The 288,358-nt window shown below is 46.2% G+C and overlaps 1 protein-coding gene across 1 annotated transcript; it reads left to right on the top strand.

The window, feature by feature from the left end:
- The first annotated feature begins 108,372 nt into the window (after positions 1-108,372).
- Positions 108,373-241,137, top strand: SLC6A11 (solute carrier family 6 member 11). Its single transcript, XM_028101756.2, has 14 exons — positions 108,373-108,625; positions 111,575-111,709; positions 111,826-111,966; positions 115,495-115,585; positions 135,599-135,731; positions 170,080-170,214; positions 204,017-204,120; positions 209,049-209,173; positions 227,788-227,900; positions 231,190-231,327; positions 234,899-235,001; positions 235,860-235,960; positions 236,762-236,932; positions 240,985-241,137. Exons 1-14 carry the CDS (start codon positions 108,373-108,375, stop codon positions 241,135-241,137), a joined length of 1,896 nt encoding a protein of 631 aa, XP_027957557.1.
- The last annotated feature ends 47,221 nt before the right edge of the window (positions 241,138-288,358 follow it).

Genomic DNA, 288,358 nt, shown 5'->3' with positions numbered 1-288,358 from the left:
ACACAGCATCAGGCATATGGCAGGGGCTTTCACAATGTTACTCTTTTCTCTCTCCCCATCCATATTTTTCCCCTATGCCTTCCTTCTCCCATCTCTCTCTCACTCCATGGATTGGCTACATAATTTGTGGGACTCAGTGCAAAATAAAAATGTGGTGTCCCCTGTTCAAAAAGTATTAAGAATTTCAATATGGTGACCACAGAACATTAAATCAAGTATGGAGGCCCTTCTCAACACGGGACTCTGTGTGACTGCATAGGTCATGCACCCATGAAGCTAGCCCTGTGCCTTCCTCCTTTCTGACCTTCCATCAGGTTCCCTTCTGCTTCTCAAATCTCACTAGCTTGATTTTCCAATCTCCCAAAGCCCCAATATTGAGCCCCCTTTTCTTGTTCTCTACTAATGGATTCAAATTTTTAGATACCTTAAAGATTTAATAATTCCACTTCATTGTGAGGGGAGGAAAGGAGGCCAGTATAAATTAACGAAAGTCTGAGAAATAAGACATTACTAAAGGAATACTGTTTTATTACCCTCCGTTTTATATGGTGACAGAGGTGACATGGAGAGGAAGAGTGGAGGAAGTTGAAGCTTTTTGGATTTGATTTGACAAATAGAAAAGATTTCACTTATAACTTGTGATAAGCATATTCCTTTTTTGCAAGTGATGCTACTAAAAACTGTCTCTTTTAAGTAGGTTAATATTTCTCTTGTTGACAATCACTTCACTTGCAGAAAACATTTTAATGCTACAGAAGCTGGTAAATTTCTTCTGCAGTGATTCTATATAACAAAAGGATTTCCCTGACCTTGCCGGCAATCTATAGTATAGGTTGGGTTATAGACAATTCTTGTCAAAGGGAAATCCAGTCCAGCAAATTCTCTCTGCTCCCCAACTCTAGGATAGTCACACCTTCAGAGCATTATCTTCGAAGATGCAGAGTTCATCACGCACCACAGTACAACACTCCTCCACTTAATCTTCAATGGCTGCCGCCACGTTTCAGACCTAACTATTGTCCTGTCATAATTGGATCTAGACCTATTTGTGCAGCTTCCCTTGCACAACTGAAACCTGTGGTTGGGGTCACGCAGTTTGGGGTGAATTGAGGTATGGAGCGTGCCCAGGTCCCAAACAGTGCACACCCTCCCACATCTCCAAGCGTTAGCAAACTGGGCCTGGACTGCCCTCCCCCAAACCTGTGCAGTCTGCCAAAATCCTAACTCATGTTTCAAGGTCCAGCTCAAAGGTCCTCTCCTCTGGGGAAGCTGCCTCTGACATTTCCAGGCAGAATCTGTGCCTCCGTCTGCCCCCACAGCATGTCTGTTAGAGCATTTGTGCTCCTGCCTAACAGTCATCTGTACACCTCTTTCAGAGAGAGAGTGTGCCCTTGGGCCCTGCGTCTCGCCCATCTCTGAGGAGGCAGGGCAGCCCAGCAGCTAGGTAGCAGAGGAGGTCCCAGCTCCAACGCTAACCAGCTGCATGAAGATGGTAACACCAGCTTCACAGCATTGTGAGGATTCAATCAGATGATAACCCAAAAGTGCTTAGCACAGAGCCTGGCAAAAAGCAAGCTCAAAAAATATTAACAGTTCTCCCTGAACACTGGTATATAAACATGGGGTCACAGAATGGCCACACATCCCAGTTTGGCTGGACAGTCCTGATTTGTGCCTGTGGTCCTGGAGTTATTATTAATAATGCCCTCTCCCCTTCTCAAAAGTGTTTCAGTTTGGATGACAATTTATATGGCCACCTTTGACAGTTAGGACCAGGTCTATTTTATTTACAAGTGTGCCCCTGCCACATAAGCAGTGCTTAGTACACTTAATAAAAATGTATCAAATGAATGTGTCTCCCCTGCCTAGCAAGTGCCTGACACCTGGTAGGAGCTTCATAACTGCTAAATATGGCTGATTTCTCTGCATTTCCAAGCACCTCTTGACCCAGAGAAGGCATGAATCAAGGCTCAGTGAGTGAGTGAGTGAATGAATGAACACACTCCCTCCCTTCTCCTGTATTGCCAGTAGTACATGTGCAGGAAGGAATGACATCTCACAGAGGTAGGAAGAAGATTGGGTCAGATGGAGGAGGTGAGGATGATGGTCTTCCTGTGAGACTGTGGTGAGGGGGTGTCTCTTCCTGGGGCTGCAGCAGGTCCCTGTTTCCATTTCCCAGCTAGAAACTTGGGATTGATTTCCCCCATGCAAGCAGCAGGAAACCACAACCAGTGGGTCCAGTGGGCTCTTGAGGGTGCCCAGACACTTGCCTCCACCAAACATTGCATATTAAGTACAGGTGCTCAGGGTTCCAGCAGGTGCTGCCTACCAGCAGCTGACATAGCCACAGGGGAGAAGTCACCTAAATCTAGGTGCCAGAAGCCGAAGGAAGAGAATAGGAATTACTTCTGCCCTTCTAGGCTCAGAAAGGAAATTTTACATGTTGGTAGCCAAAAATATTTGGATGCAGACCATGTACCAGACATGATAAGAAGAACTTCAAGAACATTAACTCAATCAACAGAACAGCCCTATGAAGTAGCTACTCCCATTTTACACATGGGAAGTGAGTCAGAGTGGGGAAATGACTTGCCAGAGGTCACACAGCCAGTAAGACAGTGTCCCAGAGCTCAAATCGCCTGGAGGGCAGGGGTAGAAACCAAATAGGACTCCTCTCCATCCCTCTCCAACCCAATATAAGAAAGCCCAGTTCTTGTTCCTCCTGGTCTGGCTGTGTGACCTTGGGTCTGGCTCAACCTCTCTGAGCCTCACTTCCCTTTTCCAAGGCTAACATTCTAGGAGGCTAGGATATTCTCCATTTCCAGGACATCTCCACTTCCTGAGACCACAGGCTTCAGGGTGACCAGAGCCCGGGTGAGTCCAGGTGTCCAAGAACATACTGATCCACCATGGGGGCCGGGGTTGGGAGGTACCTTCTCCACTCATTTTCTGAAGGAGCCCCTGCAGCTGGGCTGAAAAATCAAGCTGCGGATCTGAGAGCCCAACTGAGTGTAGGACTTAGGAGCTCTTGTGTCACCAGGTGGGGTACTGTAGGCATCTGCTTGGAGAAGGGCTGTGGGAAGGGTGAGGGAAGCCAGAAAAATGCGAGGAGATAGCTGCAGAGAGCACCTGGTGGAGGGTCCTCCAGCACTTTGGCTCTTAGAACCTAGGACAGAAACAGCCTTTGGGGAGGGTAGAAGCCCCCAGGCCAGGGTCAACGTCCATAGCTCTGGTCATTTCCCAGCCTGCAGGAATCTGGGCCTGGAGAAAGGGGGCCCCCTATACTGTGTGTGTGTGTGGGGGGGACCCCAGGTGGAGAAGTCAGAGCCAGCTGAGCAGGAGGAAATGGGGGGGAGGCTCTAGCGCTCTGGACGCCCCCAGCTTCGGGGCTGTTCTGAGCCCGGAAAGTTTGCGCGCGCGCGGCAGGCGCGCGGTGCGCCCCCTCCCAGCGCCCGCAGGCGCCGGGTCCGCAGGCGCCCACCCCGGCCCGCCCCGCCCGCCGCTCGGTGCCCGCTCAAGGTCACTGCTGACAAGGCGCCTGCCTTCGCGAAGCGAGAGGACCCAGGACGCGCTCCGGCTTAAGCTCGGACTCTGGCCCGCCGGGGCTTCCTGGGGTCGAGCGCGTTTGGAAAGGAAGCCGGCGGGGAGGGAGATAGAGACCGAAGGAGAGGGGAGGAGGCCCAGAGCCCGGGGCCCGGCCGCCCCTGCCTCACCTGCGCCGGCTCCGCGAGCGAGATGCTGCCGCTGCCGCCGCCGCTGCCGCCGCCACTGGTGCGCGCCCGGCCCGGCCCGGCCCCGCTGCGGCTGCGGCTCCTCTGCCGCGGGTGCCCCGCGCTCGCCTCGCCCCGCGGCCCCGCCGCCGCCCGCCTGCCTCCCTCCCTCCGCCGCCGCCTCTGCCACCGCTGCACTGCGCTCTGCCCGCCTCCCTCCCCTCCCCTCCCTGCTCCCTCCTCCCCCGCGCGCTCCCCCTCGGCCCTCCCCAAACTCCGCTCAGAAAGCGCCCCGCGGGACCCGGAGCGCGCCGTCCCGCCCGCGCCCCCCTGCCTCGGCCGCGAGAGGGGTCTGCAGGCTCTCCCACCGGTGCGGTCTCCAGGTACTTCTAGTGGCAGCCGCCCCTTACTGCGCCCCATCCCCACCGTTAGCTTGACCCCTGGAGGGACCCCGCCCTCTCACCCTTCCCCCAGGGTCAGAATGTCCCAAGCCTCCCCTGCACAACTGAAACCTGTGGTTGGGGTCGCGCAGTTTAGGGTGAATTGAGGTATGGAGCGGGCCTTTGGGGAGACCTAGCTTTGGGGGAGGGGGCTGGCTGGGCCAATCCTAGGGAGTTTAGCTGGAGGGCACTCAGACCCTGAGAAAGGACTTCAGTAGGGCAAGGGCACCTGTTGGGCCCAAGCCTCCAGCCTCCCAGGCCTAAGGCCTGGAGGAGACCAGGAAGAGGCACTGCCTGAGGAGAAAGGCGAAAACCCCAGGCACACACTGAAAGCACCTCCTCAAAGCAGGCTTCCCCTCCTTGGCTCAGGCCCCAGGTCGCTGAAAAGCCTAACTCCACCAGGAAGCTTGGCCACCTGACTCCAGCGCCTCGGTCTGCTCCATGCCATCAATTAATCATGCCCGCTTGCTTATTTATTTATTGGCTTTATAAAAAGCCAAATGCACTGCTCACAGGAAGAGAGAAGATGGGCTCCCATGGGGGTGGGGGGCAGGGAGGGCCTGACCAGGAGGACTCCCCCTCCCCAGGTCTCTGCTTGGTGAAGGAGGAGCTGGTGAGACCCTGAGCTCTGAGTGTCTGCTGCACCTGCTTTCAGGGAATGGCTGGGATGTTGCCACCATTCATGGAGCCAAAATTCACCATGGGCTGTGCTCTGCAACCCTAGGATGGGGCAAACGATATTCAGTCTTGGGGGCTTAGGTACAGAAGAAAGAGAGGGGGCCTTGGAGGCCAGTGACCAGGAAGAAATCTGACAGGTGTGAGAGGAGGTATCTCCAGGCTCTTGGCTCAGAGCACTCCATTCTCACTGCTCTCACTTGGCTTGGCAGGCAGCATCTGTATCTCCTGCCACAGCCCTGTCCCGTCTCTAGAGTGCCTAGAGGGCATCTCCCCATGGATACCCCCCCCACTCAACCATATCTCCTTCCACCTTCCCAGTCCCCATTAGTGACACTGCCATGCCTCCAGATGGTCAGCTCCACACATCCCCATCACCAAAACCTCACTGATGGGGCCTCTGCAGTCTCCCTGGAATCTGCTTTCTGACCTCTGTTGAAGGGCCCTCCTTCAAGACCCCAGCACCTCTCTTCTGGATTCTCACAGCTGACATCCTATCTCCATCCTGCTGTTGCACTAGCCTTCATGGAACCAGATGTGGATCATGTCTGTTCCTGCTCTAAAACCTTTCATAGCTCCCCAGTGCCCTCAGAAGTCCCACAGCCTCAGGCTGCCATTTAAGGCCTTTCATGCCCTGTCTCCAAATGCCCTTTCCACTACTTTCCCACCTTAGTTCGCAGTGTCCCTCCTTGACACTTAACACTATACCATGTCTATGTCTCTCTTCTGTTCCTTCCATGAAAATGCCTTTTGTCTCTCTCAGTCTCTGCCCAGTCATGTCAAAACTTGGCATTAGTTACAATCTCTTTTATGAAACCTTCAGAAACCAGCAGGCAAGCTGAAAAGTCAAAAGGAAAGGGTGTGAGAAGTCACAAAACGTGAGGCAACTCAGTGAAACAGTGAGTGACACCACAAAAGTCCTAGTGACAAAACTCACCAGCTGTGTGACCTCAGACATGCCCTCAACCTCTCTGAGCCCGTTGGTTCATCTGCTAAAAGAGTGATGAATTCCATAGCCTCCTCCAGTATAAGCACTCAACAAATGGTAGCTACAGTTATTCCTGAGCACCTGTTGTGTGCTAAGCCTCTGGGATTTACAAGGATGATTTGGAAGCGAATGGAAGGACAGCAAGGACTATAAACCCAAATGCCTATGAGGGCCAGGAATATTGAGTGAGGTGTGCTGGCTCTGACAGTAGGGTTCTCCATCCTGGAATTTACCAGTAAGAAAAAGCAACAATGTACGTGAAGTGGCAAAGAGCTAACAATGGCTCTGTTCGGGGAGGCAATACAGAGTGGTGGGGACTGTGGCATCTGCCTCTGTACATGGGATGGTCACTACTCAGCTCCATTTGACTTTGGCCAAGCAGGGGTATGAGCTCAGACTGCCAGTTTTCTATTTTTTCAAGAGAAGCCGGACATGATATTTATGTGAAAACTCTTGATCTTTAAATGTCAGCAACTAATTTTAAAAAAATTTAAAACTCTGAGAGGACTGAATATAGTTGTGATAGGTTTTTGGCCAGAAGGCTGGCAGTTTATGACCTCTGGGTTAACAGGAAGTAGATCAACGTTATCTACTTACACACAGACACACACACCCCCCTCTCCTCTCTCTGGCAAAATGTGGTCATGTCCACCTCAGGGGTACAAAGGGTCATAGGAATGGAGTGGAGGGAGCACCGCACTGCAGTGGACATGATGGGAGGGGTCAAGTGAGGCCCTCTGGATTAGAACCAGAAGGGAGGGCCTGGTTCTGCCCCTACAGCATGGGGGGAACTCGGACAGACCATCTGTCCTCCCTGAGCCTCAGTCTCCTCGGGCGGGGAGAGGGTGGGGAATTACTCAGATGTGGTAAAGGTTGTGTGAGGTGATGAGCATGTGAGAAGCGAGGACATGGGAGATTCCACTGACAACACAGAGGAGCATCTGTTAGTGAGAGAGTTTTAACAATCTGGACACCCAGAAGTCCCACTCCACTAAAAATAGGGCCCTGACAGACTCTTAAAACTTGAAGACTTCTTGAGAGATGAAACTGGCAGCAAATAAAGAGAGAAAAAATGGCTGCTTCCCTCTGCCGGACGAGTAAGAAGAGCTGGGGAGGTGACTGGCGCCTGGCAAGCCAGTGAGCATGTCATCTCTGAGTTCCAAATAAGAACAGAAAGAAGCGCTGGGCCTCTTTGGTCTGTTAGGGAGACAGAGACCAGAAATGGCCAAGAGCGAAGCTGGGAATGGCCGTGTGATCCCAGGGCCTGGTGAAAGTCCCTCAAAAGGATTTGACGGGATGGGATTAAAGCTGACTTTATTTTCCAATTCCCCACAGGGACCGTGTCTTACTATTTTAGTCACAAAGTTATTAAATGCATAACGATAATCCTACTAAGCAAAAAGGAGACGTCTAAGTAAATCGACGAGGAAGACGTTCAGCAGATGGAAGCCACCTTAAAACAACATTCTCGGAGCTCGATTTTTACCTCACATACCTGGAGAACCTGTTACGGGAATCTGTAAAGAGATTCCCGGGGCTGACTCAGGTCTACAGAGTCAGAATCTCCCAGAGAAGGAGGCTGGAAATACGTATTTGATGTCCCACCCCATCCTATGATCTAGAAATTTGGGCTGATACTGAACTAAGCAAACATTTATTGAGCGCAAGATAGAAAGAACTCACAGCGGGTCCCTCCCATTAAAGGACTCTAAATGTAGCCAGGAAGACCCAATTCCTTAAATACAACGTAGGATGACACCCTTGAGGCACAAAGTGACCCCAAGGAAGATCTAACAGGGATTTCCTCTGGGGGACGTGGGGCAGAGAGGAGGACCTTCTCCCCTATATATTTCAGGCTCCGTTAGAATCCTTTACAATAGCAATACTCCCATGTCTTACTTGTGCTGTTTTAAAACTTAAATAAAAATGAAAAACCACCAAGTGCCAAGGCAGCCTGGGGGAGGGACAATGAATTCTCTGGGAAGTGAGCAAGACTTCAGAGGTGGGATTTGAGCTGGGGGCTGAAGCCAAGAGTAAAAAATGGCAGAAATAATAGCCAAACTCTATTAAGTATTGGTTACTATTCTTAGCATTTTGGGTACACTGATTTCACATTCCCAGTGGTTCTATAAGGCTGGTGTTTGTTAGCAGACGCTACTGAAGCATCACCCTGCCCTAACCCTGGGGGGTACACCCACCCCCTAGCTCTGTGAGTGTTGGCTTCCCAGGCCTGCACCCTTCTATGGAGGACATCATCCTTGGCTGATGGGAACCACCAGGTGGCAACAACCCTTATGGTGCAATTCATCCTTCAGGGCTCCCCCTGGGGATCAGACTGAGGGTGGACTTCTCCCGAGCTCCTTCACCTCCTTCTCTTGCCTCCCTCCTTCCCCTACAGGTTTCCCCCGAGAGTACTCCCTTAATAAATTCCATGCGCAAGAATGCCCATCTCAGACTCTGCTTCCGAGCAGACCCCAGATCATTTTCTGATCCTCATTTTGCAGTGGAAGAGGGGAAGGCATAGATCAGCTAAGACACTGACCTGGAGAGAGGAAGAGCCAGGCAGTCTGACTCTTCTCCATGTCCAGAAGAATTTTCTCTAAGAGGATGAGGGAGCAGGAGCAAGGAGCACAGAGGCAGGGAGGAAGATGACCATGCAGCCCAGAAAGCCTTGGGTCCCATGCTGAGGAGTCATCGTTTCAAGAATTTGCTATGTGTGCACCTACAGGAGCTAGGCTCTTGCATGGTCTGCAGGATTCAAAGATGAATATGTACAAATCCTTTTCCTCAAGAGGGGCTGGTGGGATGGGAAGGGGGTCAGGAAAGGGGACAGGCCCATACAAGCTCAGGTTTGCACCAAACCCAAATGCTCTGGAAAGCAAAACTGGGCTATTTTAGCTGGATTCTATAGTAAGAGAGGGTAGGCACAGAGCCCCTCTTTGAGACAGAGGGAGGAGTGACAGAAATAAGGGAAATGTGTTGAATTCCACTTCTCTATGAAAGCGAATGAGCCTTGAGCTCAACATTAGACCAGCTTGGCAAGGAGGGATAAGATGGATTTCTCCATGGGACTGTGTTTATTAAGATGAAATTGAACACAGATCAGTAGCCTTGTCTGATACTGTGCATCTGAAGACGTGACCCCTCAAGTTCAGATGGGGGATCTCTGTCTGACTTGGCAGTCATGGATTTGACGGGGAACCCTGGGGTTAGGTTAAACGTGACTATGGGTTTAACCTATGCCAGAAGAGGCTGCCGGGAAAGCTAATGCAGTTGGAGGCCAGAAGCCCTGTTTCCCCCAGAACTGCAGAGAATGCTAGGAGGGAGAGGAGAGTTTTCAGGCTCAAGTATGTGCTGTGATGAAGCAGAGGGGGTTCTGTGGGAGTTGGAAGGGTAGAATAGGGCCACCCAGACTGCAGCCCCTAAGCGGATGAACTTCCCCATAGAGTTGTGCTGAGCCCCTTTGCAGGGTAGGAAAGTGCACCAAGTATTCCTTGGGGCCTCCTCCAGCCTGGATGAAGGACAGGATCTAAACTAGAGCTCAAAGGGTGTTAGGGCCATAAGAAGTGAGAAGAGCATGTGGGGGAGGAGAGCTGCTGAGCCTGGGGGAGGGAGGAGGAAAGGCTTTTCTCCCAGAAATATGTGGTCTTTAAATGTCATCTTAGGAGAAAATACAGCAACCTTTTGATGGTGAGACTCTGAATGGCATCCACAAGAGGTGCTGCTAGTGCCCCACTACATTCCCTTAGCAACCATGTGCAACTCCGCCTGAGAACTTCTGTCTGACACAGGGAGCTTCAGCCCACATGGGGGGCGAGCCCGGCCTACTGGACACTAATAGCCCTGGGAGCAGCCCTCCACAAGTAACCGGTGGGGGTGCAAGTTCGCCAGCTGCCTCACTGCTCAGGCAGGATAACTTGGAGCCTGTGAGTCTACACCAGCTCCCAGATGACCCAATGCAAATAAGCTCCAGTTGCCACAATGGTAAGCTGTTTGATGATGCACCTTTATTGGCCTCCTTCCCTTCCCTTCTCTGCTTCACTCCCATCTCTTCTACTGTCCTTTCCTGGAATCACATGAACTACTTGGGCTTGAATCCTGGTCTCAGGGTCTGTTTTGGGGGAACCCAAACCTGGAGAGCTTCACAGTTAAACTTATGGGCTGTGCAGTCAGAGGGCTCAGGTTCAAGGCCTGGCTGTGTGGCCTTTATCTGGACCAGGTACTTAATTTCATCAAGTCTCCATCTCCTCATGTTTAAAATGAGGTGGGGGTAATAACACTACCTACCTCATACATTTCTTGTGATCATTCAGTCATTCCACATTCATTGGGCACCTACTATGTACCAGGCACCAAACTAGGCTCTATGGACACAGAAGTGGATAAGCCTAAATTTCTGAGCTAGTGAAGTTTACATTAATGAGGAACTAGGGTACTGAATAAACATATAATATCAGGCAGTGATTAAAAAGCCAAGGGAAAAAAGCTGGATAGATGACAATTGAGATTATTTTAAATGTTAGTGAATTAAATGAGACAATTCACGCAAGTGTTGAGCATATTGTGTGACACACAATAAACGTTTACTAATAAAATCTTCACCATCATGCTCATCATCATCTCTCCCTACCCACCCCTGCTGTTTGCTCACTGATTCACTTGAGAAATATTTATTGGTCTCTTCTCAATGCCAGACCCTCTACTAGGTTATGGGGATGTTTTGATGGGCAAAACAAACATTATCTTGACTTTCATAGTTTAGTAGAGGAGAATAATAATCAGTAAAACACAAACTGTTGTATATTTGCATCCTGAAATAAGTACTCATAAGGGAAAATCGAACATACACAGCACCATGAGAGAAGGTCTATGTGGTCACAAAGGCTTCTTTGATGAAGGAATGCTTGGGGACTAAAGTAGAGTTAACAATATGTAGGGGTGAGAAATACTCAGGAAAGTAGGAAAAGCATGGGCAAAGGTCCTGGGTTGAGGAAGGAGGACAAAAGGGAGAATCAGAAAGAAGGAAAGTATAGCTGGAGCAGAGAGGACAAGGGGGATTGTGGACAGGAAGGGGTAGGCAGAGGCCAGAACATTCCATGCTATTCTACCATTTATTACGTGCCAACCAATGTAGTCTCTGTTTTAACCACTTTATAAGTTTTATCTCATTAAACCCCAAACAACTCTTTGAAGTGAGTGCCTTTATTATAAATTTTACACCCAAAAAACCTGAGGCTCAGAGAGGCAAAATAGCTTGCCAAAGTTACTCAGTCAGTGGTTGATATTTGAACCCAGATCTCTCTGACTCCAGGGCCAACCCAGAATAACAATCTCTATCTTTATCTTAAAAGCAACAGGGAACAATAATTCAAGATGTTGCCAGTTGGGGAAACCGGGTTTCAAAAGGTACACAGGACCTCTCTGCTATCTCTTGCAATCGCATGCAAATCTATGTTATTTCAAAATAAAAAGTTTAAGTAATTAGAAAAGCAATAGATGTATTTAAAGAGTTATTTAGTACACTTACAGAGTTATTAAACAAAATGCCTCATGAGAATGGCATTTTTATAAGATCCCACTGGCTTCCCTGTGTCCTAGAGGGGGAAGTGGTGGGGAGGCACTGCAGTAAGCCAGAGGACAGAGGATGCTGGCTGGGGTCCCGCCTGCAGCAGTGGAGGCAGTGGGAAAGATAGGGAATTAAGAGATGTCTGGGAGGTTTATTGTGACTGGTTGTGGAGCTAGTTGGGTTGGGAGTGAGGTAGAGAGAGAGGACAGTGAGGTTGGTGAGAGGCCAAAGAACCTGGCTCCAGGTCCCAATTCTTAGCCCTGAGTCTGGCTTCCCTGGGACCTATGGTGTTGTCACTTCCCTGGATTGTCACAGGAACAATGGGAGGATGAGGGAGTCCAGACAGGTTCAAAGTCCAACCCAGGTTTGAGAAAATGCCACACGATGTTGAGCTCTGCAGCAGAAGAGAGACCTGGGGGCCAGAAAGACCACCCAGAGCACACCCTACTGCATTAAATGTCATGCTGGTGTTTTTCCCTCTGTCAGTCCAGGTGCCCTCCTGGAAATGCAGTTCTCTAAGGACAGATGGAAGCCATCTTGGTGCCCCCTGGTACCTGGCACAGGGTCTGGTATCAAGGATTGGTTCCAGAAATGTTTGCCAAGTGCTGGGCAGCCCTTAAAGTGGCCTGATATTTAAAAAGAGCTGATGGCGGGCGCCTGGGTGGCTCAGTTGGTTAAGCGACTGCCTTTGGCTCAGGTCATGATCCTGGAGTCCCTGGATCGAGTCCCGCATCAGGCTCCCTGCTTGGCAGGGAGTCTGCTTCTCCCTCTGACCCTCCCCCCATCTCATGTGCTCTCTCTCTCTCATTCTCTCTCTCTCAAATAAATGAATAAATAAAAATCTTTAAAAAATAATAAAAATAAATAAAAATAAAAAGAGCTGATGGCCATGGATTGGCCCAGACTTGCAAAAATATCACCAGGGTCAGCAGAAAAGGCTTTTTTCCAGTGCAGAGTGGACACCAAGAGCAGGGCAAAGTGCCCTTCTTGTTGTGTTGACAGAAGAAAGAATGATGGTACTCCAATTCTACTTTCTCTCCACAAAGAAAGGGAACCTCCCACTGGACACAGAGGAGCTGGGTCAATGGGGTTTCAAGACCAAAAGAGGAGAGGAGAAGCCAGTCTCTGGGGCCTCTTGAGTATCCAGGGTCCGAAGAGGAGCATCCAGTCCTGAAAAGACACCCAGGTTCACTGCAGAGCCACCAGCCCAGGTCCTGAGACATCTAGGAAGACTCTCAGAGAAATGCCAGAAGGCTCAAGGCAGGGAAGTTGTGTCTTGATTTTCAAATAAGGCAAAATGTGATGTGTGAGAAACCACAGTCCCATGTACTTGAAGGAGGGATGAGTGTGGGTGTTGGTGGCTTGCCCCTTACCAGGCCCCTTGCCAGGCCCCAACCCAGTCATAGAGGGCAAAGCTCTGTTCTTAAGGAGCTTGCAGTCTGCTGGAGATCAGAGGCATAAGGTGCATTAAGAGCAGAGGGGAAGGTCCTATTTGTTTAAGGATATCTTGGAAAGCATCATGGAGCAGGTGGATTTAAATTGGATTTATACCATAAAACTTCAATTGTTAAACCAGTGTGGTACTGGCACATAAAGAGATGGGCATACCAATGGAACACAGTAGAAAGTCTAGAAATGGGCTCAAATGCATTCAGGAAGTTGGTATATGATAAAGACAACATCTCAAATCATTGGGGGTATAAATGAATTTATTACTAAATGGTGTTAAGATAAATGGGTAGTCATTTGGAAAAGGATGTGGCTGAATCCATACACCACTCCACACACCAAATGGATCAAGTGGATCAAAATTATAATTTAATAGCAAAAACACAAACCCATAAAGTATCAAAATAAAGCTTGGGCAAATTCCTTTAAAATCTTGGAGTAGGTAAGTTCTTTCTATCACTCAAAATCCAAAAGCCAGGAAAGATAAGCTTGATGAACTTAATAAAATAAAAAATCTTTTAAATTTCTTTTTTTTCTATGTGAGGAAAAAAAACATAAGCAAAGTTACAAGAGGCAAATGACAAATTAGGAGAAAAGAATATCTTATATCACAGGCAAGGGGTAATTTTTGCAATGTATTAAGAGTTTCTGTAAATCAGGAGGGAAAAGGCCAGCAACATAATAGAAAATGGCATGAATAGGCAGTTTCCCCCAAAATAAACCCCAAAAGCTTTTAAATATATGAAAAGCTGCTCAATCTCATTCATTCGAGAAACGTAAAATTTAAAACCGCACTGACAAACCATTCAAAATCTGTTGGTGAAGGCTGGGGAAACAGGTACTCTCAGACATTGCTAGTGGGAGTTGTAAATCAATACAGCTCTATGGAGAGAGATTTGCAATATCTGTCAAAATTACAAATGCAGCCATTCTCTGACCCAGCAATACCATTTGTAGAAGTCTGTTTCTACAGATACACCACCCCACACATGGAACATGTTATTCCTCTAGCACTATCCAGAACAGCAAAGGGCTGGAGTGACCCCAAGTGTCTATTAGCTGGGAGCCATGGTAAATAATGATGGAAATTTATGCAACAGATTATTCTGCAGTTGTCTGGAGAATGAAGCCCTATGTATTGTGATTGAGAAAGAACTCCAAGCTATATTATAAAATGAAAAAAAAAAACCAAGATGCAAAACATTCCATCTGTATATTTTTTAAAAAAATGGATATATCTCAATAAATTTTTTTCTAAGAAATGGATTTATTGAGATATCATTTACTTACTGGTAATGATCATGTTTAAAGTGACAGTTCAATAGCTTTTAGTATATTTACAGAGTTGTACAACCATCACCATCATCTAAATTTTGTAACATTTTCATCATTCCCCCAAAAAACCTTAGTACTCTACCTTTTGTACCAGAAAGAAGAAACAAGAAAAGAGACACATCCCCATGTATACACATATCTACTCACACACCACACACACACACACACACATTTGCATGTGTTTGCGTAAACCCTAGAAGGGCACACAAGACACAGCAGTTCGGGAATTGTAGAGCTGTGTGATTTGGCTGGAGGTAAGTGTGCATGGGAAGAGCTGATGGGAAATGAACTGGGGCAGGCCAGTGGGGGCCAGATTGTTTGAGTTCTCAAATACCAGGCTAATGAGCTTGAATTTTATCTCATAAAGTCCAGCGCTGTCTGACGGAACTTTCAGTGGTGAGGGAAATATTCTATACCAGTGTTGTCCAATATAGTAGGTACATGTGGCTACTGAACACTTGAGGTGTGGCTCACGTGACTGAGGAAGTGCATTTCAAGTTTTATTTAACTTACATCTAAAAAGCCACCTGTGGTGAGTGGCTATCATATTGGACAGCACAGCATAGGTCCCGGGGAGCCATGGAAGGTTTTGCAGGTGGAGAGGGACACTGCCTGATTTGAGTTTGAGGGAGTCTGTGAAGGATGGATTCTAAGGGAGCAATGGAGATTGGAGACATTGGAGGGACATGGCTACATGTCACACAGAGGCGTCATATAGACAGGGGACCCTGACCCAGGGGAGGGGCCCAGGTCTGGATCAGAAAGTTTGATTTAGAGAAACTTCTAGAAGGGGATGTGGATAAGACGACAGACAGTGAGAGTGAGGGAAGAGTTGAAGATGACCCTGCAGTTCTAGCTGAGCACCAAGGGGGGTGGGGAGAACATAAATGGAGGGATCCTGGGGTGGGTGGAGCAGGTGTAAGCAGAGCCACTAATAAGCCCACACATGGCCTCTTAGCCTTTGAACAACCAAGGGCATTTACATTTAGAATAGAACCTCAATTCCTGCCAGGGCAGAGGAGGCAAATCAAAGTTTGGCCACTGTCCACTTATCCACACTCATCTTCTCCTACTTCCTCAGCTTCAGCCACCTCCAGTCATGCTAACCTCCCCTCTGTTCCCCAATGCAACAAACCCTCTCCTACCTCAGGACTTTTGCATTTGCTACTCCCCTTATTATAGGGCCTGACACTGTAAATAAGTAGGGCTCAAAGACTACTTGGTGATGAATGAACAAAGCAAAAGGAGGAAAGGATGGAGAGAACTTCTCACCTCCAGCTTCCTCAAGAGAACTTTCTAGAGACGTGGGGAGGAATGCTAGGGCCATCCTGGTTACCAGCACCCCTTCTGAAGACACAGGGGAAAGACCCAGGGGACAGGGACCCTGTCTTCCCAGCCTCTCACAGCCAACCTCAGTGATGAGCTGGAAAATCAAGTCCTCACAATCTGCCCAAAGCCACTGCTCCTTGCTCAAGAGGGTGGTACAACTTTAGAGTGAGAGTCAAAGCCCCAGCAGAAAAACCCTGAAGGAGGAGAGACCAGTGTGAGCGCAGTACATCTTCCAGTGAAGGCACAGGGGTGAAAGAGAGCTGGGGCTCTGGCACCAGACCCACCTGGGTTTGATTCCTGCTCTGCCTCTGGCCAGTCGGGAGCCTGACCCTCAGTTTTCTCATCTGAAAACTGGTGGTAATACCTACTTTAGAGGGTGGTTATTAGGAGTAGAGACAATGGATAGAAAAGGCTTGACACAAAATAGGGCTACAATAAATGTTATCTATCAGGAAATCCCATGACCTGGACAACCTCAACCCCCTAATAAATAAGATGTAGGAGAGAGCCCAACAGGGTGGGGTATGAGCATATTCTGCCTAGAAATAACTTGTCTCAGAGACAATAATAATGATTCATAATAATAAGGGCAATTATATAGCATTTGTTCTATGCCAGGCACTGTTTTAAGTGGTTTGCTTCTATCAGCATATTTAATCCTCGTAACAGCCCTATAAGGTAGATCCCATTTCACAGATGCAGAAACTGAGGTACAGAGAGGTTGAGAAACTTGCCCAGGGTCACATGCCTAAGTGGCATCACTGTCCCAACTGTGCTCTCAGCCAAGATTCTCTGCCTGCTCTCAGGAAATACACACTTGGCATGTAGGGCCCATCTCTATCCCTGAGCCGGAGAACTGGATCCTAATCGGGCTGTGCGGTGTTTGCTGGGCAAGAACCAGAGTATCAGGCAGGTGACTGGAGTGGGAACGTGGATCTGCTGATTTAGGAGTAGCCAAGATCCTAGGCCTCAGAGCCAGAAGGCGTGGCTGATGGACAAGCTGCCTCACTCTGAGCCTCAGTTTCCACATCTGTACGAGAGGGGAAATTGCGCTTACCTTGCTGGGCTGTTGCAACCACGAAATGTGTGCTTGTGTGTAAAGCACTGAGCATGCGCCATACACGTCAAGTCCCTCCCACTTAGGCATAAAGGCAGGGTGTGGTGGTGGTGTTGAGGGTGTTAGGGGCAGAGTGGAGAGAAGAGAAGGAGGAGGGGAGGCACATGGAATGGGGCCCGAGCCCAAGAATTAGCATGGGGGGGCGCTCCAGAAAGGAGCTGCCACTGGCTGTCCCCCATGGTGAAATACCCCCAGTCTGCTCATCCAGGACTGAGCCTGAGGCTGGGCCCCAGGGAAGATCTCATTAGAAGGGGAAATGCACAGTCTGGACTATGACTTCGTAAAGTCATGTATAGAAGTGGAGAGCGAGAAGAAAAGACAGAGAATGCAAACAGTTTGGTGTTTTGTCTTGTTTTACTGTTTTCCCTGGAAGGCCACTATATCCTTGCAAGGGAGGTAAATGAGAAGCGAATGAATCTCGATGGCCTCTCCTCTTGGCCCTCTTCTTGTACTTTCTGCCCAACATGGGCATCTTTCTGTTGACTGTGGAATGTGAGCACTGCTGGGGACCAAGTCCTGTATTCCTGCCGGCCTGCATGATGGAAGCTGAGGTGGGAGCTAACAGGGAGGAACGTTGGAAGCCCTTCCCTCGGACACCAAAGGCCCCTGGATCATTCGCCTGTTTGCTGCGCTCCTTGTGGGACCAGGCCCTGTGATGGGTGGAAAGAGACACAGATGAATGAGACCCTTTCCTCTCCATATGGAGCTCAATGGCCCAGCAAAGTGGAAACATGGCAGGACTGACCAAATACCCTTGCCTTAGTCCGGGAACAGCAGGAGAGGCTACTGGGAGTCAGTCTTAGGTGACACAGGAGATACGCAGGGGTTTGTGGGTGCATAAGTGCATGTGTGGGCATGAAGGAGACGGGGAGGAAGGGCATGTCTGGCAGCAGGTACAGTGGGAGCAAAGGCGGTGCAGTGGGAAGCAGTATGCTGCACGAAGATGCCTAAGAAGGAATACAACATTCTGGTGGGAAGTGGGAAGCTTGTATAATAAGGACAGGAGTGGCCAGAACACAACAGGCCTCAGAAGCCACTTGAGGGTGGTCAGATTCCATCCTGAAGGTGACAGGGAGCTGCAGGTGGGCGTAAGCACCTATGACAGGATCAGAGTGACAGAGAGTCATTTCTGGGAGAGAGAGCTTCTGCAACTCCATGGCCCTCCTTGCAACCAGCACTCACAAATGCAGAGGCCACATAGGTGGCCCCGGGAATATGGTTCTGTCCTTCAGGTTTTCACACCTCCCTGGCTGTGGCTGCCACCTACAACCTGATGTGATACAACCGAAAAGTCTTGACGGTCAAGGCTTCGGGTTCTGTGAAACAAGTCAGTGACCTACTTTTTATGCCTGAGAAATCTGATAAAACATGCACCCCTTTAGACTGTCCCAGGAAAGACAGCTGGGGCAGAGCAAGGGCGTGTAGGAGGTGTGACTAGGAAGGTAGATGCAGAGTCAGCAGACAGGTGAGTGTCTCACCTGTCAGAGCTGCTGAGTGATCAAATAGTCTTCCATAAGTCACTCAGCAGAGCTGCCTAGTAAGCTGTCGCCCCAGGCTTCCAGACTGGTCTGGTACGGGTAGTTGTCCTCCAAGGCTACCACCATACGAGAGGGTTTGAACAATCAGGGCTCTCCTGAACAAAAACAGACCATCCCTTCCCCAACCCCACTGCTCTGCTTCTCCGAATTGTGGTTATTGTATTCAGAACAGAGCCTCTTGCAGGTTGGCAAAGAGCAGATGAAGACCTGAATCCATTTGTTAAAGGTAGTTTGTTGAAAATTGAGGTTGTTTTTCTTTGTTTTGCTTCCTACCCTATATATTTATTATCTCCTCTGGGATTCAACTAGATCCAAAAGAAGTTGATGCAAAAAAAAAAAAAAAAGCCCCAAAACCCAAGAAACAAAACAAAACAAAAAACTACAACAAACTCAAAATAATGAATCCTCTGTGTGGTGGAGGAAATGTTCATTTCAAAAATAACCTGAGAGCATGAAGAGACAGTCCTCATTTCTCAAAGATGAGGCACAATCTACATGACTCTCCTGAATGTCCCAGGGACTTTTGTGGGAGGCAGCCAATACATCGAGCCATGTTTCTAAGGCATCTCTTTTCTTCACCTGTCACCATAAAAGTAACGATTTTTCCCAGTCCAGGGTTTCTTCCTGGGAGCAGAGGCGGTGCATTGAAGATGGCAGTGCACACTTTTCTCTGGCTGCTGCCAGGCTTTCTGACCCTCAATGCCTTTCTATCCTTAGCTGTGTTCGCGCATATCCTCATTCTCACTTCTTCTTTGCCTTGAAGCCCCTGGACTGTTTGTGCCCACAAGGTGTCACAGTGGGGGAAAGCATAATAATAAATAAAATAAACCTCCATTTGAGTTCTGACTTGCTCCTTGGTGGCCTTGTGAACCTGGGCAAGTGGTTGACCACACTGAGATTCAGTTCCCTCATCTGTGAACTGGAGTTAGTAATTTCTACCTCTCTGGGGTATTGGAAGGAGAGCATGAAGGAAAAGCTGGAAAAACCCCTCAGACAGAGCACACACAGCTGCTTTGTAAACCCGAGCTGGATTATAAAGGGCCATCTCCTGGTCAAGCCTTGGCAGTTAGGATTCTCCAAATAGCGCAGATGCTCCCGTGTATTGCTGGTCTCCCCCTTCCCCTGCCATTCACTTGGGGCTGCATGGCTAGCTCTGGTCAGTTGGATTGTAAGTCAAGGGGATGCATGTCATTTCTAGGAGAACAGTAAATGAGACTAGAGAGAGAAACAAAAGGGAAGTCTGAATGCAGGGTTCGTGTTGTTCCAAGATTTCAAGGTGACATCTGCAGCCCTACTATGCCTATGGCAAAGACTCATACATTTATCTCCATGGCTGACATTCTCATGAAGACATTCCAGGTAGTGCTCACTGTCATAGATGTTTCTGTGAGGGCAGCTAGGGTGAGGCAGCCTGAAAGTTGATGTCTAAATTGAATTAATGGCAGATACTCCACACCATTGTCCCTGACCCACAGGGATCACAGGGCAGTGGTCACCTATAGGCAAGATATGGTTTATTTGGGATATTTCTGTTTGGTGCATTTTCCTTGTGGGATTGGGTGGAGAATCTGGTCTCTGTTATTGCAAACATGTCCTCATCCATCCAATGACCATTTTTCTGAAAATCTACTATGTGCCAGGCCTGTCCTGGGTACTAAGGGATGAAGGGAGGAAAGAACATCTCTGAGACTCAGATGCCTAAAGTCAGCTGCCATAGGCTCAGGGACAAGGATGGGCTCAGAACTAATTGACATCCCATTTATGCCCCATCTCTGAGCCTAAGAAGTTATAGATGGCCCCATGAAGTTTTTATTTGATGCACAGTCTACTAACAAACCCAGAAGTTTGTGCCTACCTGGTGCTTCCTTCTTTGTTCCCAAAGAGCTTTCCCATGGTAAAATTGATGTCTCCATTTTACGAGTGGGAAGTCAAAACTCGTAGAAGACACACAACCAGTTGGGGAGAATGTCAAGACCCAAGCCTTCATCTCTTAATTTCTAACCCAGGCTTCTTTCCAGTTTAATAAGAAGGAAACAAAACCTCAACCCATCTGAATAGAGAAGACAAACCCTGCCACCCAACACTGCAGCATCCTGTTTACACGAAGGAGGGCCCAATCCTAAATTTAGCAAACACGGGACCACATCTTGGCCATGGCCTCATGTTCCAAAGTGCTGAGGAGGCCATATTTTTTCCCAAGCATCCTGGAGGCACCAGGATGTAGGGTACTATTTGCAGCCTGAATGCATTAATCACTTAGAGGCTGAGATCCAGTTTGGAGAGTGGTTGGGTGTCCACTCATCCATCCTCTCAAAGCATACCCCATATCAATGCTCTCCTCAGAGCCAAAATCGGAAACGCAGCCAGTCTCATTGGGCAGGCCATTATTGGGAGCAGCTAAAAGTGGAAGCATTCAGAGATTGCAAATTCTGGACAGAGGCCAGCCCTTCTTGGTAATGCTCAATAAGTGTACCTAGTATAGGCAAAGCACTCTGAGTTTACGATGCACCTTCACTCCCAGTATCTTGTGCCATCCTCCCAGCAACCCTGAGGGGGGTGAGTTGCACCAGCCCCATTTGCAGAGAAGGACGCTGAGGTTTAGAGGCTGAGTGACACACACAGCCACACAGCTGGTCAGTGGAACAGCACAACAAGCAGGGGAGTAGCTCCCTACTGGCTACTCTTCCTGCAAATCTATATTATTGTCTTTGGGTTGGCCACGAAGAGGCCCAACAAAGGCCCTCCCTGTACCTGCCCCCATTACTCTCACCAATGGGTCACTTACAGCATGGTAATGTTTCCTACATCTAGGGTGGAGCTATTGATGCACATTACATGTATTCAGGGACCAGTGTATCCCCCCTGCTCCATGCTGCGGTGCCATGGGCTATAGGACACATAGGCCTTCAGTGAAAGGGGCTTATCCTACCCTGCTCTTCCCAACTTCCTCCAGGTGAGCTGTGAAATCTGTTGGGGCCTGGCTTTGGAAAGAATGATAGGGCCTGGGCTAGAAGGTGGTTCAGGGTGCATGGGAGAGATGACACTGGGCAAGCAATGGGTAACTGGGGTTTGGGAAGAGGGATGTACTAGTTCCAGCTGAAGAACCCCAGGCTGCCCTACAGTGGCTGGATGGGAAGTGACAGGACTGTAGGTAGTAGGAGGGAAGGAGGGGGAGGGAGAAACTGAGGCACTCCACCAGAGGGTGTGGGCTGGAAGATGAAGGGTCACATAGGTTGGAGACAGGACCCAGAGACAGCACTTGACCAGAGTCAGTATGGGTAATGTGTGGGCAGAAGGAGCTGACCACTGAGCTGACCTCAGTTCCAGCAGCAGCAGAATATTGTATAAAAGCAAATTCATTAATTCAAGGCATATTTATAGAGCAGCTACTCTGTTTCAGGCCCTGAGGTTAAGAATTTACGGTCTAGAACCAGAAGACCCTTAGAGAGCAATTGGTTCAAACCCAGCATCATCCAGGTAACACTGAGGCTCATGGAGGAATGGAAGTTGACTCAAGGTCACATAGCAAAGAGACCAAAAACAAAGTCACACCCAGATCTCTGGATCCTCAGCCCAAAGCCCTCAACACCAGTCTGAAGCTCTCTTCTCAACATATGGGCTGGTGGGACCCAGACATGCATCTCTGGAGGCATTCCCAGGTCGTGGACCCATCCATCAGGCTCATTCTTTGCAGCTAAGCAAATATCTAGTATGTACAGACAAGTTTAGTGCCATTGCTTGGCTTTGCCTGGAGGTCTCAGAGCATCAGTCCTCCATGTACAAGATGCCAGCTACCCCAGCTCCCAGCCCATGCTCCTCACTGAGTTTTTCTGTCCTTCCTGTGCTCTGACTTCTTTTCATTCCTCCCTTGGAGCTGAGATTCACACTGTGTCTCCCCAGCTTATTCCAATAACCTCTAGGGGCCTTTCTCGTGAGTAAATGACTCAGCAAAAAACAAAACAAAACAAAAAAAGAAAAGAGAAAAAAAGCTATTTCACACCACAACAAGGTGAGCTCAACCACATGACCTCCTCCAAACCACAAACAGATTTTCGCAACTGTATTTAATGAGGTCCTATTTTCTAAACCACAGATTAGGCTGCTTGAATGGAGGAAAGCCGGCTTTTTAGCCAGGTACTTCAATGCTCTGGGCCTCAGTTTCCTCATCTGTAAAATGAGGGGAAGAGCCCTGGCCCATCATGTGGATCCCTGAGCCAGCCATGAACGGAAGGGCTTAGCCTGGAATCTGGCACACAGTTGGGCTTCAGCAAATGTAGCCGTCTCTAGCCGGGCAGGACCTCTATGGGAGATGCAGGCTGCCACTGAAATGCTGACTGTTTTGTTGGTTCCTGGAGCAGTCTCTCACACGTTAGCCTGCCTAAAAGTCATCTGAAGAGACTGTGAAAATCTACAACCTACAGATTGTTAAATTTTCCTGCACCCCACCCTCAGAGTTTGGGATGAGGTCTGGGAACCCACACTTTTGTGAACTCCTCCTGGATTGCTGTGGATCCCAAAAGCCACGCTATGAGAAGGCACAATGCAGGTCACTAGATAAATCCTCAGGTGATCCATAACAACAATGTAGCTTTTGGAAAATGGACTGTGCCAGGTCAATTCCATGTCCTTCTGTGATGAGGTGACAGGACAGGGAGCTGAGGATGAAGGTGGCCTCTGGAATGGGCTCTCCATCAGAGTGGGTAAGAAGGAGCAGGAGAAACCAGGACTTTCAGGGCTGTGAGCATGAATCACACCTGGGTGCCTGGACATTTTCTTGCGTTGTCTAAATGACATTGTGGTCCTTCATTGTGGCTTCAGTTCTGCAGGCCCCATGGGCCATTTCTGTCTAACCCAGCTCTGCTCTAGGGCTCCCAGATTTGTGCCTGGTTTATTCATTTGCTCACTCATTCACTCAATCAGCAAACAACTTGATGCCCTCCTTGGTGCCTGAACTAACAAGTTTTTGGCGCCAGGCTCTGTGGCAATAAAACCATGGTGACCTTCGACTTGTCACTTCTCTGAACCACCTATAAAAGGGCAAAAACAACAAATATTTTAGAGGGTTACAGTGAGGATTCGATGAGAGAGTGCATGTGAAGTGCTCAGCTAGGACCTGGCCCACAGAATGTTAGGAGTGGCCACCTTTTCCTGTAGCATGTGATTCATACATGCAATCTCAAGGGTCCTCCCAAACCCTCACTACACTCCGTAGCCAGGAACAATGAACTTTCCTCAGTTCCTCAGGGGCCCTGTGCTCTCTCACTACCAGGCCTTTGCAGTGCTGTTCTCTCTGCCAGGAACACTCTTCCACCCCATCCCACACACATACACACTACCTGGCTAATTTGCCCTTGAGGTCTCCAATATCACTTCTTCAAGGGAGCCTTCCCTGATGCCACCGCCCTGACTAGTGGAGGATCCCCTCCCATGCATTTCTCAACTTTGGTGCTTGGGACATTTGGAGATGACAAAGCCTTTGTTGTGGAGGCTGGCCTGGGCAGTATATGGTTAGCAGCCTCGCTGGCCTCTACCCACTAGATGCCAGTAGCATTCCTCGAGGTTGTGCATACACAAAGATTTCCAGACATTAACAAATGTCTGCTGAGGGAAGCAAAATTGTCCCTGTCTGAAAACCACCACGTTGGCACCTTGTTCTTCCATCATGAACACAACAGCCTACAAGTTCTAAGTGACTAGTGTCTGTCTTCCCTGAGAGACTGAACTTCATGAGGGCAAGAGCTGAGACTGCCTCATCCATTGAAAAATCCTCAGTACTGAACTTATTTCCCCAGAGAAAGGACTCAAGAAATAGTTGTTGGATAGATGGATGAAGTGATTCACCCAAAGTGACACTGATAGTAAATGGCTCAGCTGGACTTTGAACCTGGTCTCCGCCTGTAGAGCCTATATAGCAACTGCTGAGGTGCCCCATACACCATTTGCGTTAAGAGTTCCTCAGTATTCACAACAGGACTGATGCTTAATGCTCATGGAGAAAGAAAGCAAAGAAGACCCTGCAGATGAGAAGAGGGGCAGACCAGCACATCTTCCAAAGAGGAAAGAAACAAGGGTCATTTGTGTTCGAGAAGACTATAAAATAACTGGCTAGGGTTTAGCTCATAGTAGGCTGGGCTGAGGGGGATACGGTCCCCACAAATGATTTTATAGCTCCATGTTACCTAAATAACATGCAGAACTTGTTAAAATACAGTTTCTTGGGCCTCATCTCAGACCTGTGATGGAGCCCATAATTCTGGATTTTTAAGAAGCATCTCCAGCTGATTCTTGTAAGAAAAATTTGGGAAATATTGCTCCATGTAAAAAAGACAATGTACATAAACTAGAGTGAGTGAGGGGTGCCAACTTTCATTCATTCATTCACTAAGCATTTAATGAGCACCTACTATGTAGGTGTATTTAATGAGCACCTGTCAGGCCAGGTATCAGGTGTAGAGGAATGAGTAACAAACAAGACAGTTTTTGCCTTCCAGGAGCCTACAGTCTAGTGGATAAGATGTTAATGACTTAGTAACATGGATAATGAATTAGTAAGTACTGAGAAGTTAGGATTACTATAAGCATACAAGCAGGAAACCTAAACAAGACTGATTTTTTCCTTTTTGTCCATACAGAATCTCTATCCCTTTTTTTTCAGCAATGACCTAAATTTTACCAATCAAATGCTTCTACCTGGAGTTTTTCTATCTGGAGTGAATGACTAAAGAAGCAGGGAGAGCTGCTGAATCACAATGGGTGATTCATCCAGAAGGGGCAAGAGGGAAGCATAAATCATCTATTCAGTGACCAGGGTTTCCCACAGCAGTTGCACCCTGTATTAGTTATTACCTGTTGCTGTGGAACAAATTACACCAAATTGTGTAGCTTAAAAGAACATTTCTGATCTCACAGTGTTTGTGGGTCATGAATCCAGGCACTGCTTAGCTGAGTCCTTTGGCTCAGGGTCTCTGATGAGGCTTCAGTCAAGGTATCAACCAGGGAAAGGTCAGCTTCCAAGGTCACTCATGTACTTGCTGGCAGGATCTGGTTCCTCACTGGCTGCTGGCCAGACACCTCCCTCAGTCCTTTGCCATGTGGGCCTCTCCACAGGGCAGTTCTTAACATGGTGGCTCCTTCCCAGCAGAGCAAGCAAGAGAGAGAATAAGATGGAAGTGAGAGATTTTTTTGTAACCCAATATAAGAATTCATATGCCCCCATCACTTTTTATAGTGTTCTGTTCGTGAGAAGCGAGACACTAGGTCTAGCACACACTCAAAAGGGGATTACACAAGGGCTTGAATACTATGAGGTGGGGACCCCTGGGAACCACTGTAGAATCTGCCTACTACATATCCAATAGGTCCTATGGTTGGATTTGGGCTATTTCTCATGTCTTCCTTCCTGGATCCCAGCCCACTTTCCAGAAGTCCTCTCCAGTCTTCCAGGAGATTCCACACACTGCCTGATAATCTTTTCTGCTTAGTGCTTTCCTGGCATCTGTCACTGAAAATCAAGAATGTTGATGGGGAACTCCAGGCATGGATAAAGATTTCATGTCTTACCAGGCAAATCAGCAGAGGGATGCTGTATTAGTTTCCTAAGTATAGAGTACTACAAACTGGGAGGCTTAAGACAAAAGAAATTTATTATCTCTCAGTTCTGGAGGACAGAAGTCCAAAATCGAGGTGTTGAGAAGGCCACGCTTTCTCTGGAACATGCAGGGGAGAATCCTTCCTTGCCTCTTCCTGGCTTCTGATGGTTTTCCAGCAATCCTTGGCATTCCTTGGCTGGCAGTTATAGCACTTCAATGTCCAACTTCAATGTCACGTGACATTTTCCCCTTGTGTGTATGTCTCTGTGTCTCATCTCCTCTTCTTATAAAGACACCAGTCATATTGGATTAAGGTCCTACCCTACTTTAGTATAACCTCATCTTAACTAATTACAACTCCAATGACCCTATTTCCAAATCAGTAAATCCTATTCACATCTGAGACACTGGGGGTTAGGACTCTAACATGTCTTTTGGAGGGACACAATTCAATCCATAACAGATGCCAAGAGTCAGGCACAGTAGATTCTCAGCAAATATATACTAAATCAGTGGATGAATTAATGTTGGCAAAAAGGGGGCAGATTTGATCTCAGCCTTGGAATGGGCATTCAGATACAAGATTCATCCATCCAATCCACTAATATCTATTGAGCACCTACTTTGTGACAGCGACTGTTCTAGGTGCTGGAGACATAGTGATGGCAAAACAAAGTCCCTGCCCCACCCCCAAACTGAAGTTACATTCTAGTGGCAAAGACAGAAAACAAAGAAATATATGATCTTATGGCAGGTACCAAGCATTACAAAGAACAATAAAGCAAGAAAAGAGAAAAATAGTCATGGCTATGGGTGTGGGCAGGGAAAGCCTCTCCATGAAGGTGGTATTTGCCTCCATTCTTGAAAGCTTGTCTAGAGCTAAAGCCCACAACAGTATATGAGAGAAGAGAGGGACTGAGTTTCTGGGGCCAAAGGGCTGGGCAACAGGAGGTGTTTGAGGAGTAGGATGGAAAAGGATTGCAGGTAAGGCAGGTCTTGGCCGAATAAGAAGGTTGAAGCCCGGTTCTCAGAAGGGGCCACGTGATTATTATTAATTCAGCAAGATGGCCAACTTGGACTCTGGCCTTCTTGGTAACAAGCTAGGAGGGACTATGGGGCAATAATGATAAGGATGATAGCTACTGATTATTGCATGTGTTAAACATTTACATAATGTCATTTAATCCTCAGAATAACCCTATGAGTTAGGTACTATGACTCCTCCCATTTTAAAGATGAGGAAACAAAGGCCCAGAAAGAGGAACAACTTGCCCTGGTCTCACAGTTAGTGGCAGAGGCAGGATTTGAAGTCAGTCTTGTCAGAGTCTCAGTCCCAGAAACAGATGTATGTGGGGAGGGTAAGTTAAGAGATTCCATGTGTCAACATTGGAGAGATTCTGTAGCAGAGAACTCTAGGCATGATTTGTGTTACCAGAGGAGAAACTGATCTCTGTGTCCATGGCAGACTGAACAAGAAGCAAAGATTCAGTCTCAGCAGGGCTCAAGTCAATTCATGATGGGCAATAACAAAAGCTAACAAATGGAAAGAAAAATGTTAGAATGTGTACCCTACTAGATGTCAAGATTTATTATAAACTTGCAGTAATTGAGACAGCATGGTATTAAAACAAAAATTGGCAAATAGACCAGTAGAATGGAATAAAGCTCAATAATCTTATGGGGAAAGGGGGGATGAGCCCAGTCCCTACCTCACTCCATACGTAAAAGATCAACTCCAGTTAGATGTTAGATCTAAATGTGAAAGATAAAACAAAGTGGTGTTATTCAAAATAGCCAAAAACTAAAACAACAACAACAACAACAAAACCAAACCTAAATTTCCATCAACAGTAGGATAGATAATAAATAGTGGTATATTTATGTAACATGGAACAGGAATATGTTACTACTAAATGCAGCAACATGAACAAATTTTACAATCATAATGTTCAATGAAAGAAAGACATAAAAAGACATATCCCATGTGATTCTACTCATATAAAGTTCAAACATACAAATTTACTTGATATCACTGGAGGTCAGAATACTGATAGTCTTTGGGGAAGAAGTTGGGTGTCGTGAATACCAGGGGCACAAGAGGAGGTTTCTGGGGGCTGATTAGGCTCTACTTATGGTACTTATGGACCTCAGTGGTAATCACAGAGGTGTGTTCATTGTGACAATTCATCAAGCAATGCACTTATGACTTGTCTGCTTCTCTGTATGAATATCTCAATAAAGTTATTTATTTTAAAGAGAGAGGAATAAAAAATTATCTGCAACAAACTAAAAAAGGGTAATGCTTTAAATATAAAGAGCAAATAAAAATCAATAAAAAAAACACTAAGACTTCTCCACTAGAAAAACCATCAAAGGAGACATAAACAACTGATAAAAGAGGCATTACAAATGGCTGTGTATATGCTTGAAAAAAATCTTTAAACTTTTTTTTTAAAGACTTTATTTATGTATTTGAGAGAGAGAGAATGAGAGATAGAGAGCACGAGAGGAAAGAGGGTCAGAGGGTGGAGCAGACTCCCCGCTGAGCAGGGAGCCCGATGCAGGACTCGATCCTGGGACTCCAGGATCATGACCTGAGCTGAAGGCAGTCGTTTAACCAACTGAGCCACCCAGGCACCCAATCTTTAACCTTTAATAGTGAGGAAACAAGTTAAAAATTTAAAACAATGAAATATCAGTTAAACTGGGCAGATTGGTAAAGATTTAATAACAAATAATAGGGTCTTCTGCTTCTGGCCATAATGGAGTAATAGGGAACACATTTCCATATACACTCAAACACTAATACCACCTTAAACAACTAAAAAAAAAAACCAAAAAAAATTATATGAAATAATGATTTTTAGTTATTGAACAATAGGAGCACAATACAGCAAATCAGACAAATGAGGGGAGCCCTATGATGCCTCGGCTTTTTTACTGATGAGCATTTCCTAGCCATAGAACAGAGAAAAAGGAACCCACAAACAGACTGGTAGTCTCTTTAAGTAGAGTAGACAGAATTGAGAGTTCATAGAGCTCAAAGAGGCAGAATAGAATGCTGCTGAGAGCGGGAGCCCTGGAGAGCTTTAGAAAGTTCCCCTTAAATCTTAAGCCAAGTACTGATCAGCATATGCATGTGAGTAAATCACCCAAGGCTTGGGAAGGAACCACTGAAAAGGAGTGGAAAGAATAATTCTCAATTTTCAAACTCACACAGGGTCTGTAATGGTTCATATTCACACCAACCAGAGTTGGAAAACCTTCTAACATACAGGACATCAGGTACAGCTCTCAGAAGGCTATTTCCTTGGTAGTGGGGCCAATTTGGGCCTAGACTAAAGAATATTCTGTTCCGGCATAATAAAGCTTAAGAAAGCTTGGTATCAAACTGTTTCCTGATAATTTAATTGAATCTCAGAACAAAGTTCAATCGTATTTAAAGAAAATTGAAGAAATCCATCACCCAACATGAAATCCATGACAAATTTTTTAAAAAATTACCAGGCATGCAAAGAAGCAGGAAAAACTGACCCATAATGAGGAGGAAACTCATTCAACTAAAACATATCCAGAAGTGATGCAGAAATAAAATTAATAGAATGACATTAAAACAAATATTTCAAAAATATATGTACAAGAAGGTGAAAGCAAGGAGAGGCATGCAAAGGAGAGATATGGAAGACATAAAAAGTCCCCAATCAAACAGAAATTAAAAGTAAAATGTCTGGATATGAATGGGATTAATAGCAAGTTAGCTTTAGCAGAAGAAAATATTAGTAAACTTTATAAATAGCAATAGAAACTATCCATAATGAAACATGGGGAGTAAAAAAACAAAAAAACAAAACAAAACAAAAAAACAGAAGAAGAAAATGAACAAAGCATTCATGAGCTATGAAACAAGGGGCCTCATATTCATATAATTGGAGACCCCAAAGGAGAGGAAAAAAGAGTTTTGTTTGGGGGAGGGGGAAACAAAAAAATGTCCTAAGAAATAATGGCCAAACATTTAAAAAATGTTGATGAAATCAACTAATCCACAGATCTAGGATGCTCCACCAACCTCAAACACGGAAACATTAGACAACAACACCATAATCAAACTGCTTAAAACTAGTGAAAAAGAGAGGCTTTTATAAGGCACCCAGAGAGAAAGCACATAGAAAGTACAGAGAAACAAAGGAGAGAACAACTTCTCATTTTTTACTGCAGACTTTCCACTGGAAACAATGAAAGCTAGAAGGAAGTGGAACAATATTTTTAAAGTACCGACAAAAAAATTGTCAACCTGGATTACACTATATAGTGAAAACATCTTTCAAAAATGAAGGAAAAGAAACGACAAGGGAGAAATTGAAACCCTAATATATTGCTGGTGAGATTGTGTAAAATGTTGCAGCTACTGTGGAAGACAGTCTGGCAATTCCTTAAAAGGGTAAATATAGTTATGGTATGACCCAGTGATTCCACTCCTAAGTATATACACAAGAAGATGGAAACAAATTTCCATACAAAACCTTGTACATAAATGTGCACAGCAGAATCATTTATACTAGTCAAGAGTGAAAATAACCCAGATCTTCATAACTGATGAAAAGATGAACATAATGTGGAATATCCATACAATGGAACATCAATTTGGCCATAAAAAGGAATGAACTACTGATACATGCTGTAACATGGATGAACCTCCAAAACATCGTAAGTGAAAGTCAGACACAAAATGCCACATATTATATGTTTCTAATTATATGAAATGTCCAGAATAGGCAAATCTATAGAAAGAGAAAATAAATTAGTGGTTGTGTAAGGCTAGGAGAGGAGGAAAATGAAGACAGAGTGAGTTCAAATGGGTATAGGGTTTCTTTTTGGGGGTGATAAACAATGTTCTAAAATTAGTGTTGATAGTTCCACTGCACATTTTAAAACAGTGAACTTTACATGTAAATTATATCTCAATGAAGTTATTTTTTAAAAACAAAGGTAAAATAAAGATTTTTCCAGACACAAAAAAGCTGAACGACTTTATCACAAGGTCAGGCAACAGATTCACTGCAGGGTTTTGCATGGAATGTATGGGGGGGGTGTTGCAGGCTGGAGATGGAGACCCAGGGAGGCAAGGGGTGATGGGGGCCTGGGTCACTGCAGAGGCAGAGATGCATGATGTGTTTGACAGACCACAGAGGCAGGATGGAAAAGGCAAGGACAGATAGGAGGAATCTGAGCCAGAGGGACTAGGAGACAGGTTCATGTCATAAAGATGGGGAAATGAGGAGGAGGTTAATGGGTAGGGAGATCCAGGCTGGAGGACAAATGCTGATCCATTTAGCATTTACTATACATCTAGTATGTGACAAGCCGCCCTGAGCTGATTGATGGCCCGTGGAGAGGTCAGAGATAAGGGAAGCTCAGTTCCCTCGTTCCAGAAGCAAAATATAAGTCTGCATTATCGGGATCTGTATTATTCTGACCTGCATTATAAATCTCTGAGAGATCTCTGGAATGCAGCATTTCCCAAACCCACTTGACCATCTGAAGAACAGAAGCATAGCAGTGGTAATCAATTACTGAGCACTTACTGCATACCAGGCACTTTACTTGCAGCTGGGCTTTCAGGGAACACGCTCACTTTGCAGTGCATCACTAAGATGTGAGGGCCCCCCCCTCACAAAACCCCAACTGCATGTGTGTCTCACTCCTTCCCCACCAATAAGGTGTTGGAAGATGGAATAAAATTTCAAGTCCTGTTGGAAGGAATGAAGTGGTGACTTGGATAGGTAAAGCCATACCACAGGTAAGCACAACTGAGTTAGGGTCTCCACCCCGGCCCTTTACTCTCTGCGGCCACTAGGAATCCCTTTGTCAATTCCCAGGCCCCTGGCCACGTGGTGGTGCTGGGGGAGTGGTGCAACAGCAGCAGCAGAGTGAGCTCCAGGTGATAGCCAGCCCCCCCCCCCTGCCCCCGCTTTAGGAGAGATTTCCCTCATATCTTCCACTGTGAGGCAGTAGAACTGTTATGATCATTTTACAGACAAGGAAAGGCTTACAAATTTTGAGTGACTTGCCCAAGGAAAGACTGCTAGTAAGTGGATCTGAACCCAGACCACCTTGACTACAGAGTCCAGTTCCTTAACTCTTGCATGGTGAGTCTTCTCACAGCTGTGGAGTTAGGGCAACAGAGTTTGCGAATTGCCCTTCTGCAGGACAATAAACTCACAATACAAGATGAACCTACAATTCTTGTGCCAGAAGTGTTCAAAGACCGCTGGGGGCATCCCAAAAAGACACAGGAGCCAGCTTGAAGGAGCTCCCAACGGTCCAATCTGGGACAATTTGAGGATCAAAATAAATAATCACAGTAATGCATTATAATCCATTAAATAAGATGGGAATCCATGGGTCTATACTGAGTCTGTGCATAAATGAGTAAATAAATGGAAGAGGAGAAAGCTTTTCATTATGATTGGATTGCCAACTGACGAATTTAGAAGGAATGATGGGATCAGAAAATCGCCATTTGGCAACTGTCTTTGTAATACTTGATTCAGGCGAGAATCATGAATAAATGCTAAAACCAGTGGCTGAAAGTTTGATGGGAAATGGAATATTCACCTAACTCCAAGGTACTTCCTCCACAAAACACGTCTTGATGACAAAGAGGAACAAAGGAACTTTATTGCAGTGAAATCCGGCAGACACTGCCTTAATCAAGTGATTAAAGCCAACCTGACCAGTGATGGGACAAATAGAAATTGCATGCTACCTAACAGGATGCCATGAGAAGGATACATCCCTCCTGTGATATTCCTAAAATGGGTAACCTGAACCAATAATGAGAAATGGCAGCCCAAGTGAAGTTGAGGGACATTTTATAACATATCTGGCCTGTAATCTTTGAGGTCATGCAAACCTCAGGAAGACTGTGGAGCTGTTCTAGAATGAAAGAGACCAAAGATGAAAGAGACACGATCCAGGACTGGATCCTCTGCTATCAGGACGTTTATAGGGATAACTGGGAAACTTGAATGCAGTCTGAGGATTAGATGCTTATAATGTACTGATGTTATTTCCCAGTGTGTGTGTTGTGGTGAGGTAGAGAATATCCCTGTCTGTAAGAAATACACACAAAAAAATACACACAAAGTATTTGGGGGTGATAGGGTATCGTTTAGCAGCTTAACATTCAAAAGGTTCAGGAGAGAAAAGCTCTTGGTCCTATTGCTGCGACTTTCTGTAAATTTGAAATGATTTAAAAAAAAGAAATGGAGTTGCTTTTTGGGAAACTTTTCTCAGTTATTATCTAAGGAAGGTGTTCACATGTGGAAAGGAGGAAGGGAGAGAACTTTCTTTTTTTGGCGGGGTTCAGGGAGAACGTTCTAAGAGTCAAAGGCTTTTTTTTCCCTCTTCTCCCAAAGGTGTTGATGAGCCCCTGACATCTTGGGCAAAGAGCTGGAGCTGATTCCAGAATCCTAGGCTTGAGGGCAGCCTCTTGCTTGCACACTGGCAGCAATGCAGAGCTCAGCATCTCTAGTGTAAGCTGTCGCTGTTGGCAACCCACGACTCAAGTCTGAGGGAGGCTGATCTGCACCCTAGAAGGACCAGATCCCTTCAGACTTAAGCATCAGTTCTGTTTTACTGGGAAGTGTTCGGTCGGATTCCTGCAGCCTCCCTAGCCAGGCTTTGCAGTAATGGCGCCCCCTTGTGTCCAAGGAAAGAGGTGCAGCCACCTCAAGCCAAGAGCCTTCCAGGCAACAGAGATCTAGCCAACCTCACCACGCCCACCCCGAATGTACTCCTCCTTGGACCAGCCAGCCCCTTTACTGCCATTCATTCAGGCATTCATTCTTTATTTTATTTGTCTTCCCATTGTTTTTTTCATTCAAGCAACAACTGCACTCCAGGTAACTGTGCTTGACCCTGGGAAGTACAAAAATGGATCATCCCCAGCCTTAACATCGAAGAACACTCAGTCTGATGGAGGGAAAGATTATTATACCACAGCAGGATCTGTGCCCCCCAAATGTAAGCACAAGGGGCTCTGGGAGCACCCACAACAATCTGGGAAGCCTTCCAGGAGGAGGTGACCACAGTCAAGCTCCTTTCTGTTCCCTACTGCCACCATCCAGGAGTTCTCCAAAACTTGCTACCCTCTCCTCCAGAGCTTTCCGGCTCTGTCTAGGCCTGGCTGATAGTGGGCTACACTCTCAAGGTCCTACAGCTAGCCACACAGGCATCAGGGCTCAGTGAGTCCCTCTGGGCAGCCCTGAGACACAACTTCCCCTGCTGGTATTGATGCAATGATACTGATACTGATATCAATTTTAGTAATAGTAGCTACCATTTAGTGAACCCTAGTTTGTTCCAGGCCCTGTGCTCAGAACTGTGTAGCACTGCATCATGTAATCCTCACAACTACCCCATAGGTAGTGAGATTATTCCCATTTCACAGAGGAGGCTCAGTGAAGTCATGGAGGGAATCTCACCAATCTCCTTCCAGTCCCTGAGCCTACAGCCTCCTGCAGTCTGCGCCCATATTCCTCACTCTCCTGGCTGCTCCAGCCACTGATCACAGGTCAGCTCCAGATTCCATCACCGGCCATGGTCCAGGGGCTTGACTCAGAATTACTGTGCTCAACTATTGTTGGGCGTCACCTCCCTTCACAAGAGACTGGAGTAAATCTCAACGCTGGTAAACAGCAGGGCCTCTAGCTATACCAGAATGGGGACATTTATACTTCTCTCTATCCCCCAAGTTCATCATCCCTCAATCCATAGGCTCAATCCATACCTGTTGCTTGAAGGAAACTGCCTCCTGTTTTGACACCTGATATTGGCCTAAGCCATCAGAACCTTTATTTCCAATGCTCAAACTGATTTTGGTTTTGATTTATATATGTCTAGAACCCTCATGTGATACCATAGGGAATATTGAGCTGACCATTTTGGGGCAATGGTGAACATTTTCCTAGGGCCTGCTATATGCTCCAGACTTGGTTATATTCATTATATCCTCTATCATCGACTCCTCACTCCTTCCTGAATGACTGGAGTTTCAGAGAGGTGAGAAACATGGGACCCTGGACACCCCCAGGTGTATTCTCCAGTTCCTCCTACACACCACACTCATCCCCGTCTCCAGGCCTTTGTGCTGGCTCTTCCCTCTGCCTGCATGCTTATTCTCTGGAAGCTCTTGCTCATCATTCAGATCTCTGCTCAGTGTCACCTGCTCTGACCACCCTACCTAGCCATGTCCCTCTCTGCCTGATCCGTTTCTTCGTGGCACTGACCATGCTTTGAGATCCTCATGCATTCCTTTGCTTCCTCACTGACTTCATTTCCTACAAGCACATGAGCTCCATGAGGGCAGGGACTCAGTCATCTGCACCCCTGGGATCCAGCACAGGGCCTAGCACATTGCAGGTGCTCAGTATTCGCTGAGTGAATCAACTCATTTGCAAGCCCTGTCCACTTGACCTCTGATGACCCTTTCACCCACCCCCTCATCCCTCTTACTGCTGCCACTATGGCTATGACAGAAATCCCTGGCAACACCACCTCTAGACCCTCAGGTGTTCAAGCCGTCCTATAGAGTTCTTTTTAACCCACACTTCTGTTCACACCACTCCCCTTCTCAAAGACGTTATCATTGTCATCATGACTCTTGTTTGATGAAGCCCGTGAACATGTCATCATTGCTGCATTAAAATTCCCCCACGGTCCCAAGGTGATTATCCACTTGACAGATGGGGAAGAGAAGCTTAGGGAGTCTGAGTGCCTTGTCCCAGCTGACACAGCTACCAAGTGGCAGAACTGGGATTTGAACCGAGGTCAGTGTGGCTCCCAAGGCCTGACCTGGTTGTTGTGTTCTACTACAGAGCACAGCTGTAGTGTGCCTCAGAATCCCCTGGAGAGCTCATGAAAACACAGATGACTGGGCTCCAGTCCCTGAAGGTGTGATTCAGGGGTTGTGGGGTACACCTGAGAATCTGCATGGCTCACATGTTCCAGGTGAGGCTGATACTCACCTGGCAAGTAGTGATTAGTGTCACACTGGGAGAACCACTGACATAGAAAAGTGCACAGCAGCCCCCAAAACAGAATTTTACCTGCAGTTTCAGGAGGTTCATGAATCTCCTGCAGCCTCTCTGTGTACTCGGCAAAGGGAGGAGGGCCCACAGACCTCACCTTAAGAGCCACTGTTCACAGAAAGGATGTAAGTCAGACCCATGACGCCGCTAGCCTGGGAATTCTGTTCAGCAGGTTTCTGTTAACCGAGGGAACCCTGAGTCTCAGTCCCTATTCCCTTTGCAAATCTGACTCTTCCTTAATAAAGTTAACTATCTGACCTTGAAATGTACCATAGCTGACACTCCATGGAAAGGCCTCTGCTTGTCTTACCAACGCAAATGATAAATATAGGGCCCGGAGCAATTTTTCATAGAGATTTTGTGTCAGTATTTTAATAATCATTGAGCAGAGCCTTGGGAGCCAATTACAGAACTAGGACAGTTGTTGTTTTTTTTTTTTTTTTTCTAAAACGACTTGGTTTCTAGCTCCTAAAACTTGTGGGCAGCTAATACTGACTGATGGGTCCAGAAGGGTTTTGCCATAGTTTCCCCCCAAGGGTGAGTGGTGCATAGAATTTGGACTTTTGTCCCAGTAAAGCAGTTGCACTGACACTCTCCTCCTCCGCTCCCTCCTCCCCCCTCCTTCCTCTTCTGGTGAGGAGATATGCCCCTGCCCCTCCTCCTCCTCACCCCGCTCCTTTCACCAGCCTCTGCTCTGAAACCAGGTTATGCTAGGATCTCCATCTGGAGGTTGGAACCTGCCTGTTGTTGACTTCTTCCTTCTCTGCTCTGAGGACCGTTAGCCTTCTCCCTTGCTCTGGAGAACCCACACTGCCTGGCTGGCTTCAGGGGAGACCTGGTCCAGGAGAGCTTTGGGGCCCGTGGTAGACCAGGAGTCCCAGGACAGTCACAGCATCCAGGACCCCTGGGAGCTCGGCTGGCATGCCCTCCCCCCAACCCCCTGCAATTTCCCCTTCCAGGCACTCACCTGGCCGAGGCCCGCATCTTCCCAGACGATCTCTGTGGCTGGGTGGAGCTGTCCCTGACTCCAGCAAGGCCAGCAACAAGCACTGGGTCCTCAATGCCAGCCTTGGAAACTGTCAATCACATCATGTTACAACCTGCTCTCTGCTTTCCACTGGCCCCCACCGTCCCTGGAGAGTGAGCATTCCTTCTCAGTCCAGCTCCCCCAACCTTGCTGACCCCATCTCCCCCACTGTCCCCTTTGTTTTGTCTGAGGCACATTGGCCTCTGCACTGTTCCCAGGCATGGTCCTATCTCTGGGCCTTCAACGGCAGTTTCCTCCTGCCCAGAGAGCTGGTTCTTCATGTGACTCAGGTCTCTGCTCAAACATCACCTCCCCCAGACACCCCCTACCCCTCTCCCCATACCCTGCTATATTTTTTTTTTATAGCACTAGCCATTACCTTCATAATCTATACTTGCTGTGTGTCTAGCTACAATGTGTCTCTCTCACTAGAGTGGAAGGGCCACAAAGACAAGGACCAGGCTTGGCCTTTACCTACCGTTGCATTTCCAGTGCTGGGCTCATGGGAGACACTCAATAAATACGAATAAATGAATGAATGAATGCATGCATACATGAATGAATGCACGCATGCTACTGCTGATGGAGCAGACCATGTGTACCAGCCAGATGGTTCCACATTTATCCTCTCACCTACCCTGCAAAGTAGATGGCTGGCCCTCTTTCTTTTTTAAAAAAATTTTTTTTAAATTTTAAGGCAGGAGTTGTTTATTTTACTTCTCTGCTTTTGTTGCAACATAACTATTAAATAGGTAATATATTTAAATTTTTATTTTTATTTATTTATTTTTAAGGAGGCTCCACACCCAACGCGGAGCCCAATGCAGGGCCTGAACTCACGACCATGAGACCAAGACCTGAGCTGAGATCAAGAGTTGGATGCTTAACCAACTGAGCCACTCAGGTGCCCCAGTAGGTAATATATTTAAATGGTTCCCAAATGAAATAGCACAAAAGCTACACAGTGAAATGTCTAGTCTCTGTCCCCCACTTGTTCCATTTTCCCCTTCTCTAGCCCTGTCCCAAGTAAACTCTTACTCTCTTATGTATACTTCCAGGGTTTCTTTAGGCAGATATAAAAATGCAAATCTATACATTTATTTATTGTCCCCTTTTCTTACACCAAAGGTCGCACTCATGCACACCACCCATATCTCCTGCTTAACAATTTATCCTGGACATCTTTGCCTTGGAAAAAGCCCCCAGTTTCCTACCTGAGGTCTGTCTATAGGCTTCAGGGAGATCATGAATTCCCTGAAATTAGAGGCAAAATTTTGTAGTAATGTGCATGTGTCAATTTTCCTTTATTTTTTTTAAAGAAACATAATTTTAATTATTTATTTTAAATTATGTAATTTTTTTCAGGGGGAGAGAAGAGTATAGGAAAGTGATATAACAGGATTATTGTTACTGGGCCTCTTTTTTACGTGATAATGACTTAGCTAAGAGAAGAGATATCTCACTCAAGGTCACAACGTGGTAGGGGGGACTGGCCAGGAACCCAACCCTGTGTGACTCCAGGCCTGAGGATGGGAGGTTATCTGCTGGCAGCTCAGGCTGGGCTTGATGAAAGTGAGATGGCTTCCAGGAAGACCCAGGCTCATGCTGATGGAGTGCAGGTGGGAGGTCAGAACTCAGGGCTCAGGCAGCACGGGATAACTGTTGAATGGGATCTGGGGGTGCCCCTAGAAGGAGAATGAGGGCTAAGGCAGGCCCTAGGCTGACCTCACAGTAGACCCAGAACAAAATCCTGGTTCCCCAGAGTGGGGAGAGGGCTCTTAGAGACTGGGGGCAGGGGCTGGTTAGGGTGGGCCACCCTAGACCTTTCCAAGCCCCACACACATGATTGATGGAGCTGGGCTGCTGACATGGTCCTGCCCTGCTGGGATGAGCTCGGGCAGGGCTGACACAAGAGATGGGGGTGGTTCTAGGTAGTTTTGCTGGACAGATCTTTGCCGCAGACATTTCTCCTGAAAGCAATTTTCCCACATAACTAATTGGCCATAAGGCAATTTTGCCATAAAAGATAAAATAACTGTGACAGTTTGGTTTTATTTCGCTACTGGCAAAGTTTACATTTTGATATTGCATACATCTTAGCAAGTCCTCATAATCTATACAGTGATGAGTACATGGGATGCTTAAGAGAGTAGATAACTATACATGGAAAATACAGAGGTAAAACTTACTGGGGAGTAGGAAATATGAGAGTGTAAAGCCAGATTGTGTTTTATATATTTATATATATTTATATATTTATATTGTGCATATTATACTAGAAAACGATGGTGTGTCAGTTAGAAATATGTATCCTAGTATTTGGAAAACTGATACCTCTCTTAACAGAGGAAGAAATAAGTAATTGTATCAATTGTTTTCATGTTTCATTTCATTCATTATCCTTTCTGATGTCCCTCTTTTACTTTTCACTATTTTATCCTTACAGCAAACTTGCCTTATGGCCAATTATTTCTGTGGCGAGAATGCTTGCAGCAAAGATGTCTATGGCAAAAATGCCAGACATGGAGATGGGGTGTCAAGATATGGGGTGTCTGCCAAAGCCAGGGCTGGGGGTCAAAGACCAGCAGATTAGGTGGCAGAACTCTCAGGGGAGAAGGACGCTTACTGCTCAGAATCATCCTGGAGTGACAGGCATGCAGAGGGGAATCACAGGCATCTTGACTATTAGGACAGCTCAGGGCCCAACACTGCTCCCAAGAGGTGGGCAGGAGAGAGTGGCTGGGATTTCACCACTTCAAGCCAAGTGTGGGGTCAAGAGCTTTGTGGGGCAACAGCACCTCAGCTGGAGGCTGGAAGGAGGTACCACAGTATCCTGATGCAGACGACAAAAATTAGAACCAAGAGGAAACAGTGCAGGGTCTGCCAGGATGACAGACATGTGCATCTTCCTGGGAAGCAGAGGAGGTAAAACCAAGAAGAAATGGGTTGGAATGACTTGACCAGGGCTTGGGATTTGGACTGGATGCAAAGCTAGGAAGCCATGGGCAGTGGTAACAAGACCCATATCGACAGCATGGCCAAGGGTGGAAGGCTACATATTCTCTCCTGCACCTCGTTGTACATGCACACACCTGCCTCGGTTTCCTCATCTGCGATATGGGACCATGATCCCAGCCTTGAAGGGTGTGGCTTGCGTGAGGCAACTTGGACATATGACTGGTCCCATCACAGTCTCTGACTCATGACTTAGAATTGACTCCCAGGAGGACAGCATCCGCTTGCCTCCAGGAAGTGCTGTGACTCCCTTTTCAGAATTTCCTTCTCCAGAGCACCTGCAGACCCAGGAGTCAAGTGTCAGCTCCCAGGAGCATTTACAGAGCATCAGATCTGTGTGTGGCCCCAGAAGGTGAATCAGATGTGAGTCAGATGCTTGAGACCCAAAAGTGAATCGGACATGACTCCTGCCTCACACAGACTGGTGGAAAGGGGCACTCGGGCAAATAAATGATGACATCAAATTGCAGTGCCTTCAAGAAAGGCAAACTGTGGCCCTTTGGCAGTGGACTTAAGCCTCGAGGCTTGGAGCCACACCAGTGAACAAGGTGAATGACCCAGTTGGGAAATTCTGACAGACATGGGTGCAAGCTCTGGAACCAGACCTGGGTTCCCCCCCACCCTGGGTGGGCAAGTGCCCTGACTTTTCTGGGTCTCAGTCTGCTCTCCTGTGAAGTAGGGACACCACGGGGACCTGGGGTTAGTGGCAAAGATGACATGAAATTAAACATGGGAAACGTGGAGTGAGCCCCATGCCTCCTCCATGATGAGGGCTGATTCCAAGTCTTTTTTAGGAATTGAGAAGGTGTAAGCACCCATGAGCACAGGGTGGGTGGCGGGGGGAGGGCTTGGGGGTCAGAGAAGGGCATGAGCAGAAGGGGGAGACTGCTCTTCTACACTTGCTCTGGGATGCACTGTGGGGACACTGATGTCCTTAAAAGCAGGACAAGCCTGCCACCCAGTGCTGCTAGGTGCCACCACAGTGGCCAGGCAGACGAGCTGTCTCTCCTGGCTCCACCCCAGTGTCCCCCAACCTGGGCCTGGCTCCTGGGAACCTCAATGGCCCTTATAATTCTGTGATAACTCAAGGCTGCCCTGTCTCCCCTCACCCAAGAAGTCCTCCTCTCACCTGATTCTCCAATCATCAACTTATAGGTCAAGAGAGGGACCTGAGACTCCAGGAGGGACATCCTGCAGGTGCCACGAAGTTTGAGTAAAGCTGGAGTCCCTGACAGCAGCAAAATGACTGAGGACCCCGAGTGGCCATTGGGCAGAGGACTCCATGGAATATCAGGCCCCCATTAAAAGTGATCATTGTGAGGATGGTGACACAGGGAAAATGAAAACAGCTGTACAACAACCTTCTGCCTGGTCCATCCTTACCACTCAGAGGCATTTGGAGTAGGTGGAAGAATTGAATACAACTTCTTGTTTATATAGCATATATTTCATTATTATATTTCCATATTATAAATAATCAAATCTTAAGTGTTTTGTTATATTTATATTGTTATTCTTTAAAAATTTTTATATATATTTTCTTATATTTTTATTCTTATTTTGTTATAAATAGTGCTTATAACTCTGTGCCCAGCACTGTCTACGAGTTTAACACACATTATCTCATTAATCCTCACAATGCCCTATGCCTAGGAGCCATCATTCCCACTTTATAGATGTGGAAACTGAGGCACAGAGAGGCAAAGCAATTAATCTAGAATCATAAAGGCAGAATGAAGCAGAGTCAGGATTTGAACTCAGATCTCCTGGCCCAGCCTGTGCTTCTGAGCCTTGATGCCATAGAGGCTTTCTGGCCTTATAAGTTCCTTTGGGTCATCAGTTCAAATCCTACAGACCCTTCCCTGAGAAAAACCATGTTTAAAAGCCCTACCAAGAAAAAATTTTATATATACTTACCCTCTTCAGTTGTACTTTATAAACGGTTCTCTATTTTAAAGAGGGAGTGGGAAGAGGGCTCATCCAACACGAATTGGTGGAGGAAATCTTATCTTCTATTCTCTCCTTTCTCTCCCTTCATGGGGTCCTGTCCCCATCCTAAGCCACTCATCCTCTTAGTTTTAAAAACTTAATCTCATGAAAAGTCCTGATGAATGGATCCAAAAAGAATGATAGGAAGTAAGACTTTAATGGTGGGCCAGAGGAGGGGCAAGGAGAAAGGGAGGGAACAAAGGGAGAGGGGAAACCCCATGTTTATGAGCACCTGGTGTTTCCCCACATTCTCTTCTTTGAAACCTGCTGCTAACCTACGGGATGGGATGGCATTACTCCCAGTTACAAGATGAGGAGACTGAGGCTCCCAGGGGTTTGGGGCCTTGTCTGAGGCCACCCAGCTAGAAAGTGGGGGAACCGAGACTCATACCCAATGATCTTGATGTCATATGTGGAGCTCACTGGTGTGCTCGGAGCCCATGGAGAGAGCCCGGCATGTGGTGGGATCTTGGGGGTGCCCAGAGTTGCATGATGCAGCATGGTGCAGCTCCTGGCCTCCAGCAGCTCAGGCTGGATTGGGCCCTCAGGTCCAGTGGGGTTCACGTGTCCTAGTTCAGGCTGAACCACTCCTGGCTTTTGGACTATTTGGAACATTGGAATATACACACATCAAAAGGATCCTTAAGAAGACAATGCTCTTGGGGCGCCTGGGTGGTTCAGTCATTTATGTGTCTGCCCTCAGCTCAGGTTATGATCCCAGGGTCCTGGGACTGAGTCCTGAGTCAGGCTCTCTGCTCAGCGGGGAGCCTGCTTCTCCCTCTCCTCCTAGCTTGTGCTGTCTCTCACTGTCTCTGTCTCTCTCTCTCAAATAAATAAATACAATCTTAAAAAAAAAAAAGACAATGCTCTCTGCTTGGACACTTAAAAAAACTAGCAAAGGAAGGAGAGAGCCCGTGTCAAGAAAACAGGTGAGATCCAGACTTGTAAGTGACTCTGCCTCTGGTTAGCCATGTGACCTTGGGCAAGCCACTTGATTTCTCTGGGCTAAGTTTCCTCAACTGTAAAATGGGTTGATGCCTGGGCTCAGGCTTACCCCACCGGGTTCCAGGGGGCTATGAAATAACATAATGGGTGTGTACTCATTCTGTACACTGAGAAGTGTTTCACTATAAAGACAATATTATGATGATTTTAATAAAGTATTGTCAATTGCTTTCCAAATTTCTCCTATGAGTGAAGCTGGTGCTAAGAGCTTGGTCATTGGATTGTGAGAATTTCAGAGTGGTCTTGACCATGGATAACTCTCCTAAAGGCCCAGAAACAGCAAGAAAGGAGTGTTATCCCCTACCAGCCATGACTGCTCTCCAGCATCCATCATTAAAATACTGATATATCTCATCAATATGTTCAATGCAGTAGGCATCTCCCCCCATTTTACAGAGAGGAAAGCTAAGGTCAACTTGCCCAATATCCCTCAGCTTGTAAATAGCAGAGTCCAGACACACTAGATTCTCTGCCTCTTTGTACACTTCCCCTCACCCTTCCCCATATCCCTCCCAGCCCCCAGCGTTCACAAAGGATGAAGACAAGAAGTGAGGCTGGCATGAAGAGGCAGCCCAGTGGCCTAGGACCAAGATCCTGATGAGCAAAGACCTCATTTATAAACCAAAGAGAGTCCTGAGGAAAGTTAATTGAAGTGAACGAAATCCCGAAGAATTTAGCACTCAATTTGAGAAACTATTTTTGGCTGAACCAAGATGAAAAGACAAAAGAAAGTGCACCAAAATTGAAGAGAAACTAATTTGGAAGACATAATAGGGAGCAAACTTCTTAAATTTCCTCAGAGCCCAGGAGACGTGATTATTCAAGAAATAATTAGATGCTATCCTGGGGGTAATAAAAGCTAAAAATGAAGAGGGAAGAAATTGAAAACCACTAGAAAGGTCATGGGCTGCTCTCAATATTTTTTTCCTTTACAGATTTGAAGATGCAAGAATTAATTTGCAAAAGAACAATAAAGCCATACAACTAATAGGAGAGGAAATTGAGTTGAGAGAATTTAAATATCTCAACCATCTGTTCGTGATGACTCTGCTGGGAAACACAGAGCCAGGTGTCTCTTGAACCTAGAAGGGGTAGGCAGTCCCTTCCAAAGATGGGTGGAGGAGAGCAAAAGCATGTGCCCTGCCCCAAAGCTGAGCTGCCTCCTGGCCTGAGGGGTCAGCAACCTTTTTCTCTCAAGGGCCAGATAGTGAATATTTTCAGCTTTGAGGGCCAGATCATCTCTGTTGCAACCACTCGATTCTGCTGCTACAGTGTGAAAGCAATAGTAGCCAGTATGTCAATAAGTCGGCATCGCCATGTTCCAATAAAACTTTATTTACAAAAACAGGCAGCAGGCTGGATTTGTCCTTCAGGCTATAGTCTACTCCACCCTACCTGAATTACAGCACCTGGTTTTCCTATTTGTGGTCTGACCCTGCTCCCAACTACCCCAAAATATTAGCTATTAGAAGAATCTAAAAATGATGATGATGATGATGATGATAAGAAGGAGGAGGAAAAGACTACTGGCATAGAAACACACATTACTTAGTATTACTAGGTATGGTTCTTAGCATTTATATAACACCTACTATCTTCACACCAATCTTTATGAGGAAGGTATAATTTTGTAGATGGAGAACTGAGGTCCAGGGAGGTGAAGTAACTTCCGAAGGTCACACAGCCAATGAGTGTCAGAGGCAAGACTTGAACCCACAGAGTCTGGCTCCAGAGTCCATGCTCTTAACCACTATATTTTATTGCCTCTAATATGATTGGCTCCAAATTCATCAGGAACTTCCCACTGCTTACAAGATCAAATTCAAATTCCTTAGCTCAGCACACATCAGAGGTGACTTGGTACATTTCACCTCTCCAGCCTCATCTTTCTCCAGGCCTCATCCCTGCCCCATGCATCCAGACCTGCTTGAAGAGCCCTCTACTTCCATGCCTTCATTCATGCTATTCCCACTGCCTGGGATTCTCTTCTCCTCCTTCATTCACTAACACCTACTATACCTTCCAGACTCAGTACAAGCATTCTCTCTAAACAGTTCTCCATGAGCCTATTGTCTATTCCAGGTTGACTGAGTCACTTTCCCTCTATGAATCCTAGTTTCACTGCCTATTAATTGGTGGAAGATAGTGGAATGCCCGGTTTCCCCAATAACCACTAATACTCTAGTATGACTTAGCCTATAAAATTTGCAGGAGCACCTTGGGGGAGTTAGAAACAGAAGAAATAAATTTGGATGTAGTGGAGAGAAAGGTTGTATGTCACAGGACTCAGTTTATGTTGGAAACTGATTCTATCTAAGGTTGGGGTGCAGCTCTGCTTGGTTGGTTGGTCTGACAACCTGTCCCTCCAGCTCATATTCCCCCAAGGGACTGAGTTCTGTCAGAACTGAGCTCTTTTTTTTCCTATGTCCCCCTACTTAAGGAGAACAGCTGCTTCACTTGAACCCAGATTCCCTAACTCCAAGAGCAATGACATTTCCCCAGCCCCACACTGGATAAAGAACTGCATTTGTCAGACTAGGCAGCTTGATTAAAGCATCCCTTCAGAATACCAACAACTCCTTCTGCTCTAATTCTGATCCTCCAAGGAAACTTTGACCTATTAATTGGTTTCATCCACTCAAATCTGATTCAAATGTGTTATTCCCCAACTCACTGTTCAAAACTTTTTTACTCTTTCATCCACTCCTTTATTTTAAAGTAACTTTGAACTAAGAGCTCTGACTCCTGTTCTAGCATGTTATCCTTCCATCTTTTTATCCATCTATCCTTCCTTCCATCCACCCTTCCATCCATTTCATCCATTCATTCACTCAAACATTGGCCGGGTGCCCACAGTACACCAGGCCCATTAGTGGGGCTTCAGTAGACAGAGATGAACCTAGCAGGGAAGGACTTCACTTTGAGGGGCTCATGACAGAGAAGGGACAGCTCTCCTTTTGCCTGAGTATCTCCCCTTCTCTGCCATTAGTTGCAGGAAGCCCCAGATCCTGTTTCCTGGGAGTACCCAAAGTCCTGCTCCTGCCCTTCATCACTTTCCCTCAGCCCTTCCCCCATATGTCTATGATCCTCAACAGTCTTCATCTCCTTCCTCCCTAGAGGAAGGACAATCCTCCCTCGCTTTCCAGGCTCATTCCTCACTTCTCTTACCCCAGTCCTCTTGAACTCATTCCCTTCTGCCTTCTGTAGCCTCTTGCCTTACCATTAATTATTCCAGTAATTACGATTTGTGTTACTATTTGGTGTTTATATTCAACAATTACCACCCCCTGGCTGAGCCACTGAGATCGCTAGCCTGGGCTACTACAATAGCCTCCCTCCCTATCATTCTTGTCCTGCCCTGCAGTCTTTTCTCAATTCAGTATGAAAGGTCGTGCACAAAAAATGCAAGTCAGATATCAACATTTCGTTGCTCCAAGCCCTCCAGTGGATCCTATTTCACCCAGCATAAAAGCCTAAGTCCTACATGATCTCCGAGTCTTCTGCTGTTCTCCTCCCACTCATTCCACCCGTACCACACTTCGCTGTTTCTCAAACACACATCTACCTCAGGGCCTTTGTACTTGCTACTTCCTCACTGAGAGCACTCCTCTTCCAGATCTCTCACAGTTTCCCCTCTCACTTAATGTGGGACTTATTAGAATATCCCTCATCAATAAAACTTTCTCTGAATGACCATGAAAAAATAACATCCCACCGCTCTCCATTATTCTCTATCTCCATTTCCCTGCCTTATGTTCTCTTGTGACATTTCCTATCACTGAACATATGATATATTTATTTATTTGCTGTCATTTTCCCCCCTTAGGATGCAAACCCCTGAATATGGGGGCTTTTTCTGTTTTTGTTCACTGCTGTATCTCCCATGCCTAGTATGGTTCCTGGCAAAAGTAGGTGCTTAATACATACTATGGAATAAATGAATGCATGAATTAAACGTCCACCTCTCTACAAAATCTAGCCTACAAACATGTCCAAGTCTCTATATTTTTTTGTTCTTATTTTTTTTAAGATTTTATTTATTTATTTGAAAGAGAGAGCACAGAGGGAGAGGGACAGGGAGAAGCAGACTTCCCGCTGATCAATGTGGGGCTTGATCCCAGGACTCTCAGACCATGGCCTGAGCCAAAGGCAGACGCTTAACCAACTGAGCCACCCAGGTACCCTGCCTCTATTTTTTTTAGAGGGGGGTAGGGGCAGAGGGAGAGTGAGAGAGAGAATCCCAAGTAGGCTCCATGCCCAGCACGGGACATAGGGCTTGATCTCACGACCCTGATATTAAGACCTGAGCCAAGATCAAGAGACAGATGCTCAACCAACTGAGCTACCCAGGTGCCCCAAGTCTCTATTTTTAAAACAAATGAAGCAAAACAAAAACCTTTCCTTGTCTCGAATTTAGCTTTTCACTTTGTTTTTTCTTTCACCATCATCTAGGTGCACAACTCTTTTTTTTCTATTTTTTAATTGAAAAATTTTTTGAAAGATTTATTTATTTTAGAGGGAGAGAGAGCATGCAAGCCGGGTGGGGGGGGGCAGAGGGAGACTGAAAGGGAGAGAGAATCTCCAGCAGACTCCTTGCTAAGAGCAGAACCTGACCAACCACGGGGCTTGGTCCCAAGACCCTGAGATCATGACCTGGGCAGAAACCAAGAGTCGGACATCTAATCAACTGAGCCACCCAGGTGCCCCCAAGTGCACAACTCTTTTTAACATAATTGCTATCAATGTGTGCATATAATTTTGAGTTCCTTTTTCTCCCCTAATCATTCCTTGCACATGCTGACAAATGTCCCTGCTGCAAAGCACCTCAGGGCTGTGCTTCCCATGTTTCCTCCACTCTGATCCCACTGTCCAACTTCTGCCACACCCGTAATCCCCTTTACATTCTTCGATTCAGTGTCTTCCTTTAAAACAAGTACCTCCTTATTTTTAAAGATATCCTATAAATGTTACCAGAAATAGGAAACCAGTGTGACTTGTCATAATTAGAATGCAGCTGTAAAAATGAAAACAAAAACAAAGTGATTAAATTCTAGACAGAGGGCGCCTGGGTGGCTCAGTTGGCTAAGCGACTGCCTTCAGCTCAGGTCATGATCCTGGAGTCCTGGGATGGAGTCCCGCATCGGGCTCCCTGCTCAGCGGGGAGTCTGCTTCTCCCTCTGACCCTCTTCCCTCTTATGCTTTCTATCTCTCATTCTCTCTCTCTCAAACAAATAAATAAAATCCTTAAAAAATAAATAAATAAATTCTAGACAGAGACTGTCACCTGCTGGGGGCTCTGGGTGAGAACCTCCCCTGCCACCTCTCCTCTTTGTGAAAAGAGACATCAGCAAGTGTCAGAGAGACCCAGGAACTATGCAGCATGGTGACTAGAGTTAAGAATGCTGTACTGTACACTTGACATTTGCTAAGAGAGGAGATCTTAGCATTTACACACACAGGTACCGACAGGAGATGACGGATAGGTTAGTTAACTTGTGATGATTTCACAATGTCTATGGATAGCAAATCAAAGCATTATACAATTTAACAAAAAACACTGTACACTTTAAATATAAAATTTCATTTGTCAATTCTGCCTCAATAAAGCTAAGATGTAAAAAAGGACTTGGAAGTTCCACACCAAGGCCTTCTCATGGAGTCCTCCAGACTGGAAGGCCATGGAGATGCACTGACAATTCTCAGTGTTGCTCAAAGGCACGGAATGTCCCTGATTTCATGGCACTTAATGTCTTGCCTGTGTTCCCCCAAAACTCAAACCTGTTTTCCAAGTGAGGCATAAGTCTCCCTTTGGAAGATTCTGGAAAGGCAGAAAGGCAGCTAGACTGCAAGGCAGCCCTGAGGTGATTTCTTGCTTGGTTCTGGACTTGTGTGCAACCTCAGAGAAGTCACTTCTGTTCTCTGGAAGTCAGACTCCTCACCTCTAAGAGAAACAGTTGATCTGGAGGATTTCTGACATTTTTAATCTGTTGGGGCCCTATGTTTATCATGTTAGCGATAAATCTAACATCTCACCAAATTAACAAACCATGATTCATTTAATCCACCTATAGTATTAATTGCCACTGGTACAATTATGTTTTCCCCTCAAAACAGCATTTCCCTATTTTTGAATTTTTTCATAGGATAAATTTCCAGAATTGGTATTCTTAGATCAAAGCACGTGGGTCTAATCCTCAGTGGGCAGTGGCCTTCCCAAAGGCTTGTACGATTTCACAACCACATACGCAGTGCCCAGGAGTGTGCTCTGGGAACTGCCATTAGCAGTAGGGATACCCAAAACCTTTTAAAACCTGGGGCTTTAGAAGATATGAATTTAAGGGAAAAAGCTGATCCAACTTCAAATGGAACTGCAATTTGGTTCCAACCTCACAACTTGAAAACCCCAATGACCTCAAACCTTCTCCCTTCCTACCCAGATCTTAGCCCTTCCTTCTTCCCAAACTCTGACACCTGGAACAAGTAAGGGATTTCAGGGAAATAACCTTTTCTCTCTTTCTTTCTCTTCTGTGGACCTGTCACTTCACCACCCTTTCCTCTAATAAGGAGGCTCACAGCCCTGGTGCCTCTTATACCACCAGGATGGGTATCTGAAACTGCACCCAAGACCAGCACCTCTGAGACCACTTTGGATGTTTGGGAATATCTTATTCTTGGTTCTGAAGGGTACGTGCTTTTTCTACATGATTGCTCACCTTTATCCAGCAACAGGAAAGCTACCCTCTTTCTAGTGTGGTAATATCCTCTCTCCCGTGAGGATATTACTGTGAGTGTGTCAGTTCCCTGAGGGCAGGGATTTGTGTTTATCTTGTTCACAGCCACATTTTTTGCACCTACATCAGTGCCGGGCACATAGCGGAGGTGCAATACATATTTACTGCATGAATCGATGTTGCAACAAAGCTCCTCTGCTTTGATTTGGGCATGGCATAGGAAATGGGGTCAGGCCATTCCAACTCAAAGCTTTCAGGCCCAAAGGGTGAGAACATGTTCTCATAACATGGCAGCTTTTGGAGAAATAAGGATTTTTGTAATCTGGAGAACTTCAGGATTACTCAAGTTCAAATCCAGATTGTGAATAAAGGGAAGTCAATGAGAATCATTTCTTAAGAAGATTGGTAGAATCCTTCTCCCTCTGGAGGAAGGGAACACTCATTCTGAGAGGAGAAGAAAAGGTAGAGAAAATGAAAGAGGAAGAAAGAGGGGAAAAAAGAAAGGTGAGAGAGGAGCCTGGCTGGCTTAGTTGGTAGAGCATGTGACTCTTGATCTCAGGGTTGCGAGTTTGAGCTCCCTGTTGGGCATAGAGATTGCTTAGAAATAAAATATTTTTAAAAAGATTTTATTTATTTATTTGAGAGAGAGAGAGCACGCACAAGTGGAGGGGAGAGGCCGAGAGGGAGAAGCAGATACCCTGCAGAGCAGGGAGCCTGATGTGGGGCTCCATCCCAGGACCCTGGGATCATGACCTGACCCGAAGGCAGATGCTTAACCAGCTGAGCCACCCAGGTGCCCCCAAAATAAAATCTTTTAAGAAAACCTGGAAAGGTGAGAGAAATAAGAGAGAATATGTGATTTGACAGACAAATTGATCAAAGAATAAAAAGCAAAAATTCTAGACCTATGTTGTTCAATAAACCATTTTAAAACATTGCAGGGGGAGGGGAAGTAAAACCAGTTTTTAAAAATCAGTTTTAAAGCTGGTAGGTTTTGAATGTGTTCCAGAGTGATGTGGCAAAGCTGTCCCTGAGCCCTGGATCCTGCTACCGGAAACCTGAACTTTGGAGCCAGCATCTGGGACAGGGACCGAAAGCCAGGACCAGGTCAGGACCCTGGAGAGCGCCAAGCCTGTGGCTAGGAGAGGAGCTCACTCAGCGCGCCCAGCCAAACTTGGCTAGGCAGGGCTGGTGATGTCTCCTTCTCCCAATCCCCTTCTGAGTATTAAGGGACTGGAGTCTTGCACTCCTGACTGAGGCCTTGGGCTACCTGGGCATGCAGACTCTGAGAAATGGAATCTTGGAGCTGAAAGTGGCTGTCGCCGATCTCCCTCTGAGATTCCAAACTCAGACCCCACTGCATTACCCAATCACCTCCCTCGCTGCTGACTTCTGGGTCCTGTGTGTATCTGATTCTAGAGACTATTGGTCCCCTACTCTGCCCATTTTATAGGTGAGAAAACCAAGCCCCAGAGAAATGAAATGAACTACCCGAAGTTACCCTGAGATGATGCCTCACATTCTGAAAGGGAAGCAAATGTGCAACAGGTTTGGGGCCCGTTGGACTATAACTCCTCCTCAGAGGGCCCCACTGAATCCTTTGAGGTTCCTGCAGGTATCCCCATCTAATGGTCCCAGACCAGTGGTCCACAAAGGCTCTAGACTCTGAAGTTCTTTGTTCTTTATTTTGCTTTTCCTCTTTCCCCATCTGAAAGCCTACAATCTAGGAGCTACTTAAAAACCAACAAATGGCTTCCTTTCTATGAATAACAATCATTGTGCTTGTGCTAGTTCACTGGACAGTGATTGACTCCTTGCAGGTTGGACAACTTATGAGCCCCCACTCTGTCGAAAATTGTTCTGCTCTGGCTAAAGCTTAGTCCCTTCTGGGGCTCATCCCTATGTAGTTAATTGGCTATAAATGCAGGGAAAGTTGAAAGGCTCTGGTAACTACAGCAATACAAGACAGCTGGATCCTGATGCCAACTGGGAAGCAAAAATCACCATTTAGCTTGGAGACAGAAAAAGCCTGATGCTCAAGGTCAACAGCAAATACACAATTTCTGTAATCCACAGCTAGGGACAAGAACAGAGAGGCTAAACTGCTTCAGACTCTGAAAGAGTGAACCAGGTCTCAAAGTAAAGCCATCATTACTCATCTCCTGGAGCCAACAGGACATTCTTACGTGCGTCTGGCATTGGGTTTTATCCCCAGTATATGTTATGAGAGGCATAAAAATGTCCCCTGTCTCCAAGTGTCCCACATCCATGTATCATGGAATCAGAAATTCCAGCCTTGCAGATGACAGTCTTTCTTCTGGGTTGAGTACTACCCTTCTCTTTGTGTCCTCATTCAGAATGCAATAGGTGCTTCAAAATTGGTTCATGTGATTATGGAGGCTGAGAAGTCCCACAATCTGCCATCTGCAAGCTGGAGACCCAGCAAAGCCAGTAATGTAGTTCAGCCTGAGTCCAAAGGCCCAAGAGCCCAGGGAGCCAATGGTATAAATCTCAGTCTGAGATAAGATCAGATGAGATGTCTCAGCTTACACTGTGAGAAAGAAAAAAGGGACAAATTTCTCCTTCCTGTTCTACGCAGGCCCTCAACAGATTAGACAAAGCCCACCACATTGGGAAGGCAATCTGCTTTACTGAGTCCACTGGTTCAAATGCTAATCTCTTCCAGAAGCACACTCACAGCACACCCAGTAATATCCAAAAAATGTTTAATCTGGACACATGGTGATCTAGTCAAGTTGACACATAAAATTAATCATCACCCTGAAGGCTGGGTGACCTTATAGGGTCATTTGGGCCCAGGGGAGCAAGAGGGCACCCTATCACTGTCCTCCTTCTTCTACCCAACACATGAACTCAGATGGGGTCAGGTTAGAGCTGCAGCCGGTGCAGCCTTGAAGGGGAAATTAGTACAACCTGTGGATTATTATTACTATTCTTCAGAACAACAGCAGCTAACATTGAATATCCATCTTAGAATAATCGGACTACTAGCTGGCACTTATTTGGGCATGCATTGACTACATACCAGGCACTATGCCAGGTGCTTTATTCATATTAGCCCATTCATCTGTACCACCCTGTAGAGTAGATGTTTATCCCCACTTGACAGATAAAGAAATTGAATCTTAGGTTAAGTATCCTGACAAGGTCACTGGCACTGAAGTCCAGCAGCGCCAGGACTTGGACTCAGGTATCCAACTGCAAAGACCATACTCCTAACTCTGACCTTGCTCTTCTTTGAGAACTGATCCCTCCAAACACCCTGAGGTCACAGAAATAAACAGCACGGATACAATCCCTTCCTGTGTGGATGCAATAATCCTGGGGGAGTAATTTCTGAGCTTGCACTATCTGCCTAACCCTGTGATTTGCTTGTATTCAACTATTTATATGGCAACCCTACAAGGTAAGGACATTATTATCCCAATTTGACATATTGAGGCAGGGCTCAGAGAGGTTATAATTTTCCCCAGCATCAGACAGTGGGGTCCGGCAGGGTGTGGAAGGGGCCAGAGAACACCATCCATGGTGCCTCAGTGACAGCTTTAGGGCTCAAGGTGTGTATGTGAGTACTGGGGCTTTTTCAAACTTCCCCAACCCCTTGCTAGCCTTCCAGAGCTAGAGTTCTCTAGACCCCACCAAGGGTAGTGTCCTCTTTGCCATATTGTGGAATTCCTTGAGGCAGTTTCCCTGTCCCCAGTTTACTGTGTAGTCTCAACCTCTCTAAGCCATCATGCCATCTACCTGGCAGGGTCAATTCAATGATCAAATTAGACAGACCATGGAAGAGCATTAGCAGAGGGATGCCTAACATATGTCAGTTACTTCTCTCAATTTTCAGTATGGCATGAGGTCATGAGAGATCCACAACCCCCACTTGGAGAACCATCACTTGATAGGGAGTATGCAAAGAAGTAGCCCCAGGTCCAGAGATGCAGCCCCTCTGGACCTAGCATTGCCCTTCCAGCATCAGAGCCCCCTGAGTACCACCCAGTAGGCTCAAGGGGCAGCGGCCCTTCCAACCCAAGTGCAATATTCACCTTGGCCACATGAGGACAGTACATACCCATACAACCACTCTGGTCACAATGATTCTTGAGTATGGGGTTCCTGCTGCAACTCCCAGAAAGAAGGGCTCATACACAGAAAACTGGGAGACCTCTCTCCACCATGCCCACCACCCTACTCTGCCCATCATTCCTCCTCCTTATCCTCTGGTTCACAGACATCATCAAATCCTCTCTTTAGGTAAGTGCTTAATTTAAGAGTTAAAGCCACAGGCTAGAGACTACTGTCACTTCTCATTCAGCCAATATTTATTGAAAACCTGCTTCACACCAGGCATGATTCTATGTGCTGGATACTCAGCAGTCACAAAACAGGCAAAGATTCTTGTCCTTACTGAGCTCACAGTCTAATGGAAGTTACTGCCTTCCCGCATACATTTTTTTTGATGAAAAATTTCAAACATGCAGTAAAGTTGGAAGAATTTTACAGTGAACACCCACCACCTTTGTCACATATCTATCCACTTATTTATCCCTCTATTCACCAATCCTACTTTTTCTTGCATTTTGTGAAGTTGTAAACATCCCTATATTTCTGCTCTAAATAATTACTAGTTCATTGTTTATTCATGTTCTTTTAAAGGTACAATCAATATTTAGCGAAATGCACAGATCTTAAGTGAACCACTGCATGGGTTTTGACAAATGCACACACTTGTACACCTCAATCTAATCAAAATAGAGCCATTATTAGATGCTTTTTATGAGTTCTGCAATTTTGGGATGGTTATTTAACTTTTCTGGACTAGTTTCATCAGTTTTTAAAAGAACAATAAAGTTGCTGAAAGCATTAAATGAAATAGTACATGAAAGCACCTGGAGGAGTCCCCGCTCATGCTCTCTCTTGCTCATGCTCTCTCTCTCTCACCTGTGTGCTCTCTCTCAAATAAATAAATAACATCTTTTAAAAAAAGAAAAAAGAAAAAAAAGAAAGCACCTGGACCCTGATAAACACATGGGTTATAGAGTCAGCCTGCCCAGTGTGGAATTCTCCACTATTTTCTGGTTGTGTGACTTTGGCAAGTTGTTTACCTTGTCTGAGTTTCTATTTCCTCCTCTGAAGTCAGTCATAAAAACATATATTTTTAGCAGTAGTCTCATCCAGGCTGAACACTAGAATCACCTGGGAAATGTTTAAACATAGTGAACATTCTCTAATTATTTGGAAATGTATAAATATGCTTTCAGAATGGAGAATGACCAGCGTTAGGAGAACTAGGTTCAGGTAACCCCTCTGCAGACCTGGGCAGACCTTCGGTAAGGAGGACACTCAGATTCTCTGGCCTCAGTTTCTCCATCTTTACTAAGGCTGCATCCCGGGCTTGTCATGAAATACAAATGAGCTCATGAATAGGAGAGAAGCCTGCGAGCTCTAGAGTATTGCACCCTAGGAGATAGATTATTTAGGAACACTGGAGTCAGAAAGAACCTTCCAGATCTTTATTTGAGAGAATTAACTCTTTTAAAAAAGGGAACCAAAGCATGGGAAAGAATTAACCTTTTTATCACATTGGGGAAATACAACCTGGCCTAGATGATAGGTCAGACCCCAGGGGGTGCAGTAATCCTAAACTGCTCTTGTCTCACTCCTTCAGAGAGTCTTTTCTTTTCTTTAAATTTTTTACTCTTATGTTAATCACCATACATGACATCATTAGTTTTTGATGTAGTGTTCCATGATTCATTGTTTGTGCATAACACCCAGTGCTCCACGCAGAACGTGCCCTCTTTAATACCCATCACCAGGCTAACCCATCCCCCCACCCCCCTCCCCTCTAGAACCCTCAGTTTGTTTTTCAGAGTCCATCGTCCAGAGAGCCTTTTCTAATCACACCTGTTTCTCTCTCTTTCCTCTATCGTCTGCTTTACACAATCAGGATATTGTTAGAAACTCCCACGTTTTCCACTGCGTGGAAATGGAGAAATGAAATTTGTGGCACACATACCTCTACTATCCACTCCTGTGCCCCAGAAATTAATAATTGATCACTGAACTTTTTCCCACTGAGACTGCCTCTGCCTTAGAGGCCTATCTCCTGCAGTACTCAAGCCAACATCAGCAAATGACCAGCTCTGACAGGTGAAATGAAACCTCCCTGCCATTTTTCCTGGTAATGAAATTTCAATAAATATTAGCTGGCAATGTGAGCGGTTTTGTTCCTTCAAAGAGAGTATCAATTCTTTGAGGACAGGACCATGTATTGTTCTCTGTGGTATTCCAACAAAGTTTTATGGTAGATGTCATTAACCTACCCCTCTTTGGTTGGAAAGGCACTGTACCAAGGTAGGCATGGTCTCTGGAGCAAAACAATCCCGACTTCTAGACACAGCTCTGCCACTTGCTGGCTGGGTGACCTGGGGCAAAGTGAGCTCCATTCCTGAAGCACCATTTCCCCAGCTGCAAAACAGGGAAGTGCACTGGCTCTCTTGCAAGAATACTACAAAGATTCCATGAGCCCATGCAGGTAAACCCCTAGCACAGTGCCTGGCACAGAGCAGATGCTCAGCAAACAATGACTTGTGTCATTAGCATGATTGCTGAGGTGGAGGAAGGAGAAGGTGAGCCAAGTCTATAAAATTACAAGCCAGATGTGCTCACTGGAGCCTGACACAGAATAAAAAAGACGTCCTCCAGTGCCTGAGACAGGTGAGCGCATGATATGTACTTATCACTTCACCTGGCAGTTAATACAGGTACTTATTACTGCAAAGGTGGCAATTTCTGGAACAGAGCCAGGGCAAGAAAGGTTTAGGTGAGTTTGTGTCTGAAGAGATTACGGTACCCAGAACAGAAGGGAAGCTGAGGGCTTCCCCATGCCAACTAGCCAGAGCGAGGCAGGTGTGTCTGTGGAAGTCCCTATCTGCAGGTGATGGAGAGGAAGAGAAGCCTGGTAAGTGGGGTGGAAACAGGAGAGACATTCCCACCCAGGTGCAAGGCAGGCAACAAAGAGGAGGTGCCCAGTGGGTGTTCAGCAGGTAAGGAGAAAAACACAGCCACCTGGGAGCACTAGACAGGGATCCAGGTAGGCAGGTGGGTGGTAGATAGATGGTACTCACTGAGTGTGGAGGTACAGAGGAGAGTCAAAGAACAAGAGCGAGATACAGAGTAGAGGCTCGGCTCTGAGAATGAGGCTTCATTCAGTTCAGCAGCCAACAGACATGCAAGGTCAGGGAGCTTGGGTTATCTGTGCCCACATCCCAGAATGAGTGATCAGCTGAGGGGCTGCGAACCCACCCCCTAGGCTGCTTTCATTGCTCTCAATGTGCCCCAGCCCCCAGCCTGGGGAGCTTCTCTGAGCACTCCATCTGGCCCAGCAGAGCGGTACAAACATTGCTTGCCTCTCCTTGTCAGTGGCTGTCAGAGCAAATTTGTGGCAGCGGCATTCATGCGTGCTTCAGGAAGTCCAAGAGGCTGGGTGCTTTGGGGGGATGGCCAGATTTAGCGATGACTAATATCTTTGTATGACATCAGGAGACTCATTCCCTGGCCAAAGCAGTGGAAGATAGGAATATAGGAAGATAGGGTGGGTTTCCAGGAAAAAGAAAAAGGAAGAAAAGAGAACTCCACTCAAATGCCAACACCTTGATTGCAGTGGGACTTCCAAACAGGTCCCGAGTAGAGTAAGAGCCCAGATTTCCCCCCGTTCTCACCCTCAGTTCTGTTATCAAGCTGCTGCGTGCTACAGAGGAAGTCACTCGGGGCCTCCTCCTCATCGGTAAAATGAACACAGGTACACCTGCTCTGACTCATGGGGCAAAAATGAGGGTCTGAAGTGAGCAAGCTCTTCAGAAAGCAGAAAGTGATAGACCAGGGATAACAAATGCATGTTCTTTTTGAGTGTAGACTCTGCTTGCTAGTGGCTGCCTGCTTGCTGTGTTGAGAAGGATTCTGAAGCTGAAGCCACGCCAGAAGAGCAGTGTGGTCACTTAGCTATGTCTGCCATGGACCCAAGAGTGAAGGGCACCCCCTCCGGTGCTGTATGTTTGCCATATGTGTGCTGCTAAATGGTTGTGAGATGCCATCACTCTAATTTCTTCTTATTCAGCCCAAAGCCAAAACCACTCTGAGAAGAGGCCAATATGCAGCCTCTGTACAGGAGGCTTTTGGTGCCCAGCTCACTTCTTTCCTTCCTTCCTCCCTCCCTTCCTTTTCCTTTTCCTTTTCCCTGTCCCTTTCCTTTTCCCTTTCCCCTTTCCTTTCCTTTCCTTTCTTTTTCTTTCCTTCCCTTCTCTCTTCTCCTCCTCCTCTGAGCAGCAGGACCACGTAAAGTGGACTCAGGCCAGATTTTAGGATCAACAACATCAAACTCCAAAGAGCAGAAAGAACAGGAAGCCAAGGTCAGGTTGGCAAAAGTCAGATGCATGGAGGGCAACATACAGAGTCACACAACAATAGCCAGTACGCATAAACACCAGGACCCACAGACGTGAAGAAGAGGCCCTTTCTCCGACTGAAGGTCAGGGACACCGAGGGTGGCCAGGCAGGGATGAAGAGCACCAGGAAACCAGTCACGGTGAGCAAACCATTCACCCCCAGCAGTGAGTGGCCTGGGAGTGTAGGAGGAGCAAAGGTGCTCTGCTGCTCCATAGCCCTGTGGCTCAGATGAGTCACTGCCTCTCTGAGGCTCAGGATCTTTACCTGGAACACGGAGATCACAATCCTTCTACCTCCCCGCTCAGGGGGTTGCTGTGAAGACTAAGTGACACCCTGCCCACAGCAACCTGACAGTGTCTCAGTGTGTCCTGCCTCCTCTCCTCTACCAGCTCTCCTGCTTGCATCAGGCACCAGGTCAACCCCCACAGGCCTGGCCCACTGGCTCAATCTGGGAGGCCCAGGGCCAAAGACACGGAGTAGGCCTCTGAAAGACAAAGTGTTGCCTGGGTCATTGATCATGGATGGCCTCTCTTGTCCCTGTTCCCAGGCCCTGGAATGTCCACAATATTCCAGATTCCAAGTGTTCTTGGGATTTAGATCCACCCCTGCCCAGTGGTTTCTAGCCCCTCCTGGGACCAGCCCGAGATGGTCCTGGAAAGGAAACTTGTGATTCTTTTCTTTACAATTGTTCTAGAAGTTCAGAGCACTGAGCAGGGGGCAACCATGATTATTTACTTGTCCCTGGGTGTCCCAGCCTTTTGCCATGATCTCAGTGCCCACTGAGGGGGCACTGACATTACTACACTACAAATACTTCTCCAGAAGTATGTGCCTTCTCAACCTCCCTTCAGAAGGAAGTGAGGAAGAGTGGGCAGAGTGTGGGTGTCAGGCGCAGGCCCCTGAATCACAGCCAGGCCACTTCATGGCTCAGAGACCTCTGGTGCCTCTCTGGGCCTCAGTTTCCTCATCTGCAGGTCCTCTCCAGCCCAGTGGCTACAGGACTAGAAATAAGACAATGTATGTGTATGAAAGGGCTCTGTAAATGGCAAAGTACTAGATATACATTAACTCATGCCCACCCCCCCCAGAAATTCACAACTCAGAGTAAGTCCCGGGGGCCTATTCTGGGCAATAACTAGGGAGGAGATAACCCTGCTTCTTTAAGTCACATCACATGGTCACCCCACCCCCATTACTGCCTCATTTCCAGCTATGTCTCTTCTTCACTCCAGTTAAAAGAGACTTTCCATTAGTTTCCAGTCATACCACATACTTTCAGGCCTCAGCACCTGTGCTCAAGCTGATTCGTCCTTTTTTTTTTTTTTTTTTTTTTAGTTTATTTACTTATTTGTCAGAGAGAGAAAAAGCACAAGCAGCAGCACAAGCAGGGGGAGTGGCAGGCAGAGGGAGAAGCAGGCTCCTCACTGAGCAAGGAGCCTGAAGCGGGACTTGATCCCAGGACCCTGGGATCATGACCTGAGTGGAAGGCAGATGCTTAAACGACTGAGCCACCCAGGCATCCCCAAGCTGATTCTTCTGCCTAGAATGCCCTTTCCCTCCCTGCCTGGCAAACTCTATGCATCCTTCAAGACCCAATGTCAACAACAGTTCCCTTGGGAAGCCTCCCTGTCTGATACCCCCTCCTCCAGGCAGAAGTAGTATCCTACTCACTGGGCTCCAACAGACTTCTATTTTTGTATGCTGTATTAGAATGAGACTGGAAAGGGCAGGCTGAGTAGTTGGCTTGATACATGCATCTCCTGACCCAGAACACAGTAGGTGCTTAGCTAGTGTGTGGACTTGCACCCACTGCCTTCACCCACTCACCCATGATTGGCCATGTGTCTGGCTTTTGGAACTCAACACAGGCTTCCTCCTGACTTTACAAGCCCTTGATTCTTGTTCGGCCTAGCTCATGTTCCTCCAAAACCATGAAGCAAAGTCGTCCTGAGGCAACCACACGATGCTGTGTCCCTGTGTGATGGGGGTGTGCAGGAACAGAGGGGCAGTGGTCACGGAGGAGCCAACTGGGAGCTCTGAAGGCTGTCCGTCACCATGGAGACAGGGCTCGTGGGCCAGCCAGGCCCAGGCTGGTCAGTGAATGAATAAACGTGGCCCATTTTTCTGCCTTTGTTTGGAGCCTCCCTGGGGCTTCCTGCTGTCAGCCCCAGCTGTGGGGAAGGCGGAATTTGCCTGATATCGCTGAGCCGCCGCCTGGCAGCACCAAGCCTGGCCTGGGCCGCCCCACGCCAAGATTCATGCCCAGCTAACAAGCCCTACTTTGTTCCTGTGGGAAAGTCCAGCCCCTCAGGAAAGAGCCCTCACTCCGGCCGGCCCCTGGTCTGGGGACTCAGCGAGGCAAACAAAGCTCCATCCGTTGGCGACAATTCACAGGCCCCACTGTCCACCTCCATGCCCAGCAAGATGGACGGGTCTGCTCCTGAAGGCAGAACTCTGGTGCATCCCTGTGCCACTCCTCTGGAAGGCCCAAATGCAAACCACTGCCAAAGGTCTCCCCCACCTGCCCCAGCCTTTGGTTTCAAAGTGGGACATCTGTAAGAGGCAGGTGGGCCTGGGTGGGGGCTACAGGGGCAGAACTCAGCTGGTGAGTACACGTGGCCTGGGGGAAGTCAGCCTGGCCCACCCATTCCCCAGAGGTGAGGCCCAGTGGGTTTGTAGGCATTCCTGCTGCATTCCACTCTTGTTGCTGGCTGGAGTCCTGAACCCACCTCTGTCCACACAGGTGGCCTTGGCCTCATCATGTCACTTCATCAGCCTCAAGATAAGGACGCTGAGCCTGGCTGCCTTCTCTGATATCATTGACATTGACAGTGATAAGGAGTAACTTCATTTAGCACAGTTTTGTGCCAGGCTCTCTGCAAATGGTCCCCTATGGGCTCTTTCATTGCAAAGGTTCACCAGCTCTGATGTCTCCAGGGAACAAGAGGCAGGTAACATGAAAGAATGCCATAGCCCAGAGGTGGGAGAGCAGGGGATGGTGGGCACTCTGGGCACCCAGGGATCCCTGACTTACCTTGTAGGTTCCCAAGGACTCAGTGCCAGAAATTGTCCCCATGTAGGAATGTGGTTCCAGCCTGGCCAGATCTTCTGATTTTTGTTAGAGGAAGTTGGAAATCTGGATTTTGATGAGAATCTTCTCAATTTGTAAAAATGCAAAACTAAACAATATATCATTTACATTTAAAGTAAAGCTGCATATAAAGCATGAGGAGGATAAACACAAAATTCAGCATAACAGTGACCTCTCTGGGGTGGGAGAGACAGGCTGGGGGTGGGGAACCCAGGGGCTCAACAGTCTCCGCTATTTCTTAAGCTGGGAGCTGGGTACACAGATGTTTTTTTGTGATTCTTTATGCCTTATATGTACAGTATATATTTTCTTTGGAATGTATGACATGGACTCCATAATAACTTATTTTAAAATCACCAGGAGCCCAGATAAAAACCTACTTGCAGGCCACATCTAGTCCCCATGTGTGACACCTGTCCATGGCTTAGGTAACATTTTCTCCTTTTCACAGATGAGGAAAACTGACTCTTGGGGTTTAAGCCACTTGTCCAAGGCCCTACAGCTCTCAGTGACTGCTGTGGTTTGGATTCTACCAGAAGCAGAGCCCGAGACAAGGGTTTTAGGAAAAATGCTTTATTGGGAGGTGATTCCTGGAAACACAGCTGGAGAGGGGAAGTGATGCTGGAAAGGAAGGAGGCCAACTGAGAATGTATCATCAAGCAAGTGACTCCCATGGGCAGCTAGAGCTGAGTCCTGCTAGAACTCTCTGGGAAACAGCATAGAACACACCCCTCCAAGCTATCCCGCCTGATGGATGAGGGAGCTGGGGTATTTATACCCCCTTCCCTTCGGCATTAGTTCAGAGCTGCTCTGGGAGGCATTCATTCTCCTGGTCTTTTGGCCTGCTGTTGGTGAGGGCAGAGCGGCTCTGGGGCCAGAGAGAGCCCTCAGGAAAGGGCTACAGGGCTGACAGGTGCAAGCCAGGTATGTATGTGCCACAGGGGCCAGAGGCCAGAGCAGGACACCCATGACAGTACCTGCTACAGTGACAAGGAACACGTAGGTGGCTGGGGTCCTATACCATGATGTCACTCATCTGCTCAAATTCATTTGCCTGAGTAGCTCCCTACCCCACAGCTACTGAACAAGAGTCTTGTGAGGAGGGGGAAGGTACAGGCAGATGTGTTTTCAACAGGGTCCCACATATTCCCCAAATACATTAAAATCTTGGCTTAGGAGACAAAGCCTAGACTCAGCCTGCCATTCAAGGTTGCCATCATTGTTAGCTCCTGCCTGTCCCTTCCTGTCCCTGTTCCAGTCCCCTAGGATATAGCTCCCTCAATCTGCCCCATTATCTGTCTTAGGAACAGCCGGCGCAGGGAACTGCAATGCTTGCAGAAAAGTTCATGTGCAGCGATTTCAGACTTGTGGGATTTAAGTAACTGCCCAAATTGAGGGTTTCTGAAATTACTCCACTTATCTCTTCTTGGCCTTAAGATTGCTTTTTATAAATTGAGATGATGGAAATATTTCTCTCTTCCACTGAAAGGCGTAAAGGGAACCAATTCCATTTTGTAACCCAAAACATAGGCCTTAATTTTCTATTTCCTCTGCAGCCACAGTAAAGCTGCTAATCTTTAAACCTGCTCTGACAGTCCCCATCATGGATGTCAAAGGAGTCTAAAAGCTTGTCCTGCTTTCCTGAGGTTTATCTGAATTTAACTGTAAAACAGACATGGACAGCTTAAGCCTTGAGATCATTAGGGGTCCTTTAAGATGAGAGACATTTTTGCACTCCCTTGTACAACATTTATTGAGCATCTACTATGCCCAGGCATTGTGCTGAATCATGAGGATGAATAGGTGGGTGAGTACCAGCCCGCACTTGGGGAACCTCAGGGTACCTGGGGAAACAGATGGAGTAGATTACTTCCTTACCCACAGTTTGGGCAATAACCTACCGGGGGAGGGGGATGTCCAAGGTGCAAAGGTGTGGCCCTGGCCCCATCAGTTACCAAGGGGTGCAGTGGTTACAAACTCAACTGCCCCACCCAGGAGGAGTCCAGGTGAAATCTGATGCAGAATTCAGTTGTAGCAGTTTCTACATGAGCTCCTTCCTTAGTCTTTCCAGACTCCTTTCTAAAGACCACTGATGAGAGGAATCCGAGCACAAAATGCTTCAGAGATTCATCTTTTGTTTTTCAACTGATTCTTAAGGGTTTCTGCATGTACTAGGAGGGCACCCAAGTTGGTAAAAACACCTAAGGTGTTTTTAATATCAAATACTCTTCTGTTCAACAAGAAGGTCCCAGCAATAGCAGGGCTCAGTGGAAAAAGTCATTCAAACCAGGGAGGCATTTGGTTAACGGCAGCCTTTTGGAGGTGGATATTTCATCCCTGCCAAGGGGAATGTCAAAGGTAGAAGAGCATCTCCTTACCTAGGATCTTAAGTTCTCCTTACACACATTAGGACAAGCTTATTCTATAGGGTGCAGGGGTCCATGGAACACCAGTGCTCAAATACCCTTTATGATTTGGTAAGTCTGAGAACATGCACATTGTTGTGTGGTCCCAAAGGATGGATGAAGATTGACAGAGAGACACCGCTGACATTATTAAAGAGTCCGTTTCCTTAAAGGCAAAGGCCATAGAAATGGACCTGTTTGGTAAGCAATTCAGAGATAAACCTGCTGATGATCCACCATGTACCTGGGAGGGGGCTCAGGCCTCAACACCGCTACACCCCCTACATAAATATCAAGTAACCCTGCTATCACTTATCTGATAGGAGGCTTCTGCCAGTATCAGAACCTTGAATCATCAGGTTCTCTGGGGGCATTACATACCTCTGGTCCATCTGGATTGTCCTGAACATTCTGGCTGAAGCTAGTCTGCTCAATAGGTGCAAGAAACTGCTACAAATCAACCCTACTCCTTCCAAGTGTAGCTGCTGGATTGAGCCTGTGGAAGGCCAATTCCCTAGTTTTTCTTCCCCCCAATTCCCTAGATTTAACATCCCCCTAGAAAGGATTCCCAAACTTAGCTGCCATTGGAATCACCAGGAGAGCTTTAAGAAATACCCACACTGAGTCTCACCCCAGAGATGCTTTAGCCATTGGTCTAGGGTGTGGCTCCCCCAGGTGATTCTGATGTGCTGCCAAAGTTAGGAATGCTTTCCTAGAAGGCCCAGGCAGTAGGCCCAATTGACTTTCTCCTTAAAACCAACAATGCACATTCTCTTAAAGGTTCTGAGAGCCCCCCTGCAGTGAAGACTCCTGTTCAACCCAAAGTCTCCTAAATATATTTAATCATGGAATTCTTTTGTCTCCTAACACTTACTGACATCAGGAGAAATAGCATTCTGTGGAGCACATTCTAGGACATGCTGGGGAACAGAGCATCCTATAGGGTGAAGTGGTCCATGGAGTAGTGGGAAAAAGGGTCTGCAAAGGCAGAAGATCACTCTGACCTTTACCCATCATGAAAGATTGTGTAATTTATCAAAATATTTTCTCTCTCTACACTGACCTCTGGTTTGGCCAGGTGACTTGCTCTGGTCAATGAAATGTGAGAGGAAATGACACATGTCCCTTCTGGGCAGAAGCTGGAAGAGCCATTGCCTGATGACACTGAGTGCTCTGTTTTCCTTTTACTATGAGACAGCAGCAGCTCAGATAGGGGCTGCTCTGTCAGCCTGGGTCCTACAGTGAAATAGACATGAAACAGAATCACAGACAATCCCTAGTGGACAAGGAGCTTGAGCAATAAATACATCTTTATGGTCATAAGCCACTGAGATCTTAGGGTTACTTGTTACCGTGGCATAACTTAGCTTATGCTGACTGATATACCCATGAAAATGGTACTGGTAACATGTTTGTTCTTGCCATAAAGTGCTGAAAATGTAGGCTGAGTATTCAGATATTCTATATTATTGGAATTTTTCCTCTTGAGCATGTATCTCATTAAGAAAAAAAAAACTTGTTTAAAAGTGTTTCAAGTTTTACTCTCATATTGACCCTTGCAGACAAAATCTTCCTTCTGCTCAGACTGGCAGGGTCAATTGGAAGCTTTAAGCATATTCTTAGTTCAAGCAATACAACAAAATGCCTTTCCTGGAGGAGATGCCTAACCTTTTAAAAATATCCTTTCAGAACTTGGATGTGCAGAAGGAAATGCTTTGGGGGACAAGACTTTAAAACCAGTGCATGTTATTTTTGGTCTCTGCCCAAAACACATGGCTCTAGGTCACCCACCTGGGGGAGAAATGGTTCAGTCAAAATGTCAAGGCAATAATTTCCACAAGACCTTTTGGTTTCCTGCTCTGGGGACAATTAGACAGCAGAGAGCAATGTATATCCCCCCTCTGAAAAGATGCCCAAGAACAGCGTGGAACTCATCCTTTTACTGGTTCGTTTAGGCCAGTTGGATTCCCTAGGTTTGGCCCCCTGTAAAACCTTTCCCTCAAACACCTAACATGGGACCTATAATTCCACCATTAAAGCTTTATTCCTTCTGGCCTCCCACAGTGCTCTATGATGGAGCTTAGCAAAGTGGAATCTGTGAGCCTACTGACTTGTGAATAGGAATGTGTGATTGGCATTAGGTTTGAGGATCTAAAGGGTACTGTTATGGGATGGAAGTAGGGCAGAGTCACTGGGAGCCATTCCTTCTGGAACCAGGCAAGGGTGAGGCTGAGACGAGAATCAGCCTGGCACCACAGACCTAGTCAGGATTCAGCAATGAGCATGGCTGGTACTCAATGGGTATGGACTGAGGCACCTAAATCCATTGTTAAAATATTGAAACAGCTCCCTCATGTTGTAACTAGCTGCTGTCATTTTGGATTAAAGCATTAATGGTGGTATGCCAGGCATAATGACAGATGGTGGGAAGGCTCTAGCCATTCCATAAGGTCCAGCTCTCCACCGCCAGCCCTCCTCTCTGTCCAGAAACCAAAGGGAATGGAGCCTCCTGATCAACAGGTATCTTAGAAGTAATTTATTTTTTGTCAGCTAAGAGAAAGAGCCATGAGAATGAAAACTAAGTGGTGGGCTACCAAAAAATGAAGGAGAGGCACAGAGAGGCATGGAGGTGGGAGGGAGCCAGAGACACAGTTCTCCAGGTTCTTTCTGTGCAGAGGAGCTACCCTTCACTCTGAAGAGGAACACAGCAGCATGCAGCAGCCACTGACACCTGGCAGGGGTGCATCTCTCAAACTGTCACACTCAGTGGGTTTCCATCAAGACCACAGCAACCAAAGTACTCAGGGTGAAATGTCTGGGCAAGAGGTGGGAAGCCTTCTAAAAGGTCCTAAAAATTAAGAGTACCCAGAATACATAAAGAGCTCCTACAAATCAATAAGATGACAGCTTTCCCACTAGACAGGTGAGTAAAAGACTTGAACAGGCCCTTTACAAAGAAAATGTCCAAACAATTGATATGTACATGCAAGGAGGCCCAACCTCATTACTGATCAGAGAAAGGCAAGTTAATACCACAGGGAAAGGCAAATTCACACTACAATGAAATACCTCCACACACCCACCAGAAGGGCTAAAATGCAAGACAGACAATACAGGTGTTTGCAAGGATGAAGAGCACCAGAAGCTCACATATGTTGGAAGCATATGGATGGATCCCACCAATATAACACTGAAGGAAAGAAGCCAAACACAAGACACTACATACTGCATAATGTTCCAAAGCATACTGGTAGGACTCAGGGTAGTGGTTATACTTGCAAGTGGGAAGTGACTAGGAAGGGCACAAAGGGGGCTTCTGAGATGCTGGTAGTAGAAGCTTCTTGATCCAGGTGCTAGTTTCACAGATGTTTTCAGCTCATGAAACCCATGGAGCTAACCACATATGATTTGTACATTTTTTTGTCTACCTGTTATACTTAAGTAAAAATTAAGGGAAAACCTTTAAGGAAGGTATTTCTCTGTTCATTCCTTCCAAATACACAAATGTCTCAGGGCAGAAAAGGTATTGAGAGATATCGTTCCTGGAAAACATTTGCCCAACTTTGGAAACACTAAAGAAATAGTCATATTTGCTACCACAGGTCTCTCAAAAAAAAAAAAAAAAAATGTGCTTTGTGTGCAGAATCTGTGTGTGTGACAGGTTTCTCAAGAGGGTCTGCTCTGCAAACTGTGTCCCTTTTAAGGCTCATATTTAACAAGTATTTATCTAGCTCCTAAAATGTGCAAGGGGTTTTTCGCTCTAGCATCTCATATCCTGCTCCCAACAGGCTGTGAAGGAGAGGATGACCCCTATTTTACAGATGAGGGAAGTCAAGGTGGAGAGGGGGCAGACAGCACGCACAAGGCCTCATGGCCATGTGCCAGAACCGGGACGTGAGCCCACAGACTGGCTCCAAGTCCAGCGCTCTTCTGTTAGGTCACAGCTGCCTGTTCACATTGGACCAAAAGCTCTGAAACTTGAAAGGAAAGGAAATTCTAAATCAAGCACCATCTTTCATTAATTGTACATTGCTCCCCTTCCATCCGTCTATGTCTGTTTAATTCACACAAACATACGTGTAGGCACTGTCAAAGCAGTCCACGTGCAGGTCCACAGAATGGGGCAGGTCACAGGGACAGGCACACTGAGCCATGTCCACACAGCCTAAGGGCAGCTGCAGCTTTTCCTTCTAGGATAGCCTAGAAACCTGCCCAGGGGCCTGACACTGTCTTCAAAATAACTCTACAGATGCCGAGTCCTGAGAAGGCTGGAAGCAGGCTTCTGTCCCATCTGGAGAAAGTGGGGAGGGTCTTCTGAGACTGAGTGGTGGGGGAGAGAGTGCCTGGGTCCAGCTGCCAGTTCCAGCTTCGCAGAGGTCTGAGTATTCAAGTCCATCCATACCCAAGCTGGTGATATGCTTCCTCTGCTTCCTCTCACCTCTTCCAGGCACCCAGGATACCCACACCCCTACCGTCTTCCCATCCTCAGAGAAAGACCCAACCACTCTGAAGTGTTACCTTGGTCAAGACCCCACCTCCCTCAGAGTCTCAATCTCCTTGTGTGAAAAGGGGGAAATCAGGGCTATGCAGATTTCACCATCCCTTTCGGCTTTCACATTTGGGAGTTTCTTAGACTTCATTGAAAGCAAAAACAGCCAGGCCCCATCCTTGAAATTTCAAGTTGGGGGTCCATGTTCAGGTTGGGGCTGCCTGTATGTTTCAACATGATCCCTGAACAACTCTCCAATCCTTTATTAAAGTTGGCTTTCTATGACCATGAGTCCCAAACGCGGCTGAATCGGTATTTTTTTTAAAGATTTATTTATTTAAGAGAGGGAGAGAGAAAGCACGGGCAGGAGGCGCAGAGGGAGAGGAAGACAGAATCTGGAGCAGACTGTGCTTAGCTCAGAGTCCTATGCAGGGCTCAATCTGACGACCCTGAGATCATGACCTGAGCCAAAACTAAGAATTAGACACTTAACCAACCATGCCACTCAGGTGCCCCAGAATCAGTATTTTTAAACACCTCCCAGAAGATTCTCATTAGTAGAGGTATGAGAAATTAGTTGAGGCAATTTCTGCTGGCCCAAACTCCCCAAATTGGGACCCATGTCTAGCTATCTAGCCATGCCTCAGTTTCCCTATACATAAAGTGTGAATAATGGCTTCCTTGAGCTTCTGATGGGCGAGCAGAAGAGGCATAGTAGGTTCCTAGAGTAGCATGGCAGGGTCCCTGATCCAGACCCCATCAGAGAGAATTCTAGGCTGTATCTCCTGGACAAGGCAGGGTCAGGGTAGGAAGGAGGGAGGCAAGCCCAGCCCTACCTCATAAATCACGAGCCAGGAAATGCAGGGCAGTCGCCCTTGCCTCGATATATACTACACATTAAATGCTTCACTGGTGTCCCACAAGGGAGCTTTGTGAAGAGAGGGGCCAGGGAAGAGGGGTGGGCAATTAACATAAATAAAACCTTGGGCCAGCTCTCCCCCAGGGGTCTTCCAGCAACAAAAGTCTCCTCACGCAGGGGCTAGAAACCGGCTTTTTTTTTTTTTTTTTTTTTTTTGGAGGGGGACATTTGGCTCTGGGTTTGAGGGCACACAAAAGGCCCTCAAAAAGGAGACAGAAATCTATTACCCGCCTGGCCAGAAACAGCCCTGCTGGAGGCTGGGCTGAAGCCAAGGGCCAAGAAGCTGTCCCAGGGGGCCGTGGGGAGGCCTCTGCAAGAGGACCAAGGGTCCCCTGAGGGGCTGCTGGCTGCAGGGAAGGGCTGTGAGGGCATGTTTGGCCTCAAGAAATCTGGGACAGCAGGTTAAATTTCAGGCACCCCACCAGCAAGGGGTCTAATTGAGAAATCACTTAGAGGCATCTTGGGGAGCAGTGATTCTGGGGAATCAATGTTTAGGTATGCAGGCCATGTGCTCAGTAAGCATGCCTGGTAGAGGGCTCAGGTAAGGCTGAAAGCATAGTTCTGTGTCCCTCACCAGAGAGGGTGTCTTGTCTACTTCATCTATCCAGAGGGGCAGGGCCTTGCTTCATTTAGACAAAGGCTCCATATAGATGTCAGAAGGCCCTGACCAAATTTTTCTTGGCCTGATTAAACAAAGACAGTACCCATTTAGGAAGCACTCACTCGTGGTAGGCACTGTGTTAATGCTGTCCATGTATGGAAGGCAGTTTAGCCTAATGATTAAAAACTACATTTATATTCAGATCTAGTATTTACTAGCTGTGTAACTTTGGCCATGTAATTTCACCTCTCCGTGCCATGGTTTCCTCAGATACAAGATGTAGATCATGTGGCTACTTTGAGGATTCAATAAGACAAAGCATGGGAAGAACAGTGCTTGGCACATAGGAAGTGCTTGTTATAGTAGTGGTAATCTGTGTTATTTTAGGTCTTGACAACATGCAGAAATAATTATGTATTGGTTAGGGTAGTGCCAGCTGCTATAACAAATACTCCTCCCTCCTCCCCCCAATTCAGTAGCTTAACAACTTTTAAGCTCACATGCTCCAATGCTGGTGTTTCTGGTTGGCAGGCAGCTTTGCTCCACATGGTGACTCAGGGATCCAGGATTAGACTTTTGGAATCCTCTGCATCTAGGAGGAAGTTGAGAGAGATGGTGGAGGAGATACACCTGCTTCTTAACCTCACTTAACCTCACTTAACCCCCAACTTAACCTCAACCTAACAGTGAGGTTAAGAAACAGAGGATTAAGCAACCTCTGTTTAATCCTGAAAGTGATACATATACCTTCTACTCACATTCCAGTGGTGAGAACAAGTCACCTAAGTGCAAGGAGTGTTAAGAAATGCCGTCCCACACTAAGATGGAAGACCAGAACAAGCCATGGAGGGCAGTTAGCCATCTCTGCCACCATCATTTTAGGAAAAACAATCTGAATCTCAGAGAGATGAACTCACCAAGGCAGAGCATTTTGTCTATGGCAGCGCTGAGATTTGAACACATGTCTGACTCCTAAACTTCATGTCTTTCTGCTAAGCAGTCCTGTCTCTGCCTGCAGCATTGTCTCTCCTCCTAACTCAGCCAGGTCTTTCAACCCATGGGCAGGAAAGAGTAAAGACCTGACTCAGACATTGTGCTACACCAGCCACATGGTCCAAGCAGATTCAAGGGTCTTAGTAGATGCTGGAAATTGCTGTCATTGGGACAGATGGAGCAGAAGGGAGGGAACCCAGGTGATGATCGATATTTATAACCCCAGGTGGGAACCAGACCCAGTCCTGAAAGTTGTGGGTACAATAAGTTAGAAAGAGAGTGTAGGGAGAGAGGAAGCTCAACCTTGCTGGTCTGAAACAGAATGTGTCTTCTGGGGAGCTCATCTCTGAGCTGGGGATCAACCAGGAGATTCTGTATGTAAGGGTGTCTTGGTGTGGTCTCCCAGAAGCAGACTTGAGGCAAGTGTTCAAGGATAAATCATTTATTTGGAAGGTGATCCAAGGAAATACCAGTAGGGGAGGAATGGCTGTTAGGAAGCACATGACCCTTGTGGGCAAGTGGAGTCTGGTCTTGCTGGGGACCCTGGGGGACAGTGTAGAACATGCTCCAGACCTATTCTAACAGGGTTTTTTTATCCACTGGTTCCCCACAGTAGGTACTGTCAGCATGCAGATGGGGTATGGGTGAGGAATCAACAGTGCCTGCTCCCTGGGTATTATCTTGGAGTCCAGAATTGTGGGGACTAACTGCTGTTGGTGCCAGGACTGCTGTTGTATTTCCTGCCTTGGCCACTATTAGCTTAGAAATTGGGGTGATTCTGTGGCTGTGTGTGCAGGCAGTGAAGGGCCAGGGATGACTCTATGATGTGGGAGGGGAGGGAAGTAACCACATCCTCCAAGATGGGGGACAAAGGCATGGAACATGCCAGAGGTGCCCCAGCCACTGCCCCAAGGCTCATCACCCATGAGATGTGCCCATGTTCACTCTCCCTCCCCTCTTCTGCCCTTTCCAAGTCCAAATCTAGATTGCTTCACTCATATCTATCAACTCAGGTAGGAGTGGAGCAGGAAGCCAATGGAAAACAGCAACTCACCTTAAGGCAGAGGAGGGCAGCCAAGCCAGCACCCATGTAGCCCAGATGCCAGGTGGCCGTGGCAGCCCCCTCTGAGGGGAGCAGTGTCCTCCATGTGAACAGCCCAGTCCCGGGGAGTTAGCCCTTGAAAGCACACCTTTGCAGTCTTTTCTCCCCTACTTCAAAAGGTTCCATGGAAGACAGACATCAGCCAGAATGAATGCTTATTTAAATGCACTGAAAGGTAATTAAGTGTAATTTCCCTGCCAGATATGCAAAAACAGCTGAGGGCTGGTGCAACAGCAGCATCTTCTAGCCAACTCTTGGGGTCCCAGATTTGTGGCCAGAGGTTCACAGAGTGTTGCCAAGTGGGAAGGGATGCTGGTCACGGGCCCATGACTTTGCCTTATTGGAAATGCACAAGGATGCCCAGAAGGTGCCTCAATATTCTATGGGCAAGAAATGCAGGCTGACATCTATCAGTATTAGCAGAGAAAATCCTTAGCCTGTGTACAGGGGGCTGGACATGACTGGGGCTGAATCCCTGGCTCATCATTTACAAGTTATCTGATCTTGACCAGGTGATTTCATGTGTTTAGCCTCCATTTCCTTATATGTAAAATGGGAACTGTGATAGTAATACTATTTTCCAGCGCAGTCAGGAGAATTAAATGGGAATAGTTACAGAAAACACCTGACATGTAGTAGGCACTTAATTATCATTTCTTAAGGAAGGCAGACACTTGTAATATAATAAAATTATTAGCAACTAATGGAATACCTACTATGTGTGGACACTGCCAAATATTCTACATGCATTTGCTCACTTAATTCTCTCAAGCAGGGAGCCGGGATCAGGTAGAAGTGGAGACTTGACACACTAACCCAGACATAAGGGAGGGTCCAAGTAGATGGTCAGCAGGGGATAGTGGGCATATCACACTTGGGGTTGGTTGCAATAGGCATCTAAGTCAGAGGGGGCCCAACTTTGTGGGTGGAGGAGAATCCAGGTTATAGTCATACTTGATGTCTAGCAGGCAATGGACATGGCTTAAGAGGTGGCTTGCATACAACCACTCTGTAGCCTACGTCTCTGGCAGACATAACTAATCCATCACAGAATTGTCCCCTGGAAGTCTCCAAGTCCTCACTAAGAGCTGACAAATGAAGTTAAATCAACTTTCTGCCCATGGGGGAAAGGGTGGGCGTAAGAAATGGGAGTCCTTCATCTGAGGCTGGGGCCACTGCTCTCAGGCATCAGCCTTAGATGAAGGGCAACTTCCAAGTGCTGGTGGGGAGAGAATTCCTAATGCCTTCTTCCCCCATAACATATACAACTCTGTGGGCCAGGATTGACACAGGAAAGCAGCAGGGGATGAATCTCCAAATTTAAGACAGCAGCTGAGCCAAGGCTGGAGGTGGAAAGTCCACTGAGAGCCTCTGTCCTAATCAGTTTCCCCATCTGGAAAATGCAGCAGATGGAATAAGGCCCCCAATAGCCTCCACTTTCTTAAAACCAAGCTGGCCAACCCTGCTACAGGGAGGTCTCCAGAGAAGGTATTTACGGCAAGGAGTGCAAGCGAGTCTGGCCCCAGGAGCTTTTTCCCCTGGGAGGAATCAAAGGTGTAGAGCCAAGACAGCAGCCATGCTCCATCAGTCATATTGTAGCATTTCTCCGAGCTGCTCCTGTTCTCCAGTCTCCTCTGAATATGAATTGTTCGTTTTATGTTTTCCCAACTCGATCACTCAATTAACCAGCCAGTGGTGCCAACTCCTCCATGCCACCTTTTGTGCAACGTAGAAAGAACTAGAAACTCTTGCTCTGCAATGATTGACATTCTCTCTATTTTCTGTATTGCTGCATCCAGGCCATGGTCCTCCCCTCCTCTTCTCTCTCACCCCTATTTCCCACATGTGTCTTTTGTATTTCTTTGCTTCCACTCTTCTGAGATTTCTCAGCTCAGGGTTGTGCAAATATAACTTAAATCTGTCTGTGCTCTTTGTTTTGTGTTTGTTGATCTCTTCTTACATACCAGTCAGTGAGTCAGAATGAATGTGTACATGGGTCTTCAGAGAGGAGGAGAGAATTGTGCACATCAAAATGCCAAAGCCATTACCTAGATCATTCAAAGTGGCAAGTCTCTTTTCACTTTATGTCTAAAAGGGTCTTGTTCAACACCTCTGACCTTCTCTTTCCTGGGGATGCTTCACTTGATCACTATCTGCCCAGAGCGACTTCTGCCTCATCACCAGCTGGAATCGGATGCAGGCATGAGGGGGCCGGTGTGGTGGCTCTGCAGGCATCAGCTCCAGAGGGTGTGGAAAGGAGTCTGTGTATCAGATGGGTGACCTTGGCCACGTTACCAAAACATACCAGGGTTTCACTTCTTTTAATCTCATTTTGGGGTATTCAGACCCATATTAAATGTTTCACCTCTTCCTTACATATCTCCATGGTGGGAGCAGAACAGAGCCTGGAACTTGGCAAATCTGAATCACCAAAGACAGATTCAGTGTTTTTCCCTGGACACATGGGTGGTGTAAGGTCCCCACTGCTGTCCTGGGGCTGAGAGGAGAGGATCCATCACTGAGTGTGGGGAGTGTCAGGCCCTTGCATCAGTGCTGAGCTGCTGTTTACATATCATAACTCCACGGGGTTTCTTGCAGGGGCTCACTCAACATGTTCACTCTTGGCTGTCTTACCTGCTTCCTTGACTTCATGCCCACCTAGACTCCAGTGATGTTCACATCCATATTTCCCATGCTGACCTCTCCCACAAACTCAAACCCACATATCCAGAGCCACTGGACACATCCACCTGGATATCCCATCAGCAATACATATAGCTAACATGCTCAACACCAAAGTCATCAAATTTTTCTCTCCTTGCCAATCAACCCCTTCTCCTGGATTCCCCAGCTCAGGAACAGAACATCTGTCCGGTTACCCCATCCAGGATGTGAGCACCACTCTTGACTATTCCTTTTCACTCACCAGGAACTGCCAAACCTACAAGGTTCTCCAAGTGGCTCTTTCATTGCCAGCCCCTTCTACCTCCTCATCCTTCCCAGTTATGGGCCACCTGCATCAGTTGCCAGGACAACAGCAATAGCCCCTTCCCTCATAGCCCTTTCCACCATTGAAATCTTTTCTTCACTGCCATCCAGGTGATTTTTCCAAAATGTAAATATCCAATCTGGCCATTCTCCTGCTTACACAGTTCAAGAGGACTAGATGATAAGCTCCAAGTGAGCTGGGACCTCTTTTGCCATTTTTGAATCATGGTCCTGGGAGGAGACAGGTGGCCTACACACCAAGCTGGGTTACTGAGGACAGCTTAATAAAGGGACTGCTTAGAAAGGTGTGGGCAGGGGCGCCTGGGTGGCTCAGTCGGTTAAGCATCTGCCTTTGGCTCAGGTCATGATCCCAGGGTACTGGGATTGAGCCCCACATTGGGCTCCCTGCTCAGTGGGGAGCCTGCTTCTCCCTCTCCTTCTGCCTGCCACTCCCCCTGCTTGTGCTCTCTCTCTCTCAAATAAATAAAAATCTAAAAAAAGAAGCATGTGGGCAGAGTTTAAGTAGAGCAACAGAGATAGAGCAGCACCCAGGACAAGTAACGGTGGGCAGCTATTACCAGCTGAGGCCTGAGGATCAAGAAGAGGGAGCAGTTTTCTGGACCCTGACAGAGCTATCTGGAGAGGGCAGCCTGATGGCAGCTGTGGCTGGGGAGATTCTGGCACTCCTAATCCCACAGGGAAGGAGCTGGGGGGCAGTAAGTACCCTGATCTCTCTTTCCTTTTGCCCTCTGGTCTCTTGCTAATGCCTCTAATTTGCTACCTCCAACCAGTACCTGGAGAGCACAGGTGCCTGCTGATGTGATCAGCACGGGTCAGCCTCCTGGGTGACAGAGCGGTGCATGGAAAGGTGCCTGGTGGACCTGAGGAAGTCAAGGGAAGGGCCCAGCATACCACTAGCACCACTGGCATCCAGGGACCAACCACTCAGATAGTTGAATTAATCAATGAATCAATAAAGGTTTCCAAATACACATGAGGAGGATGGAGACTAGTCTTCTTGGCCAGGCATTTGGAGACCTTCATAAATGTGACCTACACTCTCTTTCCACTTGCCCTATATTGACTTCCAGCTAGGACACTGCCCCTTATCCAAGGCACTTTTCAAACTCCACCTCTGCTGGAAGCCTTCCCTCACTTCTCCAGAAAGTTATCTACTTCCCCATAGACCTAATAGCCATTCTTTGTTTTTATGATATCACACATTGTTTTCTACTCAAATCTCTTAACAGGTGTCTCTCTCCCCACCAGCATGAGTACTCTCATGGAGATACTCTGTATCTCCAGCATACACTACATGTGAGGTGTTAGATAAAGTGTTAAATAGTTAATAAAAATGGCAGGGTAGAATTATGAGAGATGATCCTAAAACCCACACTGGAGACAATTTGTCTATCCATTGTCAAAGATGGTTAGAGGGCTTTTTTACCTTTTGATTTTTGGAAAATCAATGTGATGTCGTAAGGACAGGAGATCAAAAGTGGATTTAATCTGTTTACTGTATAACAAAAATGCCAAGTGAAAAACCTGAAGTGCTTCAATTCAGACCTAAGCAAAACCAAAGACAGTGAAGCTGCCACCGAGGGACAAGTTCCCCCATCAACAGTGAAGTGTGCCAGATTGCAATTCCCGCTTAGCTTCTCAAGCATCCTAAACTAACGGGATTGAAAGCCACCGTTTGGAAGCAAAATTTACAGTCCACTTACTGATAGAGAGGCATTTTGTGGACACAGTCTATGAAACTTGTTTTCATTTCGATGTTTTTAAAATCTAATTTTCATGCAAATAGGAAGGGATGTGTTCAAGAGTGTCAACTTTGGGATTTGTTTGAGGATCAAGCGGCATGACTAATATTTGGGGGGTTGGAACATGTCCAAGGACACTTAAGGAATTCCAGTATTACAAAGGAAACCAAATATGTTGTGATTAGAGCATTTGCTGTCCCAAGCAAATAAATGAGCTGGCTCAGAAGAGGAGCTGTTTCGCACTGCCCACTGGCTTCTGAGCAATTCTGTTCCCAAAGAATCTGTAATCATGTAAGAAGACTCATTGTGCAAGCCTGGGTTAAAAACTCACTTATTCAAATGTTTTTAAAATAGGTTTTTAAATATTCAGAGGACGAAAAATACAAAATGGTAGGCCTGAGGGGCAGTGGCTTGCTAATGGAGTCTTAACCAGTAATTTGTTTTTGTATTCCACCATAGTGAGCTTGAACTTGCAAAGTGGGAAGAAGTCAGAACGTGGGGATTTAGATGCTTGGGATCTCTCTCCTGAATTAAAAGGAAAAGGGTCATGAAGGATGTAGTGTTAGGAAGTTGGGAATATGATTCCGGTTTTTAAGAAACCTTTCTTGGATTATGGCATGTAAGAATTGGGCTTTATCCTCAAGTGGAAAGATAAGTCCTTGTATTTGAATGGGGAAGGAAATGAAGCAAGAAAGGTAGTTAGCATAGGAAGTTCTCAAGATGAAATCGTTTGTAAGAGGCAATTACCTCATTCTATCTGGTAACAGCAAATGAATAGTTAAGGGCTTTTAAGATAATCAATCTAAAGTCCCCACACAGAAAAGAAGTTGTTCTGGGAACCCAGATGGCCCAGAAAGCCACTGTGTCTTCCTAATGTCACACCAAGGACCGACCTCACCATATGGAATGTTAGAAACCAATTGAAATTTACCGTGAGAAAATGCGCAAATTGGATCTAGATATTTGTACCTTTCCCTATCATATTCTAAATCTGATATCAAGATAATATATTTTACAGTAGTTGAATAATATTTGCTATTGTTCTGATAAAGACCTAAACCTTCTGTGTGTGCGCACATGCCCAAAAGTTTTCAGTTACACATACTGGGTCCCTTGTCAGAATCTGAGCTAAGCACCATCTCCTCTAGTGGCCATCTCCATAATTGCAGGCCTGTGTCACTGTATGCTCCTGGGCAAGGGCAATGAGTTTGGTCTTGCAGTGATTTCTCATCTACTGTTTTCTCATGGTGCCAGTGGCATGGGTACATGAGTACCAAACGCTCTAAAGGTTCAGATTAATAGGACTGTGATATCCTTATCACATGCCTGGGGTTTCCATTTTGAAGTGGAACTTCTGGCTTTGGAGAGACATTTGTCCTTTTTTTTTTTTTTTCCTATTTGTGGGTAAAGACTCTCCCAATTTCTTTTTTCTTGATTTTCTTCTTTTGTCTCAATTTCTTGGTGCCCAGCACCAGAAGCATATCCACATGCTCCTTCTCCATCCCAATAGGAGAATCATGTTTGTTAGTGTTAAGTCTCCTTAAAGGGCCAGAGAGCCGTTAGTCATTCTTTCCTGGATCAGAAGGGCTGGCTGTACCTGAAAGATCTGTAACTTGATATCTATTGATCTACTGAATTTTTGCTTCATCCTCATTTCTGCTCAAACTCTGGTTTGCATTTCTGTTGCTGTTTTAGTCTAGTATCCTGGCAACCAATTCCAAGTTTCTTACTGTCTGACAAGAATGGTGGCCAGAAGGAGGAGTGGGGGTGCTGTCTCTTAAAGGTGGAGAGTAAAGAAGGGTGACATGAAGGAGGGTAAGGTGGTGGAGAGAGGGGAGAAAAAGAGGAAAGGAGAGAGAAAGCAGGAATGATAAGAAGGGAGAGAAAACATGAAGCTAGGAAGAAAGGGGATGGACAGGGAAAGGACAAGGAAGGAAGATTGTATCCACCAGGCTAGAAGTCACCAGGGTCCTGATACTCAGTAGTAACCTAAGTCAAGCAAATGAGTAAATTAATATCCTAATATCTACCCCACTCCGGTCAGAGATGGTGGCTCACTTGGTGACCCTGGGAACCCAGGACAGCCCCTGCTCCCTAAGATGGGGGGGTCAAGGGCCAAAATGCCTTCAATTAGGAGGTGACTTTGGGTCAGGGTCTCACGGCCCCACCTAGCCTTCACTTGGTTTCTGACTCTGACTTTGCTGCTACCTCTAGCCTCAAGCCCAGATTCTGGAGAATTCTTTTGGTTTCTGACTCATGCACTATTTTTCCTGGTCTCAGCTTCCAGAAAGCTGTTGGCCTAAGTATTCTGAGTGAATGAAGGAAATGATTTCCAAAGAAATGTTCACCACACAAAAGGAGCTCAATTCTTGGCTACTCTGGACATGGCAGTGCAAATATGTACAACAGTTTTCCCTGGACCCTGGAAGACTCCAAACAATCTATATTTTCTACACCATCTCAGGACAGCAGATAGGATTAGCAAAAGAGAGCCTTGGGTATTCTTAAAAAAAAAATGTTGTCATCTTGCTAAAAACCAACAACAATCTTTAAACATGCATTTAACCACATGTAAAGTATTGTCACATACTATCATAATTTTTTTCTTTAAAAGTATTGGGATGACAAACCCCTGGCCAGACTTATCAAAAAGAAAAGAGAAATGACCCAAATCAACAAAATCATGAATGAAAGAGGAGAGATCACAACCAACACCAAAGAAATACAAACAATTCTAAGAACATATTATGAGCAACTCTATGCCAGCAAATTAGATAGCCTGGAAGAAATGGGTGCATTCCTAGAGATGTATCCACTACCAAAATTGAACCAGGAAGAAACAGAAAACCTGAACAGACCTATAACCACTAAGGAAATTGAAGCAGTCATCAAAAATCTCCCAACAAACAAAAGCTCAGGGCCAGATGGCTTCCCAGGGGAATTCTATCAGACATTTAAAGAAGAATTAATACCTATTCTCCTGAAACTGTTCCAAAAAATAGAAATGGAAGGAAAACTTGCAAACTCATTTTATGAGACCACCATTACCTTGATCCCAAAACCAGAAAAAGACCCCATCAAAAAGGAGAATTACAGACCAATATCCTTGATGAACATGGATGCCAAAATTCTCACCAAAATACTAGCCAATAGGATCCAACAGTACATTAAAAGGATTATTCACCATGACCAAGTGGGATTTATCCCTGGGCTGCAAGGCTGGTTCAACATCCACAAATCAATCAACGTGATACAATACATTAACAAAAGAAAGAACAAGAATCATATGATCTTCTTAATCAATGCAGAAAAAGCATTTGACAAAGTACAGCATCCTTTCTTGATCAAAACTCTTCAGAGTATAGGGATAGAGGGTACATACCTCAATATCATAAAAGCCATCTATGAAAAACCTACAGCGAATATCATTCTCAATGGGGAAAAGCTGAGAGCTTTTCCCCTAAGGTCAGGAACGCGGCAGGGATGTCCACTCTCACCACTGCTATTCAACATAGTATTAGAAGTCCTAGCCACAGCAATCAGACAACAAAAAGAAATCAAAGGCATCCAAATCGGCAAAGAGGAAGTCAAACTCTCACTCTTTGCAGATGATATGATACTTTATGTGGAAAACCCAAAAGACTCCACCCCAAAACTGCTAGAACTCATACAGGAATTCAGTAAAGTAGCAGGATATAAAATCAATGCACAGACATCAGTGGCATTCCTATACACCAACAACAAGACAGAAGAGAGACAAACCAGGAGTCGATCCCATTTACAATTGTACCCAAAACCATAAGATACCTAGGAATAAATTTAACCAAAGAGGCAAAGGATCTGTACTCAGAAAACTATAAAACACTCATGAAAGAAATTGAAGAAGACACAAAGAAATGGAAAAACGTTCCATGCTCATGGATTGGAAGAACAAACATTGTGAAGATGTCAGTGCTACCTAGAGCAATCTACACATTCAATGCAATCCTCCATCAAAATACCATCCACCTTTTTCAAAGAAATGGAACAAATAATCCTAAAATTGGTATGGAACCAGAAGAGACCCCGAATAGCCAGAGGAATATTGAAAAAGAAAAGCAAAGCTGGCGGCATCACAATTCCAGACTTCCAGCTCTATTCCAAAACTGTCATCATCAAGACAGTATGGTACTGGCACAAAAACAGACACATAGATCAATGGAACATAATCGAGAGCACAGAAATGGACTCTCAACTCTATGGTCAACTCATCTTTGACAAAGCAGGAAAGAATGTCCAATGGAAAAAAGACAGTCTCTTCAACAAATGGTGTTGGGAAAATTGGACAGCCACATGCAGAAGAATGAAACTGGACCATTTCCTTACACCACACACAAAAATAGATTCCAAATGGTTGAAAGACCTAAACGTGAGACAGGAGTCCATCAAAATCCTAAAGGAGAACACAGGCAGCAACCTCTTCGACCTCAGCCACAGCAACTTCTTCCTAGAAACATCGCCAAAGGCAAGGGAAGCCAGGGCAAAAATGAACTACTGGGATTTCATCAAGATAAAAAGCTTTTGCACAGCAAAAGAAACAGTCCACAAAACCAAAAGACAATTGACAGAATGGGAGAAAATATTTGCAAAAGACATATCAGATAAAGGGCTAGTATCCAAAATCTATAAAAAACTTATCAAACTCAACACTCAAAGAACAAATAATCCAATCAAGAAATGGGCAGAAGACATGAACAGACATTTTTCCAAAGAAGACATCCAAATGGCCAACAGGCACATGAAAAAGTGTTCAACATCGCTCGGCATCAGGGAAATCCAAATCAAAACCTCCATGAGATACCACCTCACACCAGTCAGAATGGCTAAAATTAACAAGTCAGGAAACAACAGATGTTGGCGGGGATGTGGAGAAAGGGGAACCCTCCTACATTGTTGGTGGGAATGCAAGGTGGTGCAACCACTCTGGAAAAGAGTATGGAGGTTCCTCAAACAGTTAAAAATAGAGCTACCATATGATCCAGCAATTGCACTACTGGGTATTTACCCCAAAGATACAAATGGAGGGATCCGAAGGGGTACGTGTACCCCAATGTTTATAGCAGCAATGTCCACAATAGCCAAACTGTGGAAAGAGCCAAGATGTCCATCGACAGATGAATGGATAAAGAAGATGTGGTATGTATACACAATGGAATATTACGCAGCCATCAAAAGGAATGAGATCTTGCCATTTGCAACGACGTGGATGGAACTGGAGGGTGTTATGCTGAGTGAAATAAGTCAATCAGAGAAAGACATGTATCATATGACCTCACTGATATGAGGAATTCTTAATCTCAGGAAACAAATTGAGGGTTGCTGGAGTGGTGGGGGGTGGGAGGGATGGGGTGGCTGGGTGATAGACATTGGGGAGGGTATGTGCTATGGTGAGCACTGTGAATTGTACAAGACTGATGAATCACAGATCTGTACTTCTGAAACAAATAATGCAATATATGTTAAGAAAAAAAAAAGAAGAAGATAGCAGGAGGGGAAGAACGAACGGGAGTAAGTCGGAGGGGGAGACGAACCATTAGAGATGATGGACTCTGAAAAACAAACTGAGGGTTCTAGAGGGGAGGGGGGTGGGGGGATGGGTTAGCCTGGTGATGGGTATTAAAGAGGGCACATTCTGTGTGGAGCAGTGGGTGTTATGCACAAACAATGAATCATGGAACACTACATCAAAAACTAATGATGTAATGTATGGTGATTAACATAACAATAAAAAATTATTAAAAAAAAGTATTGGGATGACTTTGGCCATTGGCCACAGTGGGTGTGTTAATTAGCTAAAACAAACTTCTGTAATTCAGGAGACTTTCCATGAAGCTGATATTTATGCTGCTGAACAGAGAATTTTATGCTGACATTCCTTGAAAAACACAACTTGCCAAAATTAAAACAAGAAGAAAGAGTAAATCTGAATAGCCCTGTATTCTTTAAAGAAAAAAAGAGAGAGGTGCCTGGGTCGTGCAATTGGCTAAGCATCAGAATCTTGGTTTCAGCTCAGGTCATGATCTCAGGGTGGTGAGATCAAACCCTGTGTCAGACTCCAAGCTCAGTGGGGAGTCTGCTTGAGATTCTCTCCTTCTCCTTGCCCTTCCCCAGCTTGTGCACTCTCTCTCTCTCTCTCAAAATAAATAGATCTTTTAAAAAAGAAAAAAAAAAGACAACTCTTTAAAAGACCAGTATTACCAATTTTACCAATTACCAATATTATTATCATCTTGTCCCCAAAATAAAGAGGAAATATTTCCTAACTTTATTTTGAGACTAACACAACACTGATACAAAGACCAAACAAGGATATTATAAGAAAAGAACATTACAGGGCGCCTGGGTGGCTCAGTGTGTTAAGCGACTGCCTTCGGCTCAGGTCATGATCCTGGAGTCCCAGGATCGAGTCCCACATCGGGCTCCTTGCTCAGCAGGGAGTCGGCCTCTCCCTCTGACCCTCTTCCCTCTCATGCTCTCTATCTCTCATTCTCTCTCTCTCAAATAAATAAAATCTTTAAAAAAAAAAAAAAGAAAAGAACATTACAGGTCAATACTGTTCACGAATAGAGATGTGAAAATCCTATTTAAAATATTAGCAAACTGAATAAAGTGATATATTTTCTAAAATGGATAACAGGTCATGACTGAGTGAAGTTTACATGAAAAATGCCAGCATCATTTAATATTCAAATGTCAATCAATACATTTCACCACAGTAAAAGAAAAATCCTATCTCAAAATATTTTTAAGAAACTCAATAAAATCAACACCTATTCATGATAAAAATCTCTCAGTGTTAGGAAGAAAAATGAACTTTTTTTTCTTCTAAATAGATAATAAGTATGTACAATATATGCACAGATTTTAATGATGAAATACTGCATTCTTTCCCCCTGGGGTTGGGAACAAGGTAAGAATGTCCATTATCTTGCTCACAATCTTAGGGGCAAGGCAAAAAGTTAGAATTAATAAATGAAGTTGTCAAGGTCACTAGATACAGAACCAAGTAAAAAATCAATAAATTTATTTTTTTATTTTTTTTAAAGAGTTTATTTATTTATTTGAGAGAGAGAGAGAATGAGAGATAGAGAGCACGAAAGGGAAGAGGGTCAGAGGGAGAAGCAGACTCCCTGCCGAGCAGGGAGCCCGATGTGGGACTCTATCCCGGGACTCCAGGATCATGACCTGAGCCGAAGGCAGTCGCTTAACCGACTGAGCCACCCAGGTGCCCAAAAATCAATAAATTTAAAAGGATTTAAATAATATGAATTATGTTCTTGAGCTACAATGGAGTTAAATTACAAATCAGTATTAGAAAGATCTGGGAAATCCTCAAATATAGGAAACTAAATAACACACTACTAATTAACTTATGGATCAAAGAAGAAATTAAAAGGGAATTTATAAAATATTCAAACTGAATGAAAATAAAAACAGAATGTATCACAAATTGTGAAATTGCAATATGACTATACTTAGAGGGAATTTTATAGTAATATATATGTATTAATAGAAGTAATAATGCTTACATTAGAAAAGAAGAATTTCAAATCAATGACCTAAGTTTCCAACCTATTATCCAAATTTATTCTAAGAAACTAGAATAAGAACAGCAATTTTAACCTCAAAATAGAAACAAAAAAAATTACAAAGAAAATCAAAAGCTACTTACTTAAGAAAATTATTTAAAACTGGCAAGCCACTAGCCAGACTAATCAGGGGGAAAAAAGGAGATGACAGAAATTACCAACTTCAGAAATGACAGGGGGGACATGACCACAGATCCTATGGACAGTAAAGGTTAATAGGGAACATTATGTTTAAATCTATACCAATAAATCTAAATGAAATGGACAAAGTCCTTGAAAGATACAAATTACTAGAGGTCACTGAAGAATAAATATATGTCCTAAATATGCCTGTATCTAGTAAGAAATTGTTTTGTCATTAAAATGCTTCCCACAAAGCAAACTCCAGGCACAGAGAACTTCACTGATTAATTCCATTAAACATTTAAGAAAGAGAATATCAGTTCTACACAAAGTCTTCTGGAAAAGTGAAGAGGAAAGATCATTTCCCAACAAATTCTATTAGGCCAGCATTAACCTGGTAGCAAAACCAGATAAAGACATTACAAGGAAATCAAAAGCAAAATTACAGACCAATCTCTTTCATGAACATAGATACAAAATACAAAACTTTAGCAAATTATCACTACAATATAAAAAAGATCATGACGACGTGGAGTTCATACCAAGAAGATAAAGTTAGTTTTACATTTAATATAAGCATAATTCACCATATTTATGGACCATGGGCCAAAAAAGAAGAGGAAAAAAACCATATCTTCTTAATATGCCAAAAAGTGAGGAGGAAGAGGAGGAAGAGAAATAAATGACAAAATCCAACAACCACTCATGATATAAACTAGGAATGAAGAGGAATTTCCTCAACCTGGTAAAGGTGACCCATAGAAACCTACAGCTAACATCATCATACCTAATGGTGAAAGACTGAAAGCATTCCCCACAAAGATCAAGAGAGAGGCAAAGATGTCTGTTCTTACCACTTCTATGTGACATTCTACTGAAGGTTCTCTCTAGTGCAATAGGCAAGAAAAATAAATAAGAGGCATGAAGTTTGAAAAAAAAAACTGTATTTGTAGATAACACAGTCTTTGTAGAAAATCCTAAAAAAATACTGTAATAAGTAAACTTACATACAAAGCTAATATATAACAATTATTAGTATTTCTGTATACCAGCAATAAACAGTGGAGAATTGATATTTTTATTTATTTTTACTTATTTATTTGAGAGAGGGGCACAGGAAGAGAATCTTCAAGCAGATTCCCACTGAGCGCAGAGCCTGATGTAGGGCTGGATCTCATAACCCATGAAGTCATGACCTGAGCCTTAACCAAGAGTCAGACGCTCAACCAACTGAGCCACCCAGGCACCCTGAGAATTGACATTTTAAAAAATACTATTAACAATAGCATCAAAAATATGAAATATGGCTTTGAATGAAAGATACACAAGATAGATACATCAAAAACTAATAAACATTGCTAACAGAAATGAAAGAAAGCTTAAACAGATGGAGAAATATACCACATTTGTCAAATGGCAAAAATCAGTATTGTTAAGATGGCAATGCTCACCAAATTGATTTTAAGATTCAATCTCAGGTTTTTTTTTATTTTTTAAAGAAATTGAAAAACTGATTTTAAAATTTGTATAGACATGCAAAGGACCTAGAATACCCAAAATGATTTGAAAAACAAGAATAAAGTTAAAGGACTTAGAAAATCTTGGACTCAAGATATTGAAAAGCAATTCTAATCAAGGCCATGTGGTATCAGCATAAAGATACAATGCCAGTGAAAAAGAATGAAAAATCCAGAAATAGACCCACATATACATGGTCAATTGATTTTCAATAAAGGTACCAAGAGAGTTCAATGGAGAAAGGATAATCTTCTCAACAAATGGTTCTGGAACAGTTGAATATTCAAAAGTAAAAAATAAACCAGATCATTACCAAATCACACCACACACAAAACTAACTCAAAATGGATCATGGATCTAAACATTAAAGCTTAAACTATAAAAGAAGAAGAAATCATGAGAGGAAACCTTAGTAATCTTAGATGTGACTAAAAATTATTAAATAGGACACAAAAAGCATAAGCTATAAAGAAAAAAATTAATTGGTTTCCATCAAAATTAAATTTTTGTTCTTTAACAGACACTGTTGGAAAAATAAAAAGGCATGCTGCAGATGGGGAGAAAATAATTGCAAAACAAATATTTAACAAAGGATGTGTATGTAAAAAATATTTTTAAAATATTATAACTCAATAGTAAGACAAAGAGTACAATAAAAAAATGTCAAGAGATTTTAACTGGCATTGCACCAAAGAAGATAGTAAATAAGTGCATGAAAACATGCTCAACAATATTAGTCATTAGGGAAATGCAAATCAAAACCACAATGATATACCACTTCACAACCACTCTGAATGGCTAAAATTAAAAAGACTGATCACTCCAAGTGTTAGTGAGGACATGAAGCAATTGGAATTTTCATCATCTGCTGTTGTGAACATAAAATGGTATAGTCACTCTGGAAACCAGATTGTAGTTGCTTAAAAATTAAATATACCCCTACCATATGATTCAGCCATTTTGCTCCTGGGTACTTACTCAAGACATGAAAAATGAAAGTAAATGTCCATAGAAAGACTGATTTACGAATGTTCACAGCTGCTTTATTTATAATAGCACAAAACTGGTAATAGCTCAAATATCCATCCACTGGTGAATGGATAAACTATGTTATATCCATATAATGAATATTCAGCAAAAAGGAACCAACTATTGATAAATGCAGCAACATGACTAAATCTCAAGATAATCATCTTAGTGAAAGAACTCAGACCCCCTCCAAAGTAAATATTGAATGAACTTCCATTTGTACAAAAATATAGAAAATGCAAACTAATATACAGTGACAGAAAGCAGATTGGTTGTTGTATAGTGGTAGGCTGAGTAGAAAGAAATGCTTTATAAAGTGTTATGAGGAAAGTTTGGGGAGTGAAAGATACCTTCATTATCTTGATTGTGGTGATAGTTTCATAGTACATATGTATGTCAAAATGTGTCAATTGTACACTTTAAACATGTACAGCTCACTGTACTTCAATTAAACCTCAATAAATCTATCAAAATCAATTGTATTCAATTGTATTTTTCATATACTAGCAACAAGCTATGGGAAAATGAAATTTTTAAAATATCATGTGTAAGAACATTGAAAATGTAAAAACATCTAAGAATAAATCTAACAAAAGATGTGTAAGACCTCTATGTTGAAAATTATAAAAACATGATTGAAAGCAATCAAAGATCTAAATAAATGGAGAGATATTCCATGTTCATGATAGGAAGGCTCAATAATAATAAGATGTTGATTCTCCTCTGTGTGATCTATGGCTTTAATACAATCCTAATCAAAATGCCCTATTGTTTTTGTATGAAAATTGAGAGTTTTTAAAATATATATATATATGTGGAAATGTAAGGATCTAGGATACCTAGGGCAATCTTAGATAATCAGACACAGTTGAAGATTTCAAGCCTTAGGAAAAACTGCATAATTAAGACAGTGTGGTACTGACACAAGGCAAAGAGACCCATGGAACAAAACAAAGGGAGGGTCCAGAAAAGATCCACACATATATGGTAACATAACAGTGTCAACTGCAATTCAGTCGAGAAAAAGATGATCTTTTCAATAAATGTTGCCAGAGCAGTTAGATAACCATAAGTGAAAAAAATCTTGCCTCCTAGCTCATATCATACTCAAAAACAAACTCCAGATGGATTATAGATTTAAATGTGAAAGGTAAAATGATACAACTTGTAGAAGGAAGCCTAAAAAAATTTCTATATGCCATTAAATATGCAAAAATTTCTTAAGCTTAAAACAAAAGCATACAACATCAAATTTATTAAAAAGGAAAGCCACATAGTGAGAGAATGTATCTGCAGTACATATATCTGACAAGATCTCTATCCAGTATTTAATAGGAACCCCTACAAATAAATAAAATAGGTAAAAAGCCCAATAGGAAAATGGGCAAACAAAAAGGAAGGAAGGAAGGAAGGAAGGAAGAAAAAGAAAAAGAAAAAGAAAGAAAAAGAAAGAAAGAAAGAAAGAAAGAAAGAAAGAAAGAAAGAAAGAAAGAAAGAAAGAAAGAAAAGAAAGAAAGAAAGAAAGAAAGAAAGAAAGAAAGAAAGAAAGAAAGAAAGAAAGAAAGAAAGAAAAGAAAGAAAGAAAGAAAGAAAAAGAAAAGAAAGAAAGAAAGAAAGAAAGAAAGAAAGAAAAAGAAAGAAAGAAAGAAAGAAAGAAAGAAAGAAAGAAAAAGAAAGAAAGAAAGAAAGAAAGAAAGAAAGAAAGAAAGAAAGAAAGAAAGAAAGAAAGAAAGAAAGAAAGAAAGAAAGAGAAAAGAAAAATGGGCAAACAACTTGAACAGGCTTTTCACATAGAAGGATATCTGAATGGTCAAGTGCAAAGTGCTAACCATCATTACTCATTAAAGAAATGTACAGGGTGACTGGGTGGCTCAGTTGGTTAAGTGTCTGACTCTTGATTTCAGGGTCATGAGTTCAAGCCCCACATTGGGCTCCATGAGCATGGAACCGTACTTAAAAAAAAAAGAGGGGCGCCTGGGTGACTGAGTCCATCAAGCATCTGCCTTCGGCTCAGGTCATGATCCCAGGGTCCTGAGATTGAGCCCTGCATCGGGCTCCCTGCTCAGCAGGAAGCCTGCTTCTCCCTCTCCCACTCCTCGTGCTTGTGTTCCCTCTCTTGCTGTGTCTCTCCCCTGTCAAATAAATAAATAAAATCTTTAAAAAAAAAAGAAATGCAAAAAATGCACATTAAAAACCCAATATAAAACCATTACATACCCACCAGGATGACTGAAATTAAAAAGGCAGAAAATAGTAAGTATTGGCAAGAATGTGGAGCAAAAAGGACTCTCATACATTGCTGGTAAAAGGGTTAATTGTGCACCATTCTGAAAACTCTTTGACAGAATCTACCAAACCGAAATACACTTACCCTAAGATCCAGCATTTCTACTTCTTGGGAATATAGCCAAACAGGAATATGTGCATAAGTTCATCAAAAGACACATACAAAAGTGTTCACAGCAGCACTATTCCTACTAGCCAAAAGTGGAAACAACTAAAATGTTCATCAACTGTAGAATAAATAAGTTGCAGTATATTAATACCACAGGAACATACTATAACCACATGGATGAAGCTCTTCTTACCCCCCACCCCCAATAATGCTGAGTAGAAGAGCCAGCCAGACCTAAGAATACATACAGTAGGATTCTATTTCTATAAAGTTCATAAACAGGGAAGAATAATCTACAGTGTTGGAAGTCAGGGCAGTGGCTCTTCTCAGGAGCAGTAGTGACTGAGAGGGAGCATGAGAGGCTTCTGGTGCTGGCCTTGTTCCATTATTTGATCTGGGTGCTGGTTATGAAGGGCTCACCCTGTGAAAATTCACCCAGCTGTATAATTATGGCTTGTATACACTTCAGAAAAAAAAAAGGGTTGACTTACTATGTGGAAAGTGCTGTGATGGAAACCAACAGGGTGCTTGAAAGAGAATTTGGTTGGGGTTGTCAGTCAGGGAGGTCTCCTTGGAGGAAGGGGCAAATGACATGAGAAATCAGCAAATGAAATAAATCAGCACTCCCCACACCCTGCCCAGAAAACCACAGGCTCTAAGGTGATAATCAGCATAACAGACCTGCCTTGGGTAGTCATTTAATTGTCTTTAAATAACTATCACATCCTGGGGTCCTGACTTTGGTCCTCAGCTTTCATCACTCTTCTGCTAGAAGAAAAGAAAAAAAGCTTCTTTGAAAATAACCAAAGAAGACCCCTGGTTTTCACTTCTCTGCTACTCATCCTTGGTTGTTTATTATTTTTCTTTAATATAGAGCAAGGATCAATAAACTATAGCCCATGGGTCAAATCTGGCCAACAGCCTATTTTTGTTGTTTTATTTGATTAAATATTTTCTATGACTGCTTTGCATTACAACAACAAAGTTGAGTTGTCACAATAGACTGTATGGTCAGCAAAGTCTAAAATATTTGCTCTCTGGCCCTTTGAGGAAAACATTTGTGGACTCTTGGAATAGAGACTCAGTGGTACTTAGCCATAGCCATCAATCTGTTTATCATACTGTGTTCTTCATCCTTATCAAATACCTGATGCACCATGCCTGCTAGTTCATTTCCACCCACAGGTGCAACTCTTCCAATTCCCCACTTGTGAAAGTTTTAACAACTGGGCTATCTCTGCTCAGTTGACCACTGGTGATGGCACTCTCTTGCCATCCAGTCAGTGAGTGATCTAGCTCCCAAAGCCTATCTTCTCAGACCAGTCCTGGCACCAAATGTTGGAGGTGGGGTTCTTCAAAAGTAGATGCACAGATGGAATTTGAAATGAAAGATGTTTCTTAGGGATTAACACCCATGAAGGGAAAAAGAAGAAAGTAGGGTTGGACAGAGGGAGAAGTCGAAGTCTGATGAAAGCTTGATGAAGCTTTGGCCAACCTGAGGGAGGTCTGGCCCTGTCCTGACCATCAGAGCATCCTATGCCAGCAGACATGGCTGGATCTTTATATCCCTACCTCACCTCCTCAGCAGATGCAGAATGCCCTGCGAAGGGTATGACTCTGGCAAGGGGACTCTCTCCAACTGAAGCAGACTGTGCAAGAGTTGACAGCTGGAATTTGCTTGCTGGTCACATTCTTCAGAGCTGGGCAGCAATTCCCCCCCTGGAAGAGGACAGCAAGGCCCTGCAAGGTGGACTGAAGTGCCCAAGGTCACACAGCTGGGAGAGGTAGGATGGTATTCAAATTTAGTCTCCCTGGCTTTAAATCCCATGTTTTCTCCACTGTAGCCCACCACTTCTTGCAAAGCAATTATTGTGTATTACAACATTTTATTAATCAAAGACAAAAATAATGGGCTGTCAGAGGTTATAGCCAGCTTGAGCTATTCAGAGTCACTCTTGCACATACATAGGGATATGCATAATTGTGTACTTGCTGTGTGTCAAGCATGGGGCTAAGTGCTTAACAGGGATAATCTCCACAGTAGCCCCTATAGTGGGTACTACTACTATCATCATTTACAAACAGGGAAATTGAGGCTTAGGAGAGGGGAAGTGACTTGTCAAAAGCAAACTGTCACATACAAGTCTGTTTAACCACCGCACAGAACTTCTTCCTATCCTGAGTGGAAGAAAGCCTGTCTTTTAACAAAAGTAAATACTGCGTCAGTTTCCTTGTATTTTCCTAGTATAGGAAACTATCACTCTAAGCCTTTTGAAGTGATAAAAATAGCCTAAGGAATCCCACCATTGTCTTCAAAGATACCCAGGGACCCAGGCACACAGAATGGGAATGGCTATGGTAACATGGGGCCTGGGAAATGTGGGCTGGAGTGTGTCTTAACTGTGAGGAGGGGTGCAGGAAGAGACCCGGTTGATCCTGGGATCCCTTTTGCTGTCTACTAGTTTTTGTTGATTTTCCCTTGAAGATACTGCATTAGAAAAGGCAGCATTTACTTCATTTTGTTTGGTTTTGTAAAACAGCATGGGTTTGATGAGCACTCAAACACAGAATCTGGTCCTTATTAGCTGTGTGACCTCCACTAAATAGCTTTACCTCTCTAATCCTCAGTTTATCCACCTGTAAGGTCTGGCTTTTAACATCCCTATCTCCTGGCATTGTTGTGAGGGAATACTTATAGGGCTAAACATTGAACATAGCATACAGTGACATTCAACAAATGGTATTTGGGCTCTGGTCACTATGGGACCCCAACTCTTTGGTCATGCTAGATACCTCCTGTTTTCAGTCCAAGATCATCCTTTTAACACAGAAATCCTGCCTCAGTTTACATGCAGGGTCTCTCTTTTCCTCCTCAATTGCCAGAGAACACCCACTTCCTTGACTCCTGATCAAGTATGGATTTTCCTATCACCTCTAAAAAACTACATCTTGAAGAGATGGGAAGAAGTTGGCCTCTGGAGCCAGACTGGTCTGAATTTCATCTGAGTCACTTATTAGCTGTGTGACCTTGGATAAGTTTCTTAACCTTACTGGGCTTCCAATTTCTTATCTGCACCATGGGAATAACAATCATACCCACTTCGTAGGATTATGGTGAGGGGTCAATGGGCACTGGATGTGAATGCTCCTTGCACACTGACCGGCATACTGGAGGTGCTAAAGAGATATCTGAACTCTTTTTTTTTTTGCTTTTTCCATGTATTCTAAGGTAACACTTTCACCAGAGACCTCTAAAAAGTTCTATTTTAACTCACATCTTTTTACAATCTTGGTTACAGATTGGTATGGCTATTTAAAAAGACAAAATTTGGGGCACCCTGGGTGGCTCAGTCAGTTAAACATCTACCTGACTCTTGGTTTTAGCTCAAGTCATGATCTCAGGATCGTGAGATTGAGCCCCACATCAGGCTCCAATTCAGCACAGAGTCTGCTCGAAATTCTCTCCCTCCTCCTCTGCCCCTTCCCCCTACTTGTGTGCATGTGCCCATGTTCTCTCTCTCTAAAATAAATAAAATCTTAAAAATAAAAAATAAAAAGACAAAATTCAATAACAACTTTAATAATAATAATAATAAAAATAATGGCTAACTTGCATGTAAAAGTAGTTCCAGTTCATGCCTCCATGATGCATACAGTCTAGTGGGGAAGGTAGACATTGATCCACAAACCACAAGCTCTGGGAATGAGAGGGGCATGTGACAGCTCATTTACTTCTCAAAAGGACCCTATGAGGTGAATACTATTACTATATTTGCTTTTTAGATGAAGAAACTGAGATTCAGAGAAGTTGTGATTCTTACTCAGGTCCACCCAACTAGTAAAAGGCAGAAGTAAGTTTTGAGCCCAGGTCCTTCTTCCCATACTCTAGTTGTGAAACAAATATAAAGGCTGTAGATGGATCTCATCGAACTTCTACAAGATAGAATCCCTGTTAGGCAGAGGCTAACCATTCAGACTTCTCAAATAGGAGCCAGCTTCAGTTAGTAAGGCTGTTATTTGAAGTGTATCTGAGAAGGGGAGAGGGAAGACAGACTGAGACTGTCCCCCACCAAAGAAGCCAGTGCTCTGATGCTTTGTTTTCAAAAGCTGGATCTGTCAGTTAGAGGTAGCAGAAGCTAAGGTGACATGTGGTTTAAGCCCTCTGTTTCACAGATGAGTAAAATGAGGCTCAGAGAAGAGAAGGGACTTGCTCCAGGTCACAAAGAAATCACTAAGCAACTAGTTTCTTCCCATGTCTATACATCAATCCCAGGGAAGACTCTGATTGATTCTTTTGGATCACATGCTCATCCTTGCACCAATCAATGAGGCCAGAGGGCAGACTTAGCACCATGAATGACAGCCCCACCAAAGCCAACCAAACACTCTTCCTTGAGATGCCACAGGACTGGCTCCTTCTCAGATCTTGGGCTAGATTGCTACCACTTCAGAGGGGCCTTCCTCAACCACTCTACTCAAAGGAGACCCCTTCCCTGACTCTGCTGCCCTTTTCATTTTTCTCCATAGAATATAGAATATAAAGAACCTCCTTGAAAAGAGGGACTTTGTCTAATTTCTTGAGCACTGTATCCCCAGTATCTAGAACAGAACTTAACATATAGTGATGCTTGATAAATATTTTTGAATAAAAATAAAAAAGAGTTGGGGAAGGAGTTTCCCAAAGGATCCAGAAGAAGGCAAAAGGGAAAGCATACTGGACAAACACCACCAGCACAACAGCCACTGCAGAATTCTTAGCAATTCATTTTTAGAAAGAGTGATAAAGCAACTACTTTTTCAATCAAAGGAAAAAAAAAGTCATTGAGAAGGCTGTGATCTTTGGTTTATCATCTGTACCTCTTATTAGCCTGGGACCTTTTTAAAGCAGAAATGAGGACTTAAATCATCTCTGCTTGCTTAGCACTTATCAGAGCCTGGCACATAGTATAAGTGTTCAAATAAGGGTTTGGGATGAATAAACCCAGTTATAATATCTTAGTCAATGTTTCTGGGATAAATTACCAGGGGATCTTGTTAAAATGCAGATTCTAATTCCAGTAGGTCTGGGTGGGGACAGAGAGTCTACATCTCAAAGAAGCGCCCAGGTGCTACTGCTGCTGGTATGAACCACACTTTGAAGAGCAAATCTTTGCCTACTGACAAGGGATCTGTGAGTATCTCACAATATAAAGAAGTGAAATAAAGAACCAAGAAGGGCTTTCCACAAAGAAAAATGGTAGGAGGATCTGGATACCTAGATTCTAGTCTCAGGTCTCCCCTATGTGCTGGTGAACTTGCACAAGTTTCTGCACCCTTGTGAACCTCAATTCCACTTGTCAGGTCAGGACTCCCCAACCTGCCCTGCCCTCCTCACACACGGTGTCTGAGCTGTAGCATTGAGGGCAGGGGTTTGGTGGGTGCTAGAAGAGGGCTGTCTAAGGCTGAATCAGACACAGCATTTCCTGGATAAGCTCTAAGAACTTAATATATGAGCACATCCTACAAGAATGTGAGGAAGAGTTAAGGTCAACACATACTGTAGAAAAGAATTCCTGAATTCTCAAGGCTGCCAACCAGTATGTGGATCTCAAGTGTTATACTTAACCCTACACTATAAATTCTCACATCTACTTACTGATTGTTTTCAGTTTCTAGGGCTGCTCTCTCCCACTGGCTAGACTCTTTAATAAGGACCTTTTTTCTGATCTCTGAATCTTACCCCACTCTCTTTCTGAAAAACAAACACACAAACACAACAAAACTCCTTCTCATGCCTTTGTTTATGCCCCACAAACAACAGTAAAGCTGAGAAATGATAAAAATGATAGCTTATCATTTGTGAAACACGAACTCTGTGCCAGAGGTATCAATGAAACCCTTATCTAGATCATACTGGTGTATTCCCAAATGTGGTATACATCAATTACAGCATGTGATACACGGACAAGTGTCATTTTAACAGTTATAGTATTAATGGGTTACCTTCTACTGGTGGTAAATGATACTGTCTTTCCACTTAGGGTAGCAATATAAAGTTCCCTTTAAATACAAACAAAATGAATCAATAGAAAGTAAGAGAAATCAAAATCATAATGAGATACCACTTCACACTAATTAAAATGACTATAATAACAATAATAATAACAGCAACTATTGGTGAGAATGTGGAGAAACTGGGACCCTGATACAGTGCTGGTAGGAATGTAAAGTGGTGCTTCCTCTTCATACAATAGGCTAGCAGTTCTTCAAAAGGCTAACCACAGATTTGCCATATGATGCAGCAGCAATTCCACTCCTAGGTATGGACCCAGGAAAATAGAAAACATATGTCCATGTAAATCTTGAATATGAATATTCATGGCATTAGTCATAACAATCAAATGCCGAAAATAACCCAGATGTCTATCAGATGATGAATGGACAAATACAATGTAGCATATCCATGCAATGGAACATTATTCAGCCATAAAAGGTAATGAAGTACTGATAGGTGCTATAATGTGGATGAATCTTGAAAACATTACTCTAAGTGAAAGAAGCTAGACACAAAAGGCCATATATTTTATGACCCTATTTATATGAAATGTCCGTAAAGGGTAAAATCCATAGATACAGGAAGTAGATCAGTAGCTTCCTAGGTCTGGGGGAGGCATGGGTTGTAGAAAAATGGGGAGTGACTGCTAACAGGCACAGGATTTCTTTTTGGGTTGTTGAAAATTGGGGTATTCAAAAACTATGGTAATGCTTGTACAACTATGTAGATATATTAAAATCACTGAATTGTATACCTTAAATGAGTAAATTATATTATGTGAATTATATATCAATAAAGTTATAAATATATATAAAGAAAATATTAGATAATACTACAGATGGCATACAAATATGAAAAAAGCATCAAGGAAACAGAGATGGCAAATACAAGTTTGGAAAACACTGGATTAGATCAGTAATCCTAATAACTCTTTGAGGTCAATGTCGACTTTTTCCTGTTGTACAGGAAACTGGACTCCAAGAGGTGAAAAATGTTCAAGGACAAGGAGTTTTAAGAGTGTTTTGAACCCAGGCTGCTGACTCTAAAACCAGTACTCTTATCTGACATGTTCCTGAGCCCCAGCCCTTGAATTCAGCTTCCATCCTACTTTTCTGATGATGCCCACCCCCCATTGTGCCTCTCTGAGACTTGGGTCTGTCCTATACCAATGAATCAATGACCACCAGCTATGGTATTTACTTGGGCTAGAAGTGAAGACAAGGATATCAGAACTAGTTTCTAGGCAATAGGAAAGAACAAGATCATTGTACAGAAGGAAAAAGTGAGGACCAATTCATATACGTAGTCAGAGACACCTGAAACCCCTGGAGAGAAGTCTATGGCCAACACAACCAAATATCACCCCTTCTACATATAGAGTTATTGCTGAAAAATGGCTGCCCAGACAAGAACCACATTTCTCAGATGCAAGAGCCTCAGCGGTAGCCAGACTTCAAGACAGTCCCATGACCCCTCCTCCTGCTATTCACACCCCTATGTAGTCTCCTCCCAAACTGAAGAGGACTGACCTGTGTAACCAATAGGATATCGTACAATGACGGTGTATAATTTCTGATGCTAGGTCATAAAAGATACCGCAGCGTCTACTTTACTCTCTTGAATCACTTGGGAAAACGAGCTGCCATGTTCTGAGGACACTCAAGCAGCCCTGTGAAGAGATCTACTTGGCAAAGAACTGAGGACTCTTGCCAACAGCCACGTGAGTGCACCATCTTGGAAGCAGGTACCCCAGTGCCAGTCAAGCCTTCTGGTAACTGCAGCCACAGCCCATTTCCTGACTACAGTCTCTTGAGAAGCCCTGAACCACAACTACTCATTGATGCCTCTCCTTATTTCCTGACCTGCAGAATCCATAGATAGTAAATGCTTATTGTTTTAAGCCACTAAGTTTTAGGGCAATTTGTTATTCAGTAATAGATAACTAATACATCTGTGACTAGTTCTTGCCAGTGCAATGTGAGCTGAAAAATTATATGCCACTCCAGACTCACGTGGTTAAGACATGAGTGTACCATCTCTGCTTTCTCTTCCTCTTTCCCCAGAGATCTTTTTCTTTTTTTCCCAGAGAGATATTTGCACACCCACATTCACAGCAGTATTATTCACAGTAGTCAAGAGGTGGGAGCAACCCAAGTGTCCACTGACAGATGAATGGATAAACAAAATATAGTCTATACATAAAATGGAATATTACTCAGCCTCATAAAGGAAAGAACTTCTGACACATGCTACAACAAAGAAGAGCTTAAAAACATCATGCTACATGAAATAAGCCAGTCACAAAAAGACATGATTCCACTTAAATGAAGTACCTAGAGTAGTAAAGTCATAGAGACAGAAAGTAGACTGGTGGCTGCCAGGAGCTGGGGGAGGGGGAAAAGGGAATTAGTGTTGAATGGATACATAATTTCAGTTTTTGAAGATGGAAAATTTCTGGAGATGGATGGAAGTGATGATTTGCACAACAATGTGAATGTACATAATGCCAATGAACCGTATACTTAAAAATAGTTAAATTAGTAAATTTTATATTCTGTGTATTTCATCACAATTTAAAAATGTCATCATGTGCTCAAAAGGAGTTACTCCCCCTGCTGCCCACCCCTGCCCCTAGCTAAGCTTCTGTGCTGAGGGATGGGGCTTTGGGCTGACTAACTCTTCTTCCAGCCACTTTGCCAGAGCACTGTTGAGGACAAAAAGAGTGGATCCTGTATTGACAATACAGGTTCTGTTGCATGAAATAGGTGCCCCACAAAACAGTGGCTTACACAAGATGAAAATTCAATTCTCCCATATGTAGTGTGGAGGTGGGCAGTGCAGGACTGGCACGGTGACTCTGCTCCATGCAGCCATTCAGAGATCTAGGCTCCTCTCTTGCATTCTGCCATCCCTAGGGTGTTTCTCCACATGACTCAAGAGGGCTTACCCCCACAAGTATGTCCTAAGCAGCAAGGTGGAGAAAGGAGGGAAGGGGCATGCCTCCTCTCTTTAAGACACTGACATTTGGGGTCTCTGTATCAGAAGTAGGATATAATTGTTGCCTGATGTATCATCTGTCCCTTGCATGCTCCAACAGGACATCAACTGCATTCCATCTTGCCATGGCAACCATGAAGGTGCCCTGCAGATATCTTGGGAGCCCCATGTTGAACATAATAGAGCTACAACATGGGTGGAACCTGGGTCCCTGCATCCCTATATGGAAGGCTGCCTGTCAAACCTTTGCATCAGTGAGAATAAACCTCAAATGTGTGAAAGCACTGAGAGTTCAGAGTATATCTGTTACAGCAGCCCACCGTTCTCTTAACTAACACAAAGCTTTACAACTAGAACTTGGGAGGTTGAATAATACATTAAGGCTGAGGTTAGGCTGGACAATGAAAGATGGCTTTGGAGCCAGGAGACCCAAATCCAAACCCCAGCAACCCCACTTACAAGCTGTGTGGGTCATTCAAACTCTTGCATCCTGGTTTGCTCAATTGTAATTTGGAGATGATGATAATACAGATTATACACTATTATTAGTGGTGTGGACTGAGAAAGGAAATCTGCAAGAAGACAGCTGAGAAAGATCTGCTTGGGGCAGTGACAGACACCTGTCCCCTTGCCATCCTCCAAAGAGGAAAACAGATGGGCAGTTAGAAATGGGCACAGCATATCGTAACTCATGGCTTGATGAGAAGCAAATGTCCCACTGGGGGTGCCTGATCACTAACACATGGCTGAATACCCAGCCTTGGGCAGGAAACTGTCTGGTTTGGATTTGGCAACAGCTTTGGAGACCTCAAATAGCCCTCTGAGAACTTACTTGGTTGGGACTCAGATTGGGTTTGCAGCATGGATCAACTTTTTCCAACATTATATCTCAACTGGACAGCCCTGGCCTAGAAAAGCTGAGACACTAAATGCTTTGGCTGCCACTTTGAAAAGTGTGGCAATCACATAGGTCTGCAAAGTAGAATCAGAAGCACAGATGCTTCAGGGACTGGGCAGAGAACCTAACAGCATGAAGAGGCTGGGTGCCATGGAATAGTGAGTGCCTGGTACTGTGATTTGTGTGGCAGGCTGGGTGTGTCTACAGCCTCATTTCAAGCTCACAGCTGAACTAAAGGCTCAGTTCTGTATTTATTGCCTCCTACTGCCCCAGCTTTTCTAGACCAGTAATGTCTAATACAAATATAAGTCACATAAGTAATTTAAAATTTTTAGTAGCCATACTTAAAAAGTATAAGGAAAAAGATGAAATTAATTTTGAATAATACCTTTTACATAACCCAATATATGATTCTGATCACCAATTCCAATGTGTGTGGGGTCCTCCCACCACCACCAAGCAATTCTCAGACATCAGTTGGGTATCCTACCACTTAACTCAGTTCTGACGTTATCTACCAGAGACTGCATCAGATTCCACAGGTCAAGGATTCAATCCCACAAGCCTGCCCCCAACCCCCACCCCGTTTCTGGCACCAATTGCAAGTCCAGGTTGTTATTTATGCTTTTGGCTGATAAGCGATAAACCAAAGGTTCCCATGACATCCTTCTTGGGTTGGATTACTTTGCTATATTGGCTCACAGATCTCAGAGAAATAGTTTATTTACTACATTACCAGTTTACTATAAAAAGATATAACTCAGGAACAGACAGATGGAAAAGATGCCTAGGGTAAGGTTTGTGGAAGGGGTGTGGAGCTTCCATGCTCTGTCCCAGGGCACCAATCTCCCCAAACTTAATGTGTTCACTACTCCAGAAGTGATCTGAACCATCCTTTTGGGTTTTACAGAGGCTTCATTACTTAGGCATGATTCATTAAATCACTGGCCATTGGTGACAGATTCAACCTCTAACTCTTGTCTGTTCCTGGAGGTCAGGGGACAGTACTGAAAGTTCCAACCCTCTATTCAGGGTTGGTTCCCCTGGCAACCAGCCTCTATCCTTAAGGGCGGTCCAAAAATCACCTCATTAACATAAACCCAGCTGTGGTGGAAAGGAACTTGTTATAATAACAAGACACCCATTTCAACTTAATGGCCCTCAAGTGATTTCAGGAACTGAGGACAAGAGACCAAATATTAGGACAGAAGATGATGGTTCCATTGCTCTTTTCCAGCTCAGGAAATTCTAAGGGTTTGGGGAACTGTGAGCTAGGAATCATGGAGATTAAACAAGTATGTATGAGAAATGTATTTTGGTCATCTGAATGATCAAATACGTATTTCTTATAAATCACAATATTGGACCCAATATAATCCAAAATATTATAATTGCAACATGTAGTCAATATTGAAAATATTAACTATTTTACATTCTTTTTTATACTAAGTCTTTGAAATACAGAATGTGTTTTAACACATCTCAATTAAGACCAGCCACATGTGAGCACTTAGTAACCACATGTGGCTGGTGGCTGCTCTCTTGGGATAGTGCAGTTCTAGGTAGTTGGCATCCCCCAAGGCTACTGGGCATCTCCACAATTCCATGCCTTTGCCTCTACTCTGCCTCTGCCTGACATAGCTTCCTTTCCTTGCCCCACCTGCTCTCCCACTCATACGTCAAGGGATTAATGTGAATGTCACCTCCTCCCTGAAATCTTATGCAATCCTGGAGGAGGAGGGGTACCCTTTCCTCTGTATTCTCATAAAACCTTGCATCCATCTCTATTCTAGTGCCCACCATGCTGGATTTGAGCCATTACCAGCATGTAACACATTGCACAAAGCAGACTCCAATCACAGCTGTTGGTTTTAGGGACAATTGTGGGGCTCTATCTGGGAATAGGATGTTAGGGCACTAGGAAAATTTCTTTAAAAAGTTCCCCCCAATAATTTTTTTATAGTGAGTCACAATAAAGAAAGTGGTAGAAACCATTGCTTGGGTGTTATTGTTATCAGAGAAACTCTGAACCAGAAAGCTGTGACTTGGGGAGGCATATATCTTTAATGGTCATTCAGTTCTTAGTTTATGATTCTCTCTAGGAGATATTTGAACAACCTTGATATATAGCTACAAGGCAAAGTATAGCTGGGGCCAATGGAGAGTACAGCATTTTACCAGCTCAGTAACTTGGGGTCAATGTTGACATCTGTAATGAGAGGACCAGGACCACCATATTGCACAGTTCTAGAGTAACAATGGGAATGGTGCCCCCATTAGTCTGTGTGGCTGGATGCAGTGGTCCTAGGAGTCCTAGCTGTAGGTAAATGTAAATATCTGTGACATGCCACTGGTTTTAGGCATCTGAGCCACGTTATCCAGGAGATTAGATATAAACACAGGGAAAATCAGAACACAAGGAACCATGTGAGTTCACACACACAGGTGCTGCCCAATCCCAGAAGGACTACAGCTCAGAGTCCAAGTTGTAAAATCAGTGTGTGGAACTTGGAAATTATTCTCCTATAGCAACAGGGCCCAGATGGGGGATTCGCTTCTCAGGTTGGCATCCAGGATATATTAATTAAGTTTTGAATCAATGTTCTTGGGCTTAGATAAGGAAAAAATGCAAACTCCTTTCTTTGCCCTCTCATTTTTCCACTGAGGTCAAACAGGGAGAGACAAAGTTCACATGGGTAAAACCGGTGACCAGAAGAGGACCACAGTCAGACCTGGCAGGTCACAGAGGAGACGCTGGAGAACTGAGTTTGAATTCTGACTTGACTGTGGGATTCTGGACAAGTTGCTCAACATCTCCAAGCTTCGGCTTCATGATCTGCAGAATGAAGATCTTACCATCCCTACCCCATAATGGTTTGTGCAGCACAAAAGAGATGGGGTACATGAGGGCCCATGCATAGCTTGTGGTAAGCGTTATCAGTCAGCTTTTGCTGTATAACAACCTCAAAATCTCAGTGCATTTATTTTGCAGTCCCGTGACTGTGGATTGGCGGGGGCAGCTCTGCTTCAAACTGTGGGTCTGAGGTTTGGCTGGAGCATCTCTGCTCCACTGTCTCCCTCTAGGGCTCAGACTAGAGGGGCAGCAGCTATGTGGGTACATTTTTTCTCATGGCAATGTCAGCAGGTGAAAGGGAAAGCACAATTATACAAGCACATTTCAAACCTCTGCTTGGCCAATGTGAATCACATAGTCAAGGGATGGGGAAGCACATTCTGCCCAGCATGGGGCCCCAGCAAGAGTGAGGATATAAAAGATAATTATAGGCAAATGAACACTTGGGACCTATCACTCAATTTACTACAGTATACAGATCATCTACTTGTGTTTATTTATCCAAATATTTCAATGGAATGTTCTTATGGATTTCCAGGTAGTTCTTATAGTATTTCCTTCTTTCAAAATAAGGTTGTCCTAAGGTAGCAGAAGATAAGCAGATGAGTAAAGACTTAGGGAGAGAGGTGGCTAAAGGGCAAAGGGAGGGAAGCATTCCCAGAAAGGGTCACCCTCCATCTTAATTCTGGTCCTAACAGTAAAGATCTTGCCCTGAACCAGCACTGAGAGCATTAAAAGAAGAAATTTTCCACAGTGACCTAATGAGGGCAGTTCCTAAGTCTGGTGGTATAGAGGCTGCAAAATGATGGTTCTCCTGGAAGGTATGGTTATCAAGCTGTCTTGAGAGTTTAGGGGGTAAATAAATCATTTTAGAATTCATATAGAAGATGAGCATTAAACTGGGCTTAAAAGAATGAGTTGTGCCTGATAAGCAAAGGGGAGCACTGGAAAAGGGGAAGGACATGAGAAAAAGTGTATAAACCTCACTGATACTCCATGGCTAAATATAACAGACATTGATTATTACACTTCCCAAGTCAGGAGGTGGGAGGTGGGCTGGGCTGAGTTTGCTCATACCTCTGTGGTCCCTGGGGTCTCTACTTTAGTCTGGGCTTGCCTGGGGGCATGTGGGCTGAGGCAATTCTGCTCTGCGTGTATCTTGTTTTCCTCCTGGACCAGTAGGCTGACCTGCAACATCCTTCACAGGGTGATGGTAGAAGCAGATGAAGGCAAGCAGAAACACAGTGGCTCAAGGCTGAGAACTGGCACAGCATCACTCCTTCCCCTTTCTAGTGTCCAAAGCAAGTTAGATGACTGAACTCTGGTGCTGGGGAGTCCTATAGAGTTACATGGCAAATCTCATGGATACAGGGAAGGGTGAAGAATTGAGATTGTTAACGCAAACCCATTAGAAAAAAGTAGAGCGGTGGTAATGAGGAATAGTTTGCTCAAAGAACTGTGCTTTCAAAGACTCTCGTGATTCGGAAAGCCCACCCATAAGTTCTCCCGTGGCCACCCTGCTGTGGGCCAGTCTAGCTTCCATGGCAACATCTCAGGTACGAGGAGTTTACTACTTCCTGGGACAGATTATTCAGACTGGATGATTTGTAATAACTTCTGTCTGGGACCTAATGCCTTTTTTGTTTCCTCTCTTTGATCCTGGTTCTGCTGTGTAGTTTTTTGGTCCTGCAACCGTTCACACAATTGAGGACAGTGCACTGGTCCAGTGGTTCTGGCTTATCACTCCTTGAGCAAGCCAGCGGTGGGTGTATCTGCACAAAGTGGAGCAGGACCATCACCCCCACAGTGGAATGCTGGAGTTCTACTAACCTGGCAGACATACCTGTTACCTTCCCTTTCCTCATCCTCCATATTCAGCCCCAGGTCAAGTCCTGTGGGTTTTACCAACTCCGTCTTCCTCTCTTCCTCTCCACTGCCACCTCCTTCATGTAAGCTGCCATCATCTCTTGCCCGGACTATTGCAGTAGTCTCTTCATAGCACTCACCTCACTCCATAAACCACTTTTCACAGTAATCTCTTTACAATGCAAATATGCTAATGTCACCCACTGCTAAAAATGTTTCCCCTTCAGGTACATCTTGTTCCATATTCTGCACTCTAGCCTCAGCCTCAGTGATCATCTTTCAGGACCCCCAACCACTCCTTATTCCATTCATTGCTTCTGTCCCTCCAGGCTTCAGCTCATCTGTCACTTGTTCAGGGAGCCCTCCCTGATCTCCTTGACAAGGTCAGATCTCTCAGTTACAAGCTCCTCTAGCACCAGAGAACTCTCTTTTATGGCACAAAACAGATATTCCAATTTCTATTCATTTCTGTGATTACTTAACTCGAATCTGCTTCCCCCACTATTCCACAATGGTGGGCTGGTACACTGGCTATGGGTGTGGGGTTGATGTGTAGCCTTTGTAGATTCCTGGGGTATAAGTACAACCACCACAGCAGACTTCAAGCTCTCAATTATGGCTTGCAAAATCCCTGAAAACTTAATAACTGGCTCTCATGAGCTTGTATGACCTGGCTTCAGCGTACTCCCAGGGCAGGCTTTCTATCTGGTTTTGCACCCTCATGACCAATAAAGTGTCTGAAGATAATTGAAGATTCATCAGTATTTAGAGAATGAATGAATGAGCAATGCTGAAGTTTAAATGAGCCTTCAGGACAGCTATTTCCAGAAGATTAAAGACTTTGAATACTTGCCCCTTGGGGCAAGGAATAAGAAAGTCATGACATTTCTGTTCTTTGAAGACATATATTTATTTAACAAAAATGTCTATATCAGGCACAAATCTAAGTACTTTACAAATACTAACCCATTTAATCTTCATAACAATGAAAGGCAAATACTATTAGTACTCTCATTCTGCAGATAAGGAAACTGGAGCTCAGAGTAATGTGCCAAATTGGCAGACCTGGATTTTGACCCAGGAAGTGTGACTGTACAGCCCATGTTCCTAACCACTACCCTGTGCTGCATCAGGACCAGTTCTGGAGATGATCCGTGGCCCATATTTCCATCTCGCTCCAACCTAAGCACATCCATCCATGAACATGGGTGTGTGTGCTTCAAGTCACTGCCACTCAAGAAATAACAAAATGGAAAAGGTCCAGAGATGAGGCTCTGAAATGTTGGGGGAGATATGGGTTCTTCTGTATAAGGACAGAGGAAAAAGACTTAAGTGTCTTCCAGAGCCATGATACAACCATGGGGAAAGACTTTAAACATTTATTTACCAAATTCTAGTAAGAGGATATTGACTTGGTCAACTTCCATAAAAGGAAACATTAAAACCTGAGGTGAGTTTGGGACATTAGTGTACGTACAATGTTCTTTTCTGTATATAGTCTCACTTTACCTCCAAGACCACCCTGGGAGATGAGGAAAATCAAGCTCATTTTGATAAGCTAAGGACACCAAAGCTCAGAAGTTAGGGGACAAAGCCAAGGCCACATAACCACCTATCAGCAAAACTGAGCCCAGTCTGTGGCAGAGGATGGCCAGATCCAGCCTTCTTATGCTGTTCAGTTACTTCCCTAGCAAGTCTCACAAAATTATAGCTGCTCAGAGGAAGTCAATTCCTGGAGCTAATTATGCTGAGGAGCATTATAAAGTGAAATGTAATTAGATTCAAAGGAGGTTTACACAGATTCTGGGGTGACAGCCTAATATCACAATAAGTGTTGGGTCTGTGTCTCCAATATTTTTTTTAAAGATTTTATTTATTTATTTGACAGAGAGACACAGCGAGAGAAGGAACACAAGCAGGGGGAGTGGGAGAGGGAGAAGCAAGGCTTCCTGCCCAGCAGGGAGCCCGATGTGGGACTTGATCCCAGGACCCTGGGATCATGACCTGAGCCAAAGGCAGACGCTTAACTGACTGAGCCACCCAGGCGCCCCTGTGTCTCTAACTTTTGATGTAGTTGTTCAACTAACAGTAGGACTCCCAGGCATTATGTGCCTACTGTGTGCAGCGACTGTCAAGGTCAAACATGAGTTCCTTCCTTTATTGCCCATTCTATGTGCAGTATTGAGGATCACACCCCCTCTCCCGCGAATGAATGTACTAATATGGAGTTTTTGTGGGGGATAGACATGGCATCCGTTTAGAACGAAAGGCTGGGACAATCAGATTGTGGGGTAATTTTGAATGCTAAGATAAGCAATTTGATTTCATCCTGTAGGTAAAGGAGGGCCAATGAAGACTTTTAAGCAAGGGAATGACATCACCATTATCATCACAATAAAGATAACAGCTACTATTCATAGAGTACCTATTGCTTTCAAAGCTTTCAGCCCTCAAACCCTCACACCATCCCATGAGGTCAGAACTAGTATCAAACCCACTTGGCAGAGGAGGGAGCCTGAGGACAGAGATAACATAGCTCCTAAGGGGCAGAGCCTGGATGTGACCCCACACCTACCTGAATTCAGTTTATTCTTATCCTAAACACTCTGCAGGATCTTGGCTTTTAGGACATACCCTGCACAGCACATGGGGACTGAGGTGTGGGAGCCATCAGTGTTTCTTTGGGTGGCTAAAGGCATGAGAGAGACAAAATTTGAGAGGAGAGAAAGAACAGAGAAGCAGGGAAAGAAACAGCTGCTGAGGCAGACAGTGTTAAGGAAAGCATGCAAATGTGAATTTTAAGACAGAAAGACGGGGACAATGGTACAGAAAGTTCCCTAGAGGTCAGGCAGGATTAGATGGACAAGGAACTGTAAGATTTGCCAAATGAAGAGGGTTTCAGGGACTTCACAGACCGCACTGTTAGAGGGATGGTGGGGGTGGGCGCCAGATTGCTGTGCGCTGAGGAGTGAGTGGGAGGTGAAGACAGGGCCAGCAGCATGTAAACTTACTCTTTCAAGAAATATGATACTGAGGGGGAGGGGAGGAAGAAGGCCTGAAATGGGAAGATGGTGGCAGGAAGGGTTTTCAAGGGGGGTGAAGGTGGGGAGAGACTTGAGCAGTTGTAAGCCAGAATGGAAGCAGAGGCTGAAGGCTATCAGATGGGGAGTTTATCCCGCAGAGAGCCCCAGAAGAAGCTCCAAGGGATGGATGGAGAACACAGTAGGTGGCATTAGTGAGAGGTCCTGTGGTTGGGGTTCTCCAGAGCTGTGAAATGACTGAGGTGGATCTGACTATCTCTGTGGCCCCTTGCAGATCTAATTTTCTTTCTCTTTTCTTCTTCCTCCCTTCCTCCCTCCCTCTTTCTCTCTTGCCATAATATTTACTGAACACCTACTATGTGCTAGGTCTTGTGCTAAGCTCTGTGGCTATTATAATGAATGAGACAGTGTATATCATCCTTACAATTGAGTGGTGTGATAGATATAAAACAAGAAGATGCACAAATATATACATTGTGTAACTACACATTGTATGATAATGTTAAAAAATGCTAATGTTCACTGAGCTCTTCTAATGTACTGTACTTTATAAACTTATTTTCTCATTAAGTCCACACACACACACACACACACACACCATAAGAAAGACATTATTGATATTTCCTTTTGCAGATCAGGAAAACTAAGGCACAGGGGTCAGACGACTTCACACAACTCAGGTGGAACATGAGATTCAACTTATATTTGCCTATCTTCAGACAGATGCTAAGCTGCCACACTGTCCTGATTCCTTGTGTTTAGAACAGTGAGCACCAGGATGAACAAGTTCTGGAGGTGTACCCATGCTAGGGGAGCTCACAAACCTTGAGAACTGGGAAGAAATCAAGAGTTCATTTACTCCCTTTTTCCTCCAGGTGTGGTCCCTGAACCAGCAGCATCCACAGCACCTGGGGTTTGTTAGAACCACAGAAGCTCCAGTCCAGCCAGACCCACAAGATCAGGATCTGCAGGTGCTTGGTATGTTCCTTAAAGTTGGGACAAGCCTGGTCTAGAGCCCACTTCTCTTATTAGAGATGGGCAATCTAGGCCCAAGCTTTTGGAGGTTACAGAGCGTGGTGGAACTTGAGGGACTGGTGTCAGGAGCCCAACTTAGGCCAGAATGGGCGCTTCCACTCTTGACCTGAGGCCAGTGGGTAGGAGAACAGGAAGGAAAGACGCGCAAGGTGCTCGGCGCGCGCAAGGTGCTCGGCGCGCGCAAGGTGCTCGGCGCGCGCAAGGTGCTCGGCGCGCGCAAGGTGCTCGGCGCGCGCAAGGTGCTCGGCGCGCGCAAGGTGCTCGGCGCGCGCAAGGTGCTCGGCGCGCGCAAGGTGCTCGGCGCGCGCAAGGTGCTCGGCGCGCGCAAGGTGCTCGCGGGTTTCGGGGCCCTGCCGGGCTGAGGCGGCGTGGGCGCCCTGAGGGCCGGGCCGCCGCGCGGCGTCCCCGTCCCCGCGCTGGCCCGGCCCGGCCCCTCAGCTCCACCCCCTGCCTCCCCCTCCCGCCCGCTCGCGCCTCCTGAAAAGCCAGCCCGCCCGGGGCGGCGACGCAGAGCCGGGCCCGGCGCACGAGGCAGCCAGCGCGGCCATGACGGCGGAGAAGGCGCTGCCTCTGGGCAATGGGAAGGCTGCCGAGGAGGCGCGGGAGTCTGAGGCGCCGGGAGGCGGTGGCGGCGGGGGCGCGGCGGCCGCGCGCGATCCGCGCGACAAGCGCGACAAGGCGGTCCACGAACGCGGCCACTGGAACAACAAGGTGGAGTTCGTGCTGAGCGTGGCTGGGGAGATCATCGGGCTGGGCAACGTGTGGCGCTTCCCTTACCTGTGCTACAAGAACGGAGGAGGTGAGGCTGCACGCGCGACGTGAGGGAAAACGGGGAGGGTAAAGCAGCCCGGTGGGGGCGGGGAGCAAGGGGGTTAGCGCACGACCCCTCCCGCGCCTGCGTGTAGCGGGACCCTCGGGCGGGGCGGAGTGGGGGGAGAATGCCCGCAGTGGGCCACCTGGCGCTGGAGCTTTACCCATACTCGGCTAGGCTCGCCTATCCCAGGGCGCATGTGCACGCGCCTCTTCGCACCTGGATGTGCCGCCTGCTAGCACGCGGAGACTTGACAGCCAGGTGTGTTCTCTGGCAGCGTGAGGTGGAGGCCTAGGCTAGCAGCCCTTGCTTTTCGTACCTGCATTACTGTTAGGGGCAAGAGACAAATCCTTTGATCCTCAGCTTTCCTAACTGGAAACCAGCATGAAGAAAAGGGACTCTGATCATGATCTGAGAAGGCTCAGGTTTTGAGCTTTACTGAAATGCCAGACTCCGTAACAAGCTTTACCTACATCATCTCATTTCATCCTTAAAGTCATCTTTGCGGGCCTTGGTATACCCATTTTGCAGATGAGGATACAAAGGGTCAAAGAAATAACCCCATAAGAGGTAAAGATGGGATTCTGCCACCAAGACCTTCTTTTAAACTGGGATTGGACTGACAACAGGGAAAACTTTTAGGGGGGGCATTAATGTCTGATTTCCTGCCCAGTCTTTCATTGGCCCTTAAGGCCTTCACTAGGCCCCCTTTCTGGCCCATCTGGTGGAAACATTGGCACCAAGCAGTTTCTTTCACTGGTCTCAAGAGTCACCCACGACAAATAGCAACAATACTGATTTGATGTTTAGGAGATGCTTAGAGGTTGTGGAGCAGGGGACAGGGAAAGGAAGGTGATGAGACAATCGTTCCTAGTGACATGTCCAAGTTAGTTTGGTGGAGATGCTGCAGTGAATCCTCAAATCTTTCAGCTCAAGGACTCTAGGAGCCTCCACCTGTCATATTAGCAGGACGCATGGCAAGGGACCTTGTGATACCTTCTTGGGTGGCACAGTTTCTCTAAGGAAAAGCCTGTGTCTATGTATTCCTTTCTCTCTTTGCTGTGCCCCTGTTCCTCCAGCAGATCCCCAGATCCCAGTGAAGGTGGCTCAGAAGTTGGCTGGCAGGGACCACACTGTTAGGTTGCATGGAGCAGGACTTCCTGTGAGAGCAGTTGCAGGGAGAGCGAGAAGGGTACTGCTTGGCCCGGGGCCTTTCTTTGGAGACATTCATCCTGAAGGCACAGGCTGCTCCAAGCCTGCTCTGCACTGGTAATGAAGTGGCCACCGGTGTTGGTGGCTTGGCACAAGGGAGAGTGGGAGTGGCCTTGGAGACCCGGAACAAGCCCTGTGGCCTCAGCTGTGAGTTCTGCCTCTTCGCAGAGTCAGCCTTTATTAGCTGCCATATCTTCTTAGAAACCTGTGGAAACACTTTAGGGTAGTCCCAGGCAAAAACTGTTTTAACATCTTTTTTTAGTATAGGAAATTGTTAGGCCAAAACCAAATACGTGCCTAAAAGGAGAAAACAGAGTAAGTTGGGTTGATTAGAAATTCTGCACAGATTTTAAAAAAAAATGTTGTAGTGAGTAAAGTTTAAAAATTAGTCTTTTTTTTTTTTTTCCTCTGTAACTTGCCAAGAGTCTCTACTGGGTACACAGATATCCTGATTTAATTGAGCTAGTTATCTTAAGGATTGCTAGCTTTGTGAATACATGGACTAAAAGCCTTTCAGAAAGCGCCATCCGTTAGGTTCTAAAGGGTTCACAGGTAAACTACAATGTATTAGGGAACCTACTGCAGCTTGTCGTAAACACTTAGATTTATATTCAGCAAACAGACCCTCTTGTCCCTTTTTACACAGTTTTTCCTTCTGATAGTTGGAGTATCTATCAACTGCTTGCCTTTTAAAAAATACCTACACAGTTCTATTCATAGATCCCAACAATAGTTTAACGTATTTCTTTCCCAATGTGAAACTTAAAAAAAAAGTATCTTGCTGAAAAAAGCTAATACCCTTTCAAAATCTGGTAGATGTGGTCCTACTATCAGGATTGATCAAAATTGTTGTCATTCTAAGGTTAGAGCGACTTCATTTAGCAATAAGCAATTTCAGTTAAAGCTTCATTTGTGAGATCAGATGGTGGGGAATAGCATGTGTTTTCAGGCTTTGTTATTAGGTGGGTGAGAGAGAATGAGGGATTTGGAAAAAATCCCTTTCTGGTTATAATAGCTCATGTTCACCTCAGTTATTTAATTTGTTTCACAGAAAGGCCCAGGCAAGGGTATTGTGTGTATCAAGATAGGAGCACTAAAGCTTATGGTGGTCTTTTCTCAGACTGATTCAAAGTCAGCCTTTCTGAATAGATAGATTCTTGCTGCAAACCCCTTATAACTCAGCCCCATACCTGACCCTCATGTGCTGGGGACTGATACTGCTTATTGCACATCTCCTGGAGAATGCTTCTCTTAATGAAAACATTTTTTTATAGATTACTTCCAAAGTAAATAAGAAGAAGGGGTCCCCCTCACCTAGCCTGTTGAGGTTACTTTAGAATACAAAAGGACAATGTAAATGTTCAGAAAGGGAATGGATTTAACCTATGCTGGAGGGTGAAACATATAAATTGTAGAATCAAGGAAAGAACACACTTTTACATTATCATCTTAGATGTACATTTCTGTGAGAAGAGTGGTACAGATACTGAGTTTTAAAGCCCCATTTTACAGATGAAGAAGTTGAGGCTGGGAGATGGGAGGTAGATATAAAGACAGCACAGAGCCAGGGCCATGTTTTCTGACTGTGGTCCTCAAGGTGTGGACTTGACTTAAGCTCAGAGAGCATGTCTCACACATAGTTGGTGCTTATTAAAGATTTCTTGTGTCAAACTTGAAATAGTAGAGGCAATTTTAACCTCATTCCCTTACTTTGCATCCTTGTAGGGGCGTTCCTGATTCCCTACGTGGTGTTTTTTATTTGCTGTGGAATTCCTGTTTTTTTCTTGGAAACAGCTCTGGGACAATTCACTAGTGAAGGTGGCATTACATGTTGGAGGAAAGTTTGCCCTTTATTTGAAGGTAAGCATTGAGTTAGAAAATGAAATGATGCCTGGGTGATGTCAGGCTGTGAAAAGTAGCTGACACTGTTCTAACGAGGTGGAGAGAGACGCAAATCATTCCCTTTGTTCTTTCAGGCATTGGCTATGCAACACAGGTGATCGAGGCCCATCTAAACGTGTACTACATCATCATCCTGGCGTGGGCCATTTTCTACCTGAGCAACTGCTTCACTACTGAGCTCCCCTGGGCCACCTGTGGGCATGAGTGGAACACAGGTATGGCCCCCAGGGAGGGTCTCTCTGCTGGTCCTGCTGGGGGGCCTGGTATTAGGGGTATGCCTTTATCCTGGAGATCAATCCTGGCCTTTGGCCTCTTGACCTGAGTCTAGATTCCACTGAAATTGGAGGTCAGTTCTGCACTGGATCTGGTTGCATTCTGTGGGTTGCAGCCCTGAGCCTGAGCTGAGCCCTGGCCCAGGAATTGGCATGGGTGGAAGAATGGTGATGTGTTTTCCTCACTTGGCCAAATATAGAGACTGAGCCCTTTGCAGGCAGGTATGAGGGGTTCAGGCTCCACTTCCAGCCCTGCCTCTCTGGGTATCAGATTTTCCTCTGTAAAATGAAGGGGTTAGGCTAGATCAAGGGTTGCATACCAGGGGCCTACAGACAAACTAGGTTTTAGATCAGTGATCAGTGAATTTCAAAAATGTATTTGGTTGCCAAAATTTAAAAACCAGAAGACCTCACATGAAAATCCAGTCCAGCTTCTCTTGAAAAATTAAAAGAGCAATCTGGCAAGAGCAGACCCACATTCCCACATTCTTGCTTGGCAGCAATGCTCGGGCTAATAAGCAGTTGTCTTTGTTTTTTGTTTTTTTTTTTTAATATTTATATATTTGAGAGAGAGAATGAGATAGAGCATGAGAGGGGGGAGGATCAGAGGGAGAAGCAGACTCCCTGCTCAGCAGGGAGCCTGATGTGGGACTCGATCCCGGGACTCCAGGATCACGACCTGAGCCGAAGGCAGTCGCTTAACCAACTGAGCCACCCAGGTGCCCAGCAGTTGTCTTTGGATAAGGCCTCTGTCCTCAAGTTGGCCACAGTCTCTACCCAGCCCACATTACTTATTTACTTTACCTGTCTAACCCAGGTAGATATTTGAATTTACCACTCTCCCACTCCCTTGAGTGGATAACTTTTTAGATCACTTTGGATTCTAATGTGCTGTTTGCTTTTTAATTTGTTCATCCTATCAAGATTGAGTCTTATAATCCAGGGAAGGCAAATAACATGTTCAATCCCTATCTGTGATGGCCATGCTCAGAGCAGACATCACTAATCGATTGTAGAACTCCATTATGAGTCTAGTCTTGGCCTCAGAACCTTCTCAGCAGTGTTCCAGGCAGCCACTGCCTTTTGACTGGAGTTGGCACACGTGCTTTAAGCTGTTCACCATCTGTGTTATAACCTGTGGTTAGGTTGTCCCTGGAAGTGACCTGTCATCCTGAAGGCTGAGATATAGTAAGGCTGGGTAGAACATTGGTTACCAGCAGAAGGAACAGTAGCAATTAGGCCTATAAAGTGCTGTGAAGTAGCTTCTAGTCCTGCATGATTTTATCTTGTTCCCACCCATTGCATTTTGTGGCTGTCTCACTGTCTCTCTTGAGGGACCTAGTTCTTAACCTTTCTTTGGCCAGGGACTTCATAGAGATATTTATCAAATTAAAATTCAAGGGTATACTCTTGGAGGCCTGTGAGTCCTCCATGATAATTTAATTGTGTGTGTTTATTTTGAGGACACTCTAAAAATATGCACATGTTGTGGATTCTGTGTACAACCATCTTATAACTGAGGACAGTCAGGAGATTCAGTGCCTGACTGTGCGTGTTTGCAACTTAAGATGTGTTCTTGATAAATAGGATGACAATGGCCAATGGAGAAGAGCAGAGAGATTTAATTTATAAATGGTGCTTTGGTACTAAGTGAAGTCCAGTTAAGAATGTAGCAAACTGTAAGAATGAAGATATTGTGAAAGTGTGACCAGGAAAAAATGGTAGAATTGAATCTCTGGTAGCCAGTGGAAGAATAGGCAAGCTGAACTCAATAGACCCTGCCTCCTCCCTATTGATTCCATTTTTCTGTTGGGAAATCCATTTAACTTCACAAAATGGCATTATCTTACATATCCATTTTATGCTATCAATTTGAATTGTCTTCTGTAGTTGATATTTAATGTATAAACTTAATTCTGGTTTTATAGTTGTATGAATACTATAATACTATAATCACTCATTTATTTGTACATAATTAAATGTCATTTTAATAAAAATACCTTGTCAATGTTGGATGTCTGAGAGGTTTTTTTACTCCAGAAAAAAAAAAAATGAGAAACCTTATTTTAGAGACTGATCAAAATTAAGGGCTCCTCTCCCTGGAAAAAGGCACAAGGGCACCTATAATCTCAGGTTTTCAGACTCCTTTTAAGGACTTTGTGGACCCCACAGACCTCCCTCCTTTCAGAAGATGGTTAGTACTTGCCAAGGGGAGCAGGAAGGAGGCTGATGATCGGAGGACATTTCCCCAGCAGACTGAGAACCTTTCTTCCCCTGGTTTGCAGCCCCCTTTCTCTAATAGTGTGTGAACTGTTGTGATGTGTCAAACATCAGGTGTAGGAGGTGCTTCCTGCTCCAGAGTTTACAGATGTGGTTGGAAGGTATGTACACGTGCGAGGAGAGAGCAGTGCCCGTGTGAGGTGGAACGCTGCTGGCTCTATGCTCACCCCACTGCTGGGTGCAGGGCCTCCACAGTGAATGTTGCAGCTGCCCTTGGGGAGTTCACAGTCTGGCGGTGGCTGAGATGCCTCTGTAACCAGGGGTGCTGTAAAGAGGTATGGGTCCCCTGGTGGGGAACCGAGCTGGGTGATGACTGTAACAAAGCAGATGGAGCCCTGGCTTGAGTTGACTCCCCGTTCTGTCCCTAGTTGGCTGGTGATTTTGTAGAGGAGGGAGAGGGTATAGATGTGGGTCCCTTGACTATTAATGAACCTTAAGATTCTCCTCTTCAAAAGGAGTTGGAGAAGGTGGTTCCTTGGAGGGCCTTTAAATCCTAATTTTCTTAGAATTCAGGGGGAGGGAGATTGAGGAAATCTTTCTGGAGGAGGGGGTTGATCTGGACCATTAAGGTTAAACAGCTGGATGTTTGAAATTCAAATCCCCCTTGGTCATCAAGTTTCATGAAATGAAGAGACATTGAACAAATCTTTTCTTGGATTGACTGATCAATTGAGGGAATGGTGAAGAAAGCCGAAATCCTTTACACATACAGGCTCATGACATTTCATCTAGTTATCACGTATTTTTGAGGCAGCTGCAATGTTAGTGAAGGAAAACTGAGCTCAAATGCATTACGGTCAGAGGGACACCATGGCTGACCCACTTTAGTCCCTCCATTCCTGCTGGGGCCACTGGGCAGGACAGAAATGCCATGGACAGGCCTTCAGTAGGGAAATAGAAAAGAGGAAAGGAAATTAGGGAGCAAGGTAGGAGGAAGGAGTTTAATAGGGCCTATGGGGTGGGAATGAGAGAACGTGCCCTGCCCCCCAAACTTTTCCTCCTGTTCTAATCAGACCAGATCTCTCTCTTAAACTGTTAAGCTATTGATTTCCTTCCCCAGTGTTCTCTGAGGCATGTTTGCTTGGAGCGGCTAGGTAAAACCACCTGGTTGCATCATCAAATCTGAATGTTTCCCAAGATCCAGCCCTTGCAGAGGTTAATCTTCTATTTCTTGTCTTGTTTCCACTGTAGAGAATTGTGTGGAGTTCCAGAAACTGAACATGAGCAACCACAGTCATGTGTCCCTGCAGAATGCCACCTCTCCCGTCATGGAGTTTTGGGAGTAAGTGGAAAATGACTTGTGTCCCTTGGCCTGTGAGGCCTCTGTCCTGGTTCTGCTCAGTTAACATTGCTCCCACCCTGGGAAAAGCCTGACCTCTTCTTTCTTCGACTTTGCACTACCTAGCTTCTGTGGGCATTTGATGGCTTTGGAGATTTTAGAGGTTTCCCAAAGGAGCAGATGAGAGAAATGATTTTTTGTTGTTTGATGACGTGTCAGCATGCCTGGTTGCTTATTAGGGTAAGAAGTGCTTGGTAAAAATGGTAGTTAAAAAAAGGCATTTTTAACAAAAGAGGAGACAGCATGTTTGTGATAAGCTAAGTCAAAACTATATTTAGCCTGGAAAGCAGAAGTCTGGGTGGGGCAAGGGAAGGGAGATTCGTTTTCTTTCAGTAGCTGAGGTGTCATGCCCAAACGAAGCAGATCAACGTTAATGGATAGAGGTTATAAAGAGGCCAGTTTCAAATGTGCTTAAAGTAAGAGCTTAGTTTCACAGCATTGTCTGCAAGTACTTCCGAAGGTTGTGATCACTCATCTCTGAAAGTGTTCAGCTAGCGGAGGACTGCTAATCGTTGTTGGGGAGGTGTCTGAATCCACCCACATTACAGGCAGTAATTGTGCGGATGGGCATTTTCTCAGAGGTGGGCATTCTTTGTTAGTATTCCAGAGGGGTCTATGACCTAGCAGTTACCGGCTGCTACATATGGTTATAGAAGCCATTCACTGCACAACCCTGGGGGCATCATTTATATTGTGAAATGTGTGCTCCAGAATTGTGCCTTACCAACCTGCGTAACAGAACACAGTGGCCCTGACACAGGATCTTCTGAATAGAGGTAGCAGGATCCCTTGTTCAAGGTACTGAGGAGATGCTTCCTCTCTGAGTCAGAGGTTGGGCTAAATGCTTTCTGAGGCTTTTCAATCTGAAAAAAACTATGGCTTTATTCAAAAACATCCCCTACCCTAATCCCTAATGCTGATTATAAGTAGTGTAGAGGAGCAGTGGTTTTATAAGTGATTTTAATTCTCTTCCCAGATACCATTCATCTCCTTCGCTCTTTAGAGGTCATGATGCTGACTTTAGACTTAGCAGTCTCATGTTTACACTTGATATGTGTGTGTGTGTGTATCTCACACATCTATATACACATTATATACTAATATGTAATTATGTATACAAATAGTACCTAGATCTTTCTTGCCTGTTTAAAAATATTATATTGATGGTATCCATTATTTATATTTTCTTACAATTTTGTTTCTTTGCTCGGTATTGGTTTTGAGATGTTCCCATGCTGATACATGTAGCTTTGGTTCATTTATTTTTTCCTGCTATATAGTATTTGAGTGTATAAAAAGACTACATTGTGTTTAGCTGGCTCCTCTTGATGGGGATTTGAACTTTCTCCTGTTTCCCACTGTTATTAAGCACAAAATAAATGTCTTGTCTGTGCTTCCCTGTGTGCGTGAATTAAGGTTTCTATGTGGTATACTTAAGAGTGGAATTGCTAGTAGTAGGGTGCATGCATCATGGGTTTTATCAGATAATGTCAAATTGCTTTCTGAAAGGATCATTCTGATTTACTCTCTAAACAATAGTGTATGAGAAGTTTACTGTTCCATATTCTACACAGCACTTGGTCTTGTTGATTTTTAAATTTTGAATCTTAGTATTTTAAATTTGCATTCCTCTAATTACTTGTGAAATAATTAAAACATTTCATGATTTTTCCTCTATTTGGGTGCCTCATCTGTGAACTTCCTGCTCATATCTTTTTCTTTTTGGATTGTCTTTTCTCATGGATAGGAATTCTTGATACATTCTAGATACTAGTATCTTGATACATTCTAGATGTAAGTATGCTGCAAATAGCTTTTCCTACTGTGTGACTTTCCTTACTTATGGCATATAGGAGTTTCAACTTTATTGAAGTCAAATTTGCCAGTCTCTTCTTTTTGGGTTGCATAGTTGACATCTTATTTAAGATATATTTCCCTACCCCAAAGTTGTAAAAATCTTGTATATTTTCTTCCAAGAGTTTTAAACATTTTATGTTTTTATATTTAGGAATATAATCTACCTGGGATTTTATTTTTGCATATGATGTGATGTAGGAGTTCAGCATTGTTGTTGTTTTTTAATATAAATTACCAATTTCTCCCACAGTATTTACTGAGTCATTCATCTTTTCCCTATTGATTTGTAATGATGTCTTCCATTTATAGTTTTCCTAAAAGTACAGGTCTGTTTTGGGGCCTTCTGTTCTGTTCCATTGGTGTCTTTGGCTAATTATGTGTTAATACCATGCCTATACTTTTATTGTAAGCCTGGAGCTGGTAAGACAGGTCCCTCACTTTGTTCTTTTCCAAAATGGCCTTCCAAATGAATTTTAGATTCAGCTTTCAGGTTAAACAACAATAAAGAACAAAACAACTCCATGGGGATTTTGGTTGGAATATATTGAATTTATAGGTAATTTGAAGAAAATTGACATCTTTATGATTGAGCCTTTCTGTCCATGAACATGGTATAGCTCTCCATTTATTTAGGTTTTTTAAAATGCACAATACAGTAGTATTACTTAAAGCAGCATGAGAATCACCTGGTTAGAAGTGCAGATTCTCTAGTCCTCCCCAAACCTACTGAGTCATAGTCCCAAATATAGCATACATAAGACATGTGCTAGAGAGGAGGCTACTGTGATGGGTGGGCCTGTTTGGCCTTTCCCAGCCCCATGGGACTATGATTTTCTACCTGCACATTTGAGGGTCTGTGAAACAGGGTCTCTGTGCTTCCTTAGAGAGTCCATACAGAAACCTCACACTTGACAAGATCTCTGTGTAACTTACCATTGTTTTGCACCATTTATTTCCTTTGTAATATATGTGTATATATATGTATATATATATATAAAACCTCAGTTAAATCATTTTTGGGGCAATGTATTTGTTTGTTGTCTGTATTCTCCAAAAGGTAGTCATAAAGCAACACCTTGTTTGGCTTCACTTACTACTGCTGGTCTATGGAAGATCCCCCAATGAATATTTACAGAATGGATAAACAGGAGGAAGGCAGGCAGGCAATATATTCTAGAAGATACTGCAAGAGAAGTCGGAGTGGGCTCTGGCAAGAACTCATGCAATATCCATATCACCTACTTATTTGGACACCAAGTGATGGGAGGAGAGAGCTAATCTGCATCCTTATGTGTAACTGGACCTTTTGGCCTACCACTTGGCCATTCCAGATGAAAGTCTATGGGAGAATGAACCAGTGGTTTTAGTTTTCTATTAGACTGCATCTGTGTTATGTGTGCAGTGTTGAATTCTGCATCCTAAAAGTACTCAAATACTGGTGTGACACTCACCTTTTCATAAGATGCTTAAGATGCTTTTGTCAGACAGCTCTAATTCATCTTTTCCCAGAGATGAGCTTGGAACAGAGACTCTGTGAGCTGTTCGTAACATCCTATGAAAAGCTGTTGGGGCCTCATAAATTTGAGAAGGGCCAAAAGCTGTGCTCTTTAGCAAGAACATCTGTTATCTTTGACTCAAATCCCCTGACATATTTTCCTATGGAAGCATTTGGAATCTTTCCCTTCCTTCTTCCACTGCACCCCCACTCCCTGAATGCTAGCAGTCCACAAAACACAGTTTGACACATACTTTGTTGGGAAAGAGTTCTTCCTTAAATTCAGCTGACAGTTTTCTTCTGGGGCTTTGGATAGAGCATGCCTAATTCCTTGCCAGTGTGACAGCTCTTCAAGTATTGGATCAAGTTTCCTCAGAAGCATCTCTTCTTTGATTCTTTTTGCTATTTCCCTGTGTGGCCTTCCCTCGGTTCAGGTCCCAGGTGTGCTCCTGCTGCCTTTCCTGACTGCCTCTAACTTCAGGGCCATACTGCTTGATCCAAATAGACTTCCTCAGCTGCCTGCCCATTCACTCATTCCACAAATGTCTGAACTCCTGGTACCTGAACATAGGAAGGACTATTGCACATTTGGAGGAGGCAGAAATGTGAGATGCGGTTCTAGCCCTCTAGAAGCAGAGGTGAGACAAGTCCTACCATAAAATCGGTTACAAGGTGCTACTTCCCTGCCCATGACTGGCCATGGTTCACCTTGACCTTGGATACCTGGCCCAACCTGCCTCCTGCCCCATCTTAAAGGTTCATTTCCTTTTTCAGGGTATAAATTGTTGGCTTAGCCAGTGAGAACAGTTCTGGCCCTGGGTCAGTCTTGGATTCTTGCTCAGGCAGGGGGTCTAGGGGACAGGGGCAGTTTGTCTTTCTGATGTCATATTTCAAAATTAGGCCATCCTGGTTTTCTTAGTAACTCATTATGCATCTGGCACCTGAGCATTTATCTAAATACGTTTGCAGTTCTAAATGTTAAGCCCATGTCGTCTGGTGGGATCGAGTATTGTCTAGTATGTAACCAGCATCATGGCAGCAGATGGCCTTTGGGCTTCTTCACTTAAGGCCTTGAATCCCATTGGTCCACAGGTCTTCAGCAAGTCCATGTTTGCTGTGTATACAATTGAAATCACTGTTGCACGGTGTCCATTCAACCGGCATTTGTTGAGTACATACTGTGTGCTGGGCCTGAATTAAGCTCTAAGTGTTTTCAGTTCTATATCTTTATTCGGAAGGATGAGGTTTTATCTTTCTGGTTTATCTTCACTGGATGAGTTTTTAAAACTTAATTGTTTCTAAATCATGTGGCCACTTGATTTTCTTTGGACACAAATTTTGGGAGGCAGAGGAGCTGGAGTGAAACCCTGATTCTTTCTGTGGCCCAGGGCCCGGCCCTGCCTCCCTCTCAGACTCTTTCCCCATTGCCTTCCTCTGCACCGGCCTTCTTTCTGTCCGTTGTATGTGCTTGTCCCACTCTCGGTCACGGGCCTTGTTGTTCTGTTTGTTTAGAAGACTCCTCACCTGATGCTTAGGTGTCTGGCTCCTTCTTTTCATTATGTCCTAATGCAGATGTCATTTGCAATGCCCTTTCTGACCATCCCAGCTACATCAGCGCTCAGCCCCTCTCAGCCCCATCACTCTGTTCTATTGTCTACATAGCACTTACTGAAATCTTCATGTCTTTGTTTACTTGCACGTTTTCTCCCTCCATGAGAATATAAGCCCCATGCCAGCAAGGATTGCCCTTGTTTGTTCCCTCTTGTTCTGCCAGCACATTCTACATGCTTAATATTAGTTGAGATGGATGAGTGGAGGAGGGAATAAATGAATGGACAGATGTTTTTTATTTTAACACCTCAGAGTTCGGAGTTCATTGTCCCCATTTGTAAATTGGAAGTGATTATGATAATGCCCACCTGCAAGGCTGAGATGAGGATTGAATGAGTCCTTGCCTATATTGAGCCCAGTATAGCTTAAGCCCTTTGGAAAGGATTGAATGAAGAAAGAGAAGGTTTGTGATTGACTTTATGGTTTGTGAGATGGGGATTAGCCCTCTTCCCTGCCTTGCCAGCTTCTTTGGATTGCTGTGAGGATTATAGAAGAAAACACACATTAAGAACTTTCATAGGTTTTAAGTGGGGTGCCCGAGTTAACTCCTGGTACTGTGACTCTGCCCCATTTCGCCCCTACCTCTGCAGGTGTGGATTCATAGCTGATCCTTGTGCGGAGTTGGCCTGTGTGTTTGAAGCAGCCTTTGTGTCTCCTACTGAAGTGTCAGAAGTGCCCCTGAGACCCTTTCCCTAAGTTGGAACCCAACGTTGGTTGGCACCATCTACTTCTGCTAGTTTGGAGTACCCCTCTCCCAACATATTACCCCTTCATGTACACAGTGTAGACTTTGGCCAGCAAAGTTCTAGAACCCAGTTTAAGTCCTCGCTTCCTCCACTGGCCCAGCACATGACCTGGGGCAGCTTACCTTCCTGAGCCTCCATCTTCTTCTCTGAAATTGGGATGGTAATAGGACCTAACTCTCAGCGTGGTCAGGAGCATTAGATTAGGTGAAATGAGGCCTATGTGCTTTCCATGTGGTGAGTACTCAATATGTGATAGCTCATTTTTACAAGGAAGCTGTCATTCAGCTCTTTGAAAGCCTACATGGATTCTTCTCAGCATTCTTAGAGAAGCCTCCTTAGCCAGGTCTCTTTGCCCCTCAGAGTGGACCTGAAGAACTCTCAGTGCATTTTATTCACTTGATTGTTCTTTTGACATTTTCTGAGAACCTACTGGATGCTGGGCACCTTATCAGTAGCCAGAAAGATCATGGGGGTGCTATCTTCCTTGAAGAAGCACATAGCTTAGTGGGGGAACCTGGAAAGTAAACATAAAATAATAAAATAAAAAGATTTTGACTATAAAGCAACAGATATTTGTAGGATGGTTGCATTGAGCTAAGATGAGGAAGCCTGGATGCCTGGGCTTTGGGGAAGGCTTCATGGAGTTGATGAGGCTTAGCGGGGTTTTGTAGGGTGAATAGAAGTTTATGTGTTTGCCAGTGGAGTGAATGAAGAGCATGCCTGGTGGAGAAAATAGCACAAGCAAGAACCCAAAGACCTGAAGCTGTATGTTGAGGCTTGTAGACTTTACCTGCAGTGCTCCTGCCTGTGGAGCCTGCGGAATGGTGGGGGACTTTGCTGAGGAAGTAGGCAGGGCCAGAACATCTAGTCAGTCACAGGTCTTTACTGAGTACCTACTGGAGGTCAGGTATCATTGTGGGTTCTGGGATACAGCAGGAACAAAACAAAAGACTTGCCTGGTGGAGTGGACGTCACAGACAGCCAAGTCGGCAGAAAGTATTAGGTTAAGTCAGGATCGGTCTGCTGAAGAACAAGCCAGCAGGGAGCGAGAGTGTCATCGATCAGGGAAGCCCTCTTTAAGGAGGTGGCATTTGAGTAGGTAGCTGAGGGAAGTGAGGGAGGCAGCCTGGTGGATATTGGGGATGAGCCCTCGAGTCAAAGGAGTAGCAGGAGCCGTGACCCTGCAGTGGGGGCATGTTGGAGGTGTTTGGGGAAAAGCAGGCAGCCAAGCGAGCCTGGAGCCAAGTGTGAAGGACTTGGGTGTCTTTCTAAAGGGTTTGAATCATCCCGTGGATGCCTCCAAAAGGCATATCCATGCAATAACAGGATCGGATCTAGGAGTAAGATCACCCAGGCTGCCAGGTGGATGCAGGAAGCAGGGGCCATGGGGACACTTTCTTGGTCCAGGCACATGAAATTGAGGTTTCTGCATGGAGAGAGGGCAGGTGGGGGTGGGGGGGAGTGGTGCCCTGACCTATCAGGAATGATGGGTAGAAACAGGCTTATGGGGTTGATGGTAATTCTGCTTGGCCATGCCATGCCCCAGGACAGTAAGAGAACTTGCCCTTCTGACCTGCTAATGCCTCCCACTTACCCACTGGCACTGAGATGCCTACTACCTGCACACATCCTTGGTGGGCTTTTCCTGATGGGGGCAGATGGGAGGCTCCAAATTTGCCTGGACTCTCCCAGCTTTTACACAGCAGTGGAAGCCAATTTAGCAGTAACCCTCAGTTCTTGGGCAGCACATTTGCTTTGTCCCCCAAATCCCACTTCTGGAACTTTATTTGGGATGACCACACTAGTTATGAACAGCATGCCAAGAGCAACACCGTTTGTGACCATTTAAAAAAAAAAGACACATGTAAAATGTTCTTAAATATGATACCAATTAGATAAATTATGGTGTATTTGCAAGAACTGCTAAAAAGGAATGAGCAGAAAATGCGTTGATGTGGAAGAGATCTCTAAGGTAAAATTAAGTGGAAAAAGCACAGTGTAGAATGTTGTATATAATACCATAATTATAAAAATATATGTATATGCCTTATTTCCATAGAATATTTCTGGGAGGATACACAGGAAGCTCTGAACCATGGTGATCACCCAAGAATGGGATGGGGGCAAGCAAGGATGTGGAAAGACATTTATTTTTTGCTTTATACTTTTTATACTATTTGAATTAAAAAAGTTAAAGCCAGGAACATGATTATTTCATAATACAAAAAAAATAGAAGCTTGAGGGGGGTTACTGAATACACTGTCATTTATTATAATGATTCCTCCTGAGTGACAAATCCCAATTACAACAGTGGTTTCACCTTATTACTCATTATTTATTTATCTTACAAATCATTTTTGTTAACATTATCTCATTTAATTTTATATCAGCCCAGTGAGATTGGCAGAAGAAAAAAAAATCTCCATTTTTCCATTAAACATAACCTTGGAGAAGCTGAGGGATTGCCCAGCTCATATGCCAGAACTCAAAACTCTTGGCTCCTACTGTCCCCAGGCAGCCCTGGTTTCTCCAGAGGGCCCTGCTCTGGGCGGGGGGAGGGGGGGTGTCACAGGGGGCAGCTGCCTCTCCCTACAGTTCCCTTCCTTCTCTTGCTCAGTCGTCACCACCAGGGAGGTGCTGGGGGCAAGAAGTTAAGGAGAGCAGGGAGGAAGTCCCGCTGAGGTGTACAAGGTTTGGCCACACTGGCCTCAGTGCAAAGGAGCAGGCCTGGGCAGCTCTTCCCAGCTCTCAGGAGATGCACCCCAGCAAACCCGAATCGGCATTTTGTGGCCTCTTTATTGTAATTATTTAATGTTTCACTGATTGCAAAAGTAGTGAGTGTGGTTAGTGATTCAAACACAACAGCTACATAAATGTGATACATTTGGTATCACATATTAAGTATGTGTTTTCATAGGTTCACACTGCTATAGCAAAAATACCACAGACGGGCAACAATTTATGTCTCACAGTTCTGGAGGCTGGAAGTCCACGGACGATCAAGGTACTGATAGATTTGGTGTGTCGTGAAAGCATATTTCTTGGTTCGTAGATGGCTGTCTTCTCTCTGTGTCCTCACATAGTAGAAGGGGCACGGGAGCTCTCTGGAGTCCCTTTATAAGGGCACTAGTCCCATTATTAGGACTCTACCCTTGTGACCTAATTGTCTCCGAAAGGCCCCACCTGCTAATACCATCATCTTGGGGATTAAGATTTAATGTATGAACTTGGAGTCTGTTGTAGTATGTTCTTCCTGGCCCCACCCTCCAAGAAACAACTATTAACAATTCAGAATCTCTTCCTGCCAATATTTACCTGTACATTTAGTACCATTCTCCTTACTTTTCTTTTTGCCCTATTGAAGGAAATAAGTTCCCAGGTTCAGGAATTTAGTTCTATTAATAAAGGTCAGCTCCCTTTTACAGAGTGGGTTCTCCAGTGGACTCTTGGATTTCCTTATTGCAAAAGTAGTCTGTGGTTTGGGTGTGTGTGTGTGTGTGTGTGTGTGTGTGTGTGTGTGTGTGTGTGTGTGTGTGTGTGTGTGTTGTGTGTTTTGCAGGAAACGTAGAAAGTCTGTTTAAGTAAAGGAAGGGAAAAGAGCACACATAAGGGGGTTTTCGTTTCCACACTGCTGAAGCTGAGAGGGATTACTTGCCAAAGTCCACTGTTGGTGGCTCCCTTGTTTCCACCAGATCGACCCTGCTAACCACCCCTGAAGCAAGACCCAGGTGTCCCATTCAAGGAACCGCGTGCAGCACTCCCCCACTCTCAGTGATGGGGGGCTCCTCTCACCCCAGCTGTGAGCTATTTGCCCTCAGTTGTCACCACGGGGGTGCCTGCTTGCACAGAGCCCCTGCCTCGAGAAGGATTAGTTGGTAGCTCTGCTGCTGTTGCAGCCTGAACACAGCACTGCGAGCAGAGTGGAGGGTAGAGGTATGGCTTGTATACAGAATTACGGAAATGCTCTTTAAAAGAACAGTGATGTGGTACGCGGATGCAGAGACCTGGGCTTTGGGGCCAAACACAGCAAGAATCTGAATCCTGTTGCTTTCACTTATTAGCCTTGTGTTCATTACTTAAGTCTCTCTACAGTTCACCTTCTTTGCCAGCAGAATGGGAGGAGGAGTAGTAATTGGGCTTAGTAAGTGCTGAAGAGCTATGATCTACTCCTATGATCTTTTATTGGATTGGTGGAGTAAAGATATTTGTATATAAAATGAGCCATGAGTGTATTTGTTTTCACAAAAAAAAAAAATAGCAGATGTCTTACACTAAATAATGGGAAGTCGCAGTTTACTGAACCAGAAGGGCTTTGTCTGAGGGTCCTTTTACGTCTTGTTGGCTGCAGCAAGGGAAAGGAAGCCCTGGCTGTGTGCGCTGGCCCTGAGTATGCCCTCTCACCATGTTACTTCAGTTTAATCCACCCACCCCAGGGATAAATGATGTGGCATCCCTGTGGGGTCCTCATCCCACACGGGATTCGGAGGCAGGGAGAGGTTAAGGGTCTGGTCCAAACTGCCTCTCTCGGCAAGCCAGAGGCAGACCCGGGTTGAGAGCAGACCCCTCCAAGCCCACCTGCGTCCCTTCATGCCTCCGCACTCCTCCTGCCTGTGTCTGATATGCCAACAGATGCCTGTTCTGTCACGGGCAGAATCTGACTGGCATGTCCCTTCTCTCTGCAGGCTGCTGGACTGACGCTTTTGAAGGAATAGTTTTTTTAAGCAGATGGGGAGCTATAATTGATGGAGGAAGGGAGAAACTAACGGGAATGAATGAAGAGAAAGCTCCAGTGCCCAGCAAAAACAAGATAAAACCACCTTTTGGGTTCTGTCCTTGCTGGATTTCAAGAGGTTCCTTTAGGAAAAGGTTTGAACCTTGATTTTAGAAGAATATTGTGGTTTCCACCTGAGCCGGGTATTGCGTGTGACCCTGGCAGACTCTGATCTGCTGTGATGGCAGATGTCAACTGATGCTGGCCTCCCAGGGTATAGCTTAAGGGCCTGCAGCTGGTGGCACGGGCGTTAATGAATGAATGTAATTCAGACTCGGGTGCAGAATAACGCATAAGGGACTGTTACCAAATTTTAGTGCATTATCTCTAGTCTAGATGACTTTTAACGAAACCACAAGAAAGTATATGAAACTCCCCAGATTTACACACACACACACACACACACACACACACACACACACACACACACACACACACACACCCCCTTCGTGTCTGCTCTACACTCCTGGAAGACATCCAGGATGGGGAAGAAGCACCAGAACTGGGGGACCTGACCCTCCCACTTACTGGGGGTCCCTGGGCATGTGATTTGGAACCTCTGTTTCCTCGTTGGTGAAATGGGTGTACCTGTCCACCCTTCAGGGTGCATTCAGTGTGAAGTGATGGGGGTGGGCGGTAAGTAACTGGCTAATCGTAGTGCCTCTCACTCCTGCATCTAGCCTGCCCCCCGCCCCCCACCATGGATAAGGTGACATTCAAAGGATGGAGATCTCTTGGTGGGCGACCCCAGAGCTGGGAGCAGCTCCCAGCTCCCACCCTGGATCTCCTCATTCATCCAGGGCTTTTCCTGTTGTCATGTGTGCCTTTCCTGCTTGCTGTCCCTCCATGGCAGATGGTGGCTCATTGCCAACCTTGACACAGAACATCTCAGGGGGCCAGGGGTGGCAAAGAGGGTCAGACTTCATCAGAGCTTTTGGTGGTTGGTGCTGCAGAGGTGTGGTACTGTGGGAGCCCATGGGGTGGGGCTGGCAAGGCTTAGGCAGCTCGTTAGGGCCATGCTGAGTCCCGGTGAGGAGGAGAAGGGCTGAGGAATTGGAGGATCCTGGGACCCCAGCCATGCATGGCAAGGTCCTCTCTACTGTGGGGGATCCGTGTAACCCATGTGAGGATGGGCTATGTTAAGAACCAGTGGGTTCCCAAAAGCTGTGGCAGCCTCTCTGCTGCTCAGCCTATCCCTTCTGCACTTTGCCTCCTGACCGACAGTACCTCTGTTCACATCTCCCCATGAGGCACAAGTTTTGGAACTCTTCCCTGAGTTTTGATGCCCTAACGGTCCCTTCTTCTAGACTCACTCTCCTCTTTTCACTGCCTTCTACTTCCCTGGATCTCACCCACCAGCCGGAGGGGAGAGGGTATGGAAGAGGAGACTGGGGTACAAGTCCAGGCTCTGCGACCCACCAGTCTGTGATTCAAGGCGAGGTCAGAAATGACATAGAGCCTCTGTTTCCTCTGAACAATGGGAGTAAACACGATAACAGACACAAGAGTGCCAGAGCGCTGTTCCAGCGTGCATTCTGCATCATGCTAGCAAGTATTGCTTTGAAAAGGCAGAATTGTGGCGGGGGACACTTCCTTCCTAACTTCTTAATAACTGGCTTATCATTTACATGCCCTAAACTGCTCCCCCTGTAGGTGTGCAAGTCAGTGATTTTGAGTAAATGCCAATTGTGAGATCATCACAATATAGGTTTAGAATATTTCCATCACCCTCTTCAGGGCTCTGGTACCCATTTGCAGTTCATCTCTCCTCCCACCTCTGCCTCCAGGCCACCATGCCTCCACTTTCCCTCTTTCTGGATTTGCCTAGTTAGGACTTTGCTTATAAAATGGAGTCATTCAATGTGGGTCCTCTGTCACTGGCTTCCTTCACTTAGCATAATGTTTTCAAGGTTCATCCATGTTTTGACATGTATCACTACTTCATCCCCATTTGTGGCTAAATAACATTCCATTTTATGGATCTACCACATTTTGTTTGTCTCTCAGTTGATGGATATTTGGATGACTTTCAGTTTTTGGCTATTATGAATAACCAAGGAGTGGAATCTCTGAGTTTTATGTTTAGCTTTTTAAGAAACTGCCAAACCATTTTTCAACGTGGCTAAGCCATTTTGTATTCCTACCAGAAATAAATATACGATGTTCCATTTCTCCACATCCTTGAGGACACTTGTTATTGTTATTTTGATTACTGCCATCCTAGCTGGTATACCCTAGTGGGTGTGGAATAGTATCTCATTGTGGTTTTAATTTGCAATTTAATAGGGAACACTTCTGAATAAATTTGGGAAACAGTGGGCAAATCAGAGCTATAAAGGTGTCTTTATTGCAGGACTTCTCAGAGCCTTTAATATTCTCATGATAATTGAGACTCTCAAAGGAGGGCTACTATGTATATCATTTTCTCCAATGAGGGCCTGGTGTGACCTGGAAACTCAAAGGGATTAGTGTTCTTTGGAAAGCATTAGCCTAGGACAGGGGTCTGGAGACTACTGGCCAAACCCCATCTGCTGTCTGTTTTTGTAAAAAAAAGTTTTATTGGAAGATAGCCACACTCATTCATTTATAAATTGTGTATGGTTGCTTTCACACTGCAAGGATAGAGCTGCATAGTTAGGACAGTGACCTCATGGCTTGCAGAGCCTAAAATATTTACTATCTGGCCCTTTACAGAAAAAGTTTGTTGCCCCTGACCTAGGAGTGCCTGGCGCATAGTAGATGCTTGCTTAACTTTTAAATGAAAGGAGGGACTGACCCTAAGGACCAAGAGCACTTTGTGAGGCTTTGTATTATTTAAGCGGGTGCTTAAAGAACAGGTCAAGTTTTTATAGCTTGGGAGAACTGAGAAAGACATTCCTGGCAGAGGGAACAGGGAATGAATCCTGTAAAGTAGAGAAGTCAGGGTGTGTTTGGGGGTTGCTGGGGACTTCTGCTTGGCCTACGGGGATTTCTCAGGTCAACTTGGGTCCCTAGTTGTATTCCCTGAATGACACAGTTCCGGCCCATCTTCCCCATGACCAGACAGTGGGTCCAAGCTCTGCCTCTGAAGTCAAAGAGATGTGGCTTCAGGTTTTGCCTCAGCCTTTCTGGGCATGTTAATTTGCCTAAGCCACAGTTTTCCCATGTGTAAAATGGGAATAACAGTTGCAGTTTCTTGATAAGAGGGTTCCGCCCTGAGCCTCCAGTGGGTTTTAGGACTCCGGCTGGGGGCTCAGAGGAGCAAATCCCGTAAGTGGGGAGAGTTGGGGGCCTTCTTCCCAGAGAGGTGACAGCAGAACCCTGAAGGCAGAGAGATTCTGGAAGGGGCAGGGAAGGCACATTTGTTTTGGTGATGGCCCCTTTCTTGTTTGTTGCTTGGGGAGAGCAGAAAGGACGACCAGCAAGGCTATTTATAGCCCAGCCCCTCAGCGCCAGTTTTTGGGGCGGTCTCTGCATCCCTGGCAGCATGTCCTCCGTGGCAGGTTAAAGAAAGGTGATGTGTTTGTGGGCTCCGTGCCGGACATTAAGATGAGGCCTCCCCTGCCGACTGGCCATGCTGGGAGCTGTTCCCACACAGCCTCTCCCAGGCTCTCTGGGGTGGGAGGGAGGGGGGCCTGGCTGCCTGCTCCCTCTCTGCTTTCCTGGTTCAGACTATTCGTGGCTCTGGAAGCTAGGGAAACCCCAGGTGTGAGGTTGCTTCCTTCCCTCCCGACCCAGCCTCTCTGGGTATGAGACATTGAGAGGGGGAATGAGGGTGATGCCTGAGGACTGGATTTGGGATTCCAGCGATTTCCCTAGGACCATGAAGGACGGAGGAGGGGCCTTGAGTGGGAGGCAGCAGTGCGGGGGAGGGGTGTGGGGCACCAGAAAAACCCGATTTCCAATCCTAATCTGGGCAAGATGCTTTACCTCACTTGGCCTCAGTTTCCCCACCTATAAAATGGGTCTAATAGTGCCCTCACAGGAGGGAGTGAATGTGGCAAGTGTAGGGCTTTTAGTGGCACCTGCCATGGTCCCGTCCACTGCCAGCGCCTTCCGGTTCTCTCCTGACAGTCTCTTAATAAGGATGGTTTGCTTTCAGACTGGCCTCTTGGCTTCCCCAGCTCTTTCCCTCCCGTTCCTGTAGAAAATGGCAACATCTCCACCTGTGTATTCCTTCTTCTACACCCTCCTCTCCTCCCTTACACCCCATCCCCTCCTGTGTTTGACGCTCCACCCCACTCCCTTACCCATTAACTATCCCACTTGCACCAACCGCAAAACAAAACAGCCATAAGCAGAACAGCTTTTGTACCCTGTGTGGCCCTTTTCGCTACCATGGCCTCTGATCCAGGAGAGCCAAACTTGCCCAAAGAGCCACCTCACCAGGGTCCCATTGCGTGTCTGCACCCCACCCACAGCAGGCTGAAGTCTGCCCCACAGGGATCCACTCTCCCTGCCTCACCCACCCCTTCTGGTGGCAAATCCCGCAACACCCTCCCTCTCACAGGCTGCCCAGCAGTACTTGGCAGATGGGCTGCTTCTCCTTCTGGAATGCCCTCTGCCTCCAGGGAGACCACCTTCTCCTGTTGCTCCCCTGCCTTTCTGCTCACACCTGTCTGCTGCAAAGGCTCCTCCCTTCCTTTCTCTGCCCTGTAAATGTTGGGGTTCTGGAAGCTTTGTGGCAGGTTGTCCTCTCCCTCTTTCTCCTCCAGCTCTCCCCAGGCAGCCTCCTGCTCTCCCAGCACACCCTGATGGCTCAGGTCTGAATCTCTTCCCTGCATCTTTTTTCTGAGCTTTACAGCCAGAGCCCCAGTTGCCCCTGGGCATTGCAGCTTCCTGGGTGTCCCACAGACCCTCAAAATCATCTTGTCTAAAAGATTCTTTACCGCCTCCTCTTCCAACCTGCTTGACGATTCAGTCCTGCTCAGCTAATGACCCCCCATCCATTCAAGTATGCAGCTGGATGTCAGCTGAGACCTCCCTCTTCCCTGCTGCCCACCACCCCCTGGCAGTCACTTTGTGCCTGTGCTGTTTTCAAGCCCACTTGTTCCCCTCCAGGGCCATTCCCCCATCTTGGTCCAGACCCTCCCCCTTTAGTATCCAAACTAAGGCAGCCCTGCTCCATTCTACCCTCACTGTCCATTCTTCTCAGTGCAGCCAAAGAGAGTTTTCCAAAATATGTATCTGATGGGGTCTCACTCCTATTTAAGATTCTACTAGGCTTCTGTTGCCCTCAGGACGAAGCCCCAGCTCCTCAGCAAGGCTCATAGTCTAGGCTTTGCTCACACTCCAGCCTTGTCCTCACCCCTACCTCTCACCCTGGCTTCTGCTACACTGACCCAACATGCTGTGACCTTCCCTGGCCTCACTGAGCCTTCATTCCAGCCTTTTGCACCTGGTGGCCTTTCTGCCCCAAATGCTCCCCCTGCCTCTTCTTTGTTAATTCTCCTCCTACCCTCCAGGACCCCCTGGCTCAGTCCCACCTCCACATCTTGTTATGGGCCCGATCCCCAGTGAGGGTCCCTGCTTTTCTCCGTCCTGACCCTCTCCATGCCCAGTTCTGTTTTCCCCATTAGAACATGAGCTCTTTATAGATCCCCAGCTGTAACACTGGCACACTGAAGACACCTTGATAAGTGCTACTTGAATAAATTAATAAATGTATGAAGGACATGTGTACTACCTTTATGTCATATGCAGAGACATGTAATATAGCTTTGGGGCATGCATTTACCAAAGCTTTAATTTATGAAGAAGAGAGGAAGGCGGTAATTTTACAGGGGAATCTAGGAGTTAGTATTGAGGCTGAAGGTGTGGGCTTTGGAGCCAGGAGCCCTGGGTTCAAATCCCAGTGCTGTTGCTTGCTCCTGGTGTGACTTTGGGAAAATTACTTAACCCCTCTGCACCTCAGTTTCCCCACCTTTGAAATGATGGTGATTATACTTAACCTCAAGGATTGTGGGGAGGGTTAGAGGATGCTTGAAAACCTATCAAAGGAAAGTATTGTCATTCCCATTTTACAGATGAAGAAGCTGAGACTCAGAGAGGTGATGTCCCTTACCCAAGGTCACACAGCCGGTAAGGAGCAGAGCTCGATTTGAACCCAGCCCATCTCTTTATGTGCCAAGGGCTAGGGAAGCAGAGGCATCATACCTCCAAGTTCTGAGATTTTAGTCTCCAGATAGCAATCTCCAGAAATATTCTACACTTATGTCCTGAAAAACATGCCTCATGAAGGATCTGCTTCCCCTTCTGGCTCATAGTAGGTGTTCAGTATAACTTGAGTAAATGTCTCCAAAGAGTTCCATCTAGTCTTCAACATTTCCTGCTCCCTGGACAGTGTTGGGAGGTCTGTTCCTTGGTCCTTTTTTTGCCAGGGTGTTGGCAGCGAATTCTTCCTTATTCAGACCTTTCTCCTGTCCCAGCACTTCATGGGGGAGGGTCATTAAGAAAGCTTTTTCCCAGGAAGATCTGTGCCTTCTCCAAGTCTCCAGAGTTGAGTGCCCCAGTCCCTGGCTCTCAAAGGCTGCCCTTGTGGCTTTCAAAACAACTCACAGCCCTCAGTCTGAGAACCTGCCCCCAAGCCCCCTATCTTTAGAAACCCAAGGTCCATTGCTAGTTAGAGTCAGCTCTGGTAAAACCTAAGGAAAATAGTTTGAGGATGTTTTCAAATAGTGTCTGGTGGAACAAAAGAGCAATTCATCCTGCGTAGCTTTTAGTAATCTGCTTCCCATTCTGGGAATTAGATTGTTCAATTAAGCGAGAGGGCGCCGAGGCAGGCTGCATGACTCAAAAGTTTGCAGCATTCAAAATGTGGAAGAGAGGGGACCTGAGCCAACTCCCTCCTGGCTGAACTGCCCCCTCCGCTATCCCTCTACCCCCGTGCCATTTCCAGTTTTCAAATTCCAGTTCAGAAAACAACTACATCAACAAGAAGGCATGTGTGTATGTGCACCTGTGCTAGCTAGGGACCTCATGTAAGTGTTTCTTTAATGAAAAATTCAGAGCCTGGGGTGGCCTGGGAAAAGCACACCATCTGCACTGGCCCACTTTCTTTCCTGTGTGGGCTTCACCCTTCTCATTCACCAGCTGCTGGGCATTCAGGATGCTGTTGGGGGCAGTTTGCAAGGTGGTAGATATATGTCGGCTAGGAGACTCTTAATCTAGAAAGAAGGTACTTGATGAGCACCCTGAGGTTTCCCTGCAGAATTCCGGGAATATCACAGTATTTTGGTGGGGAGAAAGTCCAGCCCTTCAGTAGCTTCTCAAAGGATACCAGACACCATCCCTAGGTCCTCTTCAAAAATACTATTCAGGTGGAGTTTGTAGGTCATTCCTTCATAGCTAGGAAACTCTACTTCTGTAGTGTAGAAGCCTTATCATGCATAAGCAGTCCTCGGGGAAATGTGGCAACATGCATCTGCCAGGGAATCATACAGCAAGATTCAGGCTCAGCGGGTCTGGGACGAGGTGCAGGAATTTTTGTATTTTTAGCAATCACTCCACAAAGACCATGCTCTGAGACCCACTACTCTGTTATGATAATAGATACTCTTGAAGGTTTTATTTAATGGCCTGTAGTTCTTAAAGGAATTAAAGCCAAAGACTACTAAGACATAAGAAATGAAACAAAACACAAAAAAACCTGTTGCTGGGGCACCTGCGTGGTGCAGTCGGTTAAGTGTCAGACTTGGTTTCTGCTCAAGTCATGATCTCAGGGTTGTGTGACTGAGCTGAGCTCAGAGCCTGCTTGAGATTCTCTCCTCTCCCTCTGACCCTTCTGCTCCTGCTCTCTCTCTCTCAAATAAATAAATCTTAAAAAAAAAAAAAAAAACCTATTATAACTATGTGGCTTTCTCCTTCCTTAAATAACTTGGACTTTTTTTGTTGTTGTTGTCCAACTTATACTAGTAGAGGGCAAGAGCCATACATGCTTACCTTTTTATCTGCAGTATTAATATAGTGCCTGGTACATAGTAGGTGCTCAATAAATGTGTTTTTAGGTGGCTATTCCCACTTCTGGCTATAAGTCTGAAGGCTGGTTTCCTTTCAAGTAAATCCACAGCCACACACAGCCCAATTTTGTTTGGGGGCCTGCCTGATTTCTCCAGCAGGGATTGGGGCCGGAGGGAGCCTGTAGACCAGTGCTAATTGGTGTCATTGGGTAATTAATGCAGAATCAGGCCCTGAGCAGATTCCCAGGGAGACAGACACTGAGGGAGGCTTTCATGCTTGGTGGGATGGGAGCTGCTTGCTCAAAGGACGTTCCCAGAGTGCTGAGGCAACTGGCGTGGTCCAGCGGGGGTGGTTTGGCAGCCAGAATGGGGTTCGTGGAGTGAGTTTGGAGGGGGTTTGTGTTGGTGCCACGGTTCTGCACAATATGGAGCGTGGCGAGTTTGACTTTAAAGAAACACAAACCCCAGGCGTGGGCTCTGGGAGCCAGGCCTGTGTCAACCCTGAAGAATTGATGGGTTCTGAAGGAAGATTGTGGCTGGAAGCATTGGCTCAGTGTAGCCAGGGGTCCTCCCCCTCCTGTGGCCTGGGCCCTCTGGGACGTCCCTGCTCTCTGCATGCTATTCAAGGCTCCCAGGGACACTCCTCTGTTTACCTTTTCTGCTTTTCCCTTCTGATCCCTGTGCTCCAGCTTTCCCCAGGTATCCCATGCCCCGTGTTCTGGCTGTTCCCTCGATCTGAAACCACCTTCACTCCCTCTCTCTCCTGACTAAATTCCATCACCCTTCCCAGTGTAGCTCAAATATCACTTCTTCCAAAAGGCTTTCCCGGACCCCCTGTATCAGTCAGGACTGGTTGTTTTTTGCCACAATAACAAATACCTCCAAAGATCTCAGTAGCTTAGAGCAACAAAGTTGCTTTCTTGCTCACACAACATCTTCGACAAGGGGTAGCAGAAGGGCTCATGTAGTCACTTGGGAACTCAGGATTCTAGAGGCTTCATCTTGATACATACCCTGTCATGACAACAACAGTAGGGAAAAGGGAAGCTGGCGAACCACACCACCTGGCTCTGAGAGTCACACAGGTGCCATGGGCCAAAGCAAGTTCAGTGTCCACTGTTTAGTTCAGCAGGCTAGGGATGTATAATTGCTCCAGCTCAGGGAGGGACCTGGAATGTGTACGTATAGTCCTGCAGTCTGCCGGCAACCTTGAGATAGACTAGATGCTTCTTGGTCTTTCCAGAGTCCCTACAACTTCCTCTGTTATAGCCCTTGTCATGCTTATCGTAAACCATCTGCTAACTGGCCTGTCTTTTCCCCCATGAGTGAATCCATGACAACAGAGGCCTGGGTCTTGTTCTTCTCTGGGGTTCCCAGAGCTGGCCCTGGGTTTGTCTCAGAGGAGGTGCTCGGCAAATGGTGGAGGGCAGGTGAATGAGTGGGTGGCCCATCCCTGCCCCTCTATAGCACTAGCTTTGCCGGGGGTGGGGTCAGGGTGGATCTCCAGCCCCCGTGACTCTCCCTACTCCCCTCTGCAGGCGCCGGGTCTTGGCCATCTCAGATGGGATCGAGCACATTGGGAACCTCCGCTGGGAGCTGGCCTTGTGTCTCCTGGCAGCCTGGACCATCTGCTACTTCTGCATCTGGAAGGGGACCAAGTCCACAGGAAAGGTAAGAGGTGCATCTTGAAACAACTAGCCACGGCAGGGGAGGACATGAGCTGTCCTTGTACGAGATCACAGGTGACCCAGAGAGTGCCAGGGAGTTCACACTGCAGAAGTCAGCTCTTCTGTGGGGGTGGTAGGAGGAGCACTGGACTGGGAGTCCACTCAGGAGCCTAGAGCTAGAATCCCAGGGTACCACTTACCTGTCACACACCTCAGGACTGTTCAGTTCTGCCTTCTGAGCCTCAGGTTGCTCATCTGTGAAATAACGAATCCTATCCTCTTTTTTTTTCTTTTTAAAATTTTTTTATTCATGTGTAAGGAACAAACAGTGTTCTATTCGTGTCAGGCGTGCAATCTCATGATTCAACCATTGCATACATGACTCTGTGCTCATCACCATCAGTGTCCCCTTCACCGTTTTCACCCATCCCCCACCCACCGGTCCTCGGTCAACCATCAGTTTGTTCTCTGTATTTAAGAGTCCTGTTTTGATTCATCTTTCTTCTGAATCCTGTCCTGTCTCATGGAGAGCTGTGCAAGGAAAGGGGAGGTAAAGTGCTTTGAACACTGGAAGCGCTAAACTACTACCATGTGGTTTTTGTAATGAAGATATGTGCTCCAGGTGTGCGTGAGGGCAGGCGATGCTGGCTGCCTACACTGACAGGCCCCAAGACCTCACCCACCTGGAGTGTGTGGAGGGAAGGGCAGATGCTTCCATCTGGTTGCCTGGCTGTACCATCTGTACCATGTAGCCTCCAGGGCCTCTATCTCCTCGGGGAGGAGAAATGGGAGGAGGCAGCCGACTCTCAACGGGCCTGGTCAGGGGGTTACCACAGGCATCTGGCCTACACCTAAGGCATGGCCTCACCTACCTGCCAAGGAGGCTTGAAATGTAGGCGAGCAGGGGGACGTCTTTAGCACAGCCATCTGTGCCACGAGGATCAATACAGAGGTTGTATGTGTAGCTCATGGACAAGTCCAGCCCACTCGTGTGTTTTATTCAAGAAAAGAAAGTAAAGAATTAGTTGCCAACATTTAAAAATCCAGAGAGTTCATGTTGAAAAAGGAAATACGAACCTGGTATCCTTTGGAAAGTTGAAAGTTTTGGTGACGCTGGGCCTGCATGCCTACACAGCAGCATCTGGCTGAGGTGAGCAGCATCTGCCCCCTTCTAGGGACACTCTGCTTGGCCACAGTCTCCACCATTTCCTATTGCCCTGACCCTCTGGCTGCATGTCAGTCCCATTAGTGTCTTCTGAGACAAGACCATTTCACATTTGTGAAATTCCATTTTTTCTTGTGTGAAAGAGGACATGAAGATTTACTTACTCCTGGTTCACCCTGATCACTCCTTGCCTGCTTGTTTCTGGGAGGCATTTGCTCATCACCTTTATTCTAAGCTATTGGCTGGGTCAGGGGCTGGAGGTCAAACCTCCAAGGAAATGGGAACTTAACTCTGGGTCCTTTTACAAAAGATGATTCCTTCAGCTCCCGCGGTGGTAAGTGTTTGACAGGTGGGTGGACCTGCTGGAGGGAAGTTAGGAGAGAAGAAAACAGATACCAACAAGCCCCCATGCTGTGGGCTCTAAGGGAGCTGAGGATGTACTAGAAAGGAATCATAAATGTGCCTGGGGGATCAGAGAAAGAACAGAGACTCATGTCCTGTCAGCCAAGATGACTTTGCTGATCTTTGCTTTTTCTAGTTTGTATCATGAAAGTAATAGGATTTTTCTGTTTTTCTAAATCTAAAAATCAGTGCATTATTGACATACTTCTTTAGACTATATACACTTTGCTCCTGTTCCCCTTCTTGCTGCCTCTTCTGGCTAAAGAGGAGGAGAATGACTTAGAGGGGTACCAGAGTCTGGAATCAGGATTCACATCTCAGGTCTGTCATTCATTAGCTGTGACCTTAGCACGTCGCTTAACTTCTCTGAGCCTCCGTTTCCTTCTCTGCAAAATGGAGATTGATATGAGGCTTGTCTCATGGGGTGGTTGCAAGGATGAGATGCAAAGATACATATTCCAATCTTACAGGATGGGTAATTAATGGCAAGTGCTGAATAATGGGGAGATCTTTAAAAAATCTTGTTATAAAGATAAAATTTATTCATTTGAGAAGTAGTTTCTGGGTATCTCTACCCAGCATTATTCAGTGGATATCTAAAGATGAATAAAACATAGCCTCTACCCTACCCAGTTAACATATGTGCGAGTGCTTTGTGAACTGTAAAGGGAAGGGAGGAGGTGTCATGGTTGATACTATGATTGCTTCTATCACGATTATAACTTTCCTGGGAGTCAGTGCCAAGGCCAGTGGGCTTGGCTGGGTGGCAGTTGTGTGCAGTGGGGTTTGAGGGCCGTTGGACAAGGTGTTAGTGCATGCACGTGCTTGGGTCATCCACGTGCACAGGTGGCCCTGAGTTCTTGGGCCCAGGATATGGTCCCCAGCAAAATTTGGTTCCACTCAGCCCTCAGGAGGAAGCTGAGTCCCATGCACGATAGGGCCACTTGCCATTGGCTGGGCCATCAAGCTTGTCTGTCGAGAATTCTAATGCAGGAACTGGGTTTCAAGGAAGGACCAGGTTGCTTTCTTGGAGATTTCACAAGAGGCATACGGGAAGGCATGGGAGAGAACATTCATCCACAGCCTTCTGCTCACTGCACACTCTGCCAGGAGTTTTTTCATCCACACTAGCACACAGAATCCCACAACCTGGGGAGGTATTACCTCTGTGTTATAGGTGGAGACCCAGAGGGTAAGGGGTTCAGGAGCCTGGGCTCAGTTGCATGAAGACTTTGTACCTCCGCACTAACCCAGAGCTGCTTCCATCTTAACTGTCTTTGGACTTGATCAAATTTTAGACAATTGTGATATTTCGAGTGCTGTCCTTTCACACATTCTGCCTGAGCCTGCTTGTTCTCGTCTCCAGCAGACAAAGTAATGATGGCAGCGATCGTAGTGCTCGTAATAGTAATGGTCAGTCATCACTGAGTGCTTCCCATGCCCACTCCATTCAGATCATGGCACAAGTCCAGGGGACAGACAATCATGATCTCTGTTCCAGGTGAGGAAACCAAAGCTTGTGGCAGTAAGTAAGTAACTTGCTTATGGACCCTCAGGTAGGAAGCGGACCCCACACCTTTGTGACCACACAGCCTGTGCCTTGGATGAGTGTACCATCTTGCCTGTTGTCTGGGATGTAGGGACACTGACAGTTTTCTTATGGGCTGGTTATAAAGAGGTTAATGAGATAGCTTAGCGCATAGTAGGTACTCAGTGGTTGTTGGTTGCCGCTGGATCTAGCTGGTGCTTTTAAGGGAAATACTGAAATCAGATGAGCCAATTAAGCATTTTCCTGAAGGCTGGGTTTCAGGGGCTCTTCCCCCTATTTTATGCTCAAGACCAGGGTTAGCATCCAGGATGGGATACGGTTTTCCAGAGCTACGTGATTTCTTGGAAATTATCTGGTCCACCCCCACCTTTATTTTGTCATTCGGGAAACTGAGGCTCAGAGAGCGGAAGGGACTTACCCAAGGTCATGCAGTAAGTGACAAGTGTCAGGTCAGGAACTAGAGCCGGGTGGCCCAGCTCCTCAGCTGTTTATAAATGATGAGGTTCTGACAGTTTTAGGGGACCAGGAGTCCCCAGTCGGCACACAGTGTCTTCTCAAGAGAGGGGCTGATGCTTTTCTTACTGTTTATTGTTCACCTCACCTTGGACACAAGCCTAGAGTCCAAAGGTTTTTCACGTTCTGTACAAAAACAGCTAAAAATAAACACAGGTCATCTGAGTCTTCCTGAGTGGTGAGCAGCTGCCGCCCCTGTCTCTTGCCTGTGGGGCCCTGGCCAGAGCCGCTTTCATGAGGCTGTCCAAGGAAGGAGAACCCTGTTTTTCTGCTCTTGTCCAGGACATGGCTGAGTTCCAGCCTGCTTCCCATACTCAGACTTCAGCAGAAATTCTGAAATTTCGTTAACTTGAGAAAAGCTTCCTGGTCCCCTCTTATATCCAAGGTAAAAACTATAACCCCAGCTTTAACTTAATTCAACGAACATGGCCCCTGCTCCTGGAGGCAGACATTGCAGGCTCAACCTGCTGGCTGGTGACTATGTGGAGATTTGGGATCAGGTCTGTGAGTAGATCACAGATGAGTCTGTGACAAGGCCTCAGGTGAAGGCCCAGCCCCACTCCAGCCCCTCAACAGGCAGCACGTGGGTTCCTGAGTTTGCCCTGGCATTAGCATCCCCCGCCCCCTCCACGGACAGTATCCACAGATGTCCTTCAGTTCAGTCCTATCCCACACCCCAGTCAAGTGCTTTACAGTCCTCTGATGTCACAGAGGCCAGCCTTCAGGATCTCCCCAGGATCAGAGTGAGCAACCTCTCCTCTCAGAAGAAGCTGCTCTGGGTTGGAGAGACACCAACTCCGTTCCAGCTTCAGAACATAGCAAGGTGCCACATAACTGTTCTTTAATAAGGATTTGTGGAATGAATGAATTCCACCTGCACCTGGGGCTCCCTGCAAGGTGCTGGGATGCAGTAGAGAGGATGGTGGGCAATCTTGTCCCCAGAGAGCAAGCAGCCTAGCAGAGCAGGCACAGACAGGTAAGCAATCGCAATTCAGTGTATTACTGCTAGCATTCACAATAGAACAGTTGGAGAATCAGATGCTACGAATGTGGGGGTTCTAATGGCTGAGAATTGGCTCGGGAATATTGGAGTGTAGCATGTCAGAGCTGGGAGGCATCTTGGTTTTCAAGTTAAAACTCTGTTTTACAAATAAGGAAGTAGAGGCCCAGAGAGGTTGCACGCTTTGCCCAAGGCCACCCTGTTTGGAAGGAGCAGAGCTGGGATTCAAGCCCAAGTCTGTCTGCCTTCCCTAAGCCTGATCCTCATCTCTTCTCATGCCCCCAGCTGGGAGTCCAGGCTCAGTGTGAACATGTTGATTGTAGTTCTGAGCACATAGTAGGTACTCCGAAAGCTGTTTATTTCCCTACCCAAGTCCAACAGCTACGGTTTTAGTTCTGCACGTGATTTTTTTTTTCTCTCTTTAAGCACTATTGGAAATGCTAGAAATCTGGATTAGAAAAATAAATAAAAACCTTTCTCAATTATTTAATAAATTCTGCAAAGATGTAGGATTCTAAGATACTTGCTTTCTTCAGGAGGAAACTTCCAAGCTGTTTGTACATTATCATCTTCTGGATGATGAACAGTTTTACTCTGCATAATTGAAATCAATTGACCACAACATGGAGACATCTTTGTGATTTTTCTGTGTCCTTGGTTTTTGTAGTTTGTTTTTAAAGACTTTATTTTTTAGAGAAGTTTTAGATTCACAGCAAAATAGAGCAGGAAGTACAGAGATTTCCCATATATCCCCCGCCTCTACACATGTGTAACCTTCCCGTTATCAAAATCCCCCACCAGAGTTGGGCATTTGCTGTAATTGATAAACCTACACCGATGCGTCATCATCACCCAAAGTCTGTAATTTCCATGAGGACTCACTCTTGATGCTGTACATTCTGGGCATTTGGATGAATGTGTAATGACAGGTATCCACCCTTAGAGTATCCTACAGAATAGTCTCACTGCCCTAAAAATCCTTTATGCTCCACCTTTCCATCTCCCCCGCGCTCAACCCCTGGCAACCACTCATCTTTTGACTGTCTCCACAGCTTCTACTTTTCCAGAATACCATATCATTGGAATCATACGGTATGTGGCCTTTTCAGATTGGCTTCCTTCACTTAGTAATATGCATTTAAGGTTCCTCCATGTCTTTCAATGGCTTTCTTTTTAACACTGAATAATATTCCATTGTCTGGATGTACCACAGTTTATCCATTCACCTTTTTAAAAATTGGCTTATTTGAGTATAGTTGACACACAGTGTTACATTCGTTTCAGGTGTACAACCTGGTGATTCAATATCTTTCTCTGTTATGTTGTGTTCCCCACAAGTGGAGCTGCTGTCACCTTACCAACATTTGGTACTGTCGGTGTTTTGGATTTTGGCCATCCCAGTAGGTGTGTAGTGGTATCTCATTGTTTTAATTTTTATTTCTCTGATGGCATGATGAAGAGCATCTAATACCATTGACTGCATTCCATTCCCTGTGCTTACCTTTTGTGCCTGTGACTTATTCATTCCACCCTGTATCTCCCATGCCCCTACCCCGCCTCCTCTCTGGCAACCATCAGTTTGTTCTCTGGATGTATAGATATGATTCTGCTTTTTGTTAGTTTATTCATTTGTTTTGTTTTTTAGGTTCCATATATAAGTGAAATCATGGTATTTGTCTTTCTCTGTCAGACTTACTTCGCTTAGCATAATACCCTCTAGGTCCATCCATGTTGTTGCAAATGGTAAGATTTCATTCTTTTTCTAGCTGAGTAATATTCCATTCCAGCTTCTTTATCCATCCATTTATTGAAAGACACTTAGGTTGCTTCCATATCTTAGCTATTGAAAATAATACTGGAATAAACATAGGGGCGCATATCCATTCACCTATTGATAGACATTTTGGGTACTTCTGAGTTTGGCAATTATGAATAAAGCTGTTATAAACATTTGTGTGCAGATTTTTGTGTGCGCATAAGTTTTCAACGCCTTTGGATAAATACCAAGGAGTGTGATTGCTGGATTGTATAGTGAGTTTTGTTTTGTTTTCTTTTTGAGATTTCTTTATTTTAGAGAGCATGGTGGAGGGGGCAGGCAGAGGGAGAGGGTGAGAGGAACCCAAATAGACTCTACATGGAGTGCAGAGCCCAGTGTGGGTCTCGGTCTCAAGACCCTGAGATCACAACCTAAGCCAAAACCAGGAGTTGGACACTTAACTGACTGCGCCACCCAGGCACCCCAATGAGAGTTTTGTTTTGTAAGAAACTGCCAAACTATCTTCCAAAGTTGCTGTACCATTTTGCATTCCTACTAGCAATGAATTATGGTTAATATTGCTCTACATCCTTACCAACATTTGGTACTGTCAGTGTTTTGGATTTTGGCCATCCCAGTAGGTGTGTAGTGGTATCTCATTGTTTTAATTTTTATTTCTCTGATGGCATGATGAAGAGCATCTTTTCATATGCTTACTTGTCATCTGTATATCTTCATTGGTGAGGTGTCTGTTAGGGTCTTGGGCCCATTTTGTAATGGGGCTGCTTTTTTATTGTTGAGTTTTAAGGGTTTTTTGTGTATTTTAGATAACAGTGCTTTGTCAGATGTGTGTCTTGCAACTGTCTTCTTCCAGTCTTTGGTTTGTCTTCTCACTCTCTTGACATTATCTTTGGCGGAACAGAAATTTTTCATTTTAATGAAATGTATCCTATCAACTATTTGATGGATCCTGCCTTTGGTGTTGTGTCTAAAAAGTCATTGCCGGGGCTGGGTTTTCTCCAGTTATCTTCTAGGAGCTTTATAGTTTTGTGTTTTATATTTAGGTCTGTGATCATTTTGAGTTAGTTTTTGTGAAGGATGTAAGTAAGGTCTGTGTCTAGATTTATTTTTTACATGTCGATGTTCATTCGTTGAAAAGACCAACTTTGCTCTGTCCTTTTTTTGTTGTTGTTATTATTGTTTTCTTTAATTTTTTTAATTCATCAACCAAATTCATCTTGACCATCCCTGCCATCCACTCCTGGCCTGGTCTCATAAGCCTGAAATCACCAAGTCATTTTTGACATCTTGTCCTTTTATGTCTCATCCAGTTATTGACCAAGTCTCCCTTTGTAACCCCCTGGCAAACATCTTGTCCTCTCCATTTTTGTTGTCCATCCATCTACTCACTCACCCACACATGCAACAAATATTGAGCCCTCGGTGGCTCCCCAGTACCTCCAGAGTAAAAATTGCTCTTAGAATTTCCCACTTGTGCAAGCATATTGCTGACATGCAGAATAATACAAACGAAATGCTGTATATTCTATGAAACAGCAATTTCAAATAAGTTCTGTGTGTTCCTGTCTTCATTCTGTTTTATCAAGTGACAGCATGTGAAGCAATGTCATGGTTTTGCAATGTTTTCCCAATACCTGTATGCGTATTGAAGATGGAAAAATCTGGTCATTACTAGTTGTCCTTCTTTTGTGGCTTTGCTAAACCTTAGTCTAATTCAGGGATTAGCCAAATCAGGCCAATGGCCTGTTTTTGTAAATAAAGTTTTACTGGAACATAGCCACATCCATTTCTGTAAGCAGAGTTAAGTGCTGCAGAGTTAAATGGTTGTGACAGAGACTGTGTGATCTACAAAGCCTAAAATATTCACTCTCTGGCACTTAACAGAAAATGTGTGTGGATCTGTAATCTATTAAACTAACTCGTGCAGACTCCTTGCCATTTAACAAGGAACTAACATAAACAGCTGTCACCCAAAGCATGGCCTGTTTCAAACACTGTAAAGCTACAGTGATAATTGCAATGGGGAGCTCTTCTGAAGATCCTTAATATCTCACCCCAGCGTTTTTAGCCCCCAGATGTGCTATTTCTTGTATCCAAATGCTCACTTGCTATAGACGTTGCGCATTCACTCATTCATGCATCCAGTAAGTGTCTGTCGCACACTTACTGTGTGCCAGGTACCAGGCTGGGGCTCTTTGCAGTGGTGAGTGATCCATATGACCATGGAGCTTACAGCCTGGCAGGGGGGATGGAGAATGAACAAGTCACAGAAATGCTATGGATGGAAGAAAAACGGGGCTGGGAGAAGAAAGAACAAGGGCAGGGGAACCCCTCAGATGGGATTGGCCAGGTGAGCAGCACATGGGGAGTTCTCAAATGGGAATGACCTGGTTCATGTGCAGCCAAGCAAGTTGGGGCACAGAGAGAGTTAGTGGTGGCAGGAGATGGGGCAGGGGACATCGGCAGGGGTCAGACCTTGCAGGCTGTTGGGAAAGCTTGGGCTTTTATTCCGAGTGTGATGGAGAGCCACTGAAAGTTCTTAAGTGGGGGAGCATAATCTGATTTTCATCCTGAAAAGCTGGCTCTGGGTGGGTGGGAGACAGAGAGGCTGTAGGAGCCATGTTAGCAGGTGACCAAGGCGGAGGCAGCAGCGGAGTAGAGAGAAGTGGTCGCATCAGACGACTTTTGGTGTGGCATCCTTGTTCTGTGGGGCCAGAAGGTGCACAGGGGTTCAAGAACTTGTAGTCCTTGGACTTTTGAATGGGGGTGGCTCACCCCAGCCTCTGCCCTCTGCAGGCAGCCATCCTGCCCCCCGGATAGTCAGGGTGTCCCCTCATGCTATCCCCCACTCCCTCCCCGGCTGGCTCCTGTCCTTTGCTGTCTCCTCTGCCCAACTTCTTCTGTCCTCCTCTGGGTGAATGATTTATGGATTTTTCCCCCTCATTTCCTGGTCTCCAGGAGCAGACGTTGGGAGGGGAGGGCACTGCAAAAACAGTTCTGGTCCCTTCCCCGCCTCCTACTATTGCCACTTTAAAGGAAGCTGCAGGATTAGCTGGGATTTTAAGAAGAATCCTGCCTTTTCACTGCTTTGGGGCTCTGTTTTTATTCTTTTCAGAGCTCCAGGACACCAAGGCAGGAGAAAAAACACACACACACACACGCACGCACTCACGCACACACAGACACACACACAGACGCACTCACACAGAAACAGCTGCAAATAACCTTGAATGATTTTTTTTTCCCCTTTCCCTTCCTTCATTCACCAACAAGTAGAGGAGATGGAGGTGGCACAAGGACTCTTAAACAGCCCGTGTCGTCTGCATGATGATAATAGTAAAGCAAATGCTTTAAGTGGCGCTTTGTTTGATCCAGGCCCTGTTCGAAAACCCTCATGACATTAACCCACTGAGTCCTCACAACAACCCTGTGCGAAAGGTATGACTCTCACCCCCATTTTGCAGATGAGAAGACCAAAGTTCACAGGGCTTAAGCTGTGTGCCCTAAGCTCCTGGGGGACCAGAGCCCATCACGATGGGGAAGGAACATGGTGGGGCCCTTGGGCGGGTGAGGGCCCCTACTCCAGGCAGCCTGACCCAGAGCTGCCTCATGGAGGCACAGCCTGAGGGGCCCTTGGAGGCTCCTCCCTGGAGTGTGTGCCTTTTTCTCTACCACCTACCCCCCCAAAACCAAGGCGGGTTGGAGCCGCCAGCGGGGAAACAACCAGGAGCCCCACACAGAAAATTTATTCTTCAGGAGCACCCTATAAAGTGGCTAATGGATTCAATGAGGCATAAAGCAGGAGTAAAGGGGGCAGGGGAAATAAAAGGGAAAGATGTGTGAAAGGGAAGAGAACAGGCCCAGGGAAGGAACTGGGCAGCGCTGTCTCTGGGCTCTCAAGTGGCCTTTGTTGAGCCCGAAGCAAGCGGGGACGGCGTTGGTGGCAGGGCTCTCCCAGTGGCCCGGCTGATGTCTGCATTCAGAGAGGAAACTAGAGCGCTCATGAGATGCATGCAGAGAGCCCAGGCAGCCAGCGCAGGGAGATCCTTGCCCTCGGGCCCCCAGAACCCCAGGACACCCGAAGCCACTGCCGAGGGGTTTTTGTGCCCAGTTGGGAGTGCTTCTCCCACAACTGTGGTTTGGGGAGAGCCGTAGATTGTCACATTAAGTCAAAAGAGTTTAGCATCTTGATTCAACCCTTTCTTTGGCCTTGAATGACAGCGCTTCACCTTTAGCGGGAACCCTGGCAGTGTGGAGGGTTGGAAAGGAGCGAAGCTTTGCGACTCAGTAATACCGTCTTTATTAAAGCACAAAGGCCCCCCAAAGTCCGAGTGGTTGCTGGATGGGAGGGGTTCTGCAGGGCTGGCCGCCTCCTGAGAAAGCCCGTTGGAGCACTGCGAGGGGGACCTGGGCGGGGGCAGTGGGCACTGTTAACCCATATGGAGCGCAGCGCCTCCGGTCCTCGGTACTCTGCAGAGCTCGCCCACGTGGGTGGCCTCCCTGGGAAATGGGAACCCACCCTCCCCTATGGCAGGCATAGAAGAGTCAGAGCGGCTTTGCCCTCAGTGTGAGACCAAGTGCAGGGCTTTTGGAGAACGAAACCAGAAGCGAGTGGGTACTCATTTTGTGCCTAGTGAATGTTAGCACTGTGCTAGGCACTCACAAAAGAACTGTGTGCTCTGTGTCCTGCCCTCAAGAATCTGGCAAAGGAGATGAAGACGGCAATGAAGTGGGATAGAATAAGCCACCGTTTGGAGTCAACTGTCCCTCCCCACAACCTACCAGTTGTGTGATACAGGGTGGACCACCACGACCTTCTCTGGCTGTATGACCACACACTTCATCCCTCAGGGCCTCAGTTTCCCCTTCTGTCAAGGTTAGCATGAAGCGTGCAGTGATAGGTCAGTGGCCGGGCTGGTGTCACTAGTGAGAAAACAACTGAGGCGGGGGTTGCCTGGCAGCCAGAACATGCTGGAGGGGGAGGAGGACCTGGGGTTGGCATGTCTAGGAAGCTCCAGGCAGGGGTGATGTGGGAAGGGTGATGAGCATAGGCTCAAAGGGGTGTTCAGGGGAGCACTGAGAGATGATGTGAGCCTGGGCAGACTGTGGAGTAGATGGCTAAGTCGGCGGGGGGTTGCTGGCAAGTTACAGAGCACCTGCTTGCTGTTGGCCTGGCAGTAATGGGCTAGCTCAGTCTAGGGTAGTCGAATTGTCAGGGAGCCACTCTCTTCCTCCGGAGTCCTTGCTAGATCCTCATTCTTCCCCGTCTTTGTTGCCACTGTGTCAGTCAACATTCACCCAGAGCAGCAGAACCAGGAGGAGATACAGAGATTTTGTGGGAGGCATTGCTGATTGTGGCGGCCGGCCGGGCAGGTGTGAAGTCTGTAGGGCAGGCTGCAACTCTTCAACAGGGGCTGACACTGCTGCCCACAGGCACCGGTTCTTCCTTAGGGAAACCTCATTTCTGCTCCTAAGGCCTTTCAACTGATGGAATCAGGCACACTCAGATCATCTGGGATAATCTGCTTTATTTAAAGTCAGCAGGTGGTGGACCTTAATCACATTGACAAAACGCCTTCCCAGCAAACCCTTACACTGGTGTTTGAATAATGTGACTGTAGCCTAGCTACCTTGCATGTTATAGAGTCTTTCCAATGCTCTCGTCCAGAGGTGTCCTACCTACACGTGGCTGATAGTACAGGGGTGACCCTGCTGTGCACCCTGCCCAGGCCCATTGTCCACCACTGCCAGACTCAGCTTCCTTAACCATGGATTTTGCTTCATGACTTCTTTGAGAACTCTCAAGTAGCCCCCCATTACCTGTAGCACCCACTCTGGTCTCTAAAAATCACCCAACCAATATTATAGCAGTGGCTATTTCAAAGCAAAAGAATGGTCTCCCCAGATTGTTCACATGCTTCCTTCTGACGTTCTACACACATGTAAACATAGTTTATATACCGTTTAATCATAAGATGATGTAATTCAATATTGTACATTTTCATTTAACAGTCCTTCACAAAGTATGTTCTCCCATTTTGCCGAAAGATGATTTTTAAATTTCGTTGAGTAAATATCCCATGACCTAATAAGCTGCTCTGTGACCATTGGGCTCTTAGGATACTTCATGGTTTTTCTCCATCATTGAAAATGCTAAAGGAAATACTTTATTCATATGGTTTTCCTTCCCTATGGGAGGTCATTTTGATAGGAAGGTTAAAAGGTGTGAAACCTCTGCCAAAATCACTGGTCTCATCCACCCAGAAAACCTCTGTCTACTACCCGCCTCCCCCAGCAAGACAAGTCCACCTCGCCCCAGCAGCTGCCCCGTCATGTCTGGTTGCCTTCCCTTCCACCTTGACATTCTGCCCATGGTTGAAGGTCCAGCTCGAATCTCGCCCTGGCATTTGAGAAATGCTAGCATTGGATGGAGAAGAGTTAAGTTTCCTTCACCCCAAGCAAGCCTTCCCTCACACGTGCCTCCCTGTCTCTGTGCCCCTCACCACCAGCCCTCCCTGGGTCCCTGGCAGGTAAGGGGCAGCACCGTGCCTTATTCCAGCTCCTGCTATTTTTCTGCCCCTCCTTGTCTCTTGTTCCTCCAGGAAGCCTTCCAGACCCCCTCCACCCTCATCCTTGGCCATCTCCTAACTCCTTCACTGGTTCTTGGTGGGCAGCCTACAGCTGCCCCAAGTTTGCCTGTCATTGTCTCATGCCTGCCAGGCTTGCGGGCTCAGGGAGACTTCTTACTTCGAGAAGCAAATATTTATTAAGCATGCCCTGCGCCTGCGACTGCAGATATCAACCCTAAACAAGTTTAGAGGCTGGAGTGTCGGCAAGCGAGTAAACAGGCAGTTATGAAACATCCCTGTGCTGGGGATGGCCCCCAGGGAAGCAGTGGCATCCAAGCTGGATGGTTACTAATTACCCCAAGGCAGAGGAGAAAGGGGATTCCAGGAAAAAGGAACTATACAAAGGCCCCAAACCTGGCTTACCTCCTTTTCCCCTCCCTCCTCTCTTCCATTTTCCTTCTCTCTTTCCCTCTGTCCCTTCTTCTTCCCTCCTCCTCATTTGGTGAGTGGGCATCCATTGCTTGTCAGGGGCTTTTCTGCATTTCTGTATCCCTAGGGGGTAAGCCACATGGTAGGTGCTCGGAGCAGTCACTTGTTAGTTGATTCAGCTGACAAGTATGTGATGCCTGTCATGAGCTAGGACCTGTTTGATTGATTGGGGTGAAAGTTCCAAAGCATTTCCTGACAATCATACAACCAAGCCCTCTTCCCTGCAACCCCCCTCCCAGTGGCTAGGAAAAGAGCAGAGGGAAAACCTGTCTTGGGGTAAAGGAGTGAAAAATGAAGCAGGGTCCATAGGAATTGTATGTGATCCCAAGTGTGCAGCTGTAGGTGTGAGACCCTTGTCTAAGGACCAGCAGCAAAGGAAGGGTGATCTCACAGGACTAGAGTGGGGATGCAGGGAGATGGGGAGGGTGTCTCAGAAGCTATGGAGTCAGATTGACCCAGGTTCAAAGCTCGGGTCTTTGTCCTAAGCTGAGTAAACAATTTACTCTTTACTGTGTACCAGACATTGGGCTGGGCACTCTACGTTCATTATTTAAGTTAACCTTCACAACAGACTGTCAGGTGAGTGTTAGCAAACCCACTTTATAAATGGAGATACTGAGGCCCACAGAGGTAAGTGATGTGCACAGGGCCACACAGCTGTTGGAGGAGTCAGGATTTGAATGCAGATCTGCAAAAGTGGATCTCAGAACCACAGTGCTCTTTCCACTCCTGAATAAGTGTTGGCTCCCTTCCTGGCCTAGGTGACTATTCATCAGCCCGAGTGCTTACCTCATGCCTGGCACCGTTGGTGGGTGCCATGGAGGTGGATGGGTGGAAGAGAGTAGAGCCAGGTGATACCGAGTTTGAACCGAAACTCCACCCTGCATGTCTGGGCATGGGCCTTCCTTTGCCTCTGAGCTGTTTCCTTCACCTTCACTGGGGACAATAAGAGCACCCATGTCAGTGGGTCACTACAGGGCTTAAGTTGGGGGGAGGCATTCAAATACTTGCCCGGTGCTTGTCCCATAGGACACATGCAAATCACTGTTGTTTTTATTTAATTGCTTGTGATTTTTATAAGCCCATTCTCTAACTTAAAAAGGTTCTTGGCCTAGTGGAGAAGGAAGAGTGGACCCCCTGACTTGAAGATAATTCACACGATTTTGTGGTATAGATTAGCTGGCCAATAATGGCACTGTGATGAGCCTGGTACAGAGCTTGGATAAGGAAGCTGCTGTGGCCCAGAATGGTCTGGAAAGGACTCTTGGAAGAGGTAGGACGTGAGCTTCACTTTGGAGGACAGCCAAGTGGCGGGCTGAGCTGGGCCTTCCAGTGGAGGAGGGGTGAGGAAAGGGAGAGTCAAGGATGGCTGTGGAAATTGGGAAGCCATAGGGAAGGCCAGACTTCAAGTGCACGACTGAGGTAACATGGGCAGTGGGGATCCATTGAGGGTCCTTGAGTAGGGGTATATTTTGGGAAAGTGGAGGGGGCACCTACAGGCCTCACACTGTGCACTGTGCGGTGGCAGCTTCTGTCTTCCTTCCTGTCCGACAACCCCCCATGTGTGATGAACTGGAACCCCCAGTGAGAACACTGAAGCAGAAGATAATTCACTCTGCAGAAGCCAGACATGATCTTTATCCTGAATCACAAGTCTGTTGTGTCACAGTCAGTATCGACCCAGTATCCTGACAATAGTAGTATCGGCACCATGGGGCAACGGCTCCCTCCAGGCTAGTTCTGGCGCTGAGACCTTTACAACACCCGTCCCCTGCTGTGCTGCTTCAGCCACTCACAGACCCAGCGCCCCTTGTGTATGAAGAAGATTTGTAATACTGCCTTTACCTCCCTGAAATGCAAATCATAAATAATCTACCTGTACAGATAAGTTCAAGAAAGCTGATATAATACCCCAGTGATATTTTAAAGGAGAAGCAAAAAGGAAGCAACGTATGAAACAATATGTATTTCAGGGCGCCTGGGTGGCTCAGTCATTAGGCGTCTGCCTTCGGCTCAGGTCATGATCCCAGGGTTCTGGGATCGAGCCCCGCATCGGGCTCCCTGCTCAGCGGGAAGCCTGCTTCTCCCTCTCCAACTCCCCCTGCTTGTGTTCCCTCTCGCTGTCTCTCTGTCAAATAAATAAAATCTTAAAAAAAAAACAATATGTATTTCAGTATGTAAATGCTCAGGCACACCACAAAGGCAGTAGCGTCATCCGGTGCTGGCAGCAACCTGGCATGGATACATCTGGTTGGAAGACAAGAGAGCCAAGTTTGCCATAGGATATCACCAGTACGTTTTCCTCTGTGGTTTACATCTTGAAATAAGAGCTAACCATGTACGTTACGGAGTCAGCACGAATGCAACAACTGCAAATGTGGACTGACAGAAGGGGGTTGCATTGACTACCGCCAAGCTTCCATCTGTGGCCTCGTCATTAGTGATATGATTTTCTGAAATGATGAATAACATTAATGCTTGGTAAAGAGAGAGTACAGTCTACCTTCTGTTTACATGGGGATTGCATTTCTGGAAAATTCAGTTTATTTTTTTAAGGAGTTACTTATTTTAGAAGAGAGAGCGTGTGAGCAGAGGGAGGGGCAGAGGGAGAGAGAGGGAGAGAATCCTCAAGCAGATTCCCCACTGAGTGTGGAGCCCAATGTGGGGCTCAATCCCAGGACCCTGAGGTCATGACCTGAGCTGAATTTGAGTCAGACACTTAACTGACTGTGCCACCCATGTGCCCCCTGGAAAATTCAGTTTATATTAAAATGAAATAAAATATACTTTGAAGTTATTTGTAAAACAGATTCTAGGCTTAATAATTATAAATAGCCCATCCCCCCCACACACATGAATGTCTGGTGGTACATTTGGAAATCATGAGAAACATGACTATGATTATATTATGTCATGTGGGGACTGTCCCATGCATTGCAGGATTGCCAGCTTTCTTAGCCCTTGGTCATTAAATGATGTGTCTTAATCTTTGTGATGACCTCAGTGGCCCATAAATCTCCAGGTTACCCCTTAGACACCAGTACTGCTTTTGTGACAACCACCAACTTCCATTATATTGTTTAATCTTTACAACAATCCACTGAGTAGGTATTTTCATTCCTGCTTTATGGGTGTGCACTTTGAGGTTTAGAGAGGTATTGTCACCTGCTCCCACTTCATTGTCTGCCTTACCATAGCATTTAATACTACGTTGGTGTTTTATGGAACCATGTGTTTTAAGATTAATTCGGCATGCATTTATTAAACACCTACTGGATTACAGGCACTGGTAATTCCTGGAGACACAGAGGCAAATATCTAAGATGTGGTCCCTGTGTAATACATGGGATGGTCCAGAGAGAGAGAGGGAGGGAACATGGCTCAGGAAAGGAATAGGAAGAAGTTCACCATGGCCAGTGTGTGCATTCCTCGAGAGGGAATGGAGAGGGGCAGGCTGGATGGGTAGGCAGGGACTAGCTTAGGAGGGGTTTGTAGGCAAGCCTAGTAAGAAGATGAAAGTAATGGTGAGAAACTGAAAGGCTGAAAACAGAGGGGTGATATGACCAGGGTTTCTTTATAAAAGGGCCCTTGTGACTGTGGCATGGAGAATGGGTAGATAGGAGCGAGGCTGAATCCCACTGTGGTGGTTCAGCGGGATATGGTGGCAGTCTTACAGTGGAGAGAAGAGGACGGGTTTGAGGACAAGAGTGAGCGTCAGCCCCTGCTCCCCAGGACTGAATATAGAGGGGGAAGGGGACAGAGTCATCTACAAGGAAACCTAGGTTCCTGGCTTAAATGCGTGATTCCTGGTACCACTGTTGGCCGAGATGGGTGACATGGCAGGAGGACGAGGCGTGGCTGGAGCTGAGGGAGATCCCCATTTGGCCCTGCAAGTAGAGATTGTCTGCACCGTGGACTGGGAAGTCTGAAGCCCAGGAGGGAGGGCTGGGCAGTGAGGCCATCACCATATATGTTACGATTTCTTTACCTGGGGTCCACGGATGCTTCAGGGGGTTCCCAAACCTTTTGGAATTATATAAAAATTATGGGACACATTCTTCTAGGGTGAGGGTTCATAGCTATCATCTGATTTTGGAAGGGGCTTGTGTCCCCAAAATGATGAGAAACTGCTGATATTCCCTATTTCATCTGATCTAAGTTATGCCACTATTTTATATGCCAGTACATAATACTACCGCTTAAGAAGGATGTTTACCAGAAGCAGAAATACTTCCAATTCACCCGCTCTGCATTGCCTGAACTTCCTATGTGACACGTGAAGTAGCCACAGGAGACTCTCAGAGACTGTCACCACTTTGAAGTTTCTTTGGTGGATTCTCCTGTCGGCAGGTGTATTGTTTGAGGCTTAATAGTTATCAGTTTGCATGTACTGCAGTAACAATGTAATACAGCTCCATCTACTGGAAGGTATTTTCTCAGATCCATAAAGTACACTTGGCCCTTGAGTACCATGGGGGTTAGGGGTGCTGACCCTCTGCACAGTCCAAGATCCATGTATAACTTTGGACCCCCCCCAAACATTTACCTGCTAAGAGTCTGCTGTTGACCAGAAGCCTTATTGATAAAATAAGCAGTTGACTAACACATATTTTGTATGTTACATGTATTATATACTGTATTCTTATATAAAATAAGCTAGAGAAAAGAAAATAATGAAGAAAATCTTAAGAGAAAATACATATACAGCCCTATACTGTATTTATATTTTAAAAAATCCACATATAGGTGGACCTGAGCAGTTCAAACCTGTTGTTCAAGGGTCAACTGTATTTGGTTTTTTCTTTGTAGGAAAATATGAGATTGTGATTGTTTTTCTAATGATTTATGTTTGCTTTTCAGTAACAACTTTCACCCCCTTTTCTGTGCCTTTCTGCAGAAACACAGTGTAATCTCTTAAAAGGACGGTTTACACATCAAGCCCCAATTGATTTAAATTAATTTAATTTAAAATATTTTAACGAACAAAGCCACTCAACTGAAGTGATAATAATAGGAACAGCTCTGATCTAGGTCCCTTATGCTCAGGGAACAGCAAGTATGTTGCCGCTGCCACCTAGGCTGGGGGTGGGGGGGGGCATCCTGATTCTAGAGATAATAAGGTGAACAGTGCTAAAGGCACACATCTTAGAATGGATAGAATTGAAACTCCAGGAACAGGTGGCCTTCCCAGGGAGAGAATGCAAGAAAAGGATGGAGGGTTCAAGATAAGGGGTTTGGGGAGGCTGGGAGGTGGAGGAACCTGAAAAGGAAGTGGAGTTCTCTGGGAAGTAGAGAAAAGCCAGGATGATGAGGCCTTGGGGGAGGGTGGGGAGAGAGCCTACTGCAGCTGGCCACATGCCGTGAGAGCCGGTCCAGCCTCGGTGCAGGGAAGGGGCTGCAGGACAGTGGAGTCCAGCTGTGCATTTCTCTATTCGTGAGGAGTGGGAGACAGAGTAAGTATGATTCCATTATCCAAGAAAAGGACACACAAGGGGGAACCTGTTTGGGGGAGAAAGTCATGATGTTGGTTTTGAGCATGTGGAATTGGTGGTAGGAAATCCAGGTGAATGTATACATAGGGAGTTGAACGTGTTGGTCTTCAGCTTGAGATTCATCTGGGCTGGTGAGGGAGACTAAAGGCCATCGGGACATCGGTGACTCCTAAAACTTTCGGAGTAGGTAAGAAAAGTCAGGAGAGTGGGTAGAGAGTGAATAGAGGTGGGGTGAGGCCAGACTTCTGGGAAGCAGCTTCTGAATCTGCCCCCATGAAACAGAGGGCAGGGCTTGCCCCTGATCTATCGTCGCATCCTCTGTGCCTCCCACAGTGTCTGGCACAGGACAGATGCTCATCAAAGTTGGCCGATTGGTTGGTTAATTGCTGGAAAGAATGAGTGAAGAAATGAGCCTGTGAAAGATACTAAAAAAAACCATGAGGAAAGGAAGCAGACAACCCGGAGACATCATCTAATGAGGGAAAGTTAAAGCTGCAAAAAATTGGAGGACAAGTGCTAAGAAATTACTGAGTTTGACTTAAAAGGTGTGCCTGGTGTCCTCCGGGATGGCTGCTGAGTGGAGAGGTGAGAGGCCAGAGTGTGGGTCTCCATCAGCAGAGGCAAGTGTAGATTCTTCTTTCAAGACGTGAAGCTGTCTTGGAAGGAGTGTGTTGCAAGCAGCACAGGTGATCTAGGAGGGATCCCTGTTGCTCAGGATTCCTAAGGAAGACCCAGGAGAACTCCATGTGATTGGCCTGTGGGATGGATGGGAGGCTGTCTGTCTCAGAGAGCGGGTGATGCTTGCAGGCCAGGCAGCACGCTGCTCTTTCTAGCTGCAGACACAGTCCCTGCACGTTGGCTCTCTCCCCTCCACACCTCCATTGCCATGAGCAAGCGTGTTGAAGACTACCATAAGAGGATGTGGGCTGGTCCTTCTTACCCGACAGCCACCCCACACTGGTAAAGCCCTGCCTGGGATTTCATGGTGTGCTTTAATGGTGCTCTTGGTCTCCATGGTGATACCAGATGGGGTTTAAATCATTATTAGCCAAGGTACCAACTGTGTTTTCCAGGCAGTAAATAATAGCTCCTAATACTAGTGTAAGCTTGGCTGGGCACCGCATGGAATATTTCTGTCACTTGAGCTTGTTTGGGGATTTGTTTTCATTTTTGTGGTCTTTATGGTGGAGCTATGTGGAAATCAATACCATTGCCTCTCTAGTTAATCTTAATTCACCGTGAAATAGGCTTAAACACTAGACTCCCCCATCCAGTGATTTTTAGATATCCTGAGGACAAGGATTTGAATTGGGCTCAGCCTTCTTAATGAGCATGGTTGCTATTTAAGTATCTTGTCACCTCTGGGCCTCCAGCTTTTCTGCTCCCATGCAAAGCTTATTTCTTTCCCTGGAGGTGATGGTCCCAGGCTGAAGCACTCCACTTGCTCTGTGTCCCGATCCTTCTTGCTCTGAGGAATGTGTTCACCAGCACATTCTAGATCAGGACTCTTTGGAGCAATAGGGACAGTCTCTCCCCCTTCAAAGTGCAGGCCCATGAGGAGCTCTCTCCATACACCATTGTCACCTGAGCTGCCTGAACCCTCATTACTCTGTGTCCCTGAGCTCCCACTGCTGCCACTGAATGGTCTACCATTATGGCTGTCTGTGTCTGGGGCTGGCTCTTACGTCTGTGTAGGCAGGGGCCCGGTTCATTCATCAGCATGCCCTCCAAAACCAGCACAGGGCCCGGTCCACAGTGGGTTCAATGAATGGCTGGTGAATTGAATTAGACAGAAAGTTCTTTATCCTCAGGGAGGCTCAAAGTGAGAACTGTTTACACTTAAGGCCCATTGTGGACACATGGGATTATATCCTGTTTTGTTCCATTTGTTCTCTCTGGGTTATTGAGGTCAGAATGTGTTTATTCATCAACTATTTACAGTCTTTGTAGGCCTTTGTGAGAAGCATGCAGGATGGGCAAAGATGAATAAAGCCCTTGCCCTTCAGTAGATCCTACCCTAGAAGGAGAGGCAGGTGTATGAGAAGGTAGAATGAAATAAGAGCTAAGTGAAAGAAGTATGGGAGGCAGTTTGCTATGGGCTGATATGTCAAGTGTCTGTGTCTGGTGCTGTGCAGATATTGGCTCATTTAATTCTCACCCTTCACCATAAGAGGTAGGAACTATTATCCATATCCCATAGATTTAAGAATCCAAGGCTCCAAAGGGATTGAGTTATATTTGGCTATATTATTATCCCCATTTTATAGAAGAAAATATCAAGACCTAGAAAGACAATAACTTGCCAAAAGTCAATCATGTACATAGAAAGTGCTGGAGGCTGGATTTGAACTTGGTTATTCTCTGGTCAAGGCTGATCCCCTTATCTGTATGTTGAACTGCCCAGTGTGGTGTAGGCTACAGAAGAAGCATTTCATCCTGTGTCCTAATGCTGATTCCTGGAAGACATATTAATTGACCAGTCTCAAAGGTTGACACGGTTTTGTTACCTAGAAAAGGGGAAAAGGACCTTCCAGGTGAAGGGAATAACAAAAGCAAAGGCTTACATGCATGAAAGTGCAGGGTTTGTTTGGGGAACACAGGGAGATGTGTGAGATGAAGCTGGTTGGATTATAAGGACACTTGAATTCCCTGTGGGGCTGTGTAGTGATTGAGTGCTGGCTTTGGAGTCACACAGATCTGAGCCTGAATCCTGCCTTTTTCTAATGGTGTACTATGGGCCAAATACTTGGCTTCGGGGGTCTCAGTTTCCACTTCTGTGTAAGGGGAATGATAATGGTTTCCACCTTATAGCACTGGATAACATAAGAAGAAAGCATGTAGAACCAACAATGTTTGTCCCATCATTATTAGGGACCTCCTGATCTTCCATTTCTCCTAAATAGAGCACTTTTCCCTCTTAAGCTCTGCTCCAACCAGCATGCTCCTGATTAGTAAATAATAAAGCACATGGGATCTCCAGGTTGGAACAGTCCGTGGGTGTAGATGATCTTTATGGTCCCAACTATCAGCAAGAAGAAAGAGTAACACCGTTCCTAAGATGTTCGGTGCCTTGCCCACAATGCACCAACCCCTGAAGATACCTTGTTGATCTGACCTTTCCTTCATAACCTATCAGGGCTGGCAGTGGCATTTTGGGGTTAGAATCTGAGAAGTCTCAGCAAGTTTTCCCCCATAAGCTTCACCTGATCCCCCAAAAACCACATACCCATTAGTGGGGAGCCCCCAAGCTCCTTCCTCGCTGGGTTCTTGAAGCCTCATGAAGGTTGGTGATCTTATTGTCCTTGGCTTCTTCCTGAAAGTCTGGCTCCCCCCTTTAACAGGGCAGGCTTCATCCCCATGATGACACAGCTGGGACCCATCCTTCCCTTCATTGCAGTCTTTGAGTCACTTCTGTTCTTTTAATTTGGAACTGGGTCTTACGGGTTTTATCCTGGTATAATTCCTTCCATTCCATCTAAGTACTTTCTGCAGCCTGGCCCCTTCAGCTGCCACAGCTATTGGCTGCAGTCAGAACTCCAGAGAATTCTCACCTTATAATGGCCACTTTGGCTTACTCCTGCTACCCTCTAGCCTTCCTTCCAGAGTCTGGCTCCAGCACCTCCTCAGAATGGCCAGGTACACTTCCCTTCTGTCCTGATGTTTTTCATATCTCTGGTCCTATTCACCCAGATTTTCCTAGCCAGTGATTTACCACCTCTTTATACCAGCCTTCTGCTGCCACCACATTGCTATTCATTCCCATTGATAGTGAGAGGATCCCATAAGGATTTTCAGGAGCCACTCTCCTGTCCCCCCTTACAGCTGAGACAGGGATGACTCCAGCCTCTCTGTTTATATTTTTGAACCCTCCCATATATGTTGTTCTCTGCTGGCCAAGGCTACTCACTCACTGAGCTGGAGGGCCATTGCTTATTGACCCAGTGATGGCCAGCAAAAGCAATCACAATCCTTCCAATTATTGGGAGAGGGGAGGGGAGGTTCTGATTCTGGGATTTATAAAATCTTTGTAAGGCAAAAAAAAAAAAATCTTAGTGGTAGAATCTAGATGGTATATAGGTGTTCACAGTAAAATTCTTCCAACTTTTCTGAATGTTTGGAAACTTACATAATAAAATATTGGAATATGAAAAAAAGAGCATGTGACATAATAAGCACTGGGTATTATAAAAGACTGATGAATCACAGACCTGTCCCTATGAAACCAGTAATACATTATATGTTAATCAATTGAATTTAAATAAAAAATGTTAAAATGGCAAAAAAAAGCAATCACAATCCTTCCAATTATTGAGCAGTGTCTGTGTGTCAGGTGCTTTGCGTGGTGATCTCAAATTCTCACATCAATCTTTGAAATAGGCATTATCCTCATTTCACACATGAAGAGGATGGAGGCTCAGGAAGATCTCTGAGACCTTCTAACCCATGTATGCACCTTTGTACTTGATGATGGGGTTCACACCTTATTTGGCTACTCACCCTGTCAAGCTCATTCTAAACTGTGACAGAGAAGGTTGAAACAGTGGCTTATCAGAAATGGTGATCTCTTTGACAGGTCTGTTCTAGCTGCTCTTTTAATTTTACTAACTGGATCTTTCTGAAGACTTCCTGACTATATTTGTTGCATTCCTAGTTGATTCCAGGTGTAGAAGGTTGGTCGCATCCTCAGGATGAGGATCCTGAACGAATCTTCTCTTCATTCTGAGTAGAAAGGAATAGTGTGGATCATTTGGGCTAGTACCTTCATTTAAGAAAAATGATACAGACTTGGAGCCGGAACAGGACCTATCCGAGATCACAGAGGCAATCAGTGGTTAGATATTTCAGTTACATCTTTGACTCTTTACAATGGAGATTTCAAAGAGCAGTAATGGAAACAAGACCGTTTTTCTGCCTCCCATTATAGTCTAGGTGTAATCTGCCTACTATCAGGGACCCAGACTGTTTCTGTTCCATTGCTCTACCTTCCTTTGGGTGTTGCCTTCATTTCCATGGTTGAAGATGGCTTACTGCTTGGTCTTCATTCCAGCCTGTGGGAAGGGAAGTAGGGAAGGATAGAATACAGCCCTTCCCTTTAAGAACACAACCTGGAAGTTGTACGCGACACCTTCATGTGTATCTCATTGGCCATAATGTCACATGGCCACACCTAGCTGCAAGGGAATCTGGGAAATGTTGTCTTTATTTTAGGCGGCCGTGGATCCAGTCAAAAATTAGGAGTTTTGTTACCATAGAAAAGGGGAAAATGAATCTTGAAATGGGGCTTGTGGTCTCTGCCACCATGGTAGAGTGGTGACTAGAACCAGGTCCTCCCACCCTGCTTGCTGCCTCCAGCCCTAATCCTCTCCTTCTCTCCCTCCTCAACCCAGATCTGGATGATGCCCTGAAGCACAGATCCCAAGGCTGGCTGGTGTTTTGGTATATTATTTTAGGCTCCACACATAGACTAACTTTCATAGATAACGATATACCATGTATTGTTACATAGAAATTATAACTTCAGCTTCCCGTGGAAATATTTCTGCATTGCTGAAATACCATCATCTCGAATAGTGAATATCTTCACTCTTTTCTTGTGAAACATGACTCCTTCCACATATTTAGAAGTTGGTTGCTTAAAACAGAATTTTTTTCTTCATTTCCTATTTCTCTTAGAATGGTCTAAAGAATAATGCCTCTAAAAAGATGAAGAGGCAAGATATGCCCATGGTGACATCCTTTCTTTGGATTCACATTCTCCTAGCACCTTGTTCCCAGAGATCAGTAACATCTCAGGGGAGGATATACCAGACTATTTGGTGCCTGCTCTGGTGTTCGTACCTAGGAATTCAGGTAGTTTTCTCTCAAAAACCAGAGCTGGTAAAAATACATTGATATTCAAAACACTGATTCTCTAAGGATTGGATGTTTAGTACTGTGCTTTCCAGCCATATGTAATGGGCATATGTGCCCTATACACAGAGGCAAGCCCATCCAGAGGGGAAGTCGGGGAAGACTGGACTAATACAGTGTTTCCCACTCTGGGGTAGTAGGCTATGATGAGTTGCTGCCAAAAAAGTAAAGCAAGCTGGACCTTTGTTTGTTTGGATCTTTGAAGTGAAGGACAGACAGAAGAAACAGGAGTTGAAAACAGGAAGGCATGTCTAGTCAGGTGTGTGGAGTGGAGCACAGCCTGTGTGGTGGAGAGAGCTGACTTCTGATCTCTTATAGTTCTGTGACCTGGAGCAAGCCACTTCTTTCTTTAATCCTCAAGGGTTCTTTTTGTTGTTTTTGTTGTTTTGGGCGGGGGTTGGTTTGTTTTTGTCTGCAAAATGGGGATAGAACCCATTCAAGTGGCATGAATATCAGTTAGAGGTACTATATGACACATCTCTGGCACCCAGTCGTGCTCAATTAACAGCAACCTCTTCTAAGGCCCTGGGTAGCTGGCTCTCAGAAGGTTCAGCCTAAATTAGTGTCAGGACCTTGGATAGCTCTAAGGAATCCTGGTCCTTTGCAAGGGCTGTGGTTAACTATGCACTGTTCTAGAAAACACTGTGGTTGCTGGGAAGGACCCCAGCAATCGTCCATCTGATCTTTTCCACAAGTATGGGAGGTGTTCTTTCTACTGGAAGTCCACAGGATGATTTTAGTGATACATGAACCCCGTAGTAAAGAACATCCAATCATATAATGAGATAATAGTTCTTTTTCATGTTGCTTAAGGCAAAAGGTGCAGTAGGCTGCTTTATCTTTTAGCACCTCCCTGACACTTGCCACTCTTGCTTTTGAACAAATATAAAACACAGCTCGGACTCAGAGCCTCTGGCTAAAATTTAATCACACTTTATTCTCATTGTATTTATTTTTGTATTTACCTTCTATATTTGTGATTAGAGATAATGGTTTTCTGTTTATGGTGGTAATTCAGTTTTTCCATTACATATATTTATTGAACATAAGAGAGAATATTGAATTCTAGAAAATATAAATAGTACAAAGGAATACATGTATATGGCAAAAAAAAAAAAAAGAATTGGGAAAAATGGTAAGAGTGATTGAAGCTTGGATTAGTTCACCCCTGCCTCTTGTAGATGGTAAAATGCCAGGCAAGAGAGGGTATGGAACTTGCCCAAGCCACTTATTTTATTGGATCTTCTGACCCTGTGGTTCTCTGCCCTTGCCCCCACACCACCCTGCTTTCCCAAAGCCTTTTGAACAAGGTTCAATTTTCCAATTTACCCCATTATCCTGGAAAACTTAGGGAAGGGCAGCCTTTCTGCAACCTTTGTCATGTTCCCAATGATCAGACAATCTCCCTGCTATGAAATAAATAGCTGTGTCCTGGAAGTAGGGGGAATGCCCCACAATTCCAGTATTGGAATGCAAATGAGCAATTAGAGTCAATTAAAACAGGATACAGTATAATTACCACCAATTGTGCTAACCTTTATATTCAGGAGGACTTGACCTGCTGAAAGGAAATTAAACAATAGTAAAAAAAAAACAAAAAACAAAAACCTCTTCCTTAACCAAGGGATGTGCTTGGTGCAGGAACCTCATTTCAGGGGCCTCAGAGGTCTGACAGATTAGACCCTCCTTCTCCCACACCCACCTCTCTGGGTCTAAGCCATTGCTGGCAGCAGCCGGGAGCAGCCAGACTTGATGGTACCTTGTCAGTGACTTATTGTGCCCATCACCAAACACTGCATAATTTAGCATAATGCCTGAGCCCTGCTTGGCTCATGCAGAGAATCCTGTAGCCTCAGGCATCTTCAGAGTGATGACCTTTGCTGTGGAGTACTTTGTACCTGAACTTTCTTGCCCTCTCCATCTGGACTGATCTGTCATTTGCAGCCAAATCTCTTATTTCCTTACTTAGAAACACTCCTCTTAAAATCAGATTCAGGAGCATCTGGGTGGGGCTCAGTTGGTTAAGCATCTGTTTCTTGATTTCAGCTCAGGTCACCATCTCAGGGTCGTAGGATTCAGCGGGGAGCCTGCTTGCGATTCTTGCTCTCCCTGTCCCTCTGCCTCTCCTCCCGCTTGCTCGCATGCATGCTATGTGCTCTCTCTCTCTCTCTCTCTCTCAAATAGTCTTTTTAAAAAATCAGATTGAATTTTCTGGATCCCGTTTTATGGACCCAGCATTTCATACAGACAAAGCACACAGTGGTGTTCTGAAGCCCTGCAGTCTAACCTCAGGATCCCAATCTCAGCCTGCTTACTTGTTTATCCTTCCACCAAATATTTATTGAGCATGTTTTATGTACCTTATGCTGTCCTGGGTACAGCAGGGAAAGTAAAAGACAAAACTCCCTTCCCTCAAGGAGCTTATGTTTTAGAAATCTGAAGCTTACAAGGCGATAAAGCAGCTGATGGAGAGCCGCTAGAAGTGCTCCAAGGGCGCTGGAGTGATGGGGACGCAGGTGGGGTAGGGAGTCGGGGAGGAGGTGGCACTTAAGCCCCTCAACAATAGGTTGGCGGATGGCATGACTTCTCGGTTAAAAGGGTGGGTCCCGAGGTGAGACTGAGGTACAGTAGTCCCCCCTTATTCATGGTTTCGCTTTTTGCCATTTCAGTTCCTCACTGGAAGCAGGTGATCGTCCTTCTGACGTCAGAAGGCCAATAGTAGCCTGACGCTGTGTCACACGGCTTGCGTCATTCCCCTTATTTCTCATCATGTGGGCATTTTATCATGTCACAGCATCCTTCTTGTGTTGTACAGTACAGTGGGATATTTGGAAGAGAGAGACCACATTCATGTAACTTTTATTGCAGTATATTATAATTATTCTCAGTTATTGTTTTTCGCTTTACTGTGCCTAATTTATAAATTAAACTTTATCATAGGTATGGACATATAGGAAACAAACATAGTATATAGAACATTCTGTATTACCTGTGATTTCAGGCATCCAGTGGGGGTCTTGGAACATAGCCCCTATGCATAAGGGGGGGCTACTGTGCTTCATCAACCCCTCTGGGCCTCGGCTGCCTGACATACAAAGTAGGTGGGACAATGATATTGTACCTGGAAGGCAGGGTCCCTGACTTGGAGGAGTCCTAGCCTTCTGGGGATTCAGACATACCTAGGATGAACACCTAGGACTGGGTGTTACAGATAAAGGGGGGCATGAAAAGACAAGGAGGCCTGAGGGAGGCTGGCGTGCTCCCCAAGGGTGAGGAACCTGGCACAGCAGAGGACAGAGTGGTTGGAGGAAGGATGGAGACTAGTCAAGTCACACAGCAAATCGGGGCAGAGCCAAGATTTGAACGCAGGGTCATCTGACTCAAAGCCCAATTCTTTGCACTATATCCTACAACCTTGAATGTGAGGCTGGGGAGAGCAGGAAGACACATGCTGGATTCATAGTTTTGAAACCCAAGCTGCAGCGTGGATAGTGTGGGGCTGTCACCTGACCGAGAAGAAAGATGACGAAAGGCCTCAGTGATGGGGCTGAAGAGGGGGCATCATGTCAGAATATAGTTGGAGATCAAGTTGGCAGGCCCAGAGGGGTTGATGAAGTCCTGATGTGAGCAGCTGGGGAAAAAGTGTAGGCGGACTCCTGTTTGAACACCTGGAGGACAGCCTGGGAGACAGTATTCTCAGCCCACGTCCACACTGTTGGCTAGTTCTACATCTTCCTTGGCGGACTCAGCTTCTCCCATTCCTGCTTATCCTTGGAGACCCAATTGCAACCCCACTGTCAGAGCCAGAAGGCTGAATCCATCCACAAAGAACCTTCCAGCCCATCTCTCTAGCCTCCTTTTCCTGTTTCATACTACTCCAGTGGGTGTCACGATCCCAGGAATGTCATTCAGACATGCACATTTGGCAGTTCTTTCTTTGAGCACGAAATCTGGGTCTTAACACTCTGGGGACTGGGATTAAGGGCCTGCGGGACATTGTGAATGCATCAAAGAAAAATGGGCTAGAGCAAGGGTACCAGATAGTGGGTTTCTTCCCAGCTGATTATGGAGGCTCCCTAGAGTATTGTGGAGGGTCCTGAGACTTAGCTGCATGCAGGCTTAGCTGCAGAGAGTGTTGTGATTAATTGGTGATGTCTGCCATGAGCACAGGAGGGATGTGGCAATGTGCATGCCGTTTATGTGCAATCTCTTAATGACAAGACCTGTATTGTTTGGACAGTCAATGGCTGTTCTCAGGAAAAATCAGAGATGATGTCCAAGTGTCTGGTATAGCTGAGGGTTAGAAGGGGCTGTTGGGAGAGCTGGGACCAGTGTCAGATACAGGCTGTCCTCGGCATTGCATTTTCAACTTTCATACCGTTCTTCACTCGTGTCCATTACATAATGATGCCCCTAAAACACCTTTTGTTCCATGACTCAAGGCTCTCAAACCTCAGCTCACAAAGGGATTTTTTTCTAGCTAACGCCTGCCAGCCAGTGGTTTCATTTTGGCAGCCTAAGTCATTGCCTGCACAGTGGTCTTTGGGCAGTTCATCTGAATATTTTCTTTCCCTTATGGTTTTATTTTAAAAAGTGTAAAAATGAAGGTGCAGATCTCAGTGGAGGGAGTGTAGTTCTCCTCAATGTAATGTAGAAGCAGAGCACGTATTTAGAACTCTAATCAATGGGATTACTTCAAAACAGTCATTAGCCATTTAATAAGTCAGGACAGTATGGACCTTGAGGAACAGTCTGCTATGTGCGTTGCTGAGGGCACAGTGAGGGCGCATTTGGCCAGGTTATAAGTGACCCCTTAATGATACCCTGGTGGCTCAGTGCACTCAAAACAGACCAGGCGGAGGGACGCCTGGGTGGCTCAGTGGGTCAAGCGTCTGCTTAGGTCATGATCCCAGGGTTCTGGGATCGAGTTCCACATCGGGCTCCTTCCTTGGGTGGGTGGGGTCTGCCTCTCCCTCTGCCTGCTCTGCCTGCCACTCCCCCTGCTTGTGCTCTCTCTCTCTCTCTCTCTGACAAATAAATAAAATCTTAAAAAAAAAAAAACCAGATAGACCAGGCAGAGCATAACCAACAAGTTTAGTCACATCAAGGTGGTCCCACACAGTAAGGATAAAGTCCTATGATTTTCAGTTGTTCTTCTATTTTACCTGGTAACATTCTTTCCCTTAAATTTTATGAGCATTGGGGATTAAGACAGAAATATCATTCAGAACCTGGGCATTCTGAATAATTAATCTGCCATACCACAGAGGCAAAAGTGGAAAGTATGCAATTAAAAGCAATAGATTTTAGTTCCCCTCCTTGACTTTTCATAGATACAAGCTGGTTGGCTGAGGTGTGGAGGTTCATTTTGAAGGAAGGGAATCCAGAATTTATATGAAATTCTGAGAATCCATGATAGATTATGCCTACTAGGCTAAGGGAAGTGGAGGGCATAGCACAGGTACCCCTCTGGGCAAGAACCATCAATCCTATTGATGGGTGGCCTCTAATTTTTTACTGTTAATATCAGCCACTGGCTCTTGTTCTTACATATCTGACTCGTATTCACCTTTTCTGGATTACATAATATATTACAGCAAGAGATTGTTTGAAATGACCGCATGGCGTGTCCATGGAGCCGATGGTTGATCTGGAAGCAGGACGCTGAAGTGGCTGGAGCAGGGCTGTGAGCAGGCTGAGGATGGTGCCAGCGTTGTAGGTTTAAGGATAATGTCTGGATGAAACAGTCCAGTCCTCCAGATGTGAGCAGGACCTGATGACACCACCCTCTGCTGGTTCTTATTTCTTGTGTTTGAGGATTGGGTTTAGATCCCTGCTTTGTCACTTGCCAACCGAATGACTTACATTTGCATTTATGTAAAGTATGGCCTCTTACCTTTTAGTTTACAGGTTAAGTGCAGAGAAATGGTAATTTTTTTTATTATTGTTTTGTTGTGTTCCTGTCCCCTTCAGTCCCTTTAGTGCACATACGAGCATTCTTCAATGAAATAATAGGGCAGTTAACACAAGGATTGCTGTGTGTCATACTGTATTTAATATTTCTTTTTTTAAAGATTTTTTAAAATTTATTTATTTGACAGAGTGAGAGAGCACAAGCAGGGGGAGGAGCAGGCAGAGGGAGAGGGAGAAGCAGGCTCCCCACTGAGCAGGGAACCTGACATATGTCTCCATCCCAGGACCCTGGGAACATGACCTGAGCCAAAGGCAGTCACTTAACCAACTGAGCCACCGAGGTGCCCCCTGTATTTAGTGTTTCTATTTCAGTTTTTCTAAGATGTTAATTTATATGAGAATAAAATAATATGAGGAAAAAAATCCAAGAGGAAATGCTGTATAAATGTAGCTATTTCCTTTTTTTAAGATTTTTATTTATTTATTTGAGAGAGAGAGAGAATAAGAAAGAGCCCGAGTGGAGGTGGAGGACAAGGAGGGGCAGAGGGAGAGGGAGAAGTAGGCTCCCTGCTGAGCAGGGAGCCCACGGGCTCGATCCAAGAACCCTGGGATCATGACGTGAGCCAAAGGCAGATGCTTAACCAACTGAGCCACCCAGGTGCCCTTAAATGTAGCTATTTCTATTGTTACGTGTCAAGTGACTGGCATTTAGCAGGGTTTTATTCTCTTCTTTCCTCTGTCCCCATTTCCCATGTCCTGAACTTCTGCTTATCCTTTATGGGCCAATACCTGGATCGCCTCCTTGGAGAAGCCCTTCCTGAGTGCCCCTGTAATTAGTTACTCTGTGCTCCTCCATCCTATACTCTCATGATTACATAATGCATGGTCTACTTACCTACATGTCTGTCTTTTCTGCCAGTGGGGAAGCCTCTTGAAGCAGAAACTTCCATTCAAGACTCACTCTTATTTGTATATTCCAGAGTCTAGATCAGTGCTTGGTATGTAGGAGTGTTTCGGGTGTGTAACTGAGTGAGTAGGTGGATGAATGAGTAAAGGAATAAATGCACAAACTGAGTGAAGGACTGGACCACTGGTAAAAGAAACCCTGGGTTGAGAAAGGTTTCCACTAGAAGAATTAAGACCAGGGGTCCTTGACTGGGGCAATCTGAGTCTCTGAACCAGTCCAAAAGCTGGACACATATCTGTGTCTGGGCACCTTTGGGGGAAGGGCAGAGAGTATGTAGCTGTCTTCAGATCCTCAGAAGTGTTCATGATTCCTAAATGTTGACAAGTTGCTGATCTAAACAGATAGAACAGGCAGGCCCCACTGAGAGGACATGACCAAATTATTACAGAAGAGGATGTGACAAAGGAGAAAAAAATCAGAGCTGGAGGGGACACTGAGTCCTGCATGGACCTCAGGAGAAGGTGTGGCCCCAAGACAGGAACTCCCAGAGTCTAGAAGGTGCTGCTGTTTCCTTGTAAAAAGTTCTTGTATGAAGAAACCCAGGGGAGATTTTGCTTCTTGCACAGAATCTGTGGGCTGAAAGGGCTGCCCAGGTTCACTGGGTCCAATCACCTGCCTCCAGGTACAGCAAGCTGAAATAATCCCTGGCATACATTGGGTCTTTCTTGTCCCTGACAGCTTCCCTCCCTGACTCCCCTCCTGCACTTTTCTATCCTATCCTTGGCTGTGAAAACTTGATTTTAATTAAGAGTAGTGTCTTTCAAAAATGTGGATAGTGGCCCGTTGGGGAATTGTTTGTTTATTTATTTATTTATTTTAATTTTATTGTTATGTTAATCACCATACATTACATCATTAGTTTTTGATGTAGTGTTCCATGATTCATTGTTTGTGCATAACACCCAGTGCTCCACGCAGAATGTGCCCTCTTTAATACTCATCACCAGACTAACCCATCCCCCCACCCTCCTCCCCTCTAGAACCCTCAGTTTGTTTTTCAGAGTCCATCGTCTCTCATGGTTCATCTCCCCCTCCGACTTACTCCCCTTCATTCTTCCCCTCCTGCTATCTTCTTCTTCTTTTTTTTTTCTTAACATATATTGCATTATTTGTTTCAGAAGTACAGATCTGTGATTCAACAGTCTTGCACAATTCACAGCGCTCACCATAGCACATACCCTCCCCAATGTCTATCACCCAGCCACCCAATCCCTCCCACCCCCCACCACTCCAGCAACACTCAGTTTGTTTCCTGAGATTAAGAATTCCTCATATCATTGAGGTCATATGATACATGTCTTTCTCTGATTGACTTATTTCACTCACCATAACACCCTCCAGTTCCATCCACGTCGCTGCAAATGGCAAGATCTCATTCCTTTTGATGGCTGCGTAATATTCCATTGTGTATATATACCACATCTTCTTTATCCATTCATCTGTCGTTGGGCATCTTGGCTCTTTCCACAGTTTGGCTATTGTGGACATTGCTGCTATAAACATTGGGGTGCACGTACCCCTTCGGATCCCTCCATTTGTATCTTTGGGGTAAATACCCAGTAGTGCAATTGCTAGATTGTATGGTAGCTCTATTTTCAACTGTTTGAGGAACCTCCATACTGTTTTCCAGAGTGGTTGCACCAGCTTGCATTCCCACCAACAGTGTAGGAGGGTTCCCCTTTCTCCGCATCCCCGCCAACATCTGTCGTTTCCTGACTTGTTAATTTTAGCCATTCTGACTGGTGTGAGGCAGTATCTCATTGAGGTTTTGATTTGGATTTCCCTGATGCCGAGCGATGTTGAGCACTTTTTCATGTGCCTGTTGGCCATTTGGATGTCTTCTTTGGAAAAATGTCTGTTCATGTCTTCTGCCCATTTCTTGATTGGATTATTTGTTCTTTGGGTGTTGAGTTTGATAAGTTTTTTATAGATTTTGGATACTAGCCCTTTATCTGATATGTCATTTGCAAATATTTTCTCCCATTCTGTCATTTGTCTTTTGGTTTTGTGGACTGTTTCTTTTGCTGTGCAAAAGCTTTTTATCTTGATGAAATCCCAATAGTTCATTTTTGCCCTGGCTTCCCTTGCCTTTGGCGATGTTTCTAGGAAGAAGTTGCTGCGGCTGAGGTCGAAGAGGTTGCTGCCTGTGTTCTCCTTTAGGATTTTGATGGACTCCTGTCTCACGTTTAGGTCTTTCAACCATTTGGAGTCTATTTTTGTGTGTGGTGTAAGGAAATGGTCCCCCATTGGTGAATTGTGACCTGAACTTAGAGGGTCATGACCAGCTTTTAAAAAAAAAAAAATAGAAGATGATAGAAAATATCGAGTGCATCACACACGGAAGAGTGAGTGTTTTGTGAAACATCCTGTTTCAGCTCGATGTGTATGGGATTTTGATATCCTGTGTATTTCCTTCTGTGGGGTGTAGTCACAAATGACTGAATGAGGGGTCAGTGGTGAGAGATGAGGTGGGAGAAGAAACTGTGTCAGGGGTTCATGATTTGCTGCACTGGGAAGTCCTTTGCTCCAGACCAGAAGTTAGGAGCCTGCCACATGGCCCCCCACTGTCACCCCTTCTTGATTCTTTCCTCTCCTCCCCTGGGCAGGTTGTGTACGTCACTGCAACATTTCCATATATCATGCTTCTGATCCTCCTGATCCGAGGGGTCACGTTGCCCGGGGCCTCCGAAGGCATCAAGTTCTACTTGTACCCCGACCTCTCCCGGCTCTCTGACCCACAGGTAAGAGCTGCTTGCTCGATGCCCAGTTGCCTGTCACCCCTTGGAAGACCTCCGTGGGCCTCTGCTGCTAACCAGGGGGGGCTCAACAGCTGGCTGAGCACATGGAAACCCGTGGACCCCTTCTCGCAGTAGTAATTTTCAGTGATAATTAACATTAACAAAAAACGAATCTGTGACATGGTAATAATATATGTGCTTGTTTATCAATACATCAAATAGCAAGATCCAAGGTCTGATAATTTTCACGGTTTCAGAGTCGTGATGAACACATGACGTTTGGGAGATATCGATCCTGTGATTTGGAACTAGCTGGGATTTCTACTGCTAACAATACTATAGTTTGTTGTCTGCATTCGTAATTGAAGAAGTGCTAAATTTCAGAGGGAAGTGAAAGTAAAAATACACTTTTGTATTTTTGTATTAATGGATGAGGAGACATCCATTTTTTTCTTTTGATTGAAGTGGAGTTGATATATAATGTTACATTAGTTTCAGGTGTACCACATAGTGATTCAGCATTTTTATATGTTACGAGGTGATCACCATGATAAACCTAGCCACCGTGTGTCACCATACAAAGTTGTTATATATTATTAACTATATTCCATATAGTGTACCTTGTATCCCTGTGACTTACTTATTTTATAACTGGAAGTTTGTACCTCTTAATCCCCTTCCCCTCTTTCGCCTACCCCTCCAGCAACCACCACATTGTTCTCTGTATTTAGGAGTCTGGTTCTATTTTGTTTTGTTCATTTTTTTTTTTTTTTTTTTTTTTTTTTTAGATCCCACATATAAGCAAAATACAGTATTTGTCTTTCTCTGACTAATTTCCTTTAGCATAATACCTCAGGTCCATCAGTGTTGTCACAAATGGCAAGATTTCATTCTTTTTTATGACTGAATAATATTCCATTGTGCCTATACACCATATCTTCTTTATCCATTCACCTATCCATGGACACTTGGGCTGCCTCCATGATTTGGCTATTGTAAATAATGCCATGATGAACATAGAAGCAAGCACCCACATTTCTACTAAAACAAACATAGATGGATCATGCGTTAGAATGTAGAATCTGCATTCATAGAAGATGAGCCTGTAAGAAATTCCAAGTGTGCTGTCTATGTCTTCCAGCCAACCCTGTTAGGAGAACTTGGATGGAAAGGTTTATGGAGGGTGAGTTACTGCAGCTCAGCTGTATCTCATTACACTGATTAAGGTCCATGGTGGAGTGGCAATGTGTACTCATTTCTGTCTCAGTTTGCTGTGCTGTGAGGGGCCCCGAGGCTCAAGGCACCACCAGGCACCTGAGGCGGCATCCTGAATTGCAAGCAGAATCCCTAGGAAGAAGGAAATGAGCTCCTGACTGTTGGCCTCACCAACTCCAACCTACGACGGCAAAGGCTCAGTTGGAGAATCAGTTTTGGAAAAACTATTTCCAGAGTCACTGGTCTGTGCATTTTTGTTAGATCCACAAATTCTTGACCCAGGACAGATTTCTTGTTCTTTCCTCTACTCACGGGTTTTCTTTATCCTGGTCCTCAAGGTCAGTCAAGAGATTCTGAGCATCACCTGCAGATTCTAATCCTAACGATCATTGGAACACCTTGGAACATGTTAAAAGTACAATTTCAGGGAGTATGGGATGGCACCTGCACATCTGTATTATTAGAAAGCTGCAGAGGATATTCTGATCATCAGAAAAGTTTGGGAAAACTCAGCCAACACCTACGACCATAGAGCCCTATCTACACGTGTATACACGTGCACCACAAACTCACCCCCACACACAGAGCAGAGGTGAAGCCAGACAGTCCACCATTCACACTGCCTGCCCTCGTCATCCCAGTCTCCTGCCATCTCTGCCCTCTTAGGCCTTTGCTTCCAGGTCAGCACTTACCTGCAAGGCTATGCTGTGGAATGGCCACTTGGAGTCATGGCCAGCACATTGGGCCAACAGTCCGGACCTGGCCTTCCTCTGGCTCTGCTGCTGATCCTGAGTGACCTTGGACAATTTCCTTCTTTCTTCCTCTTTCTGGGCCTCAGTTTTCCCACTAATGACATGAAAAGGTTGAATTCAGTCAGCAGTTTCAAACTAGATTCAGAGAATCCTGCATTTTCTGTGAACATGGGTTGACAAACTGACTGCAGACCAGATTCCACCCTCTGCCCTTTTTTTTTTTTTTAAGATTTTATTTGTTTATTTGACAGAGAGAGACACAGCGAGAGAGGGAACACAAGCAGGGGGAGCAGGAGAGGGAGAAGCAGGCTTCCTGCGGAGCAGGGAGCCCGATATGGGGCTCGATCCCAGGACCCTAGGATCACGGCCCGAGCCGAAGGCAGACGCTTAACGACTGAGCCACCCAGGCGCCCTTTTTTTAATAAATAAAGTCTTATTGGAACACAGCCATGTTACTTATTTTTTCACATATTGTTTGTAGCTGCCCAGAGGCATAACTCAGAGACAATGTGGAGTAGCTGAGACAGAAACCGTATGACCCCTTGTGTCGAGGGTGCCAAGACCCCACACACACTGAGTGATTCACTAGAAGGACTCAAAGGACTCAGAACAGTTGCACTCTTGAATATGGTTTATTTCCATCATCAGAGTCTGGAGGAATCCAAGCATAGGCTTCCCATGGCATTCTGCCAAGAGGAGACACACAGAACATATTCCTTCTTGCAGCATCGAAATTCAGCAGGATGTGGGCAGTATTTCTGCCCAGAGGAGATTGCTCAGGACTCGGGTTTTTAATGGGGAAGATTGATTGATGGATGGATGGGTGGATGGATGGATGGGTTTTTAAAGATTTTATTTATTTATTTGTCAGAGAGAGCACAAACAGGGGGAGCGGCAGGCAGAGCAGGCAGAGGGAGAAGCAGGCTCCCCACTGAGCAAAGAGGCCAATGTGGGACTCAATCCCAGGACCCTGGGATCATGACCTGAGCTGAAGTTAGACGCTTAACTGACTGAGCCACCCAGGTGTCCCAATGGGGAAGTTTCATTAAGTGCACAGATACTTTCTGGCCATGTGGTTGATCACACAGTCCCCAGAATTCCCGACCTTCAGAAGGAAAGCAGGTGCTCACTGTAAGTTGCATTGCTTGTACAAGCAGTCCAGGCAGGTTGGCCAGCAGAATTCAGTGCCCCAGACATCCAAAACGACTGTGTGACTTAGTACCAGGGGGAACATCTTAGCTAAGTTCCCAGACACCAGTCAAGAGCCATTCTTGCCAGCAGGCCCTTTTGGACAGCAACATCATGCTGACTGTGGTAACTCTTTCCTGTACACCTGCAAAACCTATAATATTTACTATTTGGTCTTTTCTAGAAAAAGCTACTAACCTTGAGCTGCAGAACCCTCAGATGTCTGTAAGGGGAGAGTTGATGGCCTTTGACCTCCACCTGACCCCCCCACTCCATCCATGTTGCTCTCTACCTCTGCTCCCACCAGCCTGGTCCAGACACCAAGATCTCCCACTTGACAAAATCCTCCTAACTGGTCTTCCAGAAAAGTCTCTTGGCCCCTGTAGGCCACTCTCATGCAGCAGCAGAGTGACCTTTTCGAAATATAAATCTGACAGACACCTCTTTGCTTAAATCGTTTCTGGGATTCCCTGTGGTCTTTCGAATAAGATCCAAATGGAAGGGCCTCCAAGGACTTCCTTGAACTGCCTCCTTGATGCATTCCACCCCCCCACCCCGCCGTTCCCCCTCTCTCAGTTCATTCCAGAGACTGGCCTTCTTTCTGCCTTGGGACCTTTGCACATGCTGTTTTTCTGTGGAGGACGCTCCCTTTCTTCCCCAGATCCCCCTTCCCCATATTGCCCCACATCTACTCATACTTTAAGACTCAGTTTAAACATCACGTTTTCAGGCAAGTCTTTCCCAGCTGCCAACCATGCAGCCCCAAGGATTTCATACCTATTTTCCAAAGCACTTATCATATTCGCAATGAAATATTTATGTACATACATATATGTCTGTATTAAATGTATGATTCACTTAATGCCTATGCATTTGCTTAGCAGGTATTTACTAAGTGCCTACTCTGTGTCAGAGATTATTTTAGGTGTCAGGGATATAGTAGTAGGCAGTGGACAAAACAATGACACCTTCCCTATGACGTTTACATGCTAGTCAAGGAAGAAGGCAGAAAACAGAAGTAAAAATAAAATATTCAGTCCATTAAATGGTGCCAAGACCCATGGAGACCAAGTACAGAGTGGCGAGGGGAGGGCTTGAGAGAGGGCTGAAGTTTCCAGCATGGTGGTGTCCAGGAAGGGCCTCCCAGAGAAGACAGCTTGGAAGCAAGGGCTTTATCTGCCTTGTCCACCACTGTGTCTCTAGTCCCTAGTTAGCTCAGTGCCTGGTACATAATAGGTGCTCAGTAAATGTTTTCTGAATGACTCCAAAGCCAAAGCTATTTTGATTTTTGAAGAAAGGTTCTATTGCTTTAGCTAAAATTCTAAAAACCTCCAGCTCACCAGATCTGAGAGTTATGCTTTTTGATCCTCCATCAGTGATGGCAAGGAAATGTGTATGTTTGTGTGTGTATGCCCCCAAAAGCAACAGTGAGAGTTAACTGTCTGGGGCAGAGGTAAGGATAGTGACTGCAAGATGGAAGGGTAAACAAAACTCCATGTAGCTAGTGTTTTCTGGAAGCTGAGGTATATTGCAGGAAGGGCCCAACACAACTGAAAAAGGAGGCGGGAGAGCCCGGAGCCTGCTTTCTGTCTGCTCCAGGGGGCTGAAAGGTTGGTGGTGGGGTGTACAGGAAACCTGACTCTGTGGAGGAGTCTTGACAACTCTTCAGACTTTGGAGGCTAGCACATCACACAGGTTTATCTCATTGTGCAGAGGGAAGGCAGCCTGTGAGTGGGTCGATAGAATCACAGATCCAGATCAGAGAGGCTGAGCTACTTGCCTGTGGCCACATAGCAGCTCAATGGCCCAACTAGGATTTAGAGCCCAGGGTTCCTGGGTTTTGGGCAAGAGAATACTAAATGAAGGAAGGTGAGGTCTGAAGAAGAAAACAACAGATCCACATGCCCCCCAAGCATTACCATTTGTGCACACCCGAGGTTCATCATCAGGAAGGCCCCGGTTTCAATTCCTGCTCTCCCGTTACTGGTTATTGGTAGTGTGGCCTCTAGCCAGGGTCCTCCCTCTCTGGGGCCAAGTCCCCTCTTTCCTAGAATGAGGGCTCCAGGTTGTAGTTCCTACCCCGTCAGATGACTATGAAGGTGAAATACAATGACCCAGTCAGTGGAAGAATGTTTTTTTCTTTTTATAGATATGTATTTATTTTTTCATGTGCGTTAGAAAAAAAAAAAACCTGGGACATCAGTCAACCACATTAAAATCATGACTTCATAGTTATTATTGCTAGAGTGTATCTATGTACACTCACTCATACACACACAAACACATACCTGTATGTGATAAGGAACAAGGTTAATTTATAAGCAGCTATTCAATAAATACTAGAATGAACATGGACTTGGCAAAAATAGTACCGGAGGAAGATGGCGGGCTGAAGTTTGGGACAGAGCCAGGGCTGGAGAATCATCCTGCAGTAGTGTTAGGACTTTAGGTAGCCACATGGTCCTGCTCAAAACAACTGAGGCATGGTTCTCAAAATTAGAGAAAGTAGGTCAGGAGAGCTATCGGCTGGAAATATTTAATCAGGAGATCAGAAAAAGGCTCAGTCTCTTGGTAGTTTTCTCCTTTTATCAAGTCCAGAAGTGTTTATTTTTCTGAGTAATGATCCTGACTCAGTTTCCCATTTGCACCTCCGACTGCACCAGGAAGAAAAGTTCCCAGAAAGACCTGGTGGTTTGGGTTGTCGAAGGGTATGAACACCCTTGTTTCTTGGGGATGATCTTGAAGTTGCAGTGTTCAGGCTTCCTGCAGCTACCAGGGACTAAAGGGCTGATGCTGGAGCTACGAAAATGCCTCTTGTGGGTAAACAAATGGAAAGGAGAGGGGATGGAGGAGGTGAGCCCCAGAGACGGGGGCTGGTCAGAGGGGCGGCTGCCGGACACGTTCAGGTCTCTGGCCTCAGAGCCCCATTCGTTCCCTGAACTGCTCTAGCCATTCCCAGAAGGATGGGGGTGCTCTTAGGTGGACTGAGGGCTAGCAGGGGTGAAATGAGCACTTCCTGGGAGTCCTCCCTAGGCTGCCAGCTCCATGAGGACAGGGATTACAACATGGATCCTGTGTACCACTCACCTGTTGCCAGATCCCAGCAAAGCTGTTCCTTAGTGAATCTCACTGATACTTACTGCATGTCTACCTATGCTACATATTCAGTATATAGAATGAATAAGAGCCCCCCCCCCACCCTTGTCCCCAAGGAGCCCACAGTCTGGTGGAAGAGGGTAGAGCCTCACTGGTCCTTGACTGGGTGGGTTTCCCTCCCTATAAGAAGGAAGGAGGTTGGAGGAGAACAGAGCTTCCCATCCTTCCTTTGGTCTGTTGAGAAGAACATGCACCTTGTTCTTGGTGATGGTCCTCGTGTCAAAGCATGGGAATAAGTCATGCCTTTTACACACTGAGGCAGACCTAGAGTAGCTGCATCCATGCCGCCAGTTTCCCTCTTTTGCTTCCCAGGGTTTTACGTGGGTAGGGGCTTCACGGGAGGGCTGATGGCTGATGCCCCGGGCACTAGATGGAACCCCCACTTGCCTTCTCTATCCTGCAGCTGGAAGGGCCAGCCCTGTCCCAGCGCTCCAGTAATAGCTGTGGGGCTTGCAGGTTATCATCAGAGCTTTACTTCTCTGGGAACACGTTTGGGGCTTCGTGAAGTTCTGGTGCCCGTGCAGGTCAGCCGGGTAGGACAGGCAGTGACCCACAGAAGGAAAACAACACTTGGGGTGCCTTCTGCCCCATAGGACACTCTTGCTCCCTGCAGCCCACATCCTGACCAGAGTGACAAGGAGGTAGGGCCTTTCCGTGATCCAGGATCTGCATGAATTCCAGCCCTGGCCTCCAGCTCCCATCCCTGCTGCTTACAAGGGGTTCAAGAAATGCCTGTTTGCGGTGTCATTTACATTTCTAAAGGAACACAGGTTTCCTGACTGGTGCAGTGCTTGGGACCTCAGCTCCCTGGGGCCTTAGACAAGGGAAAAATCCTTTTAAGGGGTGCCCCTGGTCCCTCTGGGCTTGTGTGGTATTCTGCATGAAGACTGATGGAGTGTTGATCTGGACAGGCAGATGCCTTCACAGTGGCCCCCTCCTTCTGTCTCCCCAAGCCATTGAGCAAGAGAATTCCAGAAAGCATGTAAAGAGAGCTCTGCTGTGTGGAGCCTGGGAGCCAAGAACACCTTCCTCATGGAATAACTATGAGGTCTAGAGAGAGAGTCATGGAAGTTGTTTTAAGGTCTCAAGGGCTGTGCACCCTACTGTTGTAGTCTCTGTGAGAGCTTCCTGACCACCTTGTTTTAAATCACACTCTCCTTCACTCCCACCCCGCACGTCCTGTCCACCCCCCACCTTTGGTTTTTGCCATGACACCTGCCAACATCTAAGACACCTTTCATTTTTTGTCGCCATCCTCCCCTCACTAGAATGTTAGCGCCAGGACGGCAGAGGATGAATCTGTTATGTTCACTATTAGCTCTCCCACCCCTGGAAACAGTGCCTGTCAACATTAAGAGCTCAGTCGATATTTTTTGGAAGGAAGGAAGGATGGAAGGAAAGAATTGAAGGAAGGAAGGAATTGAAGGCAGGCAGGCAGGAAGGATGGACAGTTTCAGGAGAAGCCTATGTGACTCTCTGTTATAGTGACCTAGCTTGTCATGGGTAAGCTCTCCAGAGACAGGATTTGTAGTGCACTGGAATCTGGTTTCTAGGAAAGGAAATTGGAGTCACTCTATTGCCATTGACCAGCTTGGTGTCCTTTAGGCTGTCCCTTTACCTTTTGGGACTCGGGGTTCTCACCTGTCCGTTGGGGTAAGAATACCCACCATACAGGGTTGCTGTAAAGTAAGTGTGCACATGATTGCAAAAGCACTTCTAGTTCTCATTTTTGGTACCCAGCCCAGGGTCTGGCATGCAGTAGGGCTCTGGGGACACCAGCAGTGTTCTTCATTTGCCTCTATGTCACTGGCTCTGGACAGGATGAGTCGTAGCCCCACAGCCCAAGGGGGAGGCTTTGAACTTGGAACCGAGTGCCTTTATTGTGAACCCAGTAAATTAAGTTTCTCGTCAAGAACTTGAAGCGACCCAGCAGCTTGCCTTCTTTGTCCTCTGGCAATTTGCTTTCCGTGGTCTCATAACTTTCTAAACATCTATTTGTCTTCACTGTCAGCCCTGTGTTCTCTCTGAAGTGTGGAGTGCTCACACTCCTTTTTTTTCCCTCAAATTTTTATTTTTTCTCTTTTCAGTCTTTGGGGAATGGAGGGGCTCTTGCAGGAAATCACATTTTCCTTGCCCCAGATTCCTGCCACTCTCACTTTTCATTGTGTTTCAAGTGTGTGTTTTCAGGGCAAGAACAGAAAGGCCTGTCACAGATCCAAATCGCGGGGTCTGCTTTCCCAGGGTGTGCACACGTCCCCCAAGTCAGTCTCTTCTATGGAGGGAACTGGAGTCTGCAGCTAAGGTGTCCAAGTTCTGGAGGTGGGGCAAAAGGATATCTAAACAGGGAGAGCATCGCAGAACACTAGAAATCTATTCCACCTGCCCACCCCACGAGGACAAATCAAGGAAAACAAGACCCTCATTTAAAACCTTACCTGATGAACCTTATGGATGTGCCCATGGAATTGCTGCCACCTGGTGGCAGTGTACTCTGGTTCCAAATGATCCAAGGAAAAATGGATGGGCCTCTTGGCTGCTGGACTTTGAAACCAAAATGTAAATAACGACACTGACATACAGATGTTGGATACGTTTTGAAAATATTGCAAACCTCACTGAACATGAGAGCTATTTCCTGAGACTGAAAATCAATCAAGGTTTCCTTTTGGTATATTTGATTCTGGGCTAGGGTCACTGTTCTACCAGCATTCATTTGTTGTCTCCTAAGTACCAGGCAGTGGGGATACAGAATCAGATGACATAATTCTTGTCTTCAAAAAGATGACAGTCTTTTGGGAGACACACATAATTAAGTCAGCGATAACAGTGGTGAAGGGAGTTACTGGGGTTGGAATTCACCTGACACAGGTGTGCTCCTTCCAGTCACCAGGTGAACTCAAGAATTAGAGACACATTGCTGATCTAACCCACACACTGAAAGAAAGATAGTGAGTATTTCCTCTTTTCTTGACTGCTTGAAATTCCTTAAGAGTTGCTAGTTGTGGAATCAGAATTCTGATATACTCCACGGAGATTCTGTGCATCGTTGGGGCTCCTCATTAAATTAAAAGCTCCACAGGTTTACTCAAGAGGAGGTTTTGTGAATTTTAATTCTGAGCTGTTTCAGCAGCCCCTTATTAATCTATAGTCTCAGTGGTTGAAGAACTGCTTAGGTACACATAAGAGTAGTGATACTAGTTACTGTTTCTTGAAGGCTGATTCTCTGACAGGTACTGTGCTTCACAAACTTGTCATTTAATTCATCCTATTCACTGAATCAGCAAATACTTACTGAAAATTATTTTCTAGACCCAGGTACTAAGTCCTATATATAAGTACCTTAAATTCTTTTTTCTTAAAATTTTTTATTGTTATGTTAATCACCATACATTACATCATTAGTTTTTGATGTAGTGTTCCATGATTCATTGTTTGTGCATAACACCCAGTGCTCCATGCAGAACGTGCCCTCTTGAATACCCATCACCAGGCTAACCCATCCCCCCACCCTCCTCCCCTCTGGAACCCTCAGTTTGTTTTTCAGAGTCCATCGTCTCTCATGGTTCGTCTCCCCCTCCGATTTACCCCCCCTTCATTTTTCTCCTCCTGCTATCTTCTTCTTTTTTTTTTTCTTAACATATATTGCATTATTTGTTTCAGAGGTACAGATCTGTGATTCAACAGTCTTGCACAATTCACAGCGCTCACCATAGCACATACCTTCCCCAATGTCTATCACACAGCCACCCCATCCCTCCCACCCCCCACCGCTCCAGCAACCCTCAATTTGTTTCCTGAGATTAAGGAGATTAATTCCTGAGAATTCTTCATATCAGTGAGGTCATATGATATATATCTTTCTCTGATTGACTCATTTCACTCAGCATAACATTCTCTAGTTCCATCCACATCGTTGCAAATGGCAAGATCTCATTCCTTTTGATGGCTGCATAATATTCCATTGTGTATATATACCACATCTTCTTTATCCATTCATCTGTCGATGGACATCTTGGCTCTTTCCACAGTTTGGCTCTTGTGGACGTTGCTGCTATAAACATTGGAGGGCATGTACCCCTTCGGATCCCTACATTTGTATCTTTGTGGTAAATACCCAGTACCTTAAATTCTTATGACCTGTAAGATAGGACCTAAGGTCCTATTGCCCTAAGAAAAGTTCTCTCTTAAGGTCATGAGAGTTTTAAAACCTTTGTCCTAAAGGTTTTTCATATGGGGGACTGAGGTTCCAAGAAGTTAAAGCACTTGCCTTCCAGTAGCAGAGATAGCACTTGAACCCAGGTGACTCTGACTTCGTCATGTAATGGATGCAATCCTGAAACCCTTTGTCTTATCTGATTTTTCTGGCCTTGCTCTTACTCTGCAGCCCTGGGCTGCCAATCCTGCCTCAGGCATCTTTGAGCATCCCAGACCTACATGACTCCTTTGCAAGAATCCTAGTATCTAGCATCAGGTGGGTTTAGTGCCCATCCAGTGCAGGAATCCCCTCTGTAGTAACCTGATCAGTTTCTGATTCTGGATGGGCTCACCCTGGACGTTTATAGCTCAGCCATCAGCCACAGCCTCACAGGGGACCTCCACATGCACATCTGGGTGTGCAGATCCCCCTTGCTAGTGCCCCACACTATAGATTATAACTATTTCAGCTGTCCCGCAGTCTGGCCCTGCCTCCTTGGCCTGGTGAGACTGTGCATTCTACTCGGACTCTAGCCCTCTGTGCTGTGGTCAAGAAATTGTCCCCAGGTGGAATGCTGGGCAAAACCCCCTGGGAAGTTCCCATCTCTTAGGAATAGTAGTCTTGCCCTGCATGTTATTCAATGCCTGAAACAGTTGCCTCCTCTATTTTGTCTGCTTTGATGGTTGCTTATGGAGGAGGGCTAGTCTGATACCAGTCACTCAGTCATGACCAGAAGCAGAGGTCTGACTCTCCTGCTTACAGCACCCCCATCAGCTTCCCCTTGCACTAGGATTAACATCCAGACTACTCACCATGGACCTTGTTGGCCTTGTTCCATCTCCCACAGGGCATTGGGCATTCTAGGCTCTTTCCTACCATAGACCCTGCCTGTCTGGATCACTGTTCTCTCATGGCCTGCTCCTTCTTGCCCTGCAAATCTGAGCTCCAAAGTCAGGTCACCTCTGGCCCCTAGAGCTCAAACACCCCCACTAAACCCCATGACTTTCACCAAACCCCTGTTTTCTTTTATTCACAGGGCTGATGGCTGTCTGAAGCAGTCTCATGTGTTGGTTGATGTGTTCACTGTTAGCCTCCCCCTGTTAGAATGTAGCTCCATGTAAGCAAAGAACTTTGTGCACCGTGGATTCCCCAGCACCTGTCACACAGCCTGGCACATGTTAGACCCCCAGTCAATACTAGATGGGTGGGTGGGTGGATGCCATATAGTGGCTCAGATAAAGGACTGCACACAGTCAGGAGAACAAAATTATTTCCAATTATACATCCTTTGGCCACTTTATGAAACATATAGCCTTTGTTTGGATCCTTGAAGGATGGGGAAGAGAAGGCTGTTTGGAGATAAGTGAAGATCAGAAGGAGGAAAGTCTACATATATGAAGGGAATGGTCAATAACTCAGTGTGCCAAAGGACAGGTTTTGTTGCAGGGAATCATAAGAAATAAGATTGAGACAGCAGACTGAGGCCCCTCACTGGGAACTTTGAGTGCCAAGCCCGAAGAGTTTAGGACTTCATTCGCCGGCCAGGAGGGAGCTGTTGAAAGTTTCTGGGCAAGAGGTTGATTGGCATGTACAGAGCTGTCACTTCAGAAGATTGCTTAGACAGGAGGGGCTCAGTAGACGTTGGCAGCAGAGTTTTAGAGTCAGACAGAGCTGCATTTGAATGCCTGCCTCTCACTCACCTCGTTGTGTGACCTTAAGCAGGCACACACCCTCTCTGGGCCTCAGTTTCCTCTCTTGTAAGCCTCAACATCCAATCTTTTACTCATCTACCCCCTTTGTAGACATGGTAAGATTCAATGAATTGGCACCATGTGAACTTCTCTAGGGTCATAAAAAGAGAAAGAAAATAGAGTGAGTTTGGAGGTGAGGAAAGAAGTGGATGCATGTGTCAAATGACCTTGATTTTGGAGGGGGAGGACAGAGTAAAGCAAGAAGGAAGTCTGCCAAGGACAGTGGGGGCTTTGCAGCATCATAGGGGACCCAAAAAATGGCCCTCCAATTGTGACATCATGGATTTATGGGCAGATGTGGTTGGAGTTAGTGCCATTGTTTGAATTCTTCTGGGTACTTCCAGAAGCCCAAGAGGTGCTGCAGAGGAAAGAGACATGGGGCTCATTTTAAAGAGATGTCAGCAAACCCTGAAGATGCACCTGCTGTCTGCTAGGTCTGACCATGTACTGGGAGCATGAGGGATGAATTGGGCAGTGCTGTTGTTCTTGAGGATTTTACATTCTCATAGGGAGAGAGAGATGTCACCAGGAATGGCCACAGTGGGGACCAGAGGGGGCAGTGGATGGTCATGACCCCAGCTGTACCGGCACAGGAGAGAAGTGACCATGAGCCTATCTCCAGGGATTCTTAGGCTGTTTTTTGTTTTGTTTTGTTTAGAATTCCAGCCTCATGTTTATTCATCCAGCAAGTATTGAGCACCTACTGCATACCAGGCATTGTGCTGGCTAGGCCTTTGCTTTTTAAATGAATCAGCAGAAATGTGCAAGGTATCTACTCCTGCTGGACATTTGCTGGGCTCTGTGGGAGTGGGGTGGAGTATGTGGATGAGTGGTGTTTTCTAGGACAGGGGTTTTTAATTGGGGAGGGCTTTTGGGCCCCCACCCCACAACTGGACATAAAATTTTCTGTGCTAAACATGTTCTTTCTTAATTAATAAACTTTCTAAAAGCAGTTTTAGCTTTACAAAAAAATTAAGCAGATACTACAGAGAATTCCCATATACCTCCTCACCCCTGTTCTGGTTTCCCCTGTTATTTAACTCTTATATTAGTGTGGTGCATTTGTTACAATTGATGAGACAATCTTGAGACATTGTTATTAACCATAGTTTATATGCAGGTTCATTCTTTGTGTTGTTCACTCTGTGGGCTTTGAAAAGTGCATAATGTATCTACCATTACAGTATCATACAGAATAGCTTCAGCGCCCTAAACATCCCCTGTGCTCCACCTTCTTCCTTCCTTCCCTGAACCTCTGGCAACCACTGATCTTTTTACTGTCTCCATAGTTTTGCCTTTTCCAGAATGTCGTACAACATGTAGCCTTTTCAGATTGGCCTCTTTCACCTAGTAATAAGCATTTTAGGTTTATGCATATCTTTTTGTAGCTTGACAGCTCATTTCTTTTTAACACTGAAAAACAGTCCATCAGCAAGATGTACCATATTTGTTTATTCTTTCATTTATTGATGGATGTCCTGGATACTTCCAAGTTGGGCAATTATGAATAAAGCTGCTAGAAACATTTGTGTGCAGATATCTCCTTAAGCATGTTTTTCTTTAAAGGAGTCCAGCCGCTCTCAACAATCAAGATCCCTGTTCTTGAGCTTTTGACCAGAGCTTTTATTATAGTGTGGGGGTTACCATCAGATTGCTTTGATTTGAAGCATGGCTCATCCACTTACTAACTATAACCCTGGGCAAATTACTTAGCTCTCCGTGCCTTTGTTGTGTGGTTTTTTTTAAATCTGTAACGAGGGCTGTTGTGAGGATTAAATGAGATAGTCCTCATTCATGATGTGCGTCGCATCATGTCCAGCATATAGTAGATGCTCAATGAATGTTGGCTCTTATTTTCTTTTAAGAGATGACTCTGCCTTTGATTTTATTTTCTTGACCAACACTTCAGGGTTTTTTGCAGGCTTGTTCAGCATAAACTGATTTAACCTTCTCCTGTTCTCATAGAGTTTGCTTTTAAAACCCTGTGGAAAACAGGTATGGCAAAAAGAGAAGATACACATATTAATGGAAGCTGCTATTATGCTAGGTGTGGTGGCAGAGTTAACTGACATTTTAAGACAATGGCCCTAAAACCATACTGCTCAAAGTGTGGTCCCCAGACCACCAGCAGCAGCAACCTTATTTTGCAGCTTGTTGAAAATGCAGATTTTCAGGCTCTATCCCAAACCTGTTCATTGCAGTCTGCATTTTAGCAACATCTGTCTCTGGTTTGTATACAAATGAAAGTTTGAGGAGCACTGGTCCGAGAGAGTATGCAGGGCAGGCTGAGACCTGTCAGACAAGCAGTGAGGGCTGTGTTCAGAGGAAGGAGTGGGGCTGGGGCTGAGTGTTGGGGCCACCCACCTGCCCTCACTCACACTCCAGAGCAGAGGGAAGTAGAGATCACTCCAGGGATTTCTGCAGAGCTGGGGGGTGGGGGGAGAGGGGGGCTATCTCTTAGGAATCATTTGTGAAGAGAATGGATCCCTTCAGGGATTGCCCACCCTTTAGAACAATGCTGTCCATTACGGTAGCCAGAAGCCATATCTCACTATTTAAATTTAAAGTAATTAAAATTAAGTAAAAGTTAAAGTTCAGTTTCCTCAGTTTCATTAGGCAAATTTCAGATGCTCAATAGCCACATGTGGCTAGGAGCTACCATATTACATAGAGCAGTTATAGAACACTTCTATAATTGCAGAAAATTCTACTGGACAGTAGTACTCTAGATGGAAAATGGCCCAGGAAACAGGGATTGGGGTGTGTGTGTGGGCTGGAAACTGAAACTCAAAACTTCCAAGTGCTCCAGGCACTTGGAAGTGGAGTGGTGACTCCTGGCTCTGAAGGAATGCTGTCAGTATTGTGGGATTCCTTCCTGTACCCCATAGAGGCCAGGTTATTTCCAGAAGCGTTCAGAGAATGCCCATTGAAGAATCAGGACTGGAACTGTGGCCACAGTTGTCTTGGGCAGAAAGCACAGCAACTGGAGGGCCACCCTGTGAGGTCCTGAGAAGGCGGTGATAGCTGCTCATACAGCAGTTCCTGGCTGGGAAGAAGGGTCTTCTCTGGAGCACAGTGGAAATGCAGAAGACGCCAAGTTCATCAGAGTGGCTGCTGACTAGCCTCATCCTTTTTCTGAACAAGAAAATGCCATAAGATACAAAGTTCCCTCTAAATTTCACATCCCTCCCCATCCTTGTTATGGTTATTTGCTACTTTTTAAAATACTGCCTTGTTACTTTCTAGAGTTGATACTTGGATTTTACAATATATTTACCCATTTCTTTGTTCTCTATTACTTTCACTCCTTTCTACTGGATTAAATTTCCTTTGTATTGAAGTACATACTTTAATAGTTCTTTGAGCAAGCCCTGTGGGGACTAGCTCTCATAGTCTGTTCATGTCTGAAAAGATATTTATTTCACTGTCACTCTTGACTGGTAGTTTAGCTGGGTATGGAATTCTAGGCTGGTAATGTTAAAGTTGCAGTTTAAGCTTGGGTGCCCACTTTACAGGAGCCAGGTGTGATCAAACCCATACCCAGAAGTTCCATGTTGAATCCTGGGCTAAGTGGTAGAATTTTCTAACACTCCATTCATCATAGGACAGTCCTTTTCTGGCTCCTTGCCTTTTGCAGTAAGCCCACTCAGCTTTTGGTCATGCTCAGGGGCTGTGATCTTAATTCTATCCTTGAAAAGGAGTTTAAACCTCAGGCTTCTCTCTGGTTGGATATCCCCATGGGTTGCTGAGTTTATTTCTCCTCCTTCTCTTTTAGCTTTGACTGCTCTCATTCTGGCATCTGGGAGAATTTTCTATCTTCTTTTCAAGCCAGGCTATGATTTAAAATGGCTATGATATTTTATAATTATGTGTTTTCTGTATCTCATAAAAATATGTGTAACTCTCAGTATTTGCTTCTCTTCATCTGCTAGTCTTGAATGTGACATACTGAGTGTTCAGGTAGCACATTAAAGGAATTGGCCCTTAGTCATTTGTGCTTAATTTAGCAGCTCAGTCTTATTTGTAAAATCATATGTTTGTGGTGATTTCATATTTCATGCTACCCATTGAATCTATTTTCTGACAATAAATTTGCTTCCAGCACATACAGTAAGATCATATTCATCAAGATAAAAAGCCCCATGGAGCCCATTTATTTGCTATTTTAACAAGTTTGAAAGTTAATATTTAGGCTTGTTTTCTTCTTTAATGGATGAGTAGCTGAATCCCCAAGAGAGGACATGACTTACCCATGTCCTCAGCTAGTGGACAACTGGACTGGAATGCAGAACCTACAGTTGAAACATCTGTTTTCTAATTTCTAAACACCTATTTCTAATATTTCTATCTCTTTGAGCTTGTTTTCCCACCTGTGAAGTTAAGAGGTTAGACTAGACATGGAATCAGCTCCTGACTGCCTGGTTTTGTAACATTGGGCAGACCACTTAACCTGTCTGGGCTTCTATCTTAATAAGCCCTACCCTCTGTACCTTGGATGACTGTCAAGAGTAACAAATGGGTTGATATGTACAACAGAGCCCTGAGAAACGCAAGAGTTGCAGAGAGGTGCATGGGATTCTTAAAAATAAGATGCTCTGAGTGCCTCCTGCAACTCTTCCATGGTTAGGAAGAAGTCTGCTTTGCAAATGCAATGTGTTCTTATGATTTCTGACCCAGTACAGACTGGAGCAAGAAACGCAAGGATCTCTTCTGTCTGTAAGCAGAAGATGACAAGGCTTTGATACATCTTAGTTTGCTGAGATTGTGACATTTGATGTTCTTCTCTGTGAAAACTCACTGGTCTGTGAATCTTATGTTCTACTTCCCTCACTTCTCATATGCAGACCAAGCACTGGAAAGCCCTGCAGGGTGAGCACTGCGTCCTGCATAATATTCACAAAGAGGTCAAACATAGCTCCGTCTCCTTGATTAGAGCCTTAGAGATGTTCTAAATGCGAGGGGCCGGTGGGCAAAGCTCAGCCTCCAATGTTGTAAGTGCCTTGGTCCTTGCATTTCCTCCCCTCCTGCCCTGAGAAGGCAGTGTTGCATAGTGGGAAACTCCCATGCTCAGAATGAGAGTACTCAGCTCCGTCCCTGACCTTGAAAAGACATTGTCCTTCCTTGTGCCACCATTCCCTCAGCCATAAAATTAGGGTATCAAGTAAAATCACTGGTTTTCAATATTTTCATTACTAGTAGCCCTTTACTTTTCTTTTCTCCCTTATGACCCATTTCCATGGGCTACTTCATACGGATAGGAAGCTCCTATTAGCAGTTGCATATGTCTGATTAATAAAAGGTAGCAGAGCCCAGGAATTATTCTTTAAAATGTCCTTTGTGAAAACGAGACCCAGAGATTTGAGACGATTTATCTGTGATCATGTGAATGTTTTTATGTTATAAATCATCCACATGCCTCCAAAGTAATGGATGATAGTGCATTAAGATTTCTCCAGGCCATAAGACTAAGTAAGGGGAAAGGGTCAGATGAATGTCATTCTAAATAAGTATGTGGTTAACCTCCTTGGGAAGACAATCCAAACTACATTTGATCATCCTCCAAGACTACCCTTCCAGAACATGAACGACATCTTATTCAACCAACACTATTCAGCTAACACTCAGCAAGTGCTCACTAAATGCTTATATAGAATGCGATCATCATCTCGGTGCTTGGTTCATGCCTGGGACAGTGGGTGCCATGGTATTGTTTACACCTCAGAATAGGTGACAGAGTTCTCCACAGAGTGGAGAAGACAAGAGTGGTAAAGAAAGAAAGGGTTTTCTCTAAGAAAGACAGGAAAATAAATTACAGACATGGACTTCTTAGTGAATGCCTCAGAAGCAAATGTAAAGTGAATCTCTACAGTTGTACATAGGTGACTGGGGACTGGTACATACTTATCCATTGCTCCTCCTCCTCCCATCAGCCCTGGAAGGTTGTCCCACCTTATCCAGAAGAGAATTGTGGCTGAAAATGAGGTTTAAGAACTCAGATAAATCCATGAATTGCAGTTGGATGATTTAAGGAATTCAGAAATGTTTTCAATCATTGAGGTGATGTCAAGGAGGAGAACAAAGAAATCTCAGAAAACCCCATGTTTTCTGGTCAGCGGCTGACTCTGGGTTTGGCTTCAGACCGTCCCCTGGGCAGCAGAGGGATTGCCTTCATTTACCCCTCACTGATGTGATCATGAGTTACTGGTCACAAAGCATATTTCTTCTCACCGAGGCATCCCTCGGAATCATTTCCCTCCCGAGTTTGTGGATATGAGTCATCTCAGTGAGCCCACCACTTCCTGCTGCTGACATGAGAACTTCCCCTCTGTCATCTTGTTGGTTCTGCCTGCACAGGGAACACCCACATATCCACTACCTAGATTCTACCATCGATATGTTGCTGTGTCTGCTTCATCACAGGCCTCTCCAAGCCTTCTATCCATCTATCCATTTAACTTATTTTTTTATACATTTCAGAGTAAGTTGCAGACATCTGCACACTTTACCCCCTAAACACTTCAACATTCATGTTTCATTTATTTTTGAAATGATCATTCTGGTTTTGTTCCCTATGCCAGTGCCCGTGGAAGTTGCTAAGGGAGGCATGAGGAATGAGGTCAGCCCCTCACTCACCGCAGCTTTGCCCAGAGCCAAGGCCACAGTCATGGAGCATCATTTGGGAGGGAATGTTGTGGCAGCCTGTCAGTGTTTCCCATTAGTCCATATGTGAGGTTAGCCATCCGTCCTGTGTTCTTGCCCTCTAACACCTTGCTGTGGTCAGGAAGGTGGGGTCAGTCTGCAGGTGGAAGGCAGCCTGCTATGCCACTGTGCTGGCTCACTCACTGTACCACCTGGATCTGCTTCTGCCCTCTGTCCTGAGCTCTCTGGGTGCCAAGATTCCCAAGGATCTGGTATTGTTTAAAGCTCTCACTTCTCCATTCAGATGGGCAGAGGAGAGGCAGTGTGAATCAGGTGGCCATGGGGCTATGAAGTTTTGTTTTGTTTTGTTTTTTTAAAGATTTTTTTTTATGAGAGAGAGAGTTTGTGAGAGAGAGAGAGCAAGCACAAGCAGAGAGGGGGAGGCAGAGAAGGAGAAACAGATTCCTTGCTGTGTCAGGAGCCTGACGCAGGTCTCAGTCAAAGGACCCTGAGATCATGACCTGAGCTGAAGGCAGATGCTTAACCGACTGAGCCACCCTGGTTGACAAGGATGCAGGGAGGTTGGAGGAGAACAGTATGTGAGTGGATGTGGGCAGGTCATCACATGTCAGGCACCAAATCCATCTGGACTTTGGGCCTGTGAAGCTGGTCATCCCTGGGCATCTCCTCTTGGTTGAGATGGTGGCAGTCTCATAGGAAGATTCAGAGGAGGGCTTTGGGATCAGACAGATCTCAGTCTGAATCTTCCATTCACTGGCTAGGTGGTGAAGGGCCACCTCCACAGCCTCTCTGGGCTTCAGGTTCCCCATCTGTAAATGGAGAAAATCAGAGTACCTAGTTCAGAGTGTTGTGGGAGGGACTGAGATAATAGCCTTGTAGGCCCCCAGTGAAGAGAGTGAGGCGCATGAGGATTTGAGAGCCTGGTTTTCTGCTGCTGAGATGATAGAAAAGAATGCACTCACCTTTTTGGGGGGGCAAAAGGTGTCTGCATCCCTACATGTTGCTCATGTAAGCAGCTTGCATAGTTCCCCAAAGGCCCACATGGAGGTGGCAGGTTTCCCCTCTGATCTCACTACTGATGCTGCCCACAGGTGCAGTCCCAGGGAGAGGAAGAAGTCCTCAATGAAGCCTGCAGAGCCCAGTTCCCTGGGGTTTGTCTGCGGGGCCCGGGAGAGGAGGTGTGAGCTTGGGAGTAGGCCTGGCCACTCCTGGGAGCACTCACCCCCGGGGGCAGAGAGAAGGCCAGGGCTCTGGGGCCAGTCTAGAATAGCTGACTTTTCTTCTGCTTCTCCTCCTGGGACACACCTAGTTAGCTTCCCAGACTCTTAAAAGACTCTTTCTCAAGCCAGAAGTAATGACCCTTCTCTGGCTACTCAGCCACTCCCACTGGATAAAGCATTTACTGTGAGTCAGGTAACCGGTGTGTACTCTATACACATTGTCTTCTTTTGTGTCCGGAACAAAGTCTGCACCCTGGAGCTGCTGTTCTTCCCACGGTACCCATGAAGAAACTGAGGTTCAAAGAAGTGGCTTCTCCGAGGTCACCCAGCAGAGCTGGCACTCAGCCAGATCTGTCTGATACTGTAGACTGGGGAAGGCGCTTGTCTGACTTCCTTTTCCCTTGTTCACTTGCTAGATTGCAAGCTCCTGAGCAGGGAATAGGGGTCTTAATTGTGTGCATATTCTCCACCCCTGGCAGATACGTGATGCTCAGAGAGTGTTGCAGAGGGAATTGACTGCTAAGTTTCTTAGCAACAGAAAACCTCAGAGATTTCTACCCTAACTTTCAATGAAATGCAAGAATTTCCTCACTGCACCCCCAACTACTTAGCAAAAGGGAGCTCATCCTAGGGCTGGAGCTTTCAGCCAGGGACAAAGCTTTTCCGCTGCTGTGACTGTCCCCACACCCTTTCCACTATGGATCCCCTTCGGAAGGCTCTTTGGGACAGGAATTTGAGTGCTTTCCCTTTCACTATCAGAATTCTGTTTCCCATAGGAGTGAGTAACATCTTCCTGCATCATCCCTACGGCTACCACAGGCATTTTCCCACTCAAAGTCAGAGCAGCTTCCAGCCAAACATACAGCGATAAATGAAATACCAGCTCTGTGAATCCACAGGGCCCAGGAAGGTGTGTTCCATCCCCTCTCTACATCCTTTGCTTAGCTTAGAAGCATTTCTGCTGGGCAACTTCACATAGATCTTTCTTTTCCCTGCCCCTAGACCTTTGCTGATACCATTTGCATCACTACTAGAACACCCCTCCTTTTCCTTCCTGCCTCCAGGCCAGGACAAGTGCTGAAAATCCATTGAAAATGTTTATCTCCATGAGTGGGGCATCATTCTCCTCTTTCCTTTATAAAGAGTTTCTGCTCCTGTATTTGACTTGAAGTTTGTTCCTGGAGTACGGCAGGAGCTTAAACTCTGGGATGTCACAGTGTCTTCCTGGGCTTTCAACACTGGAAGGTTGAAACACCCCAAGGAAAATGAGTCTCAACTGCCCCCAAAACATATCCTTGCTATATAAGCCTGGGGCATCAGGGCTAGAAGACCACCTTTCCCAGGTTTTAGCTCACTTACCAACTCTGATTGGTAGTAGAATTCTTCTCCCACAGCTGGATGGAGGGTAAGAGTGTGTAGTGAATGATTAGCAATATCTGTCATGAGAGGAAGGGTTGGGGGCAGGGTGTTACTAATTAACAGCATCTACCATGGGCAGGAATTGGAGTAGGATTGATTAACAGTGTCTGCCAATGGGAAGGAATGGGAGTGAAATTGATTAGCAATGTCTGCCATGGGCAGGAATTAGAGTGGGATGTGTGTGCCACATATTTGTCATTTGCATTAAAATCCAGTTTCCTTATTTTACAGATTAGAAGGCTGAGGCCAGGAGAGAGAATTTTGTTTTTTAAAGATTTTATTTATTTATTTGACAGAGAGAGACACAGCAAGAGGGAACACAAGCAGGGGGAGTGGGAGAGGGAGAAGCAGGCTTCCCATGGAACAGGGAGCCCGATGCGGGGCTTGATCCCAGCACACTGGGATCATGACCTGAGCCGAAGGCACTTAATGACTGAGCCACTCAGGTGCCCCCAGGAGAGAGAATTTTAGGGAGAACACATAGGAACTATCAAGGCAATCTGGAGTTGGAACCAGGTGTCCTGACCCTGTCAGTGCAACACATTCTCTACCTGGCCTGGTAGCTAGGACTCTGAATGAGCCTTGAATACTCTCTTCCTGTGTTGTGGAGACTCTAAGCAGCTGTGGGCTTTCAACACATATTTTTGAGTGTTTACCATGTGCCAGGCAATGTGTGAAGTTCTAGGGGTGCATCAATTAAAAAGTAAATGAAAGTCCTTGCTCTCGTTGAGCCTTTGTTCTAGTTGGAGGAGACAGACAATAAACAATGAATATAATGTTGTGACTAAATGTATTTACTTCTTTGTCTCTAGGCAGATGCAGAGGTTGCTGCCTTCACCAACTGTGGCTGTTTTCTTTTTCATTTTCCTCCCAAGGGAGTCCTTTCTCAAGACTGCAGTGTATGTGACCACTTGGCTCTCCCAGGGTGTGGAGCATCCTGGCGAGCCCTTTCTTTCCCTGGTTCTCTGCCTTGAACTAACTCCATGATTCTTAGAGGAGAGAAGTGGTTACGGCAGGAATTGATGAGACTTCATCTTGGCTGTTTGCTTAGCTGACAGAGGAGAATGTGCCAGTTTGGGGCTTGGTTGGGAGCTGATGTCCGGTTTGGCCTGGGAGCCCCTGGCCTTGTGCTCCCAGGGATGGGATGTGGGTTCTGCAGCCCCACCACTGATGCCAGTTCAGATTCCTCCTGCCTCGGTGGTTCTCAGCCAGGGGCAGATAGGCTTACTTAGAAACACGTGGGAGCCTGATTCTGGTTTCCGTGATGCCTGGGGCTACCTCTAGCATTTAGAGAGTGGAAGCCAGTGAAGCTAACAGCCCCGTGCAGTGAATGGGACATCTTGCATAGTGAATTGTCCTGTCCAGAATGCCAGTTGCATTTCCCTGGAGGAACACTGTTGGCCTAAAATGCAGCCTCCCGAGGGTGCATGGACAGCCGTGAGATAAACTCAGGACAGGGGATGTGCTGTCTTTAGTCCTTGCTCATGCTTTCTGCTGCTCCGAACCTCTTCTGTCTAGCCATTTGGTAAAATGGGGCCCAGTTGTCTCATGTGATGGATTAAGGTGTAGACATGCACAGGCTTCAGGATTCTACCACATAAGGCATGGAGGTCATTGCCATCAGCTCAGTGCCAACAACCACCCATCCACTCCCTCAGTGCTCTGTGACTGGGACACGGCTGTCCAGTCTCCGGGCAGAGACCCAGCCACAGTGACCCCGCTCCCTGTTCCACACAAAAGGGCCACCAGGGTTAGCCTACACACCCAGGCTCCCCCCACAGAACTGAACGGCTCCTCACCGCCCGCAGTGCAACCCTTCAGCCCAATGACACTTTACTGGCAGGGCCATTGGCAGGGCCCCAGACAGCCCCTGGGGCCAGCTGCCCAGGGAAGTGCTTGGCTCCAGAGCCAGAGGCTGCAGAACATGTTTCCAGTGGGGCTTCCAGGCCAAGAGCTTCCGCCCCTTCCCACCACTGTTCCCACTGGCCCTGCCTGCCTGCCCCGCGCATTAGCATTTAAATATATCCAGAGTGGACTCCCCCAGAGCCCTCTCCCCACCACTGAATCCTTCAGGGAGGGAGCATTTGAATCCTTCTCCCTCCCGGCTCCCTTCCTTCATAATGGCCATACTGTATTCATCAGCTTCTGTATGTGGCATTAGCCGAAAGAAGGAGAGAGGGCGCCTAGCAACCCAGAGGGGGCTGAGAAAGAGGTGGGAAGGAAGTGATTTTCATGTAATTATTCACTTCTACAAAAGCCGCTGTCAGGTACACACTGGAAACACAGCTGTTGTATTATTCTCCTAACCTACTTTTAATCTTTTGAGAATCTTTACCAATATAAAAGGAGAAAAGAAAGAGCTTAACTCAGCCATTTTCTGCCGGGCCGTATAAGTTATGTTTTAGCCTCAATCGAAGGCTTTGCTTACAAAAGTTGTGTTGTGTATGTGTGTTTGTGTGTCTGTGTGTGGCTGCCTGTATGAAAAGAAAATGTTAAAGAAACAAAGGGCTGTGGGTTGTGAGCCCCAGGGGGGCCACCAAGCCGTGTCCTGGCTACTTGGTTCCAAAAGCCAAATGCTGCATGTGTTGTTGGGTCTGGCGGTTTTCACGTATCTTCTTGGCCTGGCATTGGGATGGCAAGGAGTCTGGGAGCGATGAGATTTTGGCTCCTTCTGCCTGTCATTGTCGAGTCTATGTTCCAGGCCCTAAAAGTAAGTGAGTCTGTGGTAGTGATGTGTGTCTGCACTGTTTGGTGCTGCTCAGAAATCTGATTGTTTCACCTGGTCTGGAAGGGCTGGGATGGTAGGAAAAAGGCAGGAGCTTGTTTTCATGGTATAGCTGAGAAGTGTTAGCACTGAAAAGAAGTCAAATTAAGGGAATCTTACCAGGTACCCCACTGTGTACCTTACACTCTCTGTATCTTTCACGGACGAAGAAGTTGAAATTCAGAGAGGTGAAGTAACTTGCCCAAGGTTGTACAGCAGGTAAGTGGACAAGCAGGGCTCCACCCTGGGTCTGCCTGATCCCAATGCTCACACCCTCTCCTTAAGCCATAGCAAGGCTTGGAGTCAGGCATCTGAGAGAAACCATCTTATTTAATCTCTTCCCCCTTGGCATGGTCTCTCAGAGGGCAGGCCAGGTTCCACAGGCTCATTTGTCCCTAAGGCTAACTCCTCACACAGCAGCCAGTGTATACATCTCTCCAAAGCTAGATGGACAAGTGACTTCACCTCTCTGGGCATTCATTTTTTCATCTATAGAAAGGGCGTAATAATAACACCAACCTCAACAGTGAGTCTAATACTCGTCAAGTGTTTAGAACGGCCCCTGGTATGGCATAGGCGTGACCAGAGAGGAGGTGGTATGGTGATGATTGGCATCACCGTCATCACACACCTCCTCTTCCTAGTGGCAGGACAGGTTAGTGCTGCATTTGTCAGAGACCTCAGTGCCACACAGAGATGGACATAGCAGGCCCGCCCGCTGGCTTCAGCTTTGATGATGCACAGAAGCACTGCCCTTCTGCTCTAAGGGACGGCTCTGTGTGTAGACCTGAAAGCACATTTCGAGGGGAGCTTCTTCCTGTGGTCCATGCTGCACTAGGCACCACAGAGAAGGAGGCCTTCGGCTCCAGTCCTCTCTCAGCCTCCCCAAGCAGCAGCTGCATCTTTACTGAGCAGGGCCCTGGGCCCGGCTGCCCTGCAACCTCAGCTCCCGTAGTCCCTGCTTGCTCCTCTCTACCAGATGGAGTGTTGCCACTTCTCTGCGTTGGTGTGTGGTCTGTCTCTCCTGCTAGAATGGGAGCCCCCCCGAGGGCAGGAGCTCTTGGTACGGTGCCTGGTACATGGTGGACACCCAGTGCATGTGTATTGTAGGGAAAAAAAGGGAAGAGGCTATTTTTTTTAATTCCAGATTTTTGAATACTGGTATATCCTGGGGAGGGATGAATGTTGACTAAACACCTACTGTTTGTTAGAGCTCATGGCTGGGTTTCTGAGAACTTCCTCAGTGCCCTCCAAGAGGCAGGTGCTGTGTTGAATATCTGTTCCACACACATTATCTTTTTAACCTTTTGGATATGAGAGAAAAAGAGGGAGATGCTAGCCACATATGCACAAGGACCCTCTCCTTGATTCTGCCTGAGTTGGATAAGTCTTTTCTCTCCAAGAGGTGAGAAAAAGACATGAAGCTTTCACTCCCTAACTTCTAAGAGAGAAGACGTTCCATTCTACATATATGGTCAGGGTAGGCATGTGGGGAGAGAGCAAGTGTGTGTCTGTCCCCACACACAGCTGTCTCTAACCTGGGGATAATCATGCCCACCTCAGGGCAGCTGTGGGTCACAGAACATAAGCAGGTGCTTTGTAAACTGTAAAGTCATCTCCATGTGGACTGGGGCAGCCAATACCGAGATGGGATGGTAGGAGACATTCTACCATCCCATCTCTCATGGCGAATGTGGCTTCCGAGTTTGGGTAGGGAAGAGTTTGTCCTTGTCTGTTCTTCCTTCTTTGCTCCTCCTCTTTGCTAATATCATTGAGGACCTACTCTGTGCAGCCCAGTGCTGGGCGCCGAGGGTCTAGTTGGGATCCATTGCATTCTGTACCTACTGTGCACCAGGGCTCATTGGAACCAGTTGCCCTGAAAGGGATGAGGTTGCCCAGAGCTAGAGGGCAGGACCACCTCTCTTCTAAAGGGTCTCTGCTCCCCTGTTCCCATGCAAATCTGTTCTCCAAACCTCTGAATGTGGACCGCCCATGTTCATGCTGCCAGAACGCCCCCCATTCATTGCTGTAGAACATGGGGAGTGATCCCTTTCTCGGCTACTGACCCAGCTTCCTTAGGGTTTGTTTTGTGGAGGCTATTTTCCCTTCAAGTTGTTTTGAGAAAAGGAAGCCCTTTTTCCACTGAGCTGCCCCCTTTGTAGCATCCTGGGAGATGCTGGTCAATGGGGCTCCGTTGCCTGGTCTTCCTTTCACTGAGGTGGGGTTGCCTTTGTCCTCTTTGACTAGACAGCTACAGAGCTGTTTAAATCCTAGCTGAGATTCCAGGCCTACTGAGCACACCAGGAGGCCCAGCTTTTCTCTGTAAAACATGGAGCCAGAATGTTATGGGTTCAAACCTCTCTCCCTGATTAGCTCTTTGACCCTGTATGGATTCATTTCCTCTTCTATAAAAATGGAGATACAGTACTTACGTTACTGAAATGCTTATGTAAATGATGAGATCATGTCCATGAAAGCCTTGAATACGAGGTAGGTTTTCAGCAAATGTTAACTCAAGTTTCCCACTTCTTAAGGCATCACCAAACTGGTGGAAGTGATCATGAATGTTGTCAGTCTGTTTTTTTTAGCCTCTCTTTTCCCCTTTTATCAAGTTATTCCAGTAGCCACCATGATCTTGTTTGATCTCTGGGTGCTTGCGGAATTCCTAGTTGAAGAGAGAAGTAGGGAAATAGACTTGGGATAATGCCTGTAACAGAGATAATGCTGTGTGTTCACCAACCAGATCACCATTTCTTTTTCTCTTCCTGGGTAAGTAGGAAGACTACATTCCCCAGACTCCCTTACTTTTAGGTTGGGACCATGCAACTTGGTTCCAGCCAGTTGTATGTGGACAGAAGTGATACATGCAATAACCAGGTCTAGCTCTTAAAACCAGTGCTCTGTTCCTTGCATCAGAGGGTGTGTTGATGTAGAAGTATCATGATAAGGCAGGAGGTCTTGTAAGGCTAAGTCACTGGGTTGAAGAGAGCCCCTTCACAATTTGTGTCTGGCTTTTTGTTGGCAAAAAAAAAATAGGAATTTTTGTTGTGCTAATCCATTGAGATTTGGGGGGTTTATTGTTTATTCCTGCATAGCCCAGCAGTAATTATCTGAACAAATATAGCAGCTCCCTAGTAAACTAACTGATTCCTTCCCTGATGAGGAGGAAGGCTGACAACTGGAGCCCTGTTGCATTTTTGCAATGACAGGCATATGTTTAAGAACATAGACACACCTCAGTTATGCAAATCTGTTAAGGAGTCTAACAATACAGACTCCATGCAAAGATATATCATGCTTCTTCATGAGACTTTTTCAAGAAATCTAACACTGAAGTTTCTTGGTTCTTGAATGCCCAGCGAGCATGTGTCTAAGCAGAGAAGTTTTATCAACCTGAGTTTTCCAAATGTAGAAAATAGAAAAGCCAGTGGAGAAAGGTTTGGATTTGGAGTCAAGGAGATGTAAAGTTACTGCTAAAATTCTGAGGACTTCCAAATCTGTGTCTCCAGCCCAGGCTGAATATTTAGCCCTTGACTTTCCACCTGTCTCCTGCACATATCACTTGGATGTCTCAAACGGGCCTTGTCCAAAAGTATACTTCCCCATTTCCCTACTTTATACCTCCATCCTCCCTTTAAAAAAACAGCTAATCTTCTGTTACACCCTGTCTACCAACTTGCTCATCCATGGGTATTCTTTTCTCACCTCCAGTCAACACCAATCTTGTTTCGTCTGCCTCCTGAACATTTGTTGAGAACCAAGGAGCTAAGGTGGCAACAGGGGGGGAAAAAAACCACTTAAAAATTTTTTTCCAGAATCTCTCCACCGAAAGAGAAAAACCGGGATAGTAAAACAAAAAAAAAATATCTTCAGCATAATTAGGTGACTCCACGAAGCACAAAATGTGAACAGGTGGAGCCAAACACTGATACCAATAACATCTGCATGATGTCAACTTTGTGAGATGAGATGATGATGAAGGCAAAGGGAATTGGGAAGGCTGAGAGCCAGGAAATCCAGAAATCTCTAACATGTATTCACCCCTAGAAGGAGAGGACTCTAGGAGGGTAAGCTTGGTAGAGCTATCTTAGAATGCCAGCCAAAATTAGGAGGGATATACGTGGGCCCCACGTTATAGGTGGAAGTGGGAGAGCTGCGGAAAGCTCAAAGGTCTGGGACCTAGGAACTCTAGGGACCAAGCAGCTGAGGCTCCATAGCCAGAGCGAACCCCACACTGGGGAGAAACCACTAGAAGCAAAATTCAAATTGAGCAGGATAGAGACACTAGAGGAAACAAAAAGAGAAATTTTGGATGGGAATGGGGGAAGGGAACAGAGAACAATAATTTCAGAATGTACTGTCTGCACAGTCTTAGTTTTCAAGACTTTTTATACTAACAGAAGAGGTAATCCTAGAACTATGAGGCTAGGAAATCTACCCTGGATCATCATTCCTCCACACAAGAAAACCTCCTTGTAAGAGGACAGAGAAATGTGTCTGACCTGCACATGAACAATGGAAAATGATCATGTCAAATCCCATACAAAGCTATTTTAAAAAGAATCCTGAGCATAATAGTATTCCTATAAGTAATGTATGCATTCCACAGACAGGACCAAAAACAGCTGAATACTGAAACTTAATATTTCAAAACAAGCTAAAAGAAATGAAGAACCAACAGACATGATAAAATAATAGCATAGCTGAAATTGTGAGACAAAAAGATTTGAAAATAAAGCTGACCAAAGGACAGCTTAAGAAAAGCAGAACATTTCAGGAGGAATCGCTAAATAGAAGGAATAAAGAGGTGAGTAGACACCATGGGTAATATCATAAGGTAAATAGGGAATGGAAAGGAAGAAAATAAAAAGTAAAGTCAGAGAGGAGATTATTTAAAGAATGAAAGAAAAAGTGATATAAAAGGTAGACAAAGAAGGTCCAACATACAAATGAGTCCCCCAAGAAGAAACGCAAACCAGGGGAAGAGAACAAATAGCTAAAACAATAATTCAGGGATTTTTTTTTTCCCCTGAAATTAAGGAAAAGAATTATGTCTTGAAGAAGTACACCACAAGCCTGGGAAAATCAACCCAGAGTGATCAACATTAAGACTTATTTTAATCAAAATGACTGAACATTAATAAAGAGAAAAGAAAAAACCTGTTGCTCATTCAGACAAAAAGAGGAAGTAAGTAAGAATGGTATCAGACTTTCCTACAGCAGCACTCAGTGCCAGGGGACAACTGAGCAAGGTATTTAAGATACTCAGGAAAAGAACAAGAAAACCAAGGACATTATATACAGCCATACGTGTTCAAGTATGAAAGCCATTGGTCAACTATTATGAACATGTAAGGAGCCAGGAAATATTATTTCCCATGAGCCTTGCCTAAGGAACTTACTAGAGAACAAACTACAGGCAACCAAACTGACTGGAGAGGAATTAACATAAGGGCTGGGAGGGAGCATTAATTTCTAGTCACCTGTAGAACTCACACTAAAAAGTGGCTGTCAAAGAGATACTATAATTGTACATTCTGATCATGCAGATACAGACAAGTATTAAAAATTGCAAAAGAATGGAATGTGTATATGAAAAATAGAATAAATTCACATATTGCCCTTACATATCAACTGGAAACAAATGAGCATTTCTTCTAATTATATGTTAGAGGAAAGGGAAGGAGAAGAAACTGAGACTACTGGCTAATTTCGGTCTTCCTCATAGTTGGGAACCAACCCCCAGTGTCACAGAGGGGGAGGACTAAAGGAATTGTATAAAAGTATTGATTTAATGCTAACCATCAGAATAACAGTGACAGGCTTTTTACCATAGAGGTAGGAGAACAAGAGGGAAAAATCATTTGAAAGTACATCCCCCTCTCACATGAACCTCCAGACCCAAGACGTCTTCTCTCATCCTTTCTCCAGTCTTTAAAGGTGTGCTTCCATCCAGGCAGCCTTCTTTGATTGCCCTAGCACATGTTCATTGTCCCCTTCATCAACCACTCCTAGGTACTGGCTCCCTTGTCCTCTGAATGTTTCACCTTATCTCACCAAGAAACATGGATGCAGTGCTATATATAATTGTGTAGTGCTTCTTTCAGATTCTGACACAGGGTTCTGCATGCAGAAGGCACTCAATAAATGCTAGTTCATCAGTAACTGAGGATTGATTGAGGGATTTGGGCTCACAGCCCCTGGGTTTTTCTAAGAACTTAATGTTGCTACTAGTCAGAATTTGAGTCTGAAGTGACAGCAATCCAATTCAAATTGACTTAAGAAAAAGAGGAATTTATAGGCCTCTGAAATCAAAATGTTTTAGGGTAGGTTTCATTTCAGGTATGGCTGGATCCAGGTACTTAAGTCATTACACCAATATCAGTCTTTCTTTGCCCTAGACTCTGCTTTCCTCTGCATTGGTTTTATTCTCAGACAGACTCTTCCCTCATGGTCAGTGATGATCCCCAGCAATTACAAGCTTAGCATCTCCTGGAGAAAAAGATGTGTCCCATTTGCAGTAGCTCCAGTAAAAGTCCCAGGATTAAGTTTCATTGGCTTGGCTTCCATCATACGCTCATCCCTGAACCAATCACTATGACCAAGAGAAATGCTTTGGTTGGCCAGGCCTGGGTCATGTGACCATGCCTGAAGCTACCTCCCAGTGGAGAAGAGGTGCTTTCTCAAAGGAAAATTAGGTCACTCTTACCTGAAAAGGGGAGATGGATGCTGGGTGGGCAAAAACAGCAGATGTCCCTTTTAGTGTTGATGTGCTCAATGAGCAGACTGCAAGGAAAATTCCCACAAGTGAAAATCATCCTTCGGGGGTCCCATTTTTGGGATGTGTGGATAGAAAGCTCTCTGGTGTTTTCAAACTCACAGAGGGCTTGTTTACCATGTTTTGGGTGGAGAGGAACCAACTCCAACCAATTGATGGAGAAGCCAGATTTCCCGCAAGTCTGGTGATTTTTCTCACTCTGGCCTGCACACTCAGAGGACAATGTGGGGTCTGAGAGGAGGGACATTTAATTTGCAGGGGCATTTCCAGCGACAGTGAGGGACTTGAGGAGCAGTGCTTGATTGAGTGCTAAGCGTCCCGGTGGGTGGCTCCTGTGACCTGGTCTTCTGTTTCCTGGGGCAGCAGCTGTATTGTGTTTTAGCCCTCCTTACGATTTACTACTGGTCTTAGATTAGAGATTCAGAGAAAGCACCAGTGCCCTTGGACACTAGAACGCTCCCTCCTCCAGGCAAAATACCTGTTTTCTTCCTCTTGGGGATTTGAATACCTGGTATAAGTCATTACCCTGGATTGGGATAAAGAGAATCCACTGAGGGGCACCTGGGTGGCTCAGTCGTTAAGCGTCTGCCTTTGGTTCAGGTCGTGATCCTGGGGTCCTGGGATCGAGCCTCGCATCGGGCTCCCTGCTCGGCGGGAAGCCTGCTTCTCCCTCTCCCACTCCCCCTGCTTGTGTTCCCTCGCTTGCTATCTTTCTCTCTGTCAAATAAATAAATAAAATCTTAAAAAAAAAAAGAATCCACTGAGGTAGCAAATGGGGAAACCGAGGCAGAGTGGGAGGACTTGAAAATGCATACGTTTCTCTCCTACATTAACACTTTTATCTGCACTGGACCCTTCCTAATAACATTTAAGCATCCTTGAGTTTCTACCATTTAAAAAAAATTTCTCCCTAAATTACCCTTCCAACTATCTCCTAACTCCCCTCTGTGGCAAAACTTCTTGAAAAAGCTTTTTTTTTATATTCATCTTTCCATTTCCTCCTCCCCATGTCTCAAGCCACTCTGATCTGCTGGCATCCCTGTTCTAGACACACACACACACACACACACACACACACACACACACACACACACTCTTCATGAAAGAGCTCTCCTTAAGTTCCTCATTCAGTTCCAAGACGCTCCACTGAGGGAGGAAAAAAATGTATCATTTCTTAGGTTGAGAAGCAGCATTATGATCTTCAATTTTAATAAGTATTTGTTGAATGATTTAACAAACTCAAGCAAATCCAGGGTAGAGTGACCTGTACTGTTAAAATCAAATCCCTGAGAGAGGAAATAGAGTTATTTTGCTTGGAGAAGGAAGAGTTCTAGGATCCAAGGGGCACTGATGCTTTCTCCAAATCTCTAAAGTGCTACTACACAGAGGAGGAAGGTGTGGTCTGGATGGCCCCAGAACTAGGAACGCCTTCAGGAAGGGGGATTTCTTCTTATTTTCAGAAATCTTCTAATGGTCAGAACTCTCTAAAGAAGAAAAGGCTGCATCAGGATATAGTTGAGTCTCATGTCACTAGCATTAATCAAACAGAAACTATTCTGTCAGGAGTAGTCAGAAGAGAGTCTTGTATTGGGTGGGAGATGACCTTGGAGGACTTCTGAAATTCTGGGATTGGTTAGGCATGGATCTCTAGAGGCCAGTCTCCATGGACTTGCCTTTGCCACTCCCAGCTGTGTGGTCTTGAATAAGTTACTCAACTTCTCCGTTCCTGTTGCCTCAGCTGTAAAAGGGGGCTAATAATAGCACTTATTACATAGGGTGACTGTGAATATTCAAATGCCATAATGCACAAATGGCTCAGCACCAATGCCTGGCATATAACAAGTGCTCAATAAAAGTTAGCTGGTATTTGTATTTAGTGCAAAGTCTTGTTCCCTAGATGGCACCTGATTCTCAAGCATCAGTGTCATCAGCTGCATTTAGCTTTTAGCTATGGATTTTTCTTGGAGCTGAGAGCAGGGAGAGCCTGGGGAAAAGTGCTAAAGAAGCCATCATAATTCCTGGTGTGTGTGTCATGCTGTCAACAGCAGTTTTTGTCAGAGAGGAACCTAAGAAAGTAGTTTCCATTACATACCACAGAGGAAGCCTAAAATGCATCTGTTTTGAAAGGTGGAAAATACAGGTGGGCCTCCCCCTTCTCCTATCCCTTCCCTGCCACCTCTGATGCTCAGATCAGCTATGCAGATATTTTCCCAGGGGCAGAATCCTATGACAGTTTACTCATGGTATTCTTAATCACAAAGATAAGCAGTCACTTATTTTGGCTTAAATATGACTTAGCTTATGAGCTGGGTCCCAGGAGCTTCCATTCCATATTACCTGAATCCTCTTAATAGTCCTGAGACGGAAGTTCATTTCCCAGTTTGCAGATGAGGAGACTAAGCCTCAGAGAGGTTAAGTAGCTTTTCCAAGGTCACGTAGCTGGAGCAGGGACCTAAATATCCAAATTCTTGCTGTTCAGTGAACTGTTATCCATAACCTCTGGAAAATTCTGGAATTAAGGACATTTATATTTAATGAAGCAGTCCCCAATAATAGAACTCCTAAAACACTTTCCTGAGAAGATTAGGAAGTTTGATTATTGCTTTTAGACTTTTTGGAAGGTAAGGTGTGGGTGGGGGATTTCTGAGAATGGGGCCACCCTTCATCTGACTTCTCTTCATGCTGACTTCTTTGTGCCCTCCCGCAGGTCTGGGTAGATGCTGGGACGCAGATCTTTTTCTCCTATGCCATCTGCCTGGGTTGTCTGACTGCTCTGGGAAGTTACAACAATTATAACAACAACTGCTACAGGTGAGCATTTCACAGCCCTACCAGCTCTCTACCAAACGCCTCCATGCTACCAGGCCAGTTCACGTTTGTCTTCCTGTCACATAGAGCCAGGACGAGACAGATGGCTTGTTTCTTAGCCTCTCCCTGCCCAGGGGTCAAAGAGTGAGCCACCCGAGGAGCTAGGAAAAGAATGAATGTGATCAGAGTGTGTTGCAGGCTGAAAGTGAATCCACTCCAGGAATCTTATTCAGGCCTCCATCCCAGGGCAGATAAGTGACTTGCCCATGGTCACATAGCTATTAATGTCAAAACTGGGACTTGAACCCGGTGTTCTGACAGTGAGGGCTTTGTCCTTCTGCCTTCTGTTCAGACACCTTCTTCCTTCCCCTTCTCACTTGATTGTAGGGTCCTCTCCTGTCCTATCTGGAGTGGCCAGTGCCCCATCTTGCCCCTCAGCCTTCTTCCCTGGCCTTCTGCATGTGGCCACACCCAGCACTGGGAAGGGAAGTGCCCAGGTTGGGGGGTGAGCCCGAGGTTGTTTCACCCTGGCTGCCTGGCTTCTTATGCCTGTAGCCTGATTTCTACTGTGAGGCTGAGACCTACTGTGAGGGCCAAGAACCCACCCAAGGTCACCTAGCATAGCAGTGCATGGTAGAAGTGAAATTGGCACCCTGGACTCTAGCTCTAGGCCAGTGGTCTGTTTGCTGAGGTCTCTGCACCCCTGAATCCAGTGCCTGGTCACAGTAGTGGGTTCTTCAGGGGACTTGTACCTGATAGCCACACAACTTGGTTGTTGTGTGGCTCAAGTGATATCATGCACTTGAAAGAACTTTTAGCAGTGATAAAGTTCCTCCCACATTATCCCCAGCTACACACAGTAGAGCCTGGACTCTGGCTGAGGTCTCCCAGTTTCCATCCCAGGACTCTGGCATATCTCTCCGAAAGCTAGCTTCATGATCACTTTATTAACCCATTTGCTAAAACCATGTGCATTGTGTGTCTGCTGAGGTGAGACACCAGAATCTGTACATTAGGAGATACACAAAGGAATGGCACAGCCTCAGTCTATAGATTTCGTAAGTTGGGGAAACTGAGGCACCAAGGAAGTGACAGTGGACAGGTCCAACATGCTGTAAGGAAAAGCCATTGTGGAATCCAGTGTGCCTTTGGACAGCAAGTTCTGTTGTTCCTGGGGGCCCTTGGGCAGAAAGGTATTGGGTAGGGCTGGACAGAAGGATGCTAGAGAGATGATTGGCCATGCCAGGTTGTCCATAAGATCCTTTCTACCTTCCGGCCATTCACAGGGAAGCGGGTCTGGGAGATGAGAGGCAAAGCACTCTGTCAGCCATGATACAAAATAGTCACCATGGACAGGGAGAAAAAGGCACTGGGACAGGGAAAACAGCACAGCAGGCCTCTGGTTTGGGTTGAGCCTGACCCCCTTGGGATGTTAGAGAAGGATGCTGTCTGCATACGGCTGTCACCCCATCAGGAGCCAGCACTCAGCATGAGCCCTCCATGCAGGGCACTGCAGAAGTCACTTGGTCACTGCGTGGCTGTCAGTTCTGTGAGGACACAGGCTGGGTCTTGGTCCCCACCATCCCTCAAGCCTAGTACAGTGTCGACTGCTGTGTCAGGAAGCAAGGAAGGAGCCATCTGTTATACAGATGAGGAACCTGAAGCCCAAGAGTAGGTCACTTACTCATGTTCACATGACCAGTGGTGGAACATAGCTTTGAACCCAGGCCTTTCTGGTTCCTGCACCCCTGTTCCTCACTAACAGGGATGGCCAGTTCTTTCCCAACAACTGCAGCTGACAAGAATTTGGCCAAGACTGCCCTGTCTTCAGGTGGTATTGTGGGGCAGTGGCAACTGTCTTCCCCACCAAGCATGTGGGTAAAATATGCTGGTTGCCACAGATCCCTTCTGCTGTCCCGCCCAATAGGCAGGCTATTCTTCCTCTCAGGGGCAGAAGAAAGCAGATCCCCTAGGTGATACTGCAAAATCCAAGGGCCCATTTTATTTCCATTTCCAGATTGTTCTGCGAGTAGGTCTTCCCAACTCAGAGAGAGTAAATTAGTACCCTCTCTTCTGACAGCATAATAGCTTCTGGAGGTCTTCAAAGCCCAGCTCAGCTCCTGCCAACTTTAAAGCACTTGTTACATAAGCTTTTCACCTAGAAGGTGCCCTGCAGGAAAGAAGTAGAGGGATGGGGGAATACAGCAAACCAGGCGGGGGCAAATCCTCACTTCAGAACACAGGCTTGCTAAGGCACTTCTGCTTGAAGGTGTGGGTGCTCTGAGGGCCAGGGTATGGGACGAAGGGCTGGAAGGGACCTCAGGTCTCAGTGCTCTTCTGTCCTTCTGTGGTGTGAGGAAATCACTCAGGAGGCCTCTGGGGACAGATGGGGTTTTGCAATAAGGGATATTTGTTTTTCAAAAACCACATGGGTGCCCACAGATAATTGTCCACAAGTCAGGACCTGAAAGTCTTAATTCATAGGGGGCATTGTTTTTGTGGAGCTCCTGAAAAATGCATGGGTTTTAATGTCTGAGATAAATGGATGTATATTCGAACCTCACCAATAGAAGCCCCTGAAACCTTGAGTATGTAACTCTCCTCCCTGAGCCTCAAGATTCAGTGACACAGTATTCAAGAAACCCTAGCACAGGACTAGGCACGTTGCAGATTCAAATTATACAGGAGAATTCCAGAATGTGGAAGATAGAGAGAAAGCACTTTCCTCACCAGGACCATCTTGTTTCCCACTGTTTGATGAGGCAGGGTCAGGAAATAGGCATGAGGAAGAGCTTTACCCCCAACCTTGGGGATAAATCTCCCCTTACCTGGGCTGAGCTGCATTTCCCTTTAAGAGGAGAGAAATCAGGCTTGCAGATAAAGTCTTCAGGTCTGCCAGCCCAGCCTTCATGTACAGTGCCAGAGGAGTTCTTTAAAGAGACCTGTAATCAGTCCCTCGCTGCCACAGTAATGCTGGATAACAAACAGCCCCAAGAACTCAGTGGTTTAAATTGACACGCATTTGCTTTTATTGCTCACAAGTCTCCTGGCCAGCTAGGGAAGCTCTCTAGCAGGCTGTGAATTGGTTGGGCTTGGCTGCAGGGCACAGGCAAGCTCAAGTCTGCTCCATGTGTGTACATTGTGGGGTACAGACTACAATGACAGCAGCTCCCCTGGGGAAGTTCCTTTCCTGGCAAATCACAGAAGGCATAAGGGACAAGTTCAGTCACATAAGCATATCTCAAGCCTCTGTTTGTGTCACATCTGCTAGTATCCTGTGGCCAAAGAAAGTTGTGTGGCTAAGCCCAAAGCCAGTGGGGCAGGGAAATACACTCATCCCCATGGAAGAAGGTAGAGGGAGATGACTACTTGTGGGAAAATTAATAATCTGTCATTAGGCCCAAGAAACCCTGTAATCAAGCATTTTGTCTTATGGTGAGCTCAGGTCCAGAGAAAAGAATTGCAGGGGGAAGTGGGGCCCATGTCTCCTGACCCCCAGGGTCATGCCTTCTCTAATATGTCCTTGATTCTCAGAGTCATTGCAGGGCAACTGGGTGTCGCAGTCACCAACGTTAGTGTAACCTTTGGTTACATTACAAAAAGTATGCTGTCAGGAGAAGAGGAGGTGAGTCCTGCTGTATTCTTGAGTCCAGCTCTTAGTCCTGGATGTGGCATTTGAAGAGGGGCCGGACAAGCTGGAGTGTATTACAGATCACGAGCAGGGTGAGGACCTGCTAAAGGAACTGGGACAGTTAACTGAAGGAGCACAAAAAACAAAACAAACAAAAAAAAAAACCTCAAAGGGAATATAAGGCCACTCTCTTCAGATCTCCCAAACCTGAAGGAGCTCCGGGCTGGTAGGAAGGGCAGAACTAAAACTCACCAGAGAAGGCAGGTTTGGGCCAAACACACATGAGGAAGTTCTTACTGCTGTAAACAGCATAGACCGGCGGGCCAGCCAGGGGAAAGCGCCATGGAACAAGGTGACGAGGCTTGCTAGGGTGTGACCAGAGGCAGCCCGCCGCCACCACAGGAACGCTCCAGAGTCAGACAAGAGGCTGGACAGGCCACTCAGGAGCGCCTCCCTCTAAAGTGGAGCATCACGTGTGCCGTCAGCCTAACTGGCAAGTGCGTGCTGAGAAGCCTCAAAGAGGCCTATTCCCCACTGTGGCCTTGTGAGGATGCCGGGCCTGAGGGAGGGGAGGCCGGGACTTGAGGGTTCTGCCTTTGTCTTGGCAAAGGCCCATCATTTACACTCTGATTTCTCCTGGGTTGCAGCTTTATGCTGGTGCTCCTTTGTGGGTAAGCCCCTCCCAAGGGCAAGAGACAGTCCCTGCTCCGATAAACCCTCTGTGCGGCGGCCAACCTGGAAGGGGCTGCTCCCTCACAGGGACTGAGCAGCGAGGGCTATGCGGTGCTGCTCCAGTAAATAGCCTGGCATGATGGGGTGTCTCCTCCTGAAGCTGGTGAGAGCTTCTAGTGTGAAGTCCATGGATGCTCCTCTGACTGAGAAGCAGCCATTTCTCAGAGGCCTCTCCTGCCCTCCTTGCTTTGAGCTCCCAGAAAATCACTCCTTTCTCGCTTTCCCTGCTTTCCTCTCCTGCCAGGGATTTGGAGGAGCGTTGCTTTGTCTCCAGGTATCTTCTCACTAGTTGTGCATTTTCTCACTTGCCAGCCTTCCTTCCTATCCCTCTTCCATGCTTCTGGTCCGTGACCCACCTTATCTTCTAGAAATGCTGGAGAAGCTGTGTGACCATGGGTCAGCCACCTAACCTCTCTGAACTACAATGGCTTCATCAGGCCAATGGGGCGATCTGTGCCCACCGTGCCCTGCCTGCCCCACAGGATGGCTGTGGTGCTCAGGTAGAATGTTCAAGCACTATACCTGTTCACCCACTCTGACCTCAGCCCCTCTCGCTGCTTCCCCACAGGGACTGCATCATGCTTTGTTGCCTCAACAGTGGCACCAGCTTTGTGGCTGGCTTTGCCATCTTCTCAGTCCTGGGTTTCATGGCATACGAGCAGGGGGTGCCCATTGCCGAGGTGGCAGAGTCAGGTAAGTCTGCCAAAGGTGAGGGAGGCCTTGGGTGATTGATGGTCATGGTGCAAATGCGATCCACCTCCTCAGCTCATTCTTCTCCTGGGTTCAGGTCTTAGAAGGTGGCCCCACCATCCATCCTCAAACTAGGAGTGTGGGAGAGAAACTGTGACACCTCCTCACTCCCATATCTAAGACATCCCCAAGTTGTATAGCTTCTGCCTCCTGGGCGTCGCTCCACTTCGTGTACTTTGCCCCAGCAACACTATCTCCCCACCAGCCCAGACCACCGTCACTGCTCACCTATGTGACTGCAGGAACCTTTCACTGGCCTCCCAGCCTCCACTCCTGCCCCTTTGGTTCCATGTGCAGACTGGCTTCTTTCAAAATGCAAATCTGACCATGTCCTCTGATGAAAAGCTTTTCTTAGCTTCTCATAGTGCTGGATTCTTAGCAGGGCCCGAAGGCCCTGTGTTGCCCAGCCTTTGTAGCTTCTCCACCCACATCATTCCCCCACCCTCATGCTGCCCCTCCGCGGTGGTCTGCTTTTGCAACATCACTTGCTCCCTCCCACCACAGGGTCTTTGCACATACTGTTCCCTCTGCTTGGAGAATCTCTCTCCCTTTCCCTCTTCTAAGTTGCAGAATCACAATGAATGTGACATTCTTAAGTATAGATTGGCGAGTGTCTATTTCAACCACACTACAAGCAGAGTTATTGTTGCTGAGGTGATTGCACAAAAGGGTGAATTACTCTTGCCTTGATTTACATGGTGTTTGAATTCTAGAAAAATTCAGTGTGTATTTTTTTTAAAGTGTGGAAATAGTTTGTGTTTTTATGACAAACAGATTCTAACCTCAGTTAGGTCTAAAGTTTTTCACCCACAAGAATGTTTAGTAGAGCCATTTGTTGAGAGTGGCACAGGGAGCTTAGCCATTCTGGCCTCCATCTACTCAGTGCTAGTCATGCCCCCATTTATTGCGACTACCCCCAGGCACCCCGGGAGCCACACTGCCTCTGTTGAAAATGCTAGTCCACAGTGTCCTGTTTTGTGTGGCATGCACAGATGGGGAAGCATCCCTCTAACCCACCAAGCTGGCAGAGTGGGATATATGGACATCAGAGCAGGAACATGATTACAAAGCTCTGCTCTGTGACCACTCAGGGTCCCCCTTCCTCTGGATAATGTATGTCAGAGAGAGAGACAGTCCCTGCTGAACTCAGGAGTCCAGAGCTAGACTAGAGAATATTAATATGACCAAAGGTCTCACTCAGCAAGTGCTGACTCTGGGCAGGAACTGTCTCATGTGATCCTCAGCTCAGCCCTCCAACATGGCACTTTTGCTACCCCTGTTTTATAGAAAAGGAAGCTGAGGCTCAGAGAGGTGAAATGACACGTAAAGTTACACAGGCTGGAAGGGACACGGCTGGGATTTAATATACACCGTCTGGCTCCAGAGTCCATGCTTTGACCATGCCATCCTACTGCCCGCTGTGAGCACCTGACACTTCGCCAAACATCCATGTTCCTTCCTGGCATGAAACCACAGGGCAGCCCTGTGAAGAGAGAGCATTACCTTCTCTACAGGAGCATTGCCCTCTCCAAGAATCCATTTCCTCCTCTATAAAATGAATGTCCTAATTCCTGCCTTAGGTACTAAGTAGGATAAGATATATGCAGCGCTATTTTTTCTCTTTTTATCATTATTTCAATTTTATAGATGAAATTCAGAGAGGAGTCGTAGATGGAAAGGAAAAGAGCCAACTAAAAATAAATTTTGTTATTTTTTTCTCTAATTTCAAATTGAAAGCATGTTCATGATAGAAAACTGTGGAAATCTTAACAAAGGAAAATCTCTGCACTCCAAATCTGACAACACTTTGGGGTTCTCCTGTCAGGATTTTCCATGCATATATATCCATATTTGTGGTGATGGAAACCAGATCAAATTATCCTTGGTATAGGCTGCATTTTTCCATTTACAATAAAGTATGAGGAGCTTTCTGCCTCAGTAAACAGAGGTCTCAATCATGAGTTTTAATGGCTGGTATTCCGCTGGATGGATGGACCATAATTGATTTACTCTGCTCGCTTCTCAGGCTCTGAGGTCGTTGTTTTTAACACTCTACCTCAAAAACTGCTCATAGCACCTCTGCAAAGTGGGCTTTATCAGGGCCTCCACTTGTGGCTGTGCAGAATATGCACTGCACTCCTGCAGAGGGCACCATTCACATAAACAGCAGCCCTAGGCTTTCCTGTGCCCATTGTAGATGAGGACCCCGTAACTCAAAGCCTGAAGTGGTTCGCCCAAGGTCACACAGCTCATAGGTGGTACAGCCTGGCTCTAGCCTTTTCTGGCTCATCTTCCTGTGTTGCTACTGGTACCCAGCAGGTAAATCTGCTCTGTACCCCTGTTGGTCAATGTGGGTCAGTCTAAAAATCTCCTTAGGAGCCTCTGCCATTTGGAGAAATTGCAAGTTGCAAGTGAATGTGTAGCCACCTCACCTTGCTCAGAAGGACCTGGGCGTGCTTTCTGATGAATGATTTTTGGAAAATACCTAATTAGGTGGCAGAATGTGCAGTGGAATGTCCCAGCATACCTGGAAACTGAGCCAGGAAGGCAACGTGCACTCTTCACAGGGCTCAGATTTTGTCATGCTATGATCCCAGCTCTGAAATTTGTGGCCCTTACCCACATGTCCCTTGGTCTGTTTCTCTGATTCTTTCTTTCAGGTACCCTCTCCTAGAGGTTGAGATTTTAGACAGCTTATAATTGGGTCTTGCTTTTTTATCCAGTCTTGATTATCTATGTCTTTTAATTGGAGTATTTGTGTATTTTCATTTTGTAATTATTGGTATGGTTAAGTCCTAAATTCTGTTTCAAGACAAAATGTCAGAATGATCATCAGAAATGGAAAGTGTCAGATGTGTGGTGGCAGGATCAAGTGATACCTCGTTAACTCTAGGTAGACTTTGAGGAGTTATGGATGTGTATTTTTGGCCCAGGTGCTTAGAAAATAATAATAAGAGGTAGAGCCACAAAGCTTAGATGAAATACTATTGAATATTTAAAAATATTGATTAGTCCAAAAGAAGGCAAGAAAAACACAACAGAGTAAACAAACAAAACCCAAAAAAATTCAGAAGGGACAAAAAGAAAACAAATATGAAATGGTAAACTTAGCCCCACCCATATCAATAATTACATTAAATGCAAATGGACCAAATACTCCGAGTAAAAGGCAGAGATTATCAGACTGAGTAAAAAAGCAAGACTGAACTATAAGCTTTCTAAAAAGAGACACACTTTAAAGACACAGATAAAGTGTAAAACAAAGGGAAAAATATACTTTGTAAACAACAAGCATAAGAAAAGTGGTTTTGGTGTATTAATATCAGACAGAGTAGACTTCAAGTCAGAGTATTACTAGAGATAACAGGGGAGGCACTTCATAATGTTTATAAAGGAGCAATTCATTTGTAAGATATCTAATCTGTAATGTGTTTCTACCTAATGACAGACATTTAAAATACACGAAGCAAAAGCTGACAGACTAAAATGAAAATAGACAAACCCACAACCGTAGTTGATTTTAACATTCCTTGCTCACTAATGTTAAAACAACTATACAAAATATTAATAAAGATGTAGAGATCTGAACACTATCAACTGACTTGGCTTAATTGACATTTAAAAAACATTGCACCAAACAACTGCAAAGTATAATTCTTTTCAAACGAACATGAAACATTCACCTAGGTAGGATATAAATTGGGCCATAAATTAAGTCTCAATAAATTTCAAAAGATTGAAATTACAAGGTATATTGTCTGACTACCAATGAATTATCCATAAGAAAAATGTATCTAGAAAATCCTCAAGTATTTATAAATTAAGCAACACGTTTCTAAATATCCCATGGGTCAAAGAAAATATTTCAAACTGCATAGCGAAAATACAACATATCAAAATTTGTGGGATGCATTTAAAGTACTTACAGAGAAATTTATAACTTTGAATGCCTAACTAGCAAAAAGGATTTAAAATAAGAAAAATTAAGTTTCTATCTGAAGAAGCTGCAAAAAAGAAGCATAAACTAAACCCAAAGTAAGTAGAAACAAAGAAATTTATAAGACATACACACGATACAATTCTAAAGCCAGGTATTAAAAAAGATAACAAAATTTATAATGCCCTAGCAAGACTAGTCAAGAAAAAAAAAATGAGAGAAAACACAAATTACTAATATCAGGAATGAAGGAGGAGGTATGACTACAAATTCTACAGACATTAAAAATGAGAATAGGAAATATTATGAACAACTTCAAGCTAATATATTAATGTACATGGACAAATATAATGTAAAGGACAAATCCCTTTAAAAATATAATTTTCGCAAATGACTCGAGAAGAAATAGAAATACTGAATAGCTCTATACTTTTAAAAGACATTGAATTCATTATCAAAAATGTTTCTACCAAGCAAACTGGAGGCCCTGATGGTTTCACTGGTGAATTCTACCAAACATTTAAGAAAAAAATAATATCAGTCTTATACAGAGTCTTTTTTAAAAATTAGAGGAAATAAGACCTCTGAATATCTGAGTACTGTGACAGCTGTATAGCCAATTATATCCCAGTTTTCTCCCCAAACAATAAGAGAACAAGGAGGGAAAATAATTTTTATACAAAACCATGTCCCTGCATAACTTGAAGACAGAAAATGTTGAAGCTACACATAACTGTTAACAAAAAGAAAAATGATCAATCCTGGAGCACAATCCCTCCTGCTACCACCTATGCATGCCCTCACAGCTGGTCAGGTAAACTGAGAAAAACTGGGTGGGAGACAGAAGACAGAGAGGCTGATGAAGGGACCTAAAAGTGATTTGGAGCAAACACCAGAAAGATTAAATCCAGAAAGATTAAATGTAAGTCTGAAAATACTGGAAAAGATCCAGACAGATCCCATAGCAGGGACAATAGAGAGAAGGGATTCAGTGTGTGATTTAAAGGAGCAGGGACCATTTATAGGAACAGACAATTTAAAGGAGACACTGAAACACAGAACTTCTGGGGAAGAAAAAGGCAAAAAGAAAGGGAGAAGTACCCTTTGACAATTAGATGGCGAAGAGAAAACCAAAAAAAAAGAGATAAAATAAAGTCCCGCAAAAGAAAAGAGAACTGTAAAATTAGGGTGTGGGAAGGGGAGATCACCCTCCCCGTACCATCAACACAAAACGTTGCTAAAACTACCTGGACTTTGCCATACTGACAAAAGAGGGCACTGTTAGGTTGGGAATCTTAGAAAAATACCCAAGAACATGAACATGAGAAAAGTCAAGTCCATACAAAACTGCAGAAAACAGGAATAGAAATTCCCCATATACCAATGACCACAAAATCAACCATGAAATAGAGGAAAATTTAAGTCAGCACTCCAGAGAGAATTAAATATACCCAAACAAGCATCTGAGAGGTGGGGGGTAAAAAACACCTTGAACCTAGAATTTTAAAACTAACAAATGGCGGAAGGGGAGAACAGAAATAAATGAAGAGAAAGTTGATTGAACTCGAGGGAAAATGAGAAAAAAGAAAGATCAAGCTATCTTAGAAATGAATAAATTACAAAGTGTTCAATGGAGAATAGTCACAATAAAGGGGCATTTTAAAAAGGAAAGAGGAGGGGTGGAGCAAGATGGCGGAGGAGTAGGAGACCTGGATTTCGTCTGGTCTCAGGAATTCAGCTGAATAGGGATCAAACCATTCTGAACACCTACGAACTCAACAGGAGACCAAAGAAGAGAGTAGCAACAACTCTCTGAACAGAGAAGCGACCACTTGCTGGAAGGTAGGACGTGCGGAAAAGTGAATCCAAGGCGATATTCGGGAGGATAGACGGCGGGGGAGGGGGCCTCCGTCGGCCGCTTCTGGCAAGTGATAGAGCCGCGGAGCACAAACTCGGAACTTTTAGAAGCTGGCTCCGCGGAGGGATGTCGCTCCAGTGGCTAAGCAAGGGGTGGAACCCTCGCAGGACAGTGTGGTCTAAGGACCCTCGGGGTCATTAGAAAGACCGGGGGTGCTTGAGTGCAGCAGAGCTCCCAGGTATTGGAGCGGGGAAGCCTGCTGCAGAGACGGAGCTGAGGTGCGGGCTCTCAGCTCGGGTTGCCATAAACTGTAATCCGCGGCCCAGTCGGGCCACTGCTCCTCCAGCAGGGACCCAACAAGCGGCAGATCCGGGGAAACTCCCCTCCCTCCCCCGGGAGGAGCAGCACGGGAGCGCACCGCAGGGATCTGCTGGGTTTGGAGACTCCACACGGGGTCGGGTGCCAGAGATAGAAACGATCGGTCACAGGCCGGGTGAGCACGCAGTGTGGCTGGAGACCAGGGAGACGGGAGTGACTGCTTTTCTCTGGGGGCGCACTGAGGAGCGGGGCCCCGAGTTCTCAGCTCCTCCAAGTGGAGATTGGGAGGCCACCATTTTCACCCTGGTCCTCCAAAGCTGTACCAGAGCTTGCGGGGAAAAAAAGCTCCTGAGAGCAAACCTGAGCAGCTTCCTTAGCCTGGACGGACAAGGGTGGGGCAATTCGGCCTCCAGCAAAGACATTTGGGAACCACGGCAACAGGCCCCTCCCCCAGAAGATCAGCACGAACAGCCAGCAAGCCAAGACCAAGTTTACCGATCAAGGAGAACGGGAGAACTCCAGCACTAGGGGAATACTGCATATAGAATTCATGGCTTTTTTTACCATGATTCATTAGTTCATCAAAGTTAATTATTTTTAACTGTTTTTTTTTTAATTTTTCTTTTTCCCTTTTTCAACCAACATCTTATCAATCCCTTTTTTAAAAAACAAATTTTATTTTTCATTTTTAGAGTCATATTTTATCCCTTCATAGTAGTTACCCTTATTTTTGGCATATATATATGAGTTGTTCTCTCTTTAAAATTTTGAGATACAGTTTCTTCTAACAGATCAAAATATACCCTAAATCACTAGTGTATGGCTTTGTTCTAGTCTCCTGCCTGATCACATTCTCTCCTTTTTTTTCTTTTTCTTTCTTTCTTTTTTTTAAATCTTTTCTTTTTTCAAACAACTTCTTATTGTATCAATTCCTTTTATAAAATCTTTTATAATTTTCATCTTTACAGTCATCTTCCATCCCATCATTGTATCAACCCTTATTTTGTACATATACAAGTCTTTCTTCCTTTAAAATTTTAGGAGGCACTTTTTTCTAACAGACCAAAATAACACCCAAAATCTAGTGTGTGGCACTGATCTATGCACTAGCCTGATCATATTTGATCATATTAAGTCTTTTTCGTATTGTTCTGTTTTTGTATTTATCTTTTTCTTTTTGTTTTTTTTTTTCTTTTCTTTCTTTCCTCTTTCTTTTTTCTTTCTTTCCCTTTCTTTTCCCCTGGTTTCAGGTCTTTTCTGATTTGTATAGAGTATATTTGCTGGGGACGTTGTTAACCTGTTAGCATTTTGTTCTCTCATTCATCTATTCTCCTCTGGACAAAATGACAAGACGAAAAAAAATCACCTCAGCAAAAAGAACAAGAGGTAGTACCGTCAGCCAGGGACCTACTCAATATGGACATTAGTACGATGTCGGACATAGAGTTCAGAATCATGACTTTAAAGATACTAGCTGGGCTTGAAAAAAGCATGGAAGTTATTAGAGAAACCCTTTCTGGAGAAATAAAAGAACTAAAATCTAACCAAGTCGAAATCAAAAAGGCTATTAATGAGGTGCAATCAAAAATGGGGGCACTAACTGCTAGGATAAATGAGGCAGAAAGGAGAATCAGCGATATAGAAGACCAAATGATGGAAAATAAAGAAGCTGAGAAAAAGAGAGAGAAACAACTACAGGATCACGAGGGCAGAATTCGAGAGATAAGTGATATGATAAGACAAAACAACATTAGAATAATTGGGATCCCAGAAGAAGAAGAAAGAGAGAGAGGGGCAGAAGGTATATTGTAGCAAATAATAGCACAGAACTTCCCTAATGTGAGGAAGGAAACAGGCATCAAAATCCAGGAGGCACAGAGAACCCCTCTCAAAATCAATAAAAATAGGTCAACACCCCGACATCTAATAGTAAAACTTACGAGTCTCAGAGACAAAGAGAAAATCCTGAAAGCAGCTCGGGAGAAGAGATATGTAACCTACAATGGTAGAAATATTAGATTGGCAACAGACCTATCCACAGAGACCTGGCAGGCCAGAAAGGACTGGCATGATCTTCAGAGCACTAAAGGAGAAAAATATGCAGGCAAGAATACTATATCCAGCTAGGCTCTCATTGAAAATTGAAGGAGAGATAAAAAGCTTCCAGGACAAACAAAAACTAAAGGAATTTGCAAACACGAAACCAGCCCTCCAAGAGATATTGAAAGGGGTCCTCTAAGCAAAGAGAGAGCCTAAAAGCAGCATGGATCAGAAAGGAACACAGACAATATACAGTAACAGTCACCTTATAGGCAATACAATGGTACTAAATTCATACCTTTCAATAGTTACCCTGAATGTAAATGGGCTCAATGCCCCAATCAAAAGACACAGGCTATCAGATTGGATTAAAAAACAAGACCCATCGATATGCTGTCTGCAAGAGACTCATTTTAGACCCAAAGACACCCCCAGATTGAAAGTGAGGGGGTGGAAAACCATTTACCATGCTAATGGACACCAAAAGAAAGCTGGGGTGGCAATCCTTATATCAGACAAATTAGATTTTAAAACAAAGACTGTAATAAGAGATGAGGAAGGACACTATATCCTAATTAAAGGGTCTATCCAACAAGAAGATCTAACGATTGTAAATATCTAGGCCCTTAACATGGGAGCAGCCAATTATATAAGGCAATTCATAACAAAAGCAAAGAAACACATTGACAACAATACAATAATAGTGGGTGACTTTAACACCCACCTGACTGAAATGGACAGATCATCTAAGCAAAAGATCAACAAGGAAATAAAGACTTTAAATGAAACAGTGGACCAAATGGACTTCACAGACATAGTCAGAACATTTCATCCCAAAGCAATGGAATACACATTCTTCTCTAGTGCCCATGGAACATTCTCCAGAACTGATCACATCCTAGGTCACAAATCAGGTCTCAACCAGTACCAAAAGATTGGGATCATTCCCTGCATATTTTCAGACCACAATACTTTGAAACTAGAACTCAATCACAAGAGGAAAGTCGGAAAGAACTCAAATACATGGAGGCGAAAGAGCATCCTACTAAAGAATGAATGGGTCAACCAAGAAATTAAAGAAGAATTAAAAAAATTCATGGAAACCAATGAAAATGAAAACACAACTGTTCAAAATCTTTGGGATACAGCAAAGGCAGTCCTGAGAGGAAAGGATATAGCAATACAAGCTTTCTCAAGAAACAAGAAAGGTCTCAAATACACAACCTAACCCTACACCTAAAGGAGCTGGAGAAAGAACAGCAAAAAAGCCTAAACCCAGCAGGAGAAGAGAAATCATCAAGATCAGAGCAGAAATCAATGAACTAGAAACCAAAAGAACAGTAGAACAGATCAACGAAACTAGGAGCTGGTTCTTTGAAAGAATTAACAAGATTGATAAACCCCTGGCCAGACTGATCAAAAAGAAAAGAGAAATGACCCAAATCAACAAAATCATGAGTGAAAGAGGAGAGATCACAACCAACACCAAAGAAATACAAACAATTATAAGAACATATTATGAGCAACTCTATGCCAGCAAATTTGATAACCTGGAAGAAATGGGTGCATTCCTAGAGATGTATCAACTACCAAAATTGAACCAGGAAGAAATAGAAAACCTGAACAGACCTATAACCACTAAGGAAATTGAAGTAGTCATCAAAAATCTCCCAACAAACAAAAGCCCACGGCCAGATGGCTTCCCAGGGGAATTCTATCAGACATTTAAAGAAGAATTAGTACCTATTCTCCTGAAACTCTTCCAAAAAATAGAAATGGAAGGAAAACTTCCAAACTCCTTTTGTGAGGCCACCATTACCTTGATCCCAAAACCAGACAAAGACCCCATCAGAAAGGAGAATTACAGACCAATATCCTTGATGAGCATGGATGCAAAAATTCTCACCAAAATACTAGCCAATAGGATGCAACAGTACATTAAAAGGATTATTCACCATGACCAAGTGGGATTTATCCCGGGGCTGCAAGGCTGGTTCAACATCCGCAAATCAATCAATGTGATACAATACATTAACAAAAGAAAGAACAAGAATCATATGATCCTCTCAATGGATGCAGAAAAAGCATTTGACAAAGTACAGCATCCTTTCTTGATCAAAACTCTTCAGAGTGTAGGGATAGAGGGTACATACCTCAACATCATAAAAGCCATCTATGAAAAACCTACAGCGAATATCATTCTCAATGGGGAAAAGCTGAGAGCTTTTCCCCTAAGGTCAGGAACGCGGCAGGGATGTCCACTCTCACCACTGCTATTCAACATAGTATTAGAAGTCCTAGCCACAGCAATCGGACAACAAAAAGAAATCAAAGGCATCCAAATCGGCAAAGAGGAAGTCAAACTCTCACTCTTTGCAGATGATATGATACTTTATGTGGAAAACCCAAAAGACTCCACCCCAAAACTGCTAGAACTCATACAGGAATTCAGTAAAGTAGCAGGATATAAAATCAATACACAGAAATCAGTGGCATTCCTATACACCAACAACAAGACAGAAGAGAGACAAATCAAGGAGTCGATCCCATTTACAATTGCACCCAAAACCATAAGATACCTAGGAATAAATCTAACCAAAGAGGCAAAGGATCTGTACTCAGAAAACTATAAAATACTCATGAAAGAAATTGAAGAAGACACAAAGAAATGGAAAAACGTTCCATGCTCATGGATTGGAAGAACAAATATTGTGAAGATGTCAGTGCTACCTAGAGCAATCTACACATTCAATGCAATCCTCCATCAAAATACCATCCACTTTTTTCAAAGAAATGGAACAAATAATCCTAAAATTTGTATGGAACCAGAAGAGACCTCGAATAGCCAGAGGAATGTTGAAAAAGAAAAGCAAAGCTGGTGGCATCACAATTCCAGACTTCCAGGTCTATTACAAAGCTGTCATCATCAAGACAGCATGGTACTGGCACAAACACAGACACATAGATCAGTGGAACAGAATCGAGAGCCCAGAAATGGACCCTCAACTCTATGGTCAACTAATCTTTGACAAAGCAGGAAAGAATGTCCAATGGAAAAAAGACAGTCTCTTCAACAAATGGTGTTGGGAAAATTGGACAGCCACACACAGAAGAATGAAACTGGACCATTTCCTTACACCACACACAAAAATAGACTCCAAATGATTGAAAGACCTAAAGGTGAGACAGGAGTCCATCAAAATCCTAAAGGAGAACACAGGCAGCAACCTCTTCGACCTCAGCCGCAGCAACTTCTTCCTAGAAACATCGCCAAAGGCAAGGGAAGCCAGGGCAAAAATGAGCTATTGGGATTTCATCAAGATAAAAAGCTTTTGCACAGCAAAAGAAACAGTCCACAAAACCAAAAGACAACAGACAGAATAGGAGAAAACATTTACAAATGACATATCAGATAAAGGGCTAGTATCCAAAATCTATAAAAAACTTATCCAACTCAACACCCAAAGAACAAATAATCCAATCAAGAAATGGGCAGAAGACATGAACAGACATTTTTCCAAAGAAGACATCCCAATGGCCAACAGACACATGAAAAAGTGCTCAACATCGCTCGGCATCAGGGAAATCCAAATCAAAACCTCAATGAGATACCGCCTCACACCAGTCAGAATGGATAAAATTAACAAGTCAGGAAACGACAGATGTTGGCGGGGATGCAGAGAAAGGGGAACCCTCCTACACTGTTGGTGGGAATGCAAGCTGGTGCAACCACTCTGGAAAACAGTATGGAGGTTCCTCAAACAGTTGAAAATAGAGCTACCATACGATCCAGCAATTGCACTACTGGGTATTTACCCCAAAGATACAAATGTAGGGATCCGAAGGGGTACGTGCACCCCAATGTTTATAGCAGCAATGTCCACAATAGCCAAACTGTGGAAAGAGCCAAGATGTCCATCGACAGATGAATGGATAAAGAAGATGTGGTATATATACACAATGGAATATTACGCAGCCATCAAAAGGAATGAGATCTTGCCATTTGCAACGACGTGGATGGAACTGGAGGGTGTTATGCTGAGTGAAATAAGTCAGTCAGAGAAAGACATATCATATGACCTCACTGATATGAGTAATTCTTAATCTCAGGAAACAAACTGAGTGTTGCTGGAGTGGTGGGGGGTGGGAGGGATGGGGTGGCTGGGTGATAGACATTGGGGAGGATATGTGCTATGGTGAGTGCTGTGAATTGTGCAAGACTGTTGAATCACAGATCTGTACTTCTGAAACAAATAATGCAACATATGTTAAGAAAAAAGAAAAAGAAGAAGATAGCAGGAGGGGAAGAATGAAGGGGAGTAAGTCGGAGGGGGAGATGAACCGTGAGAGACGATGGACTCTGAAAAACAAACAGGGTTCTAGAGGGGAGGAGGGTGGGGGGATGGGTTAGCCTGGTGATGGGTATTAAAGAGGGCACATTCTGCGTCGAGTCCTGGGTGTTATGCGCAAACAATGAATCATGGAACACTACATCAAGAAGTAATGATGTAATGTATGGTGATTAACATAACAATAAAACAATTTAAAAAAAAGGAAAGAAAACAAGAAAGTGAATCAAAATGGCATAAAGAAGTAAAAATGTAGAAACAGAAAACTAGCAAAGAAGAAAATATTCATATTATAGAGTCCCTGAAGAGGAAAAAACAATAAACAGAGTAATATTTAAAACTATAATCGAAGAAACAGAAACCGAGAAAGAGCCCAATTTATACATTGAAAGGGCTTCTTAGGTACTAATGAAAATTCATCCAGATTGATCAACTCCAAGACATTCTGGTAAAGATACTAGCTTTCAAAGATGAAGATAAAATCCTAAAGGGTTCCAGGTGAAAAAGATTAAATAACTTATAAGGGCAAAAGAATTAGATGGGTATCACAGTTTTCAGAACTAACACACAAAGAAAGGCAAACATGAAGCAGCATTTTTTTCTTAAATTCACACAAAGAAGTGTGAATCAAGGGTATAGAAAATGTCAAGGCTATAGAAAAACCATTTTTAAACAGAACATTCATCAGTGTTTTGGAGGAATTTACTAGAGGGTAAGCTTCATCCATAGCAGCAATGACTGGGAAAACTTCAGAAAAAGGACTGATGGTAAGCACTTAAAAATATTTAAGTATACGTCTAAGTCCAAAGCAAAGATGGGGAAGAAGATAGAGGACTAATGTAGAAATACGCTGTTTACTGTTAACAATAGAAATCATTGAACTAAAAGATGGAGAGAGAAGGCAAGAGGAAAATAGAAAAAGCTCATTGTTGTGTGGACCATAAGTGGTGTCAAATGGTAAGAGGTGGGGGTGGGGAAACCTAGAAAGCCAGGCAGTAAAGGTTTAAATAAGAAAATGAGGGTTTAAGGGCATTTTTAAAAGATGTAAAAATAAAGGTAACCACTAGAACAAAAACATAAACCTTCCTAAATACCAAAAAACATTTACAAATAAAAGGACAAAGAATACACAACTTAGAGAAACATAACAAATATTTTAAAATACACATAACCATAAAATATTTTGTCAAAATATCAGTCATGTTGATAAATGTGAATGGGCTTAACTCCTCTATTAAAAAGATTTTCAATTTGCCTCACAAAATATGACACACATACACATATATATAGCATATGTAAGAGATACACCTAAAACAGAGTGATTCATAAAGAGTAAAAATAAAGGGATAGACAATGAAAGCAATCCTGATATTAGGCAAAGTAGAATTCAAGCCCCAAAGCATGAAGCATTACAAAGGACATTTTTTTTTTTATGGTAAAAGCTACAATTCGCAATAAAGATATAACACATAAAAATAAATACACCAAATAACACAGCAATAACCTTTATGAAACAAAACTGCAGGAAGTAAAGGAGACATAGATAGAAATAAACTAATAATATGAGAAAACTATACTAAACACATTTATCAGTAAAGGTGAAAGAATGACAATAAATTAATTACATCCCCTGTTCAGAAAAACAACAACAAAGTGAACCAAAAGAAAGCATGAGAAAAGAAATAATAAAGAGCAGGATGCATTAAATAATTATAAAGAAACAGTAGATCTAATTAACAAATTAAAATTCTGGGTCTTTAAAAATAAAAATATACAAATTACCATATTGCCAAGGAAAAAAAGAGAACATACAAATAATGAAATAAATAATAAAGGAGAAATAACCATTGAAGCAGAAGACATTTTTTTAAAATCACAAGAGACTGCTTTATAGTCTTCTCTATACATAAATTTGAAAACTTAGATTAAATGGAAAATGGATTGCCACAATGAACCGCATTTGATTTAGAAAGCTTAAACAACCCAATAGACAGTTATTGAGGAACTACCCCACCAACAAAACAAAACAAAACAAAATAAGAAACAAAAACAGCACTAGGTCCAGATGGTTTTTCAAATAATTCTGTCAAACCTTCAAGGATCTGATAGTCCCAGTGCCCTATAAATTATTGAAGAGCATTGAAAGGGAAGGAAAACTTCTCAACTTCTTATATGAAGTATGTGTCACACTGATACCTACACCAAATAGGGCAAAGAAACAAAACATCACTCATGCATACTGATGCAAAAATAGTAAATAAAATATTAGCAAACCCAAATCAGAAACATTGGAATCCAAAATCACATTAAGAAGATAATATACCATGTCCAAGTTGGATTTCCTCCTGGAATAATGCAAGGTTGGTTTAATTCTAGGAAATCCACTAATATCGTATACCATATTGATAGCCCAAATGAAATAAATTACAAAATTATCTTCATAGATATAAAAAAGTCTTTGAAAAAATTCAACATTAATTCACAATATAAAAATAATCAAGTAAATGGATATTGAAGGGTATTTTTTAAATGGTAAATGTGTATGTGTGTGTGTATGTAAGTTTAAAAAAGCAAATATCTGCAGTATCCTACCCATTGTATAAGAAAGAAGGAGATATTAATAAAAAAGCACGTCTGCTCATCTGTTCAGAAGAAATATGTAAAGGATAAACTAGAAAATAAAGACAATGGTGACCTACGGAACATGAATGGACAAGGGATATAAAGAAGGGTGGAATTAAGTAAGGATGAGAAAGAAACAATACTTCTCTTAGTATATTTTCATTAGGTCTGACTCTTCGAGAACCGTGGTAATAGTGATGTTTTACATAGCACCCAAAATAAACAGTTCCTTTTTGTGAGTGGAATTAAAAGGGAGTACAAACAGTAAGAAATGAACCTAACTGTATTATGAATGAATAATGTAACCACTTTGAAGAGAATGTGAAAGAAAAGACCTAACCTAAGCAAATTTCAGGAAATAGTATTTTGACTGTACACTATGAGGCTAAAAACAAAAATTACTGTACTATTGTTTGAACAGGTGTATGGGTTTGTAATTCTGTAACTATTGTACGTGTATGTGAGGATTGAACAAACAAGTCAATATAGATCATTAGAGACAGATTTTTCACTGAGAAAGAAGTTACAAATAAGGAAAGTGGGGAAGGTACAATGAGCTGTATTAGAATTTGAGGTGTCAGGATAGACTCATGGGTTTAATATATATCCTGATAAATATAGAAATATATCTATGTTTATGTACGTGTAGGTATACAGACACAGGTCTCCTAGCTTTGTGTGCTGAGAGGGCCTGCAAGGAGTGATACCCTAGTAGCAATGAACATACCCAGAAGCCAGATCTTGGTTTCTGAACACCACTTTCCATGAAAGGAACCAGGGCTTCTTGGAGAAGCAGTTGATTCCAGTGCTGGGGCAAGACATGATGAAGCTGGAACATTTAGTGGTGCCAGAAATAAGGAAGTGCTGAGAAAAAGGATGAAGGCATGTCAAAAGGATATATGAACCAACTTGAAGAAGCTCCTAGTAGCAAAACCTAGAACAACTTGAATAGCAGAATAAATAATGATAGTAGTGGATTGTGATCCATAGAATAAACTGAATACCCAAGAGTCCATACTGAAATAAATAAAAATTGAATAAATAAATGAGTGTGAAGGGACAGCTCTTTCTTACAGAATAATTCTAATTAATAAAGTATAGAAGGAATGAAGAAAATAGAAACCTGTGAGGCAAACACCACAGGAATAATTGTTGCAAGGAAGATCTACCAATGGATGCTAAAATCAGTGGGTATAAGTTTTACTTGAAGCAGGATATTTTCATAATCTCAAAGTATCCTACCCAGGTTATTTATCAATTATAAAGAGAAACACAGTAACTTTACAGTGGAGAAAACTGGCATTCACCAACTTAACCAAGTGATCAAGATAAGCATCACCAATACTAAGGTTTGTGGACATCACGTACCCCTCCCAACATAATGCACTGAGAAGAACACAGCATCACTTCTATGATGTTCTTGCCCCCAAAACATGTATAATTTCTGTTTAATAATGAGAAAACATCAGACCCACACTGAGGAACATTCTGCAAAAGAATGACCAGTACTCATCAAAAATATCAAGGTCATGAAAGACAAGACTGAGGAACTGTTGCAGATTGGAGGAGAGTAAATAAATACATCGATGAAGTGCAGTGTGGAATTCTGAATTGGATACTAGAACAGAAAAAAAGGACATAAGGAGAAAAACTGGTAGACAATGAAAAGGTCTGTAGTTTAATCAGTAGTATTGTACAAATCTTAATCTCCTGGCCACTAAATATTAAATACTTGCCCCTCACATCAGAAACAAAGCAAGGATGTATGCTGTTTCTGCTTTTGTTCCATATGGTACTAGAGTTCTTAGAGAGTGCAATAAAGCAAGAAAAATAAATAAAAATAATTAAGATTGGAAAGGAAGAATAAAAACTGTATGAATGAGCATGACTGACCACTTAGAAAACCATACAGAAATTAAGTGAACTTAGTAATGTCACAGGATAAAAGGACAGTAAACAGAAACCCATTATATTTTTTGTATGCTAGCAACAAACAAGTGGAAAATTTAAAACTTCTGCTCTTCACAGGATACCATTAAGAAAATAACAAGGCAAGCCGCAGACTAGGAGAAAATATTAATAATACTTCTCTGATAATGGATTTGTATTCCAAATATATCAAGAATTCCCACAACTCAGGAAAAAGGAGACAACTCAACAAAAAGTGGGCAGACTCAACAAGGACTTTGCAAAATATTTATGAACGGACAACAAAGATATGTGAAGAGAACGCCGCATCTGATATTATCAAGAGTTGGCACAGATGTGGAGCCACTGGGTCCCTCAAACATTGCTGATAGGAATGTAAAATGACAGCTACTTTGGAAATCAGTTTGGCATTTCTTAGAAAGTTAAACATATGTTACCATATGACCCAGCAATTCCACTCCTAAATAAGATGGGCAAAGCTAATATGAGGTGAAAAAAAATCAGATCAATGGTTGCCTGGAGCTAAGACAGGGCATGGGGAGAGAGAGACTACAGAGGAGCCCAAGGGGGCAATAGAAATGTTCTATATCTTGAATGAAGTTATCTGGGTATACATACTTCAAAACTCATTGAACTGTGCACTTAAAATTAGTGTTTATTGTAGGTAAATTAAACTTTAATAAGGTTGCTTTTAATTAAGGTAAAAATAATGATCAAAGTTAATGTTTATTGAACATTTACCTTAAGTGCTTTCCATATTTTGCATCATCTTACTGAATTCTCAAAACCACTTTATTAGGTAGGACTTTATTATCCCCATTTTTCAGCTGAGGAAACAGATAGAGATCCCAGTAAAGAACAAGGATTTGAACCCAGGCCACCTGACTGCAGAACCCGTGCCCTTGACCACTGTGCTACAGGTCTAGAACATCAGGTATCTCTCCCCTGATATTAATAAAGCTCATCCTCAGGACGTGCTAACCAAGCTCTCTCTTTGGAGCAGCCAAAATAAGTGAGTGTGGACCCGGGAAATGAGGGGAGGAACCACAGGAAGAGGTGGCCTGGGGTAGAACGGCGTTCATCCAAGCCTGGACTCTTGCTCCCACGTTGGAATCACCTGGTGCCTGGTCCTTGCCTCACCCTAGACTGACCCAATCAGTGTCTCTGGGGTGGGCCCAAGAATCTGCATTGTATTAAGCCACCATCCGCATGTCTGCCCCAGTGAGAACAATAGAGACAGGACTGTGCAGCGGGAAGTCTGGCTTTAGATCCTGACCCCTCCTGACCCTTTCTTACCTCTCCGCGCCTCAGCTGGCTCATTCCCACCATGGGCATCATCATAGTACAAACCACGTAGGGTGGCTGGGAGATTTACGTGATTTGAGGGAGAATTAGGCGTAGCACCTAGCACAAAGGAGGCACTAGATATATGATGGATTAAAATAACAATTGAATGAGGGACTGAGCTGCACCCAGCACCTCTTTCTCTCTCCTTCCTCTCTAGGCCCCGGCCTGGCCTTTATCGCTTACCCCAAGGCAGTCACCATGATGCCTCTCTCCCCACTGTGGGCCACCTTGTTCTTCATGATGCTCATCTTCCTGGGCCTGGACAGCCAGGTAAGGGGGGACCCCAGGCTGGGATGGCAGGGAGACCAGATGTTACTCTTAAGAGTGGCTCAGGGGACTTACCAGCACCTTGGTGCTGGTTGTCAGGGCCCTGCCCACTGTCCCCACCCTGCTCTCCTCTCAGCAGGCCGTGATCTCCATCATTACCCCCAGACACTCCTGTATGGCTCCTTCTCCTTCCACATCTTCCCAAACACACTTTTCCTTACCTGGAATTCCCAACTCCCAATCTAAGTTTTTAAAAAATTGCTAACTACTTGCATTCTGTGAAAATATTTCTGCCCAATAGCACCACCTAGCAAGCCAAAGAAGTTCTCAGAGAGAGGGCTATGGTTAATGGTATCCAAGGCTCTACCACCACGTGTCCCCTGTCCCTGCCAAATCGTGGGGGACACAGGAGCACAGAAAAGTACCTTCTCCTTCCTTCCTCCATCTCTGTTATGGCCCCCCTGACATGCTCCAGGTGGCCACATGGGTCCTCGGCACCACCATCAGCTCCCAATGTCCCTCATCCCACCCGCCTGCTCTCTCATTGTTGCTGATAGGGCTCTCCCAACCCACCCTCCACTTGGCAGCCTGCCTTCCTCAGTGAAGGCTGTATAGTTAGAACTAGCAATTTATCTGTGCACGTTTTCCTTTATCTCCCCATGAATGCACGCACTTCATCTTCTCACACTGTAAAACTCACCCCAGCCTGCCCTCCCAGCCCTCCTCCAGTCCTCTTCTTTTTTTTTTTAAAGATTTTATTTATTTATCTGAGAGAGAGAATGAGATAGAGAAAGCATGAGAGGGGGGAGGGTCAGAGGGAGAAGCAGACTCCCCACTGAGCAGGGAGCCCGATGTGGGACTCGATCCCGGGACTCCAGGATCATGACCTGAGCCGAAGGCAGTCACTCAACCAACTGAGCCACCCAGGCGCCCTCCAGTCCTCTTCTTGATTTTCCAGCCAGAATCCCGTGGCCTCCAGTCACTCTCCACTCTCTGAAATCTACCCTTTTTCCTGCTGTTCCAGCGTGGCAGGTTTCCTTAAGAGCCCCAGTGAACATCTTCCGCCTAGAGCCAGCGGCTCTGCTATCAGACTCCGTAGGCAAGGTGCTGTCCTCTACCCATGACCTTGTGCAAGTCACTTAGCACCCAAGCCTCATGGCCAGTGTGTCTGTCAACCCAGCCAAGTCCAATTTTCTCCCCCAGATGATTTCTCAGAAATTGCTAAGCCAAGCTGCTGAAGCACCGGGTGTTTCTGCTGATAATCTTCCCTTCCACTGTTGTGGCAGAGGCCTCGGGAGGAATTGGCAGCTTGTGCGTGACAGTGACTGTCCTGCAGAGGGAGGTGGGGGCTGGGGCCTTGGCTCTCTGGGTCCCTGGGGGTGTTGAGCGGAGCCAGCACTTGAGCTGAGATGCTGTGTTAGCAAGGGGGACCTGGGGGCCTAGTGGGCAGATGGCCTCTCTGCTTACCCCCGTGTGTGCTGCCCTTGCTGTGCCTGGGCCACACCCTCCATTCTCTGTCACGATAACCACATGGATTGGGGGGGCCCCTTTTGTCATCCCCATTTTGCAGATGAAGAAACTGAGGCTGAATGAGTTGCTGGAACATGTACCCAGGTTTTTGTGCTTCTTAGTCCACATGCTCTGATGTCTCTTCAATTTGGGTCCTGGATAAACAGCCTTCCCTGAATTGCATCTTCTTCCTTCCCTGAGGACCCTGGAGAAAGGAAGACTGCAGCCAGCCTTTCGGTAGAGGCAGGGTAGCCCGGAGGCTAGGAGCCTGGGCTTTGGAGTCAGACAGGGCTGGGTTTGAGTCCCAGGTCCACAACTTTTACCAGCCGTGTTGCTCTAGACTAGTCACTTCTCCTCTCTGTGCTTGGTCCCTTTGCCAGTGAAGCTGGAAATACCTTTCCTGAGGAGGTAGAAATGAATTGGAAAGGATTTGGGGCCAAAAAATGGCTCTAGGGAAGGGAGTGTCTCCACATGGTAACCAGCAAAGAAATCCTTTACTTCTTTCACTTCCCTCCATCTTGGCAGTCCAGCACAGTGGTTAAAGCCCAGTCTCTAGAAAGATTGGTTCCTACCCAGGCCATATCACTGAACACCTCTGTGCCCTCGGGCAGGTGGCTTACCTCCAATGCTTCCACTCCTCAGGAACAGGGATACTAATTGGATTATAGAGATCAAATTAATCTGTTAACTGCTCAGAAAAGAGCCTGGCTCACAACAAGCACCATGTATTTGCCATTATTTATTATTATTTTTATTAATTTATCAAACCTTTTCTGAGCATCTCCTCTGTGCCACTGGGGATAGGTGAAAATGGCATCGCCCCTGCCCTCCAGGGTCCCACCTTGTAAGGACATAGATATAAGCTCCGTGGGCACCATGAAGTGAGGCACGGGGTGGCCTGGGCGTAGAGGAGAGGAAGGGTGTGTTCTGCCCAAGCTGGGGGCAAGGAGGAGCATTCAGGAAAAGGCCTATGGCAGGAGATCTGCCCACAGTGCTGGGAGAACCCAGGGAGGGGGCTGATGGGTTTGGTGGGATATCTGGGCTGGGTGTTGATGGGTGAGTAGGAATAGAATGGATACGGTATGTCTGGCCGAGTCTCAGCATGGTGGGATGCAGACACTTAGTGGCTCAAGTTCTGCTGTCTTAAGCCTGCGCAGTCTGGCCCGGCCCAGAGAGTCCCATAGCAGGAACATCAGAGCTGGGTGCTGGCTCACCTCCGATTGCTCTCCACCTATCAGAAGGGGTGCTTGCCCAGCAAAAACAAAGGATGGGAGAACACTCACGGTCCTAGAGAATGAGGAACTCAAGTCCTGCTCACACAGACTGACCAGAGCCCGCCACTAGCCGAGCACTCAGCTCTCAGGACAGTTGCAGAGCCTCCCGTCTTGCCTCTCGGACAGCGTCTCCTTTAAGTTGTTGACCCCAGAACAGGGCCCAGCACATAGGCACATGACAAGAAGCCCAGGGGAGGAGTACTAGCTTTCAAGTCAGGAGACCCCAGTTGAAGTCCTGACTCTGCTACTTCCTCGCTGAGCGACCTTGGGCAGGTTACTTACCCTCACTGAGCCTCGGTGTTCTCATTTGTTACATGGGTTTGCTGGAGTTCTGTAAGTACCAGGACTGTTGTTCTTCTCAGGCCCTCTGTCAGTATGAGTGTGGAAAGGAAGCTAAGGCCCAGTGAGGGGGAAGCCCAGGGCTTAGGCCTATCGCACTTGTCCGGAGCTGGGGCCGCTAAGAACAGACTTTCTCCCGGGCTTGACACCATCCTATCTGCCCTGTGCAGTTTGTGTGCGTGGAAAGCCTCGTGACCGCTGTGGTGGACATGTACCCCAAGGTCTTCCGGAGGGGCTACCGGCGGGAGCTGCTCATCTTGGCTCTATCCATCATCTCCTATTTTCTGGGCCTCGTGATGCTCACAGAGGTGAGTGACATGGAAACAAGTAAGCGATGTGAACACGGTAACGGGAAGGTTAAGTGCCTGGGCTCTGGCTCTGGATTAGGCAGGTCTGATGTCAAAATCCCAGCTCTGGGATCGGTCGTATGACCCCGGCCAGGTCTAGTATTTCTCTAGGACTGGTTTTCTCCTCTTTGTGGAGATCATTGGAAGTTCTCATTGAGCCCTGAGCACAATGTCTTCACATGTGTGAATGCTCAGCTCACGGTCACTGTGGTCACTACCAGAGGGGAGTAAAACTCACAAAGAGAAAGACTGGGGTTATCTGGTAATCGTCCACCCTTACAGTACTTCTGGGTGAAAGGGACAGTGTCAGCTATGGATGCCTCACCCAGATACTGCTCTTGGCCTAAAGTTCAGAGCAGGCTTTTCTGGAATATCACTGAGAACAGACATGCACGAGGACATCTGGCACCTCAGGCACTGTGTGTCCGAACCCCAGTCCTGTCTCTGCTGGGCCTGTGAGTGAGGAGGGTTTCACCCTGACCCCCCACATTAAGACTCTCATGACACCATGTTTCTCTCCCCTCCTGCAGCCATCTGTCTTAATAAATACTTTTTCAAGTACCTTGGGAAAGTGAGATTAGATATCATTCTCCCCACACTGACAAAATTAATTAATTTATAAAAGCAGAAAACTGTTGCCTAGAGACAAGAAGCGGTTTTGCAAGAAACATGGAAAGAAATGAGGGAACGCCAATCCATTGAAGCAGCTGAGGTGATGTTGAGGTCGGTCTATGGATCCCCTTCATCCCTCTGCTTCTCAGCTCAGAGGCCATCTCCTGGAAGGCTCCTCAAGCACTTTGTTCCAGGCTCAGCCCAGCCTTTCTCCCACCTTAGAATGACCGCTCAGTTCACCTGTCTCTCCCCCAACCAGGCCCCGAGGTCCATGAAGACAGGAGCTGGCCTTGCCCAGTTCTGTGCCCTTGGGGCCTGGCAGAGGGTGGACACTCAGGGCATGGTGGCTGGTGTTATTACTGCTCCTGGTCATTGTCACATTAATGGGAGTGATAATCAGCTTTAAGCAAATGAATGGTGTGGCACTTCCGGTTGCCATCTCTCCACTCCCCACATAGGGAAACCAGCCCTGCACTGAGCAGGGCTTCATTAAGTGCTGATTAATTACACAAAGTAGAGTCTTTGTCGCATACAAATTGGGGGGTTAATGTGACATGTTAATGAGGCTGATGGGGACAGGGCTCCAAGAAGAGCAGGCATTGGCATGGGTGTCCCTGGCTTGGAGCAGGCAGGCAGAGGACCCTCCAGGACCTCCAGCCCTGAAAGGCCCCCAGCCCTGGGTGGCCCCCCCACATTGCAGAACCTCCATGCCCACCCTTCAACCTGAGGCCATGGGCCTGCCCAGGGGCGCCTTGTGGCTCCTGGGGCCCATCAGGGAAATAGCACTGTGCTGACCGTTAATCAGCAGACACGTGGGCTTCGCATGCCAACCTTCTGCCTCCACATGCAGGAATATCTGTGAGTGATTGCACCAGAGAATTTCAAATTGCCAAGTGGGCCATGTCGGCCTCAGCCTTCACAGGAATTGCTGGCAGGATCTTCTCCCTCATTTATATACATTTAAAGCTCGGCTTTGGGGGAAAAATAGGCCACAGATCTTTTATCTTCCACCACGGCAGTGTGGTAGAGAATTAAGAGCATGGGCTATGCAGCCAGACCACCTAGATTCAGTCCTCAGTCCCATGACTGGCTATCTGGATGACCTGCGACAAGTGTTCTCACTGCTGTGTGCCTCGGTTTCCCCTGTGAATACTGAGGACAGCAGTTGTGCCTGCCTTGTTTATACATGCTGTAAGGATCAAGCCGACTAAGACATGGGAAGTAGTTCAATCAGAACCTGGTACTTGGAGAGGGCTACATATGTATACATGATGTTCATGGAAGGAGACATTCAGGAGAGCAGTTAGGAGCATTGTCTGGGCTTTTAACTCAGAAAGCCGATCGCATTCCTAGTCACAGAGAAGCCTCAGACCTGCTCCTGACTCTCACAGCCCTGAATATCCACCACATCCAGCACCAACAGGAGGCCCTAGATTCCCTTTGTTTCACCCCCACTGTGTTGTTAAGAACATGGAGAGGTTACCAACAATTAAGAAGAGAAGGACTTCTCGTGAAAATCTGGATTTCTGGCATCTTCTAGAAAAACCTGCAGATCTGGCTGCACCCAGGCGTGCCTCCCCCAGCAACTTTCAGCCAGCATTGTGTGGCCACATGGGGCCTGTGCTGGCCAGTTAGCGCCAGCCCCCCCCCCTTCCTGGTGTCACACACCGGGCCCCCCTCTTTCCCTCGTGTTATCTGTCTGGCCCTCCGGGCACTGAGATGCTGCCCCAGATCCAGTTGAAGACATGAGTGAGGACACAAACTGTCCCAGCCTATGTGTGGTCTCGGAGGGTAGAAGGAGGCCCTGCAGGCCATGGGAGCACAGGCCGGAAGCTTAATTCCAAGTACGTCCCTGTGACAGACACAGGAGGCTGTCCAGGCTTTGTCCCGGCCTCTTACCCCCCTGTCCTGGCATTCAGAATGCCTCCCCCAACCTGACCCTCCTCCCCTTTTCCACTTTTATTTCTCCTGCTGTTGATTGTGTCCCCCTCAGGGCTGTCATGTGTTATAAGATTTCCTATATAGAGCCCAGCCTTTCTGAGGGCTGCAGCTAGCTGCCTGCCCAGATGCCATCCCTCCTCTTTAGAAACCTTCCTGAGTCACCTGGGCCAGCTGAGCTTATACCTCCCAGGCCTTCTCCTCCCACACTGGCAGGAGATACAAGGGGAGCTCCCCAGCAGAAGCCCAGAGCTAACAGAGCAGCTGATGGGAAAACTTTTTTAAAAAACTGAATCCATAAAATGTGCTGCAGAGGCCTAAAGAGAAGATAAGGCTGTCAAAAAGGGCTTCTTGGAGGAGGTGACATTTGAGCTGAGCTCTGAAGGAACTTATCAAGTACAGAAGGAACAGCACGTGCAAAGGCAGAGAGGGGAGACTATCCCTTAGTCTGTCAGAGGGAAGCATGTGAAGATCGGCTGGGAGGAAGGAGACAAGGCTAAGTGAGAGGGCCACTCTGACCAGCAGGCTGACGGGAGCCCAAGGGGTAATGTTAAACTGTGGAGAGACATGATTGGACTTGCATAGTAGAAAGGTCCTAGTGAAAGCCCGTGTTCGGGGAATGGGGTGAGGCTCAAGGCAAGGAGGCCAGTGGGGATGCTGTTAGAACACGGGAAAGGGGCTGAGGCCGCCTGACCTCCAGTCTCTGGTTTTCTGTGTTGTCTCTGGCCTTTGGAGAGCAGAGACAAGACAGACCTTCCCAAGCCCAGCAACCCCAGAGGGTGCTAACTTAGGGGGGGCCCAGGTGCAGAGAAGTGTCATTTGGGGAGACTAGGAAGAAGCAGTCTGCTCCGGTGGAAGTGACTCCTGGCTGATGGTAGCCACAGGGCCAAGCAGAGGGCCTTTTGAAGGCCAGCTGGCCGACCCTGCTCTCCCGTGTGTCTTTGCATCCCTCTGTCCACGTGTATGTCCTCCCACTGCACAGGGCGGCATGTACATCTTCCAGCTCTTCGACTCCTATGCAGCCAGCGGAATGTGTCTTCTCTTTGTGGCCATCTTTGAGTGCGTCTGCATCGGCTGGGTGTATGGTAAGTAGAGGCTGGACATACCTGCGCCCAAGCAGCCTGTCATGGTGCCCAGCATATAGACGCCTGGGGCCCGGGTAGGCTCGGGTTCTCTGCGCTGGTCTTCATCTATATCCACCTCTTCCTCCTTTCCTTCAGGGGCTCGGCCTTTCACACTTGTCAGGAGAGCTTCTTGTTCTTATACCCCTGCAGCACAGGGACACAGGCTGGGGTTCCAGACTCAGGCACTGTGACCTTGGGCCAGTGCCTCTGCCTTTGAGCCTCAGTTTTTCCACCTATAAAATGGGATAGTCCTCACCATGTCTCCAAGTAGGAGATAGTGTGGACAAAGCAGCCAGCACGGTGCCTGACCCTCATTCAGCACCTGCCTTCTGGTCCTCCTATTTCCTAAACTGAATGAGTGGATGAAGATTGCTGGACTCAGGGATGATGGATATTCCCACTGTGAGCCTAGCTTGGGAACAGGCCACCCTGTGGGCTGCTCTACTCATTAGCAGCCCAGCCAGGCTGTCCCCTTCAGAGCCTTGCCCCTTGCCCCCTTGTATGTCAGCCAGGCCTTGGCCTTGCCTCTCAAAGGGACCATCTTCCACCTTTCTCCCAGAAATGTTTCCTACTCACTATTTCCTGGGCCTCACTGACCAAGGTCAGAAAGGGTCTTCCCAGCATCGGACCAGAATTCCTTCTACTGCGGTATATTCTGAAAGCTCACATATGTAACATCTTGGTAGTTAAGTGGTCAGTAAGGTCCCTGCCATCATTTGTCTGTCGGGCTAGGGAAAGCAAACAGCCCTAGCCTTCCCTCTGGAGTCTTGTACAAAAATTCTCTGGGGTGTGTGTGCCTGTCTGTTTTATTCTGGACAGGAAGCAATCGCTTCTACGATAACATCGAAGACATGATTGGCTACCGGCCATTGTCGCTCATTAAATGGTGCTGGAAGGTTGTGACCCCCGGGATCTGTGCGGTAAGGGCCCTGCCAGAAGCTGCCTCCAGCCCACTCACCCACTTTCCCCTTCTAGCACCACAAGCCTGGCCGAGGCTGAAACAGGACGTGCTGGCCCCCTGGGAGACCCTCTGTGCATCCAGAGTCTCCAAGGCACCTGACATCTTTCTAAGTGGGAGTCGTGGGGACAGTTTTTGGGCTTGGCCAGGGAGGGGCCTCACTGGGATCCCAGCTCTGCCACCAGCTTGCTGTGTGACCATAAGCAAGTCGCCTCCCTTCTCAAAGCCTCGGATTCTATACCTGCAAGCTAAATGGCTGGGGCCTGTCTCCATGAGGGCCAAGGATCCTATGAGAGACAACGTTTAGCTTTGTTGTTAACAGAGAAAGCCACAGAACTGAGGTAAAATTGGGGCTCATTGCTCTGCCCCTCAAACCACACCTTGGAGAAGAATTTGTGTTTAATAAACATAACCCCATTGCTCTTCACCCAGTTCTTGGCGTTGAAAATGTCTCAGAGCATCTTCACAAACCATCGTGGTTCTGCAAAGGCCACTTTGAAAGCAGCCCCGAGAAGGAGCTAGAAAATTCCCAACTGTGTAGAGGCTGGGGATAAGGCTTCTGGGGCAGGAAGGGTCTCACAGCCCTGATGTGGTGCTGGGATCTGTAGGAGTCTGTTCCCTGTGTGAGCTGGCACAGGGCCTCGCCTGTCCAGGGCTGTCACACGTGGTGGCCCCTACCCCCACTGGCCTCCTGCATGCGGGCCTGGGCCTGGGCCTGTCGCTGAAGGCTGGCCCCCAGGGACCTCTCCCCGTCTCTCGGCAGGGCATCTTTATCTTCTTCCTTGTCAAGTACAAGCCTCTCAAGTACAACAACATCTATACCTACCCCACCTGGGGCTACAGCATCGGCTGGCTCATGGCCCTGTCCTCCATGCTCTGCATCCCACTCTGGATCTTCATCAAGCTATGGAAGACAGAGGGGACACTGCCTGAGGTGAGACAGCCCAGGTAGGGCAGGGGGAGGGGTGGCAGGTTGGCAAGGACGGCTCTGAGGGCGCTGAGGCACATGCGGGGTCTGGCTCTGCCTCGGGTGGGCTGAAGATCAGGAACAAGTCCATGGGTCTTACCTGAGCACTGGGTGTGTGGAGAATGAGCCCCACGTGTCTCCCAGGGAAGCCACGGCCAGCTCCTCTCTGGCAGGTGTTCATTGTTACCATTGTGTGACGTCATCTCTGTGAGGCCTGGAGGGTGAGCCAGTTTCTCTGAGTGTCCTCGTCTGTAAAATGAGGACAGCAGCAGTTCCTGACCTACAGAGGTTTTTATAAGGACTCATTGAGTTCATAGAGGGAAAGGACTTGGACCTGGAAAGAGTGACGAAGCGTTAGCTTTTACTGTTCTGTTAGTTCACAAAGGACCCCATCCCCAGGACAAAGGGAGAGGGACTGATGTTGGGGGAACACCTATCCCACATCATCACCGTGCTAGACTCTCTACATGTATCTCCCTTAGTCCTCTGAGCAAACCAGGGTGCTGGCCTCATTTTCTGCCTTCAATAGGTAGAGAAACTGAAGCTCAGAGCAATGAAATCGCTCAACCAAAAATTAGCATCGCACAGCCAAAACTTAGCAAACCAAAATTTTAAAATTGAGATGTAATTGACATATAACATTATATTAGTTTTAGGTAACAACATAGTGGTCTAAAATTTGTATGTCTAGTTAATATCCCTCACCACCGTTACAGATTCTTTTCATGCAATGAGAACTCTTAAGATCTATTATCTTAGCAACTTTCAAATATTACCTATTTGAGTAATATTTGGGAATGGACTCCCACAGATCCCAGCACCACATCGGGGCTGTGAGACCCTTCCTATCCAGTATTATTACCTGTGGTCACCATTGTGCATTACATTGCCATGACTTACTTATTTTATAACTGGAAGTTGTACGTTTTGGCCCCCTTCACCCATTTCACCCCCCATCCCCCCACCCACCTCTGGCAACAACCAGTCTGTTCTTTGTACTTTGAGCTCGGGTAGGTTTTCTTTGTTGTTTGTTTGTTGGGTTTTTGTTTGGTTTTGGTTTTTTGGTTTTTTTAGGTCTCACGTCTAAGTGAGATCATACGGTATTTGTCCTTGTCTGGCTTATCTCACTTGGCATAATGCCCTCAAGGTCCATCCATGTTGTCACAAACAGCAGGATTTCCTTCTTTTTTGTGGCTGAGTCATATTCCATTGTGTATACCTACCATAACTTCTTTATCCCTTCATCCACTGATGGACACTAAGGCTGTTTCCATGTCTTGGCTGTTGTAAATAATACTTCGGAGAACACTGGTGGGGGGGTTACATTCCTTGTCAAGTTAGTATATTTCTTTCCTTCAGATAAATACCAGAAGTGGAATTGCTGGATCATATGGTAGTTCTATTTTTAATTTTTTGAAGAAACTTCATACTAATTTCCATAGGTGATGCCAAATTTTTTAAAAACAATTTTATTAAAGTATGTTTTATGTATCCTAAGATTCACCCATTTCTGGTATACAATTCAGTGATTTTTGCAGTAACTTTCTGTGTTCTGTGTATTAGAATCATCACCATGAATCAGCTTGAAAACATGTCCATCACCCTTATAAGACTCCTCGTGCCCATTCACAGTTTACCCCATTTCAAAACAGTTTACACCACCCATCTCCTTTCCGTCTCCGTGGATTTGCCTGCTCCGGACATTTCCCGTCAGCAGCGCCCTATGTGGTCCCTTGGTGGCTGGCAGAGTTAGAAGCCGCACCATCCTACTCCAGAGCATTTGCTGGCTCTACCCTCCTTTCTCACCTGCTGGCACGTCAGATGGTTTGGGTCAGTTTCTCACTCATTTAGCAGACTGCTGTGTGCCAGGAACTGTTCTGTTTACACACATTACGCCATTTAATCCTCATAGCGGTCCCGTGACGTGGAGGCTCTTATTGCCCCCACTTCACAGATGAGGAAGCTGAAGCACAAAGAAGCAAAGCCACTTGTCCAAGGGCACACAGCCTCAGAGTGGCGGAGCAGAAGCTCTGAGCTCTCGTCACCTGAGTTTCGCTGTCTCCTTCCTCTGCTAGGACTGGCCCCCCTCCATTGCGGGGCCCTGTCTCTGCTCCACTGCCACCCTCCAGAGATCTCAGGGGTTCACCTTTCTGTCCCAGAACAAGGCTAAATGGAGATGGGAGTAGATGTGTGTGCAAACACCCAAATGTGAGTGCCAGCTCAGAGTCAGCTTCACTCAGCCGGCCAGCCCACCGGAGGGCCTCAGCTCCAGAAAAAACCTACATATCCAGTCAGAAGGACCAAGCCGAGAGGGAAGGTCTCTTTCTCAAGCCTGCTCATGCCCCCTGAGAAGGTTTCCTTGGCTCCTGCAGGGAATGTAGGTCAAGGACAGTTGGTTAGTTCTGATCTGGAACCAAACCATGTCCTTGGTCCCTGCAGGCCCCTCCCCCTGTGTGCCTTTGGTATTCAGGAATGCCCAGTACCCCCTTGTGAATCCTCCAGAGATTAGCTCACACCTGGCATGGAGGGAGAGAGGGTGGGCAGGTAGAAGGAGAAGCTACTTTCCTGAGCTTTTTCCATCTCCCTAAGCTCACGCACCTGCCTCCACAGACAGCAAGGTTTATTAACGACAGCAGAACTGATTTCCAGGCCTTCCTTACTGAGGAAACGTGTGCCAGTTAGTTCACCTCCCTCTGTTTCCAGAAGGTTCTGCCAGCTGACAGGAAGGATCTGGAAGGAAAAAATGGGGTCAGTGGTACTTACCTGAGAGAACTGCTTTGAAGCTGGATAATCTGTGCTAATCTGTGGCAAGGTCAACTAAACTGAGCCTCGTGTTAATCCTAGGAGGCAGGTGCCCTTGTTCTCCTTTGACAGATGAGGAAAACAAGGCACAGAGAGGTTAAGTTTCTTGCCCCAGTGAAGTGACAGAGCTGGGATTCAAACCCAACTGCCTGGCTCTGGAGCCTATGCTCTCTATCCTCTCCTGTGTGGTGCCTGGCACACAGAAAATGTTCAGCATGGGGGATTTGGCCTGTTAATCCCACCTGGGCTGTGTAGGTTCAGCCTCTTAGGCATGGCAGTATCTGGAAGAGAAGACAGAACCTTGATCATGAAAAATCAGACCTCCAAAAGTCTTTGCAGGCTTCCCGGGAAAGGGTTTATGCCCAGAAAGGACCTCCCAAATCCTGGTCTAGTGCCTTCCCCTGATGGACCCTGTGGGGTATATATGAACCTGAGATGTGGGGCTCTAGCCAGCACCGTGGCAGCAGAAGCCTTCATCAGGAGTCTGCCTGTGACTTCTGCTCCCTCCTTGGTAGAGTAGGGATGACAGCCACACCATCCGTGCCCAGCCCAAGGCTGGCCACTTTGCAAGGTGGCATGGGGCCACCATGGCTGTGCCAACGTTTCCATCTTCATGCACGGCCAAGGAGCATGCGCCACACACCGCATGTTCCCCTGGACAGTGGCCCCATGATGACACCCTTTTTGTGGGAAACATACCCATTTATCCAGCAATCACAGAAACAGCCCTAGAGGTTACCATAGCTCACTCCTGCAACACCCCTCTCAGGCCGCTATGTCCTCCCAGTCCACAGAAGAGGAAAACGCAGCTCCTAGAGGTTAGGTGAGTTGCCTAACAGAGCTAGTGAGTGGCCGAGCAATCAAAGCCCAGCTGCTCTGTCTCCACTGGACGGGGGGTGGTGAGGCAGTCAGCCTCAATTACACCCGCAGTAGGCCAGGGACAATGCTAAGCCCTTCTGCAAGTCATCTCCTCACTCCTCAGCAAACCCCAGGAGTAGGTACCTCTGTTGTCCCCATTTTCCAGAGGAGGAAACAGACCCAGGGAGGTCAGTTCATCATGCAGAACAGAGCTCTAAGTAACAGCGCAGAGGCTCGGATCGTGGTCTCAATGTCTCTGTGGCCTGCAGTGTCCACCCGTTCAGTTGGGAGAGGCCAAGCCAGGCGCCCGGACCCTGGCAGTCCCTCTCAGACCATTCTTCTCCTCTCCAATCACATAGAAATTCCGGAAGTTGACCATCCCCAGCGCTGATCTGAAAATGCGGGGCAAGCTTGGGGCAGGCCCACGGACGGTGACGGTTAATGACTGTGATGCCAAACTCAAGGGCGATGGGACCATTGCAGCCATCACAGAGAAGGAGACACACTTCTGAGCCACACCTGCCACCTCGGATGCCTCTCCTTCCTTCCCTCCCCCGACCCCATGTGTATAAATGAATACCTGAGACACATACTTCCCCTAATGATAGAGGCTTGCTCGTTTTGCACAGGATTTATTAACAAGTTAATTTTAAGGTGGCCGTGTACACTCTGGTTTAAAGTCCCATTCCCCTCCTTGCCCCCAGTTATCATGTAAGTAACATTATGAAGAGATAATACTGTACAGGGACTAGCAGAATCTTCCGTGCTAGGACGGTTTTAACCAGTGTTTTCTAGGGGTTAGGGAGAAGTTGTATCATATGGTCAAACTTTTATACTTGGGCTGTGGGGCAGGTGGGGTGGGAGTGATGCCTGATCTCTGTCAGCCTTTTAGCTGACCGCTCCATGTCCCATGTTCCTCCCTGACCATTGCAGCTGCCCCTCCTCCATGCCGCCGGGGAAGGCTCTGCCTTCAAATCCTGCCTTTGCCATCCCCAACCTCTTAGCAGTGGGTTTGCAGACAGCAAGGCTGTGTCAGAGAAGAGAAAGTGATCTTTCTGCCCTGATCCCACTAAGTGACCTTGGGTGCTCCCATCCCCTCCCTGGGCCTCAGTTTTCCTGTTTCCCAAATGGGGAGGGATGTATCCAGTGATCTCTGAGGTCCTTCCTGAACTGGGCAGGTCTCTTGGGGAGTCTCTTGGTATGGCTTGTTGGGTAGTGGCTGCTGGCCGGCAGGCCTGACCTTGACCTTGACCTTTAATTGTTCTGAAGCCTCCCCCTGCTTATTTAAAATCAAGTTTGTCATGGAAATGATGTGGTGTTTTCCCCTTAAACTCCAGGTTGATGCATCTGTGAGGGCCTCCATTCTCTGGAGTCTGGCCAGGTCCTCAGCTCCCGTGACAGGGCCCCTCCTGTCCATCTGCTCGCCCTGTCATTCCTGCCTCTCTGTCTTCATGGGGCTGGCTGGAGTCACCTGCGTGCTGGTTTTCGGGGTCAGGAAGCAGCCGCCATTCCACGGCAGCTGTCTGTCCTGCCATTGCCGCTGCCCCAGCCACCATCTGTGTCTAGGACCTTCTACCAGCTTCCCAGGGGAAGGAGCCCCAGTAGGGCCTGCAGCCTGGTTTTGTGCCCTGGGCCCTTCTTCATCTGCCTGCCGCCTCTCCTCTCTCTTACTGTCCTCTGCCCTCCACACTCTCCCGCCTTCCTGCCGCCTCTTAGCCCTCCCCATCCTTCTTCTGATCACCAGCAGAACCTTCTCTCCCGACCCCTTTTTGGGGAGCCATTCCACCTGCATCTCTCGCCAGGGGGACTGAGAAGCCTCAGCACTTACACTGGAGGGAAGAACCGGGCTCCCAGCCCTCCCTCTGTGCAGGCCAGGGGCTGGTGGGGCCAAGGCTGGTGCTGCCTCAGATCCCTCTGCCCGACTTCTCTCTCTAATCAGATTTCATCAGCCCTTTGTCTTAGATTCTGAGTTATTTGGGGACAGGGAAGGTGCATTCTTTATCCTTTTCCTTTACGTCTCCAGTTTTATTTGGTGGAAACAGGAGCTTTCACCAAACCAAGGCTTCAGTTTCCTATAAGGAGCCCACATGTTTGATTCACCTGAAACTTTCCAAACTGACAGCTTCTCTGGTCTGGCCAGCCCCCATCTGAAGACCAAGTTTGCTAGAAGGGATGCCCAGTGCCCCCCCCCCCGCCCCAGGCAGGCTGGGATGCCTGGTTCTGGGCCCCCTTTTGCACACACTGCCCAGGCCTGCCTGGCTCTCCATGAGCTGTCGGACCTGGTGGACCCAGGAAGTGGACCCAGGAGGATCGGGCCTCATGCTGAGCCTTCTGCTGTGTCTGTCCTTGTCTACTCTTTTCCCACCAGGTCCTGGGGAGGGAGACTCCCCACTGCTGCTGCTACCGGTTCTCCATCTACAGCTCTGAAGCCTCGCTAGGGACGGGATGCACTGCATTGTACCTGTGGCACTTAACATTTCACTCACTTAACACTACTCATGGGGCAGGGCGGAGGGAGGGCTTTTGCTCTTGGTTTTTTGTAATTTCCTACTAGTATTTGGGCAACTTGGGGCGGGACGGGGAGGGAAACGTGGGGGCAGGGGAAATGTCATTGTGGTGACTTTTTTGATATTCATTAGAAACAATACATCCTTTCTGAGATATTTACAGAATTATTAAAAAATGAAAAAGGTTGTACTGTTTTACATAATGAACGTTTTTATCGGGTATCCAAAGGGCACACAATTGTCTGCTTACTCATTTTTAAAAATTAAAGGAATGAACAAACTATATGTGGCCGTTCCTAGCAGAGTGATGTTCTTGAGTTGTCCTTCCTGTGTTTTATCACCTGCATGATATACCTGCAAAACCCTCTTGGTTCCATGCTTGGAGGTGGCAGTTTCAACTCAGGATTACAAATTAGAAGCACCCAGGCGTGTTGCAGGAGCCCACACTTCCTCTCCTTCCACGTGCTCAGCACACATGCAATGTCTGCTATGTTGTAGGTGTTCAACAGAAGTTGTCTCTTTACTCTTCAAAACAATTTCATAAAGCAGCCACCTCCCCATTTTACTTATTACTTCCCCCACTTTGCAGATAGGAGAGATTGAGGCACAGAGAAATCAGGTCTGTCTGAACTCAAAGCCCAGTCTCTTAATCACTCTGCCTTACTGTGTTTCATGCTGTGAGGCCCAAAGAAGGCAGCAGCTGCCCCGTCATGGCTGTGGTGGCTACCACAAAGCTCATGGGCTCGCCCTGCTAGGCAGACCTGCATGTCTGAGGCAGACAAGGTGGAGTGGAAAGACATGGAGATTGGAAGCGTGCAGTCCTGGTTTGGGCTCCAGGATCCAACCTTGCCAGCCTCAATTCTCTCATCTCTACAAAGAAGATAGTAGCTCCTGTTTCAAACTCGGGGTGATTATGAAGATCCTGTGAGCTCAGTAGGATTGGTAGAGTTTTGTATTCACACTGGTTATTATCATCCTGAATGAATAGTGCCCAAGCTCTAAAAGTGTAGCATTGCTTAGAACTTAGGCAAAGATCTCTAAATCTACATCTGGGATTTCCAAAGAGTTGCTTGGGACCACAGAGCATGTTTTGTCCTGCCAGTCCATGGAACAGAACCATCATCTACGTGCAGCGTCTGTTCATTCCTGTGTGGTTGACTTTTCTACTTCAAATCCCTGATCTCAGGATCCACCAGAAACTGTCTTGGCCTCTCGTGCTCTCTGAGGTGGTAACATCTGCTCATAGGGAAGGCGCCCCACAGAGTTCCAGGTTCAGAAAATCTCTGACCCCAGAGGGTCCCTGAGAACTTTACAACTTCATAGAGCCACAGGGATTGGTCACCTGTCTACCACTATTCCCTCCTGTGTCTAAAAGTGGTACAAAGCATCAAGACACAAAGAGGCTGGGTCACAGAAATGTGGGTCTCCCTCATTCCCAGGAAATCTGATTGGTGGATGCTTAAGCTTACTGAATTGGTAACCTATGGCATTTTTTTTTAAGCAGTAGACCCTGTAGGCTTCAGTATGTGCTAGTGACCCTGCTGGCCGGATATGACTCTGCAGCCTAGCTCTATTAGGCACTGCAAATAACCAGAGCAGAGGGGAGCCTTGGAAGTGAAGTCAAAGGCTGCTTCAGACCTAGGAGATTTTCCTCTGATTTTGGGCGGGGTGGGGGAGGAATGGGAATCAGGCACCAAAGAGCTGACACTTTCTGCGGATGGCTGCAAATTTTGAAAAAGGTCATGCATTCAGCAGGCTTTTACTGCGTACCCATCATGCTTCATGCCTGGACCTAGAACTAAGGATATTGAGACAAGTGGAACAGTGCCTTTCCTTGAATGTTTTTGCTCTTCTAGGTCAAGAGGACAGGTGTCTCCACTCCTCTGGACAGGCATAAATGCGTGCAGAAGCCATTCTTCCTTCCTAGTCTTGGCCTTCTCCAGCCAGTTTGAGCTCTGTGGTGTGGCCCTGGGCAAGTTTGTCCACTTTTCTGGGCCTCAGCTTAGCCATTGGGAGGAAGGTGAAGAAAATGAGACCCAGGGAAGAAATATAGCTGGCTCAAGATTCCCCTAGAAGCCCTCGCATCTTCTCAGGCTGTTAAAAATCAAATGGGGCCTTGACCTGGACACCTTGCTACCCATTAGGGAGCAAAGTCAATCTGTTGCCAACTCTTGGCCTTCTCTGCCTCTCACTTCTGAATAAGATCCACTTTGTCGTGGGTGGGGGGGATACACATGCACTTTACTCAGAGCTTCCGAAGGGCCAGCTGACGTGTCAGAACCACCTCCATGAGAAACTACGGGGCAGAATGTGCCAGGGACCGAGTGCTCAGGGAGTGCCAAGCAGAGGGAAAGAACTGTTTACTGAGCACCTACTGTGTTCCAGGTGTCACACCTGCATTACCTCATCAGAACCTTATGACAAATCTAAGAGGAAAGTGTTATTAATCCCATTTTTCATATGGAGGAACTAAAGTTTAGAGACTAAATAATTTGTCCCCCCAAAATACAATATATCTCCTGGAAGGTGGAGAAGCTGGGCTGGACCAAGGTTTGCTGGGTCTAAATAGAGCCCAGGGACCCAACTACCTAACCAAGGATGTGGGACTTGAGCTGCACCTTGAGGGATGGGAAGATTTCACCAAGCAGGGAAGAGCATTTGAGATGAGGGAATGGCCTGAGCAAAGGTAGAGGCAGAAAAATGTTTTTGGGCAAATATGGTGGAAACTAGAATCCTCTCCATCCCTGGTCTGCTTTTACAGCCCCTTGTGCAACTTCACCAGCTGTGAGGGTGGCCTCTCCCCATTTTCTCAGAGCGAGGGGGTTAGGTAACACTGTGCCCATCAGAGATGGCATCTGGTGTAATTCATGGCACAGAGTGGGTGCTCCACGGCACAGGGCCTTCAATGAACAAGTGCTTGGCTTGCCCTGGAGTGGGGAGCCACGGAAAAGGGAATCAACAGGCTCTGAAGACCCACTCAGTGCTGAAAACCATGGTGGGTCCCTTCTTGCGTATTATCTTGCCCCCAATCACTTTGTGGATTGGCAAGGTGTTCATATTCTCCCAATAAAGAAATAGAATCAGAGAAGTAGAATCAGCTGTCCAAGGTCCCAGAGCTGGTTAATAGCAGAGCTGTGGTAGTGGCCCCATGGGGTTCTGGCTCCAAGGCCCATGCACTTTCCACAGACCACTTTGGGAGCCTCCAAGGGCCACCACAGCCATCAGCACTGATGAATCATTACAGGCCGTGGAGAAACAGATGGTGGAGGCCAGGTGGAGAAGGTCAGAAAGTCTCTAGGAGCTTTGAATAATCTTTTGGACACTAGGGACCTCTGGAAGCCTCCTTGGTATCCCAGAAATGATAGAAGGTCACCGGGGTTCCTGAGATAGACAAAGGGATGTTTGAGAGCGGAAAGGACTGTGGGAACCCTGGAGACCTGCAGGAGAGACTGAGAGGTCCTGAGTGAGGGGCCAGAATTACGTGGAGTCATCAGTGAGACAGAGCCCTTAAGGAGTTATGAAGAGTTGAATGTACTGGAGGGTGGGTATGGGAGCTCAGGACCATTGGGAAAAATGAAGGATTGTTGGGGAGGAACTTCAGAGTTGCTGGGGGCCATCAAGAGCTGTAAAAATATATCAGAGCCCTTGGTCATTACTGGGGGGCACTGGGCCCATGCAGAGTTCCAGGGGTACTTAGGGTCACTGCGGGAAGCAAGTATCTGAGGAGCACCCTGCAGGATGTAGCCTTGAGGAAAGTGAAAGAGGGGACGAGGGGAACTTGGAAATGCTCTTAGAGGTGTTGCATGGACAGTGGAGCTGAGGTGAATGGGAATAAGGACCAGGAGGGCCTGCCTGGCAGCGATGGGGAGGCCCAGCCCGAGCTGCAAACCTCAGGAGGCAGCAGGCAAGCTGCACCTGGGCACAGGACTCCATGACCTTGACCTCACAAGAGTGGAGCAGGCTTGGCTCTTCTGGAGATCCCGCACCTGGGTGTGCCAACCAGCCAACGCTTGGCTTTTCTTATTCTCCGTGGAATTTCCTCTACCTTCCTTTTGAATATCTTCCCAAAGCCAACCATTTCTGGAATGAGCAGGCTCTGGGAGCCCAATCTGAGCAGGAGCTTGGCCCCAGGAGAGAGGTCTGGACCTGATCTGTGGATGATGGAGAGAGGGGACAGAGGAAGTAGAGCACAGGCAAGTTATCATTGATCACCTAAAGTATTTATTCAGTACCTGCCATGCACCTGGGGCAGGTTCGGGTATTTTCCATAATGAACACAACCGCTGCAACTCTGATTTATTCCCGTTTTACAGACATGGAAACAGGCTCAGAGAGGTAAGGGAGGAACTTACGCGAGGTCACATAGACTGAGCTGGAATTCAAAGCCAGGTCTATCAAACCCAGAGTCCTTGGTTTTTTCTCTGTACCAGGTGGCTACTGGGGTGGCCCCGGGTCTCTAGCAGGGAAAATTGGGCCCTGGGCCTCCCTCCCCTCATCACCGCCCCCCGCCTGGAGGCCTGGGCTCAGGCAGACTCTGGTGGCAGCACGTCAGCCACCAGGTGGCGCTGCGACTAAAACCAAGCCCCCTCCCCATGGTCTGAGCTCTGAGTAGTGAGGCAGGAATTGGAGCAGGGACTGCCGTGTCCAGAGGCCCCTCACTAGGTGCCCAGATGAGGGACAAAGAGGCTGCCCTTGACAAAAGGATGCAATTCACCCTTCTCACCCTGCCTTATCCCTTGCTCCTATTGGAAGCATTACCCCAACAGCCAGACACACCTGCTTTCTGTTCTCAACTTCCCCACTAGTGGCCATGTGGCCTTAGGCAAGTGACTTCACTCTCTGCGGTTTCCTCATCTGTGCAAATAGGACAGAATAGAGCCCTTCTGGCAGGGACATTGAGAGAATTAAATGAAGCAATAATTCTGTGTGGCTGACACAATCTTGTTCTTCTATGTCACTCTTCTCAGAACAACCATCAGAAGGGCCCCCACCAGCATCAGGAGACCCTTGGCCTAGTTCTCAACTCTCTGTCTGCCTTGGACAAAGTCACTTTGCCTCCTTGGGCCTTAGTTTCCTCATCTGCAAAATGGGGCTAATCACAGGAATTCTCTCATTTGGTTATTCTGAGAATTAAACCAGACAGTGGCTCTATGACGTTTGTTTTATAGGGCTCCAAATGAACAGGAAAAATGATTAGTGAAAATATTTACGTTCCCAGGGGTCGTAGTTAGGTGAATATGCAATGGTGATAAGGTATGAGGAGGGCAGGGCAGCCCCTCGGTGACTGACTGGGCGTGTGGGCCGGGTTGTAGGTTCTGACCTGACTGCATATCAGCAATTACACAGGCCCCGTCAGCCAGGCGCCACCTTGTACCTGCCCAGCCTCCCCCCAGTCCCCACCTTCCTCTATCATCCTCAGCTCCTGCCCCCAACAACACACTGGGACACAAAAATATAGAACAGAGATGAGAAGGCTAAACGCTGAAATATAGAGGATGATTATCTCCGGATGATAAAATTTGGGCTGATTTTTATTTTCTCCTTTTTTTCTGTACCATCTAATTTTTCTTTAACAAAGAATTTTTATATTCCAAAAAAATGAAATCAATAAAGCTATTTTTAAAAATCCTCTCCTCACCACTTAGAGGTTGGTTACAAATGAAGACCCAGGGGGAAGGAGAAATGATTCTGATATGGTTTGGAAGAAATGATGAGTGGGAGGAGGGAGGGTCTGTGTCGCCACTGCAGACAGTACTTCGGTCCTCAGGCTCCAGTCTCCCCTGGGGGATTCTGGGCCTCAGAACGAGGGAGAAGCAAACAGAGCAGGACCCCTCTGGGCCACACATTCTCCACATTTCTGGGCGGTCCGGGCGTTCCAGCATCTTCAGGCGTTGCAGGGAGCTCTTGCAGCTGTTTGAGGAGAGAAGAAAGCAGACATGCAAGGCAGCCACCCTTGGTTGAGGGCTGACTATGTGCTAATTACTGCCACTCCTTTTATCTCAACAGACCCCCCCCATCCTACCTACACATGCCCATTGAGGGAGTTGGGACTATTAGCCCAGTTTACAAATGAGGAAACCAAGGTATGAACTCGTATATCTGACTGTCTTCTGGGTATCTTTTGGGTGTCTGTTGGGGCCTCTCAACTCCATTTTTCCAATTAAATGCGTCTCCTCTAACTCCCATGCCCCCCAGTCTGTCCCTCCTAGTCTCAATAAATGATACCATCATTCAACAACTTCCTTCATTCAGCAAATATGATTTAGCAATCACTATGACTCTGCCCTCAAGGAGCTTACATTCTAGTGGGAGGATAAAATAATGAACATTTTTTAAAGTAAATATAGTTTACTATATATACATATATAGTATACCAGAAGATAATAAATGATCTGGCTAAAAATAAAGGAGCAGGGGTATAGAGAGGAACAGGGAGTGTGGGTTAGGTTTGGAATTTTAAATAGGATGGTGAGGGAAAGCCTCACTGAGAAGGCAAGGGACAGAGCCTGTGACTGTCTGGGGAAGAGCGTTCCAGGCAAAGGAAGCAGCATGGGCAAAGGCCCTGGGGTAAGAGCTTCTCTGCAGTGTTCCCAGAGAAGCTAGGAGACCCTGGTGGCTGAAGCAAAGTGAGCAACAGGAAAGTTTAAAAGTGAGGTAAGAGAGGTGGGGGGGGGGGCAGGTGACAAAGGACCTGGGAAGCTGGTGTAGGTGTGAGATGAGGGTTTTGAGCAGAAGGACGTAACCTAATTTCTGTTTTAATAAGACCTTCTGGCTGCAGTGGTGGGCTTGGGTGGAAGCAAGGAGACCAGTAGGAGACTGCTAAAATCCAGGTGAAAGATGATGCTGGCTGGACCAGAGGAGACAGAGAAGGGCAGACATGATCAGATTCTGGGCATATTTTGAAGGTAAACTCACAGGATTTCCTAGTGGATTAGAAGTGGGGTATGAGAGGAATCAAGGATGACTGAAGTGTAGGGCTTGCTAGTCAAGTGAGAAATCCTCCTTGCTCCCCACATTCAATCAGTTGGTGAGTTTCCTTGGTTCTTCCTCAAAATCTCTCAAATCCAACCACTTTCCTCTGTCTCAGCCACTGCCCTGGACCATCCACCATCACCTGGACCACTGCTGTGGCCTCCTGCCTGGCCTGCCTGCACGCCTCTCATGTATTCTCTTATGATAAAGCACTTCACACTTTGTGCTCCTGGCTGGGTAGGCCTGAGCCAGAGCGCTTCCCACCTCACTCACAGCCTGTCAGAGAGCTTTCCTTCTGCCTGAGAGTTACCACCCCAAACGGAAATCAGCGGGGCACTGGTACCAACAGAAGAGGGAAAGATGCTGGGTTACCGAAAACCCCACAAAGTCTGCTACCCAGCCATACCCACCCAGTTCCATGATAACTAAGCATCAATCAAAGGGGAGAGGATGGTGGCCCCAGAGTTAGCAGGGAAGGCTTCCTGGAGGTGGTAGCAGGGGATGGGTCTTTGAAGAAGCTCAGAGCCAAGTGATTTCAAGTGCTCTGGCATTTCACAGATCGGGTTTGGATCCTGGTTCTACCACTCACACACCCTCTGGGTGACCTTCAGCATGTCCCTTCATTTCTCTGAGCCTCAATTTGCCTCATCTGCAAATTGGGACCAATAATCCTCAAACCTAGAGATTTTTGCAAGATCTGGGAATTTCATTAGGGTATTGGCTTATCCTAAGATAATGTCCCCTAGGGCCTGATGGTGGCCCCCCCCACCCCATAAAAGGAATAGGCACAAGATTTGGAGTCAGACAGACTCAATTCCCACCCCAGCTCTGCCACTTACCAGCCCAGTGACCTAGGGCAAAGCCCCACCATCTCTGAGCCTCCATTCCTCCCCCTGCAAAATGAAAGCAGGGGGGAAAATGGAAGCTGTCCATGCACCCAACACATAGTAGTTGCCCAGCCAAGGTGCTAGAGAGTTTGGACTTCACCCTGGAGGCAGCTGGCCCCACTGCATGAACGCCCCCCCTTCCTGGGCCAGGGCAGCTGCAGCCCCCATGCAGTGTTTTTTTATCTCCAAGCGGCAGTGGGCTCCGAAGAGCTCGGCAGAGTCCCTGGACAAAGGGCTGTTTTTCCCGTGGATCTAAAATTGCCTCCCTCTGATTGCCGCTATACAAACCCAGGCGGCTGCTCGCTTCCCCCATCCAGTTGGGTCTATTTCAAGAACACGCTGATTAGCGCTGATTGCGCCTTGATTATGGAGAGCGCATCACTCAGCCCCCTCCCCAGGCTCTGTGGGGAGTACACGCTCCCACACCCACCCACCACCTCCCCCAGTGAGTGGTGCAGCCTCCCCGGGGTTGGGGTCCTCATTCTGCCTCTACCGCCCCTGGGACTTGGTGCAGGTCCCTTCCCTCTCCCTGGCCTCTATTTACTCCACTGCAAAAGTCGCCTGTGCTAAAAAAAGGCACCAAACAAAATTGTGCCCAGGGAAATGTGGCCTTAATGGTGGGCTTTTAGACATTGTGATAGGTCATGAGGGGGGAGGATAGGGTTTGGGCCAGGGGAAGCAACTCTTCAAAACACCCCCATCACATACATATGCGCACACACACACACACACACACACACACACACACACACACACACACACACACATTGCTCCTGCCTCTTCCTGTACGTACTTGAGGCTGCCCTTGGCAGGGTGGGAATAAACTTTAATAATCAGAGCTTCCCTTTACTGAGCACATGCAGGTGCCTTGGGCACATTAGCAGGTGCAAACGCCACAACTATTTTTTTGAAGCACGTATTTTGTGTCCATGTACAAGTGAGGACCCGGAGGGCTAACAGAGGTGATGTGAATTGCCCAGCATCACCCAACTACAGAAAGGCGAAGACAGAATTTGAACCAAGGTCATTATGAAGGAAAGCCTGTGTTTCTCACCATCCCACAGCATGCTCCAGATTCTTCACCAGGCTGAAAGGACACCACAAATGGGCATTGTGTATCAGATGCCTCTTGCTAGTTATTTCCACTCTGCCAGTCCTGTGTGGTCCTGAAAAAGTATTTTCCCCTCCCGGAACCTGTGTTTTCCTCTGTACAAGAGGACGTGGACTCAGGGTGGCCCAAACCCTAGGCCATTGCCCGTGGCAGATGGACTGATCCTTGGAATAACCCAGAAGCACGTGTTTAAGATGCAGATTCCGGACCTCATCCTTAGAGATCTGAAATCAAACATCCCAGGATGGGCCCAGGAATCAGTATTTTGAGACACTAACCAGTGAGGGCCGTTGGTTCTGACATCAGTCAATTTTGCCCCAAACTCCCTCTCCCTACCAGCCCCATCCCTACACAAGACCTGTCTGTTCTACTCTCTAATGGGTCTGCAGTCTGGCTGCTTCCCCATACCCCTGTTGCTCCCTGACCCCAGCCCAAGCCCCCATTATCTTGCCCCCAGACCACTGCAGTAGCCTCTTCCCTGGACTCCCTGCTGCAGTTCTGACCCTCTTTGGTCCATTTTTTATGCAAAAGATTAAAGGATATTCTTGAAATGCAAATCTGAATGCCAACACCAACACCACCAGCTAATCGCCCTGCCCCCAGGTTCAACCACCATGCTCCCCATTGCTCCAGGGATAAAGACTAAACCCCACACTTTGCCTAGAAGACCCTGCAGGGAAAGGCCCCTGCTCCCTCTCCAGATTCATTTTACGTCACCAAACCCCTCCTTGCAGCCCCCTGGGCTTCTTTCAGATTTTAGATCTCGACTCACTGTGTGCCTGTCCAGCAGAGAGGGCCTTTGCATTGTTGTTCCTTCTTCTTGGAGCACGTTTTCTCCCTTCTTTTTCTAGTTAACTCCTGCTCATTCCTTATATACAGCTCAAACCTCACTTCCTAGAACTATTCTGGGAGGGATTAGGCCACCCTGGGGGGAATAAGCTCCCCATGCAGGGAAGCATACAAGAAGATTCTGCTGATCTACTTGGAAAGAAGTCGTGGAGAAGATATTTGCTATGAGTCTGAGCCCTAGATCCTTCTCCCTACCTAGGAGAGCCTGTGGTTCCCTAGGACAAGGGAGCCCTGCCCTCACTGGGTGTGGGGAGCTAAGGGGATGGAGGAAATCTGGCTCTGGTCCCCAGAACCCCAAGGAGCCTAAGCAAAGGCTGGTTGGCAGGTGGGGTCTCCAGGACTCTGGCAACAAGACTGGAATTCTCATTAGATTTTCCACTCGGCCCCTGGGCCCCGGGCAGCACTGGGAGGTAGAACAATCCACCCCTGACTCCTGGTTGGTGAGCACTTGTGACTTCAAGGGGGATTGCTGTGAGCTCCTCTCCTGTCTACTACCCTAAGACCCTTCTCTCTCCAGCAGCCCCCATCCTTCCCCCATCCTCCTCTCTTCAACAGCTCATCTCCCCTCCCCCCACCTCCCCCTTCCTAGTGCTCTCTCTTCTTCCTCACCCCACTCTCACAGGTGGCTCTCTCCTCTGCACACTCCCACTGCCACCTCTCCCCTCCCTATCCTTTTGTACACTTCCCTGTCTCACTACCTGGTCCCTGTTGGTCTCCTGCTCTGCAGCTCCCCCAACTCCCATCTGTTTGCCAGGCTGGGGACCTCTGTCCACCTGGGTCAGGGTGCCAGGAAGGGCTGCAAGTGCCAGGCCAGGCCAAGATGTTTCTACAAACAGCCTGAGGAATGTCCTCCCTATGGACAAGACAGGAAGGAAACTTGACCTGCTGCCCTTTGCTGTTATTCCGGCACTTCAAACCCCCTCCGCCACTGTTAGGGGATGGGCTCCAAAGTCACGATCTTGAGGAAGAGGAGGAGGGAGACACAAGCCCTCAAAAGCCCTCCCCTGATGTCCCTGTGCAAAGCAGAGGGGCCTTGGGGGCAGGGAGGAGGCCCAGCTGGTAGGAGGAGCGCACAGAACAAAGAGGAATCTAGGGAAGGCCTTGTTAGGTTGGGGTTTAAGAACACAGGCTCTGGAGTCATACATGCCTGGGTTCAAATCCTGATTCTGCCACTTCCTGGCTGTGTGACCCTGGGCTAGTGACCTGACCTCTCTGAGCCTCAGTTTCCCCATCTGTGAAGTAGGGATAAAGCTAGTTCATGCACCCCAGGGTTGTTGTGAGGATTCCATGAGTTAATGTTTGCAAATGTAGCACCAGGCCCGACACACAGTGGGTGCTCAGTAACTTTAATAGATGACTAGGGACAGAGCATGGTCTCAGGCTTGATGTCTGGGGAGGGCAGGGGACATCTGAGCCAGTCTCAGTTTTTAGATGAGTCTTCAGAGGGAGGAGGCAGGTTCCAGGGTTAAGACTGCAAGGCACCTTCCCACCCATCACCCTCATAACGCAATGCCTCCACCAGTTTGGGATGATTCTCTCTCCCGTGTTATACGCGAAGAAACTGAGGGTGAGCCCGTGTGCCCTAAGCCTTTCAGTTTGTCTCCCACAGCCAGGGCTGGAACTCAGCTGGGTGGCCCCGCAAGACCGGTCTCCCTCTGTTCCTTGGTGCTGGGCCCCAGGGCTGCAGACTCTCATGGGGCTGGCACGGGATGTTCGAGACCCATGCCTGGGGTGTGGGAGATAGGCTAGATGTTTGCCTAGGTTCTGGGATTGTGCAGACCCCTCCAATTCCCCCCCATCCACCCATCCCTTTGCTAGGCAACAGCTACTCATCACCGAGGGTACAAGTGGAGGGAGGCTGAGCAGCTTGCTTTGTCCTTCATGGAGAGCCCAGGGGAAGCTGTTCCTAGGGCAGACCTAGTGAGAATCTGTGCCTCAGAGTTGTGCAAGGACTCGCCCAAGCCCACTAGCGATGAGGCTTAACATCCCAGCAGCCAAATGTCGGAGCTGGTAAGATCCTTAGAAAGTCAGCTCTTACACAGCACATGCACTGTCACCCCTCAATGCCTCAGCCAGGACAGACATTGCTAATCGATGACCGTACTTCTTTCACTGAGCCCAGCCTTAGCGTCAGAATTCTCCACACAGTGGTCAGGCAAGTCTGACAATGGGTCAGACCTGGCATGCAAGATAAACCTTTTTCTCATCTCTCCCCTGTTCCTACGGTCTCACTTGACAGATGGGGAAACAGAGGCCCTGAGAAATGTGGTGGAACAAAACCCACATTGGGCTTGGGCATCAGAACCTCAGGACCTAGCTCGGTGCTGTCTTGCTGTGTGACTGTGGGCAAGCCGCTATGCCTCTCTGAACCTCAGACTTTACTGTACGTAGCATAGGTTTGATGAAAGCAAGCCTTCCCTGTAGAAATTAAATGTGGGGGTGGTTGCAAGCATCCCTGGGAATGTCAGACACGGAAGTGGCCCTCAAGGGATTTTTGACCCCATCCTTCCTTTCTTGTCTGTCTCCTCTAGGTCTTGGCAGTCACATCCTCCATCCCCAGGACACACCTTCCTCTGTTCCAACTTAGCCAGCAGCTCCATTCCTGGAGGGGCAGATGTTTGCCCAACAAATGGGTTTAACTGCGAGGCGTTGGGGGAGGGGTCAGAACTAGAGCTCACCAGATCCTTGGTTAGCTGGAGAGGGAAGGAAAAGACGGCCACCCACGAGGGTGGGGAACAGGTATCAGTCTGGGGAGGGGGAATGGTTGCCTGGCAACTGCTGGGCTTCAGCTGAGCATCTCACTGGCTTAGGTGGTTTTGAGTCTGCAACCTTCTCCCCTTCCCTAGACTCAGATCTGCCTCCTTGTGGCTGCTGGAGGAGGGCCTGGCAGGCTCCCCCTCCACACACCACATGTACCGCACATACCACACATCATATACACCACATAAACCACCCACATACCACACACCACATATACCACACATACCACACACCACATATACTGCACATCACACACACACACATACCACACAGCATATACACCACATAAACCACCCACATACCACACACATACCACACATCACACACACACATACCACACATCACACACACACCACACGCACACCACACATACCACACATCACACACACACCACACATACCACACATCACACACACACCACACGCACACCACATGCACCACACATACCACACATCACACACACACCACATGCACACCACACACACTGCACCATACCACACCACACACATACCACACACACATCATACACACAGCACATCACCACACACACACCATACATACTACACACATACCACAACCATACACACACAACACATCACCACACACAGAACACACATATACCACACACACAACACATACACCACACACACAACACACACACATACCACATACACCACATGCATCACACACATCACATAAACCACCCACGTACCACACACCATATGCCATGCACACACACCTCACATACCAGACCACACACCACACATACCACACACCACACTGCACACACACTACACACACCACATGCTACACACATACATACCACACACCACACCATATATCACATACATACCACACACATCACAAACCACACACACCATGCCACACATCACACACACTATGGACCACACATACTATATACCACATACCACATATGCACCACATACACACCACATACCACACACACACCACACATATCACACACCACAGATCACACACATCACACACATCTTAAATGAATTCATTCAACCCCATGACACAGGGAGAGTCACTGGCCACAAAGCCAAGCACTTGCCACTGGACCACCAGGTCTCAGCTCCTCTGATCCATGCAGGACACACAGAGGACCAACACACAACCAACCCCAGGTCTTGCGATCCCTTCTGCAGCTGCCCTCATAGGGAAGGGCTGAGCCCCTCACATGGGTGCTCATCAACCATGGTCATCCCAGTGTCCCAGCCAGGGCTCCCTGAAGGCAAGGTCTTGGCTTGGGTAGCCCTGTTCGCCCAGAGCACACAGTAGGTGGTTTTAGTAAATGCCCAGAGAGAGCAGTGTTCAATGAGCATGTGCTGAGTGAATGTCTGAACAAACAAGCATACCTGCTAGATTGTAACCTTCCTGGAAGCAGGAAGGGCTATGTCATAGCTCAGGTGCCAAATTGAGAGTAGGAAGACTGCATTCTGTCCCTAGTGTGCCCCTGACTGACTATGCGACCTTGGGCAAGTCCCTCTCCTCCCTGGCCTCCATTTTCTCATCTGCCAATTGAGGAGTCAGAACAGATGCTCAGGTTCTGCAATTCAGAGCATCCAAGGCTGCGGTTTATAATTTGTAAGGCCTGCCCTTCTGGATGCATCTGGATTAGGAAGCAGCCGACAAGGGAGAGGGCAGGGAGAGAGTCCCCCCTCCCCAGTGGGTTAGCTTGGGATCATCCCTTGCTAGGGACAGGCCCCTCTGTCCGAGTCAGGAAGGACATGGTGGCATTGACTGCCACCATGGAGTGGAGATGGGGATGAGAAGGGGGTTTTCGGAGAAGAATCATGCCAGAGGGAGCTTCCTGTAAACACAAGGGTGGGACTTGAAATGAGAATGTCTGGGGGAGATGTGCACACCCCCCCACGTGCACACATGGGCACATACACACATACACATCACAACACACTCCACACACGTGTGCACGCACACACACTCTTTTCCCTGTGGAGCTGTTTTTTTCTCCCCTTGAAATGCCTCCCTGGTCTTCTTGATCTCATCTCAAACATGATCATTCCCGACCCAGCCAAGGAACACGGGAGGTTCTGATGTCAGGCAGCAAGCAGAAGGGTTGCTGACAGAGGGCTGAGGTGGGCAGTGAAGGGGCCTAGGACACCGGGTGGCCAAGAGGAGGTGAGCAGCTGTGGGCCCTGAGTGGGCAGCTCTGCCCTGGGGCTCAGGTGTGGTGGCTCATCCCATCAGCAGGGAGCAGCCCCGGGCCTAACTGGGGGAGGGAGGGTCTCCCCTGCCCTGCCTAGTGGCCCTCTCCACCCAGGCTCTCGCTCAGGCTGCGCTGGTTCTCGCTGCACCTGATTTGGATGAAGGACTTTGTCACAGCCTTTGTGTTCTGTTTTAATGGGTTTGGGGACTCTCACCACAATGACTGTTCCCCAGATTTCTCTTTACATTTTGTTAAAGTCGTCTCTTCACTACGATTATGTGAGTCCCTTTTGTCTTGTTTTCAAAGGATCCAGTGAGCCAGGAGCGGGAGTGAAGACATCCAGTCAGAAGCAATGAGTTTGAGATTGCTTGTTAATCTTTCATTAACTCACTAAATAAAATTTTATTGAGCACCTACTATAAGCCAACCCCATGCTAAATGCATGTTTCTTGCCCCATGGAGAATATATACTAATAAGTCTAACCATAAAAAAATAAAATAATGATGTGTGCTAGGAGGGGGTCAAGGGCCTGAGACAGTGAATGTTAGGGCCAGGGGTGGTTGGCTCCGGACAGGGTGCTCAGAAAAGGCCGCTCCGAAGGAGACACTCAAGGGGAGAAGGGAGCGAGCCCGGCAGAGTGAAGGGAACAACATTACTGGGAAGGGAAATAGCAAATGCCAATCCCCAGGCAGGAGAGGCAGAGTGTGTGTGCAGAACAGAGAGGAGGCCGGAGGGACTGGTGGGGCGTGGGGGCAGCCGGCGCCGTAGCGGTTAGACAGATGGGCTAGACCAGGGATGGGTCTGGTGTGGCGGGCGGGGAGCGTGGGCCTGGGGGAGAAAATAGAATCAAGAAGAATGGGTTTCCGCTTGGGGCGAGTGGAGGCCATGGCTGTGATGTGTCGAGGGCCTACCATGTGCCAGATTATTGTGCTTCATCAAGCTGGGGTATGGCCCGTCACCGCCTTCCCCACCACCCAGGACTGAGTCTGCTGGCCGGGCTGGGCCTCAGTCAGCCGTTCAGGACATCAGCTGCAAACACACCTCACTGCCTTCCCCTGACCCACAGCAGTTCCTGGTATGTGGGCCCCAGGCAGGGACTCTCATCTGAGACCCGCCTGCTGGGATTGAAGCTAGAGAGCGTTCAGGAGGCCTGGTGTTCAGAGAACAAATTCCCTCACGTTCCAGAAATTTCTGCCACTTTGTTTACTGGTCTCCCACTCCAGGGGCACTCAGCCCAGGTAAAGATGGACGGACACTTGCCCAGGCTACTAGGACACCCCCCTCCCCGCCCCAGAATTTAACTTGCACTTTCAGATTGGGCACCTCCTTAAACTGGGGCTCCCAGTTCCACTGGAAACTTCTAAAGAAATCCAGTTTCCCAGGGCCCATCTTTGAAGGGCCAGTTCAGAATCTCCCAGGGAATTCTGGATTCTTAATAAGTTTTTCTGTGCCTGGGAACCACTGTTCTAGAATAGAGAACTGGCAAGCCTGAGCATAGGACAGAAGGAAAAGCTGGAGGCCCTGGAAGCAGAAAACCCTGGACTACAGCAGACCTACCGTGTGACCCTGGGCGAGTCACTGAACCTCTCTGAGCCTCCCTTTCCTAATCTGTAGTGGGGAAATTGAACATGATTCCAGTCCCTCCACCCGTCGCAAGGATTCTTCACAAGATACATCAAGTGCCTGGCACCTAGTAGGTGCTTAATCAATAGCAGCAGCTTTCACAGTTGTCTTTGAGGTATGTCCTTCTCGTGGATGTTTAGACAGAAACCGCCGGCTTGTGATGACTCTCCAAATGATCCCCAGGGCCCGCCGAGCTGGCCCCCTTGTTCCTGCTCAGACGGGCATGCTGAAATCTCTCAGGCAGGTCTCCTTGACGCTGAGGGTGCCAGGCATGTGCTTTCCCCAGCAAAGGCAAAGAGGAAAAGATCTTTCTAGTGTCCCCAGTTGCCCTGGGATGGGGGGCAACCCCACTCACCCAGTCTGGATGGGCAGAGAAGGAGGGGCCTGAGGAAGGCTTAGAGAGAGGAAACAAGCCCCAAAGTGGGTCAACGAGGCCCTGGACACTAACCCATTTCCAGTCCCTCCTGCCCACAGGCCCGCCGGCCACGGGACTGTCATCTTGCATTCACTCCTCTCCTGCCGGAGACTTTGACCCCATTTCGTACCTCTTGGCAGCGTGGGGGGTGGGGTGAGAGAGCTTTGAACAACCTGAATGCAGATCACGGGAGCTGCAGGGAGGGCTCTGTGGTTCATGCTGGATGTTCTAGGAGGATTTGTCACCCACATATCCTGACTTTATTTGGAGTGGAGATTATGGGGTGATCTGGGAGCACAATGGTAGTCAAAATAATATAGGCTTTAGGGCAGCCAGATGGGGGTTCTAAACCCATCTCCCCTACTTCTGAACCGTGTGGTCTTATGCAATTGACTTCATTCCTTCTGAGCCTGTTTCCTCATTCATGCAATGGGCTGTTGCAAAGGTTAAATGAGATGGTATCTACAAAAATGCTTCCTGGGGCCTTGCTCAGAGGAATGCTCCATCAACGAGAACTGCAATGCTGATTGTAGCCTAACAGAGGCTAAGAGGCCAGGCCTGGGAGTCAGCTGGCCCCGGGCTGGAATCCCTGCTCTGTTGCTCCTCATGGTGTGATTTGGGAGAAGTGGTTTAACTTTTCTTAGCCTCCATTTCTTTATCCGTAAGATGGAGAAAATCACCTCCCAGGCCTATGAGGATCCCATGCAATGATGTTCATAACAAAGCCTCCTCGTGCAGAGGAAACATACTGTCAGCCAGTGATAGTCATTCATAATGATGATTGGGGATTGGATGTGAATCTATGCACTACATGTTTATTAAGCATTTACCTGTTTGCGTGGTGATGGCATCTAGCAGGGAAAAAGACACCCAGGCCCCAGAGACAGAGCTTACTGACCAGTGGATGCATGGTCCCAATGTGGAGTATGACCCTACTCCATCCTCTGTAACCCCGAGTGGGGTACCTGGTTTAGTCCAATCCCTTTGCTCTCCAGAGGGTCCTGAGGAAGGTGAGGGACCCCAGTTCCCCAGCCAGGGAGAGGGCCAGGTGCCCCAGTACACCATGCTGCCTCCCCATCATATCTGCGCCCTTAATGAGCCTTGACCCCCGCCCGCGTGAGCAGAGGGGAGAGGGCCTTGAGCTTCCAAAGAGCCATGCATTCAGAAGCCATCGGCTGGCACTTGTGGCTTGGCCGGCTCCCCAGCTATCAGTGACCTAGTAACTCAACTGGACAGCTGCGGGAACCAAGCTGTAGAGGCCACTTGCTCTGGGTGCCTATCTCTCAGCAGCTCTTGCGCCTGCACCTCCAGGACGTGAGGCTGGTTCTGCGGAGACCCAGGCCTGGACGGGTGGCCAGAGGCAGAGGGCAGAACCCATAGGCGACCTGCAGCAGTTACAAGAGACACCCCCAGGCTATGAGGGTCAGGGGAGCCCCATTCCCTGGGGTGCTGGGGACGCACTCTGCTCAAAAGCCCTCCCCAGGAAGTGACCTGAACCACCTATAGCCACAAAAGCTGCCGAGACAGGAATCTCTCAGGACTCCTCCTGGGACTTTAGCCACTTGGAATTCGTGGTATCACAGGACAGTAACTAGAGACTCAGACTTTGGACCCAGGTTTGTAGCCAACCATTGCCACTTACTAGCTGTGCTTCCATTTTTTCTACTGTAAAACAGAAACAATAATAGTATTGGTCCCGGGGGCAGGGGGTGGGGGACATTGGGAGGTTTAAATGAGTTCATATATGTGAAGTGAAGAGAACAGGGCACATAGCAAAGGTTTAAAGATTATTTATTTGTTTGAGAGAGAGAGAGCACACAACCTGGCAGAGGGGCGGATAGAGAGGGAGAAGCAGGTTTCCCGCAGAGCAGGGAGCCCGATGCGGGGCTTGATCCCAGGACCCTGGGATCATGACCTGAGCCGAAGGCAAACGCTTAACGACTGAGCCACCCAGGTACCCCCATAGCAAAGGGATACTAAGTGTCCTCTGGTATTATTATTCAGAGTGAGCAATCCTGTCAGTGGCAGGGGGCACAGGTAAGTGAATTGTCAAGGAGTTACCCAAAGGAAGCCAACATATATGGCAGATGCATTTGGTGCCCAGAATACATCTGACTTCTCTGGCTTTGACTCCCATGCTCTTGACCCCTCTGATTTCTGCCACGGCTGTCATCGCAATCTCCTTGTCACTTTGTTCAAGGACATGCCAGAGCCTTTGCCTAAATGTGGGGGTGCCCATGGAGCTCATTGAGACCTCATGGACATGTAGCTCAAAAGTACAGGGGAGTCAGCACCTCTGTCCCAGGCAACCCTTGACAAATGGGGGCCTGGACCTAATGGACAACTGGGAAGACTTCTGTATACTCCGTAGAAGGTCCTGGTGGATTTGAGCTCCTGTTGCCACAATGGCAACCTGGATCACACAACCGTGTATTTGCGTCTCCTTCCTGGCCTCCCTACCCCCACCCCATTCCTATGCCCTACATCACCTTTCACACAAACCACCTCAAGAAAATCCTTGCCTCAGATTCAGAGTTCGGGGAATCTGAGCCTCTCTCAGGAGTGTGGGTTCTTCCTGACTCTGCCCTCTACACACAGTGTGATTTTGCACAGGGCCATGTCCCTGCTGGGTCTTGGTCTTTGTCCGCTCCATGGGTGGGTTGGGTCTTTGCGACTGTGACATGTGGCTGTGCATGGTACAGGTACTGGAGGGAAGTCTGGATGTTCCCTGGGAGACCTCACCCTCCCCTTGTTCCTCTCCCCCATGCAAGCCTTGGGGCCTGTCCTTTCCCCAACCTCAGGCTGAATCCCTCTCTCATCCGCTGTGAAATTCTTCTACCGTCCACCCTCTGTCTCACCCAGCACTGTGTGTGATGGCTCAGGGGCAAATGTCTGTCCATACGCAAGGTCACATGCACATGTCCATGCACACACATGTGTGTGTTCAAGTCCTGCACCCTCATGAACGCCACATGTGCAAGTGCACCCAGTGCGCATGTGCGCACATATAGGCGCACACCATCTCAATATCCACATTGCAGCCTAGGAGCTCTCATACAATCATAGGCAGAGGAGGCTCAAGGTGCCCAAAACCTGAACAGGAGCCCCACGGGGTGGAGGGGGCATGAGGCGGCAGAGGTGCTGGGAAAGGGAGTTGGTTAAGGAGGAGGAAGGAAGAAAGGAACTTAGTTACTGGTACCAGGTGTTTCACAGATGTCATCCCCTCTTATCCCCATAACTGTGGGGTAGGGATTATAAACTCACTTTACAGATTAGGTAAAATGGCAAAGGAGAGGAGATTCATAGAGGCTCTGAAGTTCAAATCCTAGATTCAGCACTAACAAGCTTTGGGAAAGGGCCTTGATGTCTTTGAGTCTCAGTATTCTCATCTGTAAAATGAGGCTAATGGATTCCTACCTCTCAAGATTCTAGTGGATGTCAGGGGGAAAAGAAATGACATGCAAAATACTTTTAGTCCAGTACCTAGCAGAGAGAAACTGGGTGTAAATGAGGGTTGTGATTATAACTAAGATGACATAGATGCGGATCAGGGACCATGGTCCAGACTCCCATCCTGTGCTCAAGATCCTCTTCTCCCTCATTATGGGCCCTTTGGTGGCACTGGTCAGCCCCTTGCCCTGGGCTCCCTAGGGTGGAAGGCAGCTTTCATGGAGGCATCATCTTCACCCCAACAAGTGCACCCGCTACTCAAAAGCAGAGTCTTGGAGAAGGCAGTTAAGGTCACGAGAGCCCCCCTCCCGACCTCTCAGAGACAAAAATAAAATGTGGAACTGTCAGAACCATTATGGAACTGTCAAAGGTATATGAAATCACTCCCGTGAATTATTAATAAGTCACGGGCCTAATTATTCAGTGACAGTATAAAAAGAGACAAAATGTTTATCAAGAGATAAAGAATTTTAAAAAAACCAAAGAAAAGAGGTGAGCTATGAGAATAGCTGGCCATGAGTTTCCAGAACCAGGAGCCAGGAGTTAGGAGAAACCAAGAGCCGTAGCGTGTAGTTTCAGGACCATGGAAAGCAGCGTGGATAGGAGAAAGGGGACCTCCTGCCACCATGGTTCCTCTTGGGGGGAGGGCGGCAGCCCCAGCTGTCTGGATCTCCAGTCCTGTGGCTTTTTGCTCCAATTGCAACTGCCTTTGCCTAGACCACACTTGGAACTGGTGACCCTGCAGGCTGTGACCTCACCTCCCTAGACTCCTGCTCATGGTAGAAGCCACGGAGCCCAGTGCCCCCATCATGGAAGGAGAGGCTGGGGGTACATCCTGAGGATAATTATCTTTCTCTGAGCAACTCGAGGTAACTAATCAGCACCATGATGTTGGCAGCTGTGACTGCTAATGGAGTTAGAAACTGTCAAACTGAAGGTAATAATTGTCTCCGTAAGAAAAAAAAAAACTGTTAATTAGCATAATCAGGGCATAAATGGGCCAATATTCCTAACCCAAAGTGGGAGGTGAGTATGAATTGTGGTGCCTTCAGGGACTCCAGGAGAGATATCGACACCAGCCAGGAGCTGGGGTCAGCAGTTCAGAAGGGAGAGGAGAAGAGGGCAGGAACTATGTGTGTGGGGGGCTGTTGCTGTGTGAGTGCCCACAGGAGATGTTATTTTATGTAAAACACACCCTTGTTTTCAAGGCATCAATGCTCACTTGGCATTTTTCCAATCCATCCTTTGATGTGTATTTACTGAGCACCTGGTGGGAAGGCAGCCAGGATTCATTCTTGGCAAAAAGAAAAAAAAAGAAAGAAAGAAAATTTAGGTTCACAGAGTGTGCTCCCCATCCTCCAAGCCCCTCGTCCCCCTTCTCATTCCCAGAGAGATTTGTTATCTGTTGTGGGGTGAGAGCTCACTCTGTTATATGTGTCTGGTAAGGGTTCCTAGGCGGCTCTGGGAATTGAAAAAATCATCTCTCATGTCTCTCCAAGTCTTCTCTCAAATTGGGGTGGGTAATGGCTCCCTGAGCTATGTGCCCTTTAGACGAAGATGAATAGGGAGACTGGAGACAGGCAGGACATGATCCTCGTAAAGGAAACACTTATACAGCACTTCCTGTGTGCTGGGCACTGACTAAGACTATGTATACGTTCATTTAATCCTCCCCACAACACTATGAAATGGATACTGTTATCATCCCCATTTTATGGAGGCACAAAATGGTTAAAGGCCTTGCCCAAAGTCACCATGCTGGCGAGTTCCAGAGCCAGGATTGGAATGCAGCCTAACTCCAGAGTTTATCTTCTGAAATCTCAATCTAAAAAGGAGGGATACGCTTAATGCAACCAAACATCCATAATAAAGAGTGGGGGTAGCAGAAGGGAAGCAGCATATACTGAGCACCTAGTATGTGGGAGGCACTAAGCTGGGTACTGAGGCCACCAAGAGAACTATGACCTCCTCCCTATAACCAAGGCACTTGCAGGCTGAAGCTGAGAATGACTGACACACACAGCACTGGGCTCTTGGACAGTCACTCCATGTGTTCTGGGTTCAAATCCTGGCTCTTTCACTTCCCAGATAGGTGCCCTTGGGGAAATGGTCTGAATTTGAGTTTCCCTAGGTGCTCACCTTGAAACAAGGTTTTAAGTTTAAATAGTTTGCTTGGGAGGTGAATATAGGAAGCATCAATAGTGAAGGGAGAAAGTATATTAGTTACCTATTGTCATCACAAATTATCCCGACACTTAGCAGTGTAAAATGACAAATGCCTATTATCTAATAGTTGCCGAGGGTCAGGAATCTGGAAGTGCTTTAGCGTGGCAGTTCTGGCTCAGGGCCTGTCAGTGAGGTTTCAGTTAAGCTGTCAGTCAGGGCTGTAGTCATTTGAAGACTCAACCAAGCCTAAAGGGCTCACTCCCAAGTACACTTCCATGGTTTTTGGCAGAACTGGATTCCTCACTGGCTGCTGGCTGGGCGCTTTAGTTCCTTATAACATGGGCCTCTCCACAGGACTGCCCATGACATGGAAGCAGGCTCTCCCCAGAGTGAGCAATGGGGGATGGGGCGGGGAGCAGGGGCGTGGATAGATCAAGAGTGAAGCCACAGTGTCTTTTACAACCTAATCTCAGACATGACATCACTTTTGTCTTATCGTATTGGCCACACAGACTGCCCACTGTAGGCAGCTAAAAGCTTAACCCCACCGGGGGACCCTGGAAGACAGTGTAGAACATGCCTCAGAGTCATCTCAACCTAAGCATGAGGGCTCTCACCCATCGTTGGTTGAGAACTGCTTCCATGGCATTAAATCCAGCATTTTCAGCTTGCTCTGTGTGCTGGATAAGCATGATGGGGGATGATGCACTGATAGAATCTACTGCAGTAGTGACTCTCTCTTGCCTAAGATTCCTTAGGTGAGGGTGATAAGAGCTCTTAGATGATACAGTGGCCGTGCAGTGGTTGTGCCTGGCAAATGGGAGTGTTCAGTAAACCATGTGATGTAGCCAAAGTGGTCATTCTGATGGATGGCTGTAAGGATGAAGGAGATGATGTCAACACCGCTCTAGTGAAATCCTGATTTCCTGACTCCCATTTGTGTGTTCTTTCCAGCTCAGCACATCATTTCCCAAACTCCAGACGATAACACTTCAGGTCTCAGTGCTCTGAAGCTTAGAGGAGCCCAGAGGCAAACTGTGGGTGGGAGCAGATGATTTCAAAAGTTCCTGCCAATCTTGGCATTCATGACATGTGCAGGACTCAAGGGATCCCCACGTGGGATCACCTTGGACAGCTCCCAAAGGCGAGGTCCTGGCACAACCCCACCTCACCTGGTTTGATTCCTTCCTTGTTACCAAAGTAGTAATATGTCTTGAGGCCCTCCTGTGTGTCCCTAAAATAGTTTGTCTGAAGCCTCACAGATACAAAGGGGCAGAGCCAGGACTCAAAGACCAGGTATAACTGTCTCTTGGATAAGGTGTCATTTCTCTCCCCTCAGGTTCCTCATGTGTAACAAGGGAGCCACGTTGGCTTGTCATGGGCATGTGACGTGGTTTAATTATCTTTTGTCACTGTTTTGAAATTCTCAATTTTTAAAAAAGATTCTATTTATTATTTGAGAGAGAGACAGAAAGAGTGCAGTGGGGAGGGGAGGGGCAGGGGCAGAGGGAGAGGGAGGAGCAGACTCCACGCTGAGTAGGAAGCCCGATGCGATGTGGTGCTCGATCCCACAACCTGAGCTGAGGGCAGATGCTTAACCAACTGAGTCACCCAGCCTCCCCTCTCAATAATTTTTTCACAAGGATATTGGCATTTTCATGTTTGTACTAGATCCTGAATATCACTGAGCCAGTCCTGCATGGGGATGATCATCACAGCACCTCCCTCAGCTGGACATGCTCTATTCCCCGCTCCATGTCTACTCTCCAGCCTTCTCCACCCTGCCCTGTGGCCCAGGAGGCTGGCCTATGAGGACTATACCATCAGGCTCCCAGGTCCTCTGACACACAGTTGTATTCAGCCAATGGGAGGCCTTGGCAGGAGATGAGAGGGCAAGGAGAGCAAGCGTGTTCAAGTCCAAGGGCATGCTACCCATCCCCCAGTGGGGTGTTTTCCCTGGGCTCCCTCCCTGCTGGGTCATTTCAGATTGGCTGCATTCCTCTGTTGAGGGCATAGCTCCTGTCAGGAAGTCCTGCCTGGGGCTATTGCCATTCTCATCATGTTCCAGTAACATCTCCTTCCCTTGATCCATTTAGGCCCATAATTGGACCCCAGGTGCTTCATTACCTTTTGCTTGTTTCCCTGGACTTTTTGCTAAACTCTCCGGGATTCCCCCATATGTGTACACCTTCTCTTTCACGCCAGGACCAACCTGTCGCACTTCCCATGGGATTGCTGGGAAGGCTAAGAAGAACCCTACATGTGGCACACTGGGCATGGCCACAGGTGCACAGTAAGCATTGAATAAAAGTTCACTGTTGTCACTATTGATTATGTAGCTCCAAAGGCCAAAAGCATTTCATCGTCCTGTCTGGCCACAATCCCAAAACGCGCACAAATGTGCATGCACATACATACCACTCCACTGAAAACTGTTCGTTTGGTGGAATGTAAACAACCAGAGAGTGCTCTCTAGAGGTTTCTGGCTCTGGGAATGAACCTTGGAATGCAAATTGCTCCAGGGACCTCTAGTTTCCAGCACATGAGCTCTACGGTGTTCTCTGATTCTCATCTCCCTTTCTTTCCCCTCATTCCGTCTAAGACATCCAGCTGACCAGCTGGTTTGTTGAGGCTTCACTACCTACCTCAACCCCACTCCACCCAAGGCTTGGGTCTCTGCAGTCTTGACCTTCCTCTGCATGAGCTTTGCATGAAAAAACAGAAACCAAGACTTGATTTCTCTCTCTATTTGGATGAGCCAATCACCTCTCGGCTCTATTGCCCCTTTCCAAGGGTAACTGGGAGAACTTGCAAGACCAAGAGATGTAAAAAGACCTCTACATGGTGGCCAAGATGGTGCCAGCACCACCAGCCAAGGGTGCTAACTGATCACCGCCATTTCCCAGAGCAGTGCTAGGGACCCTCAGAGGGTAAGTTCAGCTCCTTTCACTGGGGCCCAAATCCACCAGACTCCCAACAACATAGATCCCCAAAACCTGGAGCCACCATGGCCCTGACATGGCCCAGTTGCCCCAGAACCATATCTGTCTTATTCTCCACTGCATCATTGGATCCTGACACATGGGGTGTGGGCTCCATAAATGTATGCTGAGTGGATGAATGAATGAATGAATGAATAAACCCTTGAGTCTATAAGCTGGTACAAGAGCCAGATGAACTGTTCCTGTATTTCAGGACCAACCTATTTCAGACAAGGTCTCCCTTCATGTATGGCCTGAGGATGCCCTGGAATAGTCCCTCCACAAGGCTTTTTCCTCCCAGTGACCTTTTGACTCAAACAAATATACACTTCCTTGACCTGTGGCAATTCTAGTCAGAGGAAAGAAAATCCTCAACTACTTTAAATAGTTCTCCCTCTCTCATGCAGCCCAGGTCCTGACCAGGAGCCCCATTGTGAGGGCAGGTAGAATTTCAAAGGAAAACTCCAATGGTACTTTTGAGAAAACCACAGAAACAACCCTTGGGATGGAGGGTCTGGTAAAGAAAAGATGGCAGATGTTCCTCATGGCGACTGCCCCTGCCAAGAATCCACCTGTCTTGAGTTGGCTTCCCCCAGATACAGACCTTGAGACAAGGGTTTGAATGCAATCAGGTTATTTAGGGGATGACCTCAGGAAGCACTGGTAGGGGCATGGGGAAGGTAGAGTGGGGAAGGAGTAAATAAATGGCTCATTACTGAGTAGGTTACCGCTATGAGTAACTGGGGACAACCCTCCCAGCACCAAACACACCTCAGAACCATCCCATGGAGAGGCAGGAAGCTGGGTATCCATCCTCCACCTGCCATCCCTCATTGGCCAAAGTTTGCTTCCAGGAGCGAGAAGTTCTAGAGTGTCCAGCCTGCCTAGGGTGGCCGAGAGAAAGCACCCAGCTGGAGAGGTGCAGGGCCTTGTAGGGGGAGTTGCCCATACTACCATCACCCAAAATGCACCATCAGTCACCCCACAACAGGACAGAGCCTTCTGTGAAGTGTGTCTGGGTCACTACTGGGTCCATGGGTCTGCATCGCTACCCTGTGCAGAGCTTTGCCCCTTACACATCCACCACTAGTCTTCACACAACCCCGTGAGGCTGGGGGGCCAGCCACCTGCACTCACAGATGGGCAAACTGAGGCATAGAGAGGACATCTCTTTCCCAAGGTGTTCCAGCCAGTATGTGAACAAAGTAAATGAAAACTCCTGCCCTGACATCACTTAAATTCATGGAGAAGAAGACAGACAATAAGCAAAACAGATAAGTAGAATGTATAGGGCTTTTAAAGGCGACAAGCTCTGTGCATGTGTGTGGAGGAAAATAAAGGAGCTATATATATAAATACAGGAGCTATATATATGTGTAAAATACAGGAGCTATTTATAAAATAAAGGGGGTTAGGAATACTGGGGGAGGAGTACAAAATGAAAGAGGCGATCAGAGAAAGTTTCCCTGAAATCATGGCCTTATGCCGGGGCTTGCGGGAGGAATCCAAGCGAGGGAACCGAGTTCCAGGTAGAGGAAAGGCAAGGACAAACCCAGAGGTGAGAGTTGGCCTGAGTGTGGAGACAGGAACACTTGGGAGGCTAGTGTGGGCTTCCTGACCAGGAAGCGGGCTTCTCAGGGGACGGGGCCACGAGGCGAGATCACACAGGGCCTCGCAGGCCCTTGAAGGGACATGGATTTCCATTCTGAGGACGGTGGCTTCTGAGCCGAGGGGGGACCGGTCTGACTTAACATTCAACACCATCCCTCTGGGGACAAGCTTGAGAAGAGAACAAAGTAATGTGTGAATGAATGAGTGAGTGAGTGAATGAATGCATGAGTATCCTTGTACCTTTTCCCAGATTGGTCCTGCCCACTTACTTTATGGAGAGACAGGAAGGAAGCAAGAGAGGCTGAGAAAGTGCTGGAAACCTGGGCCTCACACAGAGTCTGGAATGCGGGCCCTGCAGTCAGGCAGCTGGGCCTGGCGGGAAGCTGATGGTCTTCGCTGTGTTCCCAGCTGCTCCCACCATCCCTGTGTTCTCGCTGCCATCACCACCTCGGGGAGCTGGTGTGATCACGGGCATGAAAGGGAGCTCCACGCAGAGAAGATGATCCCACATCTTGTGACAACTGTTTTCCCTCCGCGTGCGCCTTTCAAGAGGCCCCAGGCCATCCCTGGCAGCCTTTCTCATCCTTGTCCAGCCCCGGGCTGGTGGCCCCAGGCAGTAGGCTGAGAGCTGACCACCGGCAGCCAATAGGAGAAATGGCACGCTGTTGCTGAAGTAGTAACCCTGGGATGCAGGCGCCCCTGCTCTGAAGGGAGGGGGCTCACAGCTGCTTGGGAAGCGTGGCTAAAGATGGCACCACAGAGGCCCCAAAATCCCCCCAGTAGAGCAGGAGCTCCTTTGAATCAGATATTGTCTCCCCCAACCCCTGCCTTTAATTGTCAAGTGGGAAGGTTGAGAGAGAGGAAGGAAGACAAGGAACTGAAGCTCAGATGGGAAAAGGGTAAGGGAAGGAAGAGACAGAAGAACAGAAAAGAAGAAAAGGACAGAAGACCCCCAACTCTGGGCAGACACACTGCCAAAGGCTTTCTCTTTGTGATTTCCCTTAGTCCACACGACAGCCCTAGGAAGTAGGTCTCATCACTGTGCCTATTTCACAGATGTGGAAGATGAGGCCCAGAGAGGTTAAGTCACCTGCCCAGAGTCACAGAGCTGGGGTTCTGTGTCCCATCGCTGACCCTGCCTGCGGACAGCAGTCTGATGTACAGTGCCTTCTGAGCCTGGTTCTTTGGCAGGGCTCAGGACCGGGCAGCCTAGGCTCCCTCTGGGCCCAAGTGAGTAGTGGAGTCTGAGAGAGGGAAAGATGCTAGGTGAAGGGCTAGCATCCAGCCACCAGGTCTCACTCAGCTCCAAGCCCCCTGGTTTTCCCACTCAGTTACCAGCCATGGGCTGGGCTATGCTGGGGACTCTGAGCCGGCTCAGACGTCACGGAGCTCATGGGGTTATCCGTTCCGGGGGCACACACGACCAAAACCCAAGGTGGAAGTTTCCAACTACTCCCAAACTCCTTCGATCTTCAACAACAGGATTTGACTAAGTCTATCCATTTCCCTCCCCATTCCCGGAGCACCTCTCCATGATGGGCTCTGTGCCTGATCCTGGGGCTACAGCGGTGAATAAGGGGCAGAGGTCTCTGCTCTCAAGGGGGTCTCAGCCAGGCTACAGGGGAAGCAGGTATGTATACAAATATATGTATGCAAAAATTTACAAATGCCTCTGAGGCCATCTTTTCAGAACTGAGTAGAAACCCATAAAGGGCTGATTGGAGAAAGTAGAGTGGGCTCTGAAGCATGATTACAAGTTTTCTCAGACCAAGAAGAGAGGCATTCCAGAAAGAGGGAACAGCTTGAGCAAAGGCCCAGGGACATGGAAGGTCATGATGTGGCCAGAGAATTGCCAGGAAACCAGGGCAGAAGGAAAAACTTTGGAGGTGTGCCCCAGATCTCTTCCTTTCTCTTCTAACCACAGAGTCTCCAAAAGTCCTCTCTACTGCTAGAGCTTGCCCACTCTGCACTCAACTTACATTCCTCAACTGGTCATTTGCCCAGTTTGGGGGATCTCGCTCCCAATCCCCCAAAAAGTATACAAGTATTCATCCAAATAAAACACCTGTCTTCCTGGGGAGAAAATGAACTTCTGAGAGTATATCATTTTTTGCACATTGTTACCCAAGAGATGGGACAGTGTTATTCATTCAACTGATGAACAAGAGGAGGGGAAGAGGCCACCATTCTAGCTGTGAGGAGGCCGGATGATTTAGCATGTTACAGGAGTGAATTAGGGTGTAGGGAGAAGTGATGAACGAAAAGGAGAGAGAGGGTGGGTCCAGATTAAGAAGGCCAAGATCCCGGGCTGAGCAGCTGGCAAGCTGCTGAGGGCAGGGCTGCCGTGGGCAGCCAGGCCGGCCTTGGCCCTGGGTGGCTCAGCCAGCGGCCACCCCAGGCTTGCTCACGGTGAACACAGAGTTGGCATTTGAAGCTGTCAGAAGTGATGAGTTCATCAACAGCACAGCCCACGGGACAACTGGCTCTGACTCAATGGTTCATTAATACCCAGATTCTGATCGGGCCACAGATGCTAACTCAAGCCATCTGAATGAAGGGCCGCCTCCCGAGAGGTCTGGCATTAACCTCACCCTCACTGCCCCTGGCAGGGCACACACTCAGGGCCTGGAGGAGGTGAGCATGGGTGTGGGCTCTGGGCCACCAACAGCCCTCCAGTGGGAGAACAGAGAACAGACTCATGCGCGGCAACTCTTGAGAGACAGAACTCAGGGGCACTTAGAGATGATCAGACTAGCCTGGAGCACGTTGGGGGATGTGTGAGCCCAGGGGGAGTGTGTGCGCGTGTGCCCGTGTGCATGTGTGTGTGTGTGTGTGTGAAGTGTATGAGCCCAGCAGGAGGGTGTGTGTGTAACTGTTGTTTCAGTCAGCCAAGGCTGTGCTATGCTGCTGTAACAAATGGCCCCCAGATCTCTGTAGCTCACAGCAGTAGAGCTTTATTTCCCAGCATCTCCCAGTTAATTCACAGGTTGATTCACCGCTCTCTCCAACTGCGCCCTGAACCAGGAGGAAATGGGCAGCCTCCCCCTGGAACGCGGCAGGGTGCCATGGCAGAGGGAAAAGAGAACACGAGGAACTGTGAGCTGGCTCTGAAAGCTCCTGCCCAGAAGCCACACACGGCTCTCCCACTTCTCTTTCACGGGCCAGAGCTGGTCACATGAGCGAACCTGACTTCCACAGGATGGAAAGTGGACCCCTTCCTCAGCGAGAGCTAGAAGATAGCCTACCCCACTGTAATTCCACTGTGTTGTGCGAAGCCAATTCAAATGAGTGTTCGCATCTTGATGGGCATCAGTTTGTGCGAGAAAATACAGGTATGCCAACTTTCCTGTTGGGGTGCCTTGTGTTCAGAGTGTAGACAGGGGTAGGTTGGCATTTCTAGATGTAAAAAAGTGCTTAAGAGGTGTGTATAAGAGCCTGTGGATAAATGGACAAATATGAGTGTGTGTGTCATGGGAAGAATGTGGGTCAGGGGAGCGTAAGCATGTGAGTGTGTGTGCATGGGTGTCCGCATGTGTGCATGTGTGTATATGCATACGCAAGCGTATGGGCATGTGTGCATGTGAGAGCGTGCATGGAGGCATGTGTGTTTGTAAACATGCACGTGTACCCACACGGGTGTGTGCACATTCGCCCTAGCCACAGCACCATCTGAGCCTGGTTCTACGTATGCCGGATGCCCCCCACACTCACACCTAAACATATGCTCCCTTCCACAGGGAAAAGGCTCTCGCAGATGGGAGGTGAGATGCTCAATTTCCCAGCTAATGATTTAGCAGGTTCATTCACCCCTCATTTGTGGCCATCTGTCACCTTCCACACGGTGGCTGTCTCTACCTGGCCTGCACACTGTGGCTGCAAAGGAATGCTGGTAGAACCGGAAGACAGGCATTCTGCCTTCAGCTACCAACTCCAGAGAATGGGGTCCTCCTCCCAGCCCAGGACTGACTCTTTTGGAGCTGCCTTGGGGGATGGGATCCCAGTAGGGGGATATGAGCTGTCCTCAAAGATAGAAGGGAATTGGGGGTCTCCAAAATGCTTGGACTCCCCCAAACCTCCAGCAATCTTTCCCATCTCCCAACTCATCCCTCCACCCCTCTATGGACCCCTAGCCAGAATAAACCAGACCCTAATAATTTCTGAGAGAGTCACCTCCTCTGGGTGCTGGTCTGATGCCAGGCTCTGCGCTAAGTGCTTTACATGTACGGTCTCATTTAATCCTCACAAAACCCAAGGGACAGGTGCTACTCTCCTCCCTGTTTGACAGATAAGGAAACAGACACACAGAGATGTCCAAGCTTTCAGAGGCCACTTGTAACAAAACTGGGTCTTGTGCTAACTTCTCCCTGTTCAGCTCTTCTAGATGAGTCTAGGGCTGCTCCAGGTCACCTTCTCCAGGAAGCTGTCCCAAGTCACAGCCTGGAGGGGTCAGGCCTGAGTCTATGGTTGGACAGCAGCCCTGAGTGGGGATGTTGCGGGAAGGAGGTGGAGCAGAGTCCAGGATACCCCATCTTCTGCTCTGGCAACCACCTCACACTTTTCCAGAGGAAAGACCATCCCTTTGGACAGGCCACTCCCCTTGACTCTGCTTTCTGATTCTAACACATCCTTGAAATGAACCTTCTAATCCCATGCCTGATTTTGTCATGTCCCAGATAAACCACTGCTTGGGGCCCCACCACCCTCGGGATGAAGTCCAGTCCCCTCAACACACTGTATCAGGCCCACTTGTCCAGCCTTATCACCCCATGCTCCCTTCCTCTCTTACTTTGAGTTCCTCACTCCTTCATCTCTAATCCTTTGCAAACATAGGGGACTCCTGGCTGAGGAAACAGCAAGTGAAAATGTCCTGGGGTAGGAGTAGGTTTGGCACATTTGGATTATGCCCAGGTAGCTGGAGTATAGAGAGCTGGAGGAGGGGAGGGTTCAGAGAAGTAGCAAAGCATTTACTGAACATTTTAAAATTTTGTCCTTGAATGCTCTAGACAGCCCCCTCCAGAAAACCTTCTCTGGATTGCAACCCCTTGTACCTCTGAGCTCTCCCAGTCCCTACCCTGATGACCCAAATCAGCCCTTGGCCCCTTTAAGATGGAGGAGTCTCCAAACCCCTGCTTTGTCTTATTCAATGGATGGTAAAAGCATTTTACAACTGGGCCTTCCTCTGGTCCTGGGTCCCAGGGTCAGGAGAGCATCTGCGGGATTTGGATAGGTCCCAAACAGGACATTGTCCTCCGCATCAGCTCCAGCTCCAGTTAGCAGGTCTCTAGGGGAGGCAGGCTGGACTGGCTGGGATGTGAGGTTTGGTTATTTATGGATTTCAATTTCCCCGGCTCCCTGTGACTCCCAGGAGCATCCCAGGGAGGCTGCAAAAACATATTTGTCTGGGCCTGGAAGAAAGATTCAACTGTCAAATGAATCAAAGATCCCCAGAAGGACCCATGGTCATTTCAGTGTCTGAGGGGCCAAGAGAGACAGTGCAAAGGGCTCTGGCAGGGAGTCAGAAAACCTGGGTTCTAGCTCTGTCTCTGCCCCAATTTTAGGCTAGCCCTAATCTGGGCCCCAGTTTCTATCTCAATAAGAGGTGAGAGAGATTGATCTAGGTCAGGGGTTGACAAACATTTTGTAAAAGCCCATATAGTAAATATTTTGGGTTTTGTGGGCTATAGGGTCAGTGTCACAACTACTGAACTCTGCCCTCATAGTGCAAAATAGCCATAGACAATATGGAAGCGAATGGGCATGGCTACATTCCAAGAAAACTTTATTTATAACACAGAGGTTGTAGGTCCAAACTTGGCCCAAGGACTGCAGATTACTTACCCCTGATCCAGGTGACTCTCCTGTTGTATCAGGCAGGACAATTTAGGTTGCAGGCAACAAAATCCCAATGCATACTGGCTTAAGTTAAACATTGTCTAGGGGAGGAGGGCTTACTGTCTCACATAAGAGAAATGTCCTGGGTAGACTTCAGGCATGGCTGGATTCAGCGGCCCAGATGATATCTTTAGGACTTATTATGACTAAATTTCACTCTCACCATCCCTTGCCTACATTTGCCTCTTCTTTGGCTATGATTTTAGACAGACACTCTTCTTATGGGAGCAACATGGCTGTTAAAGCAAAAGTCCTAAGTTTCACTCTGATTGGACCAGCTTTGGTGATGTGCTCCTTCCCGAACCAATCACCCAGGTGAGGTTAATGAAGTTACTCCAGTTGGCCAGGCTTGAGTCATGTGCTCATCTCTAGAGCTGGAGATGAGTCCAGCCCCACCAGGTTTACATGAGCTGGCAGGGGTAGAAAGGTGGTTTCCTAGAAGGAATTTGGGGTAGTAGATGGACTACACTTGCCTATAGTGAACCTTCATGTGAAATAGAACAGCACCATCCTCTGTGTGGACATAGTCACACACTTTGGCTTGGCCTGCAAAGCACAGACTGGATTTCAGACCCACTTGCCCCTTTGGTAGTGTGTGATGAAAGACATGCACCACAGCATATGAAGCAGACAAATGGTCCTTCCAACGGACAGTTGGGGGTTCTTGGTGTGGGGCTTATATTCAGGGTTTCTCCTCAAGGTGTCATCATTCCTCCTTGGATAACCTCTTAATCCCTACCCACTCTCTCTCCATCCAACCCCCACCACACACCACCACTAGATTAATCTTCCCATATCTGCCAAGTCACTCCCCTGCTCAAGAACCTTCCTTGGCTCCCAGTTGCCATCAGGACAAGATCTTCATGCCTTAGTCTGATGCTCAAGGCCCCCAGGATCTCACCTTACTTCTCCTTCTCAGCCGTTTCTCTTCTAATCATTTGGGCTGGACTGAGTCCAAGACTTGAGTTGGCACCAATGTTCTAGGGAACAGTGACCTTGTGTGACCTTGAACAAATTTCTGTCCCTCTGGGCCCTCAGTCTCCTCATCTATAAATTGCAGATGACAATGTCTATGTCTTGAAAAACGTGAGTCAAATATTCTATAAATAAGAAGGATTATTATAGCTTGAGTTACCCCAGGCCTCCCCAGCTTATGGGTTCAGATGGGGCCCTGGAAATAGTCCTAGTTCCTGTTTCATTGGCTGTACATCCCTCCTCACGTGGGCCCTATGACATCTCCCCAGTGCTCACCAGCCAGCCCATCGGTGGCAGTCACCCGCGGCATCCACTGTGCTCTTCCTCCCTAGCAGCCACACTGGCTATTGCCTGCAAAGCTGTCCCGAGCTGTCCTTACTGATGCCTGGGCCTGGGGTGCTGTCCCCACGTGTCTCTCAAGCTGCTGGATAGGTGCTTCAGGCCAGGCACAAATGTAACAAGAAGGTGCCTTCTCTCCTTCTCCATCACGCCTGCCCCTGAGTCTGAGCAGAGCTGCATGGACCCAGAGCTTCATGGGGACCCCCATGAAAGGGACCCCTCCAGCTTCCATAGTAGCCCCTTCGTCCTGGCCTGTAGACCATGATACAGAGAACTCAGGGAGTCTGTGAACTTGCATGGGTAAAGCATTGCATCTTTATGTTCATTAATTCCCTTCCACTATGAACGAAGCTAACAAACCACAGTCATGTTGGCTGCACCTGTGCCTTTGTGTGACCAACAGAAATCACATGTGTGGTTTACAAATATTAACACAAAACGGATCATAGATTTAAATGGAAAATGCAAAGCCATAAAACTCCCAGAAGATAACAGAGAAGGAAATCTATATACTTTGGGGATGGCAGTGAGTTTTTAGATATAACACCAAAGGCATGATCTAAGATGCCTTCAGTTGGTGAATGGACAAATAAACTGTGGGAAGTCCAGACAATGGAATATTATCCCGCACTAAAAAGAAATGAGCTAGCAAGCCAAGGAAAGACATGGAAGAATCTTAAATGCATATTACTAAGGGAAAGAAACCAATCTGAAAAGGCCACATACTATAGGATTCTGACTACATGGTGTTCCAGAAAAGGCAAAAGTATGGGGAGACTTAAAAGATCAGTGGTTGGGATGCCTGGATGGCTGTCAGTTAAGCATCTGCCTTTGGCTCACTTCATGATCTCAGGGTCCTGGGATGGAGCCCTGCATTGAGGTCTCAGCTCAGCAGGGAGTCTGCTTCTCCCTCTCCGTCTGTGCTCTCTATCTCTCTCTCTCTCAAGTAAATAAGTAAAATCTTTTTAAAAAAGAGCTTAAAAAAAGATCAGTGGTTGACAGGGCTTGGGGAATGGGGGAGGGATGAAAAGGCAGAACAGAGGATTTTTAGGGCAATGAAAATACTCGGTATGGTCCTATAACGACGGATACATGTCATTATACATTTGTCCAAACCCATAGAATGTACACTAGTGACTGAACCCTAATGTAAACTGTGGACTTCGGGTGACTATGATGTGTCACTATAGGTTCATCAATTGTAACAGATGTACCCTCTGATGGGGGATGTTGGCAACAGGGGAGGTTGTGCATGTGTGGGGGCGGGGAGAATGTGGGAATCGCTATACCTTCTTCTCAGTTTTGCTGTGAACCTAAAACTACTCTACAGAAAAGTCTTTTTTTAAAAAAAGCAAGTGGCAGAATGATAACTAGAGTACAATGCTATATTTAGAATATAAGTGCACTCACAAAAAAAACCATTGTTACATGTTTTCTAGGTATATATAGATGTACGCAACTGGAAAGGGAAAAGTCTAGAGGACATGCAGCACACTCTTCATGGTGTATCTGGGAAAGGAGGAAGAAGAAATGAAGATTAAGTGGTTGATCAAAAGGTCTTAAATATTGTAATAGTTTACCAGGAGTGTGTACCAGAAATATTGGATCATTAATAATATTTTTTAAGGGGAAAAACGAAGAAGACCAAAATAAGGAAAGGAAGGAGAGAAAGAGAAGAAGAGAGACCAGGGAAGTACAAGGGCAGAGAAAGGGTCAGGGAGAAAGTGAGGGAGTGGAGGAAGCAGGGGTGGGGAAGAAGGTGGCAGAAACCCCTTGCTGTCCCCTCCCTCCACACTTGCCAAGATCTCTCCAGCCCCATCAGCCTCGGGCAGACAAGCTGAAATCCCAGGGCTCTGCGGTGTTCTCTCCTATTAAGATGTCAACTCCTCTCCTGGCCCCCCACCTGCCCAGAGCCCTGGCCCCCAGGAGAGGCCTTTATTCCCTTATCAGACAGAACCAGAAAGGACCACATGGCTGGCCCCACGCCTGGCCCACTGATTGCAAATTGTTTCTGAAGGAGTGTTTAGCAACGGGTTTTCCCTCTCCCAGGACTATTCTAGGAATGTCAATAGCTTCCGTTTGGAATAAAAATGCTGAATCCATTTTTCTCATAAATACTGATATTGTGATTAGCTGCCATTCTGATGGCAGATAATGAAAGTAGAGCATGCATTTGCTGCTTCTAGATCTCCTAAGATAGAGATGTGTGGGTGCCACAAGCCCTGATGGGGCATCTGCTCTGTGCCAGGCTTTGAGTCCATGTACTCCTTCTACCTCTTCTGGGTCATCGTGGCTGTATTTACAGAGAGGAATAAACCATGGCCCAGTGATGTCATCCACCTACAAAGGCCTAGAATGAACTGAGGACTTCGCTCTCCAAGATCAGAATTCACATCTCTACACGCCAGCTGCCCATTACTGTTGGACAGCAGAAATTCCAGAAGATGAATAAGATGAGTAGACTCAGGGTAGTGCTCCCTGGCTCACCCCCATCAGGCATCAGCCCACCCCTTCCCCAGTGGAGAAGACAGTATATTACCATAACCCTGGACCTGACCTTTCCTAGGGACTCTGGCTAACCTCCTACTCCTTCACCTGCATCTCTGCCTGGGGGCTTCCCCACAACACCCAGGAAAGCTACTCTGCCACGTGCTTGCTAGTCCAGAAGTGTCAGGAAATTAGCACCATTAGAGCAGTCCTCAACCAATGGCTGGCAAGAGTGGGTGTGTAGATACCCCAGCTCCCTCTTCTTTCAGGTGGGGTGATTCTGAGGTGCATGTGCTACACTCTTTCCTAGAGCTTTCCCCTGGAATTGAGTACCAGTTGCCTACTGGCTAGTGGGCTGGGTCATGCACTCCATACTGGCTGCCTTCACTTCCCGATCCCACAGTGCACTTCTTTACTGTGTTCTCTGAGTTTCCCAAATAGACCACTTGTACTCAAATTCTTGTCTGGGGGCTGTCTCTGGAGGAACCGAAACAAAGAGCCCCTTGGAAGCCAAGATCCAGATACACTGTAATAAAAACTTCAGTCACCAGCAGCAAATCTCCTAGCAGGAACTTCCCAAGACTCAGATCTGATCACATCCTTCAAGGCTCCCTAGGTTAAGTTCAAACTTTTTTGGTTTTGTTTTGTTTTGTTTTTGATTGAGGTACAATTGACATATAGCATTATGTTAGTTTCAGGTACAACATAATGATCTGATATATGTATTTATTGTGAAATGATCACCACAATAGATCCAGTTACTGTTTGTCACTACACATAGTTACAAACCTTTTTCTTGTGATAAGAACGTTTAAGATCTACTTTCTTAGCAACCTTCAGATATGCATTACAGTATTATTAACTATAGTCACCATGCTGTACATTTCACCCCCATGACTTAGTTACTTGATAACTGAAAGTTTGTACCTTCCTACTCCCTTCACCGATGCCCCACTTCCCTCTTCTGGCAATCTCAGGTTCAAACTCCTTAAGGTGGTATTTGGACATTTAGAGGTCTTGCCCATTTGGCAACCCTTAACCCTGGTCTGGTTACAATCTCTCAATTTGGGGGTGGGTTTGGGGTATTATTTCTCCAAACTCAGTCCAAAGAGAAAACAAGATAGATAGCATCCTTGACAAGACTTTGGTTAAGAGTGTATGAATTCGAATCCTGTCTGGTGATGTGAGCAAATACTTCAGGGAGCCTCTGTTCTTTAGGTGTATTCTTCATATGTTGGGCAATAAGAGGAGGACCTTCCACATAGTTTTGTGAGGATTAGATGAGCTCATACACACAAAGGGTTGAGTACAGTGCCTGGTATATGGTTCAGGTGGGCTGGTTCCACCAAGACTCCATGAAGCTGGAGTGCATGTAAGTCAGGTTTAGCCAAAGAGAGCATCAAATACCTCCGACCATAGTGACTGGTTTCAGAAATGCACCCAAGTTAGTCCAGTGAATGTCAACCTTGTGAATTTTCTAGGAATGTTGGGAATGAGAGGGTATTTTCCTGATGAGAAAATAAAGATGTTTGTCTGGAGCTGTTTGTAGCCATATTGTCAACACATGGGGGGAGAGGCCACCCAAGAAAGAAGCCAACACTGAGGAAAGCAGGACTAAGAAAGGGAAAGGATAGAGGGAGGGACAGAGAGACAGAGAGATGGAATAGATCCAGCTATGCGACCTGGATATATCCTTGACTTTTTGGTTGTGCAAGCCAATAAATTCCATTTGGTGTTTCAGGTGGCTTGAGCTCAGATTTCATCTCCTGCAACCAAAGGAATTTGGAATGGAAACTCACTCAAGAACTAAATTGAATGAGCCAGACAGCTCTTTAAAATTCAAAAGCCAATGACTTCTAACTTTTATCTTTAGCTGCACAAAAATTGTATCAAACAAAATCATAAGTGGAATTCCAGATTATAAAAGTGGAACTGTTCTGGCTGAATCAGAAATGTAGATTCTTGAGTCCGCCCACCCCCACCCCCAACCACCACTCACATGTTACTGCCCCACAAAGGTACCTCCACAGGAAGATCCAGGGACCCGTGGGACCTAGAACCACTGCCCTATCCCAGCCCTAGAGCTCTTCTGCTGAGGAGTCAGGAAATTCATAGGCACGTAAAAGCTTCCAAAGCACTAAAAATAATAATAATAATAATAATAATAATAATAATAATAATTAACATAACAATAAAAAATTTAAAAAGGTGGGAAAAAAAGCTTCCAAAGCACTAGACTGTGGCAAACTCTCCCTTCACCTCCAGTGACTTCTCCCTCATCTCCTGTGACTTGCCCAAGGTCACACATTCAGAACAATAACTGGAATCCAGGTGAGTCTCTGACTCCACCCTCAGCCCCCAGGTTTCTGAAGTTTCACCCATTCACATGTCACGTTCATTTTCGTTTTCAACATACACACTCCAGTTTAGGAATTTTGCCAGATCTGGGCAGTACTCAGATCTCTCTTTAAAGCAACTAAGTCATTAGTTACTGTCATTTAAGACAGTAAATTTATTTAAAAGGAAACATTTCACCACTGCAAATGGAAAGCCAATATCCCTTGCCAAAATAGAAACCAATTTAAAATAATTACAATAACAATAATAAGCAAAGAGCAATGCTATTAAATTCTACATTGCAGAAGGGGAGGCTGAAGCCAGTTCTTTGTTAAAAAGGGAAATTAGCAAGTGTTGGAGAAGTGTTAAAGTCATGGTAGCACTAATCTGAGACTTTCTTTTTGATGTGACAGCCAGGAGCCATGCTGAAGGAAGCCAAAAAGATAAATCCACCTGTCATTTTTGGCAGCTAAGGCTGGAATCGAAAATTTTTTGTTTTTTAACAAATATAAATAAAGAATGGTATAGAATGCAGCATGGACAAGAATCACGTCAAACGGGTAATCATTTTGATGCGGTGAGCAGCACAGCTGTCAGACGACGGAATTAAATAGCCCTTGAACCCTCTGAGTCAAAGACACTGCTGCACCCTCCTCCATTTGTCACCAGTGGAGTGTGAAACCGGAGCCCTGCACACATTATCTTCAGCATCCCCGCGTTGGGTGGGGAACTTAGATAGGAGTCCATTTCAAGGGCTCCTTCTTCCCTGTCAAAAGGGGCAGTTCTGGGTTCCTACCACCAAGGATCCAGAGCTTTTAAATGGGCTGCTGACATACCCAAAAAGTTAAACACACACCCATGACCAACAATCCCATTCCGGGGATTGGAAAGACAAGTCCGCAAGTGACTCTTGGCTTAAAAATATGCGGCACTTTATCAGTGAATCTGTAAGTGTGAAAGAAGACCACCAACCAGAAGTGCATCACCTGTGCACCAGAGGGTGTGTATAAAAATATTCCCAGCAGTGCTATCTATTATTGCCCCAAGTGGAAAACAATGTAAGTGTTCGAAACAGGAAAAAATATAAAGAAATTATAGCATAGCCATATAATGGAATACCATATAGCCCTGAAAAAGAATAAACTAATTCCTACACCTAACAGTGTGGGTGAATCTCACAGACACGATGCTGAGTGAAATAAGCCAGACACATAAGAGTGTGATTCTATTTATATGAAGTTCAAGATCACAACTAGTTTCTGATGCTAGAAGGCAGAAGAGTCATTACCTCTTGGGGTGATGTATTGAGTGGGAATCTCTGGAAAGCTCGAAATGCTCTATATCTTGCCCATGGAAGTGTGCATGTATAAAATCGCACTGAACTGTCCACACAAGGTAAGTACTTTCTGTGCACTTAATTTTTTTTTAAATTTTATTTATTTATTTGAGAGAGAGAGAGAATGAGAGATAGAGAGCACGAGAGGGAAGAGGGTCAGAGGGAGAAGCAGACTCCCTGCTGAGCAGGGAGCCCGATGCGGGACTCGATCCCGGCACTCCGGGATCGTGACCTGAGCCGAAGGCAGTCGCTTAACCAACTGAGCCACCCAGGCGCCCCCTGTGCACTTAATTTTTAAAAATTTTCATTGCAGTATAGTTATCTATAATATTATACTCTTTTCAGGTGTACAACATCGTGATTATGTACATTACAAAATGCTCACCATAAGCGTAGTTACCATCTGTCACCACACAAAGCTATTACAATATTATTGACACTCTAACACGTGTATGTTACACCTCAGTTTGAAAAATGTATACAAGCTACTGGCTGAGCCAACAGGTAAATTAAGTTGGCTGCTATGGGTGAGGAAGTGAGGTTGGTACGATCTGGTTGCTGGTGGCTTTTGTCACCCAGTTGTGGGCTAGGGTGGGATCAAGGAGGCACCCAAGGGCATGGCAGGTGGGGACTACCCTCCTCCATTTTCGTAGAAGTGCCCATGTCTCACGGACGCTGATCTTCAAAGCTGCCCCAAGATGCCATCATTTTTAAAGCCACCGAAAGCCCTCTGCTAGGGCTGCCATTGCACAGACTGCTACCTTGCTGGGCACAAGGCACTTGGTAACCATCACCTTACTGAACCCAGACCACCAGGCCTAGGAGCAGAGACACAGCAAGATTTTGAGCAGCTTGCCTGAGGTCACCCACTGGGAAGGGGTGATGTGGTTTTTACCCCTTTCTTAATTAACTCTAGAGATCACACCTGCATCTGCCTCGCATATGAAGCCTCTATAGATAAAGCTCCCCGCCAATTCCTTACATGGGTGTAATGAGATGAAGTCAGGTGAATGGCGTAGACATTGTGACACAGTGTTGGACTACTATTTGACCTTTGCATGATTCTTCAAAAGGAGGATCATCTGCTTCCCAAGTGCAGTCGGCCGACCGTGGGCAACCGAACCAGAGAGAAACAAAAGCAAAACTGCTGTACAGGGGATGCTACAGGCAGAGTGAATACACCAGGGAACTGGCCCGAGCCAAGAGGGCAAGAGGTATCCTACTGGCATCCCAGCCGAAGCCTGCAGACCGAAGAAGAGTCCCTCAGGAGAGAACGATAAGGGACCAGTGTTCTTGGCAGAGGGAACAGCATATGCAAAGGTCCAGGTGTGGGAATCTTTTGAGGGGCATTGAAAATAGCCTCACGGCTGGATGTAGGCAATGAGTGTGGAAGGAATCCAAGAGTCCTAGGCTCTCTGCCCTGGGAAAGGTTAGAAGGGTCAATGAATATTGAGCCCCTACTGTGCACAAGGTTCCAAGGGACAACAGTCCCCGGATCCACCCAAAGGAGAGTGGTAAGTACCTGTAGGGAGGCAGAAACAAGATCTATGTGGGGATTTCAGGAAGAAGAAATCACACGAAGTTGGGCAATATTCCAGCAAGATTTCTGGAGGTGATAGCATTTGAGACTGCCTTCAACCCTCGACTAGGATCTTGTTGACTGCGGAGGGAGAATAGGGAGATTCCTTGTGAATGGCACCTGAATAGTAAAAGTATATTGAGCACATACTGTGCACCAGAGCATTAGCTTGCTTTCTCCTAGCAACGTTGTCAAGGTGGATGCTATTATGATTCTCATTTTATGGATGAGGAAACTGAGGCCCAGGAAGGCGAGGTCACTTGGCCAAGATCTGTCCAGCTACAAAGCCTGCACATTATCCAAAATGCTGCACGCTGTGGAGAAATGTTTATTGGGCCATTTCCTCAGGGATCAGCTCCGTCTCCACCCAGCATGGAAGGCTCTCCACCCATCTTTTGGGGGGTTGCGTTTTTGGAAGTGGCTTTCTGTTGAAGTGTGAAAGTATGGATCCCAGCATGGTATGACACACACAAATATTTGAAGATTCAGCAGCAAGACTGCTGCCAGGGATCTGCCCCAGCGTGACTCATGGGCAGGATAACAAAATGATCTTATGTCCTATTATCTCCCGGGAGGTTTATTGTGGTTTTTCAAGTGATTACACACATTAAAGCTGCGTCTCTTTTGCTAATGGGGGAATTTCTGGCATGGAGGGGGGGTGTGGTTAAGATAACAGCATCCCTTCAAAAAACAAAACATGAAGCTCTGTTTCCCCACAGGGGAGCTTTTCTCAGGTGGAAGGGACGCTTCTCAGTTTTACTATAATTTTGGAGAAACTCGAAGAGGGAATTCTGTTGTCCACGAGACAGTCCACTACAAGCAGTGGATGAGGGTTCAGGGTAGGAGGCCTGGGCAAGGCAGTGGGGACAGACTTGGGCCTGGCCTTCCCCCTAAGCCCCTCCCCCAGCAGCCTGGTGACTCAGGATGGCAGAAGGGAGTGCCATCTTTTTAATTTACAGGTGAGTAAACTGGGGCTCAGAGAGGGAAGGGGCTTGCCCAAGGTGACAGAGGGTTGGTGACAGATCTCAACATCCTGACCCCCAGATTAGGTCTCTTACAGCATCACCTGTGACCTGATGGGAGGCCAACAGGGATGGCAGAAAACCCCCAGGAGCAAGATCAATGATCTGAATTTCTCAGTGGCTTTGAGATGGCCTGGCCAGAGCTGGGATCCCAGCTCCGCTCCTCTCCTGCTTGTGTGACTTTGGGCCAGTGACTCTCTGGGTCTCTGTTTCCCTACATGTCAGTGATTAGCATGCAGCCCATGCTCCAAAAGGTAGCGGGGAGTCATCATCTTCCTGGCTCTGCCATCACACTGCAAGGTGCACTCACTCAAGTCACTACCTCTCTCTGGGCCTCGATTTACCCATTTCTAAAACAAAAGGACTCAACTGGTTAGTATCTAAGGGGCGGCTCCAATCGGAAGCCCCGTAAGTATGACTTCATGAATCACCTCAAGTCAGGGAAGGGGGAAGACTATAACAATAATATTACCAATAATAGTTTCAACCATTTATTGGGTGCCTCCTGTGTGCTGGGAACTCTGCTAGGTGCTAGCCCACCTCATGTCCCACCTACAAGGCTACAGCAACTCCCTGTTGGTCTCCTGGCTTCCAGTCTTCTCCCCTTCAATCCACCTTGCACATCTGGCCAGTCTCAGCTCTCTTAAACCTTACCTTACTCTTCTGCTCCAGCACAGTCAATGGCTCCCCAGTGCCCCCAAGGTCAAATCCAATTCTTTAATGTGGTGTTTAAGCCTTCCATGCTCAGGCCATGCCTTCTTTAGTGGAATTTCCTATCAACTGTATTGTCTCTTTGTCTGGTCCTCTCCCGTGCCTGGTACTCGGAGGTGCTTAATAAACATTTGTTAAGTGAATGAACACGTGGGTATAATGTTTCTCTAAATTAGGCTACTCAAACTTTAGTCGTTTGCAAACCACTTACAAGAGTTTTGTGAAATTTGTGCACTGTGTCTATTTTTATTTACTTAAATATTTTTCGTTTTTAGATTAAATAAATGTATCCCAAAAGGAAACTGTACATCATGCTATAACTAGAAGATCAGTATTGCTTGCCAGAAATAGGTCTCCATTAAAAGAAACTCAAGGACAAATGAGCCATGCATTCAATTCTAACTAGATATTGTTGTCTACCAAGGCTGGCATCCTAGGGCTCATGTCTCTCTTAAATGGGATTGGTCAGTACTTCAGAGAGGTGTTAATGAAAAATTAGCTCCAACCTGAGACTTACCCATGGACAGAAATCACAAGAATGTTACAGGGAGATGAACATAGAAAAGCTTTTCCCTTCCAGATTATTCCACTCCACTGACAATCATCCTGGCTACCACCTGTGGTTGCCAGGCCACATTTTGGAAATACTGCTTAATGGAACTGACCACTCTAGTCCATGGGGGACGCCTGTGAGTTCTCTGGAAGACTTTAACTGGGGATTTTAAGAAAGACATGGAGGTCCTCCATATATCGACGTCAGCATTATAGTATAGCGACTTACCCAAACCCCACGGCACAGGAGACAGTTCTCAGAACTCCACTGAGATAAGAGTTTGTTGTTTGAAACCAACTGCCTGATAGAATAAGGAGCTCCCATCATTGGAGATGTGCAGACAGATGCTAGACAGTCATCGGGGTGGAGGGGATGGGGAGCAGAGAATGTTGTGAAGGTAATTCTAGCATCAGATGGCAGCTGATGAAACTGACCGGACAGCCAGGATTTGCTTTGATATGTAGGCAAAAGACATGTACTGCAATGAAAATAGCAGAGAATGAACTTCTGATCAGGAATCTAGAAAAAAGAGGGACAATTGCGAGCGAGATGATCCAGGAGACCTAAAGGCAGAAGGGGGGATAGAAGTGGATATGATTATTTCTTTATATAGGTGATGCTTCATATTTCTCAATCCAGCTCTGGATTCATCAGGACAGTTTTGATTTTAAGCAATGGCACTGAACTCAAACTTACATAATTGACAAAAAGGAACTTAATGGGTTTTTTAAAATAACTAAACAGCCTTCAGGCATGGCTGGATTCAGAGACTCAAACAATATTCAACAGGACTCAGGCCACTCTCTCCATCTTCCAGCTCTGCTGTGCTCTATGTTGGTTTCATTTTCAGGTAGAGTCTCCTCCACGTGTGACAAAAATGGCTGCTAGCAGCTCCAGACTTAAGAACTGTGGTGGGGGTCAAACTTCGGTTTAAAGAAGCTTTTAGCAAAAGTTCCAGGGAGAGTTCTTACTGAGCCA

This window comes from Eumetopias jubatus, unplaced genomic scaffold (genome assembly GCF_037043125.1).
Source record: "Eumetopias jubatus isolate StellerSeaLion01/CBP00866 unplaced genomic scaffold, mEumJub1_p1.0 scaffold_1, whole genome shotgun sequence".
Taxonomy (NCBI): Eukaryota; Metazoa; Chordata; class Mammalia; order Carnivora; family Otariidae; genus Eumetopias; species Eumetopias jubatus.
The sequence above is the reverse complement of the archived record's forward strand: the minus strand, read 5'-3'. Positions and strand labels throughout refer to the sequence as shown.

Excerpts from the sequence above, each read along its gene's own strand:
- SLC6A11 (XM_028101756.2), top strand. The coding sequence starts at position 108,373 with ATGACGGCGGAGAAGGCGCTGCCTCTGGGCAATGGGAAGGCTGCCGAG. Across the intron at positions 231,328-234,898 it reads GCCTCGTGATGCTCACAGAG|GGCGGCATGTACATCTTCCA; the intron begins GTGAGTGACATG and ends CCCACTGCACAG. Across the intron at positions 236,933-240,984 it reads CAGAGGGGACACTGCCTGAG|AAATTCCGGAAGTTGACCAT; the intron begins GTGAGACAGCCC and ends CCAATCACATAG.